The sequence below is a fragment of the Phoxinus phoxinus genome (genome assembly GCF_949152265.1).
Source record: "Phoxinus phoxinus genome assembly, chromosome: 19".
NCBI classification, from domain to species: Eukaryota; Metazoa; Chordata; class Actinopteri; order Cypriniformes; family Leuciscidae; genus Phoxinus; species Phoxinus phoxinus.
Window position 1 is genome coordinate 4,089,270 of NC_136894.1, and position 236,676 is coordinate 4,325,945.

Below are 236,676 nucleotides of genomic sequence, written 5' to 3' on the forward strand. Positions count from 1 at the left end.
ATTACTGCACTATTTGGCATGCTTTATTGCTTTATCACATTCATTGCAAAAAAACACTATTATAATTAAGAACCTAGCGTAGAACATAACTTGTTTTTAACGCATCAAACATCAGTATCTCAAATCCACAACACCCCACAAAAATGATAAATTATGTCTTTGTCATGTCCCACATCAGAGGTCGTGACCTTTTTGACTAAACTGAACAATTAAAATCATACAATGTCATAATTCCGACAATCTATTGAACTCATTGATTTTTTTATATAACTCAATTTAATTGTTTTAATAAGTTTCTCCCCACTTTTAATAAAAAAAAATATTTTCTTACATTTTTCTTAGCTTACTAAATTTGTGCTACCCCTAAAATAAAAAAAATATTTATTTTAAAAACTAAATATGGTTATATAAATATAGTTTTTAAATAGGTGGTCAAAGGGATGACATTTAGCCTACATATATAGTTAAATATGTATATTCAGTATTTTAAGAAGAAATTGAAAATCAAACAGCTCAAATAAAGTTTTGTTTGACCTTTTGAGGATGACGAACAACATCAGAACCCTCTTTCACTGATTATTGGCAAAAAAAAACACATTAATAGAAGTTTAAACACCATATTAACAAAAGATTAAAAGAAAAACTTCCACATCACAAATATTAATGCATGCTCCCTCGTGTGACTGCTTGCATTGACCTACACTGGCGGTATTGTTTGACTTGTTCATGTGAGTCATATACAGTAACCTCCTACATATTTCTGTAAGATTACATTAAAGCGGATTGAGTGAATGAGTCAGTTTGGGAGCCCACCACATATTTACGTTTAGCCACAGATGTGAGCAATGTGTCCGCCGTGCCGAGATAACCCCGAGGGTCACTACTGACACCCTTTCATTAGCCTTTGCTATGAGTTACATGGATGTGTGATTCAGAGACTAATGCATGATGATTCACATAATACACATGACAAGTGTGTGTGTGTATGCAAGACCTGTGTGTCGGTTTTCCATCAAGACTGAAAAATCAGTTCCCAAAAACTGTGCTGATAGTGCATGTGTCAAAGAAAGTTTGTGAAGGGTCTGACATGTGGCTCATCGTAAAGGCATTCTGGGACAATATGTCTCCTTCAGAAGAAGAAACCCACTTTAGACCCTCAGAACAGATGCGATGTGTCAGCATGACAACAGGCTCTCAATACTCCCCTTTAACAACTGCTCGTGAGTGTGTTTGTTGGCATGTGTAAGTGTTCGGTAGCCTAAGCCGTAAATTAGTCAGAAATGACAGAAGCTCAGGACACGGTTTCAACTAACTCAAACTCGGATGCTTAATAAATGGACAGTGTCCTGAAACTGTCTCATGGAAAATCCAAAGGAATTTGGCTTTATTTCATGTGTCCCGATGAACACTGTACCCATACTTTTAGATCTTCATGTTCTAGATTGAAATAGAAAATAAAATAAAACAATATGCTGTTTGTTCTCAAGGCCTGATCTTCAAAATAATGCGTTCTCCTATCCCAAGTAGGATCAACATCAACAACATTGTAATCAACCGATTAGATTGAAGGGACAAGTTTATGTCAAGTTTAGGCTTTCAACCAGGGTTAGGTGCTTCTACAACTGTGTTATTCAACTAGGATCTCCCTCGGATAAGTTATGGTTGGGTTAGGTTTAGGGTTGGGACTACATTTTTAGACTGGAATGTTGTTCCAGGATCAACAAAATATGTTGATCCAGGAACCCGTCTTATTTGCCAAAATCACAAAAGGCTCTGGGTCGCTATCAAATCATCTCTCTCTTTGTCAGTCAATCAATCCAAAATAACAACATTGACTCAACCAATAATGTGAGTTTGGGGACATTTGCCGGGCCACTTATGGGAGTTTTTAGGGAAACATGTTTGAAAACAGTCATTACTCCCAATAATGGCACAGACTTCCCCTTTAACTATGACAAAATCCCCAGAATATGCATTCGCCGAGGTTCTGCTATCACAGCTATGCTAACAACTTAATAAGAAAGCTAAACTGCACAAAGTGCACACCTATCTCAGAGCGTCCTTTGTTCGGAAAGACATACTATTTGTGGCTTACTCATGATGGGGCTTTTATTACTTCAGAGTCACGACTAAGATAAGAGATTACGTATGACTCTCAGTTTCTATTTACCTCACTACTATTCTGGGTTTTGACATTTACAGCCGCTTCCTGAACACCTGGTCTAAAGACTTTTTGTTCCAAAATTAAACTAAAAGACTGGTTTTAACATTCAAGGATTTTATAAAACCAAAATACCAAAATACAAACAAACAAACAAACAAACAAACAAACAAACAAAAACTACTTCAGAGATGCTGCTGGAATTATATCATAATTTGGAACCAATCCTAATGGATCCTTTTAAGAATTAAATAAGATCAGACCTAAATAAATAAGTGAATGAACAAATGTTTTTGATTATAATCGTTTTTGGTTATTGTTTGGTTCTTAAATGGTTCCATGTTCCTTTTGGGTACTTTGCGGACAATGTGAATTTGGGTTTGAACTCCACAATTGAGAACTTCATGATTCCGGCTTGATTGAGAAATCTTTTTATTAAAGAGCTGACAACGTGCAAAAGATTTACAGGAATATCTGTTATATTTTCAGTGGGGAAAAGGGTGTCACGTGACCTACTCTGAGCAATTTTCTCCTTAGCCCATCATTCAGCAGATCAGTCTGCATTTTCTTTTTATATAATTGTCTGACTTAATGTTAAGCTTTTTTACACTCTCAACTGCACTTCGTCGCTTTTCCCTTTGTTTATAGTAGTATGGTTATTTTTACACACTTTCAACAGGCCTGTGCCTGCTCTCACCCCACTTGTTTTCTTCTTTCTAAAGCGGATAAGGCTTCATCAAGCTGGTTCATCAAGGGCTCTGCACTCTCGTGCCCTCATTTTCCATCTTTGTTGATGGTTACTCGACATTCAAGCACACCTTCTATTGCACAACAAGAAAACAACAAGTTGTTTTCATTTTTATGGGTTGCTTCAACAAGGCTGATGATCAAAGTATATGGTACTGTAATTAACACATGCTGAGACATGTACGCTTCAACTGTATGTGCAAACTCTTGCTTTATCTCGTTATTTCTGTCAGCTTAACCATCCTCTCTTTCTCATTTAAAGGGATAGTTCATCCAAAAATTTAGGTTACTGACATTTATGAAACTCTAAGCTGCTTTGCTGGTCTTATGACCAGTTTCACAGACATGGCTTAACTCTAGTCCCAGACTAAAATGCATGTTTGAGATGTTTTAACTGAAAGCAAATTGCACTGACATATCTTAAAGTATGTCAGTGCCATTGTTTTGTCTCAAGATGCAAAGCATTAATGTTTTTTTTTTCTAAGGCACGTGTATAAAAGATACTTAAATAATCATAATTTAACTAAGGCCTAATCCTAGCTTAATCTAAGCCCTGTCTGTGAAACCAGGCCTTAGTCACATAGCCTGGTCAGGATAGCCAATTGGCTGGTTTAAGAGGGCCGTTTTCACCAGCTTGGCATCTTAAGTTTAAAAAGGTTGTTTTCAAAAGAGCTAGTGGAAAACCAGCAAACTTCCTCATAACAGGAAATCTAATTGTGAACATTCTCCCTGCGGCTGATCCAAAAAAAAAATCACAAAATTCGACGAATGCACTAGGTGGACACAATTCCTTTTAAGTCAACTGAAATGAGGGATGAAATCCGGAAAGCAGATCTCCCTCTGAGGGCCAAATGTCTCCTGAGGAGACCAAAGCAGAATCTCACTGACCACAAAAACAAATCCTCCACTTTTTAGCCAAAGCAAGCAAAGCGCAGGCCCCCGAACGACTTCACATCTCCCTCAATGCTGCTGCTTTTACAGTCCAATCATATTAGCATTAGATTTGGAGAGTTGGGGTCTCAGGTGGTCAGCGGGGCCCACAGGGACTGTCCCGACTCCTGTTGTCCAACAGCGTGTGATCAATGTCTGCCACCCCAGTCCAAACATCCCCCACCCTGCCCGATACACACCGTTCAGATGCTCTGACTGCGCCTGATGACTAATTCATGTGCTCAGAAGTGCAAACACTAGATAAATGAGACACAAGATCAGAGAAAGCACTGTATGCTGGCCTAGAGGTAATCATTAAAGGAATATATGGGTTTAATTCAAGTTAAGCTTAACTGTGACATACTGCTGACTGCCACAAAAAAACTGCAACTAGTCTGTTTTCTTATACTTTTTGAAGGATTTACATTGCATTTTATATTTATGCTTATTTTTATTCATTTAGCAGACGTTTTTTATCCTGTTGAGGAACACAAGCGATTCATCTTAAGAAGGTAATGAACACGAGAAGAGCTAGTAATACAAAGTTTCAGTCATTGTTCAAGTTTCAGATTTAAAAGCAGAAATGCAAAGCTTACAATTTTATTAAAGCATATACATTAAACTTGCATATTAAAACTGAGCAGTAAAGTTGTTGTAATTTTTATGGTCTTTTAGGCGTTCCGTTGTCATGGATTGGTATAACTTTACACAGAAAAGGTTAGTTTGTCTTGTTTACATCTTGTGTTTGAAACAGTGAGAATTTTAACATTTACTTCCATTGTAAGCATAGCTAATATTCTTTTAAGCTGAATTAATAGTTCACGTTTTATCAAAACTTCCAGTTAAAGGCACACGCGGACTTTGTGACCTAAAGAGTTGAAGCATATGAGTTATTTTAAATGATTCCTCAGGCCAATATACAGCGCTTGACACTATCAATGCTCCGAGCGGGGCTGCCCTCTTGAAATACTGCCTATGTAAGTTTGGAGAAGACACACCGTCTTTGGCCAGGTCATGTGACCTGGAGAATGCCTGGAGAACGAATCCCTTTACGGCCGTCACGTGACCACAAAGCTAACGCTTTTGCTACTATTTTTCCGCCTGCTCGACTCCTGGCCATGGCTGAGGCAAGGAAAAAGTTTAAAACTGCTTCTGAGGAGGCAAAAAAGAGAAATCGCGAGAGGGATCGTGCTCGAGGAAAAACAAGAGTCGATCTTGGAAAGGAGTTTGCTCATTGGCGCAGGTTGAGAGAAGAAGCTGGATGTAAAACCGATTCTCTTCTCTCAACTTTATTATTAGACAGGTAAGTTAACTCTTTGCTCCTAGTATACAGTCATATGTCTTTGTCATTATTTTCGCTTTTTAGTAGAAGCTAAATATGGGCAGATGAAGCTAACAGGCTACAAACCAAAGCTAAATGGAACCCCATGACTTTTGCGACAGTGCTGCGCCGCTTGTGGCCTCTAGGGGCGCTAGACGTGAAAGTTACAGGTCTAGCGCCCCTAGTGGCCAAAAGTTCCACGGTGTGCCTTTAAGTCATGCTTTTTAATCATATTGATTCTCCATATTTTTTAAAACTGCTTTCAGACAATCAGTGACCTGTTTAAGTACTGAGAAAGAGGAATCAAAAGAACAAAAACAGAGAACTTTTATAAGGCCAAGATGACCCTGTGGGGGCGGATGGAACAGTCTCAAATGTCAACCAATCTCATTGTAAGGGTTAATATCTATAAGGAATCATTCTATTTTTATCAGGACTGCTGAAATAATTGCCGATTACAAAGAAAGAGGCAATAAATGTAACACCCCAAGCACACTTCTGTAAACCTCGGATGTCTCTGGCCTCATATCAGCACGTTTATGCATGTGTTCTTTTGGTTTTTCTGTTGTGTTTGTGTTTCTACACAGAGGGGAATCGTTTGATACTGGTGGATGACAGGAAGTGATGCGAAAATCTCTGTGTTCTGGACTATGGTGTGTGGCTCATTCAGTTTTGTCTCAGAGCCAGAGCCATTACAGAGAGGGAATTGTCAGTCAGGCCTAGTTATATCTGGGACTACATTCTCCTGTGGAATAAACAGCATCAATGCTCCCCGTTTATTGTCACCATGGAGATGGAATGAAAAGTTCCAGAGAGAGAAAATTCCTACTTTGTAGGAACAAGTTACAGAGTCATTTCAACTAAGTTAACCCCAGCCAAGTCAAAGTTCCTTTAAAGGAACACTCCACCGTTTTTTTAAATGGGGCTTATTCACCATCTTTCCTACATTTAGATAGGTGTGCAAATGCATTTTTGTCTCTGTGCATTGTTTTAGTTTGGCAGGGTCGCTAGCTTAGCTTAGCATAATGCATGAAATCCTTTGTTGCCAGCTAGCATGTCCTGAGTAAAAGTGATCCCTGCTACGTCTACATGTTAAAACCGTTTTGCTTATAAAGACATTACTCTTAATCATCTGTATATCACTCAATCTGATGGTTCCATAGGGGGGTTAATGCTAAAGCTCTGTATGGCATTAATTATGAAGCAAGAACCCCCATAAGGAACAATACCGCCAAAGATAAATTGTGTTCAATAAACTCAAGTAAACTTGCCAAAGTGGTCTCGTTTGAATTGTCTTTTTGTTTAAATCGGCAAAAAATATAACAATGGTAACATAGATTTCGGGTTTTTTATAGCTCAGCTTATATACAGTATACCATTCAAAGTTTGGGCTCAGAAATACCAACATTAAGTCAAGACATTGCTAAATCAAGTCAATTTTCTTTTTTACTTTCTATTCATCAAAGAATCCTAGAAAATGTATCTACAAAAATATTAAGCAGCATAGTGATGAAAATAAATGTTTTTTGAGCAGAAAATCTGCATATTAGAATGATTTTTGAAGGATCATGTGACACTGAAGACTGATGCTGAAAATTAAGCTTTGATCACAGGAATAAATGAGTTTACAGTTCTTTTAAATTGTAATAATATTTCAAAATATCATGCTTTTTTACTGTATTTTTGATTAAATAAATGCAGTCTTGGTGAGCATAAGATACTTCTATAAATATTTGTATTGGTTGAATAAATAATAATTAAAAAATATCTGTTTTTAATAATGCGTAATTTAGAAACAGTAGAAGTCTTTAGTCATGATGAAATCACTGACACTGATGAGAGATGACAAGCTGGATAAAATACCAATGAGAACTCTATACAATTTGCACAAGGTTATGTAATTACTCTAGTCTCTTGACATTAATTTGTTCAGTGTGCTTTATACCACTATCAATGCAAACACGATTTAAAATCTGCTTGAAATAACGAATGAATAGACAAAAAGTTAATACTGTTATAAAGCACAGGAAACATCTGAGATATGTAGGAACACATAAAAGAGTCTCAAATAGCAAACCATCCCAGGAAAACCGGGGCGTCTGGTCAGTCTAATCCGGACTTGCTGTTTGACAGCTGCACTGAAAGCAAGTCCAGATTTCCGCTTACAAGAAGCTCTTCATCATCAGATGTCAAACCCATTTCAATGACCACTTTTTCCCTTATATTATGAAAGTGGTACATAAGCAGTACATTCAGAAACCGTTCAATCTCTGCTGATGACAGTCCACTCTCACTTAGAAGAAAAGGTTCTATATAGAACCTTTTAGGGGTTCCCATAATGGCATAATTTTATTAATTTATTTTTAATTATTCTTTTATTTTATGAATTAAACAGCTCATAAACATACTTTATCACTAGAAAAATGTTAAACAACTTGTTAAACATGAAAGTTTTATGCAATAATTTAGGACATTTCTCCTTAAGGGTTCTTGTAACACATACACAACTCACTTCTAGGATATTGGCTGTTTAAATCCCTTAAACGTACCCAATACCTAAACTTAACAACTATGAATACGCAGTAATTTGGAGTTTATTGATGCAAAAGTTAGTTAATAGTGAGAATTGGACACTAATCTGTGACCGTGTTCTTTAAAATTCTATATAAGAACCCTAAAGTTCTATATAGAACCCTATTGAACCTTTTTTATAAGAGTGTATACAACTCCCATAAATCTTCACTACTGACCTTTGACCGTTTCCATACTTCAATACCACTGCATGCACTTTCACTGCAACCAAGACATGTTCTTGCAATATCTAATTCATAAACATTAACACATACATTTGGCAAATGCAGCCTCAATATATATCTCTTGGTTCTTTTGGTCCAGACCAAAAAAGAAAATGATTCTTTTAGCCCTGGTTCGCTAAGCGTTCACACTGTCATTTTTCTCAGAACCTAAAGATACAAAAAAAAAAAAAAAAAATGTATTACGTATATTGTGCGACGGAACTTACTGAACATCCAAAACAATGACGTGTGCTGGACTAAATGTGCTCGTTGCGTACATATGATGGTATTTTAACCAGCTGAGAACTCACAAAGGACGTATAAAATGTGTAAAGGAGTCAAAGCATCACCAGGAATTCCTCTGACGCCAGTATCGAACTGTAATGGACAACATCGTGACTATGACGAGAAGAACCAGGTATGCTGGAGCATTCTGTCCTTTTTAGGGTGACATCATGTCCTGTTTTTGGTTTGTTTAGATGTCATTGGTCCGTGTTGTCTTCGGACCGAGACCCCTTGTTTGGTGGCACCAGGGTTCAGCTGGCAGCGCTCACACTTATTCCAGTGAATAGCACTAACAGAGCAATCACACCGTCAGAGTTCGTTTTAATCGAACCAAACCTGCCACGTGTAAACACACCCTAATTCTGAATATAATACAGTGAAATTTAATTAAGGTCTACGTCCGCAATACCAATGTTATGAACATCAACTACAAGCGCTCACCTTCCATAGGCACAAACCCACAAGGACAAGTTTTCACATGACCTTCCCAGCTCAAACCTTCAGAATTCCTCGGATGTGTTATCATCACACTCAATGAAAAATAAAGCAACAGGGGAAAACAATAGAAAGCAGGGAGCCGAGACAAAGACTCAACAATGTCGGAGTTGTGAGGTGGGAGGCAACAATTTACTTTGATACAATCCTGGATCCCTCCTGAGAACTTCACCACACAAGAGAGCCTTCGGGTTATCCTGGAAAAAAACAAAGCAGATGTTAAACAGGCATAAAAAAAGCCAATGCTAAATATAAGACTCTGGTAGCAACTTTTTAACACATTTAAATGAACTATTGTTTAGATAGAGTGTTAATAATGAATCAGCTTTGAGGATGAATTCTTATCAGAATGGTGTTAAGTAGACAAACAGAAAAAGTTGATGGTCTATGATAGGGAATGGACAGAGAGAGAGTTCAGAGATGTCCTGTGGGCACATACCTTCAGAAGGGGTGTAAGGGTCATGTTATTTCTCTGAAGGACCATCATCACAGCATACCTGGACCTGAGACAGCTTGACTTAGCAGGACATGTCCTAATCGTTCACTGCAAAAAAAAAAAAAAAAAAATCTTAATCAGTATGTTTTTATATTTCACATTCTTAAATCAAGATACATTTACTTGAGAAGCAAGATGACATATTAAGTCTTGTTTTCTGATTTTAAAAAAAATCATCAAAATTAAGTGAGTTTATGCTTAAAACAAGAAAAGAACAAATCTGTCAGTGGACTAAGAAAAATAATCTTGTTTTTCATTTGAGTTAGATTTATTTTTCTGACCCCACTGACAGATACATTCAATTTTAATTTGGTGTAATTTTTTTAATTACTTTACAAGTAATGAACAATCCATTGTTTCATTTGTCCATTGCAGTTTAAAATCATGGTCCTATAAAATAGAAATATCAATTTAATACACCACAGATCCTTTAAGATCCTTAAAAGATCTTAAATCTTGAAGTGAGTTCTTCTTAGTAAATAGTAATACAGTAAATAGTTGTACTTTTTTAAGTTTAACAACACTTAATGATGTTTACATGGAAGCCCATTTCCAAATTAGAAAAAAACAACAACATGTTTTGTAAATCATAATTATGACATTATAAGTCATATTTGAGATGAAATGTTGTAATTATGACATACTAAGTCTAATTTATGAGATGAAAAGTTACATTACTCATGCAGTTGGGAAACATTGATGAAATTCATGCAAACTGCAAGCAACTATTGCAATACTGTGCTGTGCATACGAGTCACCTGATGATGAATTGACAAGGTATATAAATAAAAAGAAGAAAAGAAACTGTTACTGAACCTTACGGTCTGACATTTTGGCAAGACCGTTTTGCTTATGAGGTGGGAAAAAAAGTTTTCACAAATTTTTTGCTATGACTGTGAACAACAATCAGCGTAGAGCTTCATACCCGTGTGGAGATAAGACTCAAGGCTAAGAGTTCGCATTCTCCAATCTCCACTACATAAATCTTCATTGGAAATGTAGTTGAGTTTCAGAGCATCTGACTGACAGATCAGTTCTAGTGATCTATGAGTACATTACAGTAGATATTTGCATATGTTTTCCTTCAGAAGTTTGAAACTCCTTTGATTTAAATAGCGGTAGATTCTAAACAAAGAACTAAATTTCATTTTAGGGAAATATACACCATGAAGAAAAGCTCCTGATTTGATCAACTGTCTGCCTCATGAAAATGTAATTCTAAAACTGTGTGATGAATGTGCATTTTGATTTGGTCATCTTCGAAGAGGATCTTACTAAGGGAACACAAATGGACTGCACATGGACATTGTGTACAAGCTCTATTGCACTATACAAAGTGTCCTGTTAATTGGAGTGAAAGGAAATCAATAGAGAGGCTCTTTAAAGTCTCCTGAGCAGATGCTCAGGCCCTCAAACCCCCAGACAACAATCAGAACTGTCATTACACACGGAGCTCCACCTGAACCCCACAGATACAAAGCACTCAGCCTTAAATGTGATTCTTTAGTGATTTCATCTGAATCAGGACAGAAAAAGGTTCTGTTTACACCTGGTATTAAGATGCGTTTTGGTCGATCGGATCACAAGTGGACGACGCTAAATACAGGTGTAAACGGGTCTAAAACGTTTTGAGCTTGTCCACTTTTCACACCCTTCCTGAGGTAGTCAAAAACACATTTGACCGGATTGCTCATGTAGTTGAATGCGTTCAAAATGACACAAAAGATCGTCTACTCTCCGTCTACTGACCTCATGCGTAAACATCATGGGAAGCGCGCTAACCAGACGGGATTTAAACTTTGTCGGCTGGAGACCCAAGTTTGGTTTGAAGGCAAATAACGTACCGAGCACAATGTTCTCACCATTCCTGATTTCTAACTCTCAGTGTTCAGCTGGTCAGAGCAGAAACGAAAGCTGATGCTCTCCCTATTTTTCTCTGTCGTAAATTGTGTGAGGTTATTTCGTCCATTAGATCGAAAGATCTGAAAAAACACACATTTACCCGCCCGTAGACCCTCTCCTCGAAGAAATCATGACAGAAGTGGTTGAAAGTGGACAAAAGAGACAGGTTAAGACAATACTCATGGCTGTGTTTATGCAACTGGCCCCAGGTGTAAACGGGTATGTGTCTCCCTCGTCTACTAGTGATCCGATCGGACAAAACGCATCTTAATACCAGGTGTAAACAGGGCCTAAGATCTGCAAAACATACATGTGGCTAAAATATCATAATCATGATTATGAGTTAGGGCTGTAAATGATTAATCGCGATTAATCGAATTCAAGATAAAAGTTTGTGTTTACATAATATATGTGTGTATTGTGTATAATTTTTTTGTATACTGTATATAAATACACACACATGCATGTACTGTATATATTTAAGAAAAATGTGTTATTTATATATAAAATAGTTCTATTTATATATAATATAAATCATATAAAAATATATATGCATTATATAAATGCAAATATTTCTCAAATATATACATGTGTGTATTTATATACAAAATAATTATACACAATACACACACATATATTATGTAAACACAAACTTTTATTTTGGATTCGATTAATCGCGATCAATCGTTTACAGCCCTATTATGAGTGGTCTATAATATCAATAAAATAGTGGGCTATTTTGACTTGGGCCGGTGAGCAACCATCTAGCAACCACACAGAACCCCTGGCAACTGCATAGCAACCCCTTGGCAACACCCTTAGCACAGCTTAGCAACAATGTGCTAAAACCACTTATTTAGCAACCACCCACAACAACCAAGCATCATTGACCTTTGCACAGAGACAAATCTTCAGAAAATGTAAATCTAGTGTTAAATACAGATATTTTCTCTTTCATTAACAGCAATGTTCCTAAGCTAATGCCAACAGCATGCGGTTCACCTTGGCAAAACCCTTCACGCGTTTCCCTTGACATTTACAGCAAGCTGCATTGAGGCTGTAACTGAGGATGATGGGCTGTTTGTTTAATAACACATCATTCCCTTCATTCCCAGCCTCTCGCTTTGAGGAATGTGAGGGTTGTAAGAGAAAAAGACTCACACCAGATGTATGTTGACATCAGGAGAAGAGCTGGAAGTGAGAATGCTGACAGTGAAGAGACCGGTCTGTGTACAGCTGGCACCTGTGGGCTCACTAATGTCTCATACCTTCTCAAGGCCAGAGGATAAGAGCCGAATGAAGACCTTATCCACCCCCTGGACTGATGTCGGAGACTCTTCTCACTATCTCTGCTGAAGCTGAGCTGTTCTGTCTACTGAGAAAAAGTGAATTATTTTCATAGGTCCTTTAACGTGTCATGCATGTCACATTAGTGATTTTAATTACTACATTTGATTAAATTACTGTAAATTATACATATTTAGTGAGGGGATGAGTCTTGTAGTCTTTTACAGAGTCGGTTATGTTTTGGAGGATGGGTCATTAGCTAGACAACATGATCACTTTACATTAGTGTTGATGTCACAGTGTAATTGCAAAATAATAACATGTAATTATTATGTGTATTAGATTATTTAAACCCCCGACCATAAAATGTGTGCTGCAAACATAACTAATACCTCAAAATTGGTGACTTGTTGAGAAGAGGTTTGCTTTTAGTTTTATCTGTCTTCATATTTTCACTTTGACGATTATAAAACACACTAAAACAATCTCAGAGTTACATTGAAGGAGGAACATGAGAGACTTGTGAGTGGACTCTTTTGACTTGGGCAAGTTAGTAAAAATCTTGCAAACTCTAAGATCACCTTAGCAACCATATAGCCTAGTAATGATGCGCTAACAACCACTCTAAACACCTAATGCATAGTAACACCCTGGCAACCACCGCGAAAACATTTAACGTTACTTCACATATTTTCTTCATATTTTCAGTTTCTGCACAGTTGATATAGTTCACCCTAAAATGAAAATGAAGTCATAATTTACTCACCCTGGTGTTCTTTTATAGACAAAAAAGGGATAATGTTTGTGTGTTCTGGGGGTATACAAAAGGGTTTGGTGGAAAACAAACCGAAATTTAACAAAAATGTTGACCTTGGCCGTTCGTCTTTCGTTCATAACAATTATAGGGCCGCGCTGTTCTCAGTTCCCAGAAAAAGCACACAAGTTGTGAGAAATCAAGATTAACAAACACGACATGAAACACAACAGCTAGAAATCGTGCAAATATAGGCTATCCGTGTAACTTACTTTCTTCACGGAGTCAGATATCACCGCACCAGAAGTCTGATGGCAGTCAGTCAGACAGTTGACAGATGTGAACGCGGTAAAAAGGAACACAACTACCGGTAGCCTAATATTCACCTCAGAGAAGGTGGTACATGGATTGTATTTTTGTTCGTCTATATTTCTTACAACTTGTTTGCTTTTCTGGGAGAGGTGAACTGCGTAATAAGTCTTACGAACGCGCACGTCGTGCAGAGAAGACCATGGCCAAGGTCAAGAATTTCGGTAAATAATAGCCTACAAATAAAAATTCGGTTTGTTTTTTAATTACCGTAATGTCTGTGATCTGAACACAAGTGGCCCTAAAAAGGTTTTGTACACATTGAATATGAAACCAAATGATATCAAAGAAGTATAGCACAAATCACTTTCCAAGAAAAACTTTTCGTAAAAAGACCTTAAGATTTAAGGTCTTAAATTATGAACATTAGACACCTGTGGACTTTAAGAGAACAGAACAGAAATACGTCCACTAAAAATGACACCTGCAAAAAATTATGATAATTGCAAAAATGGTTAGTATTATACTGTCTATTTGGACACAATTTTTGCAATTATTATCATTATTTTTTGCAGGTGTCATTTTTATATATTTGACATAGGCCTAGTAGCCTATGTATAGCCTACATAGTATTTGAAATACTATAAATATAAACAGTAGAAATTAAATTAAGGTATTTGCAGATGGATGGGCCAGTAAATAATCTCTCACGTGGAGAAAATAACCACAGATGCATTTCACACATCAATGTTCAACACTGCCCTCTATTGCTGGCAAGAGACTGAAAAGTACTAAGAATCAGGCTAAATTATTTAGCCAGAGAAGAATATGCCATTGAAGAAATTACCAGCAATCCATTACTATAAAATATGGGAAATAGGTTGACCAGAAAGTGGTGAGCAGGCTGACTTACAGAGGAACAGGCCTTACCTTGTCCAAGCCCTGCAGCTGCTCAGGTGACAGGGATCATTCCCAACTTAACTTCATTCCAAAGTTGTGACATCCACTAAACTGCAGCCTCTCCAGACACGCTTCCTGATGACTAATGAGACGTAATCGGGACAAGCTGTCACTAAACAATGTGTATGCGGGTGGAAATGACATGGAAATTACACTAGTAATGACTAATAGTTTTGAGTTAGCAGTCACTGAATGTTTTTGCAGTGGCCTGAGGGAAACATTCTTGGGAAGACAGAAAACGAATCGCTAGATTTCCAGTGGGATGCATTTCTGGTACATTTTATGTGGATTTCGAATCTTTTCAACAAGAGCTCTTACTCAGCCTTTGATTACATAACCCGCCATGAATAGAACTACACACATTAACATGTTAGTGTGACAAAGGCGTGACACACACGTTGCGACCCTGGCCGGCACAGATGTGCAGTTGTGACCTGTTACACACTCAAGGTCAGAGAACAGAATGGTCAGCTATGATCATATCGTGACCTCTGACCACAGCACTCCCTCTTATTCATGCATCTGCTCTACGGCCCAGGAACAGAGGTTGAGAAATACTCACGTCAGAGCAGGTGGGCGCATGTCGAGCACTGAAACACACCTCAGACATTTAGACAAAAAGCAAGAGCACAGGAAATATGTTTGTGGGTTGATTCCAAGAAAAACAAAACCGTTAGATGTGGATATTGCTTAATACAAGCATGTCATGTCAATATACACAAAGCGACAGATTATAAGTGTACGGTAAATGATGATGAATAAATGAATAAAAAAGATGTTGCTCACCTATTTACAAAATGACAAAAAAAATGTAAGCATTAAAGGCATTAATAAATAATGGAATTTGTTAATAAGATGTTTATAGTTAATTGATATTCAAAGCCCGGGTCAAAACTTATCAATATAGCCTACTTGATATTAAAGGGATAGTTCACCCCAAAAGTTTTTCTAGAAGAATTGTGACTTCATCAGGACTGTAAATTATACATTTAAAAAGCAAATTACCAGTAAAATAAAAAATGCTTCCCCATTGCTGTAATGCATGTCAAGAATGAATTGAAATAACTCACTGTCCACTTTCAGATGATCACACGTGCACCTGTGTCAACTAACACTGGTTTAGTATGACCATAATAACAGCCATCAGCCCATAAAAAAGAGCCAGCTTGAATCTGCTGGCAGGAGACAGAGGAACAGTGATGCTGTGGAAAATAGCTTGTGACCGGATAAAGTCAAAGCTTATAATGAAGCCAATTAGATTGTAAATGAATGACCAGGGCTCAGGAGGTGTGTGTGTGTGTGTGTGTGTGTGTGTGTGTGTGTGTGTGTGTGTGTGTGTGTGTGTGTGTGTGTGTGTGTGTGTGTGTGTGTGTGTGTGTGTGTGTGTGTGTCTGTGTGTGTGTGTGCTGGAAGAGTGTGAGAACTCTGATCGCGGCATTACCGTACATTGGGTTACGCTTTAACTTTAGAGTGACCTGACAACATTGTTAATCTGATCGTTTTAAAGGGATAGTCCACTCAAAAATGAAAATTATGTTATCATTTACTCACCCTCATGTTGTTCCAAACCCATTAGACTTTCATTCATCTTCGAAACGCAAATTAAGATATTTAAATGAAATCTGAGAAATGTCTCTCCATATGAAGCCAATATTTTGACGATTCAAAAAGTTCATAGAGATCGTAAAACTAACTAACTAAACATAACTAAATGAGGATATGAATTGAGCGGTTTAGCCCAAATTTTCTGAAGAGACTCGATCGCTTTATATGATGAACAGATTGAGTTTAGTCAGATTGAATTTAACATATTGATCAGCGAACATGAACGGAAAACGGAGAACATTGGTTCTTGCTGAGGCTCAAAAGTGCTGTGTGCAACACGAGAATGAACCTCATTGGTTCTCACACGCTGATGAATGTTTATGTGTGAATAAAAGCCTAAATTTAATTTGTTCATCATATTCATATGAAGCGATTGAGTCTCTTCAGAAAATTCGGACTAAATGCTTAATTCATATAGATAGTTTTACGATCTCTTTATTAACTTTTTGAAGCGTCAAAGTGGTAGTTGCCTAGCTGTCAATGGAGGGACAGACATATTTGTGTTTCGAAGATGAACGAAAGTCTTACGGGTTTGGATCGAGTAATGACAGAATTTTCATTTTTGGCCGAACTTTCCCTTTAAACATTTAAAAGAGAAAACTTAAGTATAAAATAACAATAAAAAAAAAAATTGAAGCCAAAAATACTGAAGGACTTTTAAAAATGGCAAAATAGGTCAACTAAAAAATGTAACAAATAACACTATAAATGAGCTCCGGACAAAAGTTAACACACTCGGAGATAAACTGTTCCATCCTTTATTAAACATAGCTTGCAAGTGATAAATATTACAAAGTTATTTCCTCCAAAATTAGCTTATTTTTTTTTCAGTCAATGCATAATTGTTGTTAATCAACCGGCAGTAATCAAACAGCATTTTTTCATCTCCATTTTAGACAGTTAAATATCAAGGATGTGCAAAAGGTCTGGATTAATGTTCTAAATGAAAATAAAAACTTGACAAAAAGCACTTATTTTCCTTGACTAAAATCAATAATCCTTTAAGCCAATGTCCAGTACTTTTTTTTTTTTTTTACTGTACAGAATTTAATTAATCATAGTTTTCTTTTACAAACGGATTTCAACATATTGCCATTTGCTTTAAAATTCAAACTGGGTAAATTGCAGCTAAGTCTATTTAAAAATATATGAAAGTTCAGATGAAATTCAGAAAAGAAATGATGACCAAATACCCTCTCTCCCACTTCCAAAAAAAAAAAAAAAAAAAAAAAACTTGCAACAAATAAAAATCAGGGAGAGGGAAAAAAATTGCAGAGAAAAGAAAAGAAATGAAAGCGAGAAGTAAACCCCAGCGCTAGAACTCCAGAAAAGCTGATTGTCCAGTCAGAGAATTATGGACAGTGATTCCATGACATGAAACTTGAAAAAGTATATATAATAATCACAAACCTTAGGATCAAAACTTGCATGTGTGCGAAATGTCCATTTTTTTTGTCTTATGATTTAAAGGCTGAAAGGCAAGAAGCATTGGAACAGTCAAAAACAAACAAAGTTTTTTTTTTCTTCATCGTATACAAAGTATACAATCTTCCATGACAAAAAAAAAATAAGAGCATTGTGATTATTCCCTAAAAAAGAAAAAGAAAAAAAAAAGGGATATATTGAAGAAAGTTTGTACTGTAAGCAATAGAAAACAAATGTACACAATCTCCCCTGTAGGGTTTTCTGCACCCAGTAATTTAGCTTTAGCGTGCATTTATGATGATCGCTTTGGATTTGGTCAGGTGAGGGCTAATACTGTCAAATGTTTTATCCAGTCCATGTTCTGTAAGACCAACACTTTGTGTGGGACATTAGAGAAAGGAACTTAATCACCGAACATCTACGCAACTTCAATGCTTGAAATAAATCGTGGAAACAAATAAAAGAGGTAACAAAAAAAAAAGTAACATACGAGACTGTCCCATCATGTCTCAGTCGAAAGACTACAGAATGGATGGATCCACCAGAACAATGAACTTTTTTTTCCTCTGCAAATACTACATACTACAAAAAACGTACAGCCGGGGAGAAAATGCATCTAAAGAGCTCATTCAAAAACAAGAGAAGTATAATCCCATACATTTTGCACATTTGTTACACAATAATACACAGTGATCACAAAACGAAATGACAAGCTTCACAATATTCATGGCTTTTTGTTTGCTTTTCTACACAATATACAACCATTTTAATTTCATTTCATTATTTTTAATTCAAGGGAGAAAAAAAGCATATGTACAATAAGTCATTATTACTTCTGACCTAGCAAATATCGTGTCATCATCTGTTCATACATTTTTTTTTTTGTTTGATTAAATTTGATTTTTTTTCTCCTTTTTTCTTTCTTTTATTTTTTTTAAGAAACAGCTGAAATTAAACAACCAAACAAAAAAATGGAACTTAATCGAGGAGTCAAAAGGAAGTTAAACTTCAAAATCCAACTTTCTCGTAAATACATGAACACAGGTATATGGATGCATCTAATATAGTCTACAAGAGAGAGCAGGAGAGAGAAATGAGTTATTATAAACACCCTACGTTCATTTCAAAATAACAAAACAAAAAATAATACAGATCATAAAATTGAAGCAAAGATAATATCAAAGACTGAACAGAATGAGTAAAAGGGACTGATTTATTTTCATTACCAGAAAAAAAAAAAAAAAAAAAAAAAGAATAAAAATGTAAACATCCTATCATCTAATATTGCACCTGAAAATTTAATCCAAGGTAGCTTCAAAATTGTTTTGTTCAAAAGTTGCATCGTTCCACCACAAACCAGTGGCGTTATACAGGACACAGTTTAAAAAAAAAACTGCAAGGATCACATGACAGAAAGACGCATGTGCACAGATTCATCACTTCATAGCTTCGAGTTTCCTCACGCTATTAAACATGACCTGCATGACAGACCTCGAAAGTCTGATTTCCAAAGGAACCAAACGTGTCATGGTAAATGCTTAGGATAGGGGGGTGGGGGGGGGGGAGGGGGGAGTTAAGTGCTCAACTTCTCGTCAACAAGCAGATGTTAAACCCTTAGAAAGCCATTCGTGAAACACGGAGCACTGCCGCTGATGGGAGTCCAAAATCATCCTGCGCAAAATCCCTAATACTGCATATCGACTCAACACTGCTTATATAGTCTCCAGGAACGCTTGCATGTCTACCGAAACAAACACACGTACCATATCTTCAAATGCATTCATTCAACGTGGGCTCGAAAAAGCAGGTCTCTTTCGAAAAGATGAAATGCACCAAAAAAAAAAAATCTTTCTCCCAACTCTCTCCGAGACATCCGATGGCATCCATACCTTAAGCTGAAACATTCTTATCCTCTTTCGTTTAACCATTTTTCCCACTTATTAAGAAGAAAAGTGCTCCTCCATAACGAGGCATCTCATGTGCATTGCTTTAACATGATGATTGATCCTTGTCAATGCCTTCTGTTAAAACTCACGTTAACAATCTACGCATAAACCGTTGTTTTTTTTCTTTTTTTTATACCAATAATTCCACCTATTTGACATATCAATGATTATCGTCTCCCGTGGCAAGTACCTTTAAGATACACGGCCATTTCAGATGGAGACGCCGCCCGACGAAAACAAATAAAGAGTACAAAAAAACACCCAAGCAGAAAGAAAAAGCAAAAAGAGACAAAGTTCATGGAGATGGGACTCTCTGGCTTCATTCTCTGCTGTGCAGTGAAACACGACGTCACCACAGAAGAAGTTATACGACATCACTGCATCCTGTGAAAGTGAAGGCATCGAGAGACCCGGGAGAGATCCTGCTCGGTAACTCGGATTCTGCAGTTTCTCCGTGGTCCTTTTTCAGTTCGTGTGGCCTTCTCAACGTTGACTAGATCAGCACTCTGCATAAGGATCAATCTGATCAATGTACATGAGTCGGTCTCAATCTCTCCGAACCAGAAGGTTCATGGAGGACTGTAGTTTCCAAACTGCTCTCTCTCTCTCTCTCGCTCTCTCTCTCTCTGCAGGTAAGAACGCCTTAACCATTCCAACTCTGAACATATACGACGTGAGAGAGAATGAGTCTAATTTTACAAGGGCGACTGAGGGAGGAAGATTTTAAATGAACCAAAAAAGCATTGAGATTTTTAAGTGACCCTGCAATCTGGCATCCTCCCTCGAAAAAGAAAAAACATTAGGGTAAGAACGTAAAAAGATGCAAAAAACACTAAACCTACTAATAAGTGTAATAAGAGTAATAACTGTAACAGAAGCAACAATAATACTAATAATAATAACTGTGATAATAATAGAAGTAGCAATAACAACAGCAATAATAAGTTGAGATAACAATAAAGAGCTTTGCTATAGTAGGAAACCGAAGTTTGAGATGCACAGTCTGGTGTTTATAGTCTGACTGGTTGAGCTGTTCTTATGGGTTAGTTGGGTAGGCACACGGACAGGCACTGCATGCGATGGGGTGATGGTGTGCGTGTGTATGTGTTGGGGGGGTCGGGATGTTCTGATGTAGAACAGAGGGGTGGTGGGGCGTCCGAAAGGGGGCGGGGGGGGTCTGCAGTCCCGTCGGGGCTCATTTCTGCCCGGTGATGGACTGGGATATGGAGCGCGGGGGGATCATGTCGAGCAGATACTCCCGCTGACGGTCCGCTAGGCTGGATGCCTTGTGGCCCCCAATGGCTCCCGGATTTAGATAGGCAATATTCAGACCTGCGGTGGAGAAGACGGACAAAAAGAGGGGCAGGGATAAGGAAAAAAGTTGAGAAAAAAATTAAAAAGTGTTCTAGAAATGAGTTTCTGACATGCACTCCAATAATAACAATGGATTTTATGCACAGCTGCACTACTTCCTGAACTTTAGACAGCTCCTTTGTTTCCTGTCTGCCATTATTGGACAAACTGATTAATCCAGGTGTGCCTGACCAACAACAATAATCAGACACACCTGGATTAATCAGTTTGTCCAATAATGGCAGACAGGAAACAGAGGAGCTGGCTAAAGTTCAGGAAGTAGTGCAGCTGTTCATAAAGTCCATTCTCACCCAAAAAATATAACTAACTTTTTCACATGTGATCCTATCACAAACCCCAACAATCATGGCAATAATACAAAAAATAAAATAAGGGGTAACGTGAATTTAAATAAAATTTAAATGCGTTGGAAATAAAAAGTAAATTACATTAAATTGAATAATGTATTTTTTAGTGCTATTAATCGTTAAACAAAAATAATTACACATTTTTCTGTAATTAATCGTACCAAACATTAAACTTTTTCATATATTTTTATATACTTTCACAGTTAATCTCAGTTTCAACACACTACAAACTCAACGCAATTAGATTTATTTTGCATATGCCTTGGGCGGGAATATTGTGACTGGAGGAAAACTCAAGACTACAATGGAGGCGTTTCAGGAGTTCAGAAACAGTGACACTGATATAGAGAATAACTCACTTTGGAGTGACTTTGCAGATCTTTTTCATGCTCAAATTACACACTCAAGAAAGGTGAAAATGTAAGAAAGCATAATAGGTCCTCTTTAAGGTGCACTGAAAAGTATCATCCTACCAGGGATATTGTAGATCTGCCTGCGGCTGTCATGCTGGGCCCGACTGCCGCCGCTGGAACTGCTGCTGCCGCCACAGCGCTTGCTTGTCATTCCCAGCAGCCCACTGGCCACCGAGAGCTGGGAGGCCTGGGCGAAGTTAGAGAGGACTCCTCGCGCTGAGCTGGACAGGCTCCGCTGTAGAGCGGCCTGTGGCTGGGGAGTCTGAGAGAACATCAGCGTTACATTTCATGACACCTTTGGTACCATTACATTGACACTGGCATTCAGAATCATCAGTCATTCTGTGATTGGCTGAAAGGCCAGAATAAAACATCCATTTCAAAACCCATAAAAATGCTCTCATGAGGTCCCATTATTAGTAGACACTGGGAGGGTTTACCTGTCGGAGGGCATGGTGTCGGATCATGGTTTCCGCTTTGCTCACGCTGGGCACGGTCTGGGCGGAGCTGGGAGACAGAGCGGCCTGTTGCTGCAACCTCTGCTCGATTTCCTGAAGCCAGCACACAGTTACACAAACTACAGTTAACACACAAACTACCTGCCAGGAACCTCGGTATTAAATCAATAATAATAATGAATGAGTCAATATGAATAAATATCATATTAATTGTTTTTGTTATTTATTTTACTTGTCTTTATTAAGTAACAGTTTTAATAGAGAAATAAATGTAGGCTGCATGACATTGTTTTTAATTAATTTGTTACTATTTCACTTCTGCAGCACATAAGTATTCTTCTAATATTATTTATATACTATTATAGTGTTTATATACTATTATATGTTGAACTAGAGTTTCATTTTTTATTTTAGTTTTGGTAATTTTTATTAGTTTATGTAATGCTTTCATTTATTTTTATTTAAATTGGAATACTTAAAACTGGCAATTATTTAAGTTAGTTGCCAAAAAAACATTTCATTTTTTTTTATCTAACATTTCTGTTTTATGACATTTTAGCTTTTTTCATGTTTGTAATGTGGTATTGAATTTCATTGTTACTGACTGCAGAAATGTTGATATCATGACAACTCTGAAAATGAAAACTCAGATATTATCGACTGACCTGTTCTTGCTGCAGAGCCTTAACGAAAGCGTTCTTCAGCCTATTGGTGTGCTCGGCCTTCAAGGCCTTCTTCTGATTGGACGTCATGCACTGCTCACAGAGGATGCGGCCACTCTTCTCCTGCTTCCAGTGTGGGGTGAAGTCGGTCCTGCACTGGGCACAGAAGAACGGCTCCACGTGTGGCAGTGACCCCCGCATTTTACCTGATCAATTACAAACACACAAAAGAGGAGGAGTTCAGTGATGAGCAGAATTAGACCTGCATGCTAATTGAACAGAGTGAATGTGGTTTAATAAATCACAGGTATTGTTTTATTTTTGGGTCAAGTGTGATCGGCAAATTATTCTAATTGCACAATTTTTGTAACCCTTTTGAACATTAGATCTGTGGATTAAACTATTTTGTGTCGCTTTGTTCTTTTAGGGTGTGTTCACACTTTTAGTTCGATTCTCTTGGTTCGGACCAAAAAAAAAAGAAAGATACATTTATTCCTGGTTCGCTTAGTGCCATTTTAAAGAACGAGCCTAAACAAAAAAATGGTTGCGACGGAACTTACTGAACATCCAAAATAATGCTGTGTTCTGGACTAAATGTGCTAGTTGTATGTGCGTACATATGATATATAAATGTGTAAAGGAATCAAAACAACGCCAGGAAGTCCTCCGTTACACACACAACGAAGATCATCTGCAAGGAGACGCATTTCCAGCGCCTGTACTGAACTGTAACAGGCAACATTGTGACTGTGGCGAGAACAACCAGGTATGCTTGAGCAATCTGTCCTTCGTAGGATCGCATCTTGTGATATCACGTCCTGTTTTTGGTTTGTTTAGATGTCTTTGGTCCGTGTTGCGTTCATATTTTAATCAAACCGTACCAGAGTTCGATTGGAAGCCCTGAAAAGTTTAGTCTCGGTCGGTTCGTTTGACACACACTGGGGTTCAGATGGCAGCGTTCACGTTTATTCACGTTTAATGAACCGCACTAACAGAGCCATCAAATTCATTTTAATCGAACACACCCTGCAATATGACTTAATGTGTATCATACTGCAATTCAAACCATGTTGTGTTTCCATGGTGTGCAAGGTTCAGAATCCTCTCTACCCTATCCAACAGTTTTTGTGGTGTGGTTTCTTCCTCTTGCGCTCACCCTGACTATCAATGACGCTCTGCACCACCTCTTCCAACCCCACCATGTAGATGAACTCAGAGTTGGCAGCAGAGGGCAGAAAGTGCAGCAGGGGTGCTGGGGGTTTAGGTGGAGGTATCTCCAGCAGGGTCTTCTCCAGCTGTTTGCGCAGGGCCAGTTTAGCGGCTGCTTGGCTGCTGGCCTGGTCGTTCAGAGAAGCGACGCTGGAGGCGCTGGAAAGGGTGGATGGGCTGACGGCACCGACCCCGCTGACACCCACCCCGACGCCAGCTCCCGCCGCCTGCATGTGTGCCAGGTTCATGTAGATCGCAGAGGAGCCCGAGCGCTGCGAGACCCCCACCTGCTGGCTGGCAGCCTGCATCACACGGAGCAAAAGGGCAAATCATCAGCAACTGACATGATCCATTTTTATCAATGATTCATGCTGCGTCTGGGCGATTTGTTAAATATACGACGTGTTCAATATGATTTTGTTGGCGATGTAAAACTAAACAACACTATGAATATTGCTGTGATTTAATGCACAATTTTTATTTGGCTATTAAGTCAAGGGCCGTTCCAGTAGGCTTGTTTTATGCAGCATCCAGAGGAGGAGAAATTTTAAAAGCATAATTTAAACCTAAGCGCCAAAAGAAAAAAAAAATGGAGTACTTGTATTGTAGCAAATATAGCACATAGTAAAAATATAAATTAGATAAATACTCTGTGTTCATAATGAAAGAGTGCGAAAAAAACATGATTATTTTGAATTTAATTTGATTAACTATTAACAAAAAAACTCCCATCCTTTTAAGGGAATTCATTAATATATAAATACTGAGATACACACACAGTAACATTATTATTTTTTAAAGATGCTCAAGGCTGCATTTATTAAATAAAAATACAGTAATATTGTGAAATTGCATTACAGCTTACACCAACTGTTTTCTATGTGAATTTATTATAAAATCTTATTTATTCCTGTGATGCAAAGCTGAATTTCATTATTTCAATTATATACATATTTTTTGTGGAAACAGTGATACATTTTTAAGAAATCTTTGAATAGAAAGCTCAAAAGAATTCTTTAATGTCACTTTTGATCAATTTAATGCATTCTTGCTAAATAAAGGTATTACGTAAAAAATGACCCACAACTTTTGAACGTTAGTGTATATTTTGTCAAAAGCTTGAAAATAAGTTTTTGCTATATCGCACAGCCTTGGTTTATACATTTAGTCTTTAAAATGAGCCTGTAATAAATGCATTTAACAAAGAACAAATGTGACACAGCAACTCCCAGAACAGATTATGACCAGATAAAAACCGAGCTGTTCACATTGTATAATTGTTTAAAAGTTCAATGTCAATAAATTGCAGGGAGAAAAACCACAAAACGAATTAGGACTAATGTGTTTGAGCTTAACTGTGTGACCGTACCTGCTGATAGCTCACTGCATTACCCAAACCGCCCGTGGAGGAGCGGCCCATGCCAGGCTTGGAGGGCATTCTCTGACCCTGAAGCTGGGCAGGATTGGGTGCAATAACCCGCTGTGACATCATCATGGGGGGCAAAGATGCATTGGCAGCAGACCTGATTACTGTGTGGCCCTAAGGGGGGGAAAACACATACAGAGCTATTAATAAATATGCAATGCACTGCATGTCCACTAGATGTCAACAGACACTGTCAGTCACATTGCTGACATCAAATGCTTTGTTTGTACTCAACAGATGGACTGCAATTAAAAATGGTTACTGGTACCAATCTATACAGTTATGCTGATCTTAAGGTGCCGCTCCCATGGCAACCAACAGCAGGCTTTAACATGTTCAGTCTAATAAGTGTAACATAATGAGGAGTGTTGATGTGCAGGAAATGCATTGTGCTTGCTTTAGAAACCATCATGCATGTAGAAAAAAGCTCAGGAATATTCCAGTGAGTGTATCTCCTTTTCACGTACATATACCTGTGCAGTGCGCAGGTTCTGAGGCTCGGACGAGTGCATGCCGGGCCGCACGGGTAGTTTCCCGAGCCCCTGAGAGCCGTGCATGGGTGACGGCTGCACTGACGACGGGGCATTCTGGACCACCGGCACCTGAAAGAAAACATTAAGAGCTTAAAATCCATCCAGCAAAGTGTCAATATAACTTACAACAACAAAAAATCTCAATGTATTAGAACAGTGGTTCTCAACAGGGGGCCGGGAGCCACTAGGGGCCTCAACTAACTTCCAAGGGTTGTTATATACAGCTTTCTAGTTCTGCCAAGCTCGAAAATATTTGATCAGGTACAAATTGGTGCCTTCAGATATTGTTGTGGACAATGTGGGAACCTTGAAGTCAAAAAGGTTGAGATCCACTGTATTAGAGGAACTCAAGCAACATTTTTCAATTTAACGCTGCGGTGCAATTTCCACCAATTGGAAGTAGAAAAATAGGTATTGTTCGGGATTTTACTGATCGTTTAGGATTGTTAGGATTTGTTTAAGAAACAAACACTTCCCCGTATTCCATTGTTCAACAATTGTCCTGTTCCTAACTCACTGGTTGAGGCCACTGATTTTTTTTACACTGTCTAGGGATATCACACAGACAAATGTGACTTCACACACTTATTTTAGGGATGTCTGACAGGTAAAAGGGACATTTTACACACTGAAATGATTAGCATATTCATCTATCATGGTATTTTATTTAAGGAATTTCAAAGAATATAATACATAACCCATATAAATGCGTATGTATACGTATATATATATATATATATATATATATATACATACACACACACACACAAATCAAAATCAATGTAGCAAATCAAAATTGCATCCTTCAGTTCAAGAGCAAGCAAACATAATGCGTGAAGAGTGTGTTGTGGCACTCGAACGTCAGGCGCGTGTGAGTGTTTATGGCCATTCCCGTATCTAGACAGACACTGAGTTGAGTAGTACAGACAAAACATCTCAATGCCACAGCACATGGACAAACATCACACAGAGCTGTGATATGGTATCTGTGAGGTTATGGCAACCGGTCTCACTCGGTTACCTTATTTCACCCCCGCTAGTAACTAACGTCCTTTCAACTATAGAACAATATACCTCGACAGTTTTTCCTGGCATTAATATAACACTCAGCTGGACACGAGGGGAGGTTATTTTGCTTGGTGTTTAAACAGTGAAGGTGGACATGCTGTACAGAAGAGCTGCAGTGTAGATGTGGAGATTTATAGCAGACAACACTGCGACATTCATTTCAGACAATGCAGATTTTTTTGTTGTTGTTGTTGATGCTTAAGTACTTTCTCCAATTACAGTTTAATATGAAGAGACCACTATAAGACAGACATTTGCTGGCTGATTTCACACACATCAGCTGGAAAGTGGAAGTGTACAGAAAAAACGGGATGTATAAAGTAACAATACTTCACTCTTTATCAACATAAAAAATAAAAAAAAGGAGTTACAATACTCTTTTTCCTACTGTAACGCCGACTCCGTTTAGTACATGGGTGGCAAAATGATTCATCATAATTACTAAGAGAAAAAAAAAATCAACTAAAGGCATCTACACCAAGAGCAGCTTCAGCTGATGGACATCCCATACACTTTATTTAGCAGGACCATCTGAAATAATATGATCTCGCTTACAAACATCCTGTGTGTGACTTCATTACCATGTATTTTAGTACTTTAACTTCTGACAGTGACATCAAAGGTCTTAAAGGAGCCACTGAAGTGCCTTGAAACACGCAGCGTTATTTAATGTGTTGACAATTTCCACTGGAACAGGAAGATAGGGTGGGACAAATCAAACAGCTCCTCCCCTTTTTTTAAAATAGCCAAGCGTTTAGTTTATCACAGCTCTTGAGCTCGGTAAAGCCGCAGTTTCCTCCTAATCTCTAACCGTTTCTCCTCCTAATCTTCTCCATATCACTTTAAAATAAAGCATTCTGTGCAGAACTCGTGCATATGATCCTCTCTGTGCTGTCGTGTCACTGGACCGGAGCAGACTGTGAGACACTGACGTGAATCCAGACTTCATTCGCCCCCAATGGAAAGCATATTTACACTGTCGGAGTCGTTCCCTATCCCCTATATAGTGCAGCATGTGCCATTCACCATGTAGAAAATAGGAAATGTGTGAAAAGTGACAGATTTTAGCCGCAGCTTCACTGTCCATTTATTATGTAGGGGGCGGGACGCTTCAGATTCTAGAGAGCATTTAATTGGTAAGAAAATATGTGAGAAACTGAAGTGCAGAGTGATGTGAGAGACTGTTTTGAATGCTTATATCTTCTAAATGCAAATTTTGACATTGTTTTGGAGCACACTAGCTTATAAGGCTAACATATTCATACTAAAAGCCCCAAACATTTTTTTAATTTTGATTTCATGGGGACTTTAAAGGTCTGATCTGCATGGAGAAATCTGCATACTACACTAAACGGAGACCGCAGTATGGTAGCTAGCTATGAGGATGAAATGTTTTCCTAACTCTGAAAAGGTCTCTAATCAGCCCGCCCATCTAATTAACATAGTTCAAATTCTCAATTGATGATGATGAGGACATTGAGGACGGTTCTGACCTTTTGCACCACGTTCTCCTTCTGCATCTGACTCTGTCTCAGTTTCTTCAGGAGCACCAGCTTGGCCTCCTCCAGCCGGAGCTCCTCTCGGAGAGCTTTGATCATCTGCTGCCGCTCCTCGCCCGTCTTCCCCTGCAGAACACACACACACACAAGTGCTCAGCAATTATGTTCACGAGACTCACGCAAAGCTTTAATGGTGGTGGGTAACCAACTAAAGACCTGATTCCTCCATGGATATTGTACCTTAAACAGCTCCAGGTTGGCCTGATGCTGTTTCTCCTCAGGGTGAGGTGTGCTCCGTGGGCTGGACGCCTCGTTGTCTGATAAAATGATAACGTCTGGTGACGGAGTGCGTCGCTCTCGAACCATTTCACTGCGAAGAGCAAAATCAGAGGCGAACGTCAAAAGAGATCACAGAAACAAAATCAACCATTACTATTTTTTTTAAAGGTACACTTTGTAACTTTTGGCACTCTAGCGGTTAATAAACCAAACGAGTCTAGCAGAAGAACATTGTAGAACATGTTTATGTAAAGGAGTCACGCAGATACTGGGATACTCCACAGAGGTTGTCGTTTAATCAAAATAATTCTCCGTGTTTACTGGCGTGAAGGTGGGACAACCTGTCACTCACATGAGATTGACCAATAGCATATACAGTAGTGGGCAAAAGTGATGTCTGGAGGAGATATCTGTTTTTAATGACTCTACAAGTTATATTAAAGTTATTCCCTATATCGGTGCGCACTGTTTCTGAATGCACAATATTCCCGAACGAGGCCTGGTTAAGTTAGTTAGTAGTGTGTTGAAACTATGGTAAGGGTGTGACATTACCTAAACACGCTTAAAACAGTTGACCAATCACAACACACTGATCCAGGTGACCAATCAGAGTTCAATGTGCATTTTTGGAAGGAGGGGCTTAAGAGACAAGAACTAAAAGTGCTACTGACAGACTGGGAAGAGAGGAACTGCAACAATAGAGAATAAATGTGTTTTTTGAACATTCAAGCTTAAAAACCTATTCTAATAGACCCCAAAAACAAAATCCGGCTGAAATATTGCATAATAGGTCCTCTTTAAAGGATTGGCTGGGGTAAAAGGGTAACTAAAATACATGTTAATAGAGTTTATGTTGCTTGTAAATGTTTTTCTTTATTTACTGGTATTTTTACATTATTTCTGAATGTAATAATAAAATATGACTCCTGTGCCGATGCAAATTTTTCCTCTCAACGATGCAATTTTAACCCAGCTTAAAGTTATGGGCAAACTGATGTGGAACACTCTCCCGAAACCTCACCTCCTTCTGGCACTCATGTCCACCGGCTCATCTACTATGTTTTCCTTCCCATTCTTGCTGGGACCTCCATGGCCCCCAACTCTCAAACTCCCGTTCATCTTTTCCTCGTAGGGCACAGCTCCCATCAGCCCCTGGCTGCCCCCGGGACCTTTGCCCTCTGCCATGGCTGCTGCAACCGCCGCCCCCTCTAAAGCAGCCAGATCCTTGCGTTTGAGGAGGGCAAGCATCTTCAGCCTCTCCATGGCCTCGTGACCCTCCATCTTCAGGCGCTTGGCCTCCCGCTCATCCGGCGCCTCCAGACCCCGCTTCAGCAGGTTCAGCCTCAACGCCTCCTCAGACATCCGCTCCATCCTGTCAGAGACACAGAGAGAGAGTATCTGTGAGCACACTTGTTAAGCTTTTAATCATCCACATCCAGGTGCAAAGTTCATAATACGACTGCCCCCTAATAGTCGGCGAGAAGAGGCTTACGCAGGAAATCCAAACGTTCGCTTATCATCTATCGACCTCAAATATGGCTTATAATTTGAAACATAACTTGGCTGCTCGCTCTAACGTTTACCTGGATTAATTAGGCGCATATTTAAGTGTTTGTGCGGAGAGTGGAAGCTAACGCATTAGCACGCTCACTGCATGACATGGACGGGTCGGTGCAATCACTTGCATTTTCTCCTGAGAACAGCGGAAATTACTTAAACTACTCCGTCATTTTGGTAAGAGTAATACATCATTCAAAACTGTAAAGGGTCTCACAATAACAAATCGTTGTGCTTTTGTAAAATAAAAAAAACAAACAGAACGTAACTAAAAACGTAAACTCAGCGTATAGGCTACTTGCCTCACAGACATGAGAAATATATCTATAGAAAGCTTGAAATGTTTGAAAAACATGCTCGAAACTTTTAAACAAATTAATTCAAATCTAAAAGAAATACTCTCTGCTTATGTAATCAATCCATATGAAAGATACATTTCTCTCTAAATGCGAGTCTACTATACTGTAGAGAAGGTGAGTCAGCATCGTCAACTTCATTCTTGGTTCTTCATAATAAATAATCAAAATGTCTATTTGATATTTTTTTCAACACATTCATAATCATTACTTTTTTGACTGCTTTGCTGCAAGCTTTATGCATGACCTTGAGCGCTGGAATAGGTTATATATCACACACACACACACACACACACACACACACACACATATATATATATAAAAAGTTCATTATGGTTTAATATTCTCCCCAGTATTTAAAATTAATATAAACGTGCAATTAGTCAACTAATGACTTAAATGGACAACTACTAGTCGACTAGAAAAATCCTTTGTTGGGGCATCCCTAATTGATAAAATAATTGAATTTTAAATAACTTGAGGCACTATTTACCAAGAAATAAAAATATTAACAAGTTACCTTTTAAATAAAAAGTAATGTATTGTGTTCAAGTCTAGAGTACATTAATTCTCGCAGCCGTATCAAGATCTGTTACTGGTTATGCTATCGGTTCCTGAAATTTTGGTATCGCGGCAGCCCTGATCTAATCTGTATGTACAAATTCCCCTGCTTGAGACCAATGCAAATCACTTAATTATTCTTTAACAGTGAAAGAGCTGAGAGCAAGAGAGAGAGAGAGAGTGAGAGAGATCGACTAGGACTCCTCACACGCCCACAGTCTTTACAGAGCCATTAGTCTGCCTCGTGCTGAGGCTGTGGACTACAGTGCTTGAGAACCAAGGCCTCTCCAGGCTTAATTGATAAATTACATGATCATTACATACAAATCAGTGTAACTTTCATGGTTTGACGGAGGAAATTTGCCTGGGCTGCTAGTAGAGAGGGTCTCCCAACCTCACTTTAGGAGTCATATCCGAGTTCAGCTGAGCGGAGCTTCCCAAAACTCCTGCTGACAACGTCACAAAGCGGTCACTGAGAGGGGACCGACCTTCCCCACTTGTGGGATCGTATTTCTGGCACCAAATTACTGTGACCGAAGATTCAAGCCTTACCCAAGACCTATAATTAGAGACTTTTTCTCTGATGAACGAGAGTGTCTGTTTCCATTTTATATATTTTTTAAAATAATTTTAAGTGCCCCCATTATGCTATTTAAAAGGTTCCTAATTTTGTTTTGGAGATATGTTAACATGCATCCAAGGTCAAAAACACTTTAATTTTCTCATAATATACATTGCACATCACCTCATTTCCCAAAGAGTCTGAAAAAGGTTAGTTTGAAGATTCAGTTTCTTTAAACGAGACTACTTGTTACGCAGGTTTGTAACAGAGACTGGAATTGCTGAGGACTCATTTCGGCAGTTCGACATCGATTCTTTCTTTAGGAGACAAGAACTTTATTTGTCATGCACTTTGATCTTTAAAACTTTGCAGACCTTTTACAACACCTAAGCCTAAATTTAATCTGTTCATCATATAAAGTGACGGAGTCTCATTAGAACATTTGGACTAAACTGCTCAATTCATATGGATTAGTTTTACGATCTCTTTATTAACTTTTTGAAGTGGTAGTTGCGTAGTCAACGACGTCTCAATGTCTTACGGGTTTGGAACGACATGATACATTTTTGGGTGAACGAACCCTTTAATTTGCAGCGTTTTCAGAAACTATTTTTAATTCACAGAACGAACGTGGATAAACTACAACAGGTAAACACGTCAGCAATATGGATGCACTTCACAGTAACCAAAAAATGATGCTAGAGTAGCAATAGGTGAAATTTGAGCTTTTGAACCGAAGAGCTTTACTACAACTGGTTTTATTTCGGACCTGAGAACATTAACAGAATACAGATTTTAAATTCCCCAATTAACTAAACTGAACTACCAAAACTAAGCTAACCGCTACGCATCAGCTGTAGTCGGATCTAGTTTTGACACACAGCGAGTCTGTTTTGTGAGACCAAGAGGGAAAACGGTGGTGCAGTAGATTGATAAAAAGCACAGTCTTGCTAAAGAGACAGTAAAGCCTGGGAGACATCCTCGTTGTCTCCTAAAAACGTAATTTATGGTATGATGAGACGCATCAGGACCACAAATGCTTAAGTATACAGGTAAAACTCCACAATGATGTCCTATATAAAATAGTATAATACGTGTAACACACGGTTAACCCAATAAACAGAGTAAACCAGCAGTGACATTCGTTTACTGAAGCACAAGATGAGCCAATCTCTACTGCTGCATTCTTACAGTCAGCCATTAACTTCCTGTTCTCCCCTCCGGACAAAAGCACAACACACCACACGGGAGCCCAACAGCCAGTCTATAACGTGACTGAATCACACTGCGTGCGTGTGTGTGTGAGAGAGAGAACGCTCCCATGCGACGCGCACGCATACACCGCGGGGTCATGCGTGCTCAAGTGCAGATTTGATTGTGTGTACACATAAGGCTCTGCCGCGCTCTGGACATGTGTCACGTACTGCAGATCTAAATGATCATGTGTGTGTTTGCTCGTCTTTATTAGTTAGGCACGCTTGGGCGGACCCTTCATGGCCAGAGGGCAGAGAGAGGCTCTCCACCCTCCCTCCCACACACACACACACACACACACACACACACACACACACACGGGGAGTGTCTGGACAGTGAATGTGCAGGACTCTATGCAGGCTATTGTTTGTGCTGGAACCTCTTTATCTGTCGGATGCATTTGTATTCTGCTCGTAGCTCCAGTCTAAAGGTAGAAGATTATCAGGTGCTGCCGCTCGCCGAGTATTAATTCTTTGGATCCTGTAGGTTCGTAAGAGAGTAAAACTTTACATAAAGAAAGATGTACATTAGGGCTGTGCATTTCAATTTTGTCTTCTAACGATTGTGAAAATACGATAAATCGAGATAACACTATTATTGTGCCACACACCATCCCTTTCCAGCGGTGTGCTTTCACTCCTGCATAAAAGCGCAAACTTAACGTGCAAAGCAGTAAAATCATGTAACGTGACTTTCACCAAATGGGACGTACTTGATAAAAAAAAAAAAAAAAAAAGTGTTATTAAAAGTGCGAAAGAGAACTGGCGCTGTACACATGTACATTTGCAGTTGAATGGGGCTGGGACAAAAACACAATTTTAATTTTAACGACCCAGAATAAAAACTAAAAAAAAAAACTGATACTCTATGCCTATTTTCAGTTGCAAATTTATTTCGAGCATTGCAGTACAAATACATTACTCTGAATCGGTTCTTTTTAGTAAATGAAAAACACAGTGTGACCAGTGGAGCCCGATTCCTGAAACACTTATAAACCAGTTCTCTTCATAAAAAAAAAAAAAAAAAGAGATATTATCGGATTGAATGCGTTATCGGTCTTAAACACTGCCCTGTAAAATTTAAATCAATTTCTTATAAACACAAGACCGACATAATGACTGACTCTACCCAAATGACCTGGAATTTAAATGATAACTAATTTAATCAAGAGCTTGTGAATGAATCAAACTGAATTCTTAATCTAATTCGGGAATCAGAATCAAATCAAGACAAAACTGGAATCTAATGAAATCAAGAGCTTGAAAATACGAATCCAATTGAACTTGGAAAAATTATTAATGACAGCTTGTAAATCAATTAAAATCGAAGTCATAATCTTATCGAATTGAGAGCTTGAGAATCAGAATCCAATCCAAATTTGAATCTAATCAAAAGCCTATAAGTCAGAATCAAATGAAATCAAATTTAAAATCTAATTGAGACTAATTGTGAATCAGTATTGAATCTGGATATCTGTATACTCGTATTGCTAAAGTATGTAGGGCCAGCAACATATAGACCTTTAATTTTACGTTTATGAATGAAAGGATACAGCATGCACATAGGCCAAGTCAACATTGTTTTATAGTGTGAAGCAGACAAAATAAAAACAGAATCTCTTCACTTCTGGAAGAAAGCACATTCAGTGAATGCTCATAGTTCATCTCCGAGCAGCCCTCTCTGTTTGAGGTCATGCTGAATTCAAACATTTGCCCCAGGACTCCTTAACTTTGATTTTAGCGTATCTGCAAGCAAGGGGGTGTGTTTAATATGATGTGCCAGAGCGAGGCTGGGATCAAAGGTGCATGGACACACACACAAACACACACACACCGGTCAAGAGAAAAGCAGCATGGTGCCACCCTGCCGCACTTATAGACCACATAGACAGACAGAGAAGGAGAGGTTCTCATCTGTGGCTTGACAAATGATGCTCTTTGTGACGTGAGTGTCACACAGGCCCTGATACAAACACAAATCAGCATTTACATCACCTAAATGCTTTTGTTTGGCTCTAATTATTGTTATTATTTCTTAACATCCAGCTCCTGGAAAGCTCAGTCTCACTACCCATCCATTCCTATAAGACGAGCTCATCACGGGCAGTCATGGTGACCTTGCTGAGCCATAATATTAAGAAAGGCGGCTTGTGTGTGTGTGTGTGTGTGTGTGTGTGTGTGTGTGTGTGTGTGTGTGTGTGTGTGTGTGCTTCAATGCGAGATTAATCTGTATTCACTTAATGGACAAGTGACACCTCCACATTTCTGGTTGCTGTATATCTAAGACCTCTGTGACCAATTGATGACAATGGAAATAATTTGTTGTTTTTATTCTATTGTTTACTATATTTATTTGCTTGGTCGGTGTCGTTGGGGGGTTTTGGTTCTTTTGCTGATGTAAGGACCTTTGAAGAAACTGAAATCATTTGGCGAAGTGATATGAACATGTAATGCGGTCAAGACTTGCCTGGAACTACTTTAGCCGTGTGTTTCCATGACAATAATAGAAACCTTAGAACGTTCATCAACCAATAAGGTTTGAGCATACAACAGCCCTGTAGCATAAGCTAAATACAACATTTGCATGTTGGTTTAATATATTCACAATATTCATCATATTTTTTAACTACAACAAGACAGAAACTCTGTTGCATGAATCTGACATCGGTCCCAAGCTAAACCAGTTCATTTGTCCACTCTGGTGTCACTTACAGCAATATATCACACCATTGAGAGGTACATGGGTAAAAACTGAATTTTACAATTATTTCCAAGTCTCCAATCTATGATTATTTTTTAAATGTAAGGGATAACATGCAGATGGTCATTATCAAAAATAAAACATTCAAAAGTTTGGGGTTGGTAAGAATGTTTTTGTTATAGCCATCTTTTATGCTCACCAATATTTATTTGATTAAAAATACAGTTAAACAGCAATATTGTGAAATATTATTACAATCTAAAATAACTTTTCTCCAGTCATGAGTGTCACATGGTCCTTCCTTCAGAAATCATTCTAATATGCTGAAAACTGTGATACATTTTTTCAGGATTTCATTAAAAAAAAATTGTATTTGATGAATAGAGCACACTTGGGCAGGATAAAAATCTTATGCAGCTATATAAATGTCTTTACGGTCACTTTTGTTTAATTTAATGCATTCTTGTAAAATTGAACGTATTAATTTCTTTAATAAAAAAATAAAATAAAAATACTGACCCCAAACACACACTGATATTCTTTGAGGATATTCCATAAGCATAATGGTTTTACTGAGATAAAGGACATTTTCTATCGCCTAACCCTAACTATCTTTACATTTAAAAAAATAAAAAATATAAAATAATTTAGCATGATTCAGAAGTCATTGGGGACCAATATCAAAAATTACTGGTATTTGGTCATCAGAAGGACAAAAGGGTTAACCAGGTACACACACACACACACACACACACACGCACACACACACACAGCTCTCAACCTGAAATAAGTTTGACATCCCTGACTGACAAATTACAAGTGTTGCCTCACAAACCTCGGCACCAAACGCTAAAGCTACGCACAAGTGACCTAGCAGTCACGTTCAGCTGTAGATTATATGAAACACACAGTACTGTAGTTATTCCTAAACCCAATTAAGCTCCCGAGACCCACAAGCGACTGGTCTTAAAATGCCTTATTGTAGGGACATCCCCAATTACAAATTAAATTGAGCTGTAATTGGTCCCTTGATGACTTCATCATCTCTCTATCATCCCATTTTTTACGTGTCATCGTTCGCTCTCATTCTTCTTCTTGCATAGTTTAATCAAACATCCACTGTTGCGTTGCATCACAGTCTAAATCTTGAGATTGGCTTTATGAACACACAAAAACATACGGTTATCGCTCTTAAAAAAGTGCTAGGCTACAGTTTTGAGTGCAGGCCTTAACAACGATTGAGACATTGAGAAGCAAGCACATAAAAACCCTGATATATGATGTCGTACCTTCACAACAAACCACCCACTTTGCAAGAATGAGTGCGTGAGGGGGAAAAAAGGGGGAAAGAGGGTAAAGAGCGAGAAGAAAAAAACAGTGCGAGTGACTGAGACAGTAAAACGGAAGAGCGAGGGAGTGCGTGAGCAATAAACGCGCAAGCATACACATAACCAACAATAGCACCAGCCAGCCAATCAGAAGGTCCGTGCAGTGCACGTCAGCCTGACCCCCCCACACCATCACCCCCCTCCCTCCCCTTTACATAATATAATGACTGTTTCAGTCAGCTGCTACAAAAACCAGACTCTTTACTCGGCCCACTCCTCCTTTATCCACCCCCCTTTTTTGCATATCGACGCACACACCCCAGCCACCCTCCTCTTCCTCCTCCTCCTCCTCCCCAGAAACCTGCACACGCGCACTCCACGACAGACTCACTGCTTTGGGCACTACGCCAGCCAACGCAGCAGCAGCAGCTCGGAGATGAAAAGAAAGAGAGCGAGAAAAAGAAAGACAGAGAGCGAAATGGTGTGCGAGTACACAGAGCCACGGAGAAGCTCCACTCCGAATTAGATTATCCGGCGATCTCGCCCAACGACCCTCGCAACACCCTAAACCACAACTTTCAAATCTCCATTTTATTTAAATCAGCCTTTTGTCCCGCTGTACAATCCCACTGATCCTTTACAAATGGTCCCTGGATAGTTACTTGCTCAGGAGTTCCTGGCTAGGTAGGGAGCGGGCCTGAAAACGAGGAACAATGTGTGTGTGTGTGTGTGTGTGTGTGTTTCACGGGCCATTCCGACACAAGACGCACTTTGTGCCCTTCAGACCCACCATTCTAATACAGCTGTGCCACACACCACAAAGCACAGCAAAAACTGACCCCTCCCTTCTTGCTCTTCAAACCTTCCCCCCACCACCCCCCTTTCCAAAAAAAGTATTTCTTTTTTTTCCTCCCTGCGTTGTAAAAATAAACACACACGCTCACTTTCTGGGGGCCCCTTAAAGGTACGGACGACCACAAACTACTTTTCGGTTCTTTTTCTCTTTTTTTGTTGTAAATAGATTGTAATGTAGACAGTGTACAAGATCTTCATCGGTTCAGATGGGGGGCAGAGTTGGGGGGGGGGGGGGGTTAGGGAGGACGGAGGATGAAGAGGACGCGATTGAGACGGAAAAATTAAATGGAAGAAAAAAACAAGACAGCAGCACTCTCCTGACACGCTACCCTGTCATAATGCCAACCCTTAATTCCCCTCTGCCCATCCCCCACCGGCACACCATTTTCTTTATGCACACGCCACTGCTGCCTGTCGATCAGATCACTGCAAGCACAAAAATGTCCTCCTCCTTCTGCCCCCACTGCAAACACCATCACACCCTGAACCGGTACACACGCAAACACACACGCAAAGAGACCCTTGCCCCCCTACAAAAGAGACCCGATTCAGAAAGTGCGTTAGAAATCGCCAGCTACAAGAAGTGATGGTAATAATATGGCCGGTTGCAAGTGCACGATGGAATCCGCAGCTCATTTCACGCATGATCTGCATCATGACAATTCATTTGGCTGACGTAACCCGCTGCCCCACCTCCCAGACCACAGCGCCGGTGGCATCGCATCCCTCACCCAGAGAGGTACAAGGTGCCTTGTTTTAAACAGCGCACTAGCACTCCCCTAGGACCGGGTTGATATCTGAATGCTCAGATTCCTTCACGCAAGAGTAGCGATGCATTCTCTTAATTTCCCAAGTTTCATCCTAAGGCGCAGTACTTATCGTGGAAGACCAGGGGTTTGCACCCATCTTCGCTCCCCATCCCCCACCCTCAGAGCCTGGCTCATCTCCCAAATCTGCCTGTTCGCATGCAGCCCCTCTGATCACCCACCCGCTCAATTGGCTAGATTAAGCCTTTACTGTTTGCAGCATCTGATGCCGAGCACGGAGACCTCAAAATGGCTGCTTTCACTAAAGGTGTGCATGCCCACCCAGATGAATAAAAATAAAAAAACTAGATGTATCGGGCAGGAGCAGCTCTGGACGCTCGTTTCGTTCTCGGAAATATCCGTTTGGATGGGATCACGGTTCTTTAGGGTTTAATTGTAAGGAGAGTGATTTATAGTGAAGGGCAGGCATTGACGCAGTAACCTAGTTAAAGCTGGAGCGAACGGGCTTGGCATAGGGTCATACAGGGTGAGCGCCATGAACACTTGGGAAATGGTGGCAATGGCTCACGTCTGGATGCAAACTTCATGAAAACGGTGTCCGCTTTTGTCGGGGAAGCATTTGGGTGGCTTTTTGGCAGGTGTTAATTGATTTTTATAAGTTAGCAAGAGGTGAAACATGAATGTACTTTATGGATACAGTGGGGAGGGATAGTTAACCCAAAAATGAAGGCGAGTAAATAAAAGACGCATCAACCCTGTATGACTTACTTTCTCCTGTGGAAACCCAAAAGAAGATATTTTGAAGAAGGTTTTGTCCATGAAATTAAAGTCATTGGATTGCAAATCCCCACTGGGCCCCACTAACATTCACTGTAAAAATTATAATACTTTTTCCAAATTTTGCGTTTCACAGAAGTTATACAGGTTTGGAACAACATGATGGTGAGTAAAGGATGAGCTAACTTTAATTTTTTAGGTGTACTGCCTCTTTAAGCAGACTTCTGTTGACTTCGGAGTAGAGAAGGATGAAAATATTTTTTTGTTGTTTATATTATTTGTGAAGAAGGGTTCGGATTTGACATTTATCATGTCAGAACTCTCGGCCCTGAATAAACACTTCATAATCTGAATAAACATTCTCCTTACTTTCACAGCAACAGATAGAGAGTGTATACGTCAAACGAAAAATACAACCATAACAAAAGTGGACTTAAATATTTAAGCTAATGTGCTCGGAAAATATAACGCTGTAAATTAAAGGCAAGGGGATATGAGAATAACAAAAATCTGGCACCTTTAATCTACTATAACTCATACATTGATAACCATGATGGGAAATGATGGATGACTTGGCCGCAGTGGATTTTAAGGTGACCATATGGTGACCTTGTTTGCTGCCAAGCTTCAAATAATTACAAACAACTTTATATGACTAAAGGCTGGAATACACACTACAAAATCTGAACAGATTTTAAAACTCTAGGCATCATACACTTGCGACTTTATTAATTGTTTGCTGAGAAAAACTGGGGCCAGTTGACACACTTAAACATAGCCATTATGTTAAATCTGTGTCTTAAGTACTATTATTACTAATAGTACAAGGGGTAATACTTTTTGGAACCAGTTAAACACAAGTTATGTAACCTACTTAAAATCGTTATGATCGTTATGGTCTTAAAAAAATGTGATGACTAACTCGTAAGACTAGTCTTAAGAGTCCGATATACTTCAAACAAAATCAGAGAACGAACTGATATGACATAATTTCAAACAAAATCAGGTCGAAAATACGTTCGTTTGGAGTTCGAAACACCTGCTAAACACCTTTGTACTATCATTGGTCCGTGGCGATTACGTAATAGGTAGGGGTGCACTGAGGCTCCACCTTCTTTCACATCAAAATCTTCTCTGGTTCATTTGGCCTGTTCACTCAGTCGAGGTCAGGCGTCCGTGAGATCACACTGGAGAGTGGAGAGCTGCTTTATAGTAGAAAATGAAGTTGCACATCTGATGAAACGAGAGTGACAATGCGGTAAAACTGCTTGATTTTAAGCTATCTATTGTATACAGTGATATGTAAATAAACGTGACGTGACTTTACTAGAGTGCTGTAGAGTCCGTGCAAACATCCACATCCCAATGATCAGATGCTTTATTAAAATGCTGTTTTCTCAATTTTGTTGTGCGTTTAAAAAAAAAAAATCTATATATATTTTTTTATTTTCCGCTAAACGATATAACTGCTCTCAGAAGTGAGAGCGGCCGGCGGCGTCAGATGTTTGATAACAGTAAATCGCTGGTCACATTTTTCGAACTTCATTTTACCCCTAAACGAAGAACAAGAAAGTACTTTGCCGTGAGTATATCGGGGACTTTAGCAGTTTATGCAACCGGCCCCTGGGCATCATATACTAAGCCACTGACGATCACACACTACCAGACTTTAAGATCGTTCCAAACACAAACTCGAGCAGAAACGCATCAACTGCGACTGCCCAAAACCTGCAGACTGCCTCTGACTTTCGGCAACCAGCATCGCCGCGTTCAGACTGCAAATCGGGGCAAAAGCCTGAGCACAATCATGTAGTTAATATATTCCAAACTTAAATTTGGACAGAGTGGATTCCCAATTTTATAACTGTCGTACACCCAGGCCCTTCTGGCATGTTGCAGAACGAAATGTCAACAAGGTGACGACCCTCGATTTGCCATTAGGAGGTTTATCTTCAGCTCCTCAGCAGCTGGCTGCCACTCCGTGAACTTGCTTTCACAAGCGACAAAGCACCAGCGAGAGTGTGACCTCCCCCAGGGCACGTAAAGCAGAAATATGACTTGAGCAGCAGACCCGGGCCTCATGATCTCATGCCGCAGCCATTTCTGCAACCATGACTCAAGAGGACACGCAAAAGCAGGTGACAGCACCTGTTTGGTCAAGACCTGCCTGATTTCTTTCAATCTGCTGTCACTTTCACTCTCGCTGCTCCTTGCGCCGGTATCCACCACCTGAGGATCCGAGAATAAGTTCGACAGATTAAAAACAGCTGAACAAGGTGGTGAGAAATGTGAAAAAGATGAAAATGAACAAACACAGCACACCCCAGACCACAAATCATGCACTCTGGACCATGGAGATGCTTTAGGGTCTAACTAGCTCACAACAGTTACTCGTCACCTTTCAAATTAGTCTTCCGAGTGAGTAGGCCCTCTGATCAATATGGACTGGCAGAACACTTGGGCTTAAATGTGAGAAAGATGTCAACAGAGCAGCTCCCTAAAGCCCTCAAGAACATGAATCAAATGACTTCACAGAACACGGCCTTAGATTAGAGAAGCTTTTTGGACTTTACTGAAAGCTAGGCCGGGTTTAAGAGGGCCTAACATGATTTTTTTTTTTGGTACTTCTGGACAAAACTGATCATGCGCTCATGTCCAGCCCAGATGTTCCTCTTGTGTCGCTATCAAAACAAAGCTCTGTTTGTTGGAGCATCCTGACCACCACAACACAACAACATTGGCTCAACCAAAGGCGGACTTTGGTGCAGGACTATCGGATTGTCTGACCAATAGTAGATGGGGAGAATGTTGGGGAAACCCATTTAAAAACTCACGCAAACATTCAAATAAAGTGCACATAAGTGAACCAGATCAGCAAAAGGAGGTAGAGCTACCTTAAACTTTGCAGATTTTCAAATGTTGACTGGTGGTGAGTGTAACGACAACAGAGTGTGATATACACAGGTTACCATGATCCGATCTAAAATGCTACAGATGCTAATATTTTGGACTAGCTGACGCATGCTCCGTTTCGTACAGCTGGATGGGTACAGTTTTCAGTCTCTGCAATTCCACATGCGGCAAATCTGATAGACTGTAATATCAACATTAATTATTAGAACTGAAGCTTAGGGAAATTAAAGTACAGCACGGCAATAAAGTGATAAGAACTTGGAGGGCAGTATGCGATGGACTGATACAAGTACCAAAGAGCATTTGAGATTAGTATCAGTGCATCTCTAAAAATCATAACCGATGATTATGTATCCCAGAGATATAATGTTAGACATCAATGTTCAATCAAAGCATCTTCACAGTTGTACGATGATGATTGTGTTGATAAAGACTACTTTTAGTAAAAGAATGGCGAAGCATTTCACTCATTAATCTGACAAAAAAATAATTACTATTAAAGTAGGAAAATGATCTTAAAATGAGAATACAATCGAAATTCATATTAGATTGTTGGGGTTACAGATTTTTGGTGTTGCTGGTGTTGGCTCATTGCACATATAATTTTGATCATTCCCGCAGATTTTGTGCTCACACCCAATGTGCGTGCCCATAAAGCATCCTCTCAGTACTAAATTGAGTTATTTTCCGCTGCTTATTGCGCTTAAACGGTCCAATACACAAAATGCTCAAGGCAAATCTTGGCAAGAATGTGTTATGTTTATGTTTTAAGTGAAAGTAAGCGCTAAACAGTTGAGAAAGAAAACAGTATGCCATTATTTCAAACCTGAAATAATATAAAAAAATATCTATATGGCAGTTTTTCCCCCATGGTACCGATGTCAAAATTGTGGCCAGTAAAAATGCTGAGTGGCAAGTAACTTTGAAAAACCACTTGCCACAGTGAGCAAAAAAGCTATAGTTATATATATATATATATATATATATATATATATATATATATATATATACACATTAGTTTTTTCAAGGACAGTATCTAAGCTTAGTGTTTAATTGGCTAATTGGACCATTTTCCTCTCTCTCTCTCAAAAAAAAAGCTTTAAATTTATGCAAATGCTAGGAATTTAGAAAATTTTCAGATAATATTTGAAGGATTAGCTTTAGTACAATGAATTAAAGCAAATTAACGCTTAAAAATATAAATTAAAGTCAATTTAAAAAAATCTGATTTACAATATATTTTAGGAAGGAGGGATCATAAAATTCTGGAATCCGTGGCACTGAAAACACCTGGCATTAAAGACCTTCATAAAACGACCATTTCAAAGCAAAATCCTGCAAATCACATTCAAGGAATCTCACCAGAGCTCTACAGCAATTGTATTCATAAGATGCTAATGAAAATCCAAGTAAAAAAAAAAAAAGCTTGTTGACATATTTATCAGTATAAATGATTTCTCGCATCGCACGCAATCCAGCTGCAACGTGATGCAAGCGTAATTGAGATGTGGTAAGTCAGCTGTGCAGTGATGTCACAAAAGTAGGTTGCTGTGGGGGAATTTCAGGACAGGCGTATTAGCATACCGTCACCAAACGGCACACGTTCCTACACTGACAGGAATTTCAAAAAACACTTCTGGGAGGTTGAGTTGAGTACAGTATCTAAGCTTAATGGTTAATTCGCTAATTGGACCGTTGTCCTCACCAACGACCTACACAATGGCTAACTATTACTGTATATTACTCAGAGAAGAGATCTGCTGGGAATATGACCAAAATTTGCATACGGCCAGATTCTGACACTAATGAGGCCAATTAGGCGCATGGCGCCCATGGCAACAGGGTTGTAATTGGTTGGCTTGATGCATACGGGACGTATGGGTAACAGGATGTGGGTTGAGTCAATGTGTTTTGGAGCTGCCAGCGTATGATGCATTTGATGCGTTACCTTAATGCACCTCTGCAGATTCAGCAAGTACCTGAGGGTAAGGCAACCAGGATGAGACTGCGACAAAGCAGATTGGTAGTCGTACCTGCAAAGCCACACAACACACCCACAGGAGGCGCGCACACAAAAACCATTCACGACCATCTGCATATCGCACGACAAACACACACTTTTAACAGAAGGGACGAGACCACAGCTGATATCTTCGTCCCGGCATTTGTGCACACCTAGCCAGAAATGGCGTCTCCCGCTCACTGTACTGTTCAGCCACAACACTTAAAATCTCGGTCTTCATTAAACAAGACAACAGCTCATTGTGGCCGTTGCCATGACAACAGGCCCTTCTATTTTTAAGCCGTGCCACTAATCAATTCCTGTTCTGCTGTCGCCCGAGGGAGGGAGGGGCGGTTCAGGAGGAGGGTGGGGGCAGTAGCAGGGGGCAAAGGGGAGGAAGTGTGTGGGGGAGTGAGGCTGAAGACAAAGAGACCAAATAAAGACAGCAACAAGATCCTTAAGATACCGAAAGAAGGTGGTAGACGCAACAGCGGTTAAAACAGGCCTACTACAGTGAGGAAATGTGCCTCGAACGCAAACCGGGTTTCCTCCTCGATCAGAGCTGTGAGGAACAGTGCTAACCAGAGGCCCGAGATAGTACGCAGGTACAGAAACCACACAGAGCTGCAAACACGTGCAGGAAATACAGAACGAAACTGAACGAAACTCTCGGTCGAACCTTGAGACTCTCTGATCCAGACCGCATTGACCAGAAGGGATCGTCTCTTGGACGTGACAGGCCCGGTTCCCTTTCAGAAATCCCCCCACACACACACACACACAAACTTCAGCTCAAATACGTAGAGAGTGAGGAAAAACCCTCAACAGGAGGTTTTCTAACAGAGGCGGCGACTGTAGAGAAACGTCTGAATAAAGCTACAGGCCTATTTATACAAGATACAGACAGACTTCAAGGTTAAGGAGGAACACAATCTAATGCTCATGCCAGAAGAGAGAAAATACACAAAGAGAAGAAACGTGGATAGATATTTCTATCCCAAAAAAAAAAAAAAAAAAAAGCAGCACTAAAGGAGATGAATCGCTCTGATATTCATAAGAGGCTGAACGAGTATTTGAAAGATGGTCCAAAATATAATAACGCAAGACCATTATGAGAGAGAAACACATTGCACTTGTTTTTATGCTGGTCAGGAAGATCATTTAATTTTTACGGGAGAATGGGGCAAGTTGTCACACTTTGAATATTTCTCGAGGTATGCTCATTTTTAAAAGTCAATCTCTATATAGATTCTTGGCAACAAAAAGATATTGAATATTTCTATCGTTACTGGCCAGGATAAAAAAATACTTTTCATATAATACACACTGACTCCGTGACCCACAGTTGTCACAATGGAACATGCCATTAAACAGCCTATTAAAAGGCGTTCTTAAATTAAATAAATTCAAAATGCATAAAATTTAATACAATCAAAAAGTAAAAAGCAACCTATTAAAATATCAAACCATTGTTTTGGAATTTGATATTTACATAAGAATGATAATTAATAATAATAACATTCAAAATATGAAAACCTGATTTTAAGAAACTGTACTTTTATCCTGACAACACAAATCTGCCGTCATTATATAGTTGACTCTTGTATGTCAGTCTGCTTGTATTATGTTCACCAACATGTTTGAAACAATTTTGCATACATAAACACAGCTAAAAAATAAAAAACACACACATTTGTGTAATTGGACTTCTGACTTCACAACCTTTTGCAACTGGAGAACGAAGTGTAGCCTAATTCTGAAGCCTGCATTATTGTGACTAAGGTAGATAATTATGCAAAAAAATTTTGAATAAATCATCTTTCCAATAATCATATTTCAGAACTGAAGTCGTGCAGCTTGATTTGCCTGGTTATGCTTTTATGGGTATGAGCAATCCTTGTAGCATGCATAAATGCATAACATGTTTGTTTTAAGCATTGCGACTGAACTGATGTCATTCTTGGTGAGAATTAGTTTCCTGCTCCTTTAAAAAAAAAAAAAACACGGAGTTACAATATCTTTTTTTTTTTTTTTTTCACCCAGGGTACCCAGTGGAGTCAAAATGCGAGAGCCAGTCAAAGCCGGTTTGTAACCTCAGGGTATGGAATTATCTCTTAATATGTAGCCGTTAGTGGTCAGGACGTCACACGAACACAGAGAGAGAGAGAGAGAAAGAAAGAGAAAGACAGAACGAAAAAAGACAAAAAAGGAGGGGGCCAAAGGGGGCAGTAAGAGGAAAATGTACTTCTTATGAGACGCTGAATCTAAAACCTGGCACCTTGTCAAGACGGCTCATTGCGGAACTTCAGACCACAGGGTGGGGCATACGTTGTTTAAACAAAAAGAAAAAAAAGGGAAAATGCTGGAACGTGAGCCATCTGGAGAAAGCGAGGTAGCAAAAAGATTTTAAAATGGGGTTGAATTGGGAAGGAGGACAGTCGGACGATTAAAAAAAACTGCCTTATTCAAATCAATCGCATGCAAAACACTAACAAAAAAAGACAAATACACCAATATCCCCTGATATACAATCCATGCACACACTACCTTTACACACACACACCGACATGACCAGTGCTTTATCAAGTCGAGATAAAATCTGCGGAGGCTCCCTTCTGACGCTCAAAGTAATGGGCACACAGACATACACTCGGGGAAAACACGATTTCCACCGAGGAACCGGCCCTCTGGAAAAGCAGATAGGCCCGGAGAGATGAGTGTGTGGAGTGTGTGGACAGGACCAGAACTTCAAGAAAACCCAGATTCCCCGAGTTCGCACAAGCTCCATCCTCTGTACCGGCTGAAGAGAGACCAGACGACAGAATGACCCGAGAAACAAAGACCTGTGGCTGAATGTGGGATATGGAGAGGATGCTTAAATGTGCTAAGGTTCAATTTGTTAATCTGCTAAACACAGTAATAAGACAAAGAGGCATTTGTGGAGGGATTATGGGAATTGAATCTTGCGGTTGCGCTTGCGAATCCGCTATAATTCTTCTGATCAAGGTTAACTACCACAGGTACAGCAGCTTTCACAGATTTCCTCAAAGGTGCTGCTTTGTGATGTTATATTTATACATTTTAGTTAGCCGTAATAGTCCTATTGATGCAACAATATCATGCTAAAAGCAAACTTTAACCCAGTAAAGCGGTCTTAGATTGTTACCACAGTGATCCTGTTTTGATTCTCTTTATTTTATGTATATCAGGGATATTTAACTTTAATTAGTCTTCCCTTTTTTTGTACATTTAATAAACCGCGCTGTTGTTTCCTTGTTTTATGGACATTTGTTCATTGAAATGTTTGTTTTATCAGAAAACTAAAAAATGACCAAAAAAAGTAGTCCTACCTAGATGATATGAGGGTGCAAACATCAAGTAGGACAGATCAGTGTTAAGTAGGCTATTAATTACGGTATATACTATTGCAGTATTCATTAAACATTTTAATTAGTTTTTATTTTAATTAATATTTTGTTTTTAAATCAGATTTCAAATGTTTGTTTTTGTAACATTTCTATTTAGCTTTAATTTTGCTTCTATTAGTTTTAGTCATTTTAGTTCTTTAACTTTAACGTATTAATTTCAGTTAGTTATCAAGGAAACGTTTCTAATTTACTGAAAGTATTTCCATCTAAAATACTTTATTTCAGCCTTAATTTTAATTAACGAAAACTACATTTTTAATAGTTTTAGTTGAGAACAACAACACTGGGACAGATACCTGAAACCAGTTGCTACAAACCCCTTAAGTTGGAAAAACATTTATGATAATACACCTCAAGGGGGTTTCCTGACTTAAAGAGACAGTACACACAAAAATGAAATGAAAAATTAACGACTCTCTTTCTGTGGAACATGTTTTAACTGCTCTTGTCCATACAATGAAAGTCAATGGGGTCCAATAATGCTTTCTGGACCCCAATAATGCTTTCTGGACCCCAATAATGCTTTCTGGACACCATTGACTTACATTGTTTTGATGGACAACAAAAACAATATTTTTAAATAACTTATTTCTGCAGAAGAAAGTCAAACATGTTTGTGTAGTATAAACATGATGGTGAGTAGAAATGATGACAGACGTTTGTCCCATTAAGGGCTACGTACATTGCAACTGGACACAGATGTTGGCTGAGGTCAAGATAATAAAAAGAAAAGTTTACGACTGCATAGTCAAAATAAAAACAACATTTCTAAGACTACTTTAGCTAAATAAATGATGCAACGCCATGCACAATGTCAGGTCCATCAACTTTAATAGATAAACTAGCCCCCAGGCCATGAAAACTAAGATGGTTCCACAGAGAAATGCTTCGGATGGGTTCGGCTTCCTCTTTCATCTTGCACCGAATTAAGTGCTCCAGCAGTCCTTCGATCAGCTCAACCCATCACACAGCTCTCTCGCTCCTGAAACCAGTGCAGCCGGAGAACCTCGCGCTACAAGGGCCACCTATCTAGGGACTCTACATCTATACCTCCCTCTGTAATCACAAAACGGGTCTATGCGCTTCATATTCACTCACAGCTTCCGTCTCGCTACAATGTAATACATTGCGAAATGATGAAAACAGCTTGGCCTGAATCAATACTTTTAAATTTTTCAACCAGAGCCCAATACCTGGACCCACTGCAATTAATGCAGTCCACTCCTCATCTTCAGAGAAACCCCACTTGAGAGACGACGAGCAAATTAACAACAATCCCGAGCTCTCGTGACGGCCAAGACTCGTGAAGCTTGAAAAACTCATCTATTTCACGATTGGGATGGTCAGACGAGGAGAGAGGAAGACGAAAAAAAGAAAGAAAAAAAAGACAACATTCTGAATCCTAAACATCTTCGTCTCCAGTCGGACTCGTACTCGCTCTTCACACTCACACATTCTTCAAGAATCAACGTAAGAGGCCCGTCATGTCATTTCTTGCTGCTGTTTATCCAGCTAAAGCATCAGGGAGGCCCTCTAATTAAACTTCACAGGAAGCCATTCATCTGGGCTGATTGTTTCTGCGTGGGGTTTAATAAGCCTTGCATGAGGCCCGCAGAACGCAGCCTCCCCATTCAGGTGTTAACAAGACCGGCGCACCAACATACATGCAGCGCATTACAGTCGACTGAAACATTCCCTCTCTGTACCTTCTCGCTGTGCCCACCTAAGATCTCACAACTAAAATGGTGGAGAATAATTAATCAGCAACTGACAGAGCAGAGCGGAAAAAGCTCAGGAGTCAAAGGTCCCTTGCTGTGCAACCGTCGACCACCAAAGGGTTTCAGATACCTCTAAAACATAGACGGGATCATTCGGGAAAACAAACAGCGATTCGCAAATGAAACGGAGGCTGACATCTTGCCTAGATTGGTTTACAAATCAGTTATTTTAGCTTACGGCCATACGGACCTCTTCAACTTTATGAGGAAAAATCATGACAGCCTGATCTACAAACCTGGCCGCATCTATACAGATTCATTCAAGTGGTTTCTAATTTGAAATTGAATTAGAAATTTTAGTGGAAACTAAAGATTTAAAGGGATAGTTCATCATAAAATTAAAAACTTAAAATTATCTACTCAGCCTCCAAAGTCCAACCTATTGTTGTTTTAGTAATATGGTGTATATAAAAAAAAAATCTATACAATTTAAGACATTTCTAATTTTATGTTAATTTTTTTTCATCTAATATTTATATTTTATTTCAAAAAACAAAAACTGATTTTAATAGTTTTAAACAACAACAACACCATTCATTCCAAACCTGTATGACTTACTTTCTTATGCAGACGATATAAGATAGTTTGAAGAATGTTTCAGTGTTTTTGTTTGAAAGTCAATTGTGTCTAATGTTGTTTTGGACCCCATTGACTTTAATAGTGTGGAAAAAAATATAATTCTAAACCATCTTCTTTTGTTTTTGGCAGAAACAAAACAAATCAAAAAGGTTTGGAACGACATGACTGAGTAAATGATGACAATTTTAATTTCTGGGTAAACCAATCACTTTTCACCTTTGTAAAAATAATTCAACTGTGTATACTACCGAACATTGACACAGATTGGCATCTCGTCCCAAAACAGTTTGACATACTTTTCTTTTTGTTAGTACTTCTTTCACTGATCTAGATTTATCAAATTTATTAACATCCCTATCAATTAGTAGCATGTACAAGCAACCGAAAAGACTTCTCAACCTCAAAGGATTTTCACTTGGGAAGATTTTTAAATAAACTTAATGTTTCTGATTAAGGGGTAATTATGCTGATTTCTTTCTTTACAAAACATTCATGTCTCAATTTTACATAACTATGAATCATGAAATGAGCACTGATTTTGAGTAAAGGATCAATCAGACCTGCTCTAGTCAATAAAAAGGGAAGACATGGTTGGCTGACTTGTATCAAAGACAAATAACTAGTATGTATGAATGAATGAACACCATATAAATGTAACCATAAGGAAACCATTTACCGGTAGTTAAAATACTGAATGACCAGTGAATATAGATAAATCATAAACCACACAATTATGATCGATTATTAGAAACGTATGGTATGTTATTAAGATTTGTAACCGCTTCAAACCGCAAATCTAGTACAATCAAAAACATTCCTGCGAGTATCTGATTTATTTCTCTATGACGTCAATGGTAAGGTCTGAGGTAATGATGTTGTTTATTAACGATTTATCAAGCCAAAAGTCACGTGGTCATATTGTTTCCTAGACCCGTAAGCCTTATCTGGGGAAAGGGCACGCAGCAGCCCCTAGCTTACCCAAGAGCAAATGAATCAAACCCTTTCGGACCTGACAGGTTGGTCCTGAGGCTCTTTTTTAAACCCACTATCACACAAAACCCCAAATCTACTGGACGTGAGCATCCTCTTCTCTTTTTTACCGGCTTTAAAGCAACACTACAGACACTGAAGGTGCATTGAAGGGTAAGAGATCAATGGGAGGACATGCGAGTGTCAATGCCCCATTCTTGTCTCTCAGGACTGTCGCAGTGAGGGTTCGTTTTACAAAACTAGCACAACTTTGGTCCACATCATCATATTGCACAGCCGTAAACCTCATGGCGCATGTTTACAGTGCAAGTCGTTTTGTTGTGTCTACTCAAAGCGTTTGCCAAAGGGGCACTGCTAATTCTAAACACTACCTTTTCTGACCATTCAGCAGTCCTGAAACCCAGCCAAGTCAAGTCCTCTTTCTGATCCAAGAGTCAATATGCAGTTCTAAATGTGATTTCCCTATCAAACGTCATCAATGGCATGGTCTCTTCTTCTAGATGAACTAGTGATCGCACATCTGATCTAACACAGAGTTACCTGAATATCGAGAGTCTTGAATTTAGGTTGTCACTAGTAATTTGGCACTTAAAGTTCAAGTTCAACCTAATATGAAATCATTATCTATTAGGGCTATAATCGATTAATCGCGATTAATCGCATTCGCTTACAAAATAAAAGTTTTTTTACATAATATGTGTGCGTGTATGGTGTATAATTATTTTGTATATATAAATACACACACATGCATGTATATATTTGAGAAATATTTGCATTTATATACTTAATATATATTTTTATTAGGGGTGGTTAATCTGTCTGATTTCCCGATTCGATTCGATTGCGATTATTGAAGTCCCGATTCGATTACAGTCGATTTTCGATTATTAACGATTCTCGATTAGCGATTATTGATTTTCCATTTCACAACAGTAAATTCACTACAGTAAAAATCACAACAATAACAAATTATAACAAACTTCAACATATTCTGAATCTCTATTAACATAAAATACGGATGTCCACGCATCACATGTTACAGCTATCCTACCCGCTTTCTTCAGTGATTCCATGACTTCGGTTTTGGTCTTGTTGTAGAGTGTGGGGATCGCTGTGTCTGTAAAATATTTCCGAGCCGGGTGGAAGCTTTGACAATATTGTTTCCACGCTTCAGAGTTCCGTCTTTTGCGTTCCGTCAATATTCCGTTATTATCGGAATGCATCTAAGAATCGATTTTTCCCCCCACCCCTAATTTTTATACATAAAATATATAAAATAACACATTTTTATTTAAATATATACATGCATGTGTGTTTATGTATATACAATACACACATATATTATGTAAACAAACTTTTGTTTTGGATACGATTAATCGTTTACAGCCCTATTATCTATCCTCATGTGACTTTCTTTCTTCTACAGAACACAAAAGAAAATATTTTGAAGAACACTTAAAATGCCCATACAATGAAAATCCCAATTCAACGTTGTTTTGGACCCCATTGACTTTCATTATACGGAAAAAATAAATCAAAATATCTTTTTTAAGAAGAAAGTCAAACAGATTTTTAAACGACACAAGGGTGACCAAAGCTAATTCTTGGGTGAACTATCTCTTTAACACAGCACAAGTATTTAGCCTTGAGTCATGAACCGCTAACAAATATGCATTAGTATAGGCTTATAAGCATTCAGCATGGAAATGCCAATGTTGTGCTGAAGCACCGGTACGAACATAAGATCTGGGGTGAAGCAGGTCTAAGCAGAACAGGTACTCAAACAGGTACCTCTAAACCGTGACAGATCTATGATGAAATCTACATTGATAACTTGAGCTTAGAGTCTTTGCTCAGCTCAGTGTATTCCATCTTATCATCTGGCACCGCACTTCACAGGTTTCCTTGGCTTAACAAAACCAGACAGTCACTAGCAATAAGGTGCCCATGCACCATGGAAATTAAAGAGAACAAACAGCATAAAATCCTTTCACAGGCGATGGCCATAAGCTCGGGTGCACCGACTACAGTGATGAATAGCGCAAAAAAGGTAGAAAAATAAATACCAAGCTGTCAAGTATCTTCCGCCTGAGGGGGAGGAGGGGGAACAGTCCACACAAAATGCCTTTGAGCAAAACAGTCAATAAGAACATTGTTTGGACCCCTCTTGAGGATGTAATACTAGTGGGGCGCCCCTCACAGTATGCAGCACAGCAGCCTTTAAAAAAAAAAAAAATTGCAGAAAACACTCCAAATGGCGCTCATTAGACGTGCTACTTGCTAAAAAAAAAAAAAACATTCCTTCACATTTCTTTTGTTTACACAGATTACTTACATCAGACATTAGTATGATTTCACTACGGTAATTCTAAGAGAAGTACATGTTCATTGACTTCTGAGCAGACCTTTCTCTCCGCACAATAAGTATAAATGGCTTTAATAGCAGTGTGTGGAGAGCTTTTTCTCTGTGACTTGTCAAACTGGGAAACTTTCATATGCTATAAAAATATCTAGGAGTACATAAGCCTTTGCGTTAGTTGCTTAAGAAATTCCTCGAACTTAAAGGTGCACTCTGTATGTTTTTGTTTACATTTTGCTGGCTCTCATTTAGTGGGTTTAAACTTTATGCTGACACTATTTGCGTGGATGTATGACGTTTATACCCAAGCTGTCTATTCAATTTTGTTTGTTTTTGTGTCTTTCTCCATCATATACTATTTACGACATACAATCCATAACGGTCATTCTTGAATTCAAACTCATTCGGTTTGTTATATCATGTCTAATATTAGTAGTAACTCTCACTTCTTCACCAGCCTTGGTTCCGAAAGTAATTCAAATTTGTCTATATGGGGTTTTAAAGTCTTCGTTAAAAAGGTTATAAGCCATGAACCAAAACCAACTCGCTACGAGGTAAATCACTACAATACAAACTTTGATTTGAAGCAAAGAAGTATTTGAAAATTGGACATAAAGGCAAACGGCTTTAATAACTTATCCCACAAGCATTGTGAATGACAAACAAAAAACAAAATAAAAGAGAAGGATAAATATAAAACTACTGATTTAAAGATGTTGATTTTGTATATGGAACAACATATCCTAGGTTTATTGCAAAATATAAAAGTGATATTTAAGTAGTTTGAGAGTACAGACAAGGTGAGTGACTATTACATCATTCACAGTGCTTCATGGGAGTGGGCGGGCGCTAAGGAGTTATTTTGGTGTGATTTGCTTGCAAAATATTATTTTAAAAATTAAGTCCAAATAATGCAGACTGATTGCTGAAAGCATATACAATTCATTAAAAAACATGTAACTCACAGCAGGTCTGTCTTTAAAGGGGCGTATTGTTTAAGTTATCATTAAAAATCAGTTCCCCTATGGAGAAAATTAATGGTATTTTTACTTCTGGTCTGGTGACAAATCAGGACCTCCTCGAAATCAGGTCTATGTTAGGAACCAAAGCAATCTCATTGGCTCAAATTACTTTTAATATGAACTCTTTAGCGGCGAATTACAATTCCTAAAAAGTCGTGTTATGATAAATTCTAGTGTTTGATAGAATATTAATGTCTGTATTAGTTTGCTTATGTACTAGCATAGTGCAGATACACGGTTAGCCTGATAGCTTAGTTTATCCATATTTGCACTTGCCCTAAATGTATTCACAATTATTTTTAATATAATTACGTGTTAAATTAAGTGTTACATGTCCAATTATTTCAGTTATAAAAAGAATAATGATGTTCATTTGTTCACCAAACAGTCTATTATGATTTTATTTTATTTATTAACAGTTTATCTAGCGTAAGACACATTCATTTTGTTTAATTATGCACTGTAGAGTAACCCATACATGTTTTAAATTAATATTGTTTGTATGTGCTTAGTAGGCTATAACCCTTAACTGATAACTGATAGAGACCCGATTTTGCAGGGAGGACACCAGTATGACTGTTCCACTTTATTGCATGACACAGCAGGTCATGTGATCTCAACATGGCAGCACCCATGATTGGGCGACCCTCTCCATGTAGTACACATTTCAAACTTTTTTAGCAAAAGATTACCGAGTGCACGTTTAAAAGACTTTAGGGTGGTAGGAAAAATATAATTTGCCCAAATAGTGGAATTATCTGTCAAGTGCATTTTTACTTAAAATGTAAAAAAAGTAAAAAGTCTCCACAAACAAACAACTGTCATGTAGATACTAAATGCATGCATATGAAAAATTCTTGAGGAGCCAAATCAGATTGCTAGAGTAAGCCTCTGACTATATAAAGCCTATAAAGTAAACCCTGTCTTACTTTGGACTTGTCTGCAGAGAACGAACAGAGCGCATATATATATAATATATATATATATATATCATTGATCAGAGTTTCTTTCTAAACGTCATCTCCCCCGATTATCAGTGACTCCCTGTTGGCTTCGATCAATACCTGCATTCACGCTGGAATTAGATTTCACTCTTACGTCTGTCAAGTGTTGGGCAGCCATTTGCGTGCATATGGAGCAAGTTGAGAGAACGTCCTCACTTACGTAAATGGCTGATGCATTTTCGACATCTTTTTTTTCTAATTGTACAGCCTCACCGTACACTACCCGTGTGCCCTCGGCACAGTAGAGAGAAACCCCGCTCCACAGAACAGCCCTAAAACACTCACTAAACAGCCCGTTAGAGATGATATCGTTGGAATACGAGCGTTAGATAGATTTAGATGGTGCTGTTTGTGTGTATTGGGCTTTTTCATTGTGTCTGAGCTGCTACTGCACTACTGTAGCCACAGCCGGGAGGACGCGAGGCTTTCTCCGCCAATCTGGGTTAACCCCTAGAGACACCAGATGAAACAATGAACGCCGTTTCACACATTTAAAATGCCGCTCTGGCCAATAAACTTGTCAAAGTTGCTAGCTAAATATGACGGGCTTTTCGCGGAATCGCTCTTGAAATCGCCGCTCGATGTGCGATACGCCACGGCGCAATCCCGAGCTCATTTTAATAGTATTAGCCAGCTACTTTGAACTGCTGCGTGTTCCACGCAAAATCCGCTATGCTATTGTCTGGCTTGCTCAGCAGACTCCCTCAAAGGCATTTTTAACCGTTAAGCCCATTCACTAACAGCATATGACGGTTGATTCGTGTGGCAGCTACGATTATAAACCATATCGCTCGCTAATTCCTCAATCCGATCCGATACCGGCTAGGCCGCGCGTGAATCCCCGGACTCACCTGACTCGCCTTTACCCTTCAGGTTCCTCTGGCTCCGGGTTCACTCTCCGATCCTGAAGCGCTGCTGTAGCTCTTCACGACCAGTCCCCGGCACCGGCAGGCAACACAAAAGCGCTGATTGGGCCTCGGCGAGCGCTCATCCCCTTGGTCTCTGCCCAGACAGACGGGTTATTGGTCGGCGGCTGTGTCGGAGACGCGCCCCTATTAAGGTGTATGTTGTTGTCTGTGTCTGGAGGGGAGGGGACAAGAAGCTCTGAAATGATGGGAACTAAATGGGTTGTTATGCGCGTCGTGTCGGCAGCACAAGGCGAGCTTACTACACTGACAGATAAATTGTGGACAGCCATATTAACTCCGTCTTCTTTCCGATCGACTGGAGCATTTTGAGGAACATTGTGGTGGGAAAACCGCCGCGATTCCACACAACATTTGGACATTCTTCCAGCCGTTTGCCAAAAACTTACAGACCAACAAAACAGACTGCACTTTTTCGCAATGACAGATATGTGGTTTTAGAGGCCGCATAGGTGGACTGGAGTGAATCCTACGAAATTTCATCCTGCCATTGTGTGAAGCACCAAGGGTTAGGAAATTATTTTTTAACAAATTAGGCTGTTGTTCAGATCTGGATTAGTCTGTGTTGCAGGGACTGATATATGAATATCTAATGCAGTCATAAATGATCATCAATAAAAAAGCGCGTTTATGATTTTTTAAGTTTAAGCTATTTCGATGCATATTACAATAGGCTACATATTGGTTCTGTTCATTGAGGATCCAAATCATTGTACACTGCGTTGTCTTGATAAGTGCATATTTGTAAACAAATCAAATAGCATATATGGTAGCCTATTTAATGTGGATTTTCATTGAAGATGTCCATTTCAGAACAGTGAGTGTAACATGGCAAACAAGTCCATTACAATACGTATGGTTTCCGTTCATAATAGAATAAATGTAATTATACATGTGATACATATGCAATACAAATAAATACATTTTATGCAAAATAACTGCATTGAGGTTGTTTAACCTGGGGCAAGCTTAATTATCTTATAAGTGCATTTTTACTTAAAATTATGTGAAATTCGTTTAACATGACATCCTGAAAATTATCATAATTTGTGGCAAGAAGAAGGAAAGAGTAACTTTCTTTTCACAAACTAGCTACTAATTGCATATGTGTATGTGTGTGTGTGTGTGTGTGTGTGTGTGTGTGTGTGTGGGGGGGGGGGGGGTCACCATTATTGTAGACTGCTTTGTTTTGATGAGTGTATAATTGTAAACAAATCAAATATATTCTATGGGAGCCTATTCACATTCAGTGTTGATTTTCATCGAATTTTAGAACAGTGAGTGTAACAAACAAAGAACATAGCAGAAACAATTATGCATGTACATTTACTGCATGGACAGTCCTTTAACATGTCTCACTCTCATGCTCAAATTGCAATGTCGCCTACAGGGCTCAAACATGCAACCTTTTGGTGACCAGCTCAGTTTTTTTTTCTCCACAGTGCCACTTCACTACAGCACATCCAAAAAAAGACAAGTTAAATGTCAATGCAATGCAATAGCATTGTACTAATACTTGTGTTAATTTGATAGGCAAACATTTTTGCATACAAAACATCAATTTGATCAAATTTGTCAGGAATGTAATGAAGATAATCTGACTCGGTTCTGGTGACGACTGTGGGATTTGCAGTAGTACACTGCCAATCACAATGAACATTATTAAAAATGTAAATATGTAAAATCTCCAGTAGGGTATATGACTTATCCTGCAAATGCCACCTATAGATTCACTTTAAAACAGTCAAACTTGTATTGCTTTATAATAAATATAACAGGTGCAATTTAAAACTCGTGCCACATTTAAAATAAAATGTTTGTCAGCTAAGTAACAATGACAGACAGATTTAGCAATATGTGCTACTAAAATGACAAACACCCGAGAAAAGTGACATCCACTGGAGTCTCAAGCAGATTTCAGTAGCATCTGCCCAAGATACTGTGTGTGCGAGAGATTTTTTACCTTTCTTTTGCTTGCTCTCATTTATTCTTATTTTCGACACACTGATGGGGCAGTAGCACACACTGAATGAACAATACGATTCTCCTGACCTACTTACACATGCATGCATTGTTGCAGCCCAGAATACTAAGAGTGCAACAAAGGTGTGAAACTCTGAAACTAAATGTTTCACGGAGAAAAAAATAACAGTTGGTTATCGTTTGCACGTGCATATAGGGTAAAAAAACATTCCCTGTGAAATCATTGTTACATGCAGCCTTTTTCTTCATCCGGGTATTGTTTACACTCACTGTTTTGATACTGTATCTCGCTCGTCATATACTGTATGGACCGCAGCGCCAGTCCCGTCAGTCGCGCGAGGAGCAGCTCTCTGCCAAACTGGAGCTGTCTTTGTGTTATAGGCAAGGAGGATTAGTGACAAATCGCAACATTTGTCCACCATAAACCAGCAAATCGTTTTAACCGAAGCTGGGTATGTATTGATGTTCACATAGAACTCTTTTATTGTTTGTCAACACTGAGGCTGAGACCTCTAGCGGCGGTTTGCGCTGTTTACGGCAGATTTACAACGCACGAGCCGAGTGAGTCACTGCAATATGGAGTGCATTAATAACTCACTACTGTCTACACCTACCACACAGGTCTGAATCACTCCACCTAACATCTTAGCACTGACTCTAAAGGTTTACTTCGTTAAATACACGAATAACGATGGCCTACTTCATTGAGAAATTACGAACTTAAAGGGATAGCTCACCAAAATAGCATTCTGTCCTCATTTACTTATCATATTGACTTTTTTTCTCTCTGCAGAAACACAAAAGAAGATTTTTTTTTTTAATTCCATGTTTCTGTCCATATTCAGTTAAAGTCCAGTGTTGTTTGGACACCTCTGACCTTCAGAAAGTCATACACACTCTCAGAAAAAAAATGGTACAAAAGCTGTCACTTATTTTCACTTTTGTGTACACAATGTGTTACTTTGAGCTACTAATATGCAGTCTTTAGGTGCAAAGGTGTACCTTTTGAAAGGGTATACTGCCCAAGTGACAGCTTTTGTACCTTTTTTTCCCCCTGAGAGGTTCGGAAACAACATGAGGGTGAGAATATGATAACAGAATGTATTTTTTTTTTGTGAACTATCCCTTTAAATTTAGAACACTTGGACATTCATCATTATGAACAATTAAGATTTTCCGGCTCTCCAAAAAAGGAAAGAAAAAAACACATTAGTTTTCAATAGGAATTCTATGAGTCATAAGTTCAAAATAACCAAGAATCAAAGGAAGCTCCTTATCTGTGTCAACTACATACCTCTTGTAGACTAATATATGGATGCCTGTTTAGATATAAAACAAAACTGAAAAAAAGCAAAGATCGAGTGACTTTTGTAAAGTCTGAGAGGTGTAAACCGTAAACATTTTGTCAAGTGCAAACAACATTATTTTGGCAGTTATTTGGAGTCAGGTGATGGCTTAACTGTGATGACTTACTTCCACTGTGTTTCTCAGAACAGGTTTTATGTGTAACTCATTTCAGTGAGGAGGGCCTGTTGGATTTAAGAGTACAGATTAGTGCTAAATATTCCATGCAGTGATTCTCTGAGCTAATCCAGCATTCGCTCTCCGGATTGGCCATTTGCATCATCACCCGCTAGTCCAATGAACACACTCACTTTATGAAGTATCAACAAACCAGTTTTTTTAAGGTTCTAAAAGCCATATTCCAATCTCTCTCTCTCTCTCTCTCTCTCTCTCTCTCTCTCTCTCTCTCTCTCTCTCTCTCTCTCTCTCTCTCTCTCTCTCTCTCTCTCTCTCTCTATTTGTATAGGGTCTTGCAGTCACATGGTGTCATGTGGCAAGTGTATGAGTGCAAAGTCACATGTTAGGTACTGTAACTTCCGAACCAGATTCACATTTAAACCTGTCATCTTAAAAGCTGTTTTGCTTGAGTATTCTATCAGATTTACTGTATGTGTTTATTTGATTGTGTGGTACGTAAAAAGCCAAAGATCTTGAGATGTGTGAACCTTTATGTAGGCCACGTGATATTTATACTATAATGGTGTGAACCTTCTCCCTTCTTCACATCGGTGAATTCAGTCTTATAGTTTTTGCACCACTGTTACTTGTGATGTTTTCTGTAATCCCACATTAGAAGTGTGCAGAAACACATTACGAGATGGTAAGAGCTCTATGTCGGCTTCAATGTGTTGGTCATTAGAGAGTCCCAAGTTTTACCCACAATCTAACTGGACAAGTCAGCAGGGGGTCTGCATTAAAGACCAAAACTAAGCGGTTTAACTCGTGATTAAAAACTCTGACTTAAAAATCATGGAGAAAACAAAAACAACAACTGCTTCCATGATGCCACCAGTTCCTTAAGCTTTTAAAGGAATATTCAATAACAGTTAAGCTCAATCGACAGCACTTGCGGCATAATGTTTACCACGGTAACTTCCACTCCTTTTCTTTAAAAGCAAAAAAAACAGTGACGTGTTTACAATGGAAGTGAATAGGGCCAGTCTGTAAATGTTAAAATACTCACTACACTGTAGAAGACGTGCGTTAAAATGATTTTAGTCAGAGGCTGCATCCAAAACCGAATGCTTGTGTAGCACGAAAAAGTAAGGATGTCTTAATTCAAAGTAGCTACTCATAAAAGAGTAGGCGAAAAGTACTAAACAAGTCAAGACCAAGACCAGTGTGATTCATCACCACTCCTCAGATTCATCTGAAAGATCACATTTACTGCCTGAGATATGTCTTTTATTTCATCAGTAAATACTTTGCAAATAGGCAAAAAGTACCCGGATGACCCACTACTTCCGGTGAGACCTGATGCACACTTTGGCTGCGTCCGAAATCACATACTCTCTTGAGTAGGTACTTAATCTGATGACCGCTGAAAGATGTTCCATGAGTGTGTGTAGTATGAATGTAATCCAGACGTAGCGACTACATTCGCCATGTTGTCATTATCATGTGACCTATACCAGCGTCAGTTGCGTCGCTTCACTGTCATTCACAATGCTGGTATGTCACATGATAAGGACAATATGGCAAATGTAGTACGTCCGGTTTACATTCATAGTCCCTGTCCCAATTGGCACCCACTCACAGTCTTCCTACAAGTTTGCACTTTTTTGACGTAACGCCGCTTTAACGGTCAAAGGAGTTTGCTGTGGAGCTCACTTCAGTGCGGGCTCGGTAAAAGTGCATCGACTGCAAAGGCGGCGCTCGTGAGCACACTTAAAATCACAAATGGGACACGGTCTCATGGACTCAACGGACACGCGCACGCGGCAGCCATTGTAAGTCCACAAGACCGCAAGTGCATATGAAGTGTGCCATTTAGGACAGGGCTATTCACACACTAATACTATACTAGAGAACATACTTTTTAAGGGGTCGCAAAGTAATTACTTATTCAAAATAATACATACTCAAGAGTGTATGCCATTTCAGACCCGATCAATGTTATTTTAGTTTTATTACTCATATTTTGAATTAGCTTTTATTTTTATAATTTTAGTTTTCATGTTAATTTTAACTTTAATTACTTAAAAAAAAAATGTAATTGAAATATGTGCTTTTGTCATTTTATTAGTTTTTTTTTTTGCTATTTAGGTTTAGTTTATTTATTTTTAAATTTCAGTTTTAGTTTTTATTTATCTCCAGTTAATAATTTTAGTGCTTCAACTTAAACCTATTTCAGTTCATTGCCAAGACAACATTTAAAAATTTTAAACTACAATTTATATTTTATTTTATTTCAGCTTTATTTCAAATAACAGAAATGTTTAATAGTTAACGGTAATTTAGTTAATGTGATACTTTTCTTTTCTTTTTTCAACTTACTTGAAAGATGAACCCTAAAACAACTATAACTTTTATTTAAACAACTTTACAGCTAAAATAATACACACAATTTCACTGTGAACCTGATTTCACAGAGTGCAATATGTTCAACTTCCTTGTTGATCCTGGAACAACATTCCAAATGAATCAACCAATCAGATTTGAAGGACAAGTTTACAGTTCATGTCAAGTTTAGGCTTACAAACTCAGGGTTAAGTGCTTCTACATCAGTGTTATTCACCGTAACAGATCAATTGTAAATGCTTTCATAAAATGATTGCCTTCACATTTTCTGCTTTTAAATCCCCACAAATTGGCTCCATTGTAAGCACTTTGAAATCAGTGCACATGTTGTGGGCTGCTGGTTACAGAGCATTGTTGTGTTAGAGGTGTCTATAAGCAGGCCTACTGTATAATATGCTATACATGTCATTTCATTGTCCTTTTTAGGGAGTTAGTCTCCCACCTGCTGGTCATAATGTTAAACTCCATCTAGGACCATTTTGAAAGATAAGACACCAGTCACGCACATAAATAGCATTTATATGAAGGGTTTTGTCTTGGCTATACAATAAATGCTTCATAGAATCACGTCTTTCGTTGTGTTATTTTATCGGAACATTCTTCTCATTTATAGCATGAATTTTCTTTTCAGATTTGAACGCACATATAGGCTACAGAGATTTCAGTTTGTTGTAACGTCATGCTTTATTTATCATCACTGCTGTATGATTGTTCTTCGATCAAATGTTGAGATTATGTCGCATTGCTAATGCTAATTAACGTTGAGAATGAAGAGGTACAGCAGACAGGGAGTAATTAAGCTTCATGTTAATGAGTTACAGCTCAGTAAGTTTCGAATAACATTAAGTATTGACACAACTGGAGGAGGAGGAGGGCTTCCGGTGTGTGAGCTGTCAATTCATGCAAAGGTCTGCTAACATTTGGATAGAGAGAACACTTCAACATCTATATTCAGCATCAAATCCAGCACACGACAGGATTAAGATATTAATATCAGTATCATCAATATCAGAAATGCGACATCAATATTAGAGACAGCATCAAATCCGTTCTTAAACTCACAGACGGGAGATGTTATGTAAACACTCAAAGTGCATATTAAATAATCTCATGAATGTTATGCAATCTGTCAACTAAGACTGCAGTGTGCGCGAGCACACACACACACACACACACACACACACACACACACACACACACACACACACACACGTTGGGTTTTCATGTTTTATGGGGACATTCCATAGACATGTTGATTTTTATAGGCCTATACTGTACAAACTGTACTGTATATTGACTGTATACAAACTGTATAACTGTATATAAAACACTTCATTTCGTTTGATTTAAGCTGTTTTCCTCACCGGGAGCAAAAAAAACATCAAAAACAAATTCCCCATAAAGCAAAAATTTACTTGTAGGCCTATTTCTGTCCCCATGACAGGGGATACCAGGCACACACACACACACACACACACACACACACACACACACACACACACACACACACACACACACACACACACACACACACACGTGAGTCTAGACAACATAATCGAAATTAATCATAAAGAAAACAGTCATTTTATAAAAAAAAAACAAAGTCAAAGTGTGATAGCTATATCAAAGAGAGAAAAAAATTATACAAATAGATTTGAATTGAACTAATAGTCAAGTCACTTTTCTTTAGCGCTTTGTAAAATACAGATTGTCTCAAAGCAGCTTTACAGTGATAAACAGGAAAATAATGATTCAATGATGCAAACAGAATTCACCTGCTGTAAAGCAGATCTAGTAAACAGACATGAACAACGAAATAAGTTCAGTGTCGATTCATTTCGGTTCAATAACTGTGCAAAGTACATCAATTATGAAATGAGTTCAATTCAGCAATAAAGCACAGATCTTTAAATTGAAACATTAATATAAAGACATACAAAATACATATACAGATTAATAGCTTTTTTATCAGATATAACTTATTATTATTTGTTTCAAATATAAAATACTTGCTTACCTACACAGACCCACAATCAGTGTAAATTATTTATCCTGATACTGATTAATTATCAGTAATTAATTATTAAATGAATGAATATTGATGTGTTCTGAGACGCTATTAGTTGTCACTGTAATCTTCCCAGCAGAGGGCAGTACAACCTAAAGTAAGATTGCCGATCACACACACACTGGCTTTGCAAAAATGTTACTCTATAAAAACATGTGATTAAATGTTATAAATATTTTATTTGAAAGTATACATCTGCAAAATTAATTAAAAACTGATATAATATATAGCCTATAATATTTGTTTGTTTATTTGTTATTTTTATTGGCATATTTACATTTTTTGATGAAACCTATGTCTCTGCAGCACCATGACATAAACATAACAGTTTATTTGCAGATTATATTTATATGTGACCCCATAATCAGGATTTCTCATTTCAATGAGGCATGAATAACAATAGACAAAATATGTGAATATTTTGCAAGTTATACATAAATCATTTATTTATGAATTGAATTTATTATCAGTGAGCATATCACTCTTAGAAAAAAGGTTCAATGCAGTTCTAACGCTTTATGTAAAAACAATTCTGAGGAGAAATTTCTTAAATGATTGCATAATACTTTATTTTAACGGTTTATTTAAAATTTGTCTACTGATAAATATGTTTCATAAAATTGGCATACAATTAAAAATCAATTAATTAAAACTAAGTCCATAAAATGATGGAACCCCTAAAAGGTTTTATGCATGAAGCGCCTGACTAGAACCTTTTCTTCCAAGAGTGTGTATCGTCCAGCTAAATGTCTTAAATGTACTTTATAATTATGAAACCTTGGACAGTCTATTAAATACAGGATTAAAGAATAAAATAAACGTCTCAGGAACTTTTTGTACCATGTCCTCCACCAAAGGAACATTGGCAAATTAAGCACGCTTTACATTCCCTCTGTGGCGTTTTATTATTTAATTATAATTATTCATTGACTTAATCAGCAGAGCAAAAAGATTGGAGTGAAGGCCTCAACCTGCACGACATTTAATCTTTGAACTAATTCAAAACTGGCTGTCAGAATGAGCACTGCTCTGATCCGGTTAACCTGAGACGTGACAGCCGCTCATCAACACGTGCTTTGCAATTAAAATGTCTACGAGGCAGATTTAAAAGGCTGTTGCATTTGAACGCCTCCATTAACATGTAATACAAAAAGAAGGGAATACAAATGAGGTTTAAGAAAACAAATCCCTTTATAACATTTAACACAGGAAAAAGAACTGTGTAAATCTGTTGCAATTAAACAAGCTTAGATTGCAGTCTGACAGAGAATCCATTAATGATGTTATTATTAAACTGTTAATGGCAAGAGACTCCTTGTTTTAGAAAGTCACGAAAACAGGGGGGTTTATCTCTGCCTATATAATAATCAGCTAAGCATTTCTTTCATTTGTTTTTTACAGACAGTTTACAGTAATATTATGTTAACATTTTATTTACAGTAAAAAATTAAAAGCCTGTTTTGATACATATTCTCAGAGTGCAAGTCTGTGCACTACGATAATGTAGAAATACTTGCAGCTGATGCTGAACCTTACAGTAAAAAAACAGTGATGTTACAGGCTTTACAGTAAGGCATTTAAGTTATTGTGTTTTACTGTATACGTAATTTATCATGCTGAAACAAAACAGCTTGAATGTGAACATACCAAACTAAACCCATTCAAACCTGTTTGTTAGTGTAAAATGTACTGATAACAATACAAGTGGTACAATGAACGCCACATAACGACTTTATCAAAATTGGTCTCGATATATAAATTCGAAAGACACATTAGAGAGTCAAATGTGTTTTGACCCATTAGAACTGTTACTTGGCCCTAATAAACTGTTCAATTATTTTTGCTTGACAGGTGATCTGACCAATCATACTTCGCCATCCGCCATTTTGTCCGACAAAGCAGTCAGGAGAGTTAGTAGAGTAACATGGGAGGATTTGAACTTGAGAAGCGGAGTGTACTGACGCCATCCCGCGGTTAAACCAACATTCCTTCTGATGTTCATTCATGTTTATTTGATGCTATAAATGAACTAGAAGGAAGAGATGATCGGTTCACGAGCAGCTTTAACTGAGGCTCTACAGCGATCTGTCAAGACATTAAAGAGCCACAAAACGGTATTTATTGTTTAAATTTCTTTAAAAAAAATGACCAAATTTGGAAGGTGAGACTTTGTTTAATATGTTTAATATCAAAAGTAACTGAAAAGTAACCTGGTCTGTCCTGTCTGTCAGTGTGTTGTCAGTGTCTCTGCTCCGCGATGTGTTTTTCACTGCATGAGAACATGGTGTGTGTGTGAGAGCGGTGTAGCTTGTCGGACATAGCGACAGTAACTAAGGGGGGCGGGTCTTTGCGAACGGTCAATATTGTGATGTATCTGTACATTTAAAACCCGCTGTATATTTGTACTTAGTTATTCTGTGTAGCCTATATTCATTCTCCTATACAGTGAAGTGGCCAAAAGTGATGTCAGACCTAAATTGGTTTATTTCAACTTTTTATTAGATTTTTATTATGCATGTTGTGAAGTTGTGCCTGGAGTGTAAAGTATGCATACCACATTTCAATTGTATCATTTGTCATGAGGTAATGAAATATACCGAATGGTGTGGGCGTCATTGGTCATACCAAGGTTTCACTCATTATTCCCAGCCTATAATTTCATAAATAACAGAGCTGTCCTCTGCAACCAATTAAGGAGGATATTATTAAAATGGCAGTGATACTACCATGCAGAATGTAAAGTGCTGTGGCTGGTCAAGGAAGACTATAGTGAGCATTTTGACAGAAGAATGTAAATCACCTGAATGTGGGATCACCCCAAAACAGCTTCTAAACACCTGGAGGAGATCTATAACATCCAATTTCATCTCGAACCGTGAGCCAATGGCTATATTTGATGTAGGATTGAGAGGCTGTGTACCAGTAAAGGAATTTTATCTACTGCCAAAAAAAAACACCTTGCATTTGCCAAAGAAAATAAGGACTGGAGTGTGGAAGATTAGAGCTGTGTTCTGCAGTCCAACAAGCCAAAATTGAACAGCCTATAGCATTGGACGGTGTCAGGTATGTTTGTAGGAGACATCTGAGTGGTTTAATACTAAATGTGTGGCTCCATTAAGCACGACAGGGGGAACGTAATGGCATTGGGATGCATGTCTGCATTAGGTGTTGGAATGATCTACACAGTTGCTGGCACTTTGAAAATGGACCAATGCTTGGGAATCCTGCTGAACACAAGTATAGAGGATCTGTTCGGAGATCAAATGTGTGTTTTCCAACACAGTAGCGATCCCAAACACACAGCGAACAAAGTTGTGCGCAATGAAAGTGTTCATGCTTAGCATTTTGAAGACTTCAATTGGCCTCCTTGTTACCCGCCATTGAAAACCTTTGGGAAATTATAAACATGAACTGTGATAAGTTATGCAGGTCTTCCAATGAAGCTCAATTTTGGGAAGACGGAAGGGAAGAAGTTAAGCATGACACATGCACAAAGTTTAGTGAGTCAATGCACAGGAGAGTGGCTGCTGTAATCAAAAACAAGGGAGAACCAACAAAATAGCAATGTTATCAGTGAATGCTTTCGTGAGCTTTTTGCTTTTTTTCTATGCCTATTTTGCATAAAACAATAAAACCCATATATATATATTTTTTTTTTTTTCCTGGAGTTTGCCTTTCTTGCCAAATAATTTTATAGTAACCTAATTATTAATACCAATTAATTTTAATACCAAATTATTGTATTCTTCCCATTGTAAATTTACTATTTATTTATTTATAAATTAACCGTTCGTTTTAAAATCTTCCTGGTGTACTGACATTTGTTATGACATCCGCTTCAAACATTACAATGCTTGCTCATGATATGTACGTTAACTCTACAACTCTACAACAAGTAAGTCCACTTCACCAGCTAATTACTCTTCGACAGCAATGCCTTAAATGTACAGAGCAACCTCAAAAACGGAAGTTCAAAGACAAAATTCTAAAAATGGCTGCGCGCGTGTTTCTCTGGCGCATAAGATCTATATCGTCCACCGTACTGTATACTAAATTACAGTTAAACAACTAACAGATTTTCATACTGTAGGATTTTAAAACAGTTTTCGTTGCTTTCCGTGAATATGACGAATATGTACAGCTGTGTGGTGACGCTGAGGTCTCTTCACTGTGCGTGTTGTGTTGTGCAGTAGAGGTGTGTGTGTGTGTGTGTGTGTGTGTGTGTGTGTGTGTGTGTGTGTGTGTGTGTGAAGGTGATGCTGATGCTGTACAGACACTGATGCTCTTGGAGACTCTTCAGCACCTGGACAGCTCCGCGACTCCGTTTAAACACTCGGCTTTTGGGCAAAAAGTGCCAATAAGACAACATGTAGCTTCTTAAAAAGTGTCCTACTGTCCTAAAGCGTCAAGCATCCAAACTTTTGCAGCGGGAGATCATCGTTATCACCCTGATGAGTGAATTACCGTTGACTGCGGCAAACTGTTCCCTATACAGGAGTCCATGGTGCCGTCAAGCTCTCGCGGGGGTCGGAGGACATTTACCCGCGAATCAACGCGACATGTTATCGGACTGCTGAACGAAATGCACTTATTTCCTCTACAGCAGCATATGTTTAATATGAATAACTGAGGGAAATATTCAAGGATTAATCTACAAATCACACATTGCAGCAAACAGGTAAGTCTAACTCTATCACTGTTGTATTACAGCGGGCTGTACTGTACCGAGCTTACCGAGGAGACAGAACCTAGAATCCGAAACAACTGCATTTCTTGGCTTCATAGTGCATGGAAATCAGTTTCAGTATGATGTCTAGAAATGCTGTCTAGGTAGACAGCTCACTAGGTTTGGAGACACAGACAAAATATCTAAGTTTGGAATTGATTTCAGGATCACTTCTGTTTTAAGAAACTGATGTAAATGCAGCAAAAACTTTTCCTGATGAATCCTGGATGTGTGTCAGGTGTTTTTTATGATAGTTTTAAAGGCGAGATAATGAACATTGACATTGATATATAATGAAGATGAATTCTTACCCCACCAATGCAAAATCTGCTCAGGTGAAGCTGATGAATATGATCAAATGCTATTATACACTTCTGTACATTGCATGACTATGCTGACTCCCAACAAAAATGTCCAATATAGCTAAATGTGAGAGAATACATTTCTTTTTATTTTAAATTCACAAGCTAAAGTCTTCTTTTTGGCCACTCAAACATCAGCCCACTCGTACGTTAATTTGCCATCAAATCTTAATATTCTCATCACCGCTATCGTAATTAACTGGCTCCAAGTCATTAGTCATGTGAGCAAGAATATGAATATAATTATGCAAATTCACATGCAAAGTTTCAGAGATTATCATGACAATGATCCCTAAAGATTTTTTTTATGTGAGACGTTTTTGTTTTTCTAAACCATTGAAGTGTTAATGATGACCCCCCCCCCCCCCCCCCCCCCAAAGAAAACAGCATTCAGTGTGTAAAAGGAAGTAAGATATTCAAATTCAGGTAGTTTTCTGATTCTGCATTTCTAACAGCCCTTAAGATCAGAATATTCATGAACGCACTTATGCTATATTCCAAAGAGTTATGATAGCCGACACTCTTCCTTGCATATATTTGCATAATGTTTACCAACATTAAGAGGCAGGAGTGCACAGCCGCCATGTGGGCCGGTGTCCAGCAATCATTTAAACGGGATGACAGCGATGCCATCTATACATAATCTTATCCCAAAGAAAATAATATCCTTTGTGAAATTGATTTTTTTTTTTTTTAAATGCATATTGATTTCGCAAGAGGCAAAAATACATTTCTCCAGGTCAAGACACTGGTTAAACTTTGCAGGATATATTTCATTGTCAAGCATGAAGAACAATTGCAGTGCCAATAAGACGCATTACTGGAGCCCTGTGTAATTCGGTGTGAGGGTGCGGATACAGGGGAAGATGGTGCAGAGCGTGTGTTCTCTATCTATCACCTCCATGCTGTTTACCTGACTATACAAAAGACAATCTCACATTCAGAGCGAAGGGAAATACTGACAGCAGCCATTTGTCAGCATGATGGGGCATTTATATCAGAACCAGAGCCAGCGCTGGGAACCCCCAAACCATTAAAGTATCTTCTGTCTTCATGATGTTATCAACTACGTACATGTTCATTTATCTAATCCCGTAATCACTCAATAAAAAGTAATTAAACTCATTTTTATTAGTTAATTTAAATCAAATTAGATCATGAAGGTGTAGAGTGCCAAGTGGCCAGATAGGATATCCGCAAGCATGATGAACGAGGCCGAAGAACATCTGTCCGATACTGTACTTGTGAATCACTTGTTTGTGAATGATCTCATGTGCATAATCTCAGCGCAGAGCTCTGATAGTTGTCAGAGGTTTATATATAGACCTTTAAATAACCTCTGAGGTGTAATCTATCTCCCTGACACTTAACCAAGGTCTCCCTATTTGCCAGAAGAGATCCGGAGTGAAAAAGGGCCCCTGGCAAGAGTGTCTTATCTCTGTAGAGATGAGATGGCAGACGGCCGCCGTAAAAGCAGAGGATGTTAGACTGCGGGGTGATGGACGTTTGGGTGAAAAGTCATAAGGGTGACAAATGCCTCTGTGGTGACAGTAATGTAATGGTAATCAGGGTCTCTAGGTGATGTGATCTGAATATTCATGTCTGGGTGAACATTTTGCTGGATTTTTAGAGAGGATTATTCTGTAAAGAGCACAAAACTAAAATGAAGAATTGAAGAATTGAAGAATTGGCTCCCTTTCATTTCATGAGTCAGACTATCTATCTATCTATCTATCTATCTATCTATCTATCTATCTATCTATCTATCTATCTATCTATCTATCTATCTATCTATCTATCTATCTATCTATCTATCTATCTGTCTATCTATCTATCTATCTGTCTGTCTGTCTGTCTGTCTGTCTGTCTGTCTGTCTGTCTGTCTATATGTCTGTCTGTCTATATGTCTGTCTGTCTGTCTATATGTCTGTCCGTCTATCTATATATCTGTCTGTCTATCTATCTATATATATATCTGTCTGTCTGTCTATCTATGTGTGACAGTAAACACATTTGAAATGTTACAAATGAATGCTTATACTTCAAACAAATGCTGTTCTTTTGAACTTTTTATTTATGAAATATTGTCAAAAGTTTTTTTTTAAAGTTTTGACAAAAATATTAAGCAGCCAATTGTTTTCAACATTGATCAGAAATGTTTCTTGAGCAGCAAATCATCATATTTCTGTAGAATTATTTCTGAAGGATCATGTGACACTGAAGACTGAAAATTCAGTTTTACATCACAAGAATACATGTTACAATATATATTACAATAGAAAACAGGTGCTTTTAATTATAAAAATATTTCACAATATTTCTGTTTTTACTGTTTTAAATTACTTTCTATTACAAAAATCTTACTGACCTCAAAATTTCAAATGGTAGTGTACTTAATTTATATACTGTACACTTATTTATATTTAACAAATTTATGGACAAAGATGGAAGAACACTTCATTACCTAGAATGCCATTACTTGTTGAATTTTTCAGAATTTTAATTATATTCCTAATGTAATTCAAATTCCAACTTATGAATTGAAAATGAGCCATTTTTTTAATTCTGAATGTTGCCCAACCCTGGGTTAGCTAACCCTAACCCTAACCCTGATATCCACATGAGACCATGTGATACTGAAATGTTGCAGAATATTACAATGCATTTGAGTTTCACAAAATCCTTTACCGTGCAACAAAACGCCCTTTTTTCCCCCCTTTCCAGGATGTCAGTAAACGTGTCTCTCCTGTCAGAGAGTCCAAATGGGATTTGGGAGAACTCCTCTCTGCCGAACGCCTCTCTTCCTCGCTCTTACGCGGACTGGGAAACCCCCACATTCACTGTGGCCGCTCGCTTCCGTGTGGCGGCCACCCTGGTGCTCTTCATCTTCGCAGCGGTCAGTAACCTCTCAGTGCTGGTCAGCGTGACCCGGGGTCGAGGACGGCGTCTGGCCGCACACCTGAGACCTCTCATCGGCAGCCTGGCCTCCGCCGACCTGGTCATGACTTTTGTGGTGATGCCACTCGACGCCATATGGAATATTACAGTGCAGTGGTATGCCGGCGACGCCATGTGCAAGCTCCTCTGCTTCCTCAAGCTCTTCGCCATGCATTCGTCAGCGTTCATCCTGGTGGTGGTGAGTCTGGACAGGCATCATGCGATCCTGCACCCACTAGAAGCTCTGGACGCCGGTCGCAGGAACAAGAAGATGCTGCTGGCTGCCTGGATCCTCAGCCTCCTGCTCGCCTCGCCACAGGTACGAGAACAAGATGTTATGTTAAGTGGAGTTGTCATGTGTGCGACGTGTCTTGTTATGAAGCGGCACAGAACTGTCTCGAAGGATTTATAGATGGATGATAATGTTGTTGTTTGAAAACACAAAGGTCTTTTTTTCAGTAAAATACTTTGTCCAATTTACAGCTTAATATGAAGAGACAACTATAATCATGTTCCTTTCTCTACACTATAACCAGTTTCATAATTCGTATATGAATCCCACATGAGACTTGCCTTTGAAATAATACAGGCGAAACTCGAAAAATTAGAATATGGTGCAAAAGTTCATTTATTTCAGTAATTCAGCTAAAAAGGTGAAACTAATATATTATATAGACTCATTACATGCAAAGTGAGATATTTCACGCCTTTATTTGTTATCATTTTGATGATTATGGCTTACAGCTTATGAAAACCCCAAATTAAAAATTAGAATATTGTGAAAAGGTTTTCATAAGCTGTAAGCCATAATCAAAATTATAACAAATAAAGGCTTGAAATATCTCACTTTGCATGTAATGAGTCTATATAATATATTAGTCTCACCTTTTAAGTTGAATTACTGAAATAAATGAACTTTTGCACCATATTCAAATTTTTCAAGCTTCACCTGTATTATTTCAAAGGCAAGTCTCATGTGGGATTCATATACGAATTATGAAACTGGTTATAGTGTAGAGAAAGGAACATGATTATATTAAATATTACTTTTGCACAATATTCAAATTTTTCGAGTTTCACCTGTAGTTGATAGACTGAGTCTTGGTTAAAACAGACAAAACTCAGCGTTTTTATATAATTAAAACATTTTAAATACATTTTGTAGTGCCAATACACCCAAATTACATGACAATGACTTCAAATAAGTTCATAAATTCAACTGTTGTTAAACAATCAGTTGTAAAACCATATTTAAAACTAGCGTTACAAAGCTGTTTAGGTGCTTGAAGACAAACATTTTATTGCTATTTTTCAATATCATTTTTCTTTATTAATGTTCATAATAATTTGTATGGTGCTTATTCATCCTTATTTATCCAAAAATGCAAAATATCCCATCTAGTCCAACATAACACTGATTCAATACGTAATATGAGAAGGCTGAAGTACTTGTTTATCCCATTAATCTCTGATGGACAAAGTGTTCTGGAAACCAGTTTGAAAACAGCTGTGTAATGTTAGTGGTGCAAAAATGACACACTTCACATTTGTGGAAGAAAAGTGGCACATAGCCAAACTGAACCGAGTTTAGTTTTCTTTCAAATCAAAATGGTGGATTTGTTTTTAGGGAAATTGCACTTTCAGTCTGCCACACACTTTTCCAGATAGCTAAGCTTGAGCATTTCATTAAGCAATCCGTTGTTGCTTAAAGTGGTGCAATAACTGACCCTGGATCAGTGACTCCTCAGTGAGCACTTGCTGCATTGATTATAGATCCTATTTGTCAAGCTAGACTAGTCCCGGGGCATTTTCTGTAACCTTTAAAATGCCTGACTGAATCTTGTCGGTGTGTCTTTGTTCCTCACCACACACTTAATTCCAGTAATGTCGTTTTTAGCAGCCTGTGGATGTGACCATGGCGTTTAAAATAATTACAAGTGAGATAAAGAAGCCTGTCTGAGACAAGGTCAGTTAGGCAGACATGGATAATGGGAACGACAAGAGATATATCTATTGAGACGGAGTGGGTGGTGCATTGTAGATATCAATGTTAGCTCCTCGCTCCTGTGTTCGGTTCTGAAACTTCCCCCAGAGAGAAGAAAAAGGGCTTCCCTCTGTCACACTGTGTGCTACCTGATAAATCATACTGGAGAATATAGAGATGTCACATGGAAAAATAATGCTGACATGGAGCAAATGAATTTCTTTTATCTGAAAGCACAAGGTGATAACATGACAAGAATATACAATATTTGGTTCAAGTTCAACAGAGATAGCAGAATGTGTTTTCCCGCTATTCAAAATACATTTACATGCCCTCATGTAAGGGAAACCCCTACAGTGCAGCTACAGCTTACATTTTATTATTTGTAAAAATTTTAACATCACAATACAAGCAGCCATGACATGAAAATCCTTTGGCTTGCTGACTCAAAATGTGTAAAACGATAAAAATAGGTATGTTTAGATTCTTCGAAAGGTTTACGGTTTAGATATTTGTAGAAGACATGCTAATATTTTTATGCAGAACAGTTGAAAAACCTGTCAATAATCAGCGGATTATAAAAAAAGTGATTAGTTCACTGAAAAATCAAAATCATTCACTCATGTTGTTGTGAAACATAAGGTGAACTGAAGGCTGTGCCGGCCGATCTTTCCCATGCAAGAACAACTAGATGACTAAAGTTGGATGACAAACTTTGATATTGGTTTGACAAAGATTTGAAAAGCTTAAAGTTGGAAGATTTTACTCAAAGAAGTCAATAAAATGTTGTAAACGTGTTTTAGAAAGTTGTTAGCATATTTCAACAAGTTGCTAACATATTTTAACATGATTAATATTGTTGCAGGCACGTTGCTAGCATGAATTAGAACATTGCTAACATTTTTCTAACATGTTTTAACACGTTGATAACATGTTTATAGCATGTTTATAACACAGTGCTAGCTAGCATGTTTCTAACATGATTTACCACATCCCTAGCATGATTTGTCATGTTGCTAGCATGATTTAACATGTTGCTAGCATGATTTGTCATGTTGCTAGAATGTTTCTAATAAGATTTATCACGTTGCTAGCATGTTTTTGGATCAAGTTAGGCTCACAATGCTTTTGTGAAATGAAGCTTGAGAAATCTGTTTTGATATAGTTATTGTCCCTGTGTTTTGGTTTGACCTTGGCTACGTTTACACATGGCCGGCTATTTTCATAAATGGACATTTCACCCTCTCTCTGTTTTCAAAAATAACATTGTGCACACCTGTCAGTTTTCAGAAAAGTGTTCGTTACACGAACCCGTGTATATGCCGTCAAGAGCATGCCAAACCTGTGGCAGTGTCACGAGAAGCTCAAGCCCACGTTAGCCAATCAGAATCCCGAAAATAGTCACATACTGTGACGCCGGCTGCCTAAAACTCAGTTTCTCTCAGTTTACGCAAACGTGCAAACTAAGTTCTCGATTAGCCCTCGCCTGTTCGTTGTTCTGTTGATCGCCATCCCTGTGCGTTTAAGCCCTCAGTTTCTTCAGTGCTTTTTCTTGCGTTGATATTAATAGTGTTATGCTAGTGTGTTACTGTGTTCATTAAAATGCCTTGTGCTTTAATTTCCTCTCATTGACTCTTTTCTTTATAAATTGCTTTTTATCGTTTCAGTTATTTATTTTCAGGGCAATTAAGGCTGAAGGGGTTGACTTTGTGCAGTGTGTAACACATGGAAGCTTCCAGCACCGCTGGCAGGAAACCGTCTACAACATGTTCCACTTTATCACCCTGTATGTGTTCCCTCTCCTGGTAATGAGCTTCTGCTATACTCGAATCCTTGTGGAAATCAACCGCCAGATGCCTCGTGGTAAAGGTAACTGACTTTTGCTCTCTTCTGACATGGTATCTGTCATTGATATACAGCGTAACTGCATCCAAATTCCCATATGTTCCCATAATTTCATATGTACTGAATTTGAGGAAAAACTAGGCAGCGATTTCGGTGGGGACGCGTACCCACCAGATTTCGTCATGAGTCATTTTGTACCCACCACCTTTTTAGGGTTGCTAGTAGGGCTGTAATGATACACCAACATTTTTGACTCACGATTCGGTTCGTATCACGATTAAAAAAAATAAAAATCTCCATGTTTTCGGTGCTGATGCAGTTCATGTAACATGTAAGGGTGGCGCTGCCAATAAAGCACCTAAAAGCTGTCACAAAGAACCGGCAAATGTAATGATTAAGAATATGTCAAATATAGCAAGGAGAAATTTTAATTGTTTATTAATAAACAAGTGTTTTCTGTGTCGGCTGCAAAGATGAAGTTGACGATGCTGACTCGCGTTCTTCGCATAGTGAACGCGGCAGAGAGAAATGCACATCTCATACGGATTACATAGTTTTCTTTCGTTTTGAATTGTTCTGTTTAAAAGTATGATTTCAAGCGTTCTGTAGATAATAAATAGATAATAGGTCTGTGAGGCAAGTAGGCTATGCTGAGTTTCGGCTCATTTATGAGACGAGCTCCAGTTCATGCGCCGGCGCCTTCGTGTCGTCGTGATACTATCTATCATCTGCTTTACTTATTATTTATTAAATCCAGCCAATTGGTTGATGAAACATTGATTAAAATTAAGATACAATTAATACAAAACTAAATCCACTTTAAAGAAAGGCTTTGTGCTTTCTGTTTGAGGTCTCTGTGAAAGTCTTTTTAGTGCAGATTTCAGAGCGGTCACGTCCGTAACGGAGAAAAATAAAATTAATATTTTATGTTCTGTGGAGAGCATAGCTTGGAGGGCTTACATTAGTAAGCTACAGGACATCGTCTTAAAAAACATGACCTGCGCGAAAGAGTTTTTTTTTTAAATGCGTCATTGTACCCAGCACTTCTGAAAATGCACTTCCGAATGAGTCTCCGTCGCCAGCACATTTAAAACCAAACTAACGCCCATGTGGCCAAAAGTAATGTCCGGCCTAGGAAATATGATGACAAAACTATTTGAATAAAGATTATTCAAAGTGAGCATTGCTATTGTGCTCAGAGTTTTCATTTGTGATAACGCAATAAAACATGTTAAATTGTGTGGACGTAATTTTTGGCCAGGCTGTCATAAGAAATTATGAACACATGCCAAAACAAGAGAGAAAATATGAATAACTGACTATGATGTTGTCAATGTATGCTTTTTTTCTGTGAGGTTTTTTGTTTTTCTATGTGTTTTTTTTTTTGTATACTGTAGTAAAATAAAACTTGTAGCTGTAGTTTGCCATTTTTTGACAAATAATTTTGTCAGATAAATAGCTTAACCAAGTTTAGTGTTTTGTTCTTCCCCCATATTTAAATTATTACAGATATTTTGATGGTTTTATCAAATTTGTGGGGTCATTAAAAATAAAATCCCCTCATGACATCACTTTTGGCCACTACAGTATATTCTATCTAAATGACTTCAGTTTTATTACAAATTTCTAAAAAATAAAATAAATAAATAATTAATTGTAAGTCTTTCATGTGGTGTGATGGATCACTGTAGCTGCCTCAATTCAAACGGGAGTACAGAGTTCAAGTTATGCAACACTGCATATTTTTTCTTAACCTGATGATGTCTTATTTACATACTGACTATATTAATTCTCTTATTAAATTCTGCAGAATGTTTTTAATCTTTAGAGGCCATTTCTCAAAAACAGACATCATTATGATTGCATATATCTTGAAAACAGTTTGGAAACATAATTCATATGTCAAAAATAATCTTGTTTTCAAGCTTATTTTTCTGAACCCTCTTGGTTTAAGCACAATAATGTATTTTTTAGAAGACATAATATCATAAAGTAATTTTGCTTATGAAATAAATGTATCTTGATTTAAGATAAAAAAAAAAGATATATATTTTTTATGATAAAACAAAAATATGGAGCAATTTTCTTTTATTTTGTTTAAAGTTAATGTATAAAACTGTTGTCAAAATGATAAAGCATGTCAGACAGCACATGCCTCACATGTCCTCTGCTATCCTATGTTTGCTTTTGTAGGCGGAGAACCTTGTCTGAGACGCAGTGGAACCGACATAATCCCGAAGGCCCGCATGAAGACCCTGAAGATGACCATCATCATTGTGGCATCATTTGTGGTGTGCTGGACGCCGTACTACCTGCTCGGCATCTGGTACTGGTTCCAGCCTCGAATGCTGCAGTTGATGCCGGAATACGTCCATCACGCCCTCTTCGTCTTCGGGAACCTCAACACGTGCTGCGATCCGGTCATCTACGGTTTCTTCACGCCCTCGTTCCGAGCGGACATAGCCAGCTGCTTCTGCAGAAGGAATCACAACTCTTCTCCTAAGTCACTGGACCGGCTCTCCGCAAGGAGAGGGGGCGCAAGCGGAGAAGCCGAGTCGGACCTGGGAAGCGGTGACCAGCCCAGCGGACAGCAAGCATAGAGGGTCAAAACACCTGAGTTACAATTTGAGGTGTGGATTTAACCCTCTGTACATGAAATGTGGAGCTTTCCCTCTGTGTCCAGACATCTATATATCGTCGCTGTCAGACGGAAAATCATTTCTATTGCTCGCCCTTTACGCCTGTCTGTGAGTTTTGCAAACATATAACCAATGAAAATGATTAAAAGGAGCTTTTGACTAAACCTCCTAACTCAAACTGTCAGTCAAACCTCATAACTCCACACACACCTCTATCGTGAATGAAGTGCCAAACACATTTTAGACCGTCTCTGCTTGTTTGCAATGCATGGGTAAATAAACAACTGGTTGTTTGAATAGTACAGCATTTTTTTTACTCAAGAAGCTATATATAAAGGATAATGTTTACATATTTGAGGAACGGAGAAGAGTGTAAGCCTTATTCGGACGGTAATTGTTTCTCGTGGGGTCTGAAGGTATTTTCAACATTTACAGGAGTTAGCTGGTGATTTTATTGCCGTCCGAATCCAGAATGTCAGTGTTTTTCTCCCACCACCCGCGTAAAAATCCTGGCCAAATTACTGTTTTTGACAAACACCAAGGTCGTGTGGTCATTTAATTTGCTGTCTGAATCCACATCTCTGAGTTTAAAAGAAGAGATCACTTCAAAATTCACTTTTTAAATCCTTTTTGATCACTGCCGACTCCGAGCACCATATTTACGATAACTGTTGTACTTCACTGTAATATGCATGCATTTTAATGATGTACACTTTTATTACTGAAATGCTGAAAAGTATTTAGATGAACAATATTTCATCACAGCTCCACCTCAGTAAACAAAAAGGAGAAAGAGGGAAAAAAAGCACATAAACATTTGAAACGGGCCGTTATTGAGGCAGCAATATATTAAACAACATTAAAAATACAAACCAAGCAGCTTTGTATAGCTTGATGTAAATAAGAGGCTGCATTAACTTGTTTATGATAATTTCAATATTTTTTAAATTATCCTTTTGAGATATAACGCAAGACAAAAAACCATTTCAAATATATCGCACGCACGTCTAGCTTCCTATTTTTTTTAAAAAATATTATTGCAAGCATATGACATTTTATTTACAGCAGACAATCATGCGGCTGACCACGTGAGCAGCGCGTTCTCGGGATTACAAAACTTGCTCAATAAATCGCCATCCGAATGCATGAGTTTTATCACTGAGGTGCCATGCTAATTTATTATAACAGACGTCCACATGAGAAACAATTACCGTCCGAATAGAGCTAGTCTAGCATTTGTCGTTGAGTGAGTGTCTTAAATAGCCTGTGCAAAGCACTTCATCTTTTACAACATGAGATTTTGGCCAAATGACAGAAAAAACTGAGATAAAAAACTTTATAACCTGCAAGATGATGGAAATGTAATGCGATGCAGATGTTTAATGGTGGATAAAACACGTATGTCTGACATTCACTGGTCAAAAACCTCATAACTCCAGTTGAGCTTGATTTTGGTGAAATGTTAATGACAAATGCAAGTGTCTGACTATATACAAAGCCACAATATCAACTTTTTATTTTTTTTAAATAATTAAACTTGTCATTGTTTTTTCCATTTCCTGTCTTGGACAAGGTTTCCGCCCGACAGCGAAGATATGCTGCTGATGGTGTCTTGTATTTATGGTATGTGCAAGTATGATGCATTCGCTTGAATTGGGTGAATGCACTTACTATTGAACATGGAACAGCAAGAGTATCACATTGTGGTTTCAAGCTTGGATCTTCTAGAAAGATGAAACATTTGAATGTAAAATACCAAATGGCAGCACAATATCTCAGGCAATACCTTGAATGTGAGATATTTGCCTGTCTGGAACAGGGTAATAAATATACAGTGCCTCATTAATGGACCACAAGCAGAACCGCTTACGTGTTTGGAATCAGTTGACTGTGATCTCGAATTAATTATAGCTCAGAGTTCAGAGACACAACCCCAGATAAAAGCTTCTCTGACACATTGCTTCACTAACATTTCATCTCCGCTCCTGTTTAGGAATGTCAATTAATGTTTTAAAATGGCCTTAGCACATAAATCACTCATTCAAATGTTTAGGCTTGCCGTGTTTATCTGTGGATTCACCATTGACGTGTTTCACTCAATTCATCCATTCTTGTTTGCGGTTTATTGTAGTGATGATATTGCATGGCTCTCCAGAAAACTATCTTTGTGGTGTGTGTGCTTGTGATTAAATATTGATGTGGATGGACTGTCCAGCCTTAAAGAGATAGTTTACTCAACCCATGTTTTTGAAAACCTGTTTTTCTGAGGAACATGAATTGAGAATTTTGGAGAATCTTTACACAACTTACAGTTTATGGTGACCTGCCGAGCTCAAAAAAAGCTTTGTTTTATCTTTTCATATTATTCACACCATATTCCAAGTCTTATGAAGCCGTGCACAAGCCTTCAAGGCCTGGCATTTTAGTCATCATTCATTCTCAAATCAAATTCGCACATGTATTGTTGGACATCAGTATCATCAAAAGTCGCTGGTAATAGCAAATAGGCAACATATTTGAGAGCATGAATTGCATAAATGTATTGATTTAAAAAGGACCTGTTATGCCCTTTTATAAAGTCTTGATTTTTGTACAAGGGAAAGATGACATTATTTTTCACATATTTTACATTTTTGCAGCTCCTCTCTTCCCAGTCTGTCAGTAACGCTGGGGTGCGTTTCCCAAAAGCATCGTTATCCAATGTTCGCAAGTTCTGTGGTTATCAGCAGTTCAACAAGTTGGTGTGTCCCGAAATCATCGTACAGCTCTCGACCTGTCGTTAGAAGCAGAGTTTCTAGTTTACATGACATAATAAATCCTTATCTTGAGCCAAATAAGCAAGCTGACATTCAGGACAATCTGTATCTTTCATTTAGAATACATACAAATGTCATTTACGTCTTTTAGTTTGTCAAGAGATTTAAACAGTCGTTTTTTGAAGAGTGAGCATGTATGTGTGAACGTGCTCTACTACGTAAGAACGAGCCTATGATTGAATCTGGAAATAAAGCAAAAGAACTGAGAAAAATGAGAAATAGTCCTCAGATGCCATCTCTGTCATTTATATCAAAACATTTAGCGTTAATTCGATCTCAAACGGTTTCATTAACTTAAGTTATTAATCCACCACGTGCGTGACGTCATAAACCAAGGTGGTTGAATGACCACTTTGCGACAACATGGTTTCGGGAAACAGTCGTGACTATCTAGTTGATTTCTCCAACGATGGATTGTACTATGGTAGTGAAGCAGCGAGTTACGTAGTTGTATGGAAACGCACCAGTTTAGTTCCTGTCTCTATGAAGCTCCTCCTTCTGCTCTGATTGGTCGGCCGGACCTGATTGGTCAACCACTTTGAGTGTGTTTGAAAAAAATGTCCCGCTTCTTACCATAACCGTGAGTTTCAACATTTCAAGTATGCCTTGGGTGGGAATTATTTAAATGAGGAATATTGTGACGTGTTCGTTCCTGGAAGAAAACTCAAGACTACAATGGAGGCGTTTCATGGAGTTCAGAAACAGTGACACTGATATAGAGAATAACTCACTTTGAGTGACTTTGTGCTTTGTTGCTTTGCAGACATTTGTAACTTTGCAGACATTTTACATGTTCAAACAGCAACTTTTCAGGAAAAGTGAAAAAGTACAAAAGCATAATGGGAGTCGCGGCCCCTTTAAAAGTGTAATGGCTTAAACTAAATGTTGGTTGAAGAATGGCAGACTATGGTCACTATGAACTGTATCAAAGTTCTGGCAGGTCACGTTAGTCAAGCTCGCATCAGCTGACTCTCAGCCTATCACTGTATACATATATAAGCTCCTTCAGTATTATCAGCAGCTATCGCGTTTCTCAGGAGAGAATTACCCTCCTCCCTCCCCAGCTCCACCTCTCGTCCAGTCAGGATTTGGCATTCAGATTGCCTGATTATGTTGTACTTTCAAATCTTGAAATAAATAGATTTGCATACATTCATGTTGGTTCTGTTCGGTTTACCCCAAGGGGGGTTATTGCTGCTCTTGTCTATGCTAGTTCTTGCCCAGAACAGAACCATATACCGCCAATCCAAACTGTATGCTAATTGTCAATCATATTTGACGATAGTGGTCCTGACAGAAATAAAACAGCTGCGTAAAGAATCAAAATTCTGATTTTATGTTCCACAGCAAAAATAGCATTACACGGTTTGGAATGACATGAATGAGGAAATAATGAGAGAACATTTTTGCGTGAACACTTCAGGATCTGAACGAATGTGATTGCTGTTACAATGTTACAAAGATGGTAAACAGTGTATATAGTATATATAAAGAAAAACAAAAGCAGCTCGTGTGTCTTTTTTTTTTTAATTGACAGAGATTCGTAAAGGGATAATAATGGTCAACTCAAAAAAAAAAAAAAAACTGAAGGAATATTTAAACAAGTCATCAATGGCCGTTTAGAGGTGCTTGAAGAGATGGATTCATCTCTGAAGAGCTGGATTGTGTCTAGACATTTCATGGGAAAATTAGGTTGTGTGTCCTTTGTGTTTTGAAGGATAATCATGGGGATTCTTGTTAAAAAAGAGGGATGCTTAAAAGGGCTCAGCCATCAGATGCTGTAATTCATCAGAAGCCATCAAACTAAATAAATATTATGAAATAACACAAATGGAAATATATGTGGAACCAAAAATTATATTCTAGCTTATTTAAAGTTGCCACTCAGTCTAGATTACAGCTCAGTATTTGAAGTGGACGTTATACGGCTTTTTGGCTGTTTTTGCGGTTACTTCACTATAAAAAAAAAACGATTTAATGGATTTGTAAACATCACAATATTACATTCTCTAAATTATCTATCTTTTTTAAAGTTGCCACCCTGTCTAGATTACAGCTCTGCTCACTCCAAGCATTGATTTCTGGGATGCTTTTTAAACCGAATTGATGTATGCTGGGCTTATTGACTGCTTTTTCTTCCCTATTTAGTCCAATTGACAAATGCACAAAAGTAAACAAAAAACAAGTACAATAAGGTTGTAGTTTAAACTGATTGCTTGTCCAATGGGGTTGATTTCAATGGGGCTTCCTAAAAAGGTTTCACAGTAGGGTTTTGGACAATATCAGCATAAATCCTTATAATTTCATGGGTTAAATTTAAAGATTATTAGGTCAGCACACATTTACAGTTTGAGTCACTGATTGCCAGTTAAGTTTAGTGCACATTGGAACACTACTGTTAAAATGTGGGTTATATATACCTTATGTATATGTTTTCATAGATTGCACTGTCCCTTATTGATGCGAAGTAATCGCAAAAAAACAGATAAGGACTTATTATAATATTATCTAAAAACCCACTTTGCCAAGAGCATTGTTTAACATTTATATGGCATATATAATTGCACCATAAAGCATTTTCGATGCATTTAACTTAAACCTGCCTTAGTGAATTGGCAACTGAAATGCATTGAAAGTCTTCGGGATGTGCTGGAGGAGACTTTACAGAGTGCTGGACTCTTGCTTTGATAATAGAAGATCTGGACCAAAAATGTATGCATCTCTTGATGGAAATATCATCAAAACATTTAAGGTCTGGACTCGCCAATTAATGTGTGAAAATGATTATTCATGCTCCTCCCAACCATTCTTCCTCAATTTAAGCCTACAATTATTACTAACTTCATATTAATATTCTTCATCTTCAACAACAACTTAAGAACTATTAACAATCGCACAAAAAGGATGGGAATTTTTTCCCCAGCATGCTTTATATAGTGTTATTTTGTGTGTTTTTGCACATAATTAATATAATATAAATTTTATTGGACATGCAAATGTAGTTCATTCAGATCTATGTACACTTTTACTTAAATTTACTCAATTTATAAGGTATATTTCATTGATTTTACAGCTTTAAAAATATACTCAATGTTTTTTAGGTTAGGTCTATTTCTGCATGCGGTGTCACTTTATAAATTAATCTTTTGCTAAGCATCTAACATCTAAATAAATCTGCCATCGACAACACAGAAAAGCAGTTTGTGTGAGAAAATGTATTCAGTGACAGGATAAAATAACAAGTCTCCTATTTTGAGGCAGTTTTAACATTTTGACACTGAGAAGTGACTGCTAGAGGAGATGAACATTATTTAACACAAACGGTGCTGTCTGCACATGAGTCAGTCAGTGTGACGGCCGTGTTGCAGTGTGTGAGATGTTGACAGGTCTCTCTGCAGTATCACATCATCTCTGCAGAGTCCTTCACACCCGTGTTGCTGTGAGAAGGAAAGCGCACGTCAAAACGCCTGGGCTTTTCTCTTCTGTGACTCCCTGTTAGACAGAAACAGGTGCACGTGATTCTCTGAGCGATTAGACAGTATTTAATGAACTTTAATGAGCAAAATGAAGCCAGCCCCTCCAGTCACCTGCCAACACATGTCGGGTCTTAATTGTGATGAAAACAGAACAGGGCACTTGTAACAGAACACGGCCTCATCCAATAATAATATGATTACATTGTGACTTTATGAGCTATGTGGTAATAGAGCGCTGGCTAATTATCGTGGATGCATAACAAAGCATACAGTATATGCTAATCATATGCAAAATAGCTTCAACTGTGACATACATTTATTTTTCCAGCTAATTGCTTTAATGGGAGGCAGTGGGATTTTTTTTATTTGCTTACTAAATTAATATGTACACATATTTATGTATAGCCTACTGTATATTTATATATATTTTTTTAAATGTTTTTTTTTTTTAATGTACTAGAAACATCAAGCTTTTTAAAGCTATTTAAAGATGAAAACCTGCCAAGAGTCAATATTTTTAGTTATTTATAAAAATTAGTTTTATTTTATTTTATAAAATGGTAAGACTTCACAATAAGGTTAGTTAACTACTTTAGTTAACATGAACTACGAATGAAAAACACTTTTACAGCATTTATTAATCTTTGATCATGTTAATTCTGGCATTTACTAATACATTATTGAAATCAAATGTTGTATTTGTTAACATTAGTTAATGCACGGTGAACTAACATGAACAACGCATCTTTATTAGCTAACAATAACAAAGATGAATAAATACTGTAACAAATGTATTGCTTATTGTTAGTTCATAGTTAATACATTAACTAATGTTAACGAATGAGACCTTATAAGTGTTAAAATAAATAATCAAAACAAACAAATAACAGAAAGAGCATTTGAAAGCTTGTGAGATCTGTCTGCTTCCTTAATCCTTAAAGCTTTAGAAGAAAACTCATTTAACCGTAGAAAGCTCTCGTGGGTGATAGCTATAGCTTTATTTGTAATAACTCGAGTGTTAAAGAATGCTCTTCTCATTTCCTGTGAAATTAAAACAACTTGTATAGCATGCAGATCCGTTTTTACGGCTTCGCCAAAGATTGTTTTAAATCGAAACGATTTTGTCTATTACAAAATGGACGAGCTCTTGGCCCTCGTGTTTGAGTCACATCTGCGTCTGGTGTGAAGATCAATAAAGCAGCGTTCAACACAACCATATCTGCCTGTCCCGAGCAGCCATGCTGGAGATAGTCTCCTCTCCATTCATTTTAATCAATCAGAAAATCGATTGAGATTCGGGAACCTCTCTGATTGGTGGATCTCACATCGGGTCCCGGCGGTTTATAATACACACAATTCTACCATTATAGGCTATCCAGAGTTACAACATAACAACCTGACTCAAAAGCTAGCACAAACGGTCTGTTTTGTGTTTTGTATGTGTTTTCTTTGTTTTTTTTGCACGATGATAAATTGCATTTTAAATATTAACTCCAAAATCATCAGGTATAGTCCTTATAACGTTAGCCCCTGTTCAGCGCTGTGCTCGCAGTGTCTTGGTTTATATTTCCACAGCATGAAGGTAAGATCTTATGCATTTATAAATGAACCACTCCTTCTAAAATCTTCCCGATCTACATTTGTTATCCGCTTCAAACATTACAATGCTCATGATAACTTTGGTTAACTCTACAGTAAGTGTAGCTGCCTCCAGTAGTCAACACGAAGCACGAGGTCTTGTTTAAAAAACGGGGTTTTATTTTTACAACATATCATGGTTAACGTTACCCGTGAGAACTGGGTGGAAAGAGAGCAAAAAATAAAAGGATACTGTAAATAAAATGCATATATGTATGTCTTGAATTCAGATTGTGCCACTATTTACACACTTAGTTAACACAAGCTATGCACATGAAATATATCACAGAAAACCGGATACAAAGAAACATGCCTCGTAGGCTGCTTTCTACTTAAGAGGGGCTAAAACTTAAAGTCTTCTTTCTCCTCAGATACTATACGTCCAGATATGTTTATATTTAATATTTACTTAGCTTGGAGAGCTCTTGCCATGCTATGTTTTTAGCACTTCACTTCAGGTGTTGTGTCCTTTTTAATTACGTGCGGAACACAAGAACGGCGCTAATTAGTTCCGCCTCTACGATCTCCTATTATTTTTAGGTAGGAACCAAAAACAGTAACAAACTTAACTAAAAAATGTGAGGCAGTTACAGTAAGTATCCACTTCAGCCTACTCTTTGGCAGCAATGCCATAGAAATATACAGAGCTACCGCAAAAAAAGGAAGTTCAAACACAAAAAGATGTCTGCACTCGTTTCTCTGCACATGAGATCAATATCAGCGAAAGAGCGACTCGCGGCAACAATCGTGGAAAAAATAGGCAATGAGAACGGAGATGTGTTTTTGTTTGGTTGGTAATGTATTTGCAGTCTGTGTGTTTCTCTTCTCAACACACTTAACCTTTGAGTATAATGAATTCATCAGGCGCACCATCACATGGAGAACAAGACTTTTCTCAGACAGAAAGACTGCGAGAAAAAGGCTAATGTTTTATGAATCTGAGGAACAGAGAAGAGAAACATAAACCAGCGCCTATAAACAGAATTATCAAAAATCTGCTTCCTATCCCAAAGATTTCCAATAGTCAAGGAAATAAACCCTTGAAAGGCCTGACTAAGCCATTATTTGAATTCAGAGAGCTGTAGAAATCTTCACATTAGCACATCTCAAAATTAGCACTCCACTCCGAGTGTCCTCGAGATATGTGCTAAATTTAGTTTGGTTGAGGAAACCTATGCAGCATCTATTAATAATTCATTGAAGTCTCTAAAAATCCCTGTGGCTTGAAATGCATCAATCTGACGACTGCAGGTCTCTTAAAATTAGATGGAAACAGTAAAATCAATATTTACCTTTGAATTGATCCTCATGCATATTCATCCAAGCATGTCGGGATGCAGGTGAGTGTTAAAGCTCTGGGGCCGTATTCACAAAGAATTTTATCTTACCACTAGGAGTACTCCTAAATCGCACTAAAAGATTTTAGCTAGGAGTGTTCTCTTAAAAGTTATTCACAACGCCTTTCAGACCTACTCTTAGTAAGGAAAAATGACAACTCCTAAACTAAGAGTGAGTCTTCGTTGCTATGGATGACGTCAATTATCATGCACGAGCTTCCTCGCAATGATCACGGTGATTGGTTGTTAGATGACAGGGCCATCATGCGGAACATAACACAGACGCACCAAATCATGGAATTACGACATCTAAATATGTCTGTGTCCTACACAAAATAATAATAATAATGTCATCGAAATGCATATATAATGACAAAGTTGTGAATTCAATTAAATTAAATCAAGGTAGTCTATACCCTAATGAAAACCGCCACTTGCCTAATGATGAAAAACGACACTTGCATTAACACTTGCTTGGTTAATTGACATCCTATTAGCCTAAATAGACTACTTAAAGCAAGGAAATATTGCTCCTATTGAAGTAATGTAATAGTTGAATGACGGTGGATTATGAACTCGCCAAAACGGAAAAGAAAGCCCGACTGGACGCAGGATCAGTTACTGCTGCAGTTGCTAAAAAAAAATAAAAAAATAATAATAATAATAAAAGGGAAATTCGGCAATGGGATACATACAACATCGAGAATTGTGAAGTTTGCACTTTGCATCGAATACAATCTGGGTATTGATGGAGTGGGTTTTCTTTCTATTCACAAACACATCCTCATCCTGACGTGGTGCAATTATTTTAATATGTGTCGATCCGTCTATAGCACCGACCACACCGGCAATATCCATAAAGCTGGCTTTGTTTCTTTGGAGTTGGCGAATATCCAAAGGAAAACTTATGAACTGTCGAATAATATGAGGTCTACAGAGTGCATTGATGGTTTGGTGGATATTTACCGATGGCTGGGATATCGCTAGATCGTCGGCATTAATTGCATTTTCCCCGTTGCCAGGTAGCGAAGTGTTATCAAACATTTAAATTCGGCACTGATTGGGTTGTTGCGATTAGTTGGCGCTGTTATTGCATCCCTCACAAGATCCACAACAATCAGTATTCCCTCACGGTTAAGGCGGTGTCTTTGTAATAACTCCGTGTCATTGGCTGTCTCCAACACACTGTGTCGCGCGGTGATTTTAAGATCCTTTGTGAATAGGTCTTAGTGAGTTAGGAGTCCTCTCGACTTCTTTTAAGCTGTCCCAGACTTAGGTGCTACTTTTAGGGCTAAAATGCTTCGTGAATTACTCTTAGTGAAAAAAATTAGGAGTCCTAAAGTTAGAAGTGACACGCCCATTATTTTTAGGAGTTGCTCCTAAATTCGCCTGTTAGGAGCTACTTTTAGCCTTAAAATTCTTTGTGAATACGGCCCCTGGGCTACTAATAGAATAGTTGCAGGTTCAGTCCCAGAGAGGACAGCCCATCACGAAGCGGCTTTATTACCATTGTGCTTCTGAGCCGGGCATTGCAGTCCCAGAGGACCGTCCCTGTAAACAAGGGTACAAGATGCTGTAGATGAAATGGAATTTTTACCCAGGAATTGTAAGGTACAAATGAAGGATCAAGCTAAAGCAGTGAATTTCAAGAGTTGTCCAGGTCACATTTTACAGCAAAAAATCTAAAGAAGAAAAAGAAATAGCGTAAAGAAAAGTCTATATTAGGACTGTTAAGGTTTTTTTGCATCTCGACATGATTTTCACAATTTTACCTTCCAATTCTCATTACTGCAATGCAATTTATTCAGCTTTCGTTACTGCATAATTTATCATAATTAATAATTAAAATTATTATCAATATTAAAATATATTTTTTAATATAGTTAAAAAAACATGACTGTGTATACTGCAGTAAAAAGTATTATAAAAAAATGAGAAAGCAATACCATATGCATTACATTGAGGCTAAAAGTGATGACCGACCTATAGATGAATTGACATTCTCCCTTTAAGAAAATATTATTAAAATTAGATTTTGTAAGCATATTGCGTAGTTGTGCTTGGAGTCAATGGTTTTATTTGTGATAATGCAATGAAACATGAAAAAATTTTGTCCAGACTGTCATACAAAGAAATTATGAACACATGCAAAAACAAAAGAAAACCAAAAAAATATTAATAACTGATTATTTTGTAGTCAAATTATGCTTTTTCATGTGAGCTTTTTCTTTTATATGCATTCAGGGTTTTTTTCTGCCAAATCATTTTGTCAGATAAATACCTTAACCAAGTTTAGTGTTTTGTTTTCTCATATTTAAAATATAAAATAAAAAAAATCCTCATATTTTGATGGTTTAATCAAACTTGTAGGGTCAAACATTTTTATTTCTTTAGTTTTGGCGTGACTTTTATTGACAGGTTTCACAACGAGATCCACTCAAAAACATCGGTTTAGTCAAGTCACCTTCATTTATACCGCTTTCAACAATATAGATCTGTTTAGTGCCATATTATCAGATCTAAGACTTTGACATGTGGTTCTGTGCGTTACACACATGTGCTGAACAACTGTTTTAACCGTGTGAGATTTAATTTGTGAAAAAAATAATGAGGAAAAAGTTAACCTTGTTCAAAGAACTTGCTCACTCGCAGACCCCAGAAACGTATTTCACCGACAGTAAATAAATACACTGCTTACAGTGATGCTCACGTGTGCGTCATAACATAAGTGTGTGAAGAAGATCATCCAGTCACGCACTGAACGAAGGCTGAATGGTCTGAAGTGCGCACATGTTTATTAGGTGACGAGATGTCTTTCCCAACGGCATCTGCCCTTCACTTCTCTGCGATACATCATTCATCTCCCACTCGACTGTAAATCTGTCTCAATACCTCCAGTGAACACATGCTGTTCACGATTACAGCTCTAACACAAGCTGCTCCTCAAACAGCGCTTTGACTTGCACAGTAAAACTCTATTCGTACAAAATGAACTTCAGCACACATCTTTTTATAGCCATAACTTGCTTTTGTGCAGCGAGTGGGCAGGTTTAGGCAGGGACGTGAAACAGCCGAAGAACTAAAGTTTCAGCTCTCAAGAGAGAGAAAGAGGAATGTGCCTAAAATTTCAATTCAGAGTGTAAAACCATACACTCTATTTGAAAGAAATGAACTCTGTCTTTTATTCAGTAGGGATTCATTCAATTGAATAAAAGTGACAGTAAAGATGTCTGATGCTTCAAAAGATTAACTATTCAAAGAATACTTAAACATTTTTTATCATGGTTTCCAAAAAATATTAAGCAGCAAAATAATTTTCAACATTGATAATAATAGGCTAATAAGTGTTTCTCGAGCACCAAATTTCTAAAGGATCATGTGACACTGAAGACTGGTAATGACAACACAAGAAATAAATTACAGTTTAAAATACATTAAAATAGAATAAAGTTTTTCATTTTTATTCGCAGAATACAGCGATTTAAGTCGTTTCTCATGGATCCGTGTGAACGGGATCGTTTTGACAACGTTGTTGTTTGTACGCAAAAAACGCAAAGGAAAAACTTTACCGTTTTTAGTATATCGTTGTCCTGTAAACTAAGACTAAGAGTACACACACACACACACACACACACACACACACACACACACACACACACACACACATACACACACACACACGCTGACACTGGAATCAAAGCCCTAATGCATCCTCCCAGAGCAGCATTTATAAGATTTGGGATGCAGCCGTGGTCAAGACGATCTGCTGAAGTTCAGACTGAGCATCAGAACGGGGAAGAAAGGTGATTTAAGAGACTTTGACCGTGGCATGGCTGTGTGTGCCAGACCGGCTGCTCTGAGAAACTGCTGATCTGATTTGCACACACAACTGTCTCTAGGGTTTACAGAGAATGGTCCGAAAAGGAGAAAATATGCAGCGAGTGGCAGTTCTGCGGGAGAAAATGCCTTAGATGCCAGAGGTCAGAGGAGAATGGCCAGACTGGTTTGAGCTGACCTAAAATATTCACTAAAAATAGTCAAGTATTAACTGTCTATAAATGTTTCACCCCACAAAGGAGAAAAAGTTATATAATTTAAGAGAGAAAAAAAAGTTTATTAGCTGAACGACTAAGATAATCAAATAATGTTCGGGTTAATTTCACTGTGTGCAATGGACTTTATGCACAGCTGCACTACGTCCTGAACTTTAACCAGCTCATTTGTTTCCTGTCTGCCATTATTGGACAAACTGATTAATCTAGGTGTGCCAACAACGATAATCAGACACACCTGGATTAATCAGTTTGTCCAATAATGGCAGACAGGAAACAAAGGAGCTGGCTAAAGTTCAGGACGTAGTGCAGCTGTGCATAAAGTCCATTCACTTAAATTAGCTAAATAGAAGTTTTCTTAATCCATTTGTGTTGGGACTGCATGAATCATTTCCACAGGCATTAACAGAGTCTGGCATTTTAAGTTCCCAGCATGCTTTACATGGGACTGAACGAACGAGTACATTTTGAAATGAAGTGTCAAGGAGGATCTGAGTGCTGTTGTTCTTGACTTTGTCTTGTTTCACCAGTCTAATTTGATGCGACACAAAGCAAGAGAAAAGCGTGGCTCTTATTTCCGGTGAGACGGGAGAGTATAGGCTACTTTTTACTAGTGCTAAAAAGCAACTAAAGGGCATTTAACAAATTAGGTCAAACCTTTGATGATTTACCCAATCATGAGGTTTAGAATATTTATAGAACAAAAACAGAAAAATAAATATATATATATATGACGTGATAGCAGATTGTGAGATTTAAGATCTGTGAGGAATACTCTGCTAAACCAGACTGTGATCACATCCGACTGCAGTTTTTACTGTTTAACCTGCCAGGAAACATCACAACACTATAGACTTTCAACATGAGCAGACCATGTTCACCAGTCCCTGTTTGTGGAGACATGACCTTGAGTACATGTGATCTGTCTTGATTTGAACAAACAGAGCTCATGTCCGGCGAAAAAACCCATCACTCATTTCTATAGGCTCTGAAAACTGACATCCTTCAATAAAGCAAGCTTTCAGATTTGCAACAGACAAGAAGCAATATCAGCAAGCAATTCTGAACACTAAAGATATTCAGACTGGCGGTGAATGAGGCAGAAAGACATCGTCACTTATGTTGTTCTTCTCAGACCGGCCTTCTCAAGAGAAATGTAACCATACACACGGAAATGAGTGAGAGGAAAATCTGAGCGAGGTCAAGTGCACAAAGATGAAGAGCAATGCTTTAAGAAGGAATGTCCTTACATAATCCAGCGGGATACTGACTGAAAACTGAAAACTTGACAAAAAACTGAAGAAAGAAAGAAACCAATTCCCTAAAGATTGACTACATTTATGATACTTTTATGGTGCTTTTGCCATTTTTGTAGCCAAGTTCGGAACAATGACAATCTCATTTTGTGTACCACAGAAAATAAAAACATAATGACAAAAGAAAGAGTAAAAGACATTTGCCAATCATTTTATTTTTTAAAGTCCTAATGAAATCCTCCGAAACGAATACACCAACAGAGTGACATTTAAAATACAGAACAAGAAGTGGCCGAGTAAAAGGAGTGACATTTCCCTACGAGAGAGTTGATTTAACTTAACTTCTAAAAAGTTTGCATTGTAATACAATTACAGTTTAGTTTGTTTGTTTACTTTTAAATGTACAGATATAGGTATAAGGGAAAAATACTAAAACAAACCAAATTATTAGTAATGATCAATATGACAAGTCAGGCAAAATAAAATTAAAATTAAAATGACAGGTGCCTATTCAGTCCAACCTTCAGAACATCTCTCCACCAACACTGAGAACAATTACTACGAATGTCACCTTGTAGGATTGTTAGGGAGGCTTCCATGATTTGTGATCCCAATCAGCGCCTGCGTACAGCCTGACAATCAGGCAAGTGTGATTATATGAAATTAAGAACAAACACGAGCACAAATGACTTAAATGAGCTCAACTTTAACATTAGGAGAGAGCAGTAACTCAATGCGGGTATGAGTGCACACACACATTGTGATTTTATTGGAATTTTGTTGTGGATCCTGTGGCTCAAAATAACAAAATGCTATTGCATTGAGCACTATATTTAGTTTTATTTATGGGAAACTCAATGTAGGTGATGTATCACCCACTCAACTCATAAAAAGGGACAAGTTACAAAGCACAGTCCCCAAAGTATATTCTCTATATCAGTGTCACTGTTTCTGAACTCCCTGAAACGCCTCCATTGTAGTCTTGAGTTTTCTTCCGGGAACAAACACGTCACAATATTCCTCATTTAAATAATTCCTGCCCAAGGCATACGCAGAATAAAGGGGCGGGGCCTGATTGAGTTGCACGCTTGAAGAGGTTGACCAATCACAACACACTAATCCAGCCGACCAATCAGAGCACATTGCGCTTTTCAGAAGGAGGCAGGAACTAAACAGAGTTTTTTTAACAATAATGGATGAAAACCTATTCTAGTAGACCCCCAATCTTTTTGTTGGAGCATAATCAGTCCCGATTAAAATAAGACTGTATATGTTAGTTAACAAAACATGACCATCTAACAAATTATCCCTTTACAGCCATAATGCATTTATTAATTTCTACACATGTATTGATATACATTACTATAAGTTGCATTATGAATCAACAATGAACACTGGACAATTTCCATAAATATTTTTTATTTATAAATAATTAAAAATGGTATAGATATTTAGTATATAAATAAATGTAAATATATTAACATTATACATTTATAATTCATAAATGAATATTAACCAAGATTCATATTAATGCATTGGATATTCTAATATTAGTGAACATGTTTACCGTACTGTAGAGTGTTAGTGAAACAATCGGAAAAATCAAACTACTTAGGAGAGAGCGGGGTAAGTTGTCACACGGGTAAGTTGTCACACTGTTCATAACTTCAACACTAGAGGCTCTATCTCAAAAATCAAATAGCCATTTTATGTGATGTGACTTCTTCTTCTATAGTCAACTTCCTGGTCAAGATCACTCTAATCTGAGGTTAGCACAATTTTCTTATTTTTCTGCTTAAAAAGTAAAAAAAATGCACTTTACATTTTATGCAATACAACTTTGTTAGGTATGAATGTTTAAAATGGATATTTTGCTCAAAATAGAGGAGACAGTAACGTGTCTTTTGATACTTTAGCTAAAGTGATATGTTGAGCTAAACTTGAGATTTAGCCAACATTAGCACACATGTCAGTGTGGGGCAAGTTGTCACATGTGACAACTTGCCCCTGTACAAATAAACACATAGAACATGCTCAAAAAACATGATAAATTGTGATATGTAATTTATTTCTAATTGCAATAAGGTGTTTGAAGGAAGGAAGGAAAGGCAGGAATTAAGGAAGGAAAGACAGGAAGATGGTTCGAAATTATCAACGAAAGACAGAGCATGGCAGTACACCACCTGACATAATGTTAAAGGCAGTCAGGCAGGTAAAGTTGCAGAACAAATCCATCAGAAGTACAGCAAAGGATTTTGACATAAATTACCGTACCCTGACTCGGTATTTTCAAAAGATTACCAGAGCAGAAATTGAAAGTCTTGCCACTTAATGTGCTTTGATTGAAATGTGCATTGTTTGGACTGAAATAATTGTTTTTCCAGATTCTCCACGAATGTTTATATATTTCCAGTTCTGGTTTGAGTTTAAAAATTAAAATCAATATTCACAATTAAGTAGTTGTGTTCTTATTTTTAGATAATCTAGTGTGACAACTTACCCGCCGATGGGGCAAATTGTCACAAGTGCACACTCGCTATTCAACAGTCTACACCTCCGTAATGAGATAAGAAATGAAGATATTATGAATACAACATATGTGCCCAAGACTTCCTTCTTTCATTTGGTATGAGATGTATACCATTTTGATGTATGGTGCTCAGTAAATGTTAGACAGTGTGAAAAGTGTGACAACATACCCCGCTCTGCCCTACATTTGAGAGATTCATTCTCCACACGGTGAGAGCAGCTCGTGATTGATGAGTGAATGAATGCACCGCCACTCTTGCTGCTCATTCAGACGAGACTGACAGACTATTTACACACACTGAATGGACTGCAAACACACACCTGACTGATAGAAACCAAACTACATGAGAAGCGACTGGGCCTAGAATGCGTTCAGTTGGCAGCATCCTATCTAGATGTTTTTACACTTTCATTTTTTTCCAGATCTGATTATCACTCTCCATTGATTCTGCATGTCATTAATTCTCACCATTTGTTGCTCCTACCTCATAACCATTTTTATGAGGCAGGTGCAAATGCAATTGCAAACAATGCACGCCATCTTTTTCCTCACTTTTATTCTCTATTTATTCAGTTTTCCTCTCACTTATAAAAAGCTTTTAGGCACCAATATTTCACTATTAAATGTTCCAGTGACACGTATAAAAGGCAGAATACCAAGCAATGTGTCATACAGTATAGTATATATAGAAATGAACAACACATTTTAATATTAAATAGTATTTTAAATGATAAAAAATATAAAATGCATATTGTGCTGTTGCTAGGTAAAGTACGATTACGGCTACTGATTATTAGTCCTTGTTTTAAAGCAGATTCTAATGTCAATGCATAAGATACTGAATGAATACAAATTGAAATATTCTCAAGCAAAATATGTTAAAGCTGCACAAATCACTTAACTCTGGTGATTACATTAAATAAACTGTGCAATGTATCTCACAAATGTGTTTACATGCATATGATTGATAGATACACTGTCCTAAAGTTGATTGTGTGACGATGTAATTCTGTTCTCCCAGGATTTTAAGGAACGACTTAATGAAAACAAGGAGGCATGGGACATTAGCATTCGGCAATTGATTTAACAGCTCGGTTCACTCGGCAGGGGTCTCAAACACAAACTACCTGGGGGCCGCTAGTCAGGGGATTTTCTCCATTGGGGGCCAGTTAAACAGTTACAACAAACACACGTGTTTTTACAACCACTGCCTTGCAAACAGAACAGCTGTGTTCAACACTGATAATAATTAGAAACATTTCTTGAGTGGCAAATCAGCATATTAGAATGATTTCAGAAGGATCATGTGACACTGAAGACTGGAGTAATGATGCTGAAAATTCAGCTTTTCATCACAAGGAAATAGAAAACCATTATTTCAACGTGCAATAATCTTTAACTATGTTTTTGTAGTATTTTTGGTCAAATAAATGCAGCCTTGGTGAGCATTAAGGTCAGCTTTCAAAAACCATCCTGACTCCAAACACTGAACTGTACTGTAAGTCTCAAGGTAAAAACTAAAAGCAATAAGTTCAAACTGAGTCAGTCACAAACTTTTACACGGCTAGATAAAGTCCCACACATGAATATCACCACACAAACAACTCTATGAGAAAGATAAATGAGTGTTTCAACTCACATGTGATGCTTGTTGATATCCAGAGCCAGTGCATAAGATTAATTTTGCATGAGAATACACTGTAAAAAAGAAAAGAAAGTGAAAACTGGCAGTCGTTACCTCATGCGATATTTATACTGATCCTTAAAAATGTGCTAAAATGTTTATGGCAGTCAGGGTGATTCAGTCATATTCAAAATATTTAGACTATAAAAACCAGACTTATGTTACCACCACATAAAGCATATTTGTAGGTTAGCTTATAACATGACCTTTTCTTTTTTCTTTTAATGAAATAATAACCAAGATGTCTTGTCAATGTTGAATTCCTCCGGGTTTTAAGAGAAGACATAATTGGCTAAATTTGGCAGGCTAATAACTTCTTTAGAGATTTACTTACCCATATGATTTAACACAAAATACATTCCAGAGACGTTCCCTCAAACGGTAGAAATCCTGGCGTGTGAAGCAAATTAATTATTTGATATTTTGACAGTCTCATGTTCCAGTGCAGCAACGGGTCACCAGCGCTGATGACACAACAGATTTCATGTATTAATGAGCTGAAGAGAAATATCACCTGCCATTTCTGCTGAGCACAAGGTTTGAGAGAAATGCCAGCCAGAAAATGAATCAGCCCGCAGTGCCTACACTGTCAGAAGATGCACATTTTTCCCATGCGCCTTTGAAAGGCCACTAAACACATCTACAAATAATTGGATCCATAAATAGCTCCTAATACGGGCTAGGTGACGGTTGAAATTAACGCCAATGGATCACAGCACTGATTATGTTTTATATATGAAGACAAGCCCCTGGGCAACAGTGCCCTGATAACCTGCAGCTGGGAAAAACATGCAGCTTTGTGATGAATGTTATCATCACATAAACAAGAGAGTGTTTTTGCAGTGAATATTAGCAGACTGTGATTCAGCCGTACGCATGAGGCGCATGTAAACAAACTGATATTAAATGTGTGATATTGCTTTAAACGGTTCGATTTAACATTGAGTAATTTACATTTAGACACAATATTGCCAGTCTGTTTTTTTTTCTCTGCCAATGAATATAATTTAAATACGAGAATAAGTTAGATAAACCATGAGTTCAGCAAAAGTCACTATAGTGTTTTGTTCCTAAATAAATAAGTGTGTTTAAACGATCAATGACTCACTCATAAAGATTGGTTCTGTTGCTGAATTAATCAGTGTGTTTAAACTAAAACGATTGAAAGAGTCAACAACTCATAAAGACAGACACTTGTCCACTTGTCCAACATGACAGTGTATAAAAGGCTCCATTACTTTGTATCGTACGTTATGGCCCCGTAGAAGCCGTTTTTGTAAAAATAGGCTAACGATTGCGTCATAACCACGCGACTCTCTGTCGCACAGTCGAGAAATTACCGTAGACCGGCGGAGAAGCTCGCAGGCAATCGGGGGGACGTGGAGGCATAAAGTCTGATAAAGTCAAGGGAGAAGTCCATAGAGAGTAATAAAGCTGCTCCTGCTGCTAGCTCATGGACAGCTAATGCTCACGCTCTCCGTCTCTGCGAGATTCGGAAGGGAATGATTCAGATTTCTCTCGGCACAGCTACTAGAAGACTGACAGCTGTCAGACACATTGCTCACGTCACATCTACGTCTACATCAAGCTCAGTTTTAGCCTGCGCAGTATGCCTGGCGATCAGGAAGTGAGTGCTTCACTTTTCTCCGTTGAAATCTATGGGGTCGCTGTGTCCATCTTATACTGTCTATGCTTCCGCCATTCGAGCGACTCACTCGTATGTATTATAAATGGCAGATTCTACGCTTACGAGAATACTTGATTAGTTGGTAGAAGTAATTATACATTAATGAGCACATATAATTTTTAAAGAACAAAGTGTTTTTTGCTAAGAATCAACTTAAAAAATTACACAGTGTAGCTTTAAGCGCAAATCCGGCCCATGCAGCCAGATTTGTTTTAGCATTGTGTGTAGGCAATCTGCACTGTGATTGACATGACCAATGAAATCTTTAGAATCTGCTGCGGGGCGAAGTTTACGCTGAACTGGCTTAGGAACAAAACTAAATAAATCATGCATGCATGTATCCCGCAGAAAGAGCCGCACAAGCACAGGCAATCGGATTGGTAAAGCTCACCCAATCAAATGACAGGACCAGAACTAACAGTTATAGCTTAATGTTCAATTTATAGCTATCACCTCACATTTTACATTGTATATAGCCTAACTACACATCCGAATGTGTTTAAATGCTATTTCATTTGACCATAAAATATAAAACTGCATAACCATGTGTAACGCGGGTCTGCTGCATGCATCTGAGCCCATGGAGAGCCTCAAGTATCGGCTTGTGTATTTAAGAAACTAAAGTAGACTCAAGGGAACTCCGTAACCACAAATCACGGCATGTGGGAGTATCTTTAGTGGTCAGTGTAGGCTACTTCAACAGTTTCACCTCACATTATATTACCCTGCCGCTGCTGTTTAAAGCAGAGGATGTTCTCATTAGGAGAACAGCTTTATGACATGAGATCGGTCTTCCTGAGGTAAATAACTGCAGTTCAATCTATGGATGCTCAAGGACAAAGCCACTTTCAGAGGAAAACAGGCACACAAGCTCATAGCTGTAAATCCCTGAAGGGAATACAGTGGCATTCCTGTACCTGAGATCCGGCTTGTTTGTGCATTAGGTTCTTTGAGCTGGCATTGCTGATGTGAATGATGTTGCACGTCGACTGATGCAAATCCAAACATGCTGGTAAACTAATGCAAATCACAGCTATTTTTGGCCCATATATACAGAATATCTATCAAATCATCATCCAGAGACTAGCAGAAATCACACATTGTGTTTCCAGATGACAATACAGTAATAATCTACTGTAAATCTACAATTTAATTATCATTATCATTAACTCATCATATTAGCTAATTTTCTTGCCTTTTGGTTTTAATTTTTAATAAGAGGAGATTTTCTGCTAAGCACCAACTAGTTTAAAGGGATGGTTGATTATGATTTCACTTTTAGTTAGTGTGTAATGTTGCTGTTTGAGCATAAACACCATCTGCAAAGTTCAAAGCGAAGGAAGATATTTGCTTTTAAAGAAATCGTTTTTTAAGGACTACAACAAACAGGGACTAGGCGACATTCCTCCCGGGTTAGTGACTTCACCAACCCTAAAATTTACATAAACCCCGCCCCAGGAACACGATTTATAGATTATCATGACAGAATATGCTAATCAGTGACTAGAAGATAACTACACATAAGCTACATAAATTCACCTACCATTCAGAAAAGTCCTGTTGCTTCTACATGTTGTCACTTCTTCTTGAGTCTCTCCATCATTGTCTGACTCCGGTTTGAACATAAAAGGCTAAAAGTTTTTGAAATGTTCAGTGCATGTGTGTGTGAGGTAAAAGGCCACGCTCTTGAAGCTCCGCCCCCTGTGACGGGAGCAGCAGCTCATTTGCATTTAAAGGGACAGACACAACAACAGTGTGTTTTTGCTCACCCTCAAAAAGTGACAATTTGAACAAGCTAAAACTTCACATACACACTCTGGGGACATCAAAGACTTATTTTAAATCTTGTGAAAAGGGTATTATACCACCCCTTTATTGCTTTATGTAATTGTAATAGGCTACAGGTTTGGAAAGACATGAGGGTGAGCAAACGATAACAGAAGTTTAAGTCTTTAGGTGAACTGTTCCTGTAGTATTACACAAGTAATGAGAGGCAAGGTGAAAGTGAAGGGTGCTATGGGAGGTTAAAAACGATATATTGCAATGGAAGTAGATGGTGAAGCTTTTCAGAAATAACTAATCTGACAGGGGAGAGGAAAGAAACTGCAGGTTGTGATAAACAGCATGAGCGTAAACACAAAGAGAGAGAGAGAGAGAGAGAGAGAGAGAGAGAGAGAGAGAGAGAGAGAGAGAGAGAGATGATAGGATGCACAAATAATAAATTCAGCAGCTTTGTAAATAATAAAAAGGAAAGACAACAACAACAGAGAGCCACATGGCACTTTTCTGCGTCTTACGACAGCTTACTGGAGCAGCTCGCCTCGGTCGGCTTGATCTCTGTGTAAACATGAGTGTTATTACAGCACAGGCTCATTATGAAGAAGGGAGGAGAGTCGTAGGTAGACAGAGGACGAGGAAAACTGCAGGACAGAACAGACAGCAGACGATGAGAAAGGGCAAAGGATACAGGGAGATCAGGGAGGAGTGCACAGACAGTCACATAACAGCAGGACTGGAGGTCTGGGCCAAAAGCTGCTGGAAATAGCATAACGAGAATTAAATGGGAGAGTGCAGATGCACTGATGGAGGGATGAATAAAACAATGGTGGAGGGTAGCATATGTCCTCTTCACACACAACACACTTCATCATCTCCAGGTCTCCGGAGTTTTTTGAGGTCTTCAAACGGAGGTTTAGAGAAGCATCGTTGATTTATTCTTCCGAGATAACCTTGAAATCCCTTTTATTCCGCAGACAGCTGAAGCGGGTCAGGGTGGGTCAGAGGCTTGATGTCATTACCTGACCTGAGGTTTCCATTCTAGTAATACTGCCCAAAAAATCAAAGACATCTCCAGTGGGATGAAATTGTTTAGTACCCTACCATGTTTTTTTTGGTAACACTTCACAATAAGATTTTAGTACTTAACTACATTAGATAGAGGGATAGTTCACTCAAAAATACAAATTCTGTCATTAATTACTCACCCTCATATCGTTCCAAACCTTTTGTTCATCTTTAGAACACAAATGAAGATATTTTTGATGAAATCTGAGAGATTTCTGTCCCTCCATTGACAGCTACGCAACTACCACTGACGCTTCAAAAAGTTCATAAAGAGATCGTAAAACTAATCCTCATGAATTGAGCGTTTAGTTCAAATGTTCTGAAGAAACACGATCGCTTTATATGATGAACAGGTTTAAATTAGGCTTTTATTCACATATAAACATTCATCAACTCACACATCAGCTGTGGAAAACAGAAGCTCAAGCATGTTCACTTGACGTGTGAGAACCAATGAGGTTCATTCTCGTGTTACGCATCACGTTTGAGCGTCTGCAAGAACCAATGAGGTTTGTTCTCTCGCATCAAGCAAGTTCGGTTGAGCTTCTGTTAATGTTCGCTGACCAATGTTTAAATGTGAATAAAAGCCTAAATTCAATCTGTTCATCATATAAAGCGATTGAGTTTCTTAAGAAAATTTGGATTAAACCGCTCAATTTATGTGGATTAGTTTTACAATCTCTTTATGAACTTTTTGAAGCTTCACAGTGGTAGTTGCGTAGCTGTCAATGGAGGGACAGAAAGCTCTCAGAGTTTTTTGGGTGAACTATCCCTTTAACATCCTTTAGAAGTATTGTTCATTCTTAATGTTAATTTCAACATTTACTAATACATTTTAAAATGAAAAGTTGCATTTGTTAATAGTAGTTAATACACCCTGAACTAAAATTAACAAAAAATAATAAATGTTAAAAACAAATTTCTCTCTGTTATAGTTTATTTTAGTTAATACAGCATTGTAACAAATGAGACATTATTATTGTAAAGTGTTACAATTTTGGCAAATGGAAAACAAAATGTGATAAATGTTTAACAAAGTCAGGTTTGTTTCGAAATGCTACTTGACAATCATAACAGAATGTATTTACAATATGAATGCAAGCAGCATTTACTGTATCATTTACTGGACAAATGTCACCGCTGCCCGTCCTTGATCCTGTTCATAAGCAGAGTGAGTTTAGCAAGAAGAGGCGAAACAGAAGAAGTTATTGATGTTGTTATTGATCATAACTGTACAGTCAGCAATATATCAGGAGCCGAAGAACAGCAGCGCCATTCATCAATTCAACACAGACGGATGAAATACAACAATACAGTCAAATAGCTATTAAATATGTCATGTGTGGTGAAGGGAAACACATATAATGCACTGCGATGAGCTCTCTGAAATATAAAATTGTTTATTAATAATAATAATAACAATAAATATGTATTTAATTAATAGTTATATTTAATTAATGCATAATTCATATGTAATTACTGTTTATAAATGAATACAATTATTCTATAGAAATCAAATGTGAATTGAGTCTCCCATGTGAATGGTATTTTTGTGGGCCAGAACTGATCTTTCCATATTCAGAGACGTTGTGTGTGTGTGTGTGTGTGTGTGTGTGTGTGTGTGTGTGTGTGTGCCTCTGAATGGTTCAAGGTGGAATTTCCATCACACAGTCAATTAAAGTGAGTCCTAAAAACATCCTACATGTGTAATCAGAGCCATGGAACAGTGCGCATTATATATTTATTACACATTAAATTGTCTTGATGTTGCATCTTAATCTCACAAAGACCTCACAGCTGCAGGAACAACTTGTGCGTCATTCAACAAAAGCATTGTGGCTGAACAGGCTTGAACAACACACCAATCACACACAGTGTTGACCTGGAAGACGGGAGAAGACGCACAAACACACGCACACACACACACACACACAGACAGATTCCCGCAAATACTGTAAGCAATTTTAAAGCACAACAAAATAATGTCAGTAAAGCACAGATAAATGTGCTATTAATGCATGAGTCACAGAGCAAACGATGATTTGTTGTTTCAATCCAAGATCTTGGAAATTACGAGCCTCTGCCTTTTATAATGGGATAAAATCTATATGGGAGGTAAATCTACCCCTAATAGGTCTTTTGGCAGGGCTAAAGCATGTGGTGTGTCACATCAAGACACATCTCTAGGGTGGAGACAGCAATGGTTTGCAGGGTGAGGTTTCCATGGCAACAGCAAAAGGGTCGACAGCTTTTGTACGTGTGTATGAGTATGTATGAGCAGGTTCAAACGCATGACATTATATCGCCCAGTCAGTTATTAAAAGAAGCGACTGAAAGAGCAAGCAAAAGAAATATGGATGAGGAAAAATAATAGTTTTAAAAATGTGACTCTTATGTGCCAACATACTCTGTGTATTAAAGATGCACTGGAATTATTAAAGATGCACTGGAATTATTAAAGATGCACTGGAATTATTAAAGATGCACCGAAAGAACAGAGGATCCTCACTTTAGCTGTTACCCAAGCTTGGCTTAAGACTTAAGACATTTATTCCCAAGCATTTCAACAATTTATCTGCCCTAAAGATCTGGCATGTCCTTCAGCAATGTGTATCGCCCTGGGATCTGGATAAAAATTATTTTTTTGGTTTGACATCTTGAACCACTTTCACCATTATCATCTTCACTGAATAAAGACATTCATCATAGTTTTATTAAGCAACTCTAAATTCATTTATAGCTCCCAGACAGTGGCACATGATTGGTAAATGGCGATTTTCTGTTAGCTATATTACTCCGTTACAAGTAAAAGTTGTAAAGACCTATTTTTACTATAGTAAAAGTACAGAAGTACTCATTTTTAAAAGTAGGCTACTTAAGTATCAAAAGTAAAAAGTAAATGTCAATGCATTGTTTTATTATTGTTGTATTGTTGTATGTACCTTATCCTTATGCATCTGAACTATGCCTGCCTACTCATATCAATATCACATGTATTTCTAGAACACAGTTCCCGTAGTGGGATTGAATGTGAGATTGAATAAATGCACTCAATAACATCCATAATGGTTTCAGACACTTAAATGGCTGTTCCCTCAAATAGTGCCCTATTTAAAGTTTTTGGACTTTTAGTATAAATATGTTAGCCTTACTGTTATCTATAAGCTAGTGTGCTCCAAAACAATGACAAAATTCGCATTTACAAGACCAAACCCAACGTTGAAACGGAAAATCAGGTTAATGTCAGAATCCAACGTCAGATTGACGTTAATCTCCAACGTTGGAAAGACTTTGTATTGTGGTTTTAAATGAAAATCGGGTTGACGTCAGAAACGAACATCAGTCACGGGTTCTGACGTCAACCGACTTTCATTTCCAACCAAAATACAACCCATGCAACCAAAATCATCCCGACTGACGGTACTACTTTCTACTCAATGGCCTTGACAAAAATGTAGTGGAGTAAAAAGTACGATATTTGTTTTTTGTTTTTTAAAAACTGTAGTGAAGTTAAAGTAAAAAGTTTAAAAGTTGATCTATGCTAAGCTATGCTAAAAGTGGTACCGTCAGACCCGAAGTTCGGCTGAATGGATTCGAAAACGGTAAAACTCAACTGTTTAACTCTAGGGGAGTTGTAAAATGAGCCTATTTCCAAAAAAAAAAATGGAGTATCCCTTTAAGGGGTTAATACAATTATTTTTTATTTATAGCTGTCTCGGGAACTAATTTAAACCCCACCAAAACAGCAAATAATATGCTTTTTTATTTTGCTTACATGTTTGCACACTAAAACTATAAATGCGGGCTGTTACTGCTGAAGGGGAATAGGGCCTGTCTAAGAAGACGAGTAGAGGAACTTGAGGGTCGCATCTCCTTTTAATCATCAACATTAAGCAATGAATGATCGGGCAGTTTTCTTAATGTGACTATTTAGAATGGCAGCCAGCATTTCAACACATCTGAATGATAGCAGGCATTAAGCAATGACTCTGTGACATAAACTGAGATGAAGAGAGAGTTTGTGAGGGAGGTCTTGGCAGCGAGGAAGAGGAGGAGGTCAATCTTGTCCAGATTAAAGTGGAGGTGATGGTAAATGACATTGTCATTGATTCATGCTAATAAACCATAGATGAGTTTCGATTCCATTGGCAGGACAGTATAACATGATAACAGAAACACTGAATGTTGTGTTTACCTGTATGTCTGATTATTTCATAGATCAATTGAAGCAATGTTTTACAGTCAACTCTGGGCTATATGTCACTACGTCCAGCTGAGAAGTAATCACACAAACGTATTCTTGTTCTTTGTTTTTATTTGGTTTCAGGCGCCCTGGAATTTGAACAAATTAGGAAAAGCAGAGATCAGAGACTGTGCTATTACAGTAGTCCCCGTAATCAAGAGAGTTCAGCGATGGAGCATTTTAAAGACATTCCCATCGGATGCTAGGAAATGGCAGACAACATTATCTCTCCGAACAGGAAAGGAAATCATCAAAGCCCATTCTTGAGTATTCAATCGCTATAATAATGCAATACTTGGAAGGATCTTGACATTTTTTTGTTTTGTGAACTGGTAAAAACCCCCATGCCAATTTGAGAAATGCTGTAAAATCTGAATAGCAACATGATCAATATGAATTTATGAACTCATCTCTGGCATAGTAATTTCATTCTGCAGACAGATCAATTCAGAGGCTGTGCTCTGTATATTAAGCCATTAAAGGGATAGTTCACCCAAAAATGAAACTTATGTCATTAATTACTCACCCTCATGTCTTTCCAAACCGTAAGACTTTCGTTCATCTTCAGAACACAAATGAAGACATTTTAATGAAATTTGAGAGATTCTGTCCCTCCATTGACAGCTTCACAACTACTACTTTGACGCTTCAAAAAGATAGTAAACTAAAAAACACATCATAAAAGTAATCAATGTGACCAGTGGTTTAACCACAGTTTTATGAAACAACGCAAGTACTTTGTGTGCGGAAAAAAAACACAATTTAGCAATCTCTCCAAAGTGTGTTCACGAAAGCACCACGACTAGTTGACACTAGAGTGGACGTTGTAACGTGAACACGTGAGATTAATATTTTGTAAATAAAGTGGTAAATCACTTTTTTTTGCGCACACAAAGCACTCGGTTAAACCACTGGTCACATGGATTACTTTTACGATGTGTTTAGTTTACTATCTTTTTGAAGCCTAACAGTGGTAGTTGCATAACTGTCAATGGAGGGACAGAAAGTTCTCAGAATTCTTCAGATCTTTATTTGTGTTCCGAAGATGAAGGAAAGTCTTACGGGTTTGGAACGACATGAGGGTGAGTAATTAATGACATAAGTTTCATTTTTGGGTGAACTATCACTTTAACAGTCTGCAATAGAACAAACATACACACACACAAACGTTTTGACAACCATGGTGCATTTACATTGTGCATTCATCACTTGGTCCCTCTGTTTATGGCGGCTCTGTAATTGTCCATTCTGGACACCAATCTCTGTTTTTAATCTTTTTGGTTGGAGACATCACAGTCTCAAAGTGTTTAAAGCTTTTGGGTTTTCAGGTTCAAATAACTCAAAAGAAAATACATGTTAAAGCATTGTTTTTCCTCGTTGGTTCTAGCCCTCAAACTCTAGTACTATTTTTTTTCTCTTTGTTTTTCTTCTAACCAGTGGGTCATAATCCAAACAGATGGCAGATTCACTCACTTAGGCCTATGTGTGCTATTTTGCGGTGTGAAACCTTTGTAAAAGTGCACTTGGTATATCTGCACATTAACACAATGGGTGATTCACACAAATTGTGTAGAGTATAAAGGCAAATAGACACTGTGAATCCCAAATCACATCTTTGCTGCATTTGACCCACTGTTTTTTTCCTAACTAACACTTTCACATTCTCCTTCATCTGCTACAGAGAAATGAAAAATGAAAACAGGCGGTTATCAAAAAGCAATAACAATAATTAAAATATTAATAATAATAACATTACAAAAATGAACATCTTTCCAAACCAAGGTAGGTACCATGACAACTTTGTGAAAGAGAGTAGAAAAAAAGTTCTACAAAAAGAACCAAATATTGTGTTTAAAATATGAGTCATCTAATGTTTCCCACTATAATCAGCTACAAATCTAAAATACTCCCAGTTTTCTTTCTCCAAACACTTCAGTTCTTTCAAATTCCACATAAGGAAGGGAGTTTTAGTCTATGGAGGGGCTGTTTGAACTGCAGTGATTGTGGGTAAACGTTTTACACTCATTGTGTTCAAAAGGTCAAGCTGAAGTAGAGTAGCGTCTTTAAGAAAGCAGTTTTAAAGGATGATGATCATCATAGAACATCATTTGCTTTCTGGATGCGTATCAGTGAAAAAGTCAAGTTCTTTGGTTCCATTCATATGTTACTGTATAGACATAGTTCCCATGACTCTTTTTAACAGGGCATCTTTGACCTCTACTGACCCCAGGTTTGACCGACTGTTAGCCAATCACAAAACACACATTTACATACATAAACCGTACGCTCGTGTATGTTCCTGTGCTTTGGTAATGAAGTGTTACAAAATATAAAGGTTACAAATGTTAAATATGAAAGAGGTATTTGGCATTATTATTATTCTACTATTTGGCAAGTTCAACTCTATTATCATAAAGAGGACACACACGTTCCTTTTCTTATATCAACATATAAAATCTCCTTGAAAATATATCCCATTTTCATTTGGTTATTATTTCAATGTTAAAAGGTTTTCAAAGAAAAATCTGGCAGTTCAATGTCAAAAGAGGGAACATGTGGAATTTGACTATTAAAGCTTATTATTCACTCTTAAAAATAAAGGTTCTTTATTTGCCTCGGTGAAGAACCTTAAAATTCCATGGAACTTGGAAAAGGTTCTCTAGATTATTCAAATGTTCTTCATACTAAGAAAATAATGGTTCATTTAAGAACTCTTCTCTTTGAGGAACCAAAAATGGTTCTTTGAGGCATCGCTTTGTTTTTAAGAGTTTTGTTGCAGATATTTCTGTGAATAGGTTTGTAATTAATTGAGTACATTTTATTGCGACTTCCCCTTTTAACATGAACTGCAAAAACGTCAACACAATGGCTTAGGACATGGGTACAAAGACAAATGAAAACCTTAAAAAATTGTACATCTTTGGATATCATAAAGCTTGGTTTTCATATCAAAAAACATTTTTTGGATAATCTGCTGCCATGCCTGTTTGTTTGGGGAAGAGAGAATGCGGCGGTTTCTCAGTAAACCCAAAATCAACCATCATCTCGCAGCTCCTTCAAGCTCCCATGGCAACCGATTTGGCATCTGGAGAAAAGACCAGTTGGTTTGGCTGAAAAGAATCACTTTGGATAAACATCCTCTCGATGCCATCACATATTCCTTGGTGTGGAAAAGCAAAAGTAGCCTAAGCTTTTGGTTAAACGGGTATCAACACGGAAAGGCCCAAACATATCCCAAGGGTCCATACTTTCAATGCAAAAACTTTTCATGTCACATTCTCCGAACAAAACGAATCCCCCTCTCTTCCTGCTCTTTCATCATTTTCTTTGGAGTTTAGCAGCATCAGAGAGGAATCCTTCGGAATGGCTTGACAGGATCCAAATCATCATATCCAAAGCGTACGATGGATGGACGCGGAAAGAAGCGTATCAAATGTGTTTTTGAAGCAATGGTTGTGTACACGTCTCTGGACGATGATGAGGTAAGGAGGGGTTCCCAGACAGCTTTTGTCTGCTAAGGCAATATTTGGAGCGGCTAAGGTCACACTCTCCATGGCAGTTGACCAGATGGGCACCTGAATGCAGGTTCTGGAGGCAGATGGCACAGGCACTGGCAGTGGGAAGAGTAGCGGGTATCTGGACATTTTTTGGCTGAGGTAGGCATGCTTTATCAGCAGGGACTAAAGTTAGCCCAAAATAACATTCTGAGGTAGCTATCTTTGGAGGTATACAGCTTTTGGTGGGTATTACGAAGGATAGGAATACGAATCCATCACCTTTATGGTTCCTCTGGGGTAGCCTGCCTCGAGGCATGTACGGTGAAACATATAACAATCAATTTATTTGAACTCACACAACCACAAGCGAAGGCAAAAGCAAGGCCACGTTATTAATCTTGGTACAGTATATATCCGAGCTAAGGCTAACAAATGGAACAAACCTCTGTTCCCTGTAATCATTTGAACTGAGAATATAGCTTGTTTTGTAAATCATGTAGTTCGTTAAATCTTATGTTTATCTTATGTGTATATTTTATTACCAGAGGACGCGTTGCAAAGGGAAGTTTTGGTTTTAGCAGAAAGTCCTTTGGTAATAAAATACAAAGTGGTTTTGGTATTTTTTGTTTTGCTTCCATTGTGTATTTATGCTCAGAAAGAGTGCCGTAAAACTATTTGCAACTTAAAAACAGTGTACAGTATCTCCTAAGGCTATCATTCTTGTGCAGATCTTAAAGCAGTGAAGCTTTGGTTCTTTTGGGAGGAAGCAAAGAAACAAATGGGACAGGCTAACTTACACTAGCAAAGCTCTATATGCATTTTTGTAGATACTTTAACTCCTTAAACAGTAGCAGCAGTTTAAGTGACGGTCGGGGCATGATAAATATGGATTAAAGGGGACTTTGGTGGGCAAGCTAGGCAGAGGAACCACAAAAAGCGAGATCATTAAGGCAGTGCTAGCCTGTGCCTGTGCCTGTGCCTGGCAGACTGGACGAGTGCTGCTCAATAAGAACCTGGCATTGGGTCTGGCGATCTATATTAGGAACCTGAAAAAGAGAAAACAGCTTTTAGTATGATATGCTACCTTTTTACAAAACCCTGACAAGCAGAGCGCAAGTTTCAATGGGAGTTTTCCATTGCAGAGCACTCACTGAGACCCTGTTTACACCTGGAATTAAGATGCGTTTTGCTTGATCGGATCACAAGGGAGACACATTCCCGTTTACACCTGGTGTTTTAATCCGTCTCTTATGCCCACTTTCAAACACTTCTGTCCTGATTTCTTTAAGGGGAGGGTGTATGGGTAGGCAAATGTATGTTTTTTTTTCAGATTTTTTTTACGAAATTAGCTCAAGCAATTTACATATGAACGCGCCCGGACACGACGGAAAAACATACGGAGAGCATCAGCTTTCGTTTCTGCTCTGACAGCCGCAAGACCTCACTGAACGTTGTGAGTGTGTGTGTGTTAGAAATCAGGAATAGTGAGAGAATATTGTGCTTGGTACATTTTTCATCTACAAACCAAACTTATGTCTTCAGCCAAAAACGATTAAATCCCATCTAGCTAGAGCTCTTCCTATAATGTCTACGCTTTAGGTCAGTAGATGATCTTTAGTGTCTGTTTGAACACATGAGCGTTTACACTATAAAGGCAATCCGATCGAATGCGTTTTCTACCTTTGGAAGTGATCGAAAGTGGACAAAACGTTTTAGACCCCATTTACACCTGTATTTAGCGTCGTCCACTTGTGATCCGATCGATCAAAACGCATCTTAATACCAGGTGTAAACAGGGCCTCAGATGCTAAAGCTAAGTGTTGTTACTGATTATATAAACTGTTAACAGACAAGAAAAGGTGTAAAAGTGTTTTAGCAGCAAAACAACCTCCCTGCTGATGAAACTGGTGAGTAACAATCTGTAAAAATAGACAATCTGCAAAAATAGACAATCTGCTAAAGACAGCTTATTCTTAGTTATAATGCAGTGAGAAGCTAGCCCACAGATGATAGTCTTACCGGAGGAACTAATTCAATGCCTTGAGCAGGCCGTGTTACTCCCTCTTTTGGGATGCCATTGCTTTGAGAATGGAGTCCTCCATCTTCGCCCTGTGGCACAGACCAGCTGTCCTGAGTCCCTTTCCTACAGAGGAAACTGAGACAAAATGCATTTATTAATGTATTTATATCATGTATTTATTAAACTACAGAAGTGGCCAAAAGTGATGTCCGGCCAAGAAAAATGGACATCTCTCATCCTTTATACAAATATTATAAAAACAATTGTTAAAGATTTTGTAAGTATATTGTTATGCTTGGAGTCAATTGTTTTATTTGTGATAACACAATGAAACATCCCAAATTGTGCGACATTAAATTATGAACACATGCATAAACAAGAGAGAACCAACAAAATTTTAATAACTGATTATGTTGTAGTCAATGCATGCCTTTTCCTGTGAGCTTTTTGTTTTTCTGTGTTTTTTTTTTTGCTTACTAAAATAAAACCTGTAGCTGTAGTTTGCCTTTTTTGCCAAATAATTTTGTCAGATAAATGCCTTAACCAAGTTTAGTGTTTTGTTCTTATATTTTAAAGGAAATTGTAGTCATTAAAACACACTCTCTCGATATATATATATATATATATATATATATATATATATATATATATATAGATAGATAGATAGATAGATAGAATATTAATATTAGCATTATAGTGGTATGTATTTATTATGCTTATTTTAATATTATTATATTTGTGAAGTGAATTAATAAGCAAATATTTGTAAAATGTGTGCATGTACAGTAGTTTCATGAGATCATCTAACCAAAAGCTCCATTACCTGCGCCGATATCCGAACATGAGGAAGAGAACGCAGAAAATGATGCAGGCCATGCCGATGTGGATGCCAATCACGATACTGCTGACCGAGCTCTCCACACCCCTGCAGTTACAGTGCGTCTCCTCTCCTGAACCACAGAACATCATCATTACACAGTGCCCTTAAAAATAATGAACATATGTGCCAAAGCATACGCTGCTTTACCTGCTCTGGTTTTAGCACTGGTCCCGTCCTCAGCCAGTGACACGAGTTTCTTTGAACAGTCACTCTCTCCATTGCCATTGTAGGCCACCAGTTTGACTTCATACACAGCGCCGGGGTCTATGGGGAAAAAACGAAATCGGTCAGGATCGCACACACTGCAAATCAATCAAAGATACACATGCATTAGTGTCTAGGTCTAACACATATACATTGAGCTGGTTTTGTTGCCTTTGCAGTCACCATAGAGCTATCGATCAGCTGAGTCATGGGGACTGAGGTCTGGTGTAAAACCTACGGGCTATTATGCTCCTTCTTTTACTTTGCCGCTTTTCTTTGTACGTGATGTACGATCTTGCTTTTATCATCTCAATTTTCACTCCTTTCCTGAAACTCACACTTTTTCACGTAATAGTACTAGGATATATTCTTAGAGAAGTGTTTGTTCTCTAACACTATATACTTCAGAACATTTCACTGTACAAATATAATGGCTTCTTCAGAGGTGCTGAAACAGGCCATTTAGACTGAGTAGTGTAGCGAGAGAGTTTTCCAAGTAAAACGTCAAAATAAGCAGCGGTAGATGGAATCTGATGGCTTTTTTTGTGCTGATTATGTGGGAAAATTCCACAGAAAGGTGTAACAAAATAAGAAATTGCATTGTACTAAAGTACAGATGACAATAAAGCTCTTGACTTGAAAGGTAGGCCTATTTATACACTTCAAACTGTTTATTTATTTATTATTATTTTACTTTTTGATGCCAAACAACCAAAGAAAGTGGCGATCCACATTTGTCAGGGACCCCCTTCCAAAAAAGATAAATATATATAAATATACATAATGTATAATAAAAACAATTACACAAAGTAATTATAAAGTATAAAGACATGCTCTCTTTTTTTTGTGCTAAATTAGATAATTGGCTTTAGTTTTTGTTTTTATTGTACACATTTTTACAGTTATTATTAAAACAATAATAATTTAAAATAAACTATTTTATTTATAATAAAATTGTATATTTTTCTCCCCACTATCAGAGTAATGTTATATAAAACTGAAACACTTTCATATTTTGTATTGCACTTTTCACACTGAATATAATTGCAAAACAGTTTTAAGGTTTACTCTGAAAGCCCTAAAACACGCTTTGTAATAAAAAAAAAAGCCAAGGTGCCAAGAGCCATTTTGAAAACCTCTGACTTAACATATATTTAAAATTCATGAATTTAATTGCATTTGAAAAGAAAACAGCAAACCGTATGGCGTCTGTAAATATATATTGTTGCATCAATATAGTTTACACAAACAGAGACCGCTTTCCCTCACCGAGATGAGAGAAGGTGTGAGCGTTAACATGGTATGGCAACTGAATCGGCCCCAGGATCTCTCCGTGAGGAACCCTGCGGTATGACAGACGGAAACCCTCCGTTTTCCCAGGCTTACTGGGCAGCTCCCACAGGACCTGGACTGCTGTGGTGTTTATTGCTTTGGTGAAAAATGTAGGTGGACTGGGCACTAGATGGGAGATAGAGAAAGAAAAACCATTATAATCAGCTCAAAGGAATAAGGAACACTGTCAAAGTTCATTCTGTTGAAGCAAAAACACATAAGGCGGGTGGGCAAAAAGGAAGCCATGCTCAAACATCTGTGACAAAACAGGGAAAGGACATATGTGCGTAACAATGCTGACGTGGCAGCTGGGGAGATGGAGGAAGAGTTTGAAATTGTAGTGACCTAAGCAAAACATGAACCAAACAGCGTACAGTGTGTAGCTACATACCGCCCCCTAGTGTTGTGGAAACAACAGTACTGGAGCGTTCACTGGCACCCAGAGGAGAGTAGGCCTTCAGGTAGATGGAGTAGGTGGTCGCAGGTTCAAGGTTTGTGAGGTCATGCTGAAATGTTGTCTTACTCACTGCCTCCTGTAGTTCTTTACTCTCAGGCTCTGAAAACAAAAGTGTCGTGCGTTAGGCATTGGTTGTATGGAGTGGGGGTGAATTAAAGCTGTAGTCGGCAAGTCTGGCAGATTGAGGTGATTTAGCCAAAATTTTTAATGATACATCGGGTCCGTGCTCGTCAGTGCCTGTGCACCAGATTTTCTCGTCTCGTCAGCATGGATTTCTACAGGTGTTTTCTTTTCCTGGGTTGTTTTGCACCTCCTAGCTCTGGTTGTTAACCGAGGAATTGGAGGCTTGTTAGTAGACTTTCTCTCCGCCATCACGCTTCGTACAATCCAACACACCTGCGAACTTCAGGCGTGTGATATTGTAACGTGCGCAAGGGGGGATCTGTGGTGTGTGTCGAACTGTGATTGACAGTCAGATCTCACACAGCCCTGCACTGATTGGACCGGAAGAATCGGGAGCGGTGGAAAACAAATAACAGGCTCTATGTGGAGGTAGAAGCGCAGGATTTTTTCTAAACCCGGCTGATTTATATTGTTCTGTAGAAGCGTCGGGTTTCAGTGAATATGATCAAAATAATCTTGCCGACTTCAGCTTTAAGCTCAATCTGCTGTGACGTCACAATCGTGTTGCATTGTGGTTTATGGATCTGCCTGAGTAGTAAATATTGAGTAGGCTCAAAGTCGAGGGGTCGAGGGTCCATTTAAACTTCCTTCGCCAACTTGAATGCTCTTCAGGGCACCGGGGATAACCCCGAGGGGAAGTGCCTTTGCAAATGTATGTCTGAAGTGGAGTTAAACGCGGGCCAGAACTCCAGAGGCACTTACCGCCATACTTGCGGATGTGCAGCACGTATCCGATGATCCCGTCTGTGATTTCAGCCGGCGGCTGTGTCCAGGAGAGCTGCAGGGTGGTTTTAGACAGAGCCGTGGCTTTCAGGCCCTGAGGGGAATCGGGCAGCTCTTTGGCCAGGGAAACAGCCAGGCGAGCACTGGCCTGGTTAGTGCCGGCAGAGTTTTCAGCGATGCACTGGTATATGGCCTCGTCCTCTGATGTGATGCGGGTCACGGCCAGGGTGCTAAAAAACATAAAAAATTATTTTTACAAAAATCTATACTGTGAAGATAATGTAAGATGTTGTGACCTTGTTAACATTTACAGATATTAAACATTACAATTTGGATGACAGAAAATTAAACAAGTGAACACTGACATCTAGTGGACAGAAGTTGGAGATGACACTAGATATTTTTAAAGGTAAGTGGACCCTTTTTATATTTCTGGGGTTCTCAGAAGCTTAAGTCGTCATAGTTCGGTAAACTTCTATAGTAGTGAATGGGAGATGACTGCATATATAATTTTTGTATTCCCATTTGCTCCAATAGCAAAAGAAAAAATTCAAGACTTTTTGAAAAGAGGGAAAAAATATTGAGAGATTTATTACGTTGGTCAGAAGAGAGAAAGATGTCATATTTGTTGTTTGTATTAGAAACACCATCACAGCAGTTATCTAATGCCAAAGTAATATAACGCAAAATATAGCATTATAAATGTGTATTACAGTTTTTTAAACATGAAAATACTAGAAAATATTTGATTTGCAAACATTTGCAATGTTGATTACTGTGGAAACGAGTGATCACAATCTGTGAAAAGGGTCCATAAAGCAGCTAAAATATTGTTTTTATATTTTCTTACAAACAAAATTGAAAACAGTTATAGAAAAAAATAAAATGAGAAAAATAAAAACAATAATAAATGAAAAAATACAAAAATCTAAATAGGCATTAGTGATGAGTCGTTCATGAACGTCTGTCACGTGACAAATGAACGAAAGACTCAGAAGGTAAAGTAATTATTTATGTTCCCTGTAAATTATTTTTGACTGCATTATAATGATTTCTTAATTCAGAATATGATCAAGATTGCTTAGGTGGATGTGTTCGGGGAATTTGCCTGTTTAAAAGTATAACATTTAAAGCCCCTTAAATGAACGAAATGACTCGAAAAAAGATTCGTTCATTTTGATAAACGAGATCGAACAAGAGAGTCAGTGAAATGATCCGAACTTTCCATCACTAATAGGCACATAAACAAATGAAATATTTTTTTGTGTGTGTAATTTGTGTTTGTAGTATAAGCATGTGTATTTCTGAAGGTTTTATGGCTAAGTGTATTTCATCAGTAATTTGTGAGTCTCCTAACTGTGTGTACCTGTTATTGTTGGTGAGTTTGACATTGTCACCAGGTGTGAGTATCTTTCCATTCTTCAGCCATATGATATGAGGTTCAGGAACACCCTGAGCCACACACGTGAACACCGCACTGCCCCCTGCTGCCTTAGACACAGACTGCGGCCACTGCAGGAACTCTGGAGGAGCTAAGACAAGGAACAGGGTTATTAGTCAAGTTAACTACAACTAAACCAGTTAAAACCTAACAATAAGGTTTCATAACAAACTAATAATGAACTGCACTTCTACAGCATTTATTAATCTTTGTTAATTTCAACATTTACACTAAAAAATGCTGGGTTGTTTCAACCCAATTTTGGGTCAAATATGGACAAACCAAAACGTTGGGTTAAAATTGTAATTAAAAAATGTAACCCAAAGGCTGGGTTTGTGCATATTTGACCCAAAATTTAGAGTGTATATACTATATATATAATATGGCCCTTCTAAAATGCACTCAATTGAAAAATCAGATCTTGAACTTAAACTGTCTCAGAAACACAGACGCAGGATCATCGTTCCGCTTGACACCGCTTCAGTGTCCGCACAATGGCCCTGCATATATGCAGAGCTCTCCAGACCCCGGCACTATGCATCTCATTGATCTACTGACACCCACCACAACCAAACACCCCCAGACCAAACCCCTTCTCCCTGGGAAGAGGGTCCGCAGTGGTCTGTGGAGGTGTGGAGGTCATAGGTCAAAGGGAACCCTATTTCAATAGAGAGCTATTAATCAGGCACCGATCTTTAAAACAGCGAAGCTCCCCCTTCAAAAGAGGTCAACATTTTTAAAACCGTTGGACAAAAATATAGATTTGGCAGATCAATGTGAGCCGCACAGAAGATGTTTAATTGGGTTTCACAGCTGATTGTTGTTTTTCATCATTGTGCCCTGAATAATATCTAAAATACAATTAAAAATGAAAGATTCTACTTCAGAATCAATTGATAAGGAATGTAAGTTCACTTAAACTCTAATAGATAAATAAATCAAGATTAAAAAAGTATACTTTTGAAAAGATATGGGCACCTCTAAAATAATAATATAATATAAAACAAAGAAATATACATTAGATTAAATGCTTTTCTATATACGTAACTCTCCCTCCTTTTTATTTAATTATTTAATTCATTCATTTATTATTAGTATATTATTAGTAGTAGGTTTTTTTTCCTTTGATGTTTAAATGATAGTATATAATTTATATATACTAAAGTATATATATATATATATATATATATATATATATATATATATATATATATATATATAATTATATATATATATATATATATATATATAGAGAGAGAGAGAGAGAGAGAGAGAGAGAGAGAGAGAGAGAGAGAGAGAGAGAGAGAGAGAGCCTATATATATTATTATTTTTCTTCTTTTTCTTTTTTTTTTAGACAGGTACAAAAAAAAACTGAGGTTATATTATAATACCATAAAAATACATCAAGCACCACTATAAAAACATAAAATTCATCATATGGGTCCACAATGAAAAATGCAGCCTTTAAAAACACTTCATTGTGTTCTGCTTAGACATTAGGGTCAGAGTGAGAAGTGGGAGGGGCTGGAGGGGTGCGTTTAATGAAACTATAGCAGGGCACAATAGGACAGAGGTCACTTCAGACCTCCAGACGCAATCTGAATGAACAGCGGTGTGTGTGTGTGTGTGTGTGTGTGTAGGGGGTGTCATTCATCAGCCACGTCATTGTGGTTCTCCTCTCTCCCAAGAAGCACTTCACACTTGAACCTGAGTAGAACTGTTGATGAATAGACATCCTTGAATAGAAATGTTTTAAACTGAGGACGGACTAAATAAAGGCCTTGAGAGGGATCCGATACATCTGCATCTGTCTGGCTGATATACAACACTGGCATAAAGATGAATACATTACGATTTAAAAAAATACTTTTTTCTATTTTAATGTATTTTAAAATGAATTTTTAGCATCATTTCTCCAGTCTTCAGTGTCACATGATCCTTTAGAAATCATTCTAATATGCTGATTTGCTGCTCAATTATTATCAAGAATATTATTAAGAATAGTTCTTATTATTATCAATGTTGAAAACAGTTTTTAATGCTTAATATTTTTGTGGAAACCGTGATACTTGTAAATCAATTTAATGCATCATTGCTGAATAAAAGTATTAATGTCTTAAAAAAATTATAATCGTACTTACTCTAAACTTTTGAATTGCAGTGTACCAAAAATATCAAGCAGCAAAAGCTTTTTTTCATAATAACTAGAAATATTATTTTATTCAGAAAACTGTTCTTTTAAATTGAACGCAATATTACTGTATTTCTGGTAGTGTAGAATTATACTATTGTAACTTTGAGCAGTTAAAATTTATTATTAGCCCTGATTTCCAAAAATGATGGGAAATCAGAGCTACATTGCACCATGTTATTAAAAAAAAAGTTTAGCTGTGGTATAAGCATGAAACTTATTATTTTAGTAAAAGGTTTTCACATTATAGTCAAAAGGAATAATCAAAACCTACTTCCGTCAGACTATAAGCATTTATATGGCATCTTAAAAAGGCGAATTAGTGTTTTAGTCTGTCTGAAATCAAACTTCTTAATTACATGTAAACGAACAATAAAAGTCAGCTATAAACAGAGCTCACACACACATAAAACACATGCACATGTCGATCTGTGACTGATTCGGATGGATTTATAATTTCATGACATGCAATTTCCCTTGCCTGCAAAGAGGAAGCAATCAGAGCACAGTTAAATAATAATTTAAGCTTTCGGGGTCTGTTTTTCCCTCTAACAACTAACCAGCTGCGTCTTTACAAGCAGGGTCAACTGACAGCATCAGTGTCCAATCCATCTCATGTATTGATCAGTTATTCCTTTAGCAGGTTCTCAGATCCTGACCTTGAATCTGATCAGCTGGCTATTCCTCCTCGTTCATTTCATTCTGTTGTGTGACTTATGCAATCAATTATTAATGTTGAAAAACATGGCTGCCTCTTGATGTGTAATACTTTCATACTCATAACAAAATTATACTTTTTTTTAATTTTTTTTACAATTTGAAATAACATTTATATTAATATATTTAAAAAATCTACTGTTTTTAATATTTTTTTATGTGTTATTCTTTATTCATTAAACTTTTTGTGTAAAAATATACAACAAAGCCCAAGATCCGCCCATAACTATAAGACTAAATAAAAATAAATAAAATAGATAAATATGACAAGAAAAAAAAAACAAATTTGATCAAAACTTAAAAGGATCTCAAAAAATTAACTAATCCTTGAGAGCAATCACTGGATTTCATGTAATGACTTATATCAATGTTCAATATGAATGGCTATTTTTGCACTTGCTATGCATTTTCAGGTTAACTTTAACTTAAAAAGCCCTTCAGCTGAACCAGTCAGCACCCTTTCATTTTGTCATATTAAAAATAACCCAGGATGAAGACAATGGAAGGGGTTCCCTCGACACAAAGATGTTATACTGTCATAGTCCCTCTCTTCGTCACCGGCTGCCTGACCACCAGCTGGGACGAGAACAACTGCCCTCATAATGCTATGGAAACAGTGGGGGAGGGGTCAAGAAGGACCATCACCCGTCCTCATTTGAGGACCATCCATTCTGCTTGCCCCGCCCTCACTGCTCCATCACCTGTCTGTCAGAGGAGACTCCGCCCCCTCCGCTGGCTCTCTACTAAGAGCTTCCTAGGCCAATGTCAAAGGTGAGAAATGAGAGGGCAGAGGTGAGAGGGGATACCTCGCCCCTCCCAAAACATACACACACACATTAGGAAAACTGCTCTTTGCCTGTCTATCTACCCTTTTGTTCTCTATTGTCCACATCCTGGCTCAGCATCTGTCCCAATCTTCACGGATGTGTGAAAGTGCAGACTTTACTTCCACAATGAGCTGAGCGTCTGGAGGACAACACCCTTTCATAAACAGACCTGAACTTGACTAGGATTTGCTGATTTTACCTTTGTGGCAGACAGACAGACGGATAGAAGTTATCAAATGTGTTCACACAACAGGACTAAAATATCCATAATGCTTCTTCTATTGAATTTCTATACTTAATATTAACAATATTAATACACTTTACAATTTTTTGTTCATTGTCAGCTGTGTTAATGGTAACAAATTGAACCAAAGTGTTGTTAATAAAGCATTTTTGAGCAATTCCTTGGCATTACATTTCTCTTTCTCGTTACTCTAAATTTCAATTTGCATCACTGATCTGACTGACTTCACGAGGCTTTTCTCAGGGTGTGTTGGGAAGGTTTTTGGTTTCGGAAATAACCTAACCTAATCTCTTTGTTCCCATCTTACACAAAAAGTGGATCAATAAATGAATCAATACATTCAAGATTACCTCCCCCAAATGGCTTCACTGCCAATTCTGTTGTAAAAGACTGATATAGGGGTGACTATTGATTGATCAGGCTTAAGCTGGACATTTGGGTCACAGATAGAGAAAGCACGTCTGGGTGCAATTCCAACAACAATTGAACAAATGAACAAATGCATAAGGACAAGAGTACAAGAGTACATTATCTCAGGAGCAGATATTCAGTGATTTGGTTATGTTTTTCTGTCTCCTGGCCATCACTTTTACTGTGTAAGATGTTAAAAGACGTGATTATGCTTATGTTCAGATGAATACGAAGCATAGATCTTCACAGCTACTGACTGAGTGGTTTTAAATAGGACTTTTGTACTTAACTCTCTCATGGATGATTTACCCATTTGTTCTCATGTAGACCCCCAGTGTGCAGCTACTTTGAAGATAGCCAATAAGAGGAGCATCTATATACCTCAGGGATATATGATCAGGTTGAATGTACGGACAGTAGCAGGGTGATGGATGAGCTTTGTCATTGGGGTGTTGAAGGGGGGATATCTCCTAACAGCTGACTTCATTACACAAGCTATTCCTCTCAAGCCCAGCTGGACAGCACCAGCAGGCCTCAATTACCATAATGGTAGTCAAAGTCCCACACCATCAGACCCAGTCCAGAGTGAGTGAGAAAAAAATAACAAAAAGACTTCTCCTGCTGTGCTGACCAGTCAGCTTCCAAGGGTCATGTTCAAAACCAATTCTGCTTGACGCCTGGTCATCATAGCACTCAACAAATACTTCATACTTTCATTATACACACACAAAAGATAATATGCTTGCTATGTTGGGCTCAGTGAGGGGTGCAAATAATACAATTACTGTAATATTGGTGCTTTGTGAACTTGTGTCACACAACAAATCAGGATTAAGCGGTGTGGGGTCAGCTATTACTTCCCCTGTGAGTTTGGACCATTTCTGAAATACTGAAGCTAAAACATATACTTCTGTGATTTAATACACTACCGTTCAATTTATTATTATTTTTTTAAATAAAATTGATTAAACGTGACAGTAAAGACATTTATAATGTTACAAAAGATTTCATTTGAACTTTCTATTCATCACATGAAGCAGCACAACTATTTTCAACATTGATAATAAGAAGAAATGCGTATTATAATGATTTCTGAAGGATCATGTGACACTGATGGCTTTGTAATCATGTGAATAAATTACATATTAAAATATATTAAAATAGAAAACAGTTATTTTAAATTGTAAGGTACACTCTCAAAAATGCTGGGTTGTTTTAACCCAATTTTGGGTCAAATATGCACAAATCCAAACATTGGATCAAAAATGCAATTTAAAAATGTAACTCAATGGCTGGGTTTGTGCATATTTGACCCAAAATTGGGTTAAAACAACCCAGCATTTTTTTTCATGGTCCACTTTAAACATTGTACCAACTATAAATAACTGCAACTACATGTCAACTAGCAGTCATTAGAGTATTAGTAGACTGTCTGCATAATATCTGCTAACTCAAAGACATTATACTGACTAGAAGAAAGTTTGCAACTAGTCAACTTATTCTACTAACCCAAACCCTAACCTAACAGTCTACTAATACTCTAATAAGAGTTAGATGACATGTAGTTTCAGAGTTACTTATAGTTAGCAGAATAGACTTTCAAAAACATTAAAAAAATTCTTACCAACCCTAAACTTTTGAACAGTAGGCACTGTAAATGATCTTTAATCTGACATAAAAATGCCAAAATGAAGAGAAATAATAAAAAGGTTTTTAAGCCTGAGTGGATGTTGAGTAATATTTGTCACAAAATAATATCTTTGGATTTCTCCTAGAAATCCAGTAAGGTTACCTTGCACGACCAGCCTGCCCAGTGCGGTACGCCTCATCCTGGTGCCGGGCCGGTTGGCAGCACACACATATACTCCAGAGTGCTGAAGGGAGACATCTGAGATCATCAGGTTCCCTGTGCCCAGCACCTGTATGCCCTCCACTCCGATCGATCGGCCATCTGATGGAAATTAATTATGAGAAGGAAATTAGTTACGAGGAGAGCAGAACTAGAGAACAACTAAGGGTGCGTTCACACTTGTAGTTCGTTTCTCTTGGTTCTTTTGGTCTGGACCAAAAAAGAAAAAGATACATTTAGCCCTGGTTTGCTTAGCGTTCACACGGTCTGAACATAAATCTACAAAACAGAAACGTATATATTTTGCGACTTAACTTAATGCCGTGCTGGACTAAATGAACTGAAATGTAATGGACAGCATCGGGACTATGACGAGAAGAACCAGGTATTCTTGAGCAGTCTGTTCTTTTTAGGGTCACATCTTGAGACATCATGTCCTGTTTTTGGTTTGTTTACATGTCTTTGGTTCGTGTTGCATTCATATTTCAGTCGAACCGCACCAGAGTTTGACTGGAAGAGGACAGAGACCCACCTTTTCAGGGGCCTCAGTCCGCTTGTTTGGTGTCACCAGGGTTCACACTTATTCAAATGAACCGCACTAACAGAGCAATCGCACCAAGGTTTGTTTTAATCGAACCAAACCAGTGTGAACACACCCAGTTATCCGTGGACAGTTTAAGTATGAGGATTCCTACCAAGTCTACTCCAAGACACAATCGGGCGAGGGTTTCCGGTGGCGATACACTCCAGGATGGCGGTCTGATGGACGGTAATGGTGAGGTTCTGTGGGCCGGACAGGATGAATGGTTCCTTATATGTGCGAGGGACACCTCCTGAGCGTAGAAGAAGAGATGATAATATTAGGATGACATTTGACATTCAAGGCAATCAATGTTCTGGTTGTGTCCTTCATCAAACCACATGCTCAATACAAACATAATTTAGGCCTTATTTACTGGATGAACAGTTTAAGGTTAAGGTTATGTACATCTGGGGTGTTTGTCAGATCAAGGTTGACTACTGACCGGTTACGTTCAGATAGGCTTCATGGCTGTAGCGGGTGTTGGCGATATTGGTGGCGACACAGCGGTAGACGCCAGCGTCTGATTTCTGAACTCCTGTAATCTGCAGAATACCCATTGGGAGAAGTGTGTACCTGTGGAGGAAGAGTAACACGAATGAGCAATTGCGAGGCACAAAATAAAGAAAGACTGTTTGCTAGGACCATGTTACCTGTCATCAGAGGTTCCAAGCACAACACGGTCCTTCTCCCACGTGATGTTGGCCTCGGGAATGCCATTGACCTGACACTGGAAACGTGCAACACCTCCCTCATCTACTGACATGGACTCCGGGTGAGTGTGGAATTTAGGGAGAGCTGTGGGACGAAGAGAATTGCGTGAGATATATAATAATAATCAATATAATAATTAATATCAGTTGAGTGAGTTCTATTGTATAATCTTTTGAACATTCTATTCATCGAAGAATCCTGATAAACATGTATCACAATTTACACAAAAATATTAAGCAGCACAACTTATATAACATTAATAATAATCATCAGAAATGTTTATTGAGCAGCAAATCAGCATATTAGAATGATTTCTGAAGGATCATGTGACATATATATATATTTAAATATAGTAAGATAAAATAAAAATTGGAATAATACTTCACAATATTTGTTTTTACTGTATTTTTGATCAAATAGATGCAGCCTGGGCAAGCATAAGAGACTTCCTTAAAAACATTTACAGAAATATACATTTAATCATAAATATATATAATTTTATATTTACATAATTTTATTATATATTAGGCATAAATGTAACAAAACTGTGAGGTTTCAGGGTTTATTCTCTTAATGATTTTGCGCGTCAAGTAAATGTATCCTGTTTTGAAGATATTTGTATATAACATTTGATTATTTTCTAGATATTTCCTAAAAAAAACAAGATAAACAAATGTATTTATTAAAAGATTATTTTGTGGTATAACAATTATTCTGGTAGCATTTTACCGTAATTTACAGTCCCGTTTCGCATGTACATACTATATACTTATTGTAGTAATTACAATAACTTGGTAATAACTACCCTTAAACCTAATCTTAACCCATGTAGTTACCTTATATATTACTCAGTACTTTCTTCACTGTAAGTACGTGCACATACTGTAAAAAAAAATATTCTTACTTTCACATATGTAAAGTTACCATGATAACTTGATATTGGCATCTAAAATGTTGATTTTCATTGGGGATGTAGGATGAGGGGCCAAGAGCATTGTGGTCTAAATACCCGGGTCATTCATATAATCAATAGGTAGGGGTGTTAGAAGAAGGGCCTCCCAATGAGAGTTCATTGCCATGGTAACGTAGTCCCTTCTGGGGAAGCATGTAGTGACAACTATAATTCTACAGGATTATCACCCACCCTACTGCTTTTATAGGACCAAAGGGAGAGCCAGAGGACGATGGGAAAGGATCGAGTAAAAGCAGAGACAAGGAGTCAGTGGACATTGGTGCTGTTTCTCACATACAGGTGAAACTCGAAAAATATAAATATCGTGCATAAGTTCATTTATTTCAGTAATTCAACTTAAAAGGTGAAACTACTATATTATATAGACTCATTGCATGCAAAGTGAGATATTTCAATCCTTTATTTGTTATAATTTTGATGATTATGGCTTACAGCTTATGAAAACCTTTTCACAATATTCTAATTTTGAATTTGTTGTAGCTGCCATAATCATTAAAATTAGAACAAATAAAGGCTTGAAATATCTCACTTTGCATGTAATGAGTCTATATAATATAGTAGTTTCACCTTTTAAGTTGAATTACTGAAATAAATGAACTTTTGCACGATATTCATATTTTTTGAGTTTCACCTGTAAACTATTAAAAGTAAAGGCAAAGCATACGATTTCATATCATAGTGAATTATTTCATTAGCTGCCGATGTTTCTGCTCAGTCACTCACATGCGAGCTGCACGTGGGCCTTGCGGCTGACCAGCATGCCGTAGTGGTTCTGTGCAGCGCAGTAATACTCTCCAGCATCGGTCGTGTCTCCATCCCGTCTCTTCTGGAAGCTGCGGATCAGGAGCGTGCCGTTGGAGAGGATCTTCGCCCGGCTGCCGACTCCCGGAAGCAGCGGCGCCCCGTTCTTATGCCACGTCACCGTGATGGGACCCTCACCTTCCACCCTGCAGTCCAGCATCAACGGCCTGTCCCGCACCGCGATCACGTCACTGGGCTGCGTAAGGAAAGCCAGCTCAGATCCATTACACAAACCTGAAAGTTAGAGACGGATAGAAGATGGGTGAGAACACAAATGAAACAAAGCCTAAAAGGTAAAGATTGCATGTCAAATAAATGGTCAGAAATGAGATTATAATAGTGTGTATTAAACAATGATATTTAAGAAGAATGGTGACAGGTTTAAAAGGCATTTAATATTCAGCAATATTATCAATTTGACTACACTGGATAATGACATTGTCTTCTGTAAAGCTGCTTTATAGTTAAATCGAACCTGTTTCATAATTGATGAACTGAACTGATCTGAGCTGAATATTGACTCTATTGCCTTCTGTAGATGAACTGAGTTTGCTTCATAACGAATGAACATTGCAACATTCACACTGTTATTGAGATAAATGTAATCAACACTGAACTGAATAATGGCCTTATTGTTTTTTAGAGCTGCTTTGGAGCTTAAATTGTATTCATATTCGTACATTTGCAACATTAATATAGTTGGTTTCTTGTTAATTACTGTGAAGCTGCTTTTGAAACAATATTTATTGCATAAAGCTCAATAGAAATAAATGTGACATGACTTCTATAGACAATAAAGTTAGCATCATTTTAAAGTAATTTTCCTTTTGAGTTTATGATGTTTTTGAGTTTGTTGCATATGTCTGTTCTTTGTCACTTCAAGACTCAAACTAAAAGGAAAAATGCCAAAGTGAAAGCTCTGAAACTTTCCATATCCCCCCAAAAAAAACTGCATTTGGACTGACGTCATTGTGAGCTTTACCATCTAAGCATATCTGCCTATTTACTCAGTATCATCAAACCAAACCTGGTCATCACAATAGAGACAAACGCAATGCAGCCAGTGAAGCATAGAGAGCTGCGACAAAGCCAGAGTAGAAGGGATGGAGAATTAGGGTGAGTTATGGGGTCAAGTTAGAGGAATCTCTTTTGAATAAACCCACCCTGATGACAATAGGCCTGTGACGACACCCAAAAAAACAACTCTCGGTAACCACCAGGAGCCTTCTGCACCTCTCTCAGTCTGGACCATCTGCCCCCCACTTATACAAACCCCCACCATCCCAAACCCCCCAGCGGTCACATTTTCCATTCAGTCTGATTCCAGGGTGACTTTCCCATGCCACTGGCTCACCCCAGTCCTCTCTCATTGTCAAGTCGCTACATGGCCATTCCACACATCTTCTGTGCTTTTTATATGGAGAACTCCAGACCTTACGCAACCTTTAATGTGACCTCTGGAGATGGCCGGTGTCTCCAGCAGCTGTTATGTTAAAGAGCACAAGTCTGCTCTTGAACTTGCATTAGATGAGATGTGAAGTACCTTCCTTCAGCATCTGTTAGGTGGATATTATAACCTACCCCCCATTCAATATGCACTAAAATATACACATTTCTGACCACTGGGTTCCTCGAACGCCACCTGCACTTGATCATGACAGCCATACCATGAATGTCAAAAGAGAATCAGCCAAAACTAATATATATTTTTTAAAGTCTCAGTGTGTTTTTGGACCCCATTGGCTTTCATTGCATGGACTAAAACAGTTCCTTAAAATATGTGTGTGCAGAAGAAATAAAGTCATACAGGTTTGGAATATCACAAATAATGACATAATTTTCATTTTTGGGTGAACTATCCCTTTTAAGTGCATCTAGCTGCTTATTATTTGACATATTTAGATTGATGTCATTTAGAGCTGTAAAAAAATGTGTTATGCTTATAGGGATGTAAAAATATATCTGTACTACATCGACAATATTTGAGAATTTAGCAATTATTTTACATATATAGATATTGGTGTGCTATATTGGATATTTAATTGTGCATTTTTACCTTTAGATTACATTTACCATTACCTAATGCTTACTTAGTAAATCTTTAAAAACACTAACAATGTAATACAACTGTGAAATGTATCTTTAGCACAAATTTTTTTTTAATAATGGTGCGGTGCACTTTTAGCTTTTAAAATGACTCATTTTAGATTTAGGTTTTAGATTTTGTAGTATAGAATGAAAATAATTACCGGTCCAGAACTATACGAGTGTTGTTTCGCTCTTATAAGGCTGCCTATTTAGAGTGCAAACTTTAGGAAACCACCGCTGCAAAATATGACATTAACAATGACAACATGACCATATAAGCTCAAGACTCTTGGAGTCATACCTTGGACAATATCAATACTGGAGTCCATAAATATATAGAGCTATAAACTAGTCTTCCACTGAAGGGAATATCTGGGATGCTCCTTTTGCTCCCGGTTAACTCACACACTGAGCAGATGCGGATGGGACGAGTCTGTCTCTTCCTTTTTCAGTTTTATGAGGGCTAGCTTACATCTGACCCTTCCCTGGCTTACTGCACCCAAAGTGTTAATGAAATTCAGAGGTCCCAGGGGAAAGGGGGGTTATGTCACACAAGCTGGATTCAGAGATATAGAGTATAACACATGGGCCTAAGCAATAAAGGTATTGGTGTACAAATATAATGTACATTTTTGCTTGATACATCCAATTAAATAAGGAAATGTGATAGCAGAGATATAAATGGATTTGATCTTAAACACTAACCATCTTAGAGAACAATAAAATGTATTAATATACACTCTAAAAAATGCTGGGTTGTTTCAACCCAATTTTGGGTAAAATATGGAGAAACCCAAATGTTGGGTTAAAAATGTAATTGAAAAATTTAACCCAATGGCTGGGTTTGTCCATATTTTACCCAAAATTGGGTTGAAACAACCCAGTATTTTTTAGAGTGTACCATCTTTGTAAGAAAGAGGTTTTATGTTTCTGCCCACCTCATAATGCATCTTTTCATTAGAGAAGTTTGTCATTATACCACACTATGGTCTCCACAATGGTGATGATGGTGCATAGGGTATGTAGATTATAAAGTCTAATATCCCTCTACAACCTGCATGAGACCCGGACAGAAGTGTGATTAAGAGCTCAAGACGGGATAATTCAGATGAGAGGTGGGTTCTGGGGGGGATTGTAGATGATGAGCTGAGCAGCAGGAGAGCCCCACCCGTCCCCAGCCCTTGAGCTGTGACCTCGGTCCCTAAAGGGTCATGAGAGAGTTGGTGAAGGGTGGATGAACAACGTGGGGCCTAAGGCACACAGCCTGTGTCCAGTCACACACACAGTCCCAGCCCCCAATTCAGGCCATTGTCCCCAGACTAAGGTTGGACCTGAACTTCACAAACTATTGTTGGAGGCCAGACATTATTCTAATGTCCTTCGTTTCTAATCAGAGTCTCTGAAGGGTCAATGAGGCAAAGATCTGCAACACTCTCACCATCACTTTACCTTACTATACTATACTATACTATAATATAATATAATATAATATAATATAATATAATATAATACATAAATGAAAATGTCCTCTATTAAAACTAGGGCTGCATTTACTAGATGAAAAATACAGTAATGTTGTCAAATATTACAATTTAACATAACTGTTTTCTATTTTAATATATTTTAAAATGTAATCTATTCCTGGGATTTTCAGTAGCAGCCAAACTGTGTTACTTTTTTTGTAACATTGCAAATGTCTTTATTTTCACTTTTGATCAATTTTAATGCAATTAATTTTTTTTTTAATTTTTTTTAAGTCTTACTGAACCTCAACTTTTGAATGGTATGTACACATATATATAAATCTGCACAGGTCTGTTTTATAGCTAATCTGAGGAGAAAAAATAGATTTGAGGAAAAAAATAGCCTAGTCCAAGGATTTAGAACTGAAAACTATGAGCTACAAGACTCTAATATTCTAATATTTAATGCTCATTATCATTTCTATAGCCTATGAGTCTGCTTTGTCCAGAGAAGATTTTAGCATTACTAAAACTGGCCTGCCACTTTGAAAAAGTGATATATGCCTTTGAAAGAAATTCTAAATGCATATGAACATTCACAAATTCTTCTCGCTCTCTTTTTCTCCCATTATATCCATGGCAGCAGCAGGAGATCCAACGTAAACAATGGCTGAATAACTCGGGGGAGGAATTGTAAAGACGCTGGGTGGAAAGGGGGGATCACGCTGCTCCGGGTGGGCTTCTTTTAACTCCATAATAGGAGTTAAATTCTTCCTGACTACAACAGCCACAAGCTGTCTGCACAAACACTCCTTTGTGTCGGTCATTTGAGACAAACTTGTCTTTTGTTTAAACACTGATTGCCATTAGGTGGCATATGCCAAGTTCAAAGTCATGCAAACACACTTACATTTCCACTTAAGAGGAAACAATCCCCTGAAGTTCAACTCCACCCTCCTTATTAACCAATTAGCTTTTGTGTGCTCTACTTTTCTCTCTACACGTATTTGACTCCAGTTTTTAAAGAATGTTTTAAGATGCTATTTTTTATACATATAATGGTAGGCTACACCAAATATAAAGGTGAAACTCGAAAAATTAGAATATCGTGCAAAAGTTCATTTATTTCAGTAATTCAACTTAAAAGATGAAACTAATATATTATATAGATTCATTACATGCAAAGTGAGATATTTTAAACCTTTATTTGTGATAATTTGGATGATTATGGCTTATGAAAACCCCAAATTCAAAATTAGAATATTGTGAAAAGGTTTTCATAAGCTGTAAGCCATAAACATCAAAATGATCACAAATAAAGGCTTGAAATATCTCACTTTGCATGTAATGAGTCTATATAATATATTAGTTTCACCTTTTAAGTTGAATTACTGAAATAAATGAACTTTTGCACAATATTCTAATTTTTCGAGTTTCACCTGTATGTCTTTCTAGTAATTAGATCATGTCTGTAGGTCAACAGCTTTTATGAAAAAGTCTTTCTCAGGCATGAAACCTTTGGGTAAAATCAATAAGCAATACGCTCCAATTGCAGGGGGAGGACACCCCATCACTGTGGCCTCAGGTCTTTAATTATTGGGATAAGGACCAGAAGGGGGTCCAGGGCTTCCATTAAGCCAATCTTATTAATGGAGCAACCAAGGGTTAAAATGTCCCTCTGCTGCAACATGTGAGTTTTAATGCCACTGTTAATTCCTCTTTGGCTTGATGAACCCGGGTGATTTTCTTTAACTGAACGACCAAAACTAGTTTTAAGGCCTCTAAACTAACTAATGTTGTGGCCGATTAGCCAGCACTTTGCATTATTACGGCAGCTTCATTACCATGAGGAAAGTGGATGCTTCAATTAGAGCAATGAATGTACAGACTGAAGTGGCTCTAACCTGAAGGTAACAAGTGCACATGATCACTCACAACTTCTGTCGTGATCCACTGGAGATGGAAGTTATTTCGAGTATGGATTTAAAACTCCTATAGGAGAAACTTTGTGAAGATCATGTCCAGACCATGATAGCTTTAGCAATGATAGAGACATCAGCCACCCACTGCAGTCTGTGCCCTGTGTGTGGATTAGCTGGATGGGTGTCTTGTCAGAATTAGCTGTATCCTGTTTTCTAGGGAGATGAGGAGTGCGTGGCAGGATTATTCAGGCATGCACACATAAACCTCCGACAGCTTTAAGGCGATTTTAAATGTGTCGCTGCTTCCCAGTAAGGCTGAGCAGTGTTATGGAGATCAGGGTGTTGGGGTCAAAGGGGGTGGGGAGAGGTGGCCACTTTTGTCTCCTTCGCTCCACCCGTTTGGACCGCTCCACTGTCCAGGAGAGGGACCCCAAAGGTTAATGCGACCCAAGGTCACCGCAGCGCCTCTGTCTGTAAGGTCATCTGTTCCCCTCCTCCATGAGACTCCCAATCTCCTTCTGTTCAACTTTCAGACTATGTTTATTTATTATTCCACAGGAGATTTATTCTAAAGAACGCACATGATCTAACCTCATGGCAATAACATCTGGTTTGAAAATAAACTGTTTTGATCCTAAGTCAAGCCATTTAGCCTCTTAATATTCAAGCTGAACAGATTTTTCTTATAAAAGCCTGAATATTTGAGAAGGAAAAAAGGTTTGATGCAGGGTTCATATGATTGCTCTACCCTGATAACTTATATTTTTATATATATGTGACCGCGGATCACAAAACCAGTCATAAGTTGCACGTGTATATTTGTGGCAATAGAAAACAAAACACTGTATGGGTCAAAATGATCGATTTTTCTTTTATGCCAAAAATCATTAGGATATTAAGTAAAGATCATGATCCAAGAAGATATTTTGTAAATTTCCTTCCTTAAATATATTGAAATGTTATTTTTGTGAGTGGATGCAGCATAAATATATACATATATTATATATAGCCTACCTATACTTTTTTTCTTAACTTAAGAAAGATTCACTTAAAGATGCATTAATAAAATAATCAGGGCATACAAATTAACCTTTTTGCATTGTGATAAAAAAATGTATTCTACTTTCCTTTTTCATATTCCTTCAACACTAAGTTTTTTAACATTATAGCAAAATCTTTGTCACCATCCATTTGACTTGTCATTTCTACTGGGTTTGAATTTAACCAGCAATTCAACTTTTGTTACAGTGACTGGTCATAAAATTAACTCTTAGTTGAATACAAACTATTGGCTTCTTATGTTTAATGTAGGCTATGTCTTTAAACACATTAAACAAAATACTAGCTTCTACATAATTATACTCTATTCATCAAAATTACAATTTTAATATGTTCAAATAGCCTACATTGAAATTGAAAAGGTTCATAAGTTCCCTATTAAGTGAGAAACACCATGTGAATATTTAACAAAGAAAACAGCACAGAGCTGGAAGAAGGTGGATAGTAACAGCTTTTATGAACTTTTAAAAGATGCTTTGTGCATCAATAGCTTATCCTGCATTAGGATAACGAAACTCTACAACAAGAGTGTTTAATGTAGGCTAGCTAAAGGCAAAACAAAGTAAAATATTAATTAATATTAATAATGTAATATTTGAATTAGCTTCATAATTTATTAATTTAACGGACGACCGAGGACATATATAAATTAGAGAAATCAGTTTGCAGTTTGTAGGCTAGTCGTAGTCTCGTCAGAAAAAAAGTTATTATTTTTATACAGAACTCAAAATATGATCTTTAAATATTTCTGGTCAAAGTATGCTTCTAAGTTTGTTTTTGGTAAGGAACCACATGGAAAGCAAAGTGCACACAAATAGGTGAATAATAGGCTAAACATAGTGACAAAAAAGTATAGGCTATCATATCTTTACAATATGAAAAATAAACAAGTTTATACTCACAAGAACCAACAAACGTCAGGTAGGTCAGTAAAATCCGTGGCTTCATCTTCCTGTGTAACGTTAAATCCTTTCAACAACAACAAAAAAATAAAAATGGTATGGCGACTTCTTTGGGGTTAAAAAGAGTTTAAAAAGTGAACAAGAAAAAAAATATCTGCTAAATGTCTTTGTATTCGAATAAAAATCTTAAACCTAGCATAACATCGTTACTTTATCACACATTAAGGGCGCTCCAGCTGGGCGCTGCTGGTCACGTCCACGGCCACTGTGAGAATATCCCGCGAGCAGCTTCAGCGCAGCGGTGAGCGCGAGCTCATTCATTATTCATGAGATTGTTGAAGCTGCTGACACGCGCGCGGTCACTACACGGACGTTGACACGCGCGCGCTCGCCGCCAGTGACAGGTGGCTCTGTGATGATGAACCAATCATTAAACAAGCTGCTGTCTTTGGAGAGGTGTGTTATGAGTGATATATCTGCAAAAAAAACACACACACACAAAAATCATAACTTTTACTCATAATGATCATAGTTGCATAGGCTATCTATCTATCTATCTATCTATCTATCTATCTATCTATCTATCTATCTATCTATCTATCTATCTATCTATCTATCTATCTATCTATCTATCTATCTATCTATCTATCCATCCATCCATCCATCCATCCATCCATCCATCCATCCATCCATCCATCCATCTATCTATCTAGGCCTATTATTCTTTATTAAAATATTATACCTTATTTAAAAGTACTAATATTATTTATTTAGGTAACCAATTAAAACCAATGCCTTGTATTCAACAGAGTTACAGAAACTTGACAGTGTTTTGGCAGTGTGAATTAACTTCCTTATTTTGTTATCCTCATTGCACTTTTAGCCTTACTATTGAGTAAACCATTCTCACCCTGTGCGGTCAGATCCAAAGCAATCATTAAACCCAGGAAAACACCCAACACACTGATTCAATTAGCAGTGATTAGCATATGAATCAGTAAATGAATAGATCTGCATGCTAAGTAAAGTGAGTCGCCTGCAGGGGCCCGTCCTCTCTCATTATAAGCTACTAATTGAAAGAAAGTATGAAACGTTTGAACAGGCAGTGCACGTGAGAAACACCAATTATAAGACACGTCCTGAAAGCACACTATTCAGTCACATAACAAACTCTGTTTTCATATGAAGACAATGAAATAGTCACTATTATAGTTAATTCACTAAAATGGAAATCAGTATTATTTCTGTATTATGCATGTGAACAAGCCCATTAAATTAATTTATAGCACTTTAACAATGTTACAAGAATGAGGCCGTGCTGTAAATTTATTAATTTAACTTTTATTAATTCACTGAATCTTGAGTGGGGTCCAAATATCTGAACCAACTACTACAATTTTGCATTTTAATACAATTATTTTCATTGCAAAAAAAATATTATCATTAAAATCACCTTTATTTTGAATTTTTCAGTATAACTTTTCTTTGTTTTAGATGTTGTTTATTTAAACTGTTTATTTCCAAGTCTGTATTAGACTCCTTTCATGTGGTCTCAGACTTTTTGGGCCTACTGTACATCGTTTCTTTCACAATAAAATATAGTGATAGAAAAATAGCAAAAAGTGTCTTGCGTCAGAGTATGCATGTAACAACATCTAATTACATAATTATGTTCAAGACACTTGAACCAAGGACTCTAGAAACATTACTGGTCAACATTGAAGCGATAAAAGCACCGAAATTATAAGAATTCTTAAAAAGAGCAGCAATAGTTTTATATCCATCTTTCTTTAAAGCATTGGCGGTCCTCACTCAGGCCAGAGGAAGAGATCGGATCAGAGAGTCAGACGGGCCTCACCTACCGTTCCGCTCTCTCCTTATCCCATTAGGTGCTCTATGGCTGCCCAGTAAACCATACAGGCACAGGGATAATCCACCCTAACACTTAGGGACTCATTCACCCCTCTCTCCATGCCTTTTATATGTTGTTAACTCTATTATGCACAGGGGAAGGAGAAAGAGGGAGAGAGGAGAGGAATCTCGAGTCACATACAGGATCTGATAGACTGGTCAACGGTGGGTTCTGGGTTCAACTTCATTTACACGATTAAGGATATCAGAGCAACTTTAGACCTGTGCTTCTGTCACTGAGTGATTTGAGGAGTTTGAGAAGGATCAGCCACTATAATAGAGACAGTGAAAGGCAGTGGGATGATAATAAGAGGTTTATGGAGATGCAAGTGACATAAAGGGGGGAAAAGAGAGGGAAAGGGATACAGGGAGTTTTAATCTTCAGGAGGTTGTTGCAAGAATCGTGCATCTGAGCACTTTTTCAAAGAATAATTTTACAGGAAAAGTAGAAAGATTAAATGGTGGGGAGAAGAGGAGGGCATTGAATCTAAAATTTTTTTTTTTTTCATTCATTGCTAAAACAGAACAACCTCCTGGATAACAACCAGTCTGGTTTTAAAAGCGGCCACATGAGACTCTCAGTTATTGAAGCTCTGAGACTGGCAAGAGCAGCTTCCGAATAATCAGTACTCGGATCTGTTTGCTGATTTTGACACAGTTAACCACCAGATCCTCTTGTCAATCCTAAAGAAGAAGGGCATCTCAGGAACCACACTCCAATGGTTCAAGTCTTACCTCTCAGGTTGGTCCTTCAGGGTGTCATGGAGGGGTGAGGTGTCAACATCTAGCTAATGGGGTGCCTCAGGGCTCAGTGCTTGGACCACTTCTCTTCTCCATCTACATGTCATCACTACCAATTTTTTCCAATCACTGTAACGTTGATGACACACAACTCTACCTCTCACTCCAGCCTGATGATCTGGCAGTAGCTGCTCGCATCTCGGCCTGCCTGACAGACATTTCTTGCTGGATGAAGGACCACCTTCTTCAACTAACCTTGCGAAGACAGAACTGCTTGTGATCCCAGCCAACCCAACACTTCATCGCAGCTTCTCCATTCAGCTATAGGTTCGTCATCCGTAACTCCATCCAGGACAGACACAACCTTGGAGTTGTGATTAATGATCAGTTAAACTTCACAGACCACACTGCTAGAACTGCCCGGTCCTGAAGATTTGGAGCAACACAACTCCTTGTCCAACCGCTTGTTCTATCCAGACTGGACTATTGTAATGCTCTCTTGGCAGGCATGCAAAGAGTCGAAGAGAGCACCTTCACACCTCTCCTCATAAACTTGCACTGCTTGCAATTGAATCTCATCAAATTCAAGGCACTGATGTTCGCCTACAGAACAACCACTGGTTCTGCACCCTAAACTCACTACTTCAGACGTATGTGCCATCCAGAAGCTTTAATACTAACACTTACCATTCTATATCCATAAAAAAAAACTTGCTATGTGTACTATGCTAGACTACCTGGGACTAGTCACGGCAATTGCATATTGTTGCCATATTGATTGCTGCTGCTCTCCTCATTTGTAAGTCGCTTTGGATAAAAGTGTCTGCTAAATTATTTAATTTAATGTAAATGTAAAAAACTCCTATTCGTTGAGTGCCAAAACCAGGGTTATTATCTTATATTAACTAAACAAACTTTTCTGTTAATAAAAATAAATATTAGTTACAAAACTAAACGAAAATTAGAAATGTTGAAATTAGAAACCTAAATAACAATATAATCAATAAAAAAAAAAGAATATGACAATGCACAACTAAATGAATAAAAAATATACTAAAATGCACAATTAACATTAATTCAACATTTTAATAAAACTATAATAAAACAAAACAAAAACACTGGTCACAAATCAGTGTGTTGACATAATATTTATATAATAGAATAGAAAAAAAAGTTATATTATAATAAAATGACAAAATATGAAAAATCTGCATTTCATTCACAATTGTGGAATATAAGCACTAGATCTGAAAATCTATGCATGTGATGGTTTACCAGAGAAATGTACAAACAAACTGGGCTTTAATTAGAGTTGGTGTGGATGATCCATCACCTTTGGGCCTATGGGCGTTTGCACTTATAGAGGTTAATAATTTGCAAAATTGTTACATCTTTACTAAGCATTAATTTGGTACAATTTGCATATTAATACACAAAGGCATGTTTGACTTCACTGTGAGGGTGAACGAACCTGAGGTAAATTGTTAAATCAGTCCCACATTTATAGTAACAATATTTGAAAGCGTACACTTGGATGCATTAGTCCACTTTTTAATTGCAATACTTTGTGGAATTTACAGATGGTGTTTCTGTTCAAATGATGTTATTAAGAGGCCGTTCTACATGACAGTTTTCAACTAAAAACAGAAAAATCTGTATGAGTTTTGGCCATTTATTTGGCCGCAAATTTGTAAAAATTGTTATTATTTATATTACGTTTTCAGTCAATTTTTCTTTACAAATTAACTTCGCCACCTACTGGCCTGGCAGCATAATACAGCTTTTTTTTGTCGTTTTTACGGATCCGTGTGAACGGGACCGTTTTTTACAACGTTGTCATCTGTACATGAACGTTTCCAAAAAATGCAAAGGAATTTTTTTCCTGTTTTTAGTTGTCATGTAAACAAACCCCACATTCTGTCAGTCATGAAAATGCATATGCATACTGAGAAAAATCTCAATAAATTTGATTTCATATTGAATACTGTAAAATAACAATATCACCTCTACCAGAGAGTGATAAAGCAAAATCTATATGAAAATATAATAAAACTGCATATAATTGTGAATGATAAAACGTCAACGAAATGATAATATGAAAATTCAAAGGCAGGTGTCAACAGTGATTACAAAAAGTCACAAAAATGACCCCCCAGAAAAAAACACTGCAACATAAAGACTATAACATGAAAAAACAAATGGATATGATCAAATCTTTAAGCCAAGTCGGAGTTAGACAGAGTAAAAGCTTACATTTTTTTACTATCTTAATTTTAACCATCATGACAATATGGTTAGTTAAAAAAGTTGGCCCTAAACTAGCCAAAAAATATTTTCTTATATTTCCATATTATACAGGCAATTCTATGCAGTGAAAATGTACATGTCCTAATCAACTCATACATGACATCACAACATGTACTGTATCTGTACATAAACAACCTATTTCAATTCTATAGATAATTAAATATAACTAAAACTCCATATTAAGGCACATAGACCTGCTATCTAAGACCTTTGTGTGTAAAAACTATTTATTAAAACATCATTTTCATGTTTGTTCCCTTTATAGGACCTTTAAGCCAATTTATAGTTTACATTCTATTTGACTCGAAGGACTATATTTCGAGTTCACTGGCAAAAACATTACTTTAAAAAAAGGTACTTGTCCAAATAAATGTGTCACAATATGGATGTTTTTGTGCACTTTTATGACACATTCATGGCCAACCTAAGTTACTGTCCAGGCCAAAAGTTTCTAGATCAAATTCCAGGATGGAGTCCGGCAGACCTGATATGTCCTGGTCCAGCCAGGATGACGGGTCTGAAAAATGTGGAGAATTCATTGGTGAGAGAAATAAGTGAATGACAGGAGGATCTACAATGAAATATGACAAGACATTTGCACTACAGTATAGCCTAGTCTATGAAACAACAAAATCACTCATATTTCATTCACAAATCCTCTAAATTATCAAAATGACATGAAACCATGATCAAAACTTTGCTGAAAAATGTGTTCACAATCTACTACATGACTTCTGTTATCGGATTTATAGTTCATTCTTTTTAAGCAAGTAATAGGTATTTTAGTATAATTCTATATCATTAATAATTTAAAGTATATTCACGTGTCTCTTTGCTATGAAAGTTTCACTGATTTTTATAAAGTACAGTACCTGTCAGAAGTCTGGAAACATTTTTTTTTTTAAATGTTTTTTAAAGAAGTATTTTAAGCTCAGCAAGGCTGCATTTATTTCATAAAAAATGTGTAATATGTAATATGTGAAATATTATCACAATTTAAAATAATTGTTTTTAATACATTTAAAATTTAAATGTATTCCTGTGATGATAAAGCTGAATTTTCAGCATCATTACTCCAGTCTTCAGTGTCACATGATCCTTCAGAAATCATTGTAATATGCTGATTTGATGCTCAAGAAACATTTCTGATTATTATTATTAATTGTTGAAAACTGTTTTTGCTGTTTAATATTTTTGTGGAAACAAGTATACCATTCAAATCCATTTGTGGTAAGATAAAAAAAGAAAGAGAAATTAATACTTGCATTCATCAAGGATGCATTCAACTGATCAAAAGTGACAGTGAAGACATTTATAAATGCTACAAAATATTTAGATTTAATACATTTAATAAATGCAGTTCATTGAAATTTCTATTAATCAAAGAATCCTGAAAAAAACATCAACATTTCCACAAAAATATTAAGCAGCACAACTGTGATGGTAATAATAAAAAATAAAATTAAAGCAGGAAATCAGCACATTAGAATGATTTCTGAAGGATCATGTGACACTAAAGACTGTAATTATGCTGAAAATACAGCTTTGATCACAGGAATAAATTACATTTTACAAAACAATTATTTAAATTTGTAATAATATTTCACAATGCTTTTTTTCTCCTCCAGTGTGTGCTCCATATTCTCCTATATCATACTACACAAGCTACAAAAGCCTGATGCATCAAATATAATACTCTATATTATACTCTATACTCTCTATATAATAAAATATTATACAAATATAATAAAAAAGCTACAATAAACCATTTCAAAAATGAGATTTTTCTGACTATGATTTCACACTCCAGGCTTTACATGATTAAACTGGCAGCTCATATGTTAATCTTACCAGATAAGTTGATGTTGAACACATTTTGTGTGTCTCCAGCACTGCAGCTTTGGTTGTGTTCACTGCTTTCTGAAGCTTCACAGTTAAGATCTGACCCTCTACTGCCGCCTAGAGGATCCTTCTGAAGCGCTGCAAGCTGCGTGCGGAGAGAAATCTTCAAAATCAGTGGTAAATGCAGCTCAGCCACACACCATATGGCCAAGACAGTGTATACGTGTGCGATCTAAGCTGATGATTAATGAAAAAGCAATGTACCTGCTGAGACAGGGCCTTTGCTTGGCTAGGGGTAAGATGCAAGCCGACATACGATTCCTGAAACAAAAAAAGGTGTTTTTCATCATCTTCATTAAAGGATAATTCCGGTATTTAACACCTTGAGTCTATATTGTAGTTTGTTTTGGATGAACAAGAGTGGTGGACAACATTTTTTTGACAATGGTTCCTCTCTCGAGTTTTTGACTATAATAGAATTGGCCATGGACCCATTTAACATTGGAGTCAATGGGCATGTCCGAAAATGTCAATAAAACAGCCAATAATGTTCGTTTACAAAACTGTTAAACTCACCGAGTGGTTAGTGGTGTTCGTTGATGATTATAAACAATATATTGTCGCAATATATGATTCCAATCCGTTTATTTTGCTATAGTGGAACTATTTTCCACTACACAAACACTTCACAACCGTGTAACTTCCGCTCAATATTTGAATCTGAAGCGTTAGCACACTCCCGACCACTTGATGGCGATAACCGATGTTTATGTCTCGCGGGACACTCACGGTCACAGTCGAGTTCAACTTCATATTGCACTGGTCAGTGGTCACGTTTGTTTATTTCGCTTACTCTCCCGGAGCACAGTTGCTCTGCTCGCTAGCCTTATGAGAAACGGAAGCGAGCAAAAAGACTACATCGACCAAATGTAAACAGCCCCCTTTCCGTTTCCGGTAGCGCATTTATATTAACGAGCACTCAGTCCTTCAACAGAATTCAATGGGATTTTACAAAATGACGAATAAAACACGACAGAAACTGAATTTCGCAACACTTTTTGTTTCTGGAACATCAAATAACATCACTAATCACTCGGTGAGTTGCACAGTTTTGTAAACGAACATTATTGGCTGTTTTAATGACATTTTCGGACATGCCCATTGACTCCAATGTTAAATGGGTCCATGGCCAATTCTTTTATAGTCAAAAACTCGAGAGAGGAACCATTGTCAAAAAAATGTTGTCCACCACTCTTGTTCATCCAAAACAAACTACAATATAGACTCAAGGTGTTAAATACCGGAATTATCCTTTAAGTCTGGTTCATACACTCTAACGCAAACAGAGCTCACTTTGTTCAGTTCAAAACCTTTATCCTGCAAACTTGGATTTGCTCCGTCTACTTCACTTTCCTTACAATGAGTGACTTTCAATCCCTCTCCTTGAGTCTCGTGGACAGCGACTTTAGATTGGGGTTTTGCTTCCTCCTGCATCTGCATACAGTGTCTACGTTTCACCTGCATGTGTTGCAAGTCATGTGTGCCGGTCATATGATTCCAGTTTTTCTCCTGACCCGGAGAGGGGAAGGTTGCAGACTGGTGTAGATGTTGATCTTGATATTGGCCCTGTTGGCAAGGCAAATGCCACTGCTCCCCAGACATCTGCTGATGATGCTGGAACTGTGTGTAGAGCTGCTGATGAGGATGATGTTGTTGTTGTTGCTGCTGCTGCTGGGAAATCGCTTGCTGCGAGACGTGTGGTTGTTGAGTCTGGGAATGATACTGTAACTGCTGTTGATATTTAGCGTGCAGCTGTGAATGATGCTGCAGGTGCCGACTGTGTTTGTGAGTGTGATGTTGTTGCGTCTGATTGTGTGTTTGTTGATGTTGTGGCTGGTGGTCATTTTGAATCCACTGCTCCATCTCTGGGATGGACTGGTCCTGCGCCTCTGGCTGGAAATACTGCCGCATTGGCTGATGGGACAGCGGAGGAGCGGAGCGGAGATGCTGACTGCAGGGATATGCTGGTGGCTTTGTCTCCTTCTGAACTTTATTGGGGTTGAGAAGAGGAGCACCCTGTGGAAAACATTCATACTAAATTTTATCAAAAATAATATATGAATAGTATTATAAATAAAATAATAAATAGTCATATAAATAATGAGAACATAATAAATATTAAGAAATAAGACATTATGACCAGGAGATCTAGGTGATCCAGAGTATATCTGCATGTTTATGGTATTAAATATAAGACCTTTTAATGGCATTAAAAAAAAACTTCTTAAACTAAATGAAAACACTATGAGTACCTGATCAAAATAAAGCAAGTTTTTCTAATCCATGATGTATAATATATATATATATATATATACATATTTATTTATTAGGGCTGTCAAAATATTAATCGTGATTAATCGCATAATAGTTTGTGTTTGCATAATATAGTGTGTGTACTGTGTATAATTATTTCTATATATAAAAACACACACAATCATGTATATATTTAAGAAAAATTGGTTATATTTATATATTTATATGGTTGAGGGTCTCCTCAACCACCACCAATGTGCAGCATCCACCTGGTGATGCAACGGCAGCCATATTGAGCCAGAATGGACATGATGGACCATGATGGACAGAGGCCAATGGGCAAATTTGGCCAAGAGTAGGCCTAGGGGACTCTTTCCAAAGACATCCTTGGATTTTTTGTGACCACAGAGAGTCAGGACCTTGGTTTAACGTCTCATCCGAAGGACGGTGCTTTTTGACAGTATAGTGTCCCCATCACTACACTGGGGTGCTAGGACCGACAAAGACACAGGCTGAGCTCCCCCTACTGGCCTCACTAACACCTCTTCCAGCAGAAAGCTGGTTTTCCCAGGAGGTCTCCCATCCAGGCACTGACCAGGCTCAACCCTGCTTAGCTTAAACTGAGCAACCAGTCTTGGGCTGCAGGGTGATAAGGCAGCTGGCATATATATATATAGTTCAGTCATGAAACTCAAGAGTGGGCGCAGGCTGAGAGATCCTTTACATGCAATCACATCATTACTGCATTGCACAAGCTGATTGGCCTCTGCTGATCCTACAGCCAATGAGATTGCTTGCACAACATTTAAATAGTCTGGTCTGACTGACAGCATGTCTAGCGTGCAGAGAGATGTGCCAGTGCTGATATTTCTGAAATTTCAGATCTATAGCAGATCTAGTCTACCAAGACCAAATACATGAACACTGCCATATTCAATAACATGCTAAAACTATTTCAAGAGTTGTCATGATTCAATTATAGTGATGGATGAATAGATAGATGGGTGGATGGATGAAAGAAAATGGCTAATTCAATATATTTAAAAAATACTATAGTACTATATATATATATATAAAAAGTCAACAATTTTCATATCTTGCCTGTGATATAGAAGACATGGTTGGAGACACTGTGGGTGAAAACTGCTTTGGATGCTGCCAGCGGGACTCTCCACCACTGGGCACAATGAGTGGGCTGAGCTGGGCTCTCTTCCGTGACGTGGTGGCATGGGCGAGGCCAGTTACACGTGGAGAACCGGAGAGAGAGGAAGAGGAGCAAGAGGGAGATCCGCCAATTCCACTGCTGTGACTGCAGCGGCTGGCAGACGACTGGATGGACTGGTTACTCAGAGAAGAGCTACTGAGGGAGGACTGCAGGGAGTGGTTGCTGAGCGATGAATGCAGGGAAGAATTGCTAAGGGACAGGCGCAAGGAAGCGGAGCTCAGGGAGCTGGGTAGGGAGTGGCTGCTGAGACAGGTCTGGATGTTGGGATTGCTGTGTGAAGACTGGAGCAAAGGGTTGCTTAAAGATGCCTGAAGGGATGAGGAGAGACCTAAAAATACAAAATTGTGTCATTTATCTGCATCATGTTTGCATTGTTGTTACTCCATTGAAAAATGATCATAATGGGGGTCCTTGAAAACCCTCTGCAATTCGAAAATCATACCTGGCAAGTTAAAGTCAGCCATGATGCCAGGGTGCATGGAGGTGTTGTTCAGGTGATCGGCACCGCTGTGGTGCTCAGAACCCTGGGCTGCAGGAAGAGGAGAAGGCAGGTGCAGGCTGGAGAGGTCTGGAAGAGAGCCACACGTACTGAGGGCCGATGGGACAGGGAGGGAAGATACCTGCTGATCAGGCAATGGGAAGTTGCTGGAGAGACAGCAAACATACACTGTTTATAGAAGAAACACTGTGATAGCTTAATTACTGGGACTGAAAGGAACTTACTGAATAACAGGCATTTCACATTCTGATGATGGCATGGAGGAAAACTACAAAAGAAGATGCAATGGAGATCATGAGCATTTGGTTGATCAAATAAAGCGCCCCTGTTATGCGGTTTTAAAGGTTCCTGATTTTGTTGTGGAGGTCTCGGCTTCACATGCATCAGAAACATTGCTCATCACCTAATTTCTCAAAGAGTCATTGAAAACTTCAGTCTCATTGAACCCCTTCTTTCCTAGAATATACTCTGCTCTGATTGGTCAGACGGCCCAGTCTGTTGTGATTGGTCTACTGCTCACAGTGTGTGTCAGAAACAAAACGCCTATTACCATATCTGAATTTCAGCACTGGAGGCTTCCTCAGTTCTTGATACACAGTGATATGAACAGTAACGATGGCATCAGTTTTATGATATCAATGTCAAAGTGGATTTGCAGCACTGAAAACAGTGTCTTCTCGACATGTTGACATTGACAACACGATCTAAACTCTTCCGGGCCTATAGCTAGTGTTTGAGGGTCAATAGATGTTGTTCACGGGCAGCCAATGAAGACCAAAGGCTGGCATTATGCAAATTTATTACATAGGTATGTAATAGTGAGACTGGAATTACTGATGACTCATTTCAGCAGTTCAGAATCCATTATTTCTTTAAGGGGACAATAACTTTAGTTTTTCATTTTGATCTTTATAACCTTTTACATGCATAAACAGCTTTATTACACACCGCATGAAATGTAACATTCGCATAAGAAGCATAATAGTGGCACTTTAAGAACAATTCACCAATGAGGCAGAATAAATACCTTCTTTAGTTTGGGAGATTGTGTCTCCTCTTGAATATTTTCTTCAATTAGTGGTGCAGGATGCGCAAATCCTTGAAGAATAGGTTTCAATCAAAATAAGCAAGTAATTTAAGACAAAATACTTAGAATATTATATAAATAATATTTTCATGTCATGTTAATATCTGCCACAGTCTTATCTAAATGTGAAGTTTACAGATTATACAGCCCATTACATGTTAGCCTGTACTACCGTTTTTTGTGTTTTTTTAAAGTCTCAACAAGGCTACATTGATTTGATCAACATCAAAAACAGTAAAAACAATGATATTATGCAATATTATTACAATTTAAAAGAATTGTTTGCTATTTTAATTCATTCCTGTCACTTTTGATCAATTTAATGTGTCCTTGCTGAATTAAAGTGTTCACAAAAACAAAAAAAATCTCACAGACCCCAAAAATTGGAACGGTAGTGTATCTAACAAGATAATGCAACAAAGCAACTGTTAAACTCACCATGGTGTCTGGTTTGAGGGTTCAGGGTTTGGGCAGATTTGGGATGGCCGTGTAATTGGGTGTTTCGCACACTGGTGTGGAGGGCCGAGTCAGAGTTGGTTCTGAGAGGATAAACAGGATTAGAGAGTGATGGGCATAGTAAGCAGGGTGATGTGGGAGTCAATAACATTTTCTAAATCTTCCAGAGTTAAGCAAGTTCATCCCCAATTAGAGAGATCAGTGGGCGTAACTAATACCATTATTGTACACGCGAAAGAGCTGATCTTGGATCAGCAGTCTTCTTCCGACTTCTGTTTACCTATTTAGAGCTGTCAGAGGAAGACGGACCATCTGGCTCTTCTCAGTGGCAGAACAACTGGACCAGTTTCTGCTTGGACACAAGCAAAAGTACTTAAAAGTACTATTCAAAGTACTGGCACTAAAATAATTCAGGGAGCTCAAACCCCATGATTGTGCACCTAAAGGTAATGACATGATTGTGGTAGACTTCAGCACACTTTCTTCTATAACCTTACCTTCTCCAGCTAGGACCTCGAGGAGGAGAGAGGTGGGTAGAAAGATAGGGAGCGCTTTCAAACTGTGAAATGAAGTTAAGGCTTAAAAAGAATGAATTTTGGCTCTTCTCAGACCTTGCAACCATAAATTCTGCAATTGTTTATGATTACTGTTTTAGTATTTTAAAAATAATTTACAGATTATACTCTAGGTTTGGGGCCGGTAAGGTTTTTTCTTACAGTATGCTAAAATACAGTAAAAAAATATAAATATATATAAATATTATTACAATTTAAAATAACTGTTTTGTATTATAGCTGAATTTTCAGCATCATTACTCCAGTCTTCAGTGTCACATGATCCTTCAGAAATCATTCTAATATGCTGATTTGAAGCTCAATACATTTTTATTTTTATTTTTACTGCTTCATATTTTTGTGGAAACTGTGATCCACTACCATTCAAAAGTTCAGGGTAAGATTTTTCTTCTTTTTTTAAAGAACTTAAAGGTATAGCGGAGGATTTTCTTTTTCCGGGTGGGTAGCCTATACTATTGGTCCACCTAAGTGTCAATCATTCTGGTGATATGTTTACGTAAGGCCGTCGTACGTGCTCGTCCCTATGTAGTTTTCGCTTTCTGCGCATGTGCACTTTCAGGTGTAAATGTGTGATGAGTTACGGTTTCAGCCATTCCTTTGAAAATGGCTGAGGGTCGAAAGAGAAAAAATGTATACGAAGTGTATGATAAGAAGAGAAAGGCCACAGAATATAGAAACAAGACCAGAGTGATTTTGGGTGAATATTTCACACGCTGGCATGCGCTAAAAGCAGAGGTTGGGCTTTCCACTGATGCCGCAGTCGCGAAGATTCTACTAGACAGGTAAAGTTTGTCATGCTATTTGGAGAAATCCATTTAAAATCACTGCTAGTAAAAGTTAATGTAAGCTATGATTAGCGATGCTAGCCGCTTAATAGGCGTTCCCTCTTGGGAGCAAATAGAGTGTTGCGCATGTGCATTTGAAAAAAAATTGGAGAGGGCGGGTCTTTTCTAAAATTAGGAAAGATCCTCCGCTATACCTTTAATACTTTTATTCAGCAAGGATGCATTGTCACTATTATCATCAATGCCGAAAGAGCTGCTTAATATTTTTGTGGAAACGGCTAAACATTTTTTTTCAGGATTCTTTGATGAATAAAAGGTTCAAAAGAACAGCGTTCATTTGAAACAGAATTTCTTTGTGACATTATAAATGTCTTTATTGTCACTTTTGATCAATTTAATGCATCCTTGCTAAATGAAAGTATTAATTTCTATAAAAAAATCTTAAAGAATGTTTTGAATGGTAGTGCACTTAGTGTAATCTTATATTAATATTCCTTTCATATTACTATAAACATGCATCTGTAAGATTATCAGCGGTAACACTTTATTTTAATGCTCCACTTTAGACATTCTACTAACTGTAAGTAACTTTGCAACTACATGTTACTTACCCAAAACATAACACCTAATCCAAACCTAACAGTCTACTAATACTCTACTGAGAGCTAGTTGACATGTAGTTGCAAAGTTACTAGATCGTCTAAAGTGGACCATCGAAAATAAAGTGTAACCTTATCAGCCATTGTGAAAGTGTGGATACATGTCTCCTGTGCGGCCTGCCAAGAGGACTGGGCTGGACGTCTCTGTACTCTTCATCTGCCTCTAGGAGCTGCTGTGTGAGATAACTCGGGTACTGTAAATAGCAGAAAGGCAAATCAAATGCAATTCATTCTAAGTAAAAGGCCTGACATTGAAAAAGAAACATCCTTTCTGCCTGTTTCTCCTTTATTTTATAAGGAGAGGAGGATAATAATGTCTAAAAAATGCAATCAAAATCCCTCACCTGGCTCTCCGTGGAGCATCTTGAGATCTGATTGACATTTGGCAGCGATCCTCCATAGTACGGGACCAAGTCACTGGTTTGCCGAACTCTCTCAGCCTGAACCTGAGGAGGGAATGAATAGATGGTCACAGTAGCACAACACAAATCGCTCTCTCTCCCCCACAGACTGCTTTACCCTCAGGGGAACAAACACCTGTTACATCATAATTTAAAACAGACACCGTACCTGGGATTAACAGATCCCTTTGCCTCATTCTGCAACACTGATGTGAAACAGACCCTAGATGAGTGACTGACAAAGTGCTATTTATGTGCATTGACATAATCCACGTCTTGAACCTGGTGAATCACAAGTCCATATACAGATTGTAACGTAACCCATTTAATCCCATACAATCTTACTACAATTTACTTTTGATTTTAAAGGGTCTAATGCTATCTAGATTTCAGGTGAACCTTTTTTTTTTTTTTTTTTTTTTACATCTGCTGTAAGATACATGACCAGAACTGTTTTAAACATCATCATAAAGCTACAACTACCATATGTGGTACATGTAATATTTCAAAGGACTAATGTTATTTATTATGGATATTGCTGTCTCATATAAGTCATGATCACACATGTAAACACTGAGCCCGATTTTTAGCTGATTGATTCACATTACAGACGTATTGTTACATTAAAACATTAAAAGTACAACGAAATATGCATTTATTTGTGGACAACAATTTCATTTTCCTTATGTAATTATGTTACATCATTGTTTGAAATTGTATAATGGATCTTATAGTCCAACAAGTAGTTTTTGTTTCCATCCAGTTAAAATCGTGACCAGGAGTAAAATACAGACTTTTCATTGTTTTTAAATATTAATGTATTAATATAAAATAATATTAAAATATTATTATACAAAAGGCAAGTAGAAGTAGAAATACTTTAGCAGGGGAAATGGGATTAAACGGGTTAATGTGTACCAAGTGAACAATCCCCAAACATAAATGTTTACTATAAAGTATTTTTTTTTACTTCCTTTTTGATTTCTTGTTTCTGACATCGCACTTCCTAAGAACCCCAGTAGCTGTACCTAAAGCTAGTTGTCAGGAATCAATAAAACTGAGTTTAAGCAGCGGCAATAACATTATAACGGAACCCAGGTCAAATATATGACAAGTGTCGTAAACACGCCTGACATGTCCTGTATCGAGTAGACTCACCCTGATGGAAGTAATGTCCATCATAACCTCTCGGAAAGCGGCTGTGTCTTCAGCCTGTCGCTGATTGTGAAGCGCGATTTTCTCGCTGAATTTCCGCGGATTGCAGGTTCCAGGCGCTGGTCCGGCTCCGGGCCCCTGTCCGTGTCCTATTTCCCCAAGCATAGCGCCTGACAGATGCATTATTTCGTCAAATAAGAGAAAGTTAGCTTGCCAGAGTTCGACAAGTGACCCAAGAAAGCAAGACTTTTGACAACGGTGAGCAATGCATTGTGGGTAACGCAGTCCTGAACGCTGTAGTAAACATCGTTGCCAACCTCATTCGTTATCTGTGAAGTGCACACGCCCAACTACTGTCGAGGAGGGAAAAAACAACTCTGGTATTTCGGGAAACGTAGTTTATACCAATTTAACGTCTACCATGCGCCCAGTTTTGTTGCCAGACTTTCTGTCGCATTAAAAAAAACTTCCTAATTAAAGTAAACATTGAAATACTTGTACTTAAATACTTTTATACAGTTTAAAATATTGAAAAAAAAGTAAATAAATTATGTTATATTTAAAATGTTACAAAAAAATCAATTTAAAATAAAAAATTAACAGTATTACGTTATATTTGCCATTTTTATTCGTTCCGTCAACAGTAAATAAATAAACAAATCATTATTTTAATAAATTGACGTTCTTAGCTGTATTATTATAATTATTACGGAAGAAAGAAAAAAAAGTGTGGGCTTCAAAAAGTTTGAAAACCAATATTTTAGACAATTTGATACAGCACTTTTAATAATAAATGAAAGATAAAAATTAGAGAAACATATGGTCACTTTGCATATCTAATACATACATACATACATACAAAAAAAAATCTGCGTACACTTATTTGTTTCTCTTTTTTTCACTTCTGACAAAATCCTCAAAGGACTACAAACGATTCGTCTTAAAACTACAGTTCCCATGTAAACGTCATCCAGTGACGTCTCTTCTAAAGCCTGTGGATTGATTTACTTCCGTTAAGCTTAAACCACAGCGGCTGCTAACAGAAACATGTCTGATAGAAACATGGAGGAGAAAGTTGAGCAAGCTACAAACAGTAAAAATATCTCTCTGCCTATGTCGAGGGTGCGATTAATCATGAAAAGTTCTCCCGATGTGTCCTGTATTAACCAGGACGCTCTTTTCTTGACAACAAAAGCAACGGTAATTTGGTGTGCTATTAATCAATGGTCAGTTTGCAGGCTAAAAAGCTGTTTAGTTTTTGGACGCTATGAACATTTACGACACCAGTTAACTTTTATTTTAAGTTCATATCTCTCGCATTAGTAAGAGCACTAGCGAACGACTCTTATATCATTGATGACTGATGTTTATATTACTGTGTGACATCTTCATACTTTCCTCATAGGAGCTTTTTGTCCAGCACTTGGCTCTGTCCTCATATAAAAACGGTTCCGGTAAAGGGACAAACACACTGTCATACAGTGATCTGGCCAGGGCAGCAGAGGAGTCGGAAACATTCCAGTTTTTAACTGGTGAGGCCTGGTCCTTTTGTAATGATGACACACAATTCAAACTACATGAAGTGGTGTGTGTAAACAGTTTTGTCTCTTCTATTTGTAGATATCCTTCCTAAGAAAATCTTGGCCAGAGATTATCTGAAGTCACTGGAAGAAATGGACAAAGATGATGACAACCTGTAGTGATGAATAGCAAGTCAGAGGAAATCACTGTGAACTGGTTCTGACCCCTTCCTTACTAGAAAAGTGGATAAAGTCATAGGACGTTGTCTTACAAATAAGGACATTTCACCCAAAGAGTTAATGTTTTAGAGAGGTATAACATACATGTTTTACTTACTGTAGTCTGTATGTTTTAGCACCCACTTACACTATGCTGTTTAAAATGTTCAATAGCCGCTTCAGATTCACAACTGGACCACTGAGAGCACAGGACACCAGTACACGTGGTGCTGTGTCATGCATCGGTGGTGTTTTATTACTACTTGACACCATGACATGTATGTTTTTTGAAGATTTTTTTTTCATTCGGCTGCAACAATCCAAACATCTATACAGTCCATTCTATTCATTGTGAAATTAGACTTTGCTTATGTATGCGTCTTCTAAATAAAATTATATTTCTCAGGGTTTAGAGAGGTATTTTAGAGGTATATTTGATGACCACTGATGCTTTAACATTTTAACCACTTCACCGCTGAAGATAAAAATACATTTGATTCATGCTCGAGTCTGTACTGCAGCTGAAGATGTATCTAGTGCACTGTATAGTTTTTAAATGCTTGAACAGTTTGATTTTGTATTTGAATAAATGCATTTGCTGATTATGTGTTCATCCTATTTTTTAATATGGCAATCAGTCATGCAAAATCAAATGAACCAAGTGACATTTTTCTTGATCCCAGACTATTTTAGACAGATTTGGCATAACAAAATTGTACCTTACCATTTATTATGGAACAGTCTTTAGTCTGGGGGTATAAAAATAGATTTTATTTCTAGTACCTAGTAACTCACTCACTTAATAGAGTGGAAGAACGAGGGGAAAGGGGAACGTACCAAAAGAGAAGTACAGGATGCTGTTAGCATGCATGCAGTATATGGTCATATATGTCTTTATTTTATTTTTTTTGTGATTAAATGTAATAAAACATGCATTAGTATGTTTTAACATGGGCTTGTGTTGCTCAAATTAAATTACTGGGGTAGTAGTTTGGCCAGTCGAAGTTGCATAGTGTTCAAAGACCTCTCCAGATTGGCAAGGTGTTTCTCCAGAAGTGCTGCTACTTGCTCCCTGTTTGCAATCGAGTCTTTCGTGATTTCAATTTGCTCCTTCATACTAAGAGAGAGAGGGAGAAATTTGTTTCATGTGTTACAACATTTTTAAATTTATTTGATTTAGGAGAAAACAACCTGTGTTGACATTATGTAATCATATAGGCTACCATCTCTCCACTATCTCCAACATAGAGTGCAACAATCGGGTTGCGGAAGAAGGATGTTTTTAAAGTTATCTCCATAGAGCTGTTTATTTTTTTATTGATAATGACCTATATTGGCTGCAAGGTTGTTAAGTGATGGACTGATTGTATGTACTTTTGTTGAAGCCATCAGCCTGTAACTTTTTTTTTTTTTTTTTTTACAAGAATTATGTTTAACAGTGGAATTCTTGTTGCAAAACTACATTACTCATGATTCTGCAAAGTAATCTCCCCAAAATCCCAACTGGTGTATTCGAGTCAATCTCCCTACACTCTCAAACTACTTAAAGGATTAGTTCACTTTAAAAAAAACTTTTGCTGATAATTTACTCACCCCGATGTCATCCAAGATGTCCATGTCTTTCTTTCTTCAGTCGAAAAGAAATTAAGGTTTTTGCTGAAAACATTTCTCCATATAATGGACGTCAATGGGCCCCAAATGGTTCCAGGTCCAAATGAGTGTCAGTGCCGCTTCAACGGGCTTTAGACGATACCAGACGATGAATAAGGGTCTTATCTAGCGAAACGTTCGGTCATTTAAAAAATAAATAAAAAAGTTTACGTTTTATAAGCACAAATGCTCGCCTTGCTCTGTTCTGTGATGCGCGTTCGTGACGTCACGTAATACGCAATTACGTTGAAAAGGTCACGCTTCACCGAGTCAGTGTTTACAAATGTGCGGAAGGAGGACCATACACACATATTCAAATGTCAGTTTATCGTTTAAAATGCCCATTGCGTGTGGGTATCCTGGGTGTTGTAATATTAAAAAGCCTAAAAGAAAATTTTCGTAAGGACAGAATTTTTTTACTTTTCATAGAAGCGTGACCTTTCCAACGTAACTGCGTATTACGTGACGTCAGGAACTCGCATCACAGAACAGAGCAAGGCGAGCATTTGTGCTTATAAAACTTAAACTTTTATATTTATTTTTGAAATGACCGAACGTTTCGCTAGATAAGACCCTTATTCATCGTCTGGTGTCGTCTAAAGCCCTTTGAAGCGGCACTGACACTGTCATTTGGACCTTGAACCGTTTGGGACCCATTGAAGTCCATTATATGGAGAAATGTTTTCATCAAAAACCTTAATTTCTTTTCGACTGAAGAAAGAAAGACATCGACATCTTGGGGTGAGTAAATTATCAGCAAAAGTTTTTTAAAAAGTGAACTAATCCTTTAATGCTTGTACACACCTAGGATGACTTGAGGATGAGTAAATCATGGGCTAATTTACTACCATGCGGTTCAGTCTGAAGGTCTGGCTACACGAGACTAGTTGAAACCCCACACAGCTCCATCGGAAATGAAAGTCTATCGGTGATGGAGATAGTGAAAAGACGACTTTACAGTAAAATTCTGCTTAATGTTTTTAACCCCACAAATTACCATGGAAACATTCAAAACTCAAATTACCTTGAGAAGGTATAATGCTCTTTCTCCTCCTTCCTCTTCTCATCCAAATCCACGAACACCTTCTGCATTGTATCGGCAGTCTCGGTCACGACGAGATGGTCAGCCTGGACGCCCTGCACATCGTCCCTGGCCTGTTGATCGTAGGACGCCCCCCCCTCCTCGACACCACTAGATCTGGATACAGCGTGCAGTGCCGCCCTGTTCTGCAGCACGAGGAGGCGGGACCTCTCAAACTCCTCTGGTCCCGCTATATCATCCCAGCACACAGGGGAGGACGGAGGCAGCCAGAAGCGCTGAGTGCAGTTGGCCGGTCTGCCGGGCGTCTCTCTGAGAAAAGGACTATCTGCTGGAAAGCTGTTTAGGAGCTCGTGTAATCCAGAACCCCAGTCCGAACCGTCCAGCTCAAGCTCGGTCACTACGCTGCCCACTGAGTACAGCAGGAAAAGGCACCGGGACAAACACGTCCATCTCATTCTATCCTGGAGCAACCGCATACTGGTGCTATCGAACAGACACTAAATAGCAGTAAAAGAAAGCGATTTTTGTTAACTGCCCTTAAAGGGATAGTTCACCCAAAAATTAAAATTATGCCCTCAAGTCATTCTAGGCGTATATGACATTCTTCTTTCATTCTTCAGGCTCTTCCAAGCTTTATAATGGCAGGGAATGGCTGTATATTTTTTGTAACTAGCTTCCGGCAGATGGCGAAAGAATAATCCTTGGCCACGACGCACAACGTAATGGCGAGCGCGGAAGCGCAGAGGATAGAGCAAAACAAAACACCAGTCACGAATTTGAAGTCTAAAACGAGAAATGTTGGAGGAGGAGCTTGAGTTTGTTGCCCATCCCTGTTTAAACCGCAAGAGTTTACGCTACTCCTACATCATACATTGTCAAGTGTTACTCTTTTGGCCTAAGTTGATTTGCGTAGGCTGTCTCTATGAATAACTAGCTACGGAAGCTAGTTATTTTAGTCGATGAAGTTTTAAATATGGATAGGCCTATTTGTCTCACACGAATGCATCGCTTCGCATCAGAAGGCCTTTATTAACCCCCCAGAGCCGCGTGGAGCACTTTTATCATGGATAGATGCACTTTGATGGACTCATAAACACCTAGGATGACTTGAGGATGAGTAAATCATGGGCTATTTTTCATTTTTGGGTGAACTATCCCTTTAACTGTGAACTGCACCAATGTGAGCTTAGTGCATCAAACCCATATTCCTGACTTGGTAAGCACATGATGCATATACAGCTGTAATCAAAATGATTCAACCCCCATTGGAAATCAGGTTTATTGGCTAAATGTACAGACTTTCAGCTGTTTCACATCTGGTGGGATTTGAAGGCGGCGACTGGAGCACACAAACCCAAGAATATTACTGAACTAGAGGCCATTGCTCATTTCTCAGAAACGCTGCCAGAAGCTGGTGTCTGGTCCTACATCTCATTTGCAGCAGGTAATAACAGCAAAAGGGTGCTCTACGAAGTACTAAAGATGCTTGCCATGAAGGGGTTGAATAATTTTGAGACAGCAGAAAAATTTGGGGAAACCACTTGAAACATTTATTTTGTTGAGGCTATTTCATTTACTTTTGATTTGTTCATTGCAAACAGCTGAATGTCTGTATATTTTGCCAATAACCCTGATTTATGGAGGCTGAATAATTATGATTGTGTTTAAGGTTTAACAATGAAAGGACTTTGAATAAATCAATAAACTGCTATTTTGGGGTAACACTACATCCTAGAAATAACATTTTAATTTCAATATTTTTTTCTGGCATGGTGCATATGTAAAGGCTGAACATTTATGGGGGGAAAATGCATTTTTTTCACCCGTCAAAAAGTATTAAATTTGGTAGTGTACGAAAGGGGGGCTTTAGCAAACTGCCCCCCAAAAGTCTTAATTATTTCAATGTAGGCTAGTTATCTTAAAGTAAAAAAAAATAAAGATGTACATTAAACAGACATTTTTATTACAACAGAAATACCACATGTACATACCAGACAGGAGGGACTTCAAATGTTGTCTTGTTACAGCTGTTGTATTTTTAATTCATTGCTTTCCTTTTAATACGTTATTAAAGTATCTTTAAGATAAGTTAGTTGAACATTATTAACTAGTAACTGCATTATTCTTTACTGTTTTGCTGACATCTACAAAATAGTGCATTAGGTTGCCAGTGGTACCAAGATACAGATCCAAAAAGGTTATAATGAAGTGGACGACCCAAAATATTTATTCTTTTGGATTTTACCAAGAAACATAATGCAATAATTTTAGTAAGGTTAAATGATAATGGCAGCCACCCGTCCCAAAGGCCACTTATTTTACAGAATAGCAAAATAATGATCGTTTTCAAATAAATTTCCCCAACACTCCTACTTGTGTTGGTCAGACAAAGAGGTCGAAGTAGGCTATTACCATTAGGCTATGAGCTGGTCTTGATGCTAAAACAAATTTTTTGATTGTGCCAAGAATTCACACTTTTCGATAGAATATAAAGCATTTAAACATCACATTCATAAACGTTACATTAAATTCATCATTTTGTTTTACTGTTCACACTCGGGAGAGACGTTGACTTAAACGGACGAAATTCTAAGATAAATAAAGCTAGTTTATGAATAAACATTTCGTCAAACTGTCTCGCAAAATTAACATACGTAAAGACACGTTTATGAAACGTAGAAATGCCATCGTGCATTTAAACGTTATTGGTTTAAGAAAAATTCCTTTAAAAACAGAGCTAACGTCTCTTTAAGAACTTTTGGGCTTGCAACTAGTAAGTAACGCAAAAACATTTGACACCTTGAAATGTTAGAAACATTCAACATTTAATATAAACTTACCTCAGAGACTGTTGTAGATCAGCAGGAAGAAAAAGAGCTCGCGTGCTTCTCATAAATGAGCTATTGGAAAATCTGACTCGCGCTTCACAGCTCAACTCAGAGCTGCTCACAACTCATTTGATTTGACTAAAGTTAGTTACGCGAACTAAAGGAGCCCTTTTATTTTTACGAACACAACAATATTAAACTAAAACCATAAGCGTTAATATACAACGCGACAGAGTGAAATGGAAAGACATTAGGCTAAACGTCTTAAAGATGTTCTTGCAGTTCCAAGGTTTTGATCAGCTGAAAGAGTGGCCGTGTCTCAATACCTCGTGTGCTGCCTATCTAGACAGCATTTTTGCACATCATTTGCGAGCGGAATAACATGGCTTCTATAACACTTTGTAGGTATGCACTTGGTTTTAAAACACGGCCATTGTAAACTTTAAGGACTTCCCTGTCTGAGAACATGTTTTTTTTTTTTTCATGTTGAAGTTAGAAAGTTTAAAGTTAACTCTCAGACCAAACGCCATGACTATTGTTTAACAGATATACTAGGATTGTCTTTAAAAAGCCTTACTTATTTGATCTAAACTGTACAATGTACATGTTAGTTTTGGAGTGTAGTCTGAGAAGAAAAATAAAGCACCAACTTTGGCCTCAGGCAACATTGTTTTTTTGGGTTTGCAAGAATCCACACAATCTGCGTTTACTTACAGATTGTTGTTTGGCGATCTAGGAAAAAACATAAGCATAGAGGGAAGTCCAACATTATCTCAGCAAACAGGAATGGAAAAAACCTGGCAAAAGCAGCAGAGATCCAGACATCAGCAGAGGCTATAGCATGTCCAAAAAACATAACATCTGGCATATAAAACATTAAAACCCAAGACAAATCAGTCAGAGGAAAGTAAGTTTATTAAATGATGCAATACACAGTCAAGCGAAAGTGAGCTATATTAAATGATACGTTTTCACATTATGTTTTTGCAGGGTTTACAGCATATCTCGGTTTGTAATCTTGCTGGTTAAAAAAAAAAAGAGCTCACACTACATTATCAAGAAACAACAACGAGGAGCTTAGCAGTGAATGCAAACACATGAATCAGAAATTAAAGACTTCACCATGACAGGAATGACAGCAAATTTAATTTGGCATGTTATAAAGGAGCAAACACAAGGTTAAATGAAAGAAATTGCTGATGTGAGAGGGAGGTTCGATGCCACACGGCAGTGCAAGAAAACCTTCGAATAGAAACTTTGGTCGCTCGGCTCTTCCATGACTAACATTGGACATGGTTTTCAAAAAAATAAAATTGATTATTCAACTAGAGTGTCCCAGAAATAATTGTTTGTAATACACTTTGAGAACTTAAAAAAAAAGAAAAAAGATGATTGTCAATTAACAGAGCTATTAGGGGGTGGGAGAGGAAGAAAAAAGGACACTCCTACATTCTCAGGAGGTAGTTTTAATGGCAAAAACATATGGCCTGATCTGAAGTGACTTGCATGTTGTAATAGTGCATATTTTAAGGCCAGGTATTCTTCACTATGATCCATCCATAAATGCAGTTCTAAGGCTACATTAAGACACAGGTGAGGGGATTGGGGACGAGAGGCAATAGCAGATACAGCCCTTAATGGCAATTCCTGAGTCAACTGTAACTTTTGACTGCAAGACGTCACCATCCAATAGTCAAGATCAACTGAGCTAGAGGCTTGGGTGACATTGTATCACGTCAGAATTGTATCAGTCAGAATTGCATTTGATGTGCATCACTGGTAATCTATTAAATAGCGGCTCTGGTAAATCACGTAATTCTGAAGGTGCTTGCAGAGCACGCGGGCATCAAACCTCCCTTTAGGGGAAACTGTTCGAAAAATGAGGTTCACAAAAGAACAATAAATGAAGTTATGCAGCATTTATCAGGCTTATGAGGTACTTCACATCTATACACTTTTTCGAAAAGACCAACAAGTCATGGTTTCTCAGAATTCCTATTGTAGCAGAAAATACCTCGTCTTAAATAGTCTTAGTCTGTGTGCCCAATTACAACAGGGCATCCTTTAAAACTGCTTAGAAAGTGCAAAATACAAATACTGATTCTATGCAGCATTCACTCAAGGTTGCATGATAAATGTACAAATTATTCAATGTGGAGCGGAGTATCAAATTAAAAGGATAGTCCCTCAATCAGGGGCGGGAGAGATTTTGAAAAGGCACACGTACACGAGAAAAACACTGGACGTTTTTTAAGCTCACCGAAGAAAAACAAGAAACTTGATTGATTTCCATTCAACCTTTTGTACCTTAATATTTATCCCTCAAGAAACTCAAATGCCAGTGTATTTCGGATGCTAAACATCCTTAATCAGAGTTTGAGAGACGTCAAATCAAAACTGAATTCCCTTCATAAAATATAGCAAGGTAAATACGCATCAACGGCACTCCAAAGTCTTACATGTTAATCCTTAAATACAAATAGCTTATCGCAGACTCGTCGCGGGACTTTCATCAAACGGATCAGGATTTATTGAGTTATTGCAATACTGGATATATAAATCAAGTTGTAGAATCAAGTATAATCCTAGCACTCCAAAGACAGTAAATCTCCACGATGATTACATTGCCATTTGACACAGGTTGACAAGCGGCTTCCATAGGAAAATCCTGTCAGTTTCCCCCCGAACATACATTAAACACAAAGCAGTGGTCACTGGACGCTTCTTGTCAAGTATGTTCTCCATAATATGGCACAATGCTAGTGATGGACATGGGGATGACACTGCCACATATCAGATCAACTCAGGCGATATCCAGAAAGACCAAATCAACCACCATGTTTTGGCAATAATCTTGGCCTGAACTTTCTTCCTAGCTGTTTGTTCCAGCACCAATTCAGTCAAAATGATTTTAATCAAGTCCTCTAAAAGCTGATGAGTATTTATCACTACATTTTAAAAAGGGAAACTTTTCAGATCATATTCATTTTGGTCCCCTGCGAATTTGTTACATGCTGAAACATCCCTCATGTTGATCCACCATTACAAAAAAAAAGAAGTTGCTTAAAAACAAAACAAAAAAAAACAACAAAACTAAACACTTAATACACAGTATAGGCTTGTGTTGTTTGGTCACAATTATTGTTCTTTGTCATGAGCACATATACATATGTATAAGGGATATTTTAATGATAGCACCTGACACTATTGAGGTAGTTTTTCAAAGTTGGTTTAAAAAGCCAGGTCATGAAGCTCTCAATTATTCCAATAAATCAGTCTCAGACCCTATTTTAATTATTATACATGCATGCTCATATTTATATAAATAACATTAGCATGTAATGAACTAATGGAAGTGTGCTCTTTTTTTAACAGAATACTTAGAGATCTTTATTATCCCTCACACAACAAGCTTAAATTTTGGTCATTTTAGACTAGTTTTAAAACTAGTTTTGAACTTAGAAGGGAGGAAGAAATCCAAAAAAGTCTGAAACACTCGAATGCCGTCATGCCCCAATAAATCATCAAGCTGAATGGCAACTGACCTGTAATGAATCTGAGTTGAGGTTTAGTTTGTGCACACAATGACTCGAGGCTCAGCAAGTATCACTGTCATGATTACGGGACCACCACAGAGTGTTTGCTGGTAAAGCAAAAGGGCTTTAAAAGAGTGAGTGAATTTGGCTTATTGGGTTGATATACAAACATGGGTATTATTGTATATCTCAAAAACCCTTTGGATGAAAGTTCAGTTGGAAATTCTAGCAAACATACAAGCAATACACGGCAAAAAACATGAAACACCTTGCCTTATGTACACACAGTTTACAGTACAGCACCACAAATGTCAGCGATACATGGATCTTTGTGCCAGTGTGTATTCTGAATCAACTGCCCAAATGTTGCCACTCCATATCTGTTAATCTAGTACATCACAACCATGAAAGGTGAGATACAGTTAAAAATATGCATGAATAAAAGCCAAACGATTCAATGCTGCTTTAAACGTGCATGCATAAAACAAACAGATGAAAGTAATGTGGATGTTCTTTACCAGTACGCAGGTGTATGAAGTACATTCAAACTGTTCAGTTGTATATTTATGGTTTTAGCAGGTCTTAAGGTAGCATCTTTGAAACTTGCCACCTTAAGAATTTAAAAAGCAAAACTACCACGGTATGTAAAGAGAGGCTTACATTTCTGCTTAAAAACACTATAGTGCAAAGTTCTAATGCAAATACATTAGCAATATATCTCTATAGTTTAAAAGACCACCTCTGATCATCAAGGTGGGGGGCACAATTCTTTTGATGAGACGTTTTTTTTTTTGTCTGACACTAATACAATTTGAAGTTGTTAGGGGCGCAAACTATGAATCAAAGCTAAACTGACTAGTTTTATTCAAAGCATAACATGTAAAGCGAAGAGGCATGTGGACACTGTAACCCCACACAGAGCTGGAAAGACTTCGCAATCGCCAAGCAATATACAAGCTTCACTAAAGCAGCAAGAGTCAATACTCTAGAAATGATGACACAAGAGACATCCATTAAATGTTAATGTCATAACATTGGTAGATAATTCAAAGCTTCCAGGGAAATTGAGGCACCGTTTCAATTTTCAGTTAACACTGTGTGCGCCTCTTAAAATCTGAAACGGATGCTGCGGCATAGATTAACGCGATGGGTCTCTACAAAACTTCATTCATCCTTGGCCTCTATTACATTTGCATTCACAATATTTGAACGGAATTATTTATCATCAAACATTTGCATCAGATTCCTTATGGCATCATTAAAAAAAGTCAGTTGATTGTGTAGTGAAGTGGAAAAAAAGAGAAAAATTTGGTATGCCTGACAGATTTAACAGACAAAAAATAAAAATAAAATAAAACAATTTGACCCCATTTATAAAAACAGTGGCTGCTCAGAATGGAAATGAGTTTTTGCATAGTGTAAGAACTCAAGACCTTCTCACGTCTGTTAACTATTAATAGATTAATGCCAATGTGAAACAAGGCCAAGACTAGTCTAAAAATGATGGTTCTTCTCTCTAACATTACAAATCTGTTCACCAGCATGCAAATTAGTAACACCTCTTCTGATATAGTGCAAAAACATCTCATATTTCATATTTGAGAAATTGCATATGTTGTAGACCTTTGACTAAGGTGCTGATTTTGAAAAGGTTAAAATACTAAAAACTCAGTAACTTCTGCAAACATCTAACTAAAGCAGGTCATGAGGACGAAAAGAACGGTTTCTAAAAAAAAAAAAAAAAAATCTAAGTAGTAGTAGTTTGAGAAATGATTTCACCTCATATTTCTAATGCTAAATGATAAATACTATTATTCAAACCTAAAGTTGTAAAGAAAAACACAAAAAAGCTAAGTGACACATTCAAATGAGTACACGGATAAAGCGACAATGCGCTGCAATTGAAAAAGGACAGAAAATGATAAAAACTGGAATTCACACTATATATTTATGAACATTTGTATAGCTTATGCCACACATGTAAAGCATTAAGCTATTTATTCACTGAAAGCATATATATAAATATTCTTTTGGATTCATGTCTGACTTATGAAACATCAAATGTATGACATCTGAAACTTGCAGCACTCAACTCTAGCTTTGAATACATAGCTCAACTACCATAACAAAACAATAGCAATGCTAAATAATCTAGGCTAAATGGCAGCAGGTATGGCCTCTGAACAAATATGAATAGATTTGTGACATCTGCCACTTTCACTTTCAGAGGGACGAAAAGACAACGTTCCCCACTCATGCAATTATGAGGAAATGACCAGTGCGGTAATGTTACCATAATACAAGTTACAGGTAACAAGAGGTAGGACATCTAGTCATTTCCACACAACTGCACCCAGATAGCGTACTTATGATCCAGATAAACACTGGAACTAGGGGTCTGTGTCCATTGCTCTTCAAAGTGCATCTACTTTCACGAGTTATGAGACCAGCGCCAAACAATATCATAACTCTAATCAAGTATTTGAAGATAAATTAAAATGCCCCTTATACACAGTCTGTTGGGTTTAGAAAATGGCAAAAAATGTCAGGGTCAAATGTCATAGATTTCACCAGATCGAAAACCAAACATACCCATTAAGCTCTCTGACCAGTCTATGATCCTTGTTTAAAAGTTGAAGTTAAACAAGACGTATAAAAAAATGGTAGTCTCAAGAATAAACTCTAGCACCTACAATTATAATGTCCTATTGTGCTTCAGTTATGGTAGGACATTAACTACAAGTACATATGTAATCTTGTTCGGCTAACAGGAATAATTGAGAGCCATATAAAGAACATCCAATTGTTGATAATAAAAATAGAGTATTTTGTAAGCTAATACTGCTACAGTGGGTACAGGGTTTGCACTATTTACACTACTAAAAGTACCCAGCATGAAAACGACTACATTACAAATGTTCTAAATTCATATACACAAACATACCACTAAAATCTCTTGGCTAAGAATGCATAGTTAGAAAAAGATGGTTAAAAATTCCCAAGAATTTCAAGTTAAAATTGAAACATTATTTTGGGGAAGTGATCTTAGTTAATGAACTAACAAGACTCACTAGATCAATCACTACACATCATGATATGCTTTAGAAGGCATAAGACTGTTTACACAAAAACAGTTCACCAACACATGTACAATGTATTGCGCTTCAATTTGAACTAAGTCTGGATCAATTCGCACTAAATAAATGTTAATTTTCCGTTAAACAATTAAAAGCTAATGACCACTTGCCAACCCTGTGATCCTACAAAAGGTTCCCTAAAAAAAAATAATAATAAAAAAAAAAAAGTACACACTTTATATCTAAAAAGAAAGTTTTAAAAAGGGATTGGAAATATTCTCATGGAAATGGTTATAAGCTAGAGATAAAAAAAAACAAAAAACAAAACTAAGGTGCATTCGAAATGTGTATGAAATTTTCACTGACCTCGTGTCTCTATGAACAATGCAATTGATATCTGTATTAATCTTTAAAAGTTTCGATTGCCTGTAAAGTCAGCTGGAGTGCGACGACAGCGTTTAAACCTAGTCAGCATAGTACAGTCAAACTTCACCGTTGGAAACCGCACACAGAACCAAGCAAACTCCAGATTCCCCAATATTCAGCACAAAACTGCCTCATGTTCCGATGTGGGGAATATTTTTGACAATGTCAAAATGAAAATTTCAGAATAGGTGCTTAAAGTGAAATGCGATCTAATTTTGATGTGAAAGAAATTTAACTCATACACCCACCCACCGAAACGTTAGGTTATTACAATCACATCCGACAAATCAGAGAAATGCTCATGGCAGCAGAATTTTAAAGTACGTACAAGATAATCTCAATCTAAATGCTTGGAGTCCCAAAATATTAGTACTTGACAGGTCAATTATCAATATTACAAAGATATTTCTGCACCGAGAACCCTGTCACAGGTAAACGGAGGGCGTCACTGATGAGAACCAGCCTCAAATGAGCGGCAGAGTGCCAGAAAACTGATTGTCAGAACAATTCCTACATTCTCACTTCCAAAAGCTTTCTTGATTCTGCACTCACTGTGTTAACATTTTCTGACACAAGTACATGATAGCACTCCGTTAATCATGCCATTGGCGGACACGGACAGGTACAGTAGGTTGACTGAGCCCTGGACTAAACAATAAATGACACCATGATAACAACAAATTCATATTAGCACAAATAAATGAAACAAAACAGGATAAGTACTTTTGTCCTGAAGTCCTCTTCTGGTCAGTGCACTTGCTCTTGCTGATAAATAATTTAGCTGTGGAAACTGCATCCCCACAACCCTTTAACCTGATCTGTGTTATCCTAAACTAACCCGAATTCATTGATTTGATGAGTTTGTAAAAACTACTGTTCAACAGTCTCCATCACCAGCCTTGGCAATAGTATTGAATCAAGCCCATCCGGATGCAAATGTAACTTTCAGTGTAAAAATAGTCTGAATTTTTGGATTGACTATGTAAACATGTTAACCTCAAATCTGACATGCACAACAGATACACAATCATGCCCACCAAACTAAAGGAGAAAAAAAAAAGAGATAAATTAATAAGTTACAGTTTTAAAAATCATGGATATTTAGGATGTTTGGTAATTGACTACATGGGCAATGGGAAACCTAACAGCATGGCGATTATTGTTTTTTCCCCCATTTGAAGGTTCTCATGAGGCAAACACAAACACACACACACCGTGCTGTTTTCAGGATGTGGGGCTTGTTTCTGGCTATGTTCAGGCGAAGTACATGGTGCGCAGTGTGTCCTGGTGGATCTGCACAGCTTTGGCCAGGGCTTGCTGGTCTCTGCCGTTACTCTGACCTGATGTGTGACTGCCTTCAGCACTGCCAGAAAACAGATACAACACATAAAATCAGACCTAGTGGGAATGCATAATGAATGCACAGCTAGGGTGCTTTTTTTAAATTATATATATATAAAAATAAAAGATTAGTCACATTGAGTTGAAAACATTAAGAATTACTTTAGCATACTGTATGGAGCATTTTTTTTTTTTTTTTTTTTTTTTAAGTATACCAAACAAGGCTATCATCGCAAACGGGGAGAAACCTTGTATTCTCCATAGTACCTCGTCATTTATATTTTTTTCCCATAAATCATTACTATTGGTCACTTTTACGTCTCTCTGTGGGTTTTGAAAATATTTAAACAATGAAAAGCATTAAAAAGAGCTTGTGACTAAACCTAACTCCATTGGATCCTCAAACCTCATAACTCCACCCCCCTCTATCGTGAATGCAGTGCCAAAGACATTTTGGACCATCAATTCAAGGGTAAAAAAAAATAACTGTTTGTTTGAATAAGTACTGTATTTTCTTTACTTCAGAACCACTAATAAATATATATATATATATAAAGTCTAATGTTTTACAGATTTGAGGAGCAGGGAAGAATGTCTTCTAGCATTTGTCATTGAGTCATAGAAAATTAAATAGTCTTTGCGAAGCACTTCATCTTTTATAACATGAGATTTTGGCAAATTGACAGAAAAAAAATAAATACTATTAAAAATACGCACATAGCTACAATAAACTTTATAACCTGTAAGTTGATGAAAACGTAATGTGATTCTTCACCTTTCTAATGATGGAGAAAACATGTTTTACATTTGCAGGTCAAAAATGGTCAATTTGAGCTCGATTTTGGTGAAATGTTAATAATATAAGGTATATTAACTTTGACAACACAACGTATAATAATTTTTTCTCAATCCAGTAGATCTGTATCAAATGATCAATTGCTCCTCATGGTTCTGCGATCTCGTTTGAAATTGTCTGTTGCTGCTCCTAGGCTCTGGAATGACCTTTCTCTGTCTGTTAAATCTTCTCCTACATTGGGTGTATTTCAGAGTGCGCGTAAAACTTATTTGTTTGCTTCAGCATTTGAAAATGCTTTGTAGCACTGTATATCATATGTTTGCATTGTTTTTATGTTTTTGTTTTTTATTTGAATTTTATCTTTTTCTGTACATCACTTTGCTGGTGCAACACTTCTGGTGTTGAAAGTGCTCTATAAATAAAGTTGAGTTGAGTATATATATATATTTTTTTAAATAGTGCTTTTTTCACAACCTGATAAGTAGCTGTTTTAGACATACAAGGTTTCCACCCGGCAACAATGCTATATAGCCTGCTCTACATGTTATAAGTTAAATAAAACAACAGCTTAGACAATGTAGTTTGACAAAAAAATTATAAAAAAAACTTAGTTATTACTCTGCAATGAACTGCCATTCACTCATTCAGTACCTGTCATGTTCTTTGTCAACCAAGTGGTAACGGGCACGGAAAGCCACCAGGTGGGCGTAATAGGCTGGTGCAGGAATGGAAACAGAGCGGGTGCAGCGCACGTAGGTGTGGCACAGCTGGTATGTGAGGACCTGCAGCTCATCAGAGGTGAAATGGTTGTCATCCCACAGCACGTGATAGTGAGACGGCCTGCTGGTTCCCTGTGGAGATTCACCAATTATGCAATTAACAAACCTCACACACTCTTAGACAAATATAATGTTCGCCAACACTAAAGCAAATGAACCTCTACTCTTTAAAGTACCTGATAACTAGGAATATAAAGCATTCATAAGTACTAAAATTATAAAAAAAGTCAAAGAATTTGAGGAATCTTGATCGACCTCTAATTGATATTCCATTTAAAATATTCAATGGTACCTGAATTCCGGCATGACTGCAAAGATAAAAGTCAAACTCAGATGGGTGAGTAATTTTGGTGTCAACTGTGGTGCCAGCAGGGATGTTGCCACTCTTTCCGACCTTGAATATAAACAGTCAATTTGAAAGGCAAATTTTAAAAAAGACATTAAAAACATTAAACAATAAAAAAGTCAAAAAAGGTTTGTGCTGTTTTACAAACAATTTGTTCAAGGAGATGTGCATGTAGAGCAAAATATTGAAACTAATGCTTTACCATTTACTTCACAAGATGTTTGCAATAACCACATTTATATATACTTTTGTATATAAAGAATAACTTATATACTTTCAATGAAGGGAGTTTGCTTAAAATCACTGCTTGCAATCATACAAATTGTGCCTGTGCAATAACCAACCCGTTCATTCCTGTCCATGCAGAAGAGCCTGGTGTGGTGTCTCTTCTGCACTACTACAAAGGTGATTCCTGGTTGATAATCTTTCTCCAGCTTGATGCAGGCCTCCCGGATGGCCAGCAGTTCATGCTGTAGAACCTGCATGGTCAAAAAAGGATAATGAAGATTAAATTAAATGTGTCAGCAGCACACATTTAAGTGTTGGAAAAAGGTGTAGGTCTGCAGCTCACTTGGTTGAACTGGCCCTCCGAGATGCCATCTCTGTAGTAGATTATGCGTGTTGGTTTGAAGCGTGTGGATTTGTAGAACTGGATGAGCAGCTCTCTCACCATGGTGGCCAGATCCTGAATGATGTCCTGACGGTGCTGTTGCACCCGAACCGTGGCACAGTATCGACTTGGGTGGGCATCCATACTGCCAACAACCTAAATGCCACCAAAAAAGATGTTAAAAGGTTGACCTGGCTATGACCTGGATATGACCTGGCTTAAAATTGTGCACCAGAATTTGATACTGGTCACACTTGTGGTATTAGTGCTACATGGCACTCTGCAATGAGCACAATCAGTCATGTTAAGGCTGTCAGGTTTCTCAGTCTTACAGCAGCAATTGAGGGTTTCTTGCCATCTCCAGCTGGTGGATGAGTTACATCTGCACCCAGAAAGATGACAGGTTGCTGAAACACCAAGGGCCTAAAGAAAAAAAAAACAATGATAAAGGAGTGCAAAATAGTTTAGTAATAAAAGTATTTTCTGCCCAAGGGAAGATTCAGTCATAATTTTTTTCACCCTCATGTCATTCCGAACCCAAAAGACTTTGGTAAATCTTCAGAATTTACAATTAAGATATATATTTTTTTTTTTTTTTTTTTTTAATGAAACCTGAGTGGTTTCTGTCCCTCCATTGAAAGTACAGGAAACCAAAACAGTCATGAAGAGTTCATAAAATAAACCTTTTAACAATCACTTTATGTGATCCAAAAAAGTCATTAAAGTTTTGTCGAACGAATCAGCATGAATCGAGTGGTTTAATCAAAGTCTTGAAGAGATATAAACATTTTATATAATGAATAATTTAATTTGGTAATGCGTCATGGGCTAAAATAAGCCTCTTATTTGTTCTCATACATCACGCACACCTGTTTGAGCTTCAATGTTTACCAACTGCGATGTGCTTTATATGTGTGTCGTTCACTTCTTAGATTTAAATGAAAGCCTAAATTAAATCTGTTCATCATATAAAGTGATTGTACCTCTTCACAAGATTTGGATTAAACCACTTCATTCATATGGATTCGTTTTACAACATTTTAATTATTTTTTTGGATCTTCTAAGTTTTGGTTACCTGGACTTTCAATGGAGGGACAGAAACCATTCAGGTTTCATTAAAAATATCTTAATTTGTTTCCCAAAAAGATTAAGCCAATTTCATGGGTTCGGAACGACTTGAGAGTGAGTAAATAATTTTAATTTTTGAGTGATCTTTAAAGTCCCTGTAAAGTCAAAATTAAGTATGTGTTCTGAGTAGGGATGCACCGAATGTTCGGCAACCGAAATTATTCGGCCGAAAATAGCCAAAAAAGCACTTTCGGTGTTCGGCCGAATAAGTAAAAAGGCCGAATAAATTTTGCCGAACAATGCCGTTTTTAATGACGCGATCAAATAGTAACCCACGTAGAGTGAGAGGCGCGCGCTTTATGCAGCAAACATGTCAGCAGTGTGGAAGCACTTTAAAGTGTCAGAGAAAGAGGCAAAAACGGCCGTTTGCAGACACTGTTCTGCTGAATTGTCCAGAGGGGGTGCATCTGCAAAAACGTACAGCACTTCAAGTTTAATTTATCACTTAAAATCAAGACACCCCGAACATCATGCAGAGTACGAGAAAGACACGGCGGCGGCTACGGCAACAGCAGCAGCGAAAAGGAAAGTAGCTCCTCCCAGTCTTAGGACACCCACTCCATCTGTGGCTGACTTCTTAGAAATTACTAATTTATTTATTTTAAGTTATATTGTGCTTTGTTTGTATAATATCTGCTGGAATGTTAAAAAAATGTTCAGTGTTAAATAAATATTTTGAAATTGTATTTTTGTTATTTGATTTATTTCTCTGAAAAGCAACACAAAATAGAAATTTTTACTATTTAATTATTGTAATGGTGAAAAAATTGGCAAAATAAATGGAAAAAATGCGAAACACCGCGTTCGGTATTCGGCCTTCGGCCAAGCATTTCATTATTATTCGGCTTCGGCTTCGGCCAATAATTTCATTTCGGTGCATCCCTAGTTCTGAGTTTGTCACACCACAGAAAAGTGTATTATTAGCCACCCAGCCAAATTTGATTTGTAAATAAATTTCACCAAGTAAATAAAATAAGCTATCAAAATCTTGAAAAAAAATGTGTCTGCTCTCAAGCGCTGGGGGCGTGTCCGCTGGCTGCGCTGAAACCACGCCCACTCGCGGGACAGGAGGATGAATGCCGAGGCGGGAGATACTCGGATCGGCCACATTCACTGTAACAGCGGATTACCAGTGAATCCCAGTTGTCTCTGACGAAAGTTTATAAAACTATCCTGTGTAAAATGATTTTACACATTTGATGAATTGGTGGTGATCCTCAGCTCTCCATCAAGGTGTCTCTTTACAAAATTAATCCACCTCTTCTTGATATGGTCGTTTTTCGGAAATTTAAATAATGACACCGATCTGTTTTGTAAGTGATCGCATCCAGGTAATACGCATTTCAGTGACGAAGGCATAGCTAGCTAGCAAACTGTAGGCTGTAGTAACTAATAGTACTACTAACAGTGAGTCGTGATTGAGTGGCGAACTGATGCGAATGTGCTATATTGTTAGGGGAGAGGCCAGCACCAGTGGCCCCAGTGCGTCATCGACAGAAGACCAAAAAATCCTGAACACAGCAACGGTGAAAAACTGTTTAACGGTTTAACTCCACAATTCAGTACTTCACCGTTCACAGTCTTTGTAATGTGTTTTAGCAATACATTTCTAACATTTATAATGCGTTTAGATTTTTTTTTTTTTTTTTTGAATTGCCTTTACAGGGACTTTAAGTTTCATGGGAAAGCAGCACAGGACTTAACGGACAGTCAGACAAAGACTCAGAAAAGTGCCTTAAGCATTCCACATGTCAAAGGCTTTTGGAAAAGCTGCCCTCACCTGCCCTGTGGAAGAAGAATGTTGTTGACTCCACCCAGTTTGACATTAATCTTGAGGCAGAGGTTGGAAAGGGTCTGAGGTGTGGTCTTCTGTACATTCTTCACCTGGACACACTGCGTGGCCATGCCAAGAACAGTGTCTCCAACACGCTTCACCTCAGCTATGAGAATTACAGTGTTTAGAGGGATACACCCTAAAAAACACTGCAAACATAAACACTGAAGAAACAGAGAGGAGGTAAATTACCATAAACAGGGGTCTTCCCGGGTAGGATAACCACCACCAACTGTAAGCCTTGGTAAGTGTACTTGAGGTGTTTGAACATGGGCTCCACACTGTCTGCTCCCTGGGCATACTTGCAAAAACAAGGCTGGCCCTGAATGGGCATCCCAGCATCACGAGAGATTTTACGAAGCTGGTCAGTGAACGCCCTAGAGAAAACAAGTAAAGGATTAGACTAGGCAGAGGGTCTCAACCTTCTTCACGCCACTGTCAGAGACGATATTTAAAGGCTATTTTTAAAATGTCATCATCTCCAGGTTGTCCAAGATCATTAAATCCCTGGTTATTTAAATAATAAAAGTAGTCAGTTGTTAAGGGAACAATTTACAGTAGAATTTTTTTTTTAATCTTTACAAATTTTAATCTTTTCTAATCTTTACAAATTTTAATCTTACAGCTAGCTGTTTTAGCTTAAATTAACACATTTCGTTTTAAATAATTTTTGGTGATCATGCTGCCCCATTGAAATTGTGTCGAGGTCCCCTGGTTGAGAACCACATGGGTTTGTATGGCTTTCTTAAATAATTAAATCAAATACAAATTCCAGTCAAAGCGGACTTACTTCAGGAGGAGTTCTGTACACTGCCTCTGTGGGGCAAAGCAGGCAATAGCCCACACTTTGATCTCAATCCCCGTGTGGAACTGCTTGTTCCTCATGTCCCACACACCCTGGACTGGGGTTGCTATTGCTTTGTTCTGAAATAGCCAGAGATACATGACCAAATTAGGCAGACACGCCCCGATTGGGATTTAACCAAAAAGGTCAGCAGAATAATTGTTAAGTTTAGTTGACCAGAACAGGTTCCTACCCTTCCACCGTAGAGAATCGAAGGTGCCTGAAGGACCCGACCATTGACCTCAGTCATCTCGTCTCTTACCATGACTCCAAACTCACGCACATAAGGATCAGTGTTGAAGTTGGCACTTCTCATCTGTCACAAACGAATGAAATATCTCATGAGGTGTGAATGAGATTTAGGAGACTGCAAAAGAACAGAGTTTGCGGATCACATACCAGTTTGCTAATCTCATCCTGACGGTCAGGCGCAGACCTGGCTGTGGCACGTATCATAGTGGAGGTCTGATTGTCTGTCAGTTTCTTTATGCATCTCTGTCCAGCTACTATGTTACAGACCTGGATAAAAAAGAAAAAGAAAGGATAATGACATTCAGAGACAGGCATCAGAGAGAAGGGGAAAAAAAGTATTGTAAGATGTGGTCTTGACCAACCTCCAGTGGAAGGTAGGTGTGTTTCTGCTCCTGACCAACTTGTAAACATGGGAGATGTGGGTATCGCAGCACCAATTTGTACTTATCCTTGAAGTACTGCGCGACAGTGCATTCAATGGTCTGACCATTCTCTTGCTGCAAGGGGAACCTTGAGACAAGCAAAATACATTTAAAAAGCATCGACCTTTAACAGCATCATCTCAATGAGGAATATAAATGTAATGGCATTCATACAGAAAGAGCTATAACCATTTAATGAAAGTTTAAATTAAAAATTTTTTGCAAATGTGAAAGATCTTACGTTTGATGGCTTGCTGGTCTCCTAGTCACATTACACACCCTGTACTTCCTCTTCATCTGTCCACAGTGAGTTATTTCAACCTTCAGACCTGTAAAACAAATTCAAAGTATAGATTATCACAAAATTTAATTCCATAAAAAGTCTCTGTCACCAATCAATGTAATAAATTACCTTTGATCTCCTTAGTAAACTTCACTCTCTGGGAATCTGTTAAGGGCTTCTGTTGCTCTTCGATGCTTTTAAAATCCAAAACCTCACACATGAACTCAATCACAGGTTGAGCTTTGTAAAATGCAGTGGCGGACACTAAAAAACACATTTTACATAAATATTAGCAGTGCAAAAACATTAAAAAAAAAAATCCAACTGCTAATGTCAGTTCACATGCACCATCAATGTTGAGCATCATTTTCCAGAGGGATGGCCGAACAGACTGATGGAAACCAAACCAAACTTCTCTTCCTCCGCCGAGGGGGTTTGAGCAGCCCTCAGACGGAGTAAAGAACGAACGTCCGACTGGGGTGTACCTGTAGACAACAATACATTGTAAAAGGATGCAGAAGGATGAAGCATGAGGCTCCCTCTAATGGGGATATATGGAACAGGGTCAATATAATATAGCCATTAACCTCATAGAGGGCAAATGTCTCATGACAACGTCCAGAGCCTGAATGGTCTCAAAGGGGATGTTTGGTAGCCGCCCAGACAGTGCTTCATGTAGAGCTTGCAGACTCACACATGACACCCACTTTATAGCTACTTTAAAGCTCCTGTCTTTTCCCTCCCCTGGAATTGTGACCTCCAGCTCCACCTAAAAGAGCAGTTTGGGACATCAGTATGCTGTGACACTCCATAAGATTTTGCATTTTGAGAAGGTACAGAGTAAGAGTAAAACATTCAACATTAGGGTTTAAACTGTGCATGTATTCGGTACGGGTCTTTTGGTTCAGTACAAAGATTTTAATAGTACATACTTTGTCTCTTCCAATGGGTAAAGGCATGGCAGTGTAGAGATTCTTCCTTCCATCATACACAGGCTTTCGATCTCCAAAGATCTGCGTCTTAAAGTGCTGGACCATGTGCTCAACAATTTCACTAGAAAAACAACAAAACAAGTACATATAAATGTCCTGCCAAACAAACAATCAGTTCAAATTGAAGTTTGAAATTTCAGTTGAAGATGTTACCGGTTAACTCTCCGTGGGCATTTCTCAGGCTTGATGTCTATGTCATAATGGTACACCTCCAACTTGGGTATTTCCATTTCAAAGAAGTTAGCCTGAAGCTTGATTGTCCTACCCATTGTGCCAAAGTCTGGCCGTTGAGGTGGTTTGAAGACATACTCTGGTGGTGGAGGAGACACAGGAGCTGCGGCACACGTACAAAAACAGTTTTTTTTCCCAATGTACTTAAAAGGGAACAAAAGAAATTTAGGGAATACTTTTACAAACACTAGACTTTTTAATGCACTTTAAAACACACACACACACACACACACACAATAAATAATGAAAAATAATGAAAAAACATTTTCTACATGCTTTAGAAAAAAACCTTCACAAACAATGTACAAATTAAACAAACATTAAGTTTCCATGATTTTATTTATCTTTTTTATTTTACCAGGTCAATTATTTCAAGCTAGTAATGGCCATTTTTAGTTCAATGAGCAACTTTATCCCATTAATTAGTTCAGTGAGCAACTTTATTCCATTAATTAGTCCCACACAAACATTTAGATAAGAATATTAGAGCTCTGCTGCGCCATATAAACTCAAGCCCCCCACCATAATATATTTATTTTCATATGCAAACTGGCCAACTTTAGTTTGAAATGTAAGTCACTTGCTATTAACTTCTTGTTTGTTTAACTGTATTGAAAAGCAATGTCATAGTCGCTGTTGTACTGAATATCAGCACAGACCCTCCATGCTTACCTGTGGTCTCGTGCCGAATTACAGCCGTGCTGATGTTCAGTACAACTGCACTTTTGCAGATGTGATATTGTTTAAAGGGATAGTTCACCCAAAAATGAAAACTCATGTCAACATTTACTCACCTTCATGTTGTTCCAAACCCGTAAGACTTTTATCTTCGAAACACAAATGAAGATATTTTAATGAAATCCGAGAGATTTCTGTACTTCCATTGACAGCTACACAACTACCACTTTGACGCTCAAAGTTCATAAAGAGATTGTAAAACGAATCTATATGAATTGAGCGGTTCAGTCAAGATTTTCTGAAGAGACACGGTCACTTAATATGATAAACCGATTTAATTCAGGCTTTTATTCACATACAAACATTCATCAACTCGCATATAAAAAACATTATTCACAAATAAACATTCAACACATCAGCTGTGGTAAACAGAAGCTCAAGCATGTTCACTTGACCTGTGAGAAGAACCAATGAGGTTCTTTCTCGTGTTACAAAGCACGTTTGAGCAATGATGTTAGTTCTCACACGTCAAACAAATAAATGTTTATATGTGAACAAAAGCCTAAAGTTAATCTGTTCATCATTTAAAGCGACCGAGTCTCTTCAGAAATTTTGGACTAAACTGCTCAATTCTTAAATAGATTAGTTTTACGATCTGTTTATAAACTTTTTTCCCATCATATTTTTGGGTGAATAACTTAAGTAATAAACCTAATTTAGAAGGTTAGTAACTGAAAATGAAAAATACTAAGCAATAGTCAATATTTAGAGAATTAGTGTGTTAAAACAAAGCTCTTAACAGTACATTAAGTTTCAAGTTTCCTTTCATTTAAACACTTCAAGACAACTTGGTAAACAGTACTGAAAATATATGCTAGGCTTGGCCAGCTTAGTCTGGGCTGCTTACCAGAAACATCTGACCCCGAGGACTGACACAGCTCAGGAGCTATAAAAGACATAATAACAGGTTTATTTCAAACAAACCTCTACATTGGTGATCATGTGCAGAAACATTTGTAAAACCATGAAAATGCAGCCATTTTATTTGCAAACAGATTTTATGTGCAGAGTCAAGTAGCAAATATGACACATTACAATTTGAATACAAGATCGAAATAAACCAGCTGATTTTAGCTAATAATATCCATCAGATTTAGTTGATTACAAAGTCTAGCTTACAATAAAATTGGGTCACACAGGGTTTGTTGATTTGGGAAGAAACAGGTCAAGTTAATGCAACCATGTTAAAAACTCAAAAAAACTTTTGATGTACAAGAAAGAAGGTTGTGGGTATCTGAAGTCTTTGGCTGACAGATTCCCTGAAGTGTCTTATCAACCCTAAAAACACAACACGGCAGGAAGATACTAGGAGCGTGAACCCATCCCACTGGGCTGTTAACAGGCCTTTTACCTTCTTATCACCAACACCACACAAGAAACTTAAAAACCTGCCAAACACACACCAGGAAGTCTTTTCAACGGCTTTTCTCTATATCACCACCATTTCAGATGTTTCATGCATATCAGAAAAAGTCTAAAACATACAATAAAACAAACTTGTCACTACATAAACCTAAGCAATCCCATTCACTAACAAACTAACAAAGAGCAATATATTTGATCAGCATTTAGTAAAAAAAAATTCAACTGTTTACGTTAGTTCACAGTAAAATAACGAATGTTAACAAATTCAACCATTGATTGCTTCAAACGGCTATATTAGGACTATAATAACTATACCATATTTTCAAATAACATAAATGAAAAATATTAAATGCCGTAAAAGTAATGTTCATTGTTACTTTAATGCAACTATTGTTGACAATGTGTACCTTATTGTAAAGTGTAACCAACTGAGTTTGACTAAATTTACGACAAAAAAGTTCTGTAATTTGAATGCCTCTTTCTTAAAATGTGTGAAAAGCATTCAAGTCCTCAACACTTTTTATTTAAGAAAAGTGATAATTATATATATTAAACAGCAAACCAACCTTTCTAATGACAATTTACATTCCTAATTGAAGTTAACAGTTAAACTAAATAAGTTAGCTAAACATCTCAACTTTTCAAATAAATAACAAAACGTTACAAATAGACCTGAAACATACGGAATAATTAATTGTGTATGTAACGTTATCGACTAACGTTAGAACTTTAGTTAGAAACTTTCATCTAACGTTATCTTCTTAACTGGGGAAAGTCAAACTGGTGCCAAGCAACCAACGTTCAATTCACATACAACAATTAGCACTAGACTAAAACCTATAACGTTAAACTAAGTTACTTTTATATCTCCCAAACCTAAAATATTTACAACGTACGCCATATTACCGTTTTAAGATTGACGTACATTACATTTTAACCAGCTGCTGTAATTCAAAAGCCAGCAGGTCAACAAGCTTAGCTAGCAGGCTAACAATAACAATGGGCCTACAAAACAAACCCTCGACAGAGATGAAAAACAACACTTCATTAGTATAAGCTAAAAATTAATTTGAACATCGACGTCATGTACAACCGAACGCCACTAAATTACATATTTTATTATCGTCAAAAACACCACACTTATTCAGCTAGCATCTCCTCGCTAGCACGCTCGCTAATCATAATAATACTCACCACCAGCTGCTCCAATGGGATACATTTTAAACGCTTTCTGCACCAAAATTCAATCGCAGGCCGACACTTTTTGCTCTTCTGTTGCCACGTAACACATGCGGTAACTGGAACGATGATTTTTATTTTAAAACAGCATCGATATACAGGAGAAAACTGAGATTAATGAGCGCGCTGAGTTAGTGGAGCACGAGAGCTCTGAGTGGCCCCATCCCCCCATCACAGCACGAGCGCCTATTTACCCGACACTCACTCACACACACTCTCACTGCTGCAAACTAAGCTCAGGGAAATAGACGTTAACCTATGCGCGAGGTATCTGGACGCTTTACGTTTTATTCAGTCGTTTTTTTTTCTTCCAAATTTACCAAGAGTAGTAACAAAGCATTCATTAAATTTAATTTCACAACGTCCAAATAATACTGGCGCTCATGTTACGTCATTTCCGGGGTTGTTTAGAGATGATTTTAAAAAAATTATTTAGCTGATAATGATTTATGAATGTAAAACGTTTTGGTTATATTCATTGTATTAAAAAGAAAGAAAAAAATCCATTCATATGCAGCTAAATAATTAAACAAAATGATATTTACTTTATTATTACATTTTTTATTTCATAGTTTGGAAACATAAATATATTTTTTATGTTTTTGAAAGTAGTCTCTTAATCTCACAAAGGCTGCACTCATTTGATCAAAAATACAGTAGGCCTAAAAACAGTAATAATGTGAAATATAAATATTTCACATTATTACTGTTTTTAGGCCTAGCTACTGTATTTTTAAGTAGTAAGAGACTATCAAAAACATCAAAACAAACTTAATGTTTCCAAACTATGAAACTAAACATTTAATAATAAAGTAGCCTAAATATAATTTTGTTTAATTATTTAGCTGCATATATGAATGGATTTTTTTTCTTTCTTTTTAATACAATAAATATATCCAAAACCTTTGAATGGCAGTGTATCATGATTTCCAAAAAAACAAAACAAAGATTCAACATTGATGATAGATTAGGCTATCTTAGAAGGATTTCTGAAAGATCATGTAATATATTACAACATAAACCAGTTAATTTTTCTGAAATATCATGTATTACAACATAAACCAGTTAATTTAAATTGTAATAATTATTACAATTTAAATTAACTGGTTTTAATTAATGACAGAGTTTTCATTTTTGAGTGAACTAAACCCTTTAACCTAATCACTATTTTATTACTAGACTGACAATTTGTCATTTGTAAAATAGGTACATTTTTTCTCGTCGTTTATAGTTAACATCTGCATTAATGCACTATTGCAGTGGACATGCATTGTCTTGAGGAGGATAATAGATGTAAGGAAAATATGACTTCGCCTATTTACTAATCTCCACTTGGTGGCACCATTTCACCACTATTGCTGACTACCTTTGTCACTGTGAATGCATGCTTGACAATGCTCTTCATTAAAGGTTTAGGAACAACAAAAATAGGACAAATTAACAAAATAGTTTTTCGGTCATATTAGATATCATAAAATCAGTCACACCAAAGTGCTGTCAAGCATTGCTGCCGTAAACAAACCCGCCGCAGACACAGATGGACATCCAGTATTGGCCATTTGATTCAGTTTTTAAGTGACAAATGATTGTAATCTGAAAAATATTACACGTTTTATGTGCAACAAATATGCAAATTAATATGTAGATTAGGGCAGACCAAACAGCAATATGATAGGATTATAGAATAGCCTCAAACAGACAAATTGTTTAATTTGTTGATTCGTCTGAAAGGATATACTAAACAAAACAATATCTGGATATGTAATTGTATCTTCGATGAGAGTAGCCAGTTGTGTTCCAAACAAATGTAAGGAATCAGAGATTTCTACTGGTGAGAGGTAGATTTACATAGATCAACGGCCGTCTTATTTCTGCACTGTGAGCGACTTAGCCTATCAAATAATAATCAATTTCCCTTTCCATTTGTCTGTAAACATACCATAAATACCTCTATTAAGTTTTTTTGTTCTTCTGAAACTGGTTGAACGGGTTGGGGAGTAACTGCCGTCTGCTGTGCTCCTTGGCCAATGGCACTAGATCCTCCCTGCAGTGCGTAACAGCGCAATTTAGGATTTAACCAAGTCTTTGCTGCGGGGCTTAAAGCAGTCTTCAAGAGAGACGCCTGACGCTTGCACACACAATGTTAGTGTAGACTCTGTGGACCCCTATAGAGTTAGACTGCCTTTTTACGTTGTCTTATCCGAACTATGACTGGAGTATTCGACAGAAGGATTCCGAGTATTAAACCTGCAGATTTCCAAAACGCTTTTCAGCTCTCCACGATGCATCATCCATCTCAGGAATCTCCAACCCTACCGGAGTCGACAGCCACGGATTCTGGCTATTACAGCCCTGCTGGAGGAGTTCATCATGGCTATTGTTCACCGAACTCGGGCACTTATGGGAAACCTCTTAATGCCTATCAGTACCAATACCACGGAGTCAATGGATCTTCTGGAAATTACCCTGCAAAATCCTACCCTGATTACGGCTCATACTCCACAGCATATCACCAATATGCCGGAACATATAATAGGGTGCAGTCACAACCGAGCCCGCAAGGTCAGTTAGCTTACTATATTATATTTAAGCATATTATTATTGTTGTTATTATGCATAGTAATAATTTGCATGGTCGGCCATTATTATTGAAGAGTTGTTTCAGTTTTGTAACCAAGTTGGACGAAACATGATTGCATTTAACTTTATTTAATGCTATGTGTTTAATATGGTGGGGAAAACCTGCATGCAATATGAAGATAGATTACGCGTAAAATGCGTAAATATTTTCTGACAAATTATTCTGCTTGACTTTATGCGAGTAGCAATTTTAAAGCACTACCACACTTGACATAAATCACGGCAATAATGACCAAGAATCAAGAGAGTGTGTTTCTGTCCCCGTGCATTTATCCAATTTCTGTTCACCCGTCAGAAAAAGAAACAGCCGAGCCCGAAGTGAGGATGGTCAACGGAAAACCCAAGAAAGTCCGGAAGCCCCGCACGATCTACTCCAGTTTTCAGCTCGCTGCTCTTCAGAGAAGGTTTCAGAACACCCAATACCTCGCGCTGCCAGAGAGAGCCGAGCTCGCGGCGTCGCTGGGACTCACGCAGACACAGGTTCGACGATATTTTAACATGTTTTTTATTGTATTTGTATTGCAATGTCTTTTTATGTAATTCTCAAATAGGTAGGCCTTATTTTTTTATAGCCTATTAGCAAAATAAAACTATTAAAATGAGCTTGTTGCAGCAAGCGCGTTAGCATAGACATTCAATTTTGTTCATAGGTTGTACAAATTGTTAACGATATAACAATATGTATATATATGTATAGGCTAATAGCCTATATATATATATATATATATATATATATATATATATATATATATATATATATATATATATATACATATATACATATATATATATATCCTATATATATTTAGATATATATGTTATATATACTACTACTATTATTATTATTATTGCTTTATTTATTATTGCTTTATTTATATATATGCTTTATTTATTTGTCCCCAGAAACTCAAAAAAAAGTTTTTGTTTTTGCTTCCTCAGGTGAAAATTTGGTTCCAGAACAAAAGATCAAAACTAAAGAAGATCATGAAAAACGGCGAGCTGCCCCCAGAACACAGTCCCAGCTCCAGCGACCCGATGGCGTGTAACTCCCCGCAGTCTCCCGCGGTCTGGGACTCACAGGGTCCTCAGAGACCTCACCATCAGCCGCAGAATATTAACACAGCGGCATCCACGTTTCTGGAAAGCGCCAGCGCGTCCTGGTATTCCGCCGCCGGGGCGATGAATTCTCACCTTCAGGCTCCTGGCACGTTACAGCACTCGTTGGCACTCGGAGCAGGAACGTTGTACTGAAATTTGTTTATTATTTTGTTGTATATTGGACTGGTGTTAACAATTTTTTTTGAGGAATATGCAATGTATCGATATGGCAGTCCTAGAAGAACGTGTATAATGTGTAAATTGTGTGCATGTAATTTATTGCATTTGGAAGAATATTAAATGTTTTAAATGGACAATGGACCCAAACACTCTGAATGGTGCCTTGAATTTTGACCTCAACGCGTGCATCCGACGATGTGCCAAATCATTAAGGACAACCCCGAATAAATGTGTGTTTTTCTTTAATTATCAAACATTTTGTCTTCTTTAAGGTAAATCAAAACAGATTAACGCACCGAGCACTTTGCTTTAGAGCCCGTCTTAGGATGTTACTTTTCTGTGATTGGTAAAGGGACTTTAACTTTGCAAGCCTGAAAATAAAATTCGAGTGGAAATTATAGAGAAAACCATAATATTGTTTTAACATTTTGGGATCATGTGTTCTGTGATGAGTCACTGTTTAATGGCGAATACATGGAAAACATTTCTATACAGTAATTAAAAAGAAAAGAAAAAAAGGATTTGCCTCGGTATTGGTCCTCAGCTAGCCTGATACAATTAAATTAATATTCATTATTATTATTAATATTCCAAACAAGTTTTAGATCGTTTTTTTTTACGTTAGTGGGACTGAATATTTGATCTACATTCTGATTAAACCCACCCATGACGAACGAAAAAAAAATGGTTGTAGGTCTGGCAAACAGTTTGCTCTGCCTTGCTGTCTTTGTGTTCCTTACAATTAGTAGGCTACCTTTGACTTGTAGTGAGGAGGCGAAGGAACGGCGCAGAGATCTGAGGCAGTCCGCATGCCTGTGGGGGCAAACCGGCTCCAGCGACCACAACCCAGCCCTGACAGATCCTCCTCCTGGAAAAATGCTGAACATCTCATTAAAACCAGTGCTAACATTTCTACAGCTGACTGCCACGGACAAATCGTGAAAAAATGCCACCAGGGCATGGTGGAGATTTCCTTGTTGACTATGAAATTATTGTAGGCCTAAAACCTAAGTATAAAAAAATCGGCCCAGCGCAGTTTCATGTTATTTGTCCACAGGAAAATATTTTCCTCGATGGTCGCAATGTTCAAAATAAACATCACGGTTCATCCTTTAAAAATATGACTTGAGACTGATGTTTTCACACACATAAAATAGCTAATGAGTTGTTTAATGGTTGGGTCAGATATGGACAAACCCAACTGTTGATTTAAATATCTTAATTATTTTTTGGAATTACAAATTTAAACCTAACGGTTGGGTTTGTCCAACCCACATTTGGGTTAAAATATCCCGGTGTTTTTCAGTGCATGACACCCAAGAATTGGTATTTGCCATGTTTTGAACACTGAAATGTTGGTTAACAATAGCTATAGGCTACTAGGCTATATTTAATTAGGCATACTGTGCTTATTTTTTCTTTCCTTTTTTTACCTAAACAACAAATCAAAGTGACACATATCTACCCAATAGAAACCTATGACATGAGAAAATTGTAGTACGTATTCATATGCATTTTTTATACCCCCACACGCACACACTCCACACACGCGCTCGCGTATACGCTTCACGCTCCAAACATACACGCCATATCAACTCTTTGCCTCGCTAACTATTTCACGTACACAAATACGCTACATCCCATGCCATTATATCGAGAGCCTTGTTAAATTCCAACTCAACATTTTCCACTCAACGAATTCATTGCAAACCGTGTATAAATAATGACAGTTAGCTTTACTGGACACCCTCAACTGTAACACTCAACAATAATTATACTTCCACCAGGATTAGCTCCATTATCATAATCTGGACATTTACAATTATCTATAATTTGCAAAGATGCGCCTGGTTCTTGATTGCAGACGGTTTTTTCCCTAGCTCACCATCTCTAAACAGTGACAGTAATAACGGCTAATTTTGCAGGCAATATATAAGAGGTGTCGGGGTGTGCAAACACTTCCACACCTGGATTTGCTTACTCAACACAAGCGGTACACAGGACCGTCCGCTTTCACAACGATATCTTTATTGAAACATTGAAACCAGAGATTTTGGTCTATGCAAGACAATAAACTTAGCTACCGAAGGTAAGTGTTGTTCCATTAGCCTAGCATGTTGTTTTGTTGTTGGCTAATCGGTGTGCCGCTGATGGGTGGGTGTTGTTATGAACTGCAGTTCGGCATGTTGGGGAAGGCAGGCTATTTTACAGGAAAACGTGTGACATACGAACGCTGGGATCTATAGTAAACTGGTCATAATTTGAATTGGTGTTTTATCCCTCTCTTTTTCATTTGGGCACATACTCGGAATTATTAGCTTCTTTGTCTTTGGTTAATTCTCATTTAATATTGAGGATGTCGTGATCCGCAGCTATAAGATCGTGTCTGTCGCTAGCCTATTTCAGTCTGTCAGGGGGCCTATATATGTTTAGGGGCCTTAACTCTCACAAACACATTTTATTTGTAATATTATGCGGAATAATTTATGATTCCTCCAAAGATGATTTAGCTATAGAATTTTAGAGTTGAGGCAAACTCTGAATCAACATGCACCAATGCTAAATTTCTAGGCCTAGCCTATATATTGTAAAAATTGTTGACAATTTCTATTGTAAAATTATTGACAACTAGACCCTAATTAATTAGCCTACTTCAATGAACTCATTGTTTCTGCCTTCAATTTAACAGCCTACATTGTTAGCTAACTGCGTGATTTGTACATTTCTGAAACATTGGACATCACCTCTGATAACAGATCACTCTAAATTGTAATGTACACATGCATTTTCTGTAAAGCTGCTATAAAACCATGTGTATTGTCAAAAGCGCTATACAAATAAATGAGAATCGAATAGAGTTGCAAATGTTAGCTATATTTTTGAAGACCTTACTGTGAGCAGATTACTAAAAAAAAAATGACAAACGTGTTTTTGACGGTTCCTATTTCAAGATATACCTTATGTTCTTATAGGCAGAGCAAACATTTAAATGAACCATCCCAATCCGTTGATGAGGAAACCTTTTTAGAAAATCAAGCCCCATTCTCTGCGGCTGGGGCATCCACGATTTGACAGCTGCAGGGGCTTCTCGTCTCCCTATTCAACATTGTAATTTTAGATAATATCCAAAGTGTTCACTCTCCTCAGCAATTTGTACATGAATAACCGAATAATTTCATCTTTTGTTTCGTCTTTGCCACTTCAAATCCAAATAAAGATGCCTTTTAGTATTAAAAGTGGTAGAAAATTACAGGTAATTATCTTTGACGGTAAAAACGCTGTAATCAGCGGGCTACATCAAAAATTACCCTAATTATGTCTGCATTTATGAGAATGGAAAAAAACCCTCTCTTGGATAAAACCCATAAATTGTCCCAAATATCTCCTTCATATTGAACGAGACTGCAGCTGGATGCTTTGTTCAGGATCGATCCTGTGGCGAAAGGCATTCAGCGTCTCGCAGATCAAGGCAGAGAGAAAGGGGGAAAACATTTTGTCAATACCTTAATAATTGAGCTAGAGAATGACAAGATGGACAAGATGCAGCTCTATTCTGTGGGAAAAACACTTTGAGAAACCACCATCTCGGGTAAGCCATTTTGTTATTCCTTAATATCTTTCCAGCATTAGAAAAATGCCTTAATGTGGAGGGTGATTATTTTCAATTGACTGTGTAAGTTGATTATAGGTCATATTTATATATATTTTTTTATAAAGAAATGTTTTCAAATTCAGATTATTCTAATAATCAATTTAATAATTGATATTTTAAAAGCCAGTCTTTCATAATATCTCCTAAAAAAAAGAAAAAAGGCACGACACGTTACTTGAAGTCATGGTTTACTCCATTTATGACAAAACATAAAAAGTTTTTAACAACTAAAATCGGACAATATATTTACAATCAAGTTGCTTTCGTTTGCATGATCAAAAACATAAACGCAGGAGGATTGAGTTCGTTTTCAAATGCGACTCAAGCGAGTGACAAAACGTTTCGCTTCCTGTTGGTGATGATTGTGTTTGATAACAGCCAAACGTGAGAACAGATTTTTAATCAATCCGTTTAATTTGCTACTGACATTTAGTTCCATTGTCGAGCTTCGCCACACCACGTCTTCATCCTTCAAAAGAAATCGTCCCCTTAATAGACTAGAATAGGTCTCTATTAGGGATGTTAAACCGTGAACTGGGCGAAGACAAGAAGTCAACGTCAAGGCCTCTGGCCTAAAACAGGGCTAGTTGTCTATCTCTGCATGGCGTCCTGATGAGGCGAAGAGTACCAGTGTGAGTAACCGGCCATGTAGCTGTTAGCAGACATGTTTACTCCTTTAGAGGAGGCTGAGACGTCCCAGATAGGAGGAATGGCTGGAGAGCGCGGGGACAGGGCGATGGAGCCGGGCAAAGGGTCCATCTCGTGAGGGTTACCGCCTTGTTTCAACAACTTCTTGAACTTGGACCTTTTGTTTTGAAACCATATCTTTACCTGAAAAGAAAGACAAATAATATAAAAAAGGGTTATATCCTATATTTAAAGTGAAGTAGGTGTCTAATTTAGTTAACATGAGATTTTTCTTCCATGATACTTCCTAAACATTTACTATAAATCCACGTTTATTCATTACAAAAAACCGTTTTAATACTCAACCAAAATGAAAAGCATAAATCACTATTAAATTCAATTGAGTCCACATTCCACCTTAGATGCAGCCTAATACCCAACCAAAATGAAAAGCAAAATTCACTATTAAATGTAAATGAGTCCTCACCTGGGTCTGTGTGAGCCCGAGAGAGGCAGCCAGTTCCGCGCGCTCTGGTAACGCCAGGTATTGAGTCTGCTGGAACCGGTGATTTAATGCCTGGAGCTGCAAACTGGAATAAATCGTCCTTGGTTTTCTGATCTTTTTGCCTTTTCCGTTGAAACGTATTTCTCCATTTTCAATCACTGTTGTTTTCTGCTGTTCTGAAAAGGGGGGATATTGTGGAATGATTCCCGCACATAAACATTTATAAGAATTTTAAATGTGATTTTTTTTTTTACAAACACAGTTGTAACGTTCTCTCAAGCATTATATAGCATAATTACTTTGTCATATTTAGGAAATAGCTTGAAGTGACATGTCGAGACTGAGACAATTAGATGCTAATTATAATTTGTAATGGTGGGTAGAATCACTGGCGGAACGCAATAAATCATTTTGAGAACACCGTTATTGCCGACATGCGACGGGCAAAACTGGGCGAGAACAAAGGGGAACGGGTACGGTGTCTTAGATGAGAACTGTGAATGTAATATTTTATCGACATACGGCTTTCCTCGTATAGTTCAACAATGAAAACAGAGCTGGATCTTTTACGCATGTAAATACGCTTACCTGTGGCGTCTAACCTGGTCTGTGCTCCGCTGGCGTTACTGTAGGACGGCAGGTACGGACTGTGGTGGGGATGGCTTACATAGGAGTAAGGTAGCGACCTGTTATAAGAGTTTGAGCCGGAGTACGGAGAGCTGTCGTGCTGATGATGATGATGATGAGACCCGGAATGGAGACAGTGGAGCGGATAATGGCTGGCGGCCATTGACGGGGAGCTCTGTTGTGAGTGCGATTGCTGTCCAAACTCCATGAAAGCAGATTTTGACGAGTCTTGAGCCTCCAGACCGTCAGCCATCGTAGTCATGGTCATCATCAAATTTTCTGCCTTAAGAGCACTTACCCCCTATCTCTGAAGTCCAAATGAGTCCTTTCGTTGTGTTCGTTTCTTTCTCTCCTTGGTTAGGGGATATTGCGTTATTACCTCCACAATTTATCCTTTTTTGTCCTGTAATTCTCACGCGGTATGGTGGAAGGTGGGCTTGAGTAAAGGCAGAGATTTTAAGGTGGATTCTGGTAAATTTGAGTCCTTGCTTCCAGACTTGATGCAGCCACTACAAGTAAAATGGTTTGTCTCCAAAGGGCAGCGCCTTCCGATTGGTCATTCAACCTAACGTCATCAGTTCTCTGCTTTAGCTGAGACTTCACAGTGAGTTAACCTACCTTAACAGCTCCCACCGTAGCCATAACCATGTGGAGAATAATAATGCTGGGATATCCCTCAGATATTCACAAAATTCCCACTCAGATACGACTCCAGAGACAATGTCGCGCGCTGCAATCGAAGTAATTAATCGCGTGGTTCGTCACCACAGCTCGAGGTGCCAAATATCGCTTAGCCTACAAACCGCAAGAACACCATACACATCGAATCTGTTTTTTAGGATATAGCGAATATATTGCCATATGTACGACCAAAAAATTTATATGGACGTTGATGTCTCAATGCATTTACAAAACAGCAGAAACCACAACTGTAAAATAATAACATAGGCTAAATAACACAATTAAGAAGATTTATAGTAGCCAATAAAATTAAAATGATAAGCCATGCATATTAAGTGAAAATATGCGGTGTCAAAAGAATAGCCTATAAAAGCAATAGTTGTAACTTGTAAGCCTCTTCAGAGAGGATTCACGTGAACTATAAACACGCCAGATATGGTCTGGTTTAATTAAGCCCCAGTCACTGAAAGGCCCGGGTTAGTGACAGCCTTTCCTCGTATAATCACGAGCCAGTCACAGTTGAAAATATATGCAAATTACGAGTGCAGTTTGTGGTTTGGCAAATCGCGATCGCATTATAAACCACGATGTAAATATACCCTACAACTGCAAGGCTTTCTTCATTCTCATTTCACTCAATTTTTATTTTATAGACAACGAGTTTCCTCATGATATGGCATACATTTACTTGAAATGGTAATGAAAAAGCAATTACGGTCGCAATCAGTTATATCCAAATCCTCTTTGATTATCCGTTACACTGTATTCAGACTGGCGCTATAAAATTAAGAACAATTCGTCTGTAATGATTATGGACCTTGTTTATTTTGGGAGGTGGATTAAAAGTGGATATAGCATAAATTATCCGCTAATTATACACCAGTGTCGCCTCAATTATCCTCTTATCAAAAATGGTAGCCCTAAATGCAGCATTTAGTTTCAATTTTCTCCCTTTCTGTAACAAGAACTGCGTACCTTGCTATTATTACCAGGGATGTTATTTACTTTGCCGGATTTAAGAGTGCACAAGCGGCGTAGATAACCATTTTCCATGGTGGACTGAACTTGGGAGAGACAGAAAGGCATCTGGTCGCTCTGAACGCTTGTGGATTTCTTCTTATAGCCAAGATATCAAACATTTCGAGTTCAAATGAATTGTGCATGCAGGTAAGAGCAAACCTGGAGAATTTGTTGGGAATTGAGAACATTGAGAAACCTCAATGTGTGAATGTTTTTGTTTCTTTTGAATTTTATGTCATAATTTGCTTACACGCAATTGTCAAATGAGTTAACATTAGTGATCAGGAATTTGATTGATTATTGCTGCTGCATGATCAGTTTAAAAATGTTTGTCGAGCAAGTGAGAGTGAAACCAGATACATAGCCATGGCGTGGTACAAACATCTTCCAATTATGCTTTCTTGCTGGCATTTTAAGTGCTTAATTGATCGAGAATTCATGGTTTGGTACCTTTAAAATGACTTCCTTTTATAAAACCTGCGTTGACACTTTTGACAGTTACGGACATAAATCTAGAATGGTTATATTTCCAGGGACTGATAAAATCATTTGATACAAGTTGACAAAATTCTACAACAGCCACAGGTCGCGTATTTCAACTATTAAATTAAAACTCAATAGCCTCTATTTACAAGCTGTTGAATGATCGTAAATGGTGCAGTGTTTCTACATAAATTGTATTTCAATATCTAAAAATATATATTTTTAAATAATAATAATAATTGTGCAGAATAGAAAATTTAGGAGATAACCGTTTTAGAAAAAGTAAAAATAAATTACATTTTGTTGAACAAAATAATAGGCTAGGCCTATATAATTTATATTTGTATTAGGCCCATAATGGAGTCTACTTTCACCAAAACCAAACTCTTTAGTAGCGATCACTTACAAAAACAAATCTTTATTTCAATTTATTTAAATAAAAATGTGTTAACTGTTGTATTTTTTTATTTTTTTTTAATTACTGAGAATATTAAAGCAAAAGCATGCATCTAAACCCATATGCAACATATTACAAATCTGTCAAAAATCAAAAGAAACAGAGGGGTCTGTGTGGACATGCCTGCGCTCGAGTGCATCCATGCAGCCCTATCTGAGCTTTAACTAAACTACTTTGAAATGGATTCGCCTTCATTCCGAAGAGCGCACGACCTTCTTGTCACTGGTCCGAACAGACATGTTGACCGGCTCGGATTGTAGAACGTTTCCAGTCCAGCAGAGGCGGCTGGTCGTGCTCTCTCTGCCGAACACACACTCAGACACACACACACACACACACACACACACACACACGCAGGCGTCGACGGATCTCCGTGGCTGTTGAGCAGAGGAAGTGGCGAGGCAAAGCGAACGCAGATGATAGCACGCGCAGCTGTCGGTATTCTGCGCGAGATCACTAGAAATCAGGAGAGGAGAACAAATATCACCAGACCCCTCCCTGCCATTTAGGTCACATATTAAAGCACGCATTTTATTCCAGGACTGGTTCACTAAATATTTAACTGTACAAATAAAGTTAGCAAGGCTGAAGACAAAAAGGACAGAGACCCTTACTGAAAAATGGTTGAGGTATCGGCTTCATATTAAATATGCAATAATTCGATTCAAACATAGACTAAAGGTCAAACATTTCAAATAGGCTATTAAAAAATAGTCACTTGCTCATTATTAATGTTTAAAATGTTATATGATAAAAAATTACCACAAAGCAAGAATAGATTAGGCTAGTTACTAGCCATTCTTGCTAAAAGCTCCAGCTGTGGGTTGATGAATGTAGCTTAACTTCACACTAACAGTGGTCACGGTTTGGTGACCATGCTTAAAAAGCATAATTGTCCTTTTTTATAGCATGAGCAAATTAAAACGAGAGAGGCCTATAATGTCACATAGCATTAGCTTTGTGTCTCTGTGCATTTGACGTTTTATCCCAATGTACAACAAAGAAGTTTATTTATCTCTAGGAAATAAGAACATAAGGCTGTGTAGTACACAAACCTGAAAGGATACTTCAAGGTTCAAGGCAAAATTGCAGCCAACAGAGGTTGCCTCTTATGAACATTAATTTTCAGTTCATCTAAATGAACGAGGCTCTGCTGAAAAATCTTTTATCTTTTGAGAATGTTGTACAATTGAGAACAGTGGGATTTTTCGGGGTTCTTTTTCGACTTAATAGAAGACATTATTAGCTCTGACAGCACACGGCTCAGGTCTGGGGGAGAGGATTTTCTAGAGAGATGACAGACAGGAAGGCCAGCAATCACAGGCTTTTTTATCCGAATGTACTGTTCGATGCCGTTTATCCCTGATGATAGAAAATTGCTCTGTTGCCAGGACGCGGCTGCTGAAATAGAGGGCAAGAGCAACATTTCCATTTTCCAGTTTGAAAGCCATTGAAATGAATTAGTAAAATGAAAAAAGAAAAGAAAAAAATCCCGCGGTAAACAAAGAGGGGCAAACAAAGATACACTTTATTTCCTTGCGCCGAGCCCCCTTTCATTTTGTAAAATTTCGTTAGCTGCTTTTCTGAGGCTTTGAATTCATAACTGAATTCAAAATAATGGCTCCTGATGTGCACCAGAGATAATTACACATTTTCAATAGATTCTAAATGTAAAGCAAAGTGCAATTTGTTCCTGTTTGCATATCACTGCAACATTTGTTCACATATCACTGTTTACAATATGCATTTTGAAGGTCAATTGAAATATTTGCACATTCATTAAATTCGTACAATAATCAAATAAATCCCACTGCGAAATTAATCATTTTGACAAGTGGCTTGTCATTCGCCTCGTATTGATAATATTTATTAACGTGTAATCCACAAAGTCTCGGGGAGGAGTTTGTCAGAATATTACTTGTTATGACAGTTTGAAAACACACCCAACGAATAGTGGGTTTACGTGTCATGACAGACACATGCTTTATTGTTATTTGGGTGTGCAGTGGCCGACCACAACATTCGGTAGCAAACAACCACGCGGAAAAAAGATGCTCGAATAACCAACGCTCCTTGTCCAGATATTTCACAGGTGAAAAAAAAGCCAAGTTTACAAGACAACCATATAATCATAATTTTGATAAGCAACAGCACAAGTTGTCATTGCTCCCCGAAACGGGGAAAGTCGTAAATATTAACAGCAGGAGATCAGTCATTTTCACGCGTGACAGTTGCTTGTAAATGTTAAACTGATAACTGTACGACAAACAACGAAATAAGAATGATAGCCTAATAGAGAGAATAGCCTACTAATAAAAAATAACATGTTATAGCCTATGTTTATTATACTAATATCGAAATGCAAATAGCTGTCGTTAACAATTGCATTTACAAAATAATTTCAAAATGCATGTTATAAATCAACGCTATAGAAATAAAAATGGACTGCGTAACCAATGATTTATCAGAACATCATTCACTTTGTTCACTGATTTCTCTTTGATCTCTGAAAGCGGGTGAAATCAATGGCTATATTAATATTTACGTGAAACGGAGAACCCGCGGCCTTGGAAGGATGGTATTTTGCATATGAATCTTTGCATGTGCAGGTGGTTTACCCCGACGATGTCTGCTTGTATTAAAGTAAAACATTTTACCCATGCAGTTACATGTGCATTACCTTGAATGCCTGTCCGCTTTGTCTGAACATAGCTCATGTCCTGCAGTACATTTGCCTGCGCTATTTATCCACCCATAGTCATTATTTATAATCATTGCTATTAGCTGGCTCTGATAGATTTTGATCTTTGATTGAAGCTGGTCCACCTAATCTGATTGGAGGGACCATGGTTACGGTTTCTTTGTGTGTTAATCATGTATCCATACAACACAACATAGCAATTGTATTTACTTAATTGTGTGCTGATATTTTGATTTTTCTTTTTGGAAATACAGCTGAGATTTGCAGTGACAACAATAAAAAAAAAAAAAAAAATGATATTCTAAAAAGCTAATATTAATTACAAGTCGAAATGTATTAAAATAATGCTGTAGCTCATGGATTTTTGTGCTGGTATTTGGTGGGATGATGTTGCGTGTGATTTAAGTAGTTTCCCTGATCTGAATTTCCTGAGGTCAGGTGAGGAAGTGGCACAAACAATGAAGCACGGACAATAATTGTTTGCCTGAAACTCAAGAACAGTGAGTTTGATGAGGCGTAAAAACAGCCGAGAGAAAAAAAAGTCACACCTGGAGAACCGCCTTGTGCCACATTCATTCAATCTCCTGCCACGGTTCACATGAAAACCAGTCTGCAGGAGTTGCGCGCCTTTCTCAAGCTCCTGTTCAGGGCTAAATAGAGCCACAATACAAAGACTGCCTGAAACTACAAACTTCCACATTCTAGCTGATGAAGAACATTTGAAATTCACTCACAAAAGGTTCTGCGGGAGATATAAAGACTGCAGAGTTACACCAATGAAGCTGTGAAGCCATGAATGGCTGGTCGCCAAAAATTAATGCTTAAAAACACAAGCTGTTTAATTTAGCCATATTAGTAAAGGTGGTAAATTACTGAAATATTTGCAGAGAATTAAACTCCAAGTATGAAATAGCAAGTCTCTTTTCCATGAAGTCAAAAGTGAGGATTTATGTATTCTATTACGCATATTCAAGTGTATAAAAACATTAGTCTCAGTATTTGTCTATGTTTTTGCATAGTAATGATGAATTAATGGCTGTAAGGTTAATGGAAGACACATCTCTTCCATTTATTTCAGATTAAATGCATTGGAGGCACTAAAGGTGATGCATTATTTTTGTGTAGATTGAAAAAAAAATATTTTTTAGAATAAATAAACAAATCTCATCTAATAGATGACAAGGTCTTTAAGATTTTTTCACAAGCATGCCAGTAAACTATATCTTGGCCTTTTGTGCAGTAACATTAACCACGCAAGTGTAAAAACACAGGCAGAATCAAACAAAAACAAACAAGTGTGTAAATTCAATCTGAATTTATTCATAAGATCATTTGAACTAATGTGGTTAAGCTCATACAAGCTGGTTAATGCGGTGCAAAACAAATCCCCTTCAGCATTTATTTTCATAAACTTTAACAACCATTTCAGCTGAAGGGTTTTAGGCTTTTCCCATTTTATCAAAACACACGCCGGCAATCACAGTGATAACTGCTCTTGGAAATGCATTAAACCATAGAGCTCATTCAATCAATGTAAGGAGAGGGTGTTCAAAAGAGTGCTGAAAATACAGTCAAATAAATCTACAGCATGATCGTACAAAACATAGAGGCAAAAGTAAAGAAGCTTTCCGCACACTATACATGTGAGCTGGCACAGAAATAACAGATGCGCAGGTATGTGCTGAAAATCATCTCCATATAGAGCAGCAAAAGATGAAGGACAGTGGGAGCGTTGTTCGTGTTTGGATCCGGATCAGAATGGATCTGATCACACCACACTTGGACATGTGGCGGTTTGAATGGCATGGCAGGGGTGGTGAGCTGTCAATCTTAAGCTCTCGTGCTCGCCCTCAACCGCTTTCCTTCTTTTCCAAAAGCCAGCAGACCAGCGTAGGAAGAAGGCGAGCGTTTGTGGAGTCCCAAACCCTCTCGACTATTCAAGCAAAACCAGCATCGTTTGATGCGTCACAGCTGGCCTTCAATAAACATTTCTTTCTGAGTAAAAAAAAAACGTAGCTTTAAATATTTAAAATAACGGAGGATTTGGTAACCATGATTGCATTGTACACAAGCCGCTCTTTTGGTTTGGTTTCAGCGGCATCTCCTCACTGCGTAATCAGGTGGGTGTGCAAACGCTCTTCCTAAATAACAATGGAAACCTGGATGAAACATTGTTATTGTTTTGTTTGACACGTCCGCTTTAGAATTCTATTGACTGAATATGAAGGACCTCATCCTCCTCATCCTCATCCTCTCCTCTCGGTTTCTACAGCTGCAGTGAGTGAGATATGACCAGAGAATTGGCCTCTGGGAGAGCAGCAAGCCATCCTGGTGCTATTAGGCTCGTGGCTAATAATAGGTGTTTCAGTCCGGGGGAAGATCAATCAGGGGGAATCATGGGGAATGTTCTGAGGAGCGCTTTTACACATCTGTCCAGATGGATGAAATTACACTTGTCTGTTTTTAGTTGCATTACTCCCAAATTGGCTGTCTACTTTTTTCTCTCTTTCTCTCACTCTCCCCTCATTCATGTGTCAGTGGTCTACTAAAAGGATTCAGCGCTAAACTCCCTGTCATTTTGGTCTTTCCTCGCTCGCTCGGCCCTCTCTGCTCAGTCACCTTATTTACGTTCTTGCATTCAATAAGCTGGACGTCAAAAACAATGTAGAATATGCACACACACAAAAAATGGACAAATTAGAAAAAAATCCTGACATGTTAGTATAGTGCTTTTTTTTTTACTTTCGGATAATTTGTGGTAAATTTTATCACATTTATGTCATGAACAATAAAAAGGTCAATGAAAGCGGATACCTGATGCATTTGCTTAAAATCATATTCAACAATAAAAAAAAAAATTGCAATAAAAAAAGAAATTACATCATATAAAAACTACAAAGTGGGTTCCTTAAGCCTGAAACCAAATAAATAAAAACTATATTATGTTTTGACTTAAATCTGAAAATAAGCAGTCGAGGATAAAACAAAACAAAAACGTTATAAAGTAAAATGGATAAATAGTATATATATAGTATATAATATAGTCCCCCTGTAGTTGATAATTATATCCCTTAAAACTCATCTTTGATCACCAAAATTACATATTTAAACGTTTTTTCCTTGAAAAAAATACATTCATGCCTCAAAATAGCTTGAATGTAACTCTCTACACGCTTGCCTCATCTAGTATACACGGTCCTATTAATATGCAAAGTAGCCCCGCCTCCACTCACTCACAGCAGCTCAGAGATCCACTCGTTGACCATGCACATTGACCTGATCGGTTACAAGGTAGGTTGTGACGTCAGAAACACCAGCGACTTTAAACCATGACTGTCTTTGGTTCACTGCAGTTTTATTAATGATTTAGTTTTGGTTTTGAATTTGCACATGGTTTGTCTTAAAGCATATTTAAAACACCATGTAAACAACATCAAACGCTTGATTTTTTACCACTGTAAGATTTCTCGTTTTCTAAGATAGTTCACTAATCATACCAAAAGGTAAAGTTTTTTTAAGTTATGAGGTAAAAATGGAAAAATATTTAATATTTCTAGTTCACTAATCACACCTTTATATAAATTGTCAAATTTTTGGTTTTAAAAAAGAAAAATTGGCCAAATATTTGATATTTCTAGTCCAATAATTGCTCCATTATACAAAAGGTAGTAACACTTTATTTTACAGTATCCTTGTTACACATTACAATAGGAACAACTATAAATTTAGCATAATTACATTCAACTAACATTAAACCAAAACCTAATCCTAACCCTAAGTACATGTAGTTAATTAGCTTAATGTTACGCATTAATTACACTGAAGCAAGGACACCTTAAAATAAAGTGTAACCCAAAAGTTCAAATTTCCTTTATGCAGACAATATAATATGCAATTACAAATGTTGTATTAAAGAAGACATTTCCCCTGGTGTTCTCAGTCATTTGGACCCCCACTGTTTTTCTCATCAGCTCTGCTATCTCTATCATTTAAAACATATAATTACACCCATTTGCATTGTGCAGCTGCACTCACAAATCCCCAACTTTCCCATCCAAAACAATGATATTTGCAATACTTCAGTAAATCGTCAGAAAAGTAAAACCGCCGTAGCCAGTTACTCGCGCGAGTACAGATACTCTAAAAGCAATGCTTTTGGACCCCTATCCCCATGAAACAGAGATTGCGAGCGAAAGGACACATGAGAAGGTGTGAAACCGAGGCATTGAAATCCTGACCTGCAGTAACCCTTGAATAGGTGAGTGCAGTTGAGGAGGTAACCACATGCTGGACGGCCCGCTTGCAATGCAGCACCGGCAGTTATCCAGCACAATGTGTCAGTCAGAGAGTGGGGCATAGAGACTGAGAGGGGTCATTTACAGACTACCAAACAGCTGTATGCATCTGCGCTTCTCAACCACGACGGCTGACAGCTCCAAATTTTTGATACTTGAAAGTGGCTGTCTGGCGAGTTGTATTGAATTAGCCTTTTTCAGATTACGCCCTCCTGAGTTCTTAAACGGACCGTTGTCACTTCGATCAAAACTCCCGAGACTGATTTGCTTGCGGCGTGAATTTGTACAAGCATCTCCGCCGTAGTCACAATGGCCTCGCGCACACAATACGGGGAAATTACCTCTCGAGAAAGACACAGCGGGATACTTTTTATCAGAGAAAATGAATACTGTACGTCATTGTTGATTCTGAGCCTGCAGAGAACCTGATTTGAGATGTTCTCCTATTTTTGATTGGCCAACATTGAGAGATATTTCAAGCACTGAGCAAGCTTGTCTGAGAAGAAAGACGCATGCTCGATGACCAGAGGAAGAAAATCAAGGCTCCCCAATGTGTTACTCCTGGCAACGGGGGGAAATTAGCATTGACATATAAGCGAGGCCACGGAAAGGCCTCTGGGTATTTTACGGCTTGAAAAGTGACAATCAAAGTAGATGTAAAGACATCCTCCCTGTTCTATTTATATTGAAATCAGCTGCTTTTATATTTCCAGAAGGAAGAGCGGCGAACTTATAATGTATGTATTTTGTTCATTTCACCGTCGTGCCTGTGATGCCGGTGCTCTCATGTTTGCCCCCCGCTGCGGTAAACAGAATGTGACTCTCATAGCGGATGCATTTCAGGCCACTCACAACACGCTAGTGAGGCTGACATGGCCTCCCTCATTTTCCACCACAAAATTCAGCTCTCGCGATTGCCAACACATAATGATAGCATCTTCCAGAGTCACTGAGGTGTCCCACTGACGCACCAATATTCTCTCTGTCATATTGCAGGAAATTCAGCGCCGACTACCCAGGAGCTCCTGCCGTCTACATGCATCAGAAGTTGTTTTGTTAATCGAAATAAAGGGCGGATTGCGTGATCCAAGGCACGGAGCGGCTCACCGTTTCCTCACATTACAAGACGGCCTTACCAGAGAGGAGGAATATGCATGAATACATTAAAAGGTAACGAGGAAGCTGTCAGGAGAGGGTCGTTCAGGGCAGAGCTTGGCGTTGGAGAGCTTTCAGAGCATTACGTGATGGACTTGTCATCTCTGCACGAGAAGCAAAGAGGGGTGGAGTTCAACGGCGTGGACAACAGCATCTCACTGCTCAATCTTGTGTATTTTCACTGCTGAATTAAACAATATGAAACATGAATTCTGTCTTTTCCTCAAGTATGAATGAAAACACTGACTTTGTGAATAAGCTTAAAGAGATAGGTCACCCAAAAAGGTCAATTTTGTCAATACTCACCCTCAAGTTGTTCCTAACCTGTACGAGTTTCTTCTGCAGAACACAAAAGAAGATATTTTGAAGAAAGTTTGGTAACCGGACAGTTGACGGAAGCCATTGATCTCCAGAGTAGGAAAAAATACTATGGAAGTCAATGCGTGCCATCAACTGTCTGGTTACCAACACTCTTCAAAATATCTTCATACAGGTTTGGAACAACATGAGGGTGATTAAACAAAATTAAAAATTTTAGGTGAACTGTCCCTTTAAAGACAGACAAAGACGGACCCAAGGATAAATTATCATTTTCAATCATTTTTAGAATGTTCACACCTCTTGATCAAGGCAGCGTGGAATCGCATAATGGAATGTCATGGCAACAACACCTGGCAACAGTTTATCCAAGTCCTCCTCATGCCCCTCCCCCCAAAACCGAGAGCGCTGGAACATTATTTCTGTGAGACAGAAAGCCCTATGAACAAATAATGGGTGAGCGCCAGTTTAAATAAAGTATGGTTTATGACTTGTGGTCAGGACCGTCTCTCTTTTTTAAAAAGTGTGCTGTGTAAAAACAGCTGCCAACATTTTTTTCTCCATACGGTTATAATACAAAGTCGTCCCCCCCCCCCCCCCCCCTCCTCACAGTGAGAGATTCAGTCAATAAAAGAACCGGCAGTAGACCAGTAGTCTGCAGCCACAGGAGAATGGAACAAACCGCACACGCCAAAACAAACTGGTGCTCCTTTCGCGATTTTTCAGTTCGGGCATTTTAAATAAAACATTTACAGTCCTTCTGCGCAGGGTTTTGCGACTTACCCTGTTTTGCTTTCGAACATCAACAAAAAGACTAGAGGGATTAATTTCCTTCACCTACAAAATAAAAAGCTATACGTATCCCGTTGGATTTCTGAAATATATTTGAGGCCGGGTCCAGGTGTTTTGGTCTAATTCACAAACAATCAGGCTGTTGGGGATCGGACCAATTACCCAAATGAATTGCACAATACCGAGAAACAGACACAGCAATTTTCTACTTCCATTTCTATGTGCCACTGCAATTATAGATCATCAGAAACTGTCATTAAGTAACACTAGGCTTGTATTAAGACCATACAGACTGTCTTGCAACTACAAAAAGAAGGCGTCCATTAACACGGTTTGCTTAGTAATAGTCACTGGCCTTTAAACGATGATGACGACAACGAGAAAAAGCAACACTGGATTTTTTTGTATGCATCAAAACCAGCTATCAAACACTTGGAGCTGGTGATTATTGGGCTGGTCAAAATTACAGTCAAACAAATGCTCAATGTATGGAAACGGCTACAGTCACACAGTTGTACATATTAAGCCATTGCAGCTCCGAGAAAGTGAGAACTGTGCTAATTCATTTTAAAGTGAGACACACTAATAAGTAAGGTTTCATAAATCATATTTTAGACCCTATTGGGAATTGAGTTTTATGGATATCTTTTAAGTCTGGTGAGCAACACAGCAAAGCACTTAAGAAGAATTCATTTTTCCAGCACTCAAATGTCTCCACTGAGTTATGCAGCCATTCCCAATTCCCAAGTCCTCATGCTGAATTAAAACCGATTTAGGTGGGAGAATTAAAGCGGGAGCTAAAAAGGAGCTGAGGTGCATTATACACCAGCTCGTAAAGTTGAGAAAAGTCATTCATTTTAATACACACCAATCAAGCTGTTGAGTGACTTACTGTATGTGACGTTTTTACCGTGATGACATCTCTCTGCGCAAACAGACAACCTGGAGTGCGACTATGCACATTAACTCAGCAGACAGACGGCGCAGTTTACTTTAGCACCACTAAAACTGCAACAAAAAAAGACATGTACATAACTGCTCATATTTAAGATGACTTAAATCAAGGTTATCCATCAAAAACTGACAGGTGAGTTAAGGCAGAATGTACACAGCTAAACAGGAGCTATTCTGAGACAATGCAGATGCCAAGACACAATGAACACAAGGCGTTCTTCCCACATACAGAAGTTACTACAAAACTGCATCTGAAACAAATAACAATATACAGGGCTCAACAATAAAATGTATTAGTTTGATTTTTTTTTTTTTGCTAACCATTCAATTAACGTTAACAACTAGACCTCGCCATATAGTGAGGAAACAGCCAAATATATATATATATATATATATATATATATATATATATATATATATATATATATATATATATATATATATAAATTACATTCATTCTCATATATTTAGAATTTTATATTTTCATTTATAAACATGCTAAATTATAAAGAAATACATATATTTAATGTTTATTTAAGCAAAAGTATTATTATTATTTTGTATTATACATTGTTCACACACTTTTCACACCGGTTTTAATCCAATTTTAAGTTATCTTTAAAAGATAAAAGACTTTATATATAGAAAGACTGTGCACTCATATTACTATATTACCATAAATGGGAGAAAGTGCAACGTGCAATATGGTGGAATAAGCCCCGCCTTCTCAATAAAAGATCCAATCGCCAATTAGAAAAGTCAACGCATCATTGCTGCCTTTGTGATGTTCTTTGGACTGCACATGTGCATTGGCTGCTCCAGCCTAAAAAAAAAGTGTCTTTTTTCATGATGTGACCGTTTAGAAACTAAATTTATGAGACAACTGTTGTCAGATTTCATTGGTGACTTCAAATATAAAATTTATTCGTAAGCTTGCTGAACAGGTTTGAAGAATTTTAAGTTTCAAAGGCAAGGCAAGACAAGGCAAGACAAGGCAAGGCAAGGCAAGGCAAGCCAAGCCAATGCAAGTTTATTTATATAGCACATTTCATACACAATGGTAACTCAAAGTGCTTTACATAGAAGAAATTAAAATAATCAAAAGAAATAAGAATAATTAAAACAGATTAGAATAAAAAATAAAATAAAATAGTACAAACAGTCAGACGAACAGTGGCACAGTGCACATTCATTAAATGCAAAGCTAAACAGAAGTGTTTTGAGTCTGGATGTGAATGTGGCTACAGTAGGAGCACACCTGATCTCTTCTGGAAGCTGGTTCCAGCTGCGGCTGGCATAATAGCTAAAAGCGGACTCGCCGTTTCAAGCAAAGGCGTTTCAAAGATGGTCGCCGAGTGAAATGACTTGCCTTAAAGGGACTCTGTTCAAGCCTAGTTCATTTTACTTAGTAGGCGATCAGAATTCGAAACCATACAAATCACACACAACCAAATGTTTAGGTTTACAAAGCATAAAAATTATTTAAAAAAGACATAAAAACATATAGTACTAAGTGCAGTGGCGTAGGTTTGATTTTGAAATTGGTGGGGACATCAATATATAAATATATTTTAAGTTTTGATCGAAATTATTGCTAGGGATATATCAGTGTCACTGGATATTGGTAGGGACACGTCCCTAGCGTCCCTACTAAATTCTACGCCCTGCCTAAGTGACAGTTCCATCAACTCTCCCGAAATTCTCGCTCCATGAATTGGGACTCAATTTGATGTATTACATTAAGCCTGGAAACTGGAAACTGTTCAGTGACAAATTGTTTAAAGACTTCTCAGCGGTTCTGTGTTTATCTGGCTGGGTCTTAAGTGGTCTTATGAAAATAACAGTAGTGGCCGGTCTGAGCCACATATGTACCATCAGGTAAGTCTGGCATCAGTCTTGCAATGCATCTGATCCCTGGTGAAAGTTCCTGATGAAGTGCTTAAAGAGGTAGATGGCGAGAGTGCATTAATATTGCTTCTTTGACCTTGGTTTAAGCTCAGCTGTTAGGCTGTGAAAGACGATAAACTCCCTAAAGAGGGGCTGACTGTGCATGTCAGATAGAGGACCGTCAGGGTTAAAGTCTGTCTTCAGACAGCGAGAGGAGGCTGTAACGGAGCCGGGCCAAAGGCTGCAGGAGCCAGGAGCTCCTGCCAGGACTGTGTGGTAGAAAGCCGTTAATGAGCATTGTAAAGCTCTTAAACATAATGATCTGGACTTCTCTCCCTGTGCTAATGTCTATCACATGCCCAAACCCGACCGGCACTGCAGCACATGTCCAGGATGAGACTGGAGGATGGAAACAGTGCTTGTATTAAAGGGTTAGTTTACCCAAAAATGAAAACATTGTCATTAATTACTCACCCTCATGTTGTCCAAACCCGTAAGACTTTCGTTCATGTTCGAAACACAAATGAAGACATTTTAATGAAATCTGAGAGCTTTCTCTCTCCATTGACAGCTACGCAACTACCACTGACGCTTCGAAAAGTTCATGAAGAGATTGTAAAACTAATCCATATGAATTGAACAGTTTAGTCTGCTTATTTATTCTGGTTATTTTAAATTCGAAAACTGAATGATATTATTTTGAATGAATGCATAATTCATGATTTTTGTAAAAAAAAAAATATAGATATATATAATTTACCTTGAAAATGTATAAAAATATTTGAAAACATTGAAGATATTAAGATCTCACATGTATTCAAGGTAAGTCAAATATGTTTCTTTCCTTTTATATTACTTACTTATATCACACCGCATTAAATTTAAACAGTTTTTGAAAATAGTGTAAATTATTTTATTTATTTGTTTTTTTATTAAACCATCATTAATACAAAGAGCACATTTCTAAGAACATGGCACGTTCCTTTTCTATCATGGACACTCTTATTTGTCATTGACTGATTAATCAATTTTGTGTAAACTCACATACTTCAAAAAATAAATATGCAAGTTATAGGAAAAAAATATGGCGTGGTGAGCTTCTTTTGTCCCTCTAATGCATAATCCACAGCATTAAAGCAATGCGAAATTGGGATTTATTGGCTCTCAGCTGAAAATCAAACAACCTGACACTTGCATAAGCATCTAAAATAGCCTAATAAATTATCACACATTAGCGAGAGCTCCCAGTACAGCGCGTTTCCTGTTAGAGGAAGGCCCAATGGCAAACACTAAGGGACAAACACCACTCTGTCCTCTTGATTATATCAAATAAATACTTACAACACATGATGGAGGAGGAAAACTCTTTTGTGTGAACACTTTTGGCCATGAATCAGAGCGCTGACATTTTAAGGCCCCACTGTTGGTTCTGCCGCTGACTTGCTTTCACACAGTTTGTTGCGGAGGCTCAACACGTGTTCGTGACAAGCGGCACTAGAAGAGCACTAATAAATATCTCACGCTTTATTCCTGCTTTGAGGTACACCAATTAACCGTGTGCTGCACGCTCTCCACGATGACATACGTCCCGAGGAGAGCCAAAAAAAACACGGCTGCGGGAACACAAGAAGGGAGGTGGAGAGTGTACTGGTTTTTAAGCGCACTGCATCTGCATTAAGGTCTGAGTTGAATCTCCCACAGGGGTGTTCATTGAAAACCTTGGCCTGAGGCACGAGAGAGAGGGTCTGCTTCACTACATCACGCTGAAGGACACTAGACAGAGCACCTGTGGCGGGAAACTTATCTCACATGTGCAGCCCTGGCAGGGCATCCGTCAACAGGACCAGAGCAGCGTTGAGTTGATCCATTAACATTAACAATTGGCCCCTGCCGTGTAGTGAGGAAACAGGCAATAAGTTAGCATGGAGGCTCTGGTTCTGAGGTGGCCTTCACAGGGCATCTTAATCAAACCCTTAGACCCCAAACATACTCTGTGCAAAAATGCGGTAACACTTTACTTCAATAGTCCACTTTAGACACTCTACTAACTATAAGTAACTGCAACTACATGTCAACTAGCAGTCAGTTAGTAGAGTATTAGTAGACTGTCTACTTAATATCTGATAACTCGTTATTTTGATGCTCCCCAACAGACATTATACTGACTAGAATAATGTCAACTTATTCTACTAACCCTAACCTAACAGTTTACTAATACTCTATTGAGAGTTTGTTGACATGTAGCTGCAAATTAATGAAAGTTAGTTGACATATAGTTGCAAAGTGACTTATAGTTAGTAGAATGTCTAAAGTGGACTATCGAAATAAAGCGTAACCAAAAAACACTTCTAACTATGCAACACAAGCGTTTTGTATTCCGAAATGTGTCAGGCCACAAATCACAATACAAGAACTATAGTAGACGTTAATGTAAATTGTCTGTCTGTCTGTCTATACGTCTATCCATCCATATATGGAGCCCCTAAAAGGAGATGGTTATGAAAAAAAAAATATGAGAAGGATTAAAAATTATATTTAAATTAGCGCTGTCAAATTAATCACGACTAATAGCATCTCACATAAAAGTTTGTATATATACATATGAAACATTAAAGAATAAATTAGAATATTGTGCAAAAGTTCATTTATTTCAGTAATTCAACTTAAAAGGTGAAACTAATATATTATATAGACTCATTACATGCAAAGTGAGATATTTCAAGCCTTTATTTGTTATAATTTTGATGATTATGGCTTACAGCTTATGAAAACCTTCTCACAACATTCTAATTTTGAATTTGGGGTTTTCATAAGCTGTAAGCCATAATCATCAAAATTATAACAAATAAATGCTTGAAATATCTCACTTTGCATGTAATGAGTCTATATAATATATTAGTTTCACCTTTTAAGTTGAATTACTGAAATAAATTAACTTTTGCACCATATTCTAATTTTTCGAGTTTCACCTGTATATATACATATATATGCACACACACGTTATATATAGAACGTTTCTTGTATGTTCTTCATACTGATAGTAGCCTATTTAAATCACTGGAGGTTGCAAATTCTCCACTGACTGCACATGTGCATAAATCTGAATTCTGTTAAACTTTCATCACCGATTTCGATTTGTCACCACAACTAGCTGATTCTCACTGCAAATTACTGACTTTTTTTTTCACTTTTCTTCTGCAAATTGCAGTCAGGGTTAACCGATCGCACTTTGTCACCAAGTTACTGCACTGTTGGTCGCGAGTAGGCGTTTCTACCGCTGGTTTCCTTAGTAACGTTCTGCTGCACCTCTAGCAATACTTACCGAACGCCTGACCTCAAATTGCACTGCTGCTAAAAATAAAATTGCATTGATAAAGAGTCATTGTTAATATGAACATGTTGGAGAGGAAACTGTTTCTTTATCAATTTCTACTATGCATTATGCAGCAACGTGAATCAACGCATGCTCGATGCTTTTTGATGTTCTTCCATGCATCACTTGTTGTGTACGTCTCTGTATGTGGGCAGTCAGAAAAACTCCTCACAAACAGGACGAATGTTTCCTCCATCATCGTCTATACACTCGACCACGACATTTGACATTAGGCGGATCACATGAGCTTCACTGTCTTCTCAGCCATCAGTAGTTCATCGTGTCACTGCTCATTTGCATAAAGATGAACTCTGCTCTCATTTGCATAAAGTTGAACTTTGCCAGGGTGTCTGGCACACCCACATCAAATCACCAACTCTTGCTGAAACCGGATGACTTTAGTTTGACTTTGCAAATTGCGGTTAAAGTGAACGTAACTTCAGTGTTGACGGGAAACATACTTGTCTCTGCTTGAATCTTGCTTGATTCAGATATGATGTCGGAAGTCACTTTTCTACGTTGAATAAAACCCTGAGTTTTTATAGATTCTTATCAACACAAATACACACTATGGCATTTTTCTTGAAAATGCACTGTAACGGTGTTACTACAATAACACCTGAACCACACAACGCACTCCAATCAATCTTTTTCAGCATTTGATTTTTGCTTTTTCAAAGGGAGGAAAAAAAGTAATGATTGGTGCTGGCTGAATGTGAACATGCCTGCCGTGTAGGAGCAGTGAGAGTGCTGGAGCTGAAGGCATGATAGAAGACAATGGATGAAAGGAGCTGTCAGAGCGAACAGGAGAAGAAAAGAGAGAAGTGCCATGGGAGCGAAGCAGAGAGATGAGATGACAAAGCTGGGAGGTGACAGAGGAGGAGGAAGAGGAGGAGGAGGCGAGAGGGCGAGGAGGACACAAGGTGAATATGAGAGCCTTCGCAGAACAGACGCCATCTCGCTCTTGACCTCTCTCTCGGTTTGAGGAGCCCAAGATCTGAAAATGACATCAGATAGGGGAAGTTTGAGTCTCTTTCATGTGCCTCTCTCTTTCATTACGCCTGCACCACTCTCTCTTGCATGAATGGACAATACATTTAAAACGCCAGAGACACTACCTTCTGAACACTTGCATATCAGACGTCTGCTGTTCTGCCTAGAAGGCAAGATTATCTATCATTTTATAGTCTATCTACATATCTACCTTTCTTTCATCTGTCTGTCAATTTGTCTATTAATCTACCTTTCAGACAGACAGACAGATCGTTCTGCTTATTCACATATTTATATCTATCCATCTATACAGAGACAGACAGACAGACAGACAGACAGACAGACAGACAGACAGACAGACAGACAGACAGACAGACAGACAGACAGATAGATAGATAGATAGATAGATAGATAGATAGATAGATAGATAGATAGATAGATAGATAGATAGATAGATAGATAGATAGATAGATAGATAGATAGAGACAAACAGACAGGTCAAAGGATAGACAGAATGAACAAACGAACGAAAGAACGATAGACAGACAGATAGATAAACAGATAGAGATACAAGACAGATAGAGATACAGACAGACAGACAGACAGACAGATAGATAGATAGATAGATAGATAGATAGATAGATAGATAGATAGATAGATAGATAGATAGATAGATAGATAGATAGATAGATAGATAGATAGATAGATAGAGATACAGACAGACAGACAGACAGACAGACAGACAGATATTCGTTTGGTTTTTGATGGTGTAAAAACAAACATGGATTCACTGAAGAAACGACACTTAAAACCCAAATAGCAAACAGCAGCAAACATCACGAAGCGTATAAAGTCACTGACTCGAACAAGCAGCGAATATGCAAAGCAGAGAAATGTCAACAAATCCTGCAAACAGCTGTTTGGGGTTTCTCTACCATTGCTGGGATTTTGGACGGTTCGATGTCTCCCACACCACTATTTCTATAATCCTAACCAGATCTGCTCCAACCACCAGAACAGCCAGAGTCTGGGTGTCTCTGCAGCGTTCTCCACAGAGAACATTAATAGCCTGCATATGCTGATAAATCATGGCATGGATTAGGCGCAACGTATGTGGTCCTCTGCCGTAACTACTGGTGGCATTTAGGGACACATTTTAACAAGAACAGAAATTGATCCATGCTGTTCGGTGTTCGCACATCCACACTGATGGACTGAGTTTTGTCAGTTGACCAAGAGCAATGACACAACCAGAGGGTACTCTTTTCTTTTCATTGAAAATGCATAATCGTACAGACCAATTTACACCCCTTTCCTGCCATATAATCACTGTAAATGCAATAACCTGCAATACATCTGTCATTTTGATACGTGTCTGCATTTATGGATTAATGTCTTTCTGTCTCTGGCTGTATTTGTTCATTTACGTGGGGGGTCGAGGTTCAGACGCGGACTCTCCACATGCGCACGAGCCGCTCTTTCTTTCACTATCAGTGCTGGAAGGGCTGCCCGCAGTGCAACCGGGGGAAAGACTGATCACCGTTATCCCAGACTCCAGAGGGGCAGTTTTGTCTAGGACAGCAGGGTGAAAATTACACGCATGCTCACATGCCTAGAGAAAATAGAGCCAGGGTCAGGGGTGTCCGGATCTCAGCGCCGCACATGAGGAGATCAGGCAGTCTGACATTTTTGCTATCTCTCTTTTTCTGAAGGAGGGACAAACGGGAAATGAAGCCGGGGGATTGGTGGGTTGTAAACAATGAGGGTGCTTAATGGATGCCAATCTAATATGCCCGAGGCAAGAGAGACATCAGCGCGTCAACACTCCAGAGAGAGACATTATCTATGAAACAAGCATACAGTCCTTTTACAAGTGCTAATAAAGATAATTAGTTGAAAAACATGTAAAGACCTAATTGAGAGACTTATGTCATTTGTTTTTTTCTAATTAATTATCTCTCATATGGGTCAATAACATGATGCTCATTTTTGTCTGCACCAATGAATTAATGTAACTCGTACATACAATGATTTAAATGTATTTCTTTAATGATGATACAACTGTCCTACATTTTTTTAAACATTTAAAAGAAAACCTTAAGCAGTTTGGCATATTCTTCTACTATCATTTCACAGTTTTCAACAAAACTGCATTACCGCTAATTAATATTTGAAAAACATTTATCCACCAAATCAAAGCTATGTGGTTAAAAAAAAAATACACTAACTCTCAAAAGTTATGTCAGTGTGTTTTGAAAAAAAAAGTTTTTCAAAGAAGTTTCCAATGCTCATCAAGTCATGTATTTGATCAAAAATATTTTGTTGTTATACTGTGAAATATTATTTCAATTAAAAAATAACTTTTCTATTTGAATATATTTTCAAATGTAATTTATTCCTATGATCTTTCAGAAATCATTCTCATCATTTTAGATTAATTTAATGCATTCCTGCAGAATAAAATAACTTGTTTCTTGAACGCTAATGTAAATAAAACAGGAAATGATGTCACAGTAATGATGCAGCAGACTCTCATAAATGTGCATCAAGGTTATATCAGATCATTTGAGCTTTTTATGACAGGAAAAGGTTAGCGCAGGCTTTGAAAGTGTCCCCAAAAACTTAATGATTTATGAACTACTCATTTATAATATTTGTCATATATGAAACCTAAATAGATGCATTTCCTAACATGTTTTGATACAAATAATTGTACACACAAAATGGTTTAAACAAATGAAACCGAAGTGTGCATTTCCTTGTAGTAAACTAGATTTTTTCAAATCATTTCTATATTTTGGATATTCTTATATGTTACTGACCTGTTTATTAAGAAAATAAGATAGTATATGAATTACATTAAAGGGATACTTCACTCAAAAATGAAAATTCTCTCATTAATTACTCACCCTCATGTAGTTCCAAACCCGTAAGACTTTTGCTCATCTTCAGAACACAAATGAAGATCTTTTTGAAGAAATCTGATAGCTGTCAATGGAGGAACAGAAAGCTACGCAACCACTACTGTGAAGCTTAAAAAAATTGGACTAAAACACTCAATTCATGTGGATTAGTTTTATGATTGTTTTACGCCAAAGTGGTAGTTGCATGGACTGTCAATGAAGGAACAGAAAACTCTCAGATTTCATCAAAAGTATCTTCATTTGTGTTCTGAAGATGAACAAAAGTCTTACGGGTTTGGAATGACATGAGGATGAGTAATTCATGACAGAATTTTCATTTTTGGGTGAACTATCCCTTGAAACATAGGCAATGTTGCGGGTGTCGTGGCGGCACAGGGCAGGAGCACAGAGCACAGAGGTTCAGTCCCTATGCTATGAACAAGCTATTAAACGTAAGCATTAAACAGCCCTTTTAGCGCTGTCAAACATAAGCACATTGGTGTAGCCCCACAGCGTATTTAAAACCAAGTATTCCAGGGTTTCATTCTAAAGTACACACTAAAACAGTTGGGTTTTATTTAATTACACAGATCTCCAGCCTCTTAACGCTGCTTTTCACATAGTGTATGGTTTGACTCCCTGGCTCTTCTGAAAAATGCCCATTATTCTCGATGGTGGGTTGGCCATAATGGACAAGCACATGCATTTAACTGCAGGGTCAAAACTAAGTTTAATCATTTCAAACTCTTTATAGTCTCTTCAACAGTGTTGAAAGCCCAGGAAATACCTGCACACTACAGTACAAGTGGTCATTTTTGTCTCCCAAATTGATCATCCTGGTAATGGGCATATCATTTTTCAAATTCAAATTTTACTCCCTCTCTTTCTCTTTCACATTTTTTTTTCTTTCATTCACTATTAGTTTGGTGTTAGAATTACAGTTATTCAAAGCAATTATGAGGAATTCATATTGAGAGAAAGTATTTTAACGATTCTGATTCCTATATCGATTCTGATTCTTATCGATTCCAATCATGCAACAAAAAAAAAAACTTAGATATCATTCACATTTAGTCTTATTGCAAAACATTTAATTTTAGCTGAAAATCATGAACATAAATCGACAGGCTAAAGAACACTTACACAAGGAACGTTTGCCTGTGGTTTAAAAATACCATTGAAAAACAACTCGCCTAACTAATATAAATTTCAAGCATTATTAAAGTCAATAAACACTAAAAAATAACAAATAAAATATTAGCAATCACAACAAATAGATACAACTTAAAGATATGATTGAAACAAACAGTGTTTTAAGATTTTAAGGTATTCCGGTACAAAAACTGTAAACAAATGTAAAATAACACTGCACTAAATAAAATATAGCTACATTAAAAATATAGTTACGAAAGTTATTCAGTCAAGAACGAGTGAATTTTCTCTTTGTCTTTTGATTAAAGCTGCCGTCGGCAAAATTTTTTTTATCAAATTCAGTGAAATTGACACTATAATCCGACAGAACAACATAAATAAGGTGGTTTTAGAAAATCACAGATCCCCCTCCCTCGCGCAGACGCGGACGTTACAATATCACATGCACACGACACGCCTGAAGTTCGCCTGAAGATTGTACGAAGCGTGATGGCAGAGAGAAAATCTAATAACAAGCTTCCAATTCCTCGGTTATTGCTATCTATGGATAGATTAGCCAGGCCAGCCTACCTCCGAGTCTATGGTGTTGATCGATGCTGAAGAGACGGACGAGTTCACAGAAAATCAGGTACACACGCACTGACGATGGGTGGGTGCTCGTTGGTAGTGGGGGAGGGGCATGAGAGTTGTAAACATTCAAAATTTTGTCTAAGTCCACTCAATCTGCCAGACTTGCCGACGACAGCTTTAATGTTATTATAAAGACGGCAGCAGAAATATTAGGCTGCTGTCACTTTAAGAGATGCACGGATCCAATATACTGTTACGTCTCGCGCTTAAAAGGTCATATTGAAATGCTCACGAAGTAATCGATAAGAGAAATTGAAGTTTACATTTTAGAACAAGTATCCGATTCCTGACCTCAAGTATCGATTTTCGATTCCCAACCCTAGAGAGTTATAAAACACTATAAAACTACAATACAAAAACATGCACTTATCCATACTAGACCTCCCACTGAAAATATATCATACTTATAGGTAATCGACATTCAAATTTGCCATAATGCTGCAAAATCGCAGACGATCGTAGAGTGATCAAAGAACACACATAAATACGGTCTTAAAGAGGCTCCCCAAACAATTAGTAAGCTGAGAGGCTTTTTTGTTCAACCCAGATGCAGCGTCTCGGCTTTGAGGACAAGCGTGTGGCTTTGACCTCCGTTCAGCGGTAATGACGCAGTCTGACCCCTGAAATACTTCTCGGCATTAGAATCACTATTCACATCCTTTGCTAGCGATGTGCCTTGCGCAAGCCTCCAGCCGACATTCGGGATCCAGTGCATTGTTGTATTCTTGGAACGTTCAACCTCCCCCTCTTCCTGCTATCTAGAGAACTAATCTAAAACCCTGCTATTATGATTCTTGTACTTGGCGAATCTGAGGCCAATTTAGAACATCAACACCATCAATCACAAGACAGAGGGGCCAATACTGCTGTCCTGCAGGTTTTCTTGTCATCCAGGTCACGTCCTTTTCCTACACAAGACTTGTTCGCTCTCAGGACAGGCCTGAGTGAACCCACTCAGAGTCAAACCGCTGTCTGTGTTATTGCGCGTTCTGGCGAACTTTCGATGACCAGGCGATGTGAGTTTATCCAAACAAGGGGACCGCATTCTCTCTTTGGCTTTTGAAAAGAAGCAAGATTGGGACTGGGACAAGAGATGGACGAGGAAGACTGACAAAAAGAAGGAAAATATATTTTCAGCCTTCAAAAATCTAAATGTCTGCTTTTATCCTAAAAAAGAAAAAATCACGTACTAAATAAAGCCTCCGGCAAGCAAATAAACAAGAGCTCTGAGTCATCACCTAGTAAAACATTGTCAGGGATTGTTGGCATGAACACATAAAACAAGAACATGTCTCAGGAGGAAAACAGCTTTGCCCTTTTCTATTCCTTAGTATGCAGAGTTTATAAGACTATAAAACTCACAGAAATGGCCTACAAAAAAATAACCTTGCCATAAAGTGCTTATTATACGCATGCATTTCCAGCGCATTCAATTGCTCTGCATTTATCTGTGCCACACAGACATTAGCAAGAGATGCGTTTTAATCAGTACAAAATATTCAAATCGCTGCGGTAAAGTATACATTGATGAACAAATGCATACTAGACAAAAGGCTGGTTGCATTGATTCTCCTCTCCTAATAGAAAATGGCTGGGCTACTGGCACAGTGCCACAGTTGTGCTCATCAGTGGATGATATCACATGTAATTATCCTCACACACCCACCTAAGCTTCTCAATATCATCAAAACACACCGAGTACAAATAATCATGTGAATGAAGGGCTTGGAGGACGCTACATTCACAGTACAATCCAAACGACATTGCCAATGTGTGTGTGGATCATGGGGGAAAGGAGTCTTTAAACATTATTTATGCCTCAAAGGGAGAGTGTGGAGGGAAAATAAAGTATTGGGGAGAGACTGATAAGACTAATTTATCAAAAGGGAAAAATATTGAAATCATTTTCAAGGAAAGTTTGATGTGGTTTTTTTCATGTGGTGTATACATATTTCCTCTACACCTTGAATATACTAACCTTCAAAAGTTCAGAGTCAGTCAAATATTTTTAATGTTTTTAAAAGAAGTCTCTTCTGCTCACCAAGGCTGCATTTGTTTGACCAAAAACACAGTAAAAACATTAATATTGTGAAATATTATTATCATTTAAAATAACTGTTTCTTATTTTAATACATTTCAAAATATTATTTATTTCTGTGACGCAAAGCTGAATTTTCAACATCATTACTCCAGTCTTCAGTGTCACATGATCCTTCAGAAATCATTATAATATGCGGATTTGCTGCTCAAGAAACATTTATTATCCATGCTGAAAACAGTTGGGCTGCTTTTTGTTGTTGTTGTTGTTGTTGTTGTTGTTGTTGTTGTTGTGGAAACTGTGATAAAAAAGAGTTCAGGAACTAATGAATGGAAAGTTCTAAAGCATCTATTGTTCTCGCTTTGGATAAAAGCCACTGCTAAATTAATATTAATTAATATTTAATATTGAATAAATATAATTAATATTTTATAAATAACACTATTAATTGCTTTTCTCTCACTTTTGACAAATTTAATGTATACTTGCTTGCTAAATAAAGGTATTCATTTCTTTCAGAAAAAAATGCTTACTTGACCCCAAAACTTTGTACGGTATGCATTATGCAAGTACATAAATCTTAGTCTTTTTCTTTTCTTTTTTTAAGCCTTAAAATATATCCTTAAGCTTTAGGTTTTCATAAATATCATTTTTGGGGAGTTGCACGATATATATATAATATATATATATATATATATATATATATATATATATATTAGGGCTGTCAAAAGATTAATCACGATTATAGCCAGACTTTTCGACACAGTGTAGTCCAGTGTGCAGATTATTCTGGCCTGTTTTTAAATTCTGATTTAAAATTCATTTATATATATATATATATATATATATTAGGGCTGTCAAAAGATTAATCACGATTAATCACATCCAAAATAAAAGTTTGTGTTTACATAATATATGTGTGTGTGTACTGTGTATAATTATTTATATATATAAAAACACACACAATCATGTATATATTTAAGAAAAATTGGTTATATTTATATATAACATATTTATATATAATATAAATTATATAAATGTATATACAGTATATAAATGCAAATATATACATGAATGTGTGTATTTATACATAATAATTATACACAGTACACACACATATATTATGCAAACACAGACTTTTATTTTGGATGTGATTAATCGTGATTAATCTTTTGACAGCCCTAATATATATATATATATATATATATATAAATGAATTTTAAATCAGAATTTAAAAACAGGCCAGAATAATCTGCACACTGGACTACACTGTGTCGAAAAGTCTGGCTATGCGCAATTTACAAACAGTTGCCCAATTTAACCAGCTGCTTCATCCATTTTAAAATCATGGCAAAAGATAATGACTTGCTAAGGAAGTAATCAAGCAACCAAAGTAACTAACGTAGATGTAGATCATCATGAGGGACATTTTTGTCTTCTACAATTCAAACTCACTGCAGTTCTATAATCTTGCTGAGTGGCGGTGTACCCTGGGGCAAACATTTTTGGGCAAACATCCAATTAGAAAGTCATTGCCCTAAAAGGAAACAAGTGGTACATGGTTCTACTATCCCAGACATGTCACGCTATCTCCAGACCCTGTCTAAGACGGGGGAATCCCCTCAAGCTTTGTGTGTGCCAGGGAGGATATGTACAAATGTGATCAATTTTGTCACAAATAGCTGACAAATTAAAATAAATAAAATGTTTGATGGTAGTTCTTGGCACACAGTGATGTAGTGTAACTAATCTATGAATATGCAAACCATGCATTACCTTGGCACGCAGGCTGACAGAAGAAAGCTCTGCAACTAGCATTTAGGAGAAGGAGAGAGACCATGTGCATCAGAGGCCACGATCCACCTCCGAACAAGCTAATAGAAGAAAAATAAAGTGAAGAAAATGAAAATAAAGCATTTTATACCAAAATGATTAAAAGGATAGTTCATCCAAAAATGTTTACTCACCCTCATGTTGTTCCGAACCTGTATGACTTTTGTTCATCTTCAGAACACAAGATGAAGATATTTTCGATGAAATCTGAGAGCTTTCGGTCACTCCATTGACAGCTACGCAACTACCACTTTAAAGCTTCAAAAATGAATGAGAACGTAAAGCTAAGCCATATGAATTGAGCGGTTTTGTCTGGATTTTCAGAAGAGACTCGGTTGCTTTATACATGGACAGATTTATTTTAGGCTTTTATTCAACATTTATCAGCGAACATAAACAGAAGCTTAACCGAAACTAATTGATGCCTGAGAACAAACCTCATTGGCTCTTGCTGAAGCTCACACGTGATGCGTAACACGAGAATGAACCTCATTGGTTCTCAGACCTCAAGTGAACATGCTTGAGCTTCAGTTTACCACAACTGATGTGTGAATTAATAAATGTTTATAGGTGAATAAAAGCCTAAATTAAATCTGTTCATCATATAAAGCAATCGCATCTCTTTAAAAATGTTGGACTTAAACACTCAATCAATTCATATGGATTAGTTTTATGACCTCTTTATGAACTTTTGAATTTTTGGGTGATATAGGGATGTTCGCCGGAGTCAAATGTGACGTCACGATATGGGCGTGGTCGCGAACTGGTTGGCAGAAAGAACCAAAACATGTCGCAGACTCGCAGCAGTCTACCTGTGTTTTGTCAGCATATGCTAATTATTTGTCCGAAGAACCAAAAAAGAGATATAAGGTTAAGCTTTTATATAACCAGGGTTCATGTTCTCTGCCTGATCAATATCACCTGAGTGAGAATTGGAGCAAAAGCCCGGACACATGGCCAGATTTGACATTCGGCGACATCTATCTGTATCTCATCGACACGCCATCTATGTTTACCAGAGAGTCGATGAAGGCGTACAAATCTTTAGATGCCTATAAATTAAGTAATAATTACGAATATTACTTGTTGTAACTAAGGATAACTGGTAAATATGTTACAACTAGAGTAAAAATACAGGTGTAATTTATCCATGGGCTATATTTTGAATCAAAATGATCTTACCTCTGATATATAACATTGGTTAACATATAAGTAAAATGTATGAATAAAAATACAATAATTTGCCATTAATTTATAAGGGTATGTCAGTGTTATTATACTTCCATTGCTCAGTCACAGCATGCACAAAAAGTTATGTAAACAAACACTTTGACACGTCTTCCGCGGTATTTTGTACAGTTATTCATTGATTAATTAACCCATCAATGAGATAGAACCTACTAGTAACATTTATTTACAAAATTAGTTTTAATTTTTAACGCAAAATGTAGGTAGCAGACGCGATCGTGGTCCGCTGGCTCCCATTGTTTTCCGCTGGGTATAGACGCCTAATTGCAGAAATTCAAAGCTTTCTTTCTTGATTCAGGCTGTTTAGGTACACGATAGAAGCTCTTGGGGTTATTACTCTTATCGAACCTGTTAACACAGCCGATCACAAAGCACGATACAACCATTTTCTTCTGTGTTTGCGCTGCGCTTTAAGCGGTCATTACTGTTCTTCTGCCAACCAGAGCGCGTCGTGACGTCACGGCGAAGATCCCTATTAAGTTAATGCAAAAACGATTTTCCTCGCATCTTGCTGTTTGAGCGAAACAGGCCTATTGTTAATTTAAGTTAGTAACAATCTATTGTTAGTAACAATCAGAGTAAATTTTCTTTAAGTAACGTTATGTGTACGGCAAACAGGAGTCACTCCCGAAACTGATGACTGATAGTAAGCTATGACTTCCCGCAGCCATAAACTAATATTTATGTACGCTAACAACTCATGAAATATGATCGAGCGCATGCATAAGTGTTATCTTCCATACATTTTTAATATGGCCTCACAAGTGGCATGGTTTGTTTCCTCTCAATTTGCTGTTTTAATCACCACGCGCTTTCTGGATCATAATGTAGGCTAGCTAAGTTTCCCCAAGAAAATATTGTATAAGCTTCCTTAAGCATGCAGTGCATCGAGAAAATTTTCTACATTTCTGAGTTTGTCCAAGACACGTACCTGTGTTTCTGTGATTTTCTATTAGCACGAGCTACAAATGTGACGTCACTTCTTCTACACGTCGTTAAAGGGATAGTTCACCCAAAAAGGAAAATTCTGACAAATTAATTCAAGTACATATTTCAAACCCGTTAGATAATAGTTCATCTTCAGAACACAAATGAAGACATTTTTGATGAAATCTTAAGAGCTCTCTGTCCCTCCATTGACAGTATACGCATTGGGCAACTACCACTTTCAAGCCCTGGCAGAATGGTAGACAATATGAATCCATGTGACTTAAGTGGTTTAATTTAACCTCAATTTTGTGAGTGCTTTGTTTACGCAAAAAAAAAAAAAAAACATTTACCACTTTATTTACAAAATATTAATCTCCAACACATGTTCACTCATCAATGTCTGCTCTCAAGTCAACACAACAATGAGTCGTGGTCCAAGTGCTGGTTAGGATATTATATTTATTACATTTGATTGATATATTTATTTCTAATAATTTAAAGTAAAATTAAATAACTTATACAAAACCATCCTGTGCTGGGTTTGATCTGATATGTATTGCATTTATTATAACTAAACTATAATTGAATAACATATAATTTTAACAATTAAAAGGTTGGTTCTTCTGAGTATATTTATGGAGATTTTATATAAATTTTACAAGTAAATTGAGTTGTAAAATATCACTCTTGTAAATGATCTGTGTGGACAGAATGCCATTAAACACTCAGTAGTGGAGTGACACTGTATTAAGTGCATTAGCCTTATATGTTTTGCCAGCACTATACTTGTAGCATTAATAGTCTTGTTAAAAATAAACATTTACATGTTTTTTTGTTTTTGTTTGTTCAGAAATGCCAAAATGTGATGTATTAAATAAAATGTAGCAAATATCTTCCTGTATCAAATATATAGCTCTGTTCCAAGAAGAAGAAAAAAACTAGTATTATATTCCTCAAAAAGAACTTGATGTGTGTTCTGAAGAAGGCAGGTATAAAAACCATAAATTGGACCCTTGGCATCACTATTCTTTGAAAAGTCCTAATGACAAATCACTACTTTCCCTTTCACCCCCTAGTATTTCATCTGCAGACTACCCATGGTGCTCTGGTCTCCTTAAAAGCTTGTCACTGGCCAAGCTGTTCAAACTTCGCCGTTGGCTAGAACGTTTTCTTTGGTTTCTTTTCCAAACTTACAGACACACAAGAGAGGCTTGATACTCTCTGTGATAGTTTCAAAAACTCAGGCAGTAATAGTGGATAAATGTGACCTGTCTACAGCTCAGGAAACCGAGATGATTTCGCTAATGGCTCAATATGCAATATTTTAAATACACTTAATCATGCACTTCCTAACATGTATGATCCTTGCACAAGTGGTGCCAGAGTATTCAAGAGTAAATGGTGTTATAGGGCAAAAATGTATCCAGGCATCATGTAAACAAACAGCTTGATTCTCATCCATTCCACATTAATTAGGGGATCTTAGACTGCAGGCAGGGTGTGTTAAAATATCATGAATTATAGTAAAGGCAAAAAAAACGAACAATTTATAATAATAATGACTTGTTTGGTGTGTTTTGTGACCACACTTGCATAATTCGATCAAATTCGCCATTAGCCGCGAACTGCTCTCTGTACATGTGAATGTTTTTGTGAACTTCAACTGAAACGCTTCTTGCAATGCATGCTATCTTGGAAATAAGCTGTCTCACTCAATACGTCATCCGTAATTTTATTTTCTTGAGAGTTGCAAAAACATTCACGCCTCCTCCACTTTACGGCGACTTCTCTTTGAGCCTGTAAAGCACGGGTCAAGGGGACAAAGACTCATTGGAGGTAATGCAGAATGTTTACAAGAAATGCTAATAATTACGTCGCTAAACAACCCGGCAAGCTGTAAAAACACGCTACTTCAGACCTCAAGGGAGAAGAATGAGGATTATGCCCGCTGTGTTATCTTGCCAGCTCGCAACCGAGAGTCCACCAATGACCAATGGGGTCTCAGAACCTACAGACACACACCCAGGTGACCACTGCATACACAGCCTTGTGAGTCTAACTAACTACTTAATAAGTGGCTGTTAGAGGTTTTCCTGGACAAAGTCCAGAGCTGAAAGGGCATGCTCAAAAACAAGGACAGCTTCATTTATCAATCAGTCCAATCAGGGCTATTTCCGGGCCTATGCAGTCACATGGTGAGCATTACTCAATTCCATATTGCATTGTGCAACCTGAAATCAGGGAGAGTATAAAACACTGGTTAAATCAATATCGTTTCAGTTTAACATTGAATCGTAATTATTATGATGGACGACAATATATATGGTTTATAGTGGGCCTATGTATATTTGAACTGATCGTGGTCATAATCAACTGCAGTTTTACTTCTTTGATCAAACCCAAAACACATTTTCCCTCTCCATTTATATGTTTTACAATATCCCTCTGTATGCTTCGGAGGTCATTATATCCCGAAGAATGTTGCTTCATTTCCAATCCTCTTTATAGATGACAGATGAGAAGCGGGCAGGTATTAGAGTGGAACACTTTATCACTTACTCCGTAAGCCCCTTGATGAGCGACATTCACTTGAGAATGTCATTCCAGAGAAAGAGAGAGAGAGCGAGAGAGAGACCTTTCAGGATAAGCCATGCACCAATCACAATGAACTACTGTGAGGTCAGACGAATATGACTATTGCAACTCCTAAACATTGTGTTGCCAAAATTCTGTTTAATACATTCATTTACACAAGCAGGGGCTGAGGCCCAATGTTTATTGTCATTTTAAGTGGAACGTGGAATTAAAAAATGATTGTGGTCATATTTTGCATCTTACTTTGATAGAGACCTGATGAAAATGTGGTTTGACAATTTGTTCACACATGAACTTCACACATGACACCATAAGTTGCTATTTTTTTGTGTCATGAATCATTTAAAGAGCATTTATGATAAAAAATGAGTAAAATTAACATTATATGCAGAATATGGCTTTAGGTTGTTTATGCAGCCATGACTGATGTGCTCTAAATAATGGAGTGTTTACATTGGAAAACATTTTCTTTATTCTGAGTTTATTTCGAGTTGCATGGAGCTCTTTGTTTCTGAGTATGTTTGTATTGGACGGATATGCGTTTCGCAGCAAATCTGGGGAAAAACTGTCACGGAATGATGGAAACTGATCTACTGATGTATTATCTAAAATGTTTGAAACAGAAAAGCGTATACATCCTTTTCACTGTGAGGTTGTTATAAAACGGCACAACCCAAAACACTCAAATTCTGTCTTGAGTAATAAATATAAGAGAATAACGACTGGATATCGGCATCACTGCTGGTTCAGGACTGAAAAACCGTCTGTTCTTGCAACTTGAGATAGACCTCCCATATTTCATTTCTCTCTTGCTGATAGCATTTATCAGCAAAATCCTGATAAATACAAAATATGCAACTTAAGCCTGAGCATAACTAAGCCGCAAAGGTGGACAGGATTACCGGACGGCTGGGACAGACATCAGATTGTATACATGGGTTTCTGTGCAACGTCATCACGTAGATGCGCGCGCATCTAAGAGGCAGAAAGCAACAGTCTTTACGGCTATATCCAGCAGAAGCAGAGATGACGCGGAGCTGTTGTGCTGTAAACTAACCTAAATGCATAGGGTATGTCATGTTTTTATGATTCGCAAACTTAGTTGGACAATTTCATACTAGTCAACTAACTAACTTTTTACATAATGTTATATTAATATGCAAATGAAACACAAGCAAACAGATTCAACTCTGAAATTGCAGTTTATTATTGAGTCAACAAGAATTTACAAACAATGCGAAATCTACGTTAATTACAATGTTCTTTTACAGAACTCGGCATAACATATAGCGGTCTTGCCTCTTGGATGCGCGCGCATCCGGTATTGTTTGTATACAAGAAACCTGTGTATTGCCATAAAGGGTCATTAGGCTGTTGGCAAACTGTACCTCAAGCTCCAGCTGACAGGCCTTTTCAAGAAACACAGATGAAAAATATGAGAGTAAAATTCCCATTGACAGACAGTTGAATTAGATAGGAAGAAATATGGGTTGGAGAAATTGCTGATTTAAATAATAAAAATAAAAAAATCACAAATATATGGAGTGCTATCACACTATTTTACCTATTATTAATTTAATATAGGCCTATAAGAAAAATTAATGTCACATAAGACAAGGGCTCAGATTTGATGAGTGGGTGAGATTACATGATAGATATTCAGGAAGCATATCACTCCACATAGATTTCAAAAGAACAAAGCTTTTTATTGGATGATTAAACTTTTCTTTACGATCATAATCATTATCCTCAAGAGTAAATTCTTCCCATATGAAAAAATAAAGTTTTCATTGCAAAACCACGAAATAAAGTTCATATATATATATATATTGCACATGCGCTGTTACGCCAACGGCCGGTCTTCACGGTGAAGCATTCGCTGACTTATTTGGCATTCTTCTATTTATGCCGAATGAAAGGGGCGATTATCTCATCAAGAGCACTTGGACAGGTAGACAGGCCCGTGTTCTGGTGTGTTGTCACTTTCACTGGCAGAAGGAGAGTCGTGTCATTAATCTGAGTGATCAGTGAGATGGGAGCTGGGGGTGATGACGGCCTCCGTCCTATAAAACCCTCCCGTCCCCGTTGCTCGTCCTATAGCACCCCTCAGGCCATATTGTGATCTCCGTCCTGATAAGGACCGGTGGAAGCGAGACTGCCAGACTGGCCGGGCAGGGTTGGAGCCTCTATGAGGACTCAGTTGCGATACTGTCCTGGAGGGGCCAATGAAAGGCATTCTCACATAGGAAGAAAGGCTGCGAGTCAGTCTGACGGCCCCCCTCCCCTTCTCCGGAGACTCCAGGCGCCACAGTGTAACTGCAGTCTCAGGTATGAGAGATTCCCAGGCCCTTCCCTGAGATGGACTGCAATGATCCTTCCACTTTATTCCAAGACTTCCAAGCCTTATGCAATTATTTTGATTAGTAATTCACCATATTTTCTGGAACTAGTATAAATCTGAAGACAATTTCGTTACCACGGTATAAAATGTCTATCGTTAGAGATTTTGCTATATCGTGTAGCCTATATCGCGATATGTCATTTAAATATAGCACTATTGAAACTTCAGAGTGATTAAATGCAGTTCTCTCAGAATGCGATCGCGAATTCAGTTCTCGTTCACGTCTTATTGCGCTTGAATGGTCAAATACAAACGCAATTACGTCTAAATGGCCATGTAAACACAACTGTTTATCTCTCAAGTGAAAGTAAACAGTTGGGTGTAAACCGGATGTGTATCAGTATAATGGATCCGTGAATCAAACAAAAGAGAAAATAACTTACTGCTCTTGACTGAATAATTATTTTAGCTTTAATATAAATGTATATTAATTCATACAATTATGCAATATATATATATATATTTACATTTGATACATTTTCTGTACTAATTCTAACTGTTAAATAAATCTATTGTACCCTAAAAAATTAATTAGGTTAATTCTTATTTTTGTTATATTGTATTCGTCTTATTGTTTTTTGATTTGTCTTTTTTTCTTATTTGTAATAACAAATTTCTAAAAATGATAAAATAATAAAAATTCTCATATCGTGAACTAAGAATTTGGTCATATCGCCCACCCCTCTGAAGCAAAATGGGATTCTCCTCATGCATGTCCAATGTCCTCTGTTGTTTTACTGCGTTAGCTGGATTTGTCAGTAAAAATTAGTACACTGTCATCATCCTGTCTAAATGACTTCCTTTTGCTGTCTACTTATATTTGGAGTTTGGATGATTACAAAATAATTTAAAAAAAATAATATATTGGTTGAAGTTTTCACCGTCTGTCAGCAAATTGGAACCACAGGACAATTTTCATTGTGTGGTTTTGTGGTCCATGCTGTCATTTATGTAGACTAAAATGTTCATGCCTTTGGCTGTAAGATTATTTTTGAGACTCACCTTCATGTTATACTCATTTTCATACAGAATTTCACTATTAGTCATTGGCAAAAAAACACCACCACCACCACCACCACCAACGACAACAACAGCAACAACAACAACAACAAAACAGCCATTTTTATAATTACATAACTCATTGTGTGTGTATGTATGTATTTATATATATTCCTATTTGAAAAAAATAAAACACAATCAATAAATAAATAAATAATGATTTTCACAGAATAACTATAATAAAGCTTAAGGCTAAATAAGCCATATTCATTATACAGAGCCTTCATAAATAAGCACTTCAAACTGCTAACTGGCTCATATAATAATGGCAGTGAAACCGCATGTCATAAGGCTAAGCCATAGACTCTAGCAGTGCGCATGCGCACATCCGGTTATTACGTCGAGCATCCATGAGAAACTGTGTTGAACGGCTGGAATCGCTAGCAAGAGAAGAGATGTCAGAGAAGAAGCAAACAGTGGACTTGGGGCTGTTGGAGGAAGATGATGAATTTGAAGAATTCCCAGCAGAGGGTAAGTGAACTGAAACTGATTGTGTTTTAGTAGAAATGCGCTTTTTGGGGGGGTCAATTTAAGGGTAAATAAACGCCCACAATAAGACAGTGACTCAGCTAGCATTGCTATGCTAACCGACAGAACATTATTTGCTTTTTCAACAAATGGTTGGTTTGTCGGTCTCGAAAGGAAAAGATATGAATGAAATACCATCTCTTATAGTATTTCTTATAAAATACTTGAGTTCTCCAAGTCCACATACGTAAAGAAACAACATTACTACGCATTTATTAGCAGCTAGCATTTTTAGCACCACTTAAGCTAACAGTTTGCAGTAACTTTGTTTGCAGTAATTATTTCTCTGTTTCTTTGAAAATGTAAATGCATAGACAATGATTGGGCGCATGTACTTAATTAATTTTGGGTGAAATTAATAGATGCTGTACAGCTCCACACACTATGCAGAGTGACTGGTGTGTGTGTGTGTGTGTGTGTGTGTGTGTAGCTGGGCTGGCCTATGTATGTTAATCATCAGCCTCATTGAATTGTTGCCGTTCTCAGACTGGACAGGCCTGGATGAAGATGAGGATGCACATGTTTGGGAAGACAACTGGGATGATGACAATGTAGAGGATGACTTTTCTAATCAGCTGAGGTAGGTATTTACTTACTGAATTTGTGTAATTATACATACAAAACGAAGAAGAACATGGTTAAATACTAAACATGGAGTGTACTAGCCTAATCTAAATTCACAGTGAATAAATCCTGCTAGACATGCATATTATATTATGTTGTCCTCTTGTCTATTGCTAGAGGCTTCAGACCCTGTGAAACCCACTTTTTTTTCTAAAGAATTTTGTGTGGTTACACTCATTTAGAAGAAACGGTCCCTAAGGGATCCAGTGTCCAATGGCTAACCGACACTCATGGTGGCCTCAAACCACATTTGCAAACTTTCCTATGTGTGAGGACTTGACCTCACTAAATACAGCCATTTAATATGCTTGCATATATTTTAAGTTGAAAAAAATATGAGTAGATCACTATTCTGAATAGTTAATGCTTTCCATTCCTTCCCCATATTAAACGCATTAATTTCCCTTTTCCTGAAGCCTGGAAGCTATAAATCGATTGACATTTCTTGTGAAACACTTTTTGATTTTTAGCACTGGAAATGTTTGTTTTGTATGTAATACATGATTATTGAGACTCGTGACTTAATTGAGAAAGAATAGTACAAAAAAAGTTGTAATTCTTTGATTTACTTTTTGAAATTAAGTTAAATATTGAATTTGAGTTGTACTATTTCATTTAGAAATACATTTTTAAATATAAAAAAGTTATTTAAATTAAATAATGATACAACAGTGTTTAATGTGGAAATTTTAATACTTTTACAAATTGAATTCTTTCTGTATTTGTTTTTGTGAGTTATTGCACTTTTTAACTTTTCCCCCACTTTTTTCCATTCTTTTAAGAGCGGAGCTTGAAAAACACGGATACAAGATGGAAACCTCCTAATGGTGGATTACTTGAGCTGAAAATGGATTCTTCCACATTTGCATATTGTCAGCTTGTTCTGTCAATAGAAAATGTGATTTCTCTTATTACTTCTGTAAGAAGCCCATCGTTGTAAAACGGGTCAGTTGAAACTGATATCAATGTTTTTTTCCCCCTCTTATATACAACTTGTGTTAATAATTGTGATAATAAAGAAATGTTTTCCCTAATCTGTTTGTTTTCTTCCATTTCTGTTTCATTGTTTTGCATGCATGATTTGTAATCGTCTTTTTTTCTAAACAGCACAGGACAGTCTGGTACATATTGTTAGTCAGTGAGTAGACTGTCATGTAACATTCAGTGATGCAGCTGCACACATCCAGGCCCCTGATCTGAAGCTGCTCCCCTGTGCCCTGACTCTTCCCCCTGCATCCATGGGGCTTGGCAGAGTCTCTGGTGGGGAGATTATCCAGTGAAGTGTTTGTCTCTGAGGCACGGAGGTGGTCACAGCGTGAGCCCCCAGCCGGTCCTGCCTGGGCCTGCCCACTCCCGACCGGGCCCTGCTCTTTTGCTCTTCACAGCGAGGGCTCCCACACGGAACCAGAAGCCAATTTGCCCAGCCGCTCTCCCCCCTCCCCCCAGCACAATGATTTGTGGCTGTGCGTCCCAAGGACATAATGAGCTGAAATCAATGCCAATAAGGCATCTCCTACCGCAGAGGAGTCTACCATCATTTCGCTCATTGCTTTAAAGTCTTGAATTGTGTACTTTCTCTCCCCAAAATTCAAAATATAATTTGTAAATTAATGAAATTATTAGTTTGATGCATGTTTGCCTATGACATTCATCAAATTGGGGCTATGGGCTTTTCACACTGCGCTTAACCCCGGGTTATCGACGTCGTTCTAGACACCCGGGTTAGCACCCCTTACCCGGGGTTATGAAACCTAGCTCCGGAGCAGAGTTTATACCACTTTTGCGCTGTTAGCCCTGCATTGCGGTGCTAAACTTATACAGTGTGAAATGGTGCGGCGCTAGAATGTTTAGGCTACATTCAATTCAAATATATTTGTATAGCGCTTTTCACAATACATATTGTTTCGATGCAGCTTTACAGAAAATGCATTTCAGAAATGTACATAGAAAAATACACTTAGTTAATCATGTATTAATTTAGGGCATAACATATCGTCGGCGTTGCTACATGCTTAGCAACCAAAAGCCAATCGCATGCCTCCTATTCATGTGCTTTTTGCAGTCATGGAAACTCGCCTCATATAAACAGCAGTTTCAGCATTTTAGGTGGAAAATGTGTGATGGTTACAGAAAATGCATCAATTTCATTCTTACCTTTTATTGTCCGGTAAGGATAAACTTGATATTTGGCAGTATATGATATGAGAATACGCATGGCAAGAGAGTTTATGTACAGGTGAATCTCGGAAAAAAATGATATCGTGAAAAAGTGAATTTCAGTAATTCAACTTAAAAGGTGAAACTAATATATTATATAGACTCATTACATGCAAAGTGAGATATTTCAAGCCTTTATTTGTTGTAATTTTTATGAATGATTGTGGCTTGCAGCTTATGAAAACCTTTTACTATATTTAAATTTTGAATTTGGGGTTTTCATAAGCTGTAAGCCATAATCAAAATTATGATAGGCTTGAAATATCTCACTTGGCATGTAATGAGTATATATCATATATATTAGTTTCACCTTTTAAGTTGAATTACTGAAATAAATGAACACGATATTCAAATTTTTCTTGTTTCACCTGTAAAAATATCACGTGCCACGTTCGTCCAATTAGTGACACCACAAATAAGGACATGGTTTAGGAAAGTACAGTGTTATTAATACCCAGAATTAATTGTTAACCCCCGGGTCTATTAGAAGCAGAATGAAACGTGAATAAAGTTAACCCGGGATTCCAATGACCCAGGGTTTAGAATGACCCAGGGTTTAGAATGACCCAGGGTTTAGAATGACCCAGGGTTTAGAATGACCCAGGGTTTAGAATGACCCAGGGTTAACTAATTCAAAACACCCTTAAGTGTACATTTATGAGGCTGCATCTACTTGCTAAACTATGTGTTTTTTAATAGATTTTGAGTTGTTGGTTCTGACTTTAATGACTTGATGTCAAATTTATGATTACATCCTCTTTTTCTGACATCAGGGACACCCACATCTTGCAGGCGCACACAATCATAACATGTAAATCCACCCATGCCCTTCAAAATAAGTGCTCTGCGCTGGATCATTATTTTAATTGTTGGAGAGCCATCGAGGTGTGAAAATCACTAAGTGAGAGCAACATTGGAGATTCCAGGGCCATTTTGTTTGTGCCTGAAGGCGGAAGATTGGCCTCTTGTGTTTGAGCAAGGTGGGTCTTTGTGGCTTCCCCAAAAATTCAGTTTCACAGTTCAAGAGAATGATTAAGAACGCATATAGTATTTTCCACTATATTATTTCTTTTGTCCTGTTAGCAATTGATAGTAAATTTGGATCCTTTTAAATTCTGTCAACAGGTCACACGTCCTGACCTGAAATCAATGGCGACAAATCAAAAACTTGTATTTATTTATGTATAAATCAGGTGCAATACTTTAAAAGATAAGATATTTTTTAATATATGTAAACGTTAAACACAATGTCAAAAAATAAGTCATAGCAACTTTACTTTAACTCATCAAAATAAGCAATTTCAACTTTTTAAAATACATAATACAAGACTCAACTCGATTTTTTTTAAGTCAGTGTAATATCATTTAAGGTGGAATTACTAATCAGCCAATTTAATCATCCTTAAAAATTGAAGGCAACAATATATTTAAAAATGTAATTTAATCCTGTGATGTCAAAGCTGAATTTTCAGCATCATTACTCCAGTCTTCAGTGTCACATGATCCTTCAGAAATCATTCTAATATGATAATTTTCTGCTAAAGAAACATGTCTAATTATTATCAATGTTGAAAACAGTTGTGATGCTTCATATTTTTGTGAAAATTGAGATACAATTTTTTTCAGAATTCTTTGACAAATGGAGACAAATACATTTACCGTCACTTTTGATCAATTACAACATGGTATATATCTGAAAATAGAATTGTTTTATTATAATGAAAAATGAATTCATACCCTCACTTTAGTTTTATATACTGATATAAGTTGATGTACTATATGGAGATAGACTAAAGTTTATTATTTGCTCATTCTGTGGTGTGTGTGTCACACATAGGATGGGTGTTGCGGTCGCACTGGGGTGTTTGCGACCACAGCAAGCATCTCCAGCATGAGCCAAGAGAAGACAGGGGGCCGTCGTGCAGGGAGCGCAGCTGCTGCAATAATAGGCCTAATTGCACGTTTCTTTTGTGGGTCTGAAATTAGTGGCAGAGCACAGCTACAATGCCCAAACCTTGAGTAAAAAAACTGACTCACAGGGGCAACTGTTCAGCAGTGCGGCCCATCACCACCACCCACAACTCCCTGTCCCACACCTGCACTCGCCCTCGCTAAAGTAAACACAGATAATAAGGTGTAATTACTTCAAAAAATAATAACGAGAGCCCTCCATGTGACAATGGATGGCCTGTTTATTGAGGGTGAAAAAAACTTCTGAAGACACAGATGAGGGTTCCCCCATTGAGGGACCTTAAAAGGACATGTGTATCAGTGTAAGTGAGTGTGTTAACCTCATTTCAGGCCCATTTTCTCTCTATATGCATTTCTTTGTCTGTCTTTCTTTTTCCAATGTATGGACTGCAGTGGCACACAAAAAAAGAAGTCACTTATGGTGGGATTGGCTGCTACTCTTTATTTTCTCTGCTGTTCATTTGCCCGTAGAGCCTATCGTCGCATGTGGAAATATTACAGTGTTTTGCTGTGTCACTACAAAAACAAAGCCTTGTTTTGTACGTCATTTTGGGATAGAGAGACATTTGGATGACTTCTACATAGGACATTATTTCCACTGATGTAGGAAAAAGTTTTATAGTCACGGATATTATAATATTTAAATATATAAACCCTAACCCAATATTTATATTTATGTGTATATTTGTATTTTAATAATTAAATATATACATATATATTTATTTATGTTTATTTATACATTATACAGTATATTTAAATAAAATGTATACCAGTGTGTATGTATATGTGTATATATACTGTATACACTGTATACACACACACACACACACACACACACATGTTTATATATATATACACATATGTGTGTGTATATATATATATATATATATTATTTTATTAAATGTATATATATATATGTGTGTGTGTGTGTGTGTATATATATATGTGTGTGTTTTTTATTAAATATATAAAATATAATTTATATATTTATTTATACATATATAAATACATTTATAATATTATACATACATCATTAAAAAGTATTTATAAATTGATATATATAAATGTCTGCTAATTTACATTAGTAAATCAATACACTATTTTAAGTTTATTTAAGCTTATGCACAACTAGTTTTAGTTTGGTGTTCTGAATTTTATACATCTACAAACCAATTTAATTTCTAAATGTAAATCAATGAAAAAATTAGGAGAAATTATTGAGTAAAATGTCATAACAGAAAGCAGGTTTTATCCGTTCAACTCAGCGAACATTGAAAAGTCTTTTGTTTTATATGTTATTGTTTAGGCTAATTGATAAAAAAAAGACCAAAACCACAATAAAGAGCTTTAATAATGGTTAAATAATTCTACTGTCATATTTGCTAGGAATGGTCTTAGTGGTTTGTTTAAAATGTAAAAAGGTTTTGTTTATTTGTTTATTTATGTAGTTCCCCACTGGGCTCCTAAATCATCTTCAAGCTCAGCGATACCCAGCAATTACAGGATGTTTTTATTCCATCAGTCCTGCAATCATATTTTAAGCATGCCCAACATATCAAGGCAACTCACCGCACTTAATAACCCTGGACAGTCTGGAGGAAAGCACATCAAGACTCGTCAGGGCAATTAAGCACTCTTGATGTTATCTTCACTAGTGAATTATCAGACCTCTGATAATTGTTATTAATTAATCATCTCATTCACTCAATGTCTCTCATTTCCACAATAACTGTAAGAGACTCCAAATAACCTTTTAGATGTGTGGTACACCTTATGTTTCTCTCAAACCATTAATGTTTGTCGAACAGCTTTTAAAGCGTAAGTATTATAATGGTGAATATGTCCCGATGACTGATGTGTATGAGAATATATTCACAAAATCTTAACATACAGTACACTACCAGAGAGTAGTTTATACACACCTACTCATCGTTAATTAATAATATTGATCACATTTGAAAGTAATAGTGAAGTTATCAAAAAAAACAACACACATTGAAGTATCGGAATTATGTAGTCACCAAAAAAAGTTTAATGTGAGATAAGATAGTTTTGATTTATTTGTTTATGACATTACACACACACACACACACACACACACACACACACACACACACACACACACACACACACACACACACACACACACACACACACACACACACACACACACACACACACACATATTTATAAATGTAATAATATATATATTGTAAACAAACTTTTATGTTACTGTAGATGCGATTAGTCGCGATTAATCGATTTGACAGAACTGTCACTCTACACACACACACACACACACACATATTTAAAAATGTAATAATATATATATTGTAAACAAACTTTTATGTTACTGTAGATGCGATTAGTCGCGATTAATCGATTTGACAGAACTGTCACTCTACACACACACACACACACACACACACACACACACACACACACACACACACACACACACACACACACACACACACACACATATTTAAAAATGTAATAATATATATATTGTAAACAAACTTTTATGTTACTGTAGATGCGATTAGTTGCGATTAATCGATTTGACAGAACTGTCACTCTACACAGACACACACACACACACACACACATTTTTTTATATATTTTATTACATTTAGTATTTTTTTTAACAATATATATTAAACACATTTTATTGCAAATAAATTAAGATGACTTTTAGAAGGTTTTTAATGTGAGTGAGTTTCATATATATATATATACTCACATAGTGACAGTGCTGTCAAATCGATTAATCACGATTACTCGCATATATATATGTAATGTAATAAGTGTATGTTTATATAGTGTGTCTGTGTGTGTATAATATACATATATATGTGTGTATATGTACATATAATTGTCATTAAAGCTGAAATTATGCAGATATACTGGTTCATCTCCACTAAAAAGGTAATTTTTCCAGGTAATTGATCATTTTTCCAACTTTGAATTGCTTTCATAGCTGAGTTTGACAACTAAATAAGGATAAAGTGTGCGGAGGTCTAACAGGCTCATGAACAAATGAAATGTGGAGTGCAACTGTAAAATCTGGAAAAAATGCAGCTTTGGGGTTTGAGAGCCTGGGAGGCCTGGCGGAGGCACAGGCTTATAGTACGAGCTCAACACGGAAACAATTTATCATGTGTGAGCGGCTGTCTGCTCACGAGACAACAACAATGTTCCAAATCTCAGCCTCAGGCAGGACACAAATCCAACACACACACACACACACACACACACACACACACACACACACACACACACACACACACACACACACACACACACACACACACACACACACACACACACACACACACACACACACACACACACACACACACACACACACACACAAACACACACACACACACACACACACACACACACACACACACACACACACATCGATTAATTGCGATTAATTGCATCTGACAAAAGTTTGTTTACATAAATGTATATATTATAAAGTGTGTATATATTATTAAATTTATATATGTCTCTGTATATATACAGAGACATATATGCACACATATATATATATACAGACAGACATATTAAAAAATGTAATAATATATATATAGGCTACACATATTATGTATACAAACTTTTATGTTAGATGCGATTAATCGTGATTAATCGATTTGACAGAAATGTCACTCTACACACACACACACACACACACACACACACACACACACACACACACACACACACACACACACACACACACACACACACAGGTGGTTAACATGCTATCAAGTACCCCTGATTCCTCACTACCTATCCTAATGGGAATATGCACCGCACACACACCCTTCTTTTTCAGGATTCAATAATTCAGTCCTTTCACTGGTAATTTTCCTAACATGGCAAATTAATGACCCATTCACGTTGCTTTTTCTCCTTCTAAATGCAGGATGGGAAAACCAAAATCTTACATTTGTCAACCTCATTTCAAAGAGCAAACTTAAGCTTTTTTTTAATTCAACGTTGGGAAATGTAGTCATCCTTTTAGTCATCTTTAATTTAACCGTTTGTCCTCTGAGTGGCAAACTTCCTTAAAATGAGCCAAAGCAGGCAACGCCTACTGCAATGGGATGGAAAATGTGCAGTTTGTTTCATGCCGCTGTGTTTGGGATTGGGAAATGAAAGAAACACATAAGCAAACAAAGAACTGGTGTGTGTTTCATGATGGAGTGTCTGCTGGCCATCACGCAGCTCGTCGAAATGAGAAGTGACACGTGTTACTGAAGGGCTCCCTGCTAAGGAACGCTGTTCTGTCATGAGCTTTGAATCACTGCTTATTGTGCTGGGTTACATATCCGCTGATTAAGGGAAGCAGAGTGTGTGGAGTCGCACTCGTTTTTCTCAGAACACACAACCGTGAAGAGAGTCCACACACTGCAGTGCGTCATTACAACCTTAGTAGAAGAGTCACAGACTTTCCTGGAAGATGCTAATGATATTATATCAGACAACATTTCCATGATGATCTCCATGGGTTTGTATTTGACATCAGATAAAGAAAATAATGGCACTTCTCTTTTATTCGGAATGGCTCATCTCTTTAGTCCATGTATGAGAACACTTTTTGTCCTCTCATCTTACAGGCTCCCGTCAGTTCTGACAGAACAGTGAACAGGATTGTTCGTTTTTGCTTGAAATGGATTGAGTGACATGTAACATGATGCACCCTTGGTGATTTGTGTTTTGTATTTTGCACGGGCCACTCTGTAGCCATGAGAACCGCAGTATGCAGTGTCTTTGTTCCTCATCCAAAATGCAGATGTCACAATAAAAAGAAAAGAACTATCTGTTGATGCACATCCATTCATGTGCATTTTATGTTGTCAAAACCTCTAAAACATCATATCAAATATTTTGACTACAGGGAAGCAGCAGACTACCATAAAGGTAATAGAAGTAAATATATATATTTATAAATTTATCGTTAACATTTAATATGCATTGGCCAGTTATAATATCATTAATATGTAATGGCGCAAACTCAATTGCCATATTTTTACATTTAGATAACCTTTGCTGTCATCTCTAACACTAACTGAAAGTTCATCTTTAAAAACACCTATTCAATTTATTCTTTAGCAAATCTCAATATTCATAACGATTTCAATAATGTTGCCTTTTATGCAATATAATGATGCCTAAATTCACTGCATCACCAAGGCTGCATTTATTTGATCAAAAATACAGTAAAACAAACAGTAATATTGTGAAATATTGTAAAAATTGAAACAACTTTCTACTTTAAAATGTAATTTATTCCTGTGATGCAAAGCTGAATTTTCAGCATCATTACTCCAGTCTTCAGTGTCACATGATCCTTCAGAAATCAGTCTAATATGAAACATTTCTTATTATTATCAATGTTGAAAACTGCTTAATATTTGTATGGAAACTGGAATATATATATATTTTCAGGATTATTTGATGAATAGAAAGGCAAACAATAATATTTTCTAACATTTTAAATGTCACTTTTGAAAAATGTAATGCATGTTTGCTAAATAAAAGTATAAATAATTTTTTTATTATTATTATATATATTTTTTTAAATCTTGCTGATTTAAGTCCATAACATGAGAATAATTCGCTTAATCGGCCAGAACATTCCTGAATTTATATATTAAAATTGCCCTATATTTTGATCACGCTTCCGTTTATTTTTCCGATCCGGCCAACAACTCTCCAGATTTCCAGTGGAGAGCCTGTGTATCTAGATCTGTGGCCAGGTGCTATGTCCTCGGGAGAAGGAAAAGGAAAAGACTTAAAGATTTTCTGGTGTTCTTGTTTTGTTCAAAGACGAACGAGGCTGATCATTTCCCTCCCACAATGCGTTTGAACAGCTCCTCTGATCACCGGCTCTGAGAAAGAACAGGAATCTGAGGTCCAGAGCCTCTGCCGGGCTCCTCGGTGTTTGCGGCCTGCATCTGGATTCACTTATGTGGAGGGGTACCCTTCGTCCTCTCAGGTTGCAGGTCTGAGTGTGGGCTCTTGTTTTTGGAAATGGCTAAAGCCTGCTTGCCTGGACCTTCTCAAACTGCCCCGGCGCATCCGCCGTCCCTCCAGAGGGGCAATTTCAGCCCATCCCATATGCCCCAAAGCATGCTCAGTGTAGTCTCTCATTTGAACTGAAAGATGTTAAACAGATTCATTCAGGAGCCGGACTCCACGAGGAGTGAGTAGGTTCAGGACTGTACAGATGTGTGTGTACAAGTGTAAATGCATGGGCATTAAATCTATAGTGAACAGCTTTACTCTTTAACTTGGTAAACTAGGCTTTTCCCTATCGAGCTGGAAACAACAGTTGCTTACGGCTCATTTGTCCATTGTCAGAGCTCTTTATTGTTTCGCACATTGAATTGAACCAGACTTACCAAGTTAGCTGGTGGGATGTTGTTGAAACATGTTTATTTTTGTGTCTGTCAAGGCTCATAATGCTCATTCTGCTTTTGTCAGTGAGATTACCATCCGATTGCCGTCTGATTCATTTCAGAGAAAGATAAAAGAGAGATTAGACACAGACTGAAAAACAGAACAAAAGAATGTAAGTATGCTGACAAATCGTTCAATAAGGGAGAAAGCAATGGCATTCTGTGCTTTTGGACGTGCAATTTAAATTAGGCCTAAATTTAAGATGTCTTAGTGAGCTAGTTTCAGGGTTAAAAAAACAATTGAAATAGTTGTTGCTAGCATTGTGCTACAATTTACCATTCAAAATATATATAATTTGACATATATTTTTTTACTCTTTTTTTGATAGATATAGATAGATAGATAGATAGATAAATAGATAGATAGATAGATAGATAGATAGATAGATAGATGATCGATAGATAGATAGATAGATAGATAGATAGATAGATAGATAGATAGATAGATAGATAGATAGATAGATAGATGATCGATAGATAGATAGATAGATAGATAGATAGATAGATAGATAGATAGATGATCGATAGATAGATAGATAGATAGATGATCGATAGATAGATAGATAGATAGATGATCGATAGATAGATAGATAGATAGATAGATAGACAGATAGACAGATAGATAGATAGATAGATAGATAGATAGATAGATAGACAGATAGATAGATAGATAGATAGATAGATGATCGATAGATAGATAGATAGATAGATAGATAGATGATCGATAGATAGATAGATAGATAGATGATCGATAGATAGATAGATAGATAGATAGATAGATAGATAGATAGATAGATAGATAGATAGATAGATAGATCAAACAATATACAGATCGATAGATCGACTGACTAACCTGGACACATGATGTAATGTCTAACTTTTCGAAGTTAGAAGTTTAAAAGATATATAGTCTCAGCTTAAAGGAGGCAGACGAGCTGAGGGAGAAGTTAAATCATGTCAGTCATCCTCATCAGTGCTTGAAAAGACTATAATTAAACTGTCAACATCTCAAATACACAACTTTGTAAACCACATCTCCATGCCTGTGTTACTTAAAACAGAAGGTATTTAACCTCCGAGACCTCTGGAGTCCCCAGTCGCTGACCATTATTAGAGACACTCCAGTGGTAAAGAGCGACAAAGTGGTTCAATCATTTGTTTATAAGTAGTTCTATTTTTAAAACTCTTAGTTTAAACAACTGAAAATAGGAGGGTTTTGCCCCCAGAAGTCAGTCTAGCCTTGCAGTCTTTTTCTTCAAAGAAGTGTTTGTCCCAGGAGAGGCAGACGCTGACCCTGCATGGCCAAGACATGTCAAAGGAACAAATCCAACCAAGGGAGTCCAAGCACAGGCGTTTTATTCATTATTTATTATATTTCAAATATATCAGTGGAGTTAGTAAAGGATATTTTAGGTTGTATTATTTACATGTAGCTACTTTTTAAATAAATGTAGGCTACTATTTGTATTGTCCATATAGGCTACAATGGAAGTCAATGGTTACCAAAACTGCTTGGTTTCTGACATTCTTCAAAATATGCAAACAAATGGAAAGACATGAGGTTAAGTATTGATGCCAGAATTGTCTTTTATGCATGAACTCTCCCTTTAATAGAACTTACTTTATAATATATATATATTAGTGCTGGACAAAGATTAATCGCGATTAATCGCATCCAAAATAAAAGTTCGTGCGTGTTTACATATATGTGTGTGTACTGTGTATAATTATTTTGTATATATAAATACACAGACATGCATGAATATATTTAAGAAAAATGTGTATGCTATGTATATATATATATATATATATATATAAAATATGTATATTTATATATAATATATGTATTTATAAATATATATACAGTGTATATGCAAATATTTCTTAAATATATCCATGCATATGTGTTTATTTATTTATACAAAATAATTATACACAGCACACACACATATATTATGTAAACACAAACTTTTATTTTGGATGCGATTAATCTTTGACCAGCACTAATATATATAAATATATATCAAGTTACCAGAATTGTTAACACAATGCATCACTATATAAACCGCTTTTGAGATATATTTCTGAATAAAAAACGGAGCAGGTGCCATAGATATTTGGGGGAAGATTTCCCATTTGAGTGACAGAGAAAGCCTGCTGTGAAAAACACTGTGGTTCCACTGGTTCTCCAAGAACCCCGAAGCCACCAGAAAAACACTTATTTTCAGCACAAAACGCATTTTATTTCTGAAGACCATCCCCCGTCAGAGACCTTTTCCTCGTTTAAATGTTTTTTTTTATAAATTATACATTTCTTTTTTGC

The 236,676-nt window shown here is 37.6% G+C and overlaps 11 protein-coding genes and 1 long non-coding RNA gene across 17 annotated transcripts in view; 4 read left to right on the forward strand and 8 right to left on the reverse strand.

Annotated features, from left to right (window-relative positions):
• Positions 1-13,484, reverse strand: part of tinagl1 (tubulointerstitial nephritis antigen-like 1) — a 42,599-nt gene extending 29,115 nt beyond the window's left edge. The window contains exons 1-4 of the mRNA XM_079591422.1: positions 13,446-13,484; positions 12,401-12,507; positions 9,174-9,278; positions 8,871-8,931 (exon numbers count right to left, since the gene is read on the reverse strand). The gene's annotated coding sequence lies outside the window, so the exon portion shown is untranslated. The remainder of the gene's footprint in view (positions 1-8,870; positions 8,932-9,173; positions 9,279-12,400; positions 12,508-13,445) is intronic.
• A 3,306-nt stretch (positions 13,485-16,790) lies between these two features.
• gatad2b (GATA zinc finger domain containing 2B) lies at positions 16,791-56,685 on the reverse strand. Of its 2 annotated transcripts, none has more exons than XM_079590150.1 (11): positions 56,330-56,685; positions 29,708-30,058; positions 28,648-28,777; positions 28,402-28,533; positions 25,781-25,909; positions 25,251-25,421; positions 23,829-24,183; positions 22,676-22,878; positions 21,993-22,103; positions 21,613-21,814; positions 16,791-20,750 (listed from the first exon to the last, which is right to left on the reverse strand). In XM_079590150.1, exons 2-11 carry the CDS (start codon positions 30,055-30,057, stop codon positions 20,614-20,616), a joined length of 1,920 nt encoding a protein of 639 aa, XP_079446276.1. In that variant the 5' UTR covers position 30,058; positions 56,330-56,685; the 3' UTR covers positions 16,791-20,613. The 2 variants fall into 2 exon arrangements, with proteins under 2 accessions (XP_079446276.1, XP_079446275.1); XM_079590149.1 differs by having other exon boundaries at positions 18,409-20,750; positions 25,775-25,909; positions 56,330-56,506.
• Positions 56,686-70,893: 14,208 nt separating this feature from the next.
• Positions 70,894-83,117, forward strand: gnrhr1 (gonadotropin releasing hormone receptor 1). The gene is made up of 4 exons (XM_079592011.1): positions 70,894-70,933; positions 72,132-72,663; positions 75,996-76,197; positions 78,367-83,117. The coding sequence occupies exons 2-4, from the start codon at positions 72,133-72,135 to the stop codon at positions 78,771-78,773; spliced, it is 1,140 nt and encodes a 379-aa protein (XP_079448137.1). The 5' UTR covers positions 70,894-70,933; position 72,132; the 3' UTR covers positions 78,774-83,117.
• Positions 83,118-89,515: 6,398 nt separating this feature from the next.
• Positions 89,516-100,919, reverse strand: LOC306987272. Its single transcript, XR_013795136.1, has 4 exons — positions 100,832-100,919; positions 97,936-98,065; positions 97,557-97,615; positions 89,516-89,630 (listed from the first exon to the last, which is right to left on the reverse strand). It is a non-coding gene; the product is annotated as an uncharacterized lncRNA (long non-coding RNA).
• A 6,598-nt stretch (positions 100,920-107,517) lies between these two features.
• LOC306987252 (immunoglobulin superfamily DCC subclass member 3) lies at positions 107,518-134,108 on the reverse strand. The gene is made up of 14 exons (XM_079591363.1): positions 133,855-134,108; positions 126,343-126,654; positions 124,586-124,730; positions 124,378-124,508; positions 124,048-124,185; positions 123,296-123,454; positions 117,038-117,203; positions 115,651-115,901; positions 114,700-114,864; positions 114,246-114,434; positions 112,920-113,036; positions 112,716-112,842; positions 111,892-112,027; positions 107,518-110,918 (listed from the first exon to the last, which is right to left on the reverse strand). Exons 1-14 carry the CDS (start codon positions 133,898-133,900, stop codon positions 110,829-110,831), a joined length of 2,172 nt encoding a protein of 723 aa, XP_079447489.1. The 5' UTR covers positions 133,901-134,108; the 3' UTR covers positions 107,518-110,828.
• A 3,467-nt stretch (positions 134,109-137,575) lies between these two features.
• On the reverse strand, positions 137,576-150,168 carry crtc2 (CREB regulated transcription coactivator 2). Of its 4 annotated transcripts, none has more exons than XM_079591626.1 (14): positions 149,814-150,168; positions 148,599-148,700; positions 148,356-148,448; positions 146,733-146,794; positions 146,516-146,584; positions 146,218-146,318; positions 145,720-145,790; positions 144,917-144,960; positions 144,636-144,838; positions 144,070-144,521; positions 142,009-142,731; positions 140,920-140,976; positions 140,665-140,800; positions 137,576-139,330 (listed from the first exon to the last, which is right to left on the reverse strand). In XM_079591626.1, the coding sequence occupies exons 1-14, from the start codon at positions 149,991-149,993 to the stop codon at positions 139,227-139,229; spliced, it is 2,397 nt and encodes a 798-aa protein (XP_079447752.1). In that variant the 5' UTR covers positions 149,994-150,168; the 3' UTR covers positions 137,576-139,226. The 4 variants fall into 4 exon arrangements, with proteins under 4 accessions (XP_079447752.1, XP_079447751.1, XP_079447749.1 ...); XM_079591625.1 differs by having other exon boundaries at positions 137,641-139,330; positions 146,516-146,587; positions 149,814-150,127; XM_079591623.1 differs by having other exon boundaries at positions 138,043-139,330; positions 140,665-140,818; positions 146,516-146,587; positions 149,814-150,128.
• Positions 150,169-150,857: 689 nt separating this feature from the next.
• chrac1 (chromatin accessibility complex subunit 1) lies at positions 150,858-152,152 on the forward strand (the record flags this gene model as incomplete). Its single annotated transcript, XM_079591628.1, has 3 exons — positions 150,858-151,010; positions 151,216-151,342; positions 151,431-152,152. 3 exons carry the CDS (start codon positions 150,858-150,860, stop codon positions 151,508-151,510), a joined length of 360 nt encoding a protein of 119 aa, XP_079447754.1. The 3' UTR covers positions 151,511-152,152.
• A 148-nt stretch (positions 152,153-152,300) lies between these two features.
• On the reverse strand, positions 152,301-157,506 carry LOC306987410 (uncharacterized protein). The gene is made up of 3 exons (XM_079591627.1): positions 157,082-157,506; positions 154,224-154,738; positions 152,301-152,666 (listed from the first exon to the last, which is right to left on the reverse strand). Exons 2-3 carry the CDS (start codon positions 154,715-154,717, stop codon positions 152,525-152,527), a joined length of 636 nt encoding a protein of 211 aa, XP_079447753.1. The 5' UTR covers positions 154,718-154,738; positions 157,082-157,506; the 3' UTR covers positions 152,301-152,524.
• A 3,892-nt stretch (positions 157,507-161,398) lies between these two features.
• Positions 161,399-177,505, reverse strand: ago2 (argonaute RISC catalytic component 2). Of its 2 annotated transcripts, XM_079589749.1 has the most exons (21): positions 177,265-177,505; positions 175,553-175,591; positions 174,762-174,794; positions 173,890-174,070; positions 173,677-173,797; positions 173,332-173,513; positions 173,093-173,229; positions 172,874-173,008; positions 172,703-172,790; positions 172,402-172,549; positions 172,187-172,306; positions 171,981-172,103; positions 171,734-171,867; positions 171,136-171,320; positions 170,890-171,049; positions 168,313-168,403; positions 167,942-168,136; positions 167,715-167,849; positions 167,317-167,418; positions 166,897-167,096; positions 161,399-165,471 (listed from the first exon to the last, which is right to left on the reverse strand). In XM_079589749.1, exons 1-21 carry the CDS (start codon positions 177,287-177,289, stop codon positions 165,363-165,365), a joined length of 2,643 nt encoding a protein of 880 aa, XP_079445875.1. In that variant the 5' UTR covers positions 177,290-177,505; the 3' UTR covers positions 161,399-165,362. The 2 variants fall into 2 exon arrangements, with proteins under 2 accessions (XP_079445875.1, XP_079445876.1); XM_079589750.1 differs by lacking the exon at positions 174,762-174,794 and having other exon boundaries at positions 162,557-165,471; positions 177,265-177,479.
• Positions 177,506-179,399: 1,894 nt separating this feature from the next.
• On the forward strand, positions 179,400-182,341 carry dlx5a (distal-less homeobox 5a). Its single transcript, XM_079590938.1, has 3 exons — positions 179,400-179,871; positions 180,245-180,429; positions 180,889-182,341. Exons 1-3 carry the CDS (start codon positions 179,517-179,519, stop codon positions 181,198-181,200), a joined length of 852 nt encoding a protein of 283 aa, XP_079447064.1. The 5' UTR covers positions 179,400-179,516; the 3' UTR covers positions 181,201-182,341.
• A 2,711-nt stretch (positions 182,342-185,052) lies between these two features.
• On the reverse strand, positions 185,053-187,462 carry dlx6a (distal-less homeobox 6a). The gene is made up of 3 exons (XM_079590859.1): positions 186,600-187,462; positions 185,994-186,187; positions 185,053-185,710 (listed from the first exon to the last, which is right to left on the reverse strand). Exons 1-3 carry the CDS (start codon positions 186,907-186,909, stop codon positions 185,471-185,473), a joined length of 744 nt encoding a protein of 247 aa, XP_079446985.1. The 5' UTR covers positions 186,910-187,462; the 3' UTR covers positions 185,053-185,470.
• A 35,364-nt stretch (positions 187,463-222,826) lies between these two features.
• Positions 222,827-224,723, forward strand: sem1 (SEM1 26S proteasome subunit). Its single transcript, XM_079590918.1, has 3 exons — positions 222,827-223,008; positions 223,552-223,645; positions 224,472-224,723. The coding sequence occupies exons 1-3, from the start codon at positions 222,888-222,890 to the stop codon at positions 224,512-224,514; spliced, it is 258 nt and encodes an 85-aa protein (XP_079447044.1). The 5' UTR covers positions 222,827-222,887; the 3' UTR covers positions 224,515-224,723.
• The last annotated feature ends 11,953 nt before the right edge of the window (positions 224,724-236,676 follow it).

Excerpts from the sequence above, each read along its gene's own strand:
- gatad2b (XM_079590149.1), bottom strand. The coding sequence starts at position 30,057 with ATGGAGCGGATGTCTGAGGAGGCGTTGAGGCTGAACCTGCTGAAGCGG. Across the intron at positions 24,184-25,250 it reads ATGCAGTGAGCTATCAGCAG|GCTGCCAGCCAGCAGGTGGG; the intron begins GTACGGTCACAC and ends CGTGTGATGCAG. Across the intron at positions 21,815-21,992 it reads GACACCATGCCCTCCGACAG|ACTCCCCAGCCACAGGCCGC; the intron begins GTAAACCCTCCC and ends ATGTTCTCTCAG.
- gnrhr1 (XM_079592011.1), top strand. The coding sequence starts at position 72,133 with ATGTCAGTAAACGTGTCTCTCCTGTCAGAGAGTCCAAATGGGATTTGG. Across the intron at positions 72,664-75,995 it reads TCCTGCTCGCCTCGCCACAG|TTATTTATTTTCAGGGCAAT; the intron begins GTACGAGAACAA and ends TTATCGTTTCAG. Across the intron at positions 76,198-78,366 it reads CCAGATGCCTCGTGGTAAAG|GCGGAGAACCTTGTCTGAGA; the intron begins GTAACTGACTTT and ends TTGCTTTTGTAG.
- LOC306987252 (XM_079591363.1), bottom strand. The coding sequence starts at position 133,900 with ATGAAGCCACGGATTTTACTGACCTACCTGACGTTTGTTGGTTCTT. Across the intron at positions 114,865-115,650 it reads GCACATCCGCAAGTATGGCG|AGCCTGAGAGTAAAGAACTA; the intron begins GTAAGTGCCTCT and ends TTTTGTTTTCAG. Across the intron at positions 113,037-114,245 it reads TCACACCTTCTCTCATCTCG|ACCCCGGCGCTGTGTATGAA; the intron begins GTGAGGGAAAGC and ends TTTTCCCCATAG.
- crtc2 (XM_079591623.1), bottom strand. The coding sequence starts at position 149,993 with ATGCATCTGTCAGGCGCTATGCTTGGGGAAATAGGACACGGACAGGGG. Across the intron at positions 148,701-149,813 it reads TGGACATTACTTCCATCAGG|GTTCAGGCTGAGAGAGTTCG; the intron begins GTGAGTCTACTC and ends TTCCCTCCTCAG. Across the intron at positions 146,588-146,732 it reads CGAGGTCCTAGCTGGAGAAG|CAGAAACTGGTCCAGTTGTT; the intron begins GTAAGGTTATAG and ends CTTGTGTCCAAG.
- LOC306987410 (XM_079591627.1), bottom strand. The coding sequence starts at position 154,717 with ATGCGGTTGCTCCAGGATAGAATGAGATGGACGTGTTTGTCCCGGTGC. Across the intron at positions 152,667-154,223 it reads GAGCATTATACCTTCTCAAG|TATGAAGGAGCAAATTGAAA; the intron begins GTAATTTGAGTT and ends TCTCTCTCTTAG.
- ago2 (XM_079589749.1), bottom strand. The coding sequence starts at position 177,289 with ATGTATCCCATTGGAGCAGCTGGTG. Across the intron at positions 168,137-168,312 it reads AGAAACCCTCAATTGCTGCT|GTTGTTGGCAGTATGGATGC; the intron begins GTAAGACTGAGA and ends GGTGGCATTTAG. Across the intron at positions 165,472-166,896 it reads GTTGACAAAGAACATGACAG|TGCTGAAGGCAGTCACACAT; the intron begins GTACTGAATGAG and ends GTTTTCTGGCAG.
- dlx5a (XM_079590938.1), top strand. The coding sequence starts at position 179,517 with ATGACTGGAGTATTCGACAGAAGGATTCCGAGTATTAAACCTGCAGAT. Across the intron at positions 179,872-180,244 it reads GTCACAACCGAGCCCGCAAG|AAAAAGAAACAGCCGAGCCC; the intron begins GTCAGTTAGCTT and ends TTCACCCGTCAG. Across the intron at positions 180,430-180,888 it reads TGGGACTCACGCAGACACAG|GTGAAAATTTGGTTCCAGAA; the intron begins GTTCGACGATAT and ends TTGCTTCCTCAG.
- dlx6a (XM_079590859.1), bottom strand. The coding sequence starts at position 186,909 with ATGATGACCATGACTACGATGGCTGACGGTCTGGAGGCTCAAGACTCG. Across the intron at positions 186,188-186,599 it reads GACCAGGTTAGACGCCACAG|AACAGCAGAAAACAACAGTG; the intron begins GTAAGCGTATTT and ends CCCCCTTTTCAG. Across the intron at positions 185,711-185,993 it reads TCGGGCTCACACAGACCCAG|GTAAAGATATGGTTTCAAAA; the intron begins GTGAGGACTCAT and ends CTTTCTTTTCAG.
- sem1 (XM_079590918.1), top strand. The coding sequence starts at position 222,888 with ATGAGAAACTGTGTTGAACGGCTGGAATCGCTAGCAAGAGAAGAGATG. Across the intron at positions 223,009-223,551 it reads TGAAGAATTCCCAGCAGAGG|ACTGGACAGGCCTGGATGAA; the intron begins GTAAGTGAACTG and ends TGCCGTTCTCAG. Across the intron at positions 223,646-224,471 it reads GACTTTTCTAATCAGCTGAG|AGCGGAGCTTGAAAAACACG; the intron begins GTAGGTATTTAC and ends CATTCTTTTAAG.